The sequence below is a fragment of the Bactrocera tryoni genome, chromosome 3 (assembly GCF_016617805.1).
Source record: "Bactrocera tryoni isolate S06 chromosome 3, CSIRO_BtryS06_freeze2, whole genome shotgun sequence".
NCBI lineage: Eukaryota > Metazoa > Arthropoda > Insecta > Diptera > Tephritidae > Bactrocera > Bactrocera tryoni.
The window spans coordinates 56,099,278-56,380,648 of NC_052501.1; the positions used below are offsets into that span (position 1 = coordinate 56,099,278).

A 281,371-nucleotide genomic window follows, 5' to 3' on the forward strand; every position below is an offset into this window, starting at 1 on the left:
GGACCATGAAATAAGGTCGAAAGCGCTGAAGAGGGCACCCCTGCATGCGGCTCAGTATGCGTACAGAGCGGACAGATCTACCAGTACTGCTCTATACCAGCTAACCTCTGAGATAGAGAGTTCACTGGAGAATGGGGAGGTAATGCTTTGCACTTTCTTGGACATCGAAGGTGCCTTTGACAACGTCTCATAGGAGTGTAGCCAGAGCACTGGATAAAAGGAATGTGGCAGCACCGGTGCGTAGATGGATAGAAGCCGTACTGCGCACCAGAATTGCTGAGACCACAGTAGGAGATAAAAGTATTCGTCTCGGCATAACAAGAGGCTGCCCACAGGGGGGTGTGTTATCACCACTGCTGTGGTGTCTTGCCGTAGACGACCTGTTAGCAATGCCAACGGACAATGGGATCCGCTGCCAAGGGTAAGCAGACGATATTGTAATTATAGCCAAAGGCAAATATGAGGACACTCTCTGCCACCTGATACAAAGAGATCTAAACCTGGCAAAGGGGTGGTGCAGGGGGGTTGAATTGAACATCAACCCCTCCAAGACGACCATAGTCCCGTTTACGAGACGCAGGTCCCTACCCGGTCTCAGGAATCTCACACTAGGAGGCAGAGTGATAGAGATGACCAATAAGGTCAAATTCCTCGCTCTCACGCTAGACTCTACTTTGCGGTGGAAGCAGCATGTAGACCTGACCTTGGTCAAAGCAACAAAGGCATTAATGGTGTGCAATCGGCTGGCTGGTAAGTCCTGGGGCTGTAAGCCAAAGATTGTTAGGTGGTTGTACACCATGATAGTGCAACCGATAATCACGCACGGAGCGGTGGCCTAGGCCTCAATAGCGTCGCAGACTTCGGAAGGAATTAAACTATCGAAGCTACAGCGGCTAGCCTGTGTCTGCATGACGGGCGCAATGCGCACCTGTCCAACGGCAGCTCTGGAGGCCCTACTTGAACTCACACCGCTTCACGTGGTTATCGGTCAAGTAGCCAAGAGCAAAGGAAAGGTAATCTCATCCCAGAGGATGGAAAAGATAAGTGGCAATATACCAAGCGACCTCCTCCCGGAGGACAACACTACCAAAACAGTTAACTTCACTAAGAAGTTTAAGGTCACCTTCCGAAGCAAGGATGAGGGAACGACTCCACCCTTGAGCTGCTGCTGAGGAATAGTACGTTAAGGTGGTACACCGACGGCTCAAAAATGTCGGAGGGAATTGGTGCAGGGATCGCGGGTCCACGCACCAAGCTCTCCATACCTATGAGAGAGTTTCCGAGCATTTTCCTGGCGGAAGTATATGCCATAAGTCGGTGCATAGAGATAAACCTCCATCGCAACTATCGCAATGAGCGGATAGCCATACTCAGCGATAGTCAAGCAGCACAAAAAGCGATCTCCTCCTACGAGATCCGATCGCTGCTAGTGCAGGAGTGCAGAGAACGGCTGAACAGCCTTGCAGAAAGAAACCAGGGCACCTAATCTGGGTGCCAAGTCACAAAGGAATAGCCGGTAATGAACTGGTAGATGAGCCCGCCCGCTCCGCAACCTCCACCAAAATGGTAGGTCCCGAACCCTTTACAGGGGTGGGTCCCCATACCATAAAGGAGCTACTCGGCAAAGAAGAGGGAGTGGGTAGAAAACAGCATTGGCAATGAACACACGGCATGCGGCATGCCAAGTTGCTAATGGGAGGGTACAACATGAGCAAGTTCAAAGTGGTAATTAACCTCCCCAGGAATAAACTAAGGCTACTGGTCGCATTTTATACTGGCCACTGCAAGCTAAATAGGCATTTGTATAACATGGGCCTATCTTCTTGCACTAACTGTCGGTTCTTCGACATGGAGCCTGAAACACCGGAACACCTACTGATCGACTGCACAGCAGTCTGTCCGGACAGGGATTGCATCGACTCACTGGCACCCGGTAGGATGCTAAGTGAGTCCTTGTGATTTAGGAGAGGGCACAATAGACGTAAGGTCGTGGTGCATTCCTCATCAATAAATCTAATCCAATCTAATGGCACAAATTTGTTAATTTAATATTATAAATATAAAAAAACAAGAAAAAACGTTAACTTCGGTTGCACCGAAGCTAAATACCCTTCACAGGTACATTTCTGTTAGTAACTATGTATTCAGTTTGTATGGAAGCTACAGATGCGTGCAACTAATTAACAACGCTAGTAGGAAAAATCCAAATCGGTTGATATTTTCATTTCCGAAAAAAATTGATTAACTGTCTGTCTTAAAGATAAATCGTGCAAATTTAGTTATTGTAAATTAGCTAATTTTTTTTGTTATAAAAGAGCTTTTATAAAATAAAGGCATTTTCTGACTTCAAAGTCAAAAATAGGTGGTGCAACTAATTAACAACGCTTTCTTTTTTTTGAAAAAATTATTTTATTTCTGGTTTAAAGTTAATATTTGTTTGCAAACTCATTATTGTCAATAACGGCTTGATATCTAAGAGGCATTGACTCTACTAAACTTCGGCAACATGTCCTTTGGAATATTATTCCATTATGGTTTAACCTTTTCGTATAATTCCTGGAAATTCCTAACTTTATGGGAACGAATTCTTTTCTTCAAATTTGTCGAAAGATTTTCGATTAAATTTAAGTCCGGAATGCATGAAAAACAGCCTAACAGAAGCTCCTTGTTTTCCTGAATCCATTGTTTTGTACCACGCGCAGTATGTTTCAAGTCGTTATCCTACTGGTAAAGTCACGTTACGGGCATATTGTTATCAGGATATGGTAAAACTGCGTTGTTCATGATTGAAACGTATTTAAACTGGTCCCTGCGCCCATTTATTTTACAAATAGGCCCAACACCTCACGACGATATGGCACCCCAAGTCATTATGCAACCGCCACCATGTTTTAAAGTTAGCCTAGTGTATTTGGGGTCCAATTCCTTGCATCGAAGCCTTCAGACATAAGTTTTTCCATCTGAATAAATCCTATTTATCTTGCTTTCATCGAAAAATAATACTCTTTTCCACTCTTTTGCTCTCCAATGGCGGTATTTCTTTGCAAACTCTAAGCGGCTCCTTTGATTGCGTTCAGAGAGTAATGGCTTCATCCTTGAAACTCTTCCAAAGAGTCCTGCCTCGCGTAATCGTCTTTTTACGGTAACTACAGATAGTGCATCTGGGTTTTCTCCAAAAATTGCAACTCGAATTTGTTTTGCCGTCTTGTGGGGATCCTTTTTTGAATCGCGGATAATTAACTCGTCCTTCCTAAGAGTAAATTTTCGACCTCTCTTCTTTCTTGGAACTTGTTTTGTCATTTTATTCTTGTTGAAATAACTAACTGCATTAATTTAAAGCCAACCGCTTGGGGAAAGTTAAGGTATTTGCAATGTCTCCGTAAGATTTCACATCCTTGTACATCTGTACGATAACAGCCCTAGTGTCCTTATCATAAGACTTGTGCTTACTCCTTTTTATTCACAAAAATTATTTAATTTTTTAAAATTAACGTATTTCAATAAAAATATAGAGTTTTAGTTACCTGAACACAACTAATTTATAAGAAATCTTAAGAATTCAACACGCTTTGCTAATTATATGCACGACCATTTTACTCACTATTATATAAAAGACCTCAACTATTTCAGAATAACGAGATTTTTTCAAAAAAAATTTCAGCTAAATCTGACCATACTTTCATAGAAGACAATTCAAAATAAAATTGTATTTCTACCTTTAAAACTTTTACAGAAACCGTCATTTAATTTATAGGGACAAGTCGTTGTTAATTAATTGCACGCATCGTATATGCTATAGCAATCCGATCTGAACAATTTTTTCGGAGAAATTCGGAAAATTTCGTGAAGATACCACGTCAAATGCGAGAGTTCTTGAATCCGATCGTTCGGTTTGTATGGCAGCTATATGCTATAGTTAACCGATCTGAACAATTTCTTCCGATATTCCATTATTTCTATGAACAATAACTCATACCAAATTTCGTGAAGATATATCGTCAAACGTGAAAGTTTTCCATACAAGCCCTTCATTCCGATCGTTCGGTTTGTATGGCAGCTATATGCTATAGTGAGCCGATGTGAACAATTTCTTCGGAGATTACATTGTTGCCTTAGAAAATAATCCATACCAAATTTCGTGAATATACTCGTATCTTGTCAAATGCAAAAGTTTTCCATACAAGAACTTGATTCTGATCGTTCAGTTTGTAAAGCAGCTATGTATATGTTATAGTGGTCCGATATCGGCAGTTCCGAAAAATGAGCAGCTTCAAGAATAAAATGACGTTTGCAAAATTTCAAAACGATATCTTAAAAACTGAGGGACTAATTAGTATATATACAGACAGACGGACATGGCTAAATCGACTCAGCTCGACATACTGAGCATTTATATATACACTTTGTAGGGCCTCCGTCGCTTCGGGTGTTACAAACTTCGTGACAAACGTAATATACCCTGTTCAGGGTATAAAACTAATAAAAATAGCTATAAAGAACAAGAAAAAACGTTAACTTCGGCTGCACCGAAGCTAATATACCCTTCACAGATGCATTTCTTTTAGTAACTATGTGTTTAAGTAAATCTAAAGACGAAACTGGCCAGTACTTTTCATTCAAAGGAAAACATTTTACTAATTCTTTTTAGCAGGGTTGTTAGCTAGAAACATTAAGGCTATTTAATAAGGAAAATAGATCTTTTAGAAGTTTATAGTTATTTAAAATTTTAAGAAGTTTTATTATTAACATAAACTTAATGGGAAAAAAATTATAATATTTATATATTAGTACATATTTATCATATACGAGGTATGACAATTAAGTAATGAGACTGATTCCATAAAAACCGTATATTTGAAAATTATTCTACAACTCTGCCATCCCCTTCAAAGTAGTCCTCTTGGGCAGCTATACAGCGATTCCAGCGCGTTTTCCATGCTTCGTAACATTTCTTGAACGCTTCGACTGGGATGTCCGCGAGTACCCTCGTCACGGCCACCTGCATGTCCGTAATCGACTCAAAATGGGTTCCTTTGACCACCGATTTTGTTTTAGGAAACAAAAAATGTCTCAGGGGGACATGTCAAACGAATAAGGCGGCTGCTGCAACACGGCGATCCCTTTAGAGGCCAAATACTGGGACACGCTGAGGGCGGTGTGGTACGGTGGATCCAGTTACGAGCGATGTGTGGGCGCACCCTGTTGACTCGTTTTCGCAATCTTTCGAGTATTTGGCAATAGCAGACTTGATTCACAGTTTTCTCCGGTGGAACGAATTCTTTGTGGATGATTCCACGGCTACAAAAAGGCAATAATCATTGTTTTCACCTTCGAATTGCTCATACGAGCTTTTTTCAGGAAGGGGGCGCGCGGAGACAACCATTGTGACCTTTGGCGTTTGGTTTCCGGGTCCTGGGCACGATTCTCTTACAATTTTAGCGTACGCTTCCGAAGCTTTTTCGCCCAATCTGGCGCAAAATTTTATCGCGACGCGTCGCTCTTAATTTTATTTTTCCATTTTCGTGACGAGCACTACAAACACACGTCTACTCAACTTGACGCAACAGGCGAACTAAACAGGCTAGAGCCATGGTACATATATTAATGGAGAGGGGAGGGATGCCGGAAAAAAAGAAAGGGAATTTCAAGGTCACAGGTTTACCACAAGCGCGGCAATAGCATCAGTCTCATTACTTAATTGTCAAACTTCATATATATTTACTGTTTGCTTAATAGAAACACAGAGCAAATATAATATATATTTATATTTCTATAATACATATTTATGCTATATAAATTACAATACTTATATCTATGACTTACACCTAATACTATTATACTAAGTTATATTAATATTGAATCTAACATATGTATATCTATATGTATAACATATCTATTTTCTAAAACTTAAAAATATTCCGTCATGATCACTATGTGGTGTTTGATATGTGATACATGAGGTCATTGCTGGATCCATGTTTGTCCATACCCAATCTATTGCTGTTTACAGTTTTGTTGTGGCGGCGTTGTCCAATGTAGATTGAAATCCCAACTGTTGTAATCGAGCCTCTAAATCGTCAGATGATGTGAGGCGACATAAGTATGTTAAAGTCTCCAAGGACTACTGATGGTCCATTAAACTGCTCATTTATCTGACGGATATTAATCACCACTTGCTCTCTAAATTGTGACAGTCTAGACGTGGGGTTCCTGTACACAAGTGATAAAGAAGCTGTCGAATTGTTTACGTTTAATAGTTGGTAAACGTTTGCTGAACCTGTCATGTTCCTTGATAATCATCCTTCTGATAGATCTGTGCACCGATCTTGTTTTGAGTATATTATAAGGCCGTGGGCCGGGCCTCGCCGGGATGACCTTGTTTCTCCCTCAAGGCGTACAATAACATTATAGCCCTCTATTGGAAATTCTTCTTGAGATAAAGCCCAAGCCTCATCAAAGCACAGAATATCAGCAGAACAAATCAGTTTATCTGATCTGATATCCGCAATATGCTTGTTTAGACTCCTTACATTTTGGTAATATATATCCAGGCGTTGTTCCGATTTTCGGCGAAAAATCTGTAGCATGCCGTCAACGCACCTTCTGTCCTCAATCTATTAAGTTGAGTTTTAATGGGATCCTGCTGTCCAAATGTGTTCGGAGGAGAAAATTTCCCGATTATACATAATCCATTGGCATTTGTGGCTCTGCTACATCCTACATATAAAGCTGATCTGCTAATTATACCCTCTAGATGAACCGCAACTTGAGCGTACGTTCCACCTTAGCTTTTATTTATAATTCATTTCGCTTGTATTGGAATGATCGGACCACGCTCATGATTGGTGTCCAATCTGCATTACGACTATGCGGCTGCTTGGAACGTGCAAAGCTTCCAACTCTTGGTTCTGCGAATTTCATCCATAGTCGCACCACTGTGCTTTCAGGTCCAGACGATTCGGTACCTACCTGCATTAGTTCCCCTGTAGCACCATTTACTAATCCATCACTCGTGCTTAGGTTGACTGTTACCATATATTTTATCGTTCTTAGGTTGACTGTCACCATATATTTTACCGGTGTTTTGAGCTGCAATGTATGAAGCATTCCCTGTATTTCTGATGGCTTGAAACCCTTCACAGCTTCTAATATGTTTGCTATCCTGCGTTCTGTTAAGGAACTTGACTTAATTGTATCCTTCGCAGTCGAAATGAACTCATCGGTCATCGTGTTCGCCAGTTTTGTTGAATTGAAATTATTTGCTCCGGCATTTGAAAAAAAGAGATGGATGGCTTCATTGGGTATCTCGTTAGAGGTCTTTTCCCTGCTTTTGATTAATTGGATGTCAGCATGTGTCATATTTCCCTCTGACATGTTGTTTAAAGCGATGGCAAATTCTTGATCTTCACGCTGACGCATTATTTCGGTGAGCTCGAAGTATCGAAATTGATCCCAAAGCGGAGTTTCTGTAATTGCACTGCAATGATTATTGCCATTCGGCGCAAATATTCATCGATCTCTTACTGGTGGCAACTGTTTTAAGTCACCAAACACGATAATTGGAATACCTCCAAAGTAAGCACTGCTCCTAAAATTTTGCTTTGGCCTACAATCTAAAAACGCAAACATCTTTGCTCCAACCATTGAAATTTCATCAATTATAATAAGCCTAATATATATGAGATTAGCATGAATAGTGTTCAATGTGTCACTATTGAGGGACCCAAGATCGGCGGAAGACTGGTTGACAGGGAGTGAAAAAACGGAATGAAGTATTAGACCTCCAATTCCATATGCTGCTTTGCCAGTGAATGCGCAGAGTAACACCTTGGCTGTTTCGGGATTAGTTCCTGGTCCACTGTTAGCGCGCAATATCATCCACTGATATATAGTTCCAAAAGTTGAGAGGCAACTCTCCCATCGGCTATATCTTCCGCTGAAACATGCAGGTTTTCCCGAATCCGTTCAAGCTCTTTGGATAAAAATGTGTCATAATTTTGCTTATTTTGCTCAATTTGCTCCTTGTGTGCGTTGCAAAAACTCTCGACATCATTACTTAAGAGCTCGGCTTCTCATTTCTCCATGGGTGAAACATCATGGCAGTTTCTCTGAAGAAATTAGCTCTTGAATTTTCAACGCTAAAACGTTTCCAGCGCAGAATAAATGCTTGCTTCCTTTTCCTTAAAAATCCTGATCCATCTTTTAATGCCATTGGAGGTGCAGCTTTCATGTCATGCTCGTTTTCTACTTCTTTGTAGTCTTCATTATTAAAAGAAATATTCCTACTTGTTTTTGAAAATTTGAACCATCTGCTAAGCATAGTTCTTCCAATTGATCGCGCCTTTGAGAGTAGTGATCCAGTACACTCGGTACATATATGTCCGTAGAATTCTCCTGTAAGCATCCAATTCACGTCTAGACTTTAGCATCCTTTCTCGATTGTTTGGATGTGATGTATTTATAAATATCTCCCCATTACTCGCTTCCGATAAAGGCAGTCCCAAAATATTATAAGCTGTTTCTTGAGCCGATATATTTCCGACCCGTTTACAAATTTGTTTCCGATGTGCTGCAGTTTTCTTTTAATGGAGAAATTCCCATCATTTATTTCCTCCAATTCTTGTCTCAGTAGTGTTGATACCCCTCTATTGGATTTATTTATATAATTAATTATATAGCTGCAACAAGCGTAGGCGTCCAAATTGAATTGAATATCCATATTTGCACTATGCAAGTTAAGTTAAGTCGCCATTTAGAAGTCTGTCCGAAAATTTTCTCTTTAAGAAAATATGTGGCTTTTTTACAGATAAGCGAAGAGCGAGCTTGTATCCTTCATAATCAGTGTTAATCCGGAAAAGAATTTCTGCCCGCGGCATCGTCGGATATAGTATGTTGAATCGGCACAATTGTTTTCATTGCAGGTCTCTTAGTCTTATGTCTGTGTTTTTGGTACTGAATAAATTCCTGTAAGTCCAAATCCTCCCCATCAGTCGTAATGTGTCGGTCGATGAAAGTTTGAACTTCGGTTGTGTTGCAATTGCGGTGCATCACTTAACCAGTACATGCCATGACAATGTGGTGATCCCCTATGCTGCAATTCAATTTTGTAATAGTAACGGACTACTAAATGTGCTCCAAACAGTCCATTTTTTAACAATTTCAGCATTTGGAGGAATCGATTGTCGAAATATCTGGAACATGTAACTGGATCTGTCCTTATGAGTCTCGCCTTTTCAGAACTTGATAAGGCAGTGACCCCTTCTTCCGAAATGTCTACTACTTTCTTTAATATTACCAACAGCTCCGGCCATTTTGTCTCTGCAGCTGGCATTGTTATGAAGAATGTTGGCAATCCAAACTGACGGATAATGGCTAAAACTTTTTTCTTTTCAGGCTCCCAATGTGCAGATGAGGATCGGTGTCCTTTGAGGATATAATAGCCGTCATCATGCTGGATAAGGTTGCTGACAAAGTTTTCATTCCTCAGATTTGCAGCAGTTATATTTCTTGATCTAGACTTTTTCCGCAGGCAAATAGAAATTGCATTTTTGATGCGCTCCAACTCGTAGAACTTATAGCGTCGTATTTCAGATCACGTAATTTTGTTTTAAGTTGTCGTGGATGTCCTCTTCTTTCCACAGTAAATTGTTGGATACGACAACTTCTGAGCATCATCGTCGTTTGTAACATCCCTTGCACCTATGTACCTTGCCCTGGTGCCATTGTAACTCGTTCAATCAATCTGTTTTCAACGGTTTCATAATTCATCAAAGTTTGGATTTAATTCCATTTCCATTTCCTATACACATTACGGTCGGGCATTAAGCAGGTCTCTTATTGCTGCCTCATCTGCAGGATCTGCAATAAATGGCACAGTTTCCTCGTTTTCTACATTTGTCAGCCAAGCTCTGTACCCAGCAGATAATTCAGTGCCTGCAATATTTTTGCTGGTCGCACTGTCTCCATCATAAAATTTTGCTGATATTCTAAGCGACTAAACAGTGAGACAGCCCAATAGTAACCGCGGCAAAAAATGGTTTTTGACGTGTCGTCCAATTTGGATGAAATTTTCACAATATATTAACAGATTTATGAGTAACAATTCCCTGAAATTTCAGCCTCATAACTTCATTACTTTTTGGTCTAGAGCAAGTCAAAGTTGAGGTATGCCAACGCGCTTGAAATATGTTAGTTCAATATGTAATAATCAAAAGCTTATTAAAATAAAAATACATAATAAATGCAACTTTCAAGTATTTTTTTTAATTAATTTAGTTATTGTAGAATGAGTAAATGAAAAAATAAATTTAAAAAAAAAAAACACAATTTTTTTTTTCTTAACAACAGAACTGTGGTGCAAAAATTGAATATTTTGCATTTTCAATGGCCTAGGAAATATAGAGCAGCCCCTAGCCCTAGGTGCAGACTTATACCAAATGAAAGTTTGAAATCTCAGCTTTAATTTAAAGTAGAGGACATATAGCAAAAGTTTGCAAAAGCACATTAAACATACAAAAAACTACAAAAAGTACGTAACGCGCACATTCTGTCGCTATACGTATGTTAGCATGCAATAGCATGTTTACAACTTTTTATACTCTCGCAACAATGTTGCTAAGGAGAGTATTATAGTTTTGATCACATAACGGTTGTTTGTAAGTCCTAAAACTAAAAGAGTCAGAAGATATAGGGTTATATATACCAATGTGATCAGGGCGACGAGTAGAGTCAAAATCCGGATGTCTGTCTGTCCGTCCGTCCGTCTGTCCGTCCGTCCGTGCAAGCTGTAACTTGAGTAAAAATTGAGATATCATGATGAAACTTGGTACACGTATTCCTTGGCTCCATAAGAAGGTTAAGTTCGAAGATGGGCAAAATCGGGCCACTGCCACGCCCACAAAATGGCGGAAACCGAAAACCTATAAAGTGTCATAACTAAGCCATAAATAAAGATATTAAAGTGAAATTTGGCACAAAGGATCGCATTAGGGAGGGGCATATTTGGACGTAATTTTTTTGGAAAAGTGGGAGTGGCCCCGCCCCCTACTAAGTTTTTTGTACATATCTCGGAAACTACTATAGCTATGTCAACCAAACTCTACAGAGTCGTTTTCTTCAGGCATTCCCATATACAGTTCAAAAATGGAAGAAATCCGATAATAACCACGCCCACCTCCCATACAAAGGTTATGTTGAAAATCACTAAAAGTGCGTTAACAGACTAACATAAAACGTCAGAAACACTAAATTTTACGGAAGAAATTGCAGAAGGAAGCTGCACCCAGGCTTTTTTTTAAATTGAAAATGGGCGTGGCCTCGCCCACTTTTGGACCAAAAACCATATCTCAGGAACTACTAGACCGATTTCAATGAAATTCGGTATATAATATTTTCTTAACACTCTGATGACATGTACGAAATATGGGTGAAATCGGTTCATAACCACGCCTTCTTCCAATATAACGCTATTTTGAATTCCATCTGATGCCTTTTCTGTATAATACGAGTATATACATTAGGAACCAATGATGATAGCGGAATAAAACTTAAAAAAAATACGGTATTTGAAAAATATGTAAATGACGTATAATGAAATCTCGATTATCACTTTATCATGCGAGAGTATAAAATGTTCGGTGACACCCGAACTTAGCCCTTCCTTACTTGTTACTTTTATTTTTTTAATTGTTTACTATTCTCTTATTGTGCAAGAGAATAGTAATAAATTACATTTGTTTTTTGTTAGTTATTCAGAATTATGCTTTAAAGATCATTTATGTTTTAATAAAAATATTCTTGTTTACATAAATTTACGTTATTAATTTGATAGATAATTTTGTTGAAGGTCATTGACTTTGGGTTAGATAGTTGCATAATTTTTAATTTAAATTGATAGTGCAAGACATTGTTCTTATCTAAGTTGTGTTATGATCACTTCCTAATGTGGTTAGTTTAATTGTTATATTGTAGTGCCGCTTGTCGCCTGGCAGGAAAATAGAAAATAGTCTCTTGCATTATAATTATTTTTGTTGTCTCATAAGCAGCCTAATATTGTGAGCATAATTTTTGGTTGTTGTTGGTTTTTGGGCATTTTTTCCATCCGCTGAGCCAAACCAGTTTTTGTTTTGCTCAAACATATGTACATTTTGTGTACTCGTGTACTTTTTTTTTTGCTACAGCAATGTTATCCGAAGAAGCGCAAGAAGCAATGAATAAGGAGTATAGAAACTGTAGGCTATTCCATTCTCGTAAAAATTCACGTTTTTCTACGAATGAAGATGTAATGCACTATTTGCAAATATAATCAGATCCTTATATTAATTCATTTAGAATGAGAAACAAATTGAAAAAATTAGAATACCATGATGATGTTAAAAAATTGATTGAATGAAAAAAAATATTGTTTTATTTTATTGCATTTCAATGGGAGGTGGGCGTATTAGTGAGCGTGTTATTGTAATTTTTGCATGAAACATTTTAAATGATATAAATTACAGTAATATAGAATTTGAAGGTTGTATTTAATATATTTTAGAAAATATGGCACTTTTTATGTTGAGGTAGTATGGGTGATGGGGTTAAAAGTGGGAAAAAGTTCAATTTTTATTTCAAATAATGTTTGTAACTATATAACATTCAAGTATACCAAAATTGAAAGTTATACCTAAAGTATTACGGACAATACGGCATTTTACAAATTTCGACTGTATGACAGGTGGGCGTAAAAGTGGGCGAATTTTCTTAATTTTTTTTTTTTAACTGGAATTGTCTCAAAAATAACCTGTGCAAAATTTCAGAGCTCTACAATGACTCCTTGTATTTAATGCCGGCGTTGTCTCACTGTGCGACGTTTCAAGTGCACTTGAATAATATAGCTGTTGTCAAATGTTCGTTGTATCATGGTGACTGTCTCTACAACAGAAATCGGGATATTTACTACTGCTCCACGAATAGCACATTGTCGTTCATGTCCTAAAGGTATGATGCGCATAAATGGAATTCTCGGGGATATTAGCATTTCCTTCAGACACGTTAAGTCTTGAAGACATTCCGGAATATTAGGAAACTCTAATCCTTCTGAGAGGCAGATATTTGGTATTTTACCTTGTTTGACGATCCGATAGCAGGTGCTGCAAAAATTATATTTTTGCTCCGAAGATGGAAACTTCGATGACAAGTAAATAACTTTTCTAGCATCTTCCGAGTGCGTAAACTTTAATGAGGTCGGACGTTTTTCTAGCTTTTTTACTTGGTGAGGGAACCAAGTGCCCCCACAACACTCGCATATTTCAGTGGGCCCTTTTTATTAACAATGCGTACATATCAAAGATGTTGATAGCTCGACGTTGACGCGGTTGTTCTTCAGTGCATCGGGAGAAAGTTCACGACGAGCGAAAGCTCTCCAACTGACGACTTGCGGGATCCGACCCATGGAATCGTACTCTTTCCAACGTTGATTCCTGCTTGTTTGCAAGTTGTTGTTGTTTGAGAAGAATTTAAAATTTGTTCACGACGTCTTCTTATTGGATCTCCTCGACGACTTCTCCTCAATGCTGCATCTCGTTGCCTTTCTTCTCCTCTGGTTTTTGGATACTGGCGTCGTACAGAACGTTCCATTGTGTCTTCGGTTCAAAGCATTGCGACGTCTTTGTTCTTGCGACTGCCTAGATACTCTTGGCATTTTTATAAATTAATATAAAATATGTATACCAATAAAAAATATACGAAAAAACAGTTAAAATTAATAATAAATAAGTAAAGAAAAATATATTCCAAAAATTAATGTTTTTTTTTAAGATTTTTTCGATAAATTTGATAGTCGCTTGTGTTGTTCTAAGTTTAAGCTGTAGGCGTAAACTGAAGTAATCCGTTGAGTTTACACCTTTTTAAAAAATTATATGTAAAGTCCTTCCTACAGTTACAATTTACCTAACCTCCCAACTTTGTTTTTTACCTATCAGTTAATTAGGGTTATAAAACAGGACAATAATGTGTACGAAATTACCTTTTACCTAGATTTTGCTTTACCTACCCATCAGTTAATTAGGGTTGAATAAATATGCTTACAATTTTAATTATTCATATCTGGCAAAATTAGGGATTTATTTATTAAAAAAAATCTTCTATACAAAAATTTATGATATAATTGTCTGATCTGTAAAATTTCCCTGAATACTGTATTCATCAAGCAATTTTAGTTGAAATATTAAGGCTTTAATTACAAAGGAGGCATTGCAGCGGTTTTTTTATACCTCAGTTATACTTTCTACCTACCAATCGAACTACTTGTATGTTTAGTTCCTACCCACTTTAGAACCTAGGTTTTGTTTTGTTCCCACCTAACAGTTAATTAAATTAGTGCTATATTATTATTAATATATAATAAAATATGCGTCTAGAAAAATTAGGGATTTAATTATTTGATGGCAAAATAAAAAAAATATTTTTGCTCCTTATTCTTATGTTATACTAGCCAATTGTTTAGAATATATAATTTGTATAGTGGTTAATTCTGATTACAATATAGAAAAAATAATGTAGGGTATTAATTAGGTCCGTTACACCTACAAACTGTATTACATTGCGGATAAAATTAGTTTGATATTTAATGAAAAAAGTAATTCATGTTAAATTTTGTGATGATATTTAGCCAAAGTTGCCCATATATGAACATGATTTTGATTGGCCAGTTTGTATGGAAGTCCGACCTTAACAATTCTCTTGAAGATTGAAGCGATATCTTGGGCAATAATCCATGCTAAATTTCATGAACATTTCTTGTCACATAAGAACTTAATTTTGATTTTTCAGTTTGTATGGCAGGTTTTGTTATCCGACCTTCAAAATTTCTTCAACTATTGTATTGTATTTGAAAATTTTTTTCGGAGATTATATAATTACCTTAAGCAGTAATTCATGTCAAATTTCGTAAAGATACCACATCAAATGCGTCAAATTTTCCATACAAGCTCTTGATACCGATCGTTCGGTTTGTATGGCAGGTATATGCTATAGTTCACCGATCTGAACAATTTCTTCCGATATTCCATTATTTCTATGAACAATAACTCATACCAAATTTCGTGAAGATATATCGTCAAATGTGAAAGTTTTCCATACAAGAACTTGATTCCGATCACTCAGTTTGTAATGCAGCTATATGCTATGGTTAACAGATCTGAACGATTTCTTCCGATATTACATTATTTCTAAGAACAACCACTTCAAATGCGAAAGTTTGCCATACAAGCCCTTGATTCCGATCGCTCGGTTTTTATGACAGCTATATGCTATAGTTCACCGATCTGAACAATTTCTTCCGATATTCCATTATTTCTATGAACAATAACTCATACCGAATTTCGTGAAGATAGTATATCGTCAAATGTGAAAGTTTTCCATACAAGAACTTGATTCCGATCATTCAGTTGGTAATACAGCTACATGCTATAGTTAACCGATCTGAACGATTTCTTCCGATATTACATTATTTCTAAGAACAATAATTCATGTCAAATTTCATGAAGATACCACGTCAAATGCGAAAGTTTTCCATACAAGCCCTTTATTCCGATCGTTCGGTTTGTATGGAAGCTAAATAGTATAGTTAACCGATATGAACAATTTCTTCCGATATTCCATTATTTCTATGAACAATACCTCATACCAAATTTCGTGAAGATATATCGTCAAATGTGAAAGTTTTCCATACAAGCACTTGATTCCGGTCGTTCAGTTTGTATGGGAGCTAGTTGCTATAGTTAACCGATCTGAACAATTTTTTCCGACATTACATCATTTCTATGAACAATAACTCATGCCAAATTTCGTGAAGATATATCGTCAAATGTGAAAGTTTTCCATACAAGAACTTGATTCCGATCGTTCAGTTTGTATGGGAGCTATATGTTGTAGTGGTCCGATATCGGCCGTTCCGACAAATGAGCAGCTTCTTGAAGTGAAAATAACGTTTGCAAAATTTCAAAACGATGTCTTAAAAACTGAGGGACTAGATCGTATATATACAGACAGACGAACGGACGGACGGACAGACAGACAGACGGACATGGCTAAAGCGACTCAACTCAACATACTGATCATTTATACATATATATACTTTATAGGGTCTCCTTCGCTTCCTTCTGGGTGTTATAAACATCGTGACAAACTTAAAATACCCTGTTCAGGGTATAAAAAAAGTATTAATATTCAAATTTTTAATTTTTATACGAATTTAGATTTTGTTGCAGAAATGAAAATTCAAAATAACGTAGGACACCTACTATAAAATTTGCTTAACTTTTCTAATTTTTTTTCTAAAATATACTTATAGTTTCATGTTAATTCAAATTTGAAAATTATGTTTCAATATCTCAAGTAGTTTTCTTTTTATACGGTTTTTTCTTCTCCTGTAAACCTACGCAAAGTGATGTTACATTATTTTGCCTTTCAGGTGACGATATAGTATAAAAATGAATCGCTTTTTCCCTTTGTCACGGCATCACGCGTGAATGGCTGGACCGATTTCACTAATTATTTTTTGTTGTATTTGTTATTATTAGGAGAAGGTTTTTATGTAAGAAAAAATTACAAAAGTTGCGTCTATAATATAAAAAAGAATCGCAAAATGTGTTGCTAAGCGGATAACTTTTTTTTAAATCTTCTTTCATAGTTCACAAATGGTTTTTATGCTAGGAAAATTCGAATAATTGCCGGAAACGCCCTAAAAACAGCCCTTTTCTTTTTCCCATACAAACGTTTTCTTTTGTATATAAATAAAAATTAATGTTTGTTAGTAACGCTAAGGCTCGAGAACGGCTGAACCAATTAAAATGAAATTTTCAGAAGTTGTTCGCTGTGGATCTGGAAGGGTTTAGAAATTAAAAGACCTTTACTTTACTTTTCATAAGGAAAAGTCGAAAAATTAGAAAAAGTGACTTTTTTCCATAAAATTTTGTGTTTTGTTTTTCAATAGTTTGATTTGTAAATTATTTGAATCGTTTAATTTGGGTCGCTTCCTTTTTTATTCCGGCTATTTAAAAGAAAAATTATTGAGTGAAAACTTTATGTGTGTTTTAGACGAAGTGATCAATTACAGATTGAAATTTGTTACGAAGCCACGAAGAGGTCGCGCTAATATCGGTCGGCGTTCTTTTTGCCATCAACGTATGGCACACAAAGGCACATGAACGAGTACTCCCAGGATGCGATGACATACATACGTGTGGAATTATGGATCGCGGTCAATGAGCAAGCGATCGTTACGATGTTACAGCTTGACTTTTCAAACAACAACTACGATGTTTGATGGAATTTATCGTGAAGCAACGTATGTATACATATATGGTGCAGTCAGATGCTGGATGAACTCTGTGTAGTTGCAAAAAAGAGGTTTGCCGCACGCACACATTCTTCTTTGGATGGTAAATGGTGGTTCACCAGATCAAATTGATGAAATCATTTCTGCGGAAATTCCTGATGCAGAGAAAGATCCAGTTTTATACGAAGTGATGAAAACCAATATGGTTCATGAACCTTGCGGGAACAGCAATACCACTTCGGTTTGTATGTCTAACAATAAATACACGAAACACTATCCACGTGCTTTTCTTTCGGAAATCCAAACTAGAAATGATGGATATCCACTCCATCGTCGTAGCTCATCACACGATAATGGCAGAACATTTACCATTCAACTTAAAGGAGTGAATATCGAAGTCGACAATATATGGATCGTACCACCTCCATTCGCCACTGTTGTCTAATTAACATTCAAAACTCATGTAAATGTTTGATATTGTAGTTTGGTGAAATCGATCAAATATGTACGTTTGCAAATACGTCACCAAAGAAAGCAATATGGCGGTTATTGGTCTTGAACGAGATGAGGTCAGCTAATATCAAATCGTCGATACGTGAACTGCAATAAAGCGCTTTGTAGGGTATTTATTTTTGCAATTCATGAATGTTTTCTGACTGTTGTGCGTCTCGCAGTTAATTTGGAGAATGGCCAAATAGTATTTTTCAACCCAGAGAATACAGTACAGCCAGCGGAAACACTTCCAACAACAAAATTGACATTGACAAGTTTTTTCCCAACTTGCGGCAGTGATTCGTTGGCGAGAACATTGCTCTATTCGGAAATGCCTTGATATTATAGATAGAATGCATCGTCGAAGAAATAGTTACGCAGAAAGCAAGGCCAACCAGTAGATTGACATCCAGGTGTGTTCTCAACTAATTCCTTAGAACGAATTTACATAATCCACCCGAAAAACTTCGATTGCTTATACCTTCGGTTGCTATTGATTATTGTACGCGATTCAATTTTATTTGAGTCATTGCGTACTGTGAATGATACGGCGTGTGCAACTTTTTGAGCAGCATGCCAGCAATTTCAATTGCTGGAACATGATAATCAATGGAATCAAACGATGGACGATTCGATAGCTACTTCGCTTGCCACTGAAGTTCGCACACTTTTCGCGATAACCATTTCGACATATCAGTCTTCAAATCAGCGTCAATTATGGAATACGAACAAAATTACATTGCCGAAGACATTTTACATCGTATTCGATAAGATTTGGAAATAGGCAAATTTCGGTTCCAGTGGTTTGATATCAATTCCACCTGCCTTTTGTCAATTCACTTCAACGAAATATGTACTCATCATGAATGTTTATGCCAACTTTGGCCAAATTATCATAACTACGAATACATCAGTGCGCGCCAGTTATACGTGGCGTGCTCTCGAGTTGGAAAACCATCTTCTCTGTACATTTACGCACCGGAATAGAAACCAAAAAATGTTGTTTATCAAACTGTGTTACATTGAAAAAATGAGAAGAATCGAAAATAAATGATTTTTAACACAACCTAACTTCAACTTTCTTTTCATTTCAAAACACATAATTTCACGCAGGACAATGCATGCGGGGTCAGCTAGTCTATATGTATAGTATATATAAAAGAAAGTTGTATTAGTTACAACATTTATGACTCAAGAGCGGCTTAATCGATCGAAATAGATTATAACTGACTCAGTAATCAGTCGTTGACATGCATCCCAAAAGACTGATGTCATAACCTTTCCAGCCGACTTTTTCGTCTTTCCACGCCTGAAAGCCCGTTCATCATGTGCAGTCCACTAGAATGACTGTTGAGTGGACTACAATGGGAAATGATGGAGCTATGTTTCTATTGTCACACAACGACGCAGGAATTCTGTTTTATTACGATTACACAGCACTCAAACACTTTTCAGAATCAGTTATTCTTTGTTTTTGTTGGTTTATGAACTTGCGAGGCACCCACTTTGCACAGAGCTTTTGCCTCTTTAGAGCATCATTGCCCTCGGTGCTCATTTCGCCTGTTACCAGCTTAGCAAAGATACCTCACATACTGGCCTATATATGCGGTACAAAGGAATCTCGGGAATTCGAAAATCTTTATATTAGTTAAATGGGGATTCGCTTCAACCCATTTTTAACATACAGACGCACCATTGTCGGAGAATTTCAATTATATATCTCACACATTGTCTGGTATTTCCTCCGCTTTCACCGCCGTCTACTGCGTCGAATACTTTTAGAGCTGGAGTGTTTTCGTTCATTCGGACGACATGACGTAGCCAGCGTAGCCTCTGTCTTTTAATTCGCTGAACTATGTCAAGTCAAAAGCCGTAAATCTTTCGCAGAACCTTTCTCTCGAAAACTCGCAACGCCGACTCATCAGTTGATGTCATCTTCCAAGCCTCTGCGCCATATAGCAGGACAGGAATTATGAGTGACTTCTGTACACAGTTTGGTTTTTGTTTGTTTGATGACAGGAGATATTTCGTCTTGCCTTTGTTCACTGCCAGACCCATTTGATTCGCTTCTTTTTCCATTCTGGAGAAAGCAGAACTAACTGCGCGGTTTTTGAGGCCAATGATATCAATATCATCGGCGTACACCAACAGTTGTACACTCTCATAAAAGATGGTACCTTCTCTATTTAGTTCCGCAGCTCGAATTATTTTCTCCAAGAATAGATTGAAGAAGTCGCACGAAAGGGTGTCGCTTTGTCTGAAACCTCGTTTGGTATCGAACGGCTCGCAGAGGTCTTTCCCGATCCTAACGAAGGTTTTTTTATTGCTCAACGCCTAAATTTCGTCGCAATTGGTTGAACGGGTTACGAGATATGGGTTTTCACCAAATCGTGGGAGGTGCAACGGCCCTCGTCCAGTTTTAACACCTACTCCAATAAAATCTTCTCGAACCATATCGGAGGTAAAATTTAATGTTTCTGACGTAAATTATTATTGACTTATTCAGCTTTTTGTAGTTCTTAACACTGCACATTTTCACACTGTCGGTAAGAGTTTTTATAATATTTGTGCTTGGCAAATTTGGTTATTGAACCTTTTTGGCTTAGGAGATATGTATCTTGAACATAGATGCCCCTTGTACTGAGCTACCAGGTGCGATATTACAGTTTTGTATCTTAATTTAGTGCATAGTTATCACACTTTTCGGTTCATATCATTTTGGTAGTGGTCCAATTACGCCCATCTACCAAGTTTCATCACGATGACTCACTTGTCCTGACCAAGCCATAACAACAACACCATGTTTCGAACACCATTTATTTGCAAGACCCAATGTGCTACTATGTATGGTTGGGGTCAGTGCCTTGATGGAATTGCGAAATTGCAAACATATATGTACAGTGGAGTAGTAGACGCTCATTTCTCTAATCGGACCACTGCCTCACCCACAAAACGTCATTAACCGAAAACATAAAAAGTGCCGTAACTCAACACCAAATTAAGATAGAAAGCTGTATCAAGGTACAGAGGATCGCAGTAGCAAGGGGCATCTGTGGGCAAAATGTTTTGAAAAAGTTTAGTGTAACTAACAAGTTTAGTGTACAGATCTCCTAAACCATTTACGCTACAACAACAAAATTTGCTGAGTACAAATATTATTAAAATTTCTACCGACAATATGAAAATGGATTAAATTGGAAGATAACCCCGCTTACTCCCCAAATAATGGTGCTGTTAAAAACTAAATCAATAAATAGCTACGCCAGAGACATTAAATTTTACCGCCGAGATGGTACGAGGGAGCTGATGTGAAAATTGGACGATAGGCGTGGCACCACCGACTTTTTGGTGAGATCCCATATCTCGAGACCCGACTGGCAGATTTCGACTAAACTTAGGGCATGGCATTATGTCGAAATCGGACTACAACCGCTCCACTTCCCATATAACAAAATTTAAAATTCCATGTGATTCCTTAAATTTCCATTACATAAATCAAGATTTAATTAATATAAGGAAATAACATTTTGTAGTAATGATTCCCTTAAAGTATGCCATCTTATGACCAAAAATTGTTCAAATCCAACCCAAACTGTTCAAGACCCTAGGTACGGAATATTTAGACCCCGGTACCTATAGTTGACTTTTGATATATTGTGTGATACATATAACTGAAATTTAGCCCCCATAAACCTAATATAAATATTTTAGAACTTCTGTGTGACTTTGTACAAAATATATCGGCCAATATATAGTTATCCCATTGAAAATAAAAGAGCGTGTTTTATTCATAACAGTGTATCTTTGTGCTTAAAATACATATGTAAGTGTATTTGAGCGAAAACTTCGCCTATCCCCTATATTAGTAATATCAGGATTTTCGATCGTCCTGCTGACTTTACTCTATATGATTGGTTTTCCACCTTAAAGTATTTCCTTGGCTTTGATTCTTGCAAGTTGCAAGAGTATAAAATGTTCGGTTGCGCCCGAACTTAGCCCTTCCTTCCTTTTTCTACAATTACTTAATTAGATCAACTTTTCTTTCCACAGCTCTAATTAAACTAAAAAAAAATAACTAAAAAAATACTAATCGTTTTAAATTCAATATTTTCCGTTTAGAAAATTATTTCGCGATTGATTATTTATTTTGTCACTAAGCACGAGGCACGCTATTTAAACTTTTCAAATGACAGTTAACTGTAAATCTCGACAGTGTTGTCCTTTCCTGTTTTTTAAAATTACACGTGGTTGTATTTATTTTCATGAAAAAGAGTAACCACATAACCCCAAAATAAGAAAAAAAGTATTTTATTGTTTCGAAATAAACCTTCGATTCTCTCTAATTATCAAATTGTCTAAAATATCAAAGTACGCGCGAAAGTCAATGCCAAATAAAATGATTAAACTCACATTTATCCTCGGCTCAGTTTTCAGCGTCTACCCTGCAGGCACCCTAAACAAAATTGAACAAGTAAGGAAGGGCCATTTCTTGTGTGTGATAAGAATCGCAATTTTTGAGGGTCGTAACTAATTGTAAATTTTATGCAGATGTTATGTAATGCCTCACAAACGTTAGCAAATTTTCCACTTTTGTGGGGTGATACCTTCCTCTCTTGCCATAACCTCAAATACTCCTCCGTCTTTTTAAGATTTTAATGCTTTGTTCAACGATACATCTACAAAGAAAATTTTATTAATAAGGATTCATAATTTTTTTTATACCTACGCTATTGCTACGATCTCCTAGCTATCTCCGCACTATTTTTTTATGCCCATCACTTTCACTAGAGCTCAAATAAAAAAACAAAGTTGGATTCATTTTGATATTTAATTAGCTTGTGTAAGTTTATTGAAAATTTCGCAAATTTTGACAGTTCCACATTTATTGTGACCTAAAAATACGATCCAAAGTAATGTGGAATTTAAAACCTATTGTGAATTGAAAATACATTACGATCCGTTTGCTATCGTATGTCATGATGTAACGATTCGACCCCTGTGTGCAGCTTCCTTCTGCCATTTCTTCCGTAAAATTTAGTGTTTCTGACGTTTTTTGTTAGTCGGTTAACGCACTTTTAGTAATTTTCAACACAACCTTTGTATGGGAGGTGGGCGTGGTTATTATTCGATTTCTTCCATTTTTGAACTGTATATGGAAATGCCTGAAGGAAACGACTCTATAGAGTTTGGTTGACATAGCTATAGTAGTTTCCGAGATATGTACAAAAAACTTAGTAGGGGGCGGGGCCACGCCCACTTCTCCAAAAAAATTACGTCCAAATATGCCCCTCCCTAATGCGATCCTTTGTGCCAAAATTTTCGGTTTTCGCCATTTTGTGGGCGTGGCAATGGGCCGATTTTGCCCATCTTCGAACTTAACCTTCTTATGGAGCCAAGAAATACGTGTACCAAGTTTCATCATGTTATCTCAATTTTTACTCAAGTTACAGCTTGCACGGACGGACGGGCGGACAGACAGACATCCGGATTTCAACTCTACTCGTCACCCTGATCACTTTGGTATATATAACCTTATATCTGACTCTTTTAGTTTTAGGACTTACAAACAATCGTTATGTGAACAAAACTATAATACTCTCCTTAGCAACTTTGTTGCGAGAGTATAAAAATGGTTGTTATTAACATACTTTAGTCTCAGTATATACAGTAACAAACCTTTTCTTTGTTTACATACATATTGTTTAAATGTATACTCGATACATTGCGTTAAATTAAATAAAAATGTCCGTTTTATTTTGTATATATGTATTTCGATTTTCAACAAGTTTATTTAAGTTTTATTAAGTTTAATTTATTATGCATATAAACTCATTAAAAATTATATCGATGGGCGAGGCGGCGATACTCCAATTCCGGGAACGGTTTGTCACTGCTTGCGATTGAGTGGACACGGATCGTGGTTGAATTTTGAGATTTGGATGAGGTGTCGACGCGGCGGAGTGTATATAAAGTTGATAGTCGAACTGTATATAGCGAATTGCTGGAACGAATGGGGCTCCTCTCCTGTTGTCTATCCTTTTTGTTTGGTGGGTAGGAGCACAGGTGTGGGGAATTGCGTTGAAGTGTCAACAGCTATGGTGAATTGCGCTGGCGTATTAGGGTGCGCCAGTTTTCACAGGTTGTGTGAGAGGGGGAGGATTAACTCATTTAAACACATACAGTGAATCAATAAAGTTTAGGTACAGTAACAATTTCGAGCTAAAATCATTGAAACAACTAATTTCAACAACACTTTTAAAAACACCGTTATGTACTTTCCAAGAACTGCATTATGCTCAACGTTACTGAGTGAATGGTATGCCGTTATCTGTCTTGCGGCGCCAATTAGACGCTGTGAATTAAAAAAGCAGCCAGAAAGTACTCCAAATAGTTTAGGTACACTTCATTCATCGTGTCATATTGTTTTAGTTTTTGTTGCGTTTGGTTATTATACTCTCGCAACAATGTTGCTAACGAGAGTATTATAGTTTTGTTCACATAACGGTTGTTTGTAAGTCCTAAAACTAAAAGAGTCAGATATAGGGTTATATATACCAAAGTGATCAGGGCGACGAGTAGAGTCGAAATCCGGATGTCTGTCCGTGTCCGTCCGTCTGTCCGTCCGTCCGTGCAAGCTGTAACTTGAGTAAAAATTGAGATATCATGATGAAACTTGGTACACGTATTTCTTGGCTCCATAAGAAGGTTAAGTTCGAAGATGGGCCAAAATCGACCCACTGCCACGCCCACAAAATGGCGGAAACCGAAAACCTATAAAGTGTCATAACTAAGCCATAAATAAAGATATTAAAGTGAAATTTGGCACAAAGGATCGCATTAGGGAGGGGCATATTTGGATGCAATTGTTTTGGAAAAGTGGGCGTGGCCCCGCCCCCTACTAAGTTTTTTGTACATATCTCGGAAACTACTATAGCTATGTCAACCAAACTCTACAGAGCCGTTTTTTTAAGGCATTTCCATATACAATTCAAAAATGGAAGAAATCGGATAATAACCACGCCCACCTCCCATACAAAGGTTATGTTGAAAATCACTAAAAGTGCGTTAACCGACTCATAAAAAACGTCAGAAACACTAAATTTTACGGAAGAAGTGGCAGAAGGAAGCTGCATCCAGGCTTTTTTTAAAGTTGAAAATGGGCGTGGCGCCGCCCACTTATGGACCAAAAACCATATCTCAGGAACTACTAGACCGATTTCAATGAAATTCGGTATATAATGTTTTCTTAACACCCTGATGACATGTACGAAATATGGGTGAAATCGGTTCTAACCACGCCTTCTTCTAATATAAAGCTATTTTGAATTCCATCTGATGCCTTCTCTGTATAATACGAGTATAAACATTAGGAACCAATGATGATAGCGGAATAAAACTTTACAAAAATACGGTATTTGAAAAATATTTAAATGACGAATAATGAAATCTCGATTATCACTTTACCATGCGAGAGTATAAAATGTTAGGTGACACCCGAACTTAGCCCTTCCTTACTTGTTTTTTTTAGTTATTTGTTTAAGCTGGACAGTAAACTAGACATAGTCAAGTGTGAAAGTGTAAAACTATAAAAGTTTATTGTATTTATTTGTTGAAATAAAAAAAAAATGGGCCGCGGTTTACAAATTTCGTTCGAAGTAAGAAAATTGATATTAAAATTATATTTGGAGAATAAAACTCTACGGGAAATTGGAACAATAGTGGGGAAACGACATTCAAGTGTTTATAATATTATAAAATCGTATACATCTAACGGAGATCTAAATATAAAACATAGGTCCGGCAGACCTAAAGTATTAACGCCTTGCGAAGAACGTAATGCCATCACTGCTGTCAAGCGAAATCCTTGTATTTCAGCAGTAAAGATTGCAAATAATATAAACGTGGAATTTCAAAAAAATGTAAATCCTCAAACTGTGAGAAATGTGCTGCACAAAGCTGGTTATTACGGACGAACTGCGCGACGTAAACCATTCATATCAAAAGCAAACAAGAAAAAAAGATTACAATTTGCTAAAGAACATCTTGAAAAACCAGAATCGTTTTGGGAGAATGTTGTATTCACTGACGAATCAAAATTCAACATTTTTGGGTCGGACGGAGTAATAAAAGTGTGGAGGCGTGCCAATGCAGAGATGCAAGAAAATAACTTAATACCTACAGTGAAACATGGTGGGGGAAACATCATGGTATGGGGATGTATGGCTGCATCAGGCGTGGGTAATTTGGAGTTTATAACAGATAAAATGAACAAATTTATGTATCTGGATATTCTGAAAAAAAATTTGCGCCCAAGCGTGCAAAAATTGGGTCTCAACAGCAGCCAATTTCTTTTTCAACAAGATAACGACCCTAAACACACGTCGTATCTAGTCCGTGAATGGCTCCTATATAACTGCAAGCAACTCCAAACGCCACCACAATCACCCGACATTAATCCTATAGAGCACATATGGTATTTGATAGAAAAGAGGATTCGAAAACACAATATTTCGTCTAAGGATACCTTAAAAGCCGCTATAGGAATTGAATGGGCCAAAATTACAAAGTCTGACACTAATGTGCTAGTAAAAAGCATGCATCGCCGTTTACAAGCAATAATTAAAGCTAAAGGAGGTCCCACAAAGTATTAAAATTATATTGTCTTTTTTGTATAAATCATATTTTAATTTCTTTTCGTTTTTGTACCAAAACTTTATTGACGTTAAATCAATGGAATTTATGCTTTTGTTGTTATATTTTGTTGTGTTTATAGAAAAAAGTGACTGATTTTAAAATAAATGCATTAAAATATGTTCGTTATTGGAATTGACAAAAAAAAATTATTTTTTTTTACAAAGTTTAATGAAGAAATTATAGGTTTATTTGAGAAAATGCCTTTGTACCTAAACTTAATTGATTCACTGCATAATATCTCACCTCCAGAAAATCTTAGGGTGTTGTGTTAAAGTCCAATTTTGGGCAACTTTTTTTGCTACTTTCATGGTAATCAGGGTTGTCTTCAAAGCTGTTTGCTGGCTTATTTCTGTTAGCACTTTAGACTACATATAAAATTTTAAAGGCGTTTGATGACCGAGAACTTACGGGTTTTCTTGAAAATTGATATTAAATAATGCAAGTGTTTACGTTATTTAAGTGATTATATTGAATTACTTTGCATATCTGTTCAATTTTATTGGGATATTAGTTGTTGTTTAATGTTAAATCAGTTGTTTTTTTTGTGCAATTTTCAAACACGCTTCAAGTATTTCCAAATTTTTACATGCAGTAGGACACAATCCTGGGTGGTAATTTGTCGTTTGACATATACAAATTGACAATTCGGAAAACATCAATTGGAAATTGAGTTTGAAATGAAAGATATGTCGAAGTTTTAAATAAGAATACATATTAGTGTTAATAATAAAGTTTATATTAAAAATCGTAGAGCCTTTTTATTACTGCGAAAATTCACAACCCGACGTTTTAAAATACTTTCTATAAGAATTAGAACATATTTTTCTTTAAGAATTTTTAATAGGCAGACAGCCAGCCCTCATTTTCGGCACATCAAATTTCTGTGCATTTCACATAGGTAACCACCTCCCCCTTCTAAAAGTTAGCTTCTGTATTTTAATATATTTAATAAAGTTGTAGGATTTTGGATGCATCTATTGTGAGAGCTTAGAAATCTTTATTAATTATTAAATTATTTTGTGCAATATTTTTATTTAAATTTTTATGTAAATTGTTAATTATGTTTATTTTAAATTTTAAAGGTGAAAATGGGCCTACCGGGGAACCGAACACCTAAAAAAAGTCGGTAACGCGCTTTATTGCAAACCTCTGGGGAGGTGTGGAAAATGAATTAGAACGATGTACTAAAAATTCAGCTTCAAATGCCTAAATATCTTCTTTTTAAATTAAAATTATTGGTAATAATATTTCAAAAACTTACGAATACAAACCGTTTTATGTTTTCTGTCTGTCAATTGTAAACAAATACATTCAGAAGAAAACTCACCACCGAGAAATCTAACAACAGGGCTGCTTTTTATTAATAAGAACTCACTACGTAAAGAATATCTGACTATCAGTAAATGATATTTTTATGGGCGAAACATGACACACTATGGCGTTTAAATCAAATATTAGTAAATATATGTATGTCATTAATAAATAATTTCCTTTTATATTAAGCAACAATATTTATAGTTTTTGTTATTTAATAGAATAAATTTGCGAAGTATTTACTGCCTCAATATATACAGCACTGCGTTGCTACCTCTGAAAATCCAAGATGGCCGCTATTCACCCCTCAGAAAGCTACCACGAAAAGTTATCTACTGTATATACTGTGCTTTAGTGAGGTGAAATCGTTCTATGAATTCAGTAATAACAATATGACAAGTACATATGTACATATATAAAAGAAATTAGCGTTCATGGTGTATACGGTGATCAGCGTAGCATGAGCGTATTTTGAGAGTGTGTCACTAAAGACGGGTATAGTTCAGTGCGCTATAGTCTTGCGTGATCATGGATAAATTGATCCGAAACTCCTCTCTTAGCTTTCTGAGAGAGCCCATGATCTCACGGTTTGGTATGGCAATACTGAAAGTTCATGGGCTACGAATCAGGTGACAAGCAAAACAATGAAAGTGTAAACACAATGGCTACGACAGACTGCAGCGGCACGACAGTGAACTGAAAACGTCGTTGTTCATCTTACTACATGTACATTTTGAGAAGCAACAACAACACAATGGCCGGCATGTACACAAAACAACGCAGTTGTCCATTTTGCATGTACACAATTTCGTTGTGGCCATACTAATACCTTGCACTTCAATGAAATTTTAATATTTTGTTCTAAGTGAAATTTTTTATGCAAAAAATAAGTAAATAGGTAAATATTTTTGCTTTAAATTATCACTTGTTATTACAAATGATATAATAGAGCTATAATATAGCTATTTTATGCTTTTATTTTTAAAATAACATCAAGTTTGTTAGAGCTGTGAATAATTTTACATTTTACATATTAGTGGCATCACCACTCTACCTCCTCTTTCTATCTTCCATTCTACTGTCAACTCTACTGTCGTCCTACTGTCGTTGGCAAAAATAGGAGCAAATTGAAGTTAGCGGGAACGGCAACTGTCGGCCTGCAGTCGTGTAGTTGTGCAGCTGTCAAAATAACACTGCCCATAAGAACGTGTGTATTTTAATATTTGACAGATGTAGTTTGCAGTCTGTCGTAGCCATTGTGTTTACACTTTGAACTGCCAGACAAAATCTCGTTAAAAATAACTAACAAAGTCAGTTCGTTATATTTCATTGTGGAGTACATGTTGTGAAAATATAGTGTTTAAGTTTTTTTTATTAAAAATACAGCGTATAAGTGTTTTTACTAAAAATAAAGTTGGTAAGTGTATTATTAAAGCCATCGTAAATACATGTATATAAATATATTATGTTTTCCTAACGTATTATAGGAAAATGCCGAGAACTATTTTGATATGATAAGCATTATTGCATGATAAAAAATATATTATACTTGCGAAATGTAATGTAATTTAGTAAATAGTATTGTAATATTTAATAGATCCAATTTAATATGCTGTTTGTGTAGCGTAGTAGATGTAAATATTACTATAATTATAAATTATAAGTACAAATAAATGTAATATGAGTAGAAAGTATCGTAAATACTAATAAATGTTATAATGTAACAATATTGGTTTTATTTGTAGTCGATATTAGATTTTAAAATTTATTATTATAAGTAAAGGTATTAGGGTTTAGGGTATATTTGCTTTTTCTTAGGCATAGTATTTGGAAACAACGATTGGGCGTAGGGGAAAATCGGCAAAAATATTTATATGCCTGTGACCGCCACTTCTCGGATGAAGTCCGGTATTTGAAAAAACTATCGCCGACTGCGGTTCCGGATAAAAAATTAACTCCTACACCCAGTTTTCAGGTAGAATTTAGCGATTCTACTTCGACTATCGAATAAGGAATATAAGATTTTGAACCTAAATTGGTCGAAAACCCCTCAGGTTCAAGCGACCTGTTATTGCTAGCGTCTGTAGCAGAAGACGCACTCGAACAGTAAATAGGAGTTTTTGAAAATATTTCCATGGGCGATTGTTCGTTAGAAAAAGGATGTCAAACAAGTTTTAGTTTTAGTTTGACATCCTTCGCGTCTAAAAACTTAAAATTAATGGAGGAAAATGTAAGTTTGAGGGTTAAATTAGAAAAAAAAGATGAGGAGATTAGTAATTTAAAATTTCAATTAAAAGAAATGTCGGTAAAGCTGAAGACTTTAGAAAATGAAATTAAAAATTTAGGAGAGGTTAGTAAATACGAAAATTTTAATAGAAATCTTCCTCCTCAAATAAGTAGTATAATAAAAAAAATAGTTTAGTAAATTGTAGCCGTCAACCAAAAGGTCGTAGATACGACACCTATTTCAAAACTTTGGCTTTAGGTGTATACTTTCTTTCACCTTTAGCATATAGATACCTAAAACCTCTTCTTAGATTTCCGGAAGAGAGAACACTTGACGAGTTCGTTTCCGAATGGCCCCGAGACCCCGGCTGTAGTAATAGTTCTTTAAAGTGTTTAGAGTTAAGAAGTCGGGGTTTTACGCAGGAACAAAAGTTTGTATCAATTTTGTGCGATGAAATGGCACTTAAGAGTCATTTCCAATACGTCCCTAAATACGATAAGATTATAGGAGTAGAAGATTACGGCGATGAAAATCGTACGTCTCGTATAGGTAATAGTGCAATGACTCTTATGGTTCAAGGTGTTGGTGCAATGCCTTGGACACACCCACTCTCCTATTTCATTGTCCATGGTTCATGTAAAGGGGATGTCGCCGAAAAGTATATATTTGAGGCCATCACCCAATTACAAAACATAGATCTCAGACCTTGCCATTTTGTTTCAGATCAGGGATCTAATTTTGTCTATTTATCTAGGATTTTAGGAGTGACCGAAGAACGGCCATATTTTCAGGTCAATGGCAAGGATATATTCTTTTTTTTTGATAGCCCCCACCTTTTAAAAAGCACTAGGAATTGTTTAGAAAAGTCAAAAAATAAAGTCAGTTTTAAATCGCGTCCGGTGAGTTGGGATGACATTGTACATTTCTATAATAAGGATTCCCAAAATCCCGTGCGTTGCGCCCCTAAACTGTCTGAAACACATATGTTTCCTAATAACTTTCAAAAAATGAGTGTGAAGCTGGCATCCCAGGTTATGAGCGACACTGTAGCCTCTGGTATGCTCGCTTCATACAGTTCAGGGCTTTTGTCGTGCCCTAATGCTCGATTTTTAAGTACCGCGGAATATCTTTTATTTTTTAATAAGCTATTTGATATTTTTAATAGCAGCAACTTTGAAGCTATTTTGCCAACAAAAAAATTTTTTTCGGCGTCAGACGACCAGTTAGAATTTTTAGATGAGGCAGCAGGAATTTTAAAGACAATTAGAATAGAAGACGAAAATGGGTCTGACATAACAAATTCTTTTAATTATATTAAGGGTTGGATTTTAAACGTTTGTGGCGATTTTTGTCACAGTCAGGCTTCACTAACCTACAGACGCGAAGACTTTGCCAGGACAATTTAGAACACTACTTCGGACATATTAGAAGAGGAGGGGGAAGAAGTGTAAGGATTACTCCTTACATGTTTTGCAATCTTTTTACAAAATCTTGGGGGTTGCGATACGCCAATATCGTAGTAAAGGGAAACTGCGAACACCCGTTCCAGAAAACGAAACCTTTTCAATTGCACAGTCTCATCAAATAATAGCAAGTGTGTGCAATGACAAAGTGGTACGGGATCTTTCTTGGCAAGAATTTCAAGGTCTACCGCGACCAGACCACACCTTTAATCGGATAGCAGTAGGAGAAAATTTAGAATTAGATTTAGAAGTAGAAACGCATATTCGTATTTCTGTGGTTATTTTTATTTAAAAATTTATAAGACACACACATTATTTGTTAAAATTAGAATTTTCTTTTTAATTAATTTTTATAATAGAAGCCTTAGTACCTTAAGTACCCCTAATTTTAAGTCAAAAATATTGATTCGCACTTGTAGGTACAATAGGTGGTAAAATATCTTCAAAGCTCTACGGAAGCATATGTGTGTAAACTTTATTTTTTGAATTTTTTTCTCATATATTAACATATATAATTTTTACACATTTTTAAAACTCTTATTTTATGCCCAGCCCTTTTAGTTTTAAATTATGTAATAATTACCCCTGAAAACTGGGTGTAGGTTAGTTTGTATATATGTAAATAATGCGTACTCATTTGATTTATTTTCTTATTTTATATTCATATTTATTGGTTACAAATATTTGCTGTTAAACAGAATAATGAAATGTGATATTTTGTTTGTATAGTTTTAAGATTTTTTTGTTTTGAATGATGTTTTTATTAATTTTTATATTATTTTTTAATTTCGACAAATATTGTTATTTTTGTGATTTTATTTTGTACCTATATGGGTGATATAGGCCTATAGGGGAACCGAGCACCCAAAACTAACTTTGGTAACGCGCCTTTTGTATACCTCAGCGGTGGTGTGGAAATTACAAACTCCCAAAACATTTACTAAAAATTCCCTAACACATTTCTTCCATAGTGGCATCATTGGCAAATGATATAAAAATTGAGGACTTTGACAGCGCTCTCTCGAATCAAAGAGTTTCGGATCAATTTATCCATGGGCTCGACAACGACTGAACGATAGAGCGTCAGCGTACGTGTGAAGTTAGTTTGCAAAATTTTGCTATGAAATGCCGACCACTGGTATAGTTAGACTTCTTGGCAAGGTACTACAGTCGCTACCTAGCTAGGAGATCGTAGCAATAGCGTAGGTATAAAAAAAATTATGAATCCTCATTAATAAAATTTTCTTTGTAGATGTATCGTTGAACAAAGCATTATAGTCGTTTTAAAAAGTGTTCCACCCAACCAATTATCGTCATTTAAGAAAATATTGGCAGTGGCATTCCTACTAAGTACATCACTAATGCAAGCGCCGACACCTAGGCTGTTGGAGTATTTGAATGTTATTTTTGTAATCAAGGAATTTGAGACGGAAGGAAACACTTACTAGTATTCATGAGATTGTGTTTAAGTTAAGAGAAGAACGTTGAATGCGGCATAACCATTGCTACTAAAATCAACGATTCAAGATTACACCGAATTACTACGGATTTGGGTTGTATACATAAGCGGAGCAAAAGTATAACAACAAAGAAAATGTTTACAACCAGAGAGAATTATTAAAGACTATCAGACAGTTGAAGTGACGACAAAGTTTCTCAAATCGAAATGACAATTGAAACAGCAATTTCATATACCAAACGTATAATTACTCTAATAAAGATTTTCAACTCCGTGAAACACAACTTTCGATTTTATTTTTTACTCATAACATACAAATAATTTTATAATATGAATAAATAAATAAATAAATATGAATAATTTATTACAAAATATCTTAACCCCAATTAGGGAAACTATGCGAAAGTCCGAAACCGGTGTTGAAGTCATTTCTGTCACTTAACGGGTCATTCAACCAACGTGAACCTCCTGCATTGAAGTCTAATCTCGTTTGGCGATCGGCTGAGGTAATGAGATTGGAACTTGCACCGTAATTAAATTTCGTACCCATATCATGCACTTTGAATAGCAGCGTGCCCAACTGCATGCGCCTAATTAAGGTTGCCACCAGTTTCACGGATGGTAGGGCCAAAATCGAAAGACTTCTTTGCATTAAACACGCTGGCGCCCACGCTGTGTTGAGTGTTGTTAGTGAGTTACTGAAACCGGATATGGTCTCTTTAGCAATAGATATACCATGACTAGCAGCATTGCTCAAAACCAACGAACCACCATCCTTCTCAACTCCAAAGCCATTCGCCAATTTGTAGTTGACTTGAAAGCCGACCCATCCAAACGATTGTTTTCATTTAAGAGGACACTGGCGATCGCACTCTTGGTGAGCGTGGTACCATAACCGGGTGTATGCTCCTTACTGATGGAGGAGCCGAGTCCGTGCCTATAAGTAGTTATTTAGTGCTAAATAAGAGTAAATATAGATGATTACTTACAGATTTGCCGCCAGACTGCCTCTAGTGGTGACTGGTCCACCTTTGGTGTTGCCCGCCGCACCCTCACTAGCAATCACATTGGCATTTGAGGTACCGATACCTTTAGCGGCCTCCAGTCTAACATCGTGTCTACCATTGGCATTTGTGGCAACACTGCCAGTGGTAGCTACATCACGCCGTACGCGCATTGGTCGCGGTGGCGGCGATAAGCGTTATCGCTAGAGCGGGTATTCACTAAGCTTTGTTATTATTGTTGATTAAATTACATTACGGCAAGCTGATAAGAGAATGTCTTATTAACAAAAATAATAAGTCGAGCTTTTATGTTTTTTGTTTGTGTTTATAATGATTTTGGATAGTATTCAAGATTTATATTGCTTGGGATTCCCACTATTCTGTAAATTTATATATGACTTAAAGCAAACATTTCTCAAAAATAAGTGTTTAATAGTAAAACCTGCTGATTACAAATAATATTTTAATCAGTTATTTCATCTAAGGGAATTTCTTTTGAGGAAAAGTATTGTATTACCAGTTTGTATTTACTTTTCGGTGCTTCTTTTATTATCTGCCATTGAATGTTAAAAATAAGGAAGATCTAAGTTTGGGTATAGCAGAACATTTTATATTTCCGAATTTCAAGGATCAAAAGCGATGAAAAACCTTCAGATGCTGGTAAAAGGTTATACTAAAATATTTGGCGGAAGAATTTAATATGCATTATTCGAAGAAATATATACATAAGTACATATTATGGGTCGTCGACTCACTTTGTTTGAGTAATACATTTTGCTTCGTGTCCGCGATATTTATATTAAAATCAACCTAATTAAATCAAATAAGTCATGTGTGACAAATATAAATAGCTTATATGAGAAAAAAGTCATCGAAATAATCGTATGTCATTATTTCAGAGATATGAAGTTGATATCAAAGTCTAGACCTTTCATTCATATTCAGCACTAACCTATATTATGATTAAAAGATCATTAAAGCATCAACCATTTTTACCAAAATAGAAGATTTAAAATCAGATGGAAAGTCAAAATGGATGTAAATTACTATATATTGTATGTATATTGGGAGGATATTGAATGATATCATAAATTTTTGCCCTTGTTCAATTAGACTCGACAACATGCTTCGAGGCAATTTCACGAAGATAACTCAATCACTGGAAGACATATTTGGCATAAAGTCTGATAGAATGACGAAAACCGTTATAGATATATATGTAATTCGTGGGCTAATTACGTTCATTTTCGGAATTAAGCTGTAGCAATCGAATATTTTATATTCACTTAGTTTTGCTAAGATATCTTACACATTCAACATTGGCCCGATTTTATCAATTTTAGTCGCAATGTTATTAGAGAGATGCACTCTTAATTTCTTTAAGATATCTCACATATTGATTACTATATATGGAAGTCCGGAAATCTTTTCATTGAGAATATGAGGACTAGCGGAAGTATTGAATTAATATTATCAATTTTATATCATCATCATGATATCTCAACTTTTTTCAAATTATTGCTTGGACTGACATACGGAAGGAAATCATTTTATTATTCCATCTCTACTAGGGTTAAGTGATACAAACAACCGTTAGAACAAGTAGAATCCACCACATAAGTTCATGAGCAATGAAATACCTCCGCCTGGTCAGTATGTACCAGATTTTTAATCACCACGTTCCTTATGGTAAAACGTCTGAAAATTGTGCAAATAGCAAATCAAACCGGTCGATATAATATTTTTTAAAATCAAACTTTTTTTAATAAAAATGCAATTTTATTGTAGGGAAACGGTAGTCACAACTTTTTCCCATCTTATTGGCAAAGCTCATACTATTACGGTAAAACTGTTCATCTTGTGATGCCATCCAAGAATCAAGCCACTTTTTGATGTCGTCTTGTGAGTGGAAATGCTTCAGAGCTAAAACATGTGCCGTTGAACGAAACAAATAACATTCAGTTGGTGCTATATCTTGGCAATATGGCAAGTGGGGTAGGACTTCCCATTTAAGCGTTTCCAGGTAGGTTATAACGGATTTGGCAACGTGAGGCCGAGCGTTGTCTTGAAGCCGAATCACTTTTTCGAGCGTCTCCTGATATTGAGGTCATAAAGAATCCAAATTCCTAATTTAAATAACATTTAGAGTGACTCTCAATGCTAAACCAAGTCCTTCTTGCGTTTGACACGGACCCTCTTCGAGCAACGTCTCCCACCGTCTTCGAAGGTTTTTGGCCTTTCATCACGCGGACGTTCGTTAATATCGAAATCGCCGTCTTTGAAACGAAGACACCAATCGCAACACACCTTGGGCAGCATCTCCTTGACTGAAAGAAGAAAATCAACACTTCCCGCAAATGACGACTATTTGGCAAAACCAAAGATATATGAGACATAAAGAAAGTTACTAATGTGGAAACGCACTTTCTTTTGAAATGTCTAGGCTAAGTTTATCACGTTTTATATATGTGACCTGGTCTACGGAAAGGGGGCTTAGGTGTCAAAAAATCAATTTTACTTTATTTTAACGAGAAACTGACGAAACGAGAGAGTTTATTTTTAACAGCTGTTTCCCAGAAAACTAGTTTTCGAACGTTAGCTCCCTTTTCGTAGACCAGGTCACATATATCAAAATCTATCACCACTAACTGCTGGAGCCACCTATTGACAAAGAGGGGGAACTTAGTTGCACACCTAACATACATATGAGAAGTAGTCATGGTTGTTGTCCGATTTCACCCATTTTATATTTTACTTCATATTTTACTTTAGGGATATTTTACCTATTCATATTTTACTTCAGGCGTGTTTTATTTGACCAGAAAATTAAGCTATTAGCTTATTTTGTATGGAAAACTTAGCCAAAATAATTATGTTGGCTTGTCATAAGCTATCATAGCTTGAATATTGAACTAGAGGCATTGCCAGTTCATCGCTTTTTTTCATTCACAATAGCTAGATTTTTTGGATGAGTATTGAGTTAAAATTAAGACAAATATGAACACTTGTTTCCAGGTTTTTGTATTCTAGACCTCAAATAAATAAAATAAATATATTTGTATAGTATGTTACTATTCCGTTTACAAATTTGAAATTTCAAACTAAATTGTATATCAGCTGATGGTTCTTGTCCGCTTTGCCAACACAATTCATTTTTAAGCGAATATATGAAATAAGCTAAGTGCGTTTTATTTGTCCATGATTTAGCTATTAGCTTGTGACGGTCAAATAAAACACGGCTAATGTTGAAATAAATTTATGCATGAAATTTGGTTGAATTCGGTTTATTCGTTGCTAAGATATAATAATTCACCTAAATGTGGGCAGTGACATTGCCCAAGTTTTATACTAACTCCTATGAAGCCCTTCCATGTGATATCAGATAAAAACTTAAATGTCCCTGAAACAATGAATTCACACGCGAAGTTTAAATTAAAAAATCATCTTTCAATTTGATCCCAGTAACTGTAACGTATATTTTGAATTTGCGATGAAAACATATTTATTTAAGTACTTTTCCCAAATTTTCAGTGTATTATAAATTGCAAATTCCTAATATGTCACCATGGATCTCTTAACCCCAATTAGGGAAACTATGCGAAAGTCCGAAACCTGTGTTTAAGTCATTTCGGCCACTTAGCGGACCACTCAACCAACGTGAACCTCCAGCATTGAAGTCTAATCTCGTTTGGCGATCGGCTGAGGTAAAGAGATTGGAACTTGCACCGTAATTAAATTTCGTACCCATATCATGCACTTTGGATAGACCCAAATTGGCAGCGTGCCCACCTGCATGCGCCCAATTAAGGCTGCCACCAGTTTCACGGATGGTAGGGCCAAAATCGAAAGACTTCTTTGCATCAAACACGCTGGCGCCCACGCTGTGTTGACCATTATTAAGGAGTGTGGCATGTGCAGACTTTGTTAGTGAGTTACTGAAACCGGGTATGGTCTCTTTAGCAATAGATATACCATGACCAGCAGCATTGCTCAAAGCCAACGAACCACCATTCTTCTCAAATCCAAAGCCATTCGCCAATTTAGAGTTCGACTTGAAAGCCGACCCATCCAAACGATTGTTTTCATTTAAGAGGACAGTGGCGCTCGCACTCTTAGTGAGCGTGGTACCATAACCGGGTGTATGCTCCTTGCTGATGGAGACGCCGAGTCCGTGCCTATAAGAAAAATCATGCTTTAGAGATAAATAAGAATAAATATAGATGATTATGTACAGATTTGCCGCCAGACTGCCGCTAGTGGTGACCGGTCCACCTATGGTGTTGCCCGCCGCACTCACGCTTGCAATCACATTAGCATTTGAAGTACCGATACCTTTAGCGGCCTCCAGTCTAACATCGTGTCCAGCATTGGCATTTGTGGCAACACTGCCAGCGGTAGCTACATCACGTCGTACACGTATTGGCCGAGGTGGTGGTTGTGGACGCACAGTGGGCGGATTCGTGTGGCGTCCTGGTGCCGCGGCGACGCAGACCAAAATGGTCAAGGTGATTGCCAGGAAAGTATACAATTTTAAATTCATTATTTTTCTTTCACTAGCTACTTTTTAAATATATTTTTCTATATCCTGTTATTCGCTGTTAACCGACTGATTGGATAGTGATGCAGTTTTTCATAGCATCGGTGGCTTTTATTGTTCACTCAAGTTAGCCGGCGAGTATCTTATCACCAACGAGGGTATTTACAATCGCTTTTATGAGTTTGAGTTGTTTTATGTGCCTTTTCAGTAGTTTTTACTGGTGTGGTTATTGTTTAAGAATTAATATGGATGCAGATGGAATCCCCTGATACTGTTGAGAAACATTTGAATGAGAGGGGATTCACTTTTTGCACTGATTTGTATGAGTACAATCGTTTATTAACGCACTCAAGAGCCTGGAATTATTTCGTTTTTTTTTTATAAATATTTGTTTTTTGTTAAAAAATTCGAAAGACACAAAAAATGTTTGTATGTAAATTGAATAAATAACAAGTAAGGAAGGGCTAAGTTCGGGTGTCACCGAACATTTTATACTCTCGCATAATAAAGTGATAATCGAGATATCATTATCAATCATTTACATATTTTTCAAAAACCGTATTTGTGTAAAGTTTTATTCCGCTATCATCATTGGTTCCTAATGTGTATATTATACAGAGAAGGCATCAGATGGAATTCAAAATAGCGTTATATTGGAAAAAGGCGTGGTTATTAACCGATTTCACCCATATTTCGTACATGTCATCAGGGTGTTAAGAAAATATTATATGCTGAATTTCATTAAAATCGATCAAGTAGTTCCTGAGATATGGTTTTTGGTCCATAAGTGGGCGACGCCACGCCCATTTTAAATTTTTAGAAAAAGTTTGGATGTAGCCTTCTTCTACCATTTCTCCCGTAAAATTTAGTGTTTCTGACGTTTTTTGTTAGTCGGTTAACGCACTTTTAGTGATTTTCAACATAACCTTTGTATGGGAGGTGGGCGTGGTTATTATCCGATTTCTTCCATTTTTGAACTGTATATGGAAATGCCTGAAGGAAATGACTCCATAGAGCTTGGTTGACATAGCTATGTTAGTTTCCGAGATATGTACAAAAAACTTAGTAGGGGGCGGGGCCACTCCCACTTTTTCAAAAGCATTATGTCCGAATATGCCCCTCCCTAATGCGATCCTTTGTGCCAAATTTCACTTTAATATCTTTATTTATGGCTTAGTTATGACACTTTATAGGTTTTCGGTTTCCGCCATTTTGTGGGCGTGGCAGTTGGCCGATTTTGCCCACCTTCGAACTTAACCTTCTTATGGAACCAAGGAATACGTGTACCAAGTTTCATCATGATATCTCAATTTTTACTCAAGTTACAGCTTGCACGGATGGACAGACGGACGGACGGACAGACAGACATCCGGATTTCAACTCTACTCGTCACCCTGATCACTTTGGTATATATAACCCTATATCTGACTCTTTTAGTTTTAGGACTTACAAACAACCGTTATGTGAACAAAACTATAATACTTTGTTGCGAGAGTATAAAAAAATATTGGGGTTATTATTATAGCCTAAAATATTCTTTGGGCCGATACAAGAGCAAAAGGAAATCAGATAAGTCAAGGAAAAAAGTGAAAATTTTTTCCATAAGTATGAACAAGTAAGGGAATAATCACTTTAACCACGGGAACAGATGATAATCATATCTGAAACATATATAAAATAAGCCGCTATTGGAGGTTAAGATGTGCAAGGTTCAAAGATATGATCAACCTGTCTAGAGACAAATTTCGTCTCCTTGTCGCATTCTAAATGGGCACTGCAGGCTCAAGAAACACCTGTCCAACATTGGCATGGTTTCTTGTGTAAACTGCCGGATTCGCGACTTAGAACCGGAAACTCCAGCACATCTTGTTGCGATTTGTAAACGAATTCTCAAGGCCCATGAATCCATTGATCCTGATAGGGATCACATAACCTCAATAGCGCCCAGCAATTTCATGAAATTCGTCAGAGTGTTGGGCCTTTCAAAATACATGTGATGGAGGATACGGCGCAATAGATCCTAGGTCGAAGTGTAAGCCTGATATCATTTCTATTATATATATGGAATAGTAGGAAAAGAATTTAAGCAATAATGGTCACATCTTTAATATTTTCATAAAGTTGTATTGAAAGGAGGAAAGAATCTTAAATAATTTTTCATGCGCCAAAAACTCTTACAAAAATCTTCCTTCAAGAAAAGCATACATGAACACCTTTTCCATATGTTGTTCACAAAGGTGGTGCGAAGATTTTTCAGAAGTGCAGAGTAATAAATTAATAAATATTAGAAGACTTCGTAACTTTTAAGCTCTAAATCAGAGATATACCGACCATTACTCTTATTTCAAGTAATGCATTGAAGACAGTAAAGTAACATTTTTAACACGTTATGAAAAACATTTTTTTTATTCAAAATTAGTTTTAAAAGCATTGCTGAATTTAAAAACTACAAACAGAATTTAAAAAAATCACATTTCACTCGAATCACAAATGTCACGATTCAGCCATTCAGCTAATAAATCACGAGTGCACTCATTCGGTTCATTCAAACACTCGATTGACATCAAATCGGACATACAACCATGCAGTATGTAAGCCTTTAAGCATGGCATGGCGGACAGGAGACGAAGACACTAGGAAATAAACAAAAGCAATTAGGAAAACAACTAAAAGGCAGGAAAAAAGTGCCAAGGTTTTGCCGAGCACGATATGACTGGGGGGGATATGGGGATCACAGTGTTTTTAAATTGCCGCCATAACAGTAATCAATATGAGATTTCACAAGAAGTGCGCGATATAGACAACATCAACCTACCTTGAAGCATTCCAATTGCAAATTTCTATTATTCAACTTGGCTAAGTCGATAATACGGTTCGGCAGATCGGTAAACTCACGACAACGCCACAGCGAACGATTGCTCACTAGACCGTGCTGTAAAGCCAACATCACATATTCATAGCTATCCAACTTTGTTCGCTCATCTGCGATTATGTCATACAACAATTTCACGCCATCAATCTTATCGAAACACTGTTGGCCCTCCTCACAACGTAAGAGCATGGCAAAGCACTTCATACAGAGCTCATGATAGAAGAGCGTTTTATTCTTTATGCGTTCATAGAATAATTCAAAGAAACCCGATTTTATGGCCAACTTCGGCGCGATCTCTAAGAAATGACAAAGGTGCTCCCACAGTGCATTTGGGTAGAAGGGCGTACATGGGTCAGCATTGAAAATGGTGGAGAGATTTTGAAATGATGACGTTTCATTAAGGAGAAAAAGCAATACTGCAGTAGGTGGAGCAAAAGAAGATTGAAAGTAGCGGTAATCACACACAAAATATCAATCGAAAATACGACATACTCTCCGTTTTTTCCGTCAAGTTGCGTAGAATCTTGCAAGCCAGATAACGTGTACTCCCATGATTATAAATAATCGAGTAGAATTCTTCAACCAAATGTAAGCGCCCAACAATGGCATGGGCACCATTTAGATAGCTCGAAACTAAGTCTGTGAAAAGTTCAAATTGGTAAAAGCTATTTTAAGCTTAAAGCTATCGTGTCAATATTTACAAAATATTTTCATTAATTGTCTGTGTTCATTGTAGAATTCCTTGAGATATCCATTTTGTATGCGAAAGAACATATTTTTACACCTTAAAACGTATGATTGATAAATAATTTATTTCCTCTACTCATCACATATGTACATGTGTGCTCACGTACTTTCTCACCAAATCGAATTGCATGATGGCACGTTGCGCTTGCCACGGATTGAGTATTACCTCGGTTAATGAATTTACACTCTGCCATCTCAACAGCGGATCATCACTACATATATCGTGAGTCAATTTTTCAATACATTGAAAGCCATATGCCAATGCGGCATGATCACGAAAATAGGTCGAACTTGAGCAGTTATCTTCGTTTGGACACTTACAACTACAACGTTTTGATTGCACCTTATCGTATTCTTTGGTAACGAAATCGTTTATACTTTCCCTCTTCAAGTGCTTCACCTCAAGTTGGAGGAAATGATTTTTATAGCTAGCGAGCTCCTCCCACATATTCGTTTTATTATTTTTTCGTTACACTCCTAGATTCTGACGAGTTTTCTATTGAACAAGATGGATGGTTAGCGGAGAAAAATATTGCAAAAAAATTTTCAAAAAAAATAATTCAAGTATAATTTTAATATTTTCCAGTGAATGGCTTCGGAAAATTTTGTCGAATGATTATAAAAGAAATACGAATCTGTTGTTTTCTACTATTGGGAATAGGAAGTATACTGTTTTTATACTTTCCAAACATGTTGCTGCAGAGTTTTGTTCTCCTAACTAAGTAACTAGAAATTAAACTACAGCCTCTCTACTTCCCACAATTCTAAATTTCACCTGATTCGTTCTCTTTTCAGTATACAAATCAAGCACTAATAGAGATATCAGAATGGGTAAAATCGGAAAAATATTTTCCTAATCCTATAATTAAAACTTTGGAGATCCGGTTGACTTTATACCATATAAATCGTTCAATATGTGAGTGGTCCTAATGAAATTCTGACAGTACTTCTAATAACTGTGTAACCTTGTGCCTGAAATGGCACATTCACATTGATAGATTTATAGCACATCTATCCACCTGCGTCCAGGCACCGCTTTTTATTACGTACATTCTCAACGAATTGTGAAATTAAGCGCCAGTTGTTTTCTCTAAAAGACATAATTTCAAAGACGTGTTCAATTGAAAAACTTATCCAAGCACTCTGACCCACAGCAATTCACCATATCCCACGGGCACTACATGTAGAATAGCATTAAATTTCATCGTTAGTGCTATTCGTAATACACCACTGACATCAATGAGAGCCACTAGCTGTTCAGCTGGCTACCATATTTTTGGTCGATAACCTTGGACTAGTAAACGGTTCCTAATAATTTTCTTTTAACCATGAGAGAAACATCATCTACATAGGCTATCACCGGGCAGCCTCGTCCTTGGAGTTTTTCAATATGTCATTTACCGTTAAGTTACAGAGTAAAGCAGGCAGAATCCCACCTTTCGTAGTGCACCTTCACACATCGCCATGACAGTTCTGTCGGAAAGAATATTAAATATGAGATTATTAATGTTTGATTCGACCTCAAGTCAAACTATAAGCATATAATGACGTAGCCGTACACAGTTTGTTGAAGACTGCCTCAATGTCGAAAATGTCCTCACTGATATTCCTTCTGCATAAGTAGTTCCTCCAAATATGATACAACGGCATGCAGAGTACTGACTGCTGACTTTTCTTTGCCGTAGGCATGCTGAGTCTCTAATATCAAGTTTCACTGTATAGTGCTACTGAAGTACAGGTTCGTATGCCTCTTCAGCGTCCTCCACAGAAACAAGGAGAGGCTTCAGGACTTTTAAGTCATTGGCAATAATATGAGAGCTCTTGCCCACAAGTTTTGAAAACGTAGCCTATGTCAACACTGTGCAATTTGTAGATGAGGACCAACTAGCTGCATGCCACCTTTATCGTTGGCAAAAATTGTGGAGCAATGATATCGTTACCACTCCAGGGTCTTGAATGTATTGACAAAATTTAGCGCCGATAGCTTTCGTTCAGAAGCATCTAAGAAGTCTGTACTGTCCTTCGAAAGGCAATTCTTTAATAAAAATAGAGCTGTTCAAAGTTCAGTTTAAAGCTCAGTCCTCTTTTCTAAGATAACTTATAGAAGTAGGGTTTTCGCGAGAATAGAATATAAACCTTGAAGATTTATGAAACCATTTTACGCTTTCACAAAACGCTCCTTATGAATGAACATTATTGAACAATTTCCTATTTGATGATCTGGCATCGGATAGTTCCAATGTCCTTGGTTTATTGCCTTTCTGAGTTTTCATAGGACAATTGAACTCTCAACTGAAGTATTTCTGGAAATCCAAAAAGGTTTACTAAATAGATTTACTATGTCCACACTAAAGCTAGTATACGTATTATCTGGGACGGAGTGATCGTTAAGAACCATCTAGTATCAGTTCGTTCTCCCTACCCGCAATTACAAAAGTGGGAACTTTCACCTATTACAAATGAATAGATAGATAGATTAATGAAGACGAAAATTTTATAGGCAGAATGAAAATCCACCGGATTAAAATTTTAACATTATTGCACAATTTTAGAGTTATTAATAGAAATTCTCTGTGAGGTGATATTAAGCAGAAATCAACACAAGTTATGACATTTTTTTTTTAATTTTATATTAAAGTTTGTAACAAATGAGTAGTTTACAAATTTGTTAGTTGATAACATTCAACATTTAATATTATGAATTAGATATGTAGGGTAGATCATCCTAAATTCTTAACAATAATATTTAAAATTTTTAATTATAAATTAATTTTGGATTATAAATATTTTAAAATTAATTTAATTCAGCACTATTTGCCACATAATATGTTTGGTTAATAGCATTTACAAACGGCAGCGTTAATCCGGATTAGCAACATAAATCGGAGTTAACTGCATTTCCGTTGGCAACATTGTTAAAAATGGCCAATTTTAATCTATTGTGAATGAAAAACAAGCAACACTGACAACTGTTTTTCCAATTTTCAAGAAGTATTATGATATAATGTTATTTTATGATGCAGTTTTAAAAATAACATGTTACGAGAGTTTCAAACTCGCATAGCCGCCGTCTGTTATCTATAAATTGGATCTGATTAAGTGTGCAGTTAATCCCGATTAACTCTGCCGTCTGTCGAAGCTATATTCTGACTTTAGCAATCTTTTCTCAGAAGAATATAAGGTGAACAAAGCTTCTACCGAAGATTATTAGCTAGCATTTCGGGTATTACTAGAAAGTTGAGGAATTCTGTTAAAAAATGTGTGTCTTCACTTTCTTGACGTAATTGATGTACGCCCAAGCTTATGGTCATTTGACCGACGAATCACCAGACAGTAGTAAGACAGCATCACCGAAATATTCATCGTGGCCGTATAAATGTTATGTGAAGAGCTTCTCCATCACCTCCCCATCATCCTCACCCGTTTCACACACATAGCAATTTTTGCCACAGCAAAGAGAACGATACTTTTGGCGGAATCTTGTATGTGTGAAAATACATACAGACTAAGAAAAATTGTTATAACACTGCGTTATTAAAAAAATATATATAAAAAAAGTTTTTTTTTCTATAAGTTTTGATACCCATTTATTTAGTGATTTAATTTTAAATTATGTAATAATTCGTACAATAACCTAACACATCTTTCATACGTACTCTAATAACGACAGCTTTGACCACACGTAAGCGGAAATTGAAAACCAACAAAACTCTAATTGAATGGTTATACAGCGTTGCCAGAACAAGGTTCGCTTTTGGCATTTAATGCTTGGCAGTAATTTTGCAATAATACATTTTATAATGTTACGAATTTTTATAGAATAAATAAATGTTATAATAAATTGTTTCCTTCAAATTTTTCATCAATTTAAAAAAACTATATAAAATTGATTTCTTCCATTATTTACATATAAATTTTTACAAAGTATTTACAACACTCCAACGAAAAAGTTAAGCATATAATAATTCATGTTTGTTAAATATAATAACACCCTGCAATTTACGTTTCTACTATGAAAAGCAACCCTGCTTGACGAAAATAATAGAAAAACCGGCATTTATTAAAATCAGAGAACGTGTACAAATTAAAATGCTCTCACTGTCAACTCTCTTTGCTTTGCAGCTGGTGAAAACGCATTTGAATTTCAGTACAATTTGAGCGCGTGCGAAAACAAGTTAAGTGAGATAGTAGTTGGTAAAACTTGCATTGATTATTTTATAAAGAAGATACATTCTCACGTAAATAAATATTTGTTATTCAAGCTTTCTGGTCACACTACCAACGAAGTAACAAACATACACTGAAATGAAACGAGCTAAGTAAGTAAACAAAGTGATATACATACATACATATGTTGTTACGTTTAGTTTTGAAAATTTTAAAGACATTGTTAATTCCATGACGACATGGAATAAATGCAAATTCTATAAACAAATCAAACGGAAATGGACTAGAATCGGTTAAAGTATAATGTAAACCCACGAAATCCGAGATCCAGGAATTAGTGGACGTGAGCAAAAAAAAAAAAAGAAATACTTGGAACAAAAGCAATAAAAAAAAAAGAAATACTTGTAACAAAAGCAATAAAAAGGCAATTAAGTGTATTTCCATGCGTGTGTAAACAAGCTCCAAAGCAATAACAACAACGCAAAAAGCGTTTCGGCACAATCGCACAACAACAGCAACAACTAATAAAAGCAAACATATCTGTGCACGGAGCAATAACCGCTGCAAAGTAGCCGATTTGTGGGTGGTAAAGTGTAAAAGAACCGCGTCTGCTGAATAAAGTGATTGGTAGGGTCGAACTGTAACTGTTGGAAAATATAAGTAAACACTGCCAAAAACGTTTTATTTATACCTAAAACAGGTGCACATCAAGCAACGACAGCAATAGTAGCTGAAATAAGCAGACTTAAGTGGAATCACAATTGCACAACGCGTCGCTCACCGGCTGCGTTAGCGGATGCATCAACACATCAGAGGGCAACGAACTGTTGATTGAATATATTGATTGCGCTAACTCCCAAGTTGCAAACAATAAATGAAATGGCACTATTAAAATTAGCTAGGTGAGTAACTACAAAGGCAGCTGGGGACCTATGGTATGAATAAAAGAATATGTAACGCAATAATGCCAAGTATATTTGTAAGTACATGTAAGTGTTCAATGGTGAGTGTCGATGCTTGCCAATAAAAATAGAAAAGTCTTTAAGTGCGTTCAAGGTGCTATCCCAAAGAGTTGATGAAAAAAATAGTGGACTACTGAAACTAAAACCAAAAAATTCAAACCCAGCAGCATAAATGCAATTTTCTAATACTAGCCCCCCACTGGGCTGGGATTTAGATTAGCATCCCCGGATTTCGGGGATAAAATGGGTGTCACTGGAAAGGTGGCGTTCTCCAGATCACGAAAATATATACATTTAGTTGCCGCTGACTTATAGTTTTTAAGATATTTGCATTTAAAGTTAAAAAATTGGCAGCTTTTACATTGATAATTTGTATATTGTGAGTAACTTTTTCACTTATATTATGCACTTTTCACGTACTAGCACTTCACTCTAACGTTTCTGCATATTAATTTTTTTAATATTTGTTGTAAATAAAGCTTTATTTTAATTATTTTATTTTAGTTACAATTCTCTGCATTTGCACAATAAGAAAAGGGTTGCCATGGTTATTTTTATTGAAGCGCGGCGCGGAAAAAATAACCATGGCAACCCTTTTCTTATTGTGCAAATGCAGAGAATTGTAACTAAAATAAAATAATTAAAATAAAGCTTTATTTACAACAAATATTAAAAAAATTAATATGCAGAAACGTTATAGTGAAGTGTTAGCAAGTGAAAAGTGCATAATATAAGTGAAAAAGTTATTCACAATAAGCAAATTATCAATATAAAAGTTGCTAATTTTTCATCTTTAAATGCAAATATCTTAAAAACTATAAGTCAGCGGCAACTAAATGTATATATTTTCGTGATCTGGAGAACGCCACCTTTCCAGTGACACCCATTTTATCCCCGAAATCCGGGGATGCTAATCTAAATTTTACCCCCCCACTGTATATATCGACGTGCTATTAGGAGTATCCGCACTTATTCATGCTTTTTTTCAATTTCATTCATGGAATGTTACTTATAATGTACATATATGTATGCATGTTCGTGGAACGTGACTGCCGGCACATGCATTATAGCAATTGCTAATGCATGGGTTAACACAAGTCAAAAACAAAAAAAATAGTCAGAATAATAGATGTATTAGCCGCCACCGGCAACATCAGCTGAGCAAGGCGGTCGCTCTTTTCTTTAACTTATACTTTTCTGCAGCTTTGCAGCATTCTCTTTGTTTGAAAACTTTTTTTGCTTCAAGCTAAACTTCTGCTACTACATTTCTGCAAACGCTGCTTTTAGAAAATTCGGTAGTACAATTAACAGTAAAAATTCAACAAACTTTGTCCACAATCCTAGAAGGACGCTGAGCGACTCTTGTTCATAAATTTTCGAATATTCATCAACAAGCCTGTTACATCCCGGAAGCTAACGACTCGTTCGTCGAATTTTCGAGGTACAGTGGTAGTTGTTGCACACCTACATAGTTCATAAAATCGAAAAATATTTGAAATCGAATGATTTTTTTTTACCTATAATAAAATAATATTTTCACATAAAAAACCAAAATAAAAAGGCAATATTATTATTCTTTTAACACCGCGATTTGATGGTACGGATGGATATAGGAGATCCTCAGGATTAAAAAATGTATGCACATATACCCTCCTCAGACTTATAGTTTTCGAGATATTTGTATTTAATGGCAGGATTCTGTAACTAGTCTCTAGTCTCTATTTGAGGCAGTTTGAGGTAAAATCTCAATTTGTGACTAGTTACTATTCACTAAACAGTCTCTACCGTTAGTCTCAAAATATTGCCTCAAATTTGAGACCTGGTAGTTAGCAAGTCACAAAACCAAAAAGAACACTTGTCTGCCATTTTGAATATACTGAATAGAGATCATCATAGATATTAATCGATTGTCGTTTTTTTATATTTTGTAAGCAACTCAAACACAAAAAAATTAAAAATAAATCAATTTTACATAAATTTCGTAAATATTATGAAACAAAGTCAACATACATTTTTATTTTTATTGGTAATTATGTTTTTTGACTATGTTATAGACAATTTAATATTTGTTATCGACATATTTATTTTCATTCAAGTGTAAAAACATCTCTGAATAATGAAATGTAATACTTTCTGTGACTGTCACTTACAGAATAGCAAAATCGTCTCAAGTCTCAAAAATTGTCTCCAACTTAAAATCTCAAATTTAGAGACTTGAGACTGTATCACAGTACAGAATCGCACGGTATATTTAGCATTGGCAATATATATACAGTGGTGGTCTTATAATTAGAATTAGCTGCATATAGTTTTACCAATTTATTTTAAATATTTAGATTGCCACGTTAATACTATAAATTGGAATCAACAAAGCAACACATTTTATTTGAGTTTTACATGAAAACAACAACAATATTAATTATATTTTTAAGAAAATGAGGTAAACACAAAAAATTCAAAATTCAGTTTGGTCATATAATTGGAAACGACAGTAACAACTTAATAATATTTATATAAAATTGAAAAAATGTATTAATTTTTTTTAGTGTTTTGTTGAATACCTCTTATTTTTAATAACATTGTCTAGCCTTTGCGGTAAACTTTGGATTACTTGTTGGCATGTTTGAACTGCTTTGCTGTTCCAACTTTGTTGAACCATTTGAAAAAACTTGTATTTATTTCGCGGTTTTTTGTCCTTAAAATCTCGTTTTTCAATTGCCCATAAATTTTCAATTGGCTTGAGGTCCGAACTTTGCGGAGGCCAATCCAAAACATCAATATTTTTATCCGAAAGGCAGCTTTTCACTCACCTTGAATTGTGTTTTGGGTCATTATCGTGCTGAAAAATGTAATGGACTGGCTTATTCTTAAAGGAATATGGTTCCATTACATTCTCCAGAATGTTTTTATATTGATGTTGGTCCATTATCCCATGAACACGCACAATTGGGCCAACACCACAAGAGGAAAAGGCTCCCCAAACCATAACACATCCGCCACCGAGTTTTACTGTTTTTACAGTGTACCTAGGTTTCAGCGCCATGTTGGGAGAACCTCGTACATACGATTTTCCGTCGAACAGGAGTAAATTGAACTTAGATTCCTCACTCCAGAGAACTCTATTCCAGTATTGGGGGTTTTTCTTCAGCATTTCCTTAGCAAATCGCAACCGCTTCTTAATATTTTTTTTTTGATATAAGCGTTTTTTCTGCGCAATGCACCCACAAATTCCCGACTCCTGTAAACGCTTTCTTATCGTCCGAGCTGTGATTTCTACATGAATTTCTTGTCAAACTTCAGCCTTTATTTCACGCGAAGTCATGAAAGAGTTGTTTTTGCTCCTACAAATTATTCGGTCTTCTGCTGGAGTGTTTTTTCGAGGTCTGGTTTTCCTGTTAGGGGTTTCAAATTTCTTTGTTTTTTAAACAATTACATGAATAGCTCCAAATACCATGTTTTTGGAGCAAGCAAAGCCTCGTGCTATAGCTGACATTGGCAATTTCTTCTTTTGATAACACCTTACAATTGAACCTCTCAATTTGGGAGTACATGACTTTTTTTTGCCCATTCTAATAATTAAAACGTTTTTAATTGAACGTTGTTTAATTGAATTATACTCACTTTATCACTAAGTTCAAAAAAATCAAAAGAAAGAACTGCGCGTTTCTAATTACGTGGCCAGCCAAGAAACACAAACCGAGAAATAATTTTAATTTTTTATTTAATATATAATATATATATTTAACAATAACGTTTTTCAGTATTTCTCTCCTTTTGATTAACATAGGTGTTCGATCGATGAGGGTTAGAAAGTGCAGAAAGTAGTTTGACACAAAAGTTATTTTTATCTTTATTTATTAAATGACATAAGATACAAAATCCATATATATGTATGTTAAATAAAAAATTTTTTGATTATTTTTTCAAAACACAATATGTGGCAACACTGGTATTTTTCATGTCATGTAAGTAAACCAACTACGAGAGTGAATTGTATATAAATTTGTGAATTTTTAAATACAAATATCTCGAAACTTATAAGTCTGAGGAGGGTATATCCTTCGTTGTATTGGACGACTACTGTACCTATGTATATTCGGAAGTAAAGAACTTTCTTCTTTCATTCCGTTAAATTAACTGACATGCCTCTCTTCCTATAACCTGTCGATGCAGTTGAAATACCCATTGCCATGTCCCTTTGGACATCCCTCACATCAATTCCTCATATTGATCAAACAAAATCACCGACTCTAAACAATAAACACTAATACTGCGCAATAAATTAATATTAAATATCACTAGCTAAGCGCCAAATACATATATGTATATAGTATGTACATAAATATGTTAATTCATATACGCAAACAGTTTAAAAGGAATTTTGACATTAATTCGGAAATTTAAATACTATTACTCCATTTGTATGTGTGATGTGCATAAAATATGTATGAAGATAATGAGAGACAAAAAAGTTCCTGTATGAACGCTGTCTATACAGCTGATTTTTCATATCGATTTTACAGCCCCCATTTCATGTTCTGGTTAGCTCTTTCGATAAAATTTACCAGAACTTAACTGACAGAGGGCTACTAACCAGATACTGACACAACCATCTTTCAACAAGTTTCGATAAAGGTTTAGTTAAACGCTTCAACATACAGTGTATCACAGAAATAAGTATGCACTATATATTGGCGTAAAAAAGTTAAATTATTTGCAAAATAAAAAAAATATATTATATATACTTTACAAAAACAATTACTCATAATATTTCCTTCGCGAATATGACAGACCGATATCATTGACATATTCCATTATTAAGAACCGTTAGAATTTCTCACTAAAAAGCGAAAATCACACCACATAAATATGTATTCAATTAAACATTTCAATATGGTTTCGATTATCACTCAGTGTTCATACGTTTCTGAAGCAATAAGTAGTTGTTTTTTACAATATATTAATTTTCCAAAGTTTTGATTAAATTTCATCTGCAAATGCAATTAATTTGTTATCATGGCGCCGCGAGGCAAGGAGTTATCGCAAGATTTGAAAGATGTTATTATAAAACTACAAGGTGTTTCCGAAGTAAACAGGGCTTTTTGAATCTAGCGCCCCCTGGTGGCGCCATGTATATGTCGACTGAATCGTTAGAATCTGCTATCTTCTCTCTATTAATTATACAGTGAGAATTTCATAACATTTCATGGATTGGAAGTGGAGTTATTGCGTTTTAAGTGTCAGTATGTTATCGGTGCGAAAATGAACTTCGAACAAAGAGCCAACAATAAATTTTGTTTTAAAATTGATAAAACTTTTACCGAAATGTTTCAATTGATGAAACAAGTTTATGGCGATGATTGCCTATTCCGTAGCAGAGTGCACGAGTGGTTTCAACGTTTTCAAAGTGGTCGTGGGGACATAAATGACGATCAACATGTGGGGCAATGAAAATCCGTGATCACCGGAAATTCCGTCGAAACCGTGCGTGAATTCATCAAAAATCAGCCGAAATCATCATTGAAATTCATGGAAATGGAATTGAACATCTCCAAAACATCGATTTATCGCATTTTGACCGAACATTTGGGTTTACGAAAGGTGTGTGCACAGTTTGTTCCGCACAAATTGACTGACGACCAAAAATTGCTCTCTTCGATCGACGCTTGTGACCGATTATTTGACCAAAAAACACATTTTAACCATTAACCACTCCTTGTATTCACCTGATATGGTACCGTGTGACTTCTTCCTTTTCGAAAAAATCCATTTGCCCATGAAAGGAAAGCGATATGCAGACGGCATACTGACGGCCATACCGGCCAACAATCTAAAACACTCATTCGACATGCTTTTGGACCATTCAAAAAGCTGTATTGAAGCAGAAGGATTTTGAATAAAATAAATTGATTTTGCCGAAAACCCATTTGTTCTGTTTTTTTTTAAATCCTGTTTACTTTGGAACGCACCTTTTATATAATGGAAATGGAATTGAACATCTCCAAAACATCGATTTATCGCATTTTGACCGAACATTTGGGTTTACGAAAGGTGTGTGCACAGTTTGTTCCGCACAAATTGACTGACGACCAAAAATTGCTCTCTTCGATCGACGCTTGTGACCGATTATTTGACCAAAAAACACATTTTAACCATTAACCACTCCTTGTATTCACCTGACGCACCTTTTATATAAAGAAAACAAAAGTCAGAGGGAAATTGGAAAAATAATAAATAAAAGTAAATATCCTATTCAAAAAATAGTAGAAAAATACAAAAAAGAAGGGAACCCTAAAAATTAGGAAAGATCTGGACGACTAAAAATATTTGATTCCAAAGAGCGACGTATTACCACATTCAAGATACAGGCTAATCAGAAGAAAAGTGCGTACTGAAATTGAAAATGAGACTAGTAAAATCTGGGATCCCCAAACTATTCGTCAAGTTTTGTATGATGCTGGTTACCATGGTCGTAATGTCCGGAAAAAGACATAAGTAATATTAACAGACAAAAAAAGATTGAAGTTTGTGAAATAGCACGAAAGTAAAGATGAACATTTCTGGAATTCTCTTATTTTTTCAAATGAAAGTCAATATAATATTTTTGGCTCAGATGGGCATGAAAAAATATGAAGAAAAGAAAATACAGAGCTTGATCCACGGAATATGGCTTCCACGGTAAAACATGGTGGTGGGTCGTTCATGGTTTGGGGGTGTATGGCAGCAACTTGTGTAGGAAATCTTGTATTCATTGAGCATACAATGAACACATATGATTACCTCAAATAATCATCAAAAAATCTTTGAAAGCTGCTTTAATCGAAGAATGAGGCAAGATTCCATCTTCAGTGACCCAAAAACTGGTAAAGTCCATGCCATCCAAATTGAGAGCAATAAAAAAACCAAAAACCTATCCAACAAAATATGGGCCGTTAATATAAGCTCAAAAATTAAACCGTTGGAACTTTTTTTTGGAATTTACTATTATTGCATGCATACTTTAGTGACGTAAGTTTTAGCTATTTAAAAATTGTTTTCTCTAATTTGAAATTAATTTAAGTTTCTGTTTTTTGCTATTGCTTTTAATTAAAATACTATGAAATAACTGAAAAAAATTATATTATTATTACTTCTGAGGCATGTTATTCTCACGACAAAACGGATAAACACAGTGCATACTTATTTTTTTGTGATGCACTGCATATTTAGAAAATGGCTCTTAAGGTACAATTTGCAAAAACGTAAAGCTGAGCACATATTGGACAACAAGTCGTTCCCTGCTTCACAATGTTGTATGTACTTGGAATCATTATGTATGGCAAATAATGCTAAAGAAGCCAAATAAAATAGATATACTAAGTCACAAATACCTGACAACCCTCTCAGGCCTCAGTATCGGCAATTTCTAAGCGGTGTGTATTAAAATTTTATTAATAGAAAATTAAAAAACAAGAAGACTCGTTAACTTCGACTACACCGAAGCTCGGTCCATTCCTTTTAGTAACTATGCGTTCGGTATAGCTTAGTACGCAGCTCTCAAGAAACGTAAAAACTTCATATAAAAAAACGCTTAAGATACAGTCAAGAAACTTTCCTGCGATAAATTTACTTGTGCTAGTACGCAGCTCTCAAGAAATCTAGTACTAATTTTTGATACTTTTTTTCAGTAAAATGTGAATATGGCAAACCTGGTTTTGCGAAGAAACATCAAATCAACAATTGTTTCTTGAAGGAAATTCGAAGTAATCGTCAAATTCATCCTAAATTAGTTGAAATCATTATTATGAAGTATATTCCATTTTGAAATGTTGTATAAAACCTACCAATCATCAACAACATTTCTTAAATCTCAATGAAAATATTTATGTTACCATACACATACACACATACATATTACGCACAAAGTTTGTTTTCTTTGTTTATTCTCTCTTGCTCTTCTAATGTAGATCATTCACAATGCGAAACCAGCTGTCAAAATTACTTGAAGAAATAATGTATTTTTTTCTTGAGCAATTATTTGAGAGCTGGATACGAACCTTTCTTCGCAAAACCAGGTTTTATTGAAAGAATGTATTAAAGTCGCGAGTGCGACGACTGTTTGTTTGATGACAGGAGATATTTCGTTTTGCCCTCGTTCACTGCCAGACCCATTTTCCTTGCCTCCTTGTCTAATCTGGAGAAAGCAGAACTAACGGCGCGGCATACGGCAGCAGCTGTACACTCTTATAAAAGATTGTACCTGTTCGATTAAGTTCTGCAGCTCGAATTATTTTCTCCAGCAGCAGGTTGAAGAAGTCGCAAGATAGGGATTCGCCTTGTCTGAAACCTCGGTTGGTATCGAACGGCTCGGAGAGGTCCTTCCCGATCCTGACGGAGCTTTTGGTGTTGCTCAACGTCAGTTTACACAGCCGTATTAGTTTCGCGGGGATACCAAATTCAGACATCACGGCTTAGAGGCAGCTCCTTTTCGTGCTGTCGAAAGCAGCTTTAAAATCGACGAAGAGGTGGTGTGTATCAATTCTCCTTTCACAGGTCTTTTCCAAAATTTGGCGCATGGTGAATATCTGGTCGGTTGTTGATTTTCCAGGTCTTAAGCCACACTGATAAGGTCCAATCAGTTTGTTGACGGTGGGCTCTAATCTTTCACACAATACGCTCGATAGAACCTTATACGCGATGTTGAGGAGGCATATCCCACGTTAGTTGGCGCAGATTGTGGGGTCTCCCTTTTTGTGGATTGGGCAGAGCACACTTAAATTCCAATCGTTGGGCCTTCTCCTGACGTTGTGCGTTCACTGCCATTCAGCAGGCTGGAGAAGTGTTCCCTCCATAATTTAAGTATGCTCTGGGCATCGGTCACTAGATCACCTTTGGGAGTTCTACAAGAGTATGCTCCGGTCTTGAAACCTTCAGTTAGCCGCCGCATCTTTTCGTAGAATTTTCGAGCACTACCCCTGTCGGCCAGCTTATCAAGCTCTTCATACTCACGCATTTCGGCCTCTTTATTTTTCTGTCTGCAAATGCGTCTCGCTTCCCTCTTCAACTCTCGGTATCTATCCCATCCCGCACGTGTTGTGGTCGATCGTAACGTTGCGAGGTGGGCAGCCCTTTTTCTCTCCGCTCCGCAACACGGCACTCCTCGTCGTACCAGTTGTTCTTTTGCATTTTCCGAAAACCAATGGTTTCGGTTGGAAGCTGTACGTAAGGAGCTTGAAATGCCGTCCCAAAGAAAGCAGGAGTGCAAGTCGAGTAGAAAATCGTTCGGCTATCTGTTGTGATTGCAGCTTCTCGACGTCGAACCTTCCTTGTGTTTATTGGCGTGCGTTTTTTGCTGCACAGAGACGGGTGCGAATCTTGGCTGCAACAAGATAGTGGTCCGAGTCGATGTTGGGACCTCGGAGCGCACGCACATCTAACTGGAACACTGGAGACGTGTCTTCCGTCTATCACAACATGATCGATCTGGTTGGTGGTTTTTCTATCCGGAGACAGCCAGGTGGCTTGATGAATCTTCTTATGCTGGAATCTAGTACTACAGATAACCGTATTTCGGGCCCCGGCGAAGTCGATCAGCCTCAACCCATTTGGGGATGTTTCCTCGTGGAGGCTGAATTTACCGACCGTCGTGCCAAAGATACTTTCCTAAATTAGTTAAAATCATTATTATGACGTATATTTCATTTTGAAATGTTGTATAAAACTTACCAATCATCAACAATATTCCTTAAATCGCAATGAAAATATACAGTCAAACCTGGATAAGCGAGAGTTCAAGGGAGCACAATCTCATTCTCGCTTATAGAGGTTTTTCGCTAACCCGAGTGCGATAAAATAGCAATGTTATATAGTTCCACGCAATAGAATAGGCACAATAATGACAAGAAAACAATACAAAAACAATTGTAGGAAGTTCCACGAAAGTTAAGAATGAGCCATAAAATAGCAGATGTTAAATTTTGTAATTTGTTTTGTCATTTGTCACTTTATGTGTGTATCTTTTATGTATGTATGTATGTATTCTTATTGTAACTATAATTCCTCCTAAATAATATACATAAATAAATAAAGCTTGACTGTCGCTTACAGAGTTATACATAAGTAGCATTCTCACTTACGGAGGTCTATGAGGGAAAAACGACTCTTTCTTACAGAGGATTCTGTTTCTCTCTAATAGAGGTTTTGGGAGCTTAAAATGACGGGTCCTGGCTATAACTCTCACATATAGAGTTTTCTTACCAATCCAGTTCTCACTTACCCAGGTTTGACTGTATATGTTACTGCACACATACATACATACATACATAATACACAGACAGTTTATTTTCTTTGTTTATCTCTCTTGCTCTTCTAATGTGGATCATTCACAATGCGTAACCAGCTATCAAAATTACTTGAAGAAATAATGTATGTATTAGTTTTCTTGAACAATTACTTGAGAGCTGGATACGGACCTTTAAGCAGTAATCCATGTCAAATTTCGTGAAGATACCACGTCAAATGCGAAAGTGTTCCATATAAGCCTTTGATTCAAGAAGAAACATTAACTTCGGCTACACCGAAGCTAATATACCCTTCACAGGTGCATTGCTTTTAGTAACTATGTGTTCAGTTTGTATGGCAGCTATATGCTATAGTGAGCCGATCTAAACAATTTCTTCGGAGATTTCATTGTTACTTTAGAAAATAATCTATACCAAATTTCGTGAATATATCTTGTCAAATGCAAAAGATTTTCCGTACCAGCACTAGATTCCGATCGTTCAGTTTGCATGACAGCTATATGCTATAGTAAGCCGATCTGAACAATTTCTTCGTATACTACATCACTATCTTATAAAACAACCTGTGCCAACTTTGTGAAGATACATTGTCAAATGTGAAAGTTTTCCATACAAGAGAACTTGATTCCGATCGTTCAGTTCGTATGGCAGCAATATGTTATAGTGGTCCGATATCGACAGTTCCGACAAATGAGCAGCTTCTTGAAGAGAAAGTGACGTTTGCAGACAGACGGACATGGCTAAATCGGCTTAGCTCAACATAGTGATCATTTATATATGTATGTATATATTTTATAAGGTCTTCGACGCTTCCTTCTGGATGTTACAAACTTCGTGGCAAACTTAATATACCTTGTTCAGGGTATAATAAATGAGAATAGCTTACGATTAGTAAATATGTGTGTAAGTATATACTATATATGGCAATATTGACGCTAAATGAAACCTGTTATGAGAATTTGTATATTATTCCATTCATATTAGACTCTTTTATGGGCAAGCAACAAACTTTCGGAATTCTTTTTTATTTTGAAAATATTCCGTGATTACAATTTCGCTGTTTCGAATTAATACTATTTATAATTTGTTCTAAACTTTGATTTTTTTTTTGTAAGTAATACGCAAATATCCATACAATAATGCGTAAAAACACAGAAATTTAAAAAAAACCTTTCATGAAGATACAAAATAGCTAATGAAAATATTTTTGTGTACATTAAATAAAATTTGCCGAACCAAAAGAATAGTTGCATATGTACGTATAAAATGAAGTTTTTATATACCACCGAAGGCGGGTTGGTATTGCAAGTGGCCGGAATCCGACCACAAAATGCCGTTAAGCGAAAACATATAAAAGATCATAACTAAGCTCCAAATATAAAGACAAAGTCCGTATCTGGTAAAAAGTGTCGCAGTTGAACATGGTATCTGTGGGCTGAAAATTTTTATAAAGTGGATGTGGCAACCCCTTTAAAAGGTTTAATGATCATATCTCAAAAACCACCAAAGCTATTTCAACCAAACTTGCTGAAAGGAAGTCCTTCTTCATATACATGTATGTTCAAGTATGTACTGTGAAAATGGGTAAAATCGACTATAAACGTCCACTCAGGACGATAATTTTATTAATAAATACGTTTGGGACTCTAAATTTTAAAGCGGGATGGAGTGGAAAAGTTTCATAGGAGTCGATATCAAAATTGAACAATGGCCGTGGCGCCGCCCCTCTTTAAGTGAAATCCTCAGGAAGTAGTTAACTGATTTTATCAAAAGGTGGTATATATGTAACATTAATTGTATAGAAAACTTTCTTATTTGATCAGGTCTCTTTACGGCATTTGGCAAATATTGTTGTCCAAAAGAGCGCTTCAATTTCCGAATATTTTATTCAGTCGGATATCTATAGCATTTAGCTACCCCCTGCCTGACCAGTCAAAATCAAGTTCTTATTATTGAACCTGCGAAGAAGGGTATTGTAGTTTCAGTGCAGCCGAAATTAAGGTTATTTCCTGTTTTATTACAATATATGTATGTACATACCGTCACCTGAAATGCAAAATAACGTACAGTAGAGGCCCGCTAATCCGGACATGGCCTAATCCGGATTCCACTGTAATCTGGACAGGGTTAAAAAACTCAAAATTTCTATTATGTCCCTTGTAATCCGGACCGACATTCTCTATCCGTATTCTCTAATCCGGATCACATGTTTATTATTCACTATATTCGCTTTTGTGCTTTATTGGTTTAATTTTTTTTTTTGTTTTTTTGGAACATGTGTATTATTTTTTATAATAAACAAACAGAAATTTATAAATATTTTTTCATAATACATAGTTCTGATATGTCTTTGGTAATCCGGATTTCCATATATTCCGGATAGGGGCCGGTTTTTATTGATCCGGATTAGCGGGCCTCTACTGTAACAACATTTTCGGAAATTTACAGTGGCAAGAATTAAATACGAAATAAAATAGAACATGAGTGAAACAAAATTTTAATGTTGGTTAAAACTGGTTTATATCTGACCGCAGAACCTGAAAATGTTGAACATATGTAATATTATGTATGTAATTTGAAGTAGTGAAGCGTAATCAATAAGACACTCAATTTCGAATTTTTTGATGATACGTTATTTTGCATTTCAGGTAACAATATGTAAATTTTTATTTGTTGTTGTCTTTTAAATATTATTTTTTTTATACCCTGAACAGGGTATATTAAGTTTGTCACGAAGTTTGTAACACCCAGAAGGAAGCGTCGGAGACCCTATAACCTATATATATAAATGATCAGTATGTCGAGCTGAGTCGATTTAACCATGTCCGTCTGTCTGTCTGTGTATATACGAACTAGTCCCTCAGTTTTTAAGATATCGTTTTGAAATTTTGCAAACGTCATTTTGTCTTCAAGAAGCTGCTAATTTGTCGGAACTGCCAATGTCGGAGCACTATAACATATAGCTGCCATATAAACAGAACGATCGGAATCAAGTTATTGTATGGAAAACTTTCACATTTGGCAAGATATATTAACGAAATTTGGTATAGATTATTTTCTAAGGCAACAATATAATCTCCGAAGAAATTGTTCAGATCGGTTAACTATAGCATATATCAGCCATACAAACTGAACGATCGAAATCAAGTTCAATTCACGAAATTTGGTATGGAATATTTTGGCAACAATGTAATCTCCGAAGAAATTGTTCAGATCGGCTCACTATAGCATATAGCTGCCATACAAACCGAACGATCGGAATAAGGGCTTGTATGGAAAACTCTCGCATTTGACGTGGTATCTTAACGAAATTTGGCATGGATTACTGCTAAAGGTAACAATATAATCTCCAAAAAATTATTCCGAACGGATTACTATAGCATATAGCTTCCACACAAACTGAACACATAGTTACTAACAGAAATGCACCTGTGAAGGGTATTTAGCTTCGGTGCAACCGAAGTTAACGTTTTTTCTTGTTTCTGTTATTCTTATTTTGATTGTTTTTATAAGCTTACAAGCTGTCAGTGCAGCCAGAAAATTAGCATAAACGCAGAGAATATGCCTTTGTGCAATGGACCAACCGAATAACCAAAAATATAGCTTCTACTGATGATGGAAAATATTGGCGTTACTAACGCCGCCCTGAGGATGGAGTCGCTATTCGCCATTCACTTGGGAGTGGCCAGAAACGATTCTTTTACATATGGCTCAAGCAGCTCACGACTTCCGTTTCTCGACCAAGTATCCCATGGATAGCTAAAGAACATCCATTTGAAGCCAAGCTGAAGTGAGAAGGCGAAACATCCCCTCCACAGTATTGTGCACTGGGTTTGGAACCCGCCACGTAAAAAACGCCCCCAATGAAAAGTTTAAACAGCCTCGGATGAGAGACCCCCCTTTTGATTACGAGCATGGCAAACGAATTAAGGACTACAATAATGAGGGCATGCACCTGGAATGTACGGAAAGGTGCCGCTGCCCAGCTGGATGATGTCTTCTTGAAAATAAAGGCTGACATCACCGCCGTTCAAGAAATGCGATGAACGGGACAATGACTGAAGCGAGTATATCCTTGTATCATTTACTACAGTGGGCATAAAAAGGAGAGAAAATTCGGTGTGGGATTCGTGGTGGGAGAGAGACTCCGTCATTCACCCCGGTGGATGAACGTCTAGCCACAATCCGCATCAAAACGAAGTTCTTCAACATTTCGCCAATTTACGCCCACGCCCCGACGGAAGGGAAGGATGATGTAACCAATAATGCCTTCCATGAGAGCCCCCGCCAAGATGTCAAAATCGTGCTTGGCGACTTTAACGCCAGGATGGTCAAGGAAGGTATCTTCCTCGGCTCGGTAAATTCAGCCTCCACGAGGAAACATCCGCAAATATGTTGAGGCTGATCGCCTTCGCGGCTGTATCCGGATCGAAAAGCCACCAACCAGATAGATCATGTTGTGATCCCCAGTGTTTTAGACGTGCGTACGCTCCGGGGTCCTAACATCGAATCGGACCACTATCTCGTTGCAGCCAAGATCCGCCTCTGTACAGCAAAAAACGCACGGCTGCAAAAAAGGGAAGTTCGACGTCGAGAAGCTGCAATCGAACAATTTTCTACTCAACTTGCACTCCTGCTCTCTGAGAGCACTTGTCAATAACTCGGTATATGGGAACTGTGGGACGGCATTTCAAGCTCCTTACGTACAGCTGCAAGCGAAACCATAGGTTTTGGAAAATGCAAAAGAACAGATGACAACAACGTCAGCCTCGAAATCCAACGCAGAATATCTCTGGCCAACAAGTGCTACTTAGGACCAAGTAGGCAATTAAGAAGTAAAGTCCTCTCTCGAAGAACAAATGTCGATGAAACGACACGATAACTGTATGAGATAAACGACGACATTGACATAGTTCATCAAATTAAAAGACAACGGCTACGCTGACTAGGTAATGTCGTCCAAATGCATGAAAAGTATTCGACGCAGTACTTGCCTGTGGCCTAGATTAAGACCTCCACTCCATTGGAAAGACCAGGTGGAAAAAGACCTGGCTTCGCTTGGAATCTCCAATTGAAGCCACCTTGTGAAAAGAAGAAACAACTGGCGCGCTGCTGTTAACTCGGCTATAACTACGTAAGCGGTTTCTACGCCAGTAAAGAAGAAGAAGACTGACGCCGCCCACCTGCTGCACGTCATTTCACTATTTTTATCATCCTTACCACATACTCCAAAGTTTACCTACAACCGCAACTTGTATTTATTGTTATTGTAACAATGTTGTCGCATGGAACTAAAAATAGATCAACTCACGAGACTGGCATAGCACCAAGAACAACAACAACCGGGAATAACTACTATAATAAGCGACGGAACAGTAAATTTTTAGTCAACGATAACAATTTATATTTGGGCAAACATATATACATATGTACTTAACATACACATACTGTCGTATTCACTTGCAACAAAGTCAATTTTTCTTAGTCGCCGGCAATACGCACTCGTCGTCTCCGACAATTACCGTCACACACACTCCTGTGTACATATGTACATATAAGTAGCAAGTAGCATAAAAGTAGCAATTGCGGATGTGGGGTGGAGGACCACACTGTATTACTGATTCCACCAGTGTGTACGCAAATGCAACCGCCGGGAGCTTATCCATCGGTCCAGTTTCAATTGGCTGTTGTTCGCATTTTTTACACTCCAGTTTTTGTTCCTGGCATTGTTGTTGTTGCTTATGCAGTTATTTTTTGCCCAAGTGTGATTACTTTGACCTCAGTTGACCTGCTTTTAATCAGTGGCCAGCTACAATCGAATGGGCCGCATGCGATTTCAATGGATCCGACCGTTGTAAGCTTCATTCAGCTTTTCACTTTCGTTGGTCGTGCGATGAATGCAACAATTGCAGTTACGCTAACATAATGTGTAACTGTGTTGCTGTGTGAGATTAATATTTAGGAATACGAGGGCTGATTGATTAGGCATTATTTTTTCGCATTTCCTTACACCGAGTAAGTCGAAATTGAACTCCACTTGTGACAAAGACATGACTTCGGATTTTGAGAGCGAAAATAACTCATCCCGATCCCTTTGTATCTTCTGATTTCGCGGTGAAGAATTGATATTGAGTTATATTAAAAAGAGGTGGTTAAGGTTTCAAGTATCAGGCATGAGTTGGTTCATGTCATTTGACATCAATATTTTGTTGTCCTCTCACTCAATCCCTTAAAATAAAGCATCTAAAACCATTGGTACAAAGCAATGAGGCTAAGGCATGGACTTTAAATCTTTATTATGCCGATTCAATTTTTCAAATTAGCAATTTTTCGGCGGCATAAGATTTAATTTTATTTAACGTAAAGCTGTAATGACGATGAAAATCGAGAACAGAAAATTTGTGGAATACGACTCTACGTGCCTCATTTCGGCATAATTAATGAGGATGGGTATGCTATTGTTTTATTGAGAAATACCATTGTACTATGTTTTCAATATTTGTCACACTAGCTGACTTCGATCGCCATTTCCTTATTTAAAGTGATATATGTACATAGGTGCTAAATTCAATGTTGCCAAGTTTTGGTTTGCATATTTTATATCAGTTTTACAATTGTAAATGGTCCAAATGACAAATGAAAATACAATTCTCTTATTTCTTATGTCTTCAAATGGTTATAGTAATTTATAGAAAACAAAAATGAAAAGTTACTGCAACGTTTTTTAAAGGAAAAAATTTAGGGCATAGACTCAATTAGTTTCATAATTTTTTAAAAAACTAGTCTTATCGTGTTTGTTTAATTAATTAACAAACATTTGATTAACCGGTTTCAAATAAGGTGGAATGTCAGAAATCATAATTTAACATAAATAGGGCGCAGAAAAGGGTCTAGGCTAATTGTATTAACTTCTAACATTGCTCAGGTATATTCGATAACATATTTTCAGCAACTTTATAAATATATAAATCTCACAAAAATAGTATACAGGAGTTAGGGTATTTCGTAGACCAATTTCACATATTTTCGTCTTTCAACTATAGTATATTCAATATTATTCGTTCAGTTAATTTTCCGAAGATATCTTTCATATTGACCGCTATATACTGTATAAAGCTAATCAACTTTGTTTTTGGCATTACCACTAATTACTAACAAAGGAAAATGGTCTTTGATTTTTATTAGGGTTCCTCGCATACCACCTGGTGCTCACATATTCGGAGGCATAAGCAGTTTTGATCCGATTTGGGCAATTTTTTGTCATAAGGTGGCAGACCTCAAAGGCAGTATTCGTGCAAACTATTCGGATACGTTGATTGGTGCTGGAAAGTGGATAAATCAGACTGAATTGATAGTTTAGTTATAAGTAAGGAAGGCGTGGTGTAGTCTAATTTCACTCATTTTTGCTCTGTAACAGGATAATGTCAAGAAAAGAATGCTGAAAAGATTTGTCCTGAGCCAGTTGATTTATATAGCTTTAGATGTTTCCCAATAACAGTCTTGCATCTTATTATGGGACTTTATAGGTTTTTGATTGCGAAGATCTGATTCCTCCATTTGCAATACCATATCCCCCTTTCATCAAGATATCGCAATTATTCCTTACACGGACGGATAGACAGTCACTCGGATTTCAACTCATCTTGTCATTCTGGTTATTTATATACATATGTACATATACATATATAAATATAGACCTCTTTATTTATCTCGCTTACTTTTAGGTGATACAGTAGACGCTCGGAAATTAGAACCACTTTGTTTTTGGGGTAGTTCTAATTTCCGAAATGTTCTAATTTCTGGACGGTTTTTTTTTTACTTAAATAATAAAACTAAGAGTCAAGCCACTTCCAGAAACTATATAAAAACATTTTTTTTTATTTTTTTCTTATTTTATTTAAAAACATAACAATTCAGTTCATTACATAACAATTATGAAAAAAAACAACTTAAAATTTCAGAAATTAATTAAAAATTCAGGATAAGGGCTCAGTTCAAAATTATTTTTTGTTTGACATATAATCAGTAATATTTGTTTGTTTTTTTGGTTTCTTTAAATCCGATATAACAATATCGTTACGGAGGGCCAAAAGATTGGCCATGTGCTCACTGGAAGACAATTCACTCATGTTGCACCAATTTATTAAATTGTTAACGCTTTCAATAGCTATAGCATTTGAAATAACTGGTGTGTCATCAACAACGTCATCTTCACTGCTATCAGAAAACTCAGCACCGCTACTTTCTTTCATTTCTCGATGCCATCAATACACATGAAACTGTTTGTATCAATTTATGCTAAAAGAGTTTGATTCATTTGGAGAGCTTCATTGCAGTCCTCATTTTTGTTAAACAACTGTGCTAGTGGCACATCATCATCGCTGAAATATGCAACTATGTTGCCATCTTTGCTTTGAAGATGCTCAATTCAATGCAACAAAAAATGGGAATTCCCTTGTGTTTAAAATTAAAAAAAAAACCGCTCAGAAATTAGAACTTCAAGTTCTCTGCACCATATACAACTTCAAGTTCTAATTTCAGAGCGTCCAATGCATTAAAAACTCTGGTTCTAATTTCTGGAAGTTCTAATTTCTGAGAGTTCTAATTTGTGAGCGTCTACTGTACAAACAAACCTTATACCATGTTCAGACCGACACTTACTCACACGATTTCGGCTGTTGAGTGGTTTATCCCACAAATCTTATAAATTTATCAAGGTTTCGCCATACAAAAATGACAGTTCAAAATCACTTCAGCGGATTTTGCGCCATCTACTTGGCAGCATTGGAAATCTATTACATTCTGATTTAGGCACTACAAAAAGGAAAAAATGTAAACAAACAAATTTTTATAAGAGCAATGAATCTAATTTCTGCTGAAAATCGACTTCCCAAATGAAAAAATGCGTCCATTATTTCCATTATATGTAATATATTTAAAAGAATATGGCTTTCATTACAAAATACTATATGACAATGTTTTCTTTTGATAAATATTGAGCGATGTAAATTCTTGAATGGCAAAAACAGCTGTTTTTAATCTATTCAACGGCAGTAAGAACACTGTTGGGTTATGAAATGCTTAAATGTAATCTAATCTTTTAAATTTTCGGTCTGAACATGGTATTAGGTAAATAAAACTTTGTACCCTGTAGCAACATGTTGCAAGAGTATTAAAATAAATCGGGCAAATCTTATAAAATCATCGATAGTTTTATGGATTGTAGAGTAATAAAACCCCTGTAGACCAGTGTAATTTATATACAATAGAACGTATAAGAATAATATCTTCCCAATTTGATCATATCCAAATAAAAATAAATTTTATGAAATTAGTATTTATTTTTCACATTTAATTAACAAGTCCAAAGTTCAAGACATTGCGGCTCGAAGGCTCTTTGTAGATAAAAACTGCTTGCTTTTTAACCAAAATGTGTTAATTGGTAAGTCATAATTTGCAATAATCTTTAACAAAAATGCCGCTGGAAAAAAATGGAACTATCTCATGTCCATTACGTGCATTTCAAGAATAATGAATACATAAATGTATGTATGCACATATATTAGAGCTGGTCGTTTTTTTTTTCTAAAAAATTGCGTTAGCAAGAAATATTCTATGAAAGTTTGTCATCCTCCATACCTCTGCACCATATAGCAGGACGGGAAGAATGAGTGACTTATTGTGTTTGGTTTTGTACGTTGAGAGAGTACTTTACTTCTCAATTGCCTATTTGGTTCGAAGTAGCACCTATTGGCAAGAGATATTCTGCGTTGGATTTCGAGGCTGACATTGTTGTTGCTTTAAAACTCATAGCAGTAAAATTTCTATTCTAAATCTACCCAAAGTCAAGATCTTTTATTCTTGTCATAATTATTATTATTGTTGTTGTTATAGCGACAGAAAACATTATTCAACTATTTTGGAGGAATGTCCTTGACCGATGAAATTTCTGGATATTTACCGTAACCGTTTGTCGTAGGACCATTTCTGTTGATGTTTTGTTATAGCGGTTATATAATACCCGTTTGTTGCTTGTCATGGAAAATCCCTTTTGTCTTTCTCCTCTCCTTATGAAACAAAAATCCAAAAAAAAAATAAATAAATAAATAAAACTTTATTTACAACCAATTAGACGAAATAACTCGATAATCTTAGTAATCCTGTCTATTTGTAGTCTATTGATGTTGTTTGTTTTATGAGTGATTAATTAGCAAAGGGAGTAACTATATATGTATACATATGTATACGTATATATTTCTTCCGGATATCGAAACAGTTGGATTATGAGTGTAGATCTACTGCAAAATGATGACTTAAACCAAGAGAAACACCAAAATTAATGAAGTCCGGGACTATTAAAGATAAGACATCGAGAATCTAGGCTGGTCGATTGACTTGCCAATATGTGTATGTAAATCGGCTTGGGATATTATATATTTTTCAATCTTATTTTTAAATTTTCAAATGTATGATATGAATGATTCCTAGGAAGAAATAAAAAAATGGTTAGGTTGGGCAAATAATTAGTTGGTTAGAATGTGCGGACACATAAGAAAGAGATTGATGGCTTAGAGATCGGAATTGATATCTTTGAAGACATTGAGCGGAGCTACACTGTGCTATGACCCATCAGAAAATCCAACTTAGCAAAAATATACACCATAATAGCTTTGACAGACGGCCTCGTTAATCCGGATTAACTGCATTAAGTAAAGATAACTCTGTTGCTAACTCCCATTTAATCCTCAAAATTGTATGGACTTAGCATTCGTTAACAATTCCGTTGGCAACATTGTTAAAATTGCCCTTAAAATTGGCCATTTATTCTATTGTGAATGAAAAACAAGCAACACTAACAGCTGTTTTTAAAATTTTCAATAATAAAACAAGAAGTTTTATGTTATGATGTTATGTTGTAATGCAGTTTTAAAAATAACGTGTTGATATTATACATATATTTTCGTAATAAAAAATGTTTTCTTTAATAATTGGTCGGTTAGCAACCGCAATGTTTATCTTCTATCCATTTTCATTGAAAATATTATAAAAATGGCAATCAGCTGTTTACGAGAGTTTCTAACTCGCATAGCTGCCGTCTGTCATTTAAAAATTCGGATCTGATTAAGTGCGCAGCTAATCCGGATCAACGCTGCCGTCTGTCTAGGCTATAAGACATATTACGGTTTAATTGAGATTGTTTGAGAAATAAAATATACTTAGGTACACTTAAAAAAACAAAATTAATATTCCCAAAAAGCAATAAAACTCGAGACCTACACACATATCTAAAAATGGACTTTTTCTTATAGATTAATATATGTATGTATATGTATGCAAGTTTCATTGGATTGAATACGTTATTTTCGGCGTATTGACCATAAATCCAGCGGCTGTCACACAACAGGTACCGACTCTAAGATACTACACATATTACACATAAATTTGAGTCACTACCACGCTCCTCACCTCTGCATCGCCCGGAGAGTGGAATATTGAAATCTTGTATTCAATTGAAATCTTTATTCAGAATCTATGAATAACGGTGTATGACACTGTAAGCGAGCCGCTGTAATCTGAAATTCTGGTCAAGTACAACTTGTTCATTCTGAACGGCGGCGATGGCAGCAACTGCGGGGCAGCTTGTGTCGTAGCTAATGCTGCTGCTAGCTAGCCCTGCGCTTGGCGTTTATTTTTTTCAAGCTCCACGCTTGCACATAAAATAAACCGTCGCAAAGCGGTTTATGTCGGTTATGACCTGACAGCAAACCCAAACGTTACTTGTTTGTTGGTGCTGATATTTTTTGTTATGATCAAGCTTTGTGACTGTTGTGGTTGTTGACGTTTTTGTTGCTGTTGTATATTGTTCTTATTTTTGTTGTTTGCTTTACTCTATTTATGGCTGATTTTCATAGTCGCCAACCGTGTATGCCGCACCATCTTCGGCGCATATCATCACCCGCAACCTACCACACCATGCAAAAGTGCTGTTACAATGCAATTATACATCAAAGAAAACAATAACAACAAACAGCTGCTGGGATGAAGGAGGTTGGCAAGCAATATCACGTTTTTACGCATATATTTATGTACATATCTAACTATATGCATTAGGGTGTGCAAAAAAAAAATTTTTGTTTAGTAGGGTCAGGGTTATAGTTTTCTGAACTTCCTTATTGTAAGATGGAAAAATGCATATTTTGCTTCCAACTACTTAAAAAATATCTCGCTTATCACTTTGTTATTTTCTTTATTCATTTTATTTTTTTTTGTATGATGTGTGACCATGTGTATTTCGTAACCACTTAGCTTAATCGAAAAATTGTGTAGACCATTTTTGTAGAACACTAAATTTCCTACAAAACAATAAGTTTTGCAATTTAAAATGATTTCGTTTTGCTGTGAGTTATACAATTGAAAAGAAATAAATTCAACCGTTTACAACTTCTTTAGAAGTGTCTAAAACCTAACTTTCAGAATACCAAGCAAAAAAATTAACTTTTTTTTTACCCATCCTAATCTACATATGTAAGTATCTACTATCAATATTCCCATATGTAAATATGCATCTGGGTGTATGCCCTTATAAGAATGCCCTTCTAAACAGCGTTGTAGGCAATTAATTTTTTTCTTTAAATAGAGAATTATGAATAGAATGCAGCGGGATTGGTGGCAATTAGTCGCTGCCATGGTGGCAGATAAGTGCAATTGCAACAATAGCCTTTATGGTAAAATAATTCTAGGAAGCAGAAAATGAGCTCAGGCAGTTCGCTTTCAAAGACGATAAAGATTACAAAATTAAAAACAATCTTTAAATAATAATTATTTCTCTAGGGATTTCATTACTTAATACCTCTGCTATTTGTTACATAAGCGTTTTATTCAAGGTTTATTATTTAAATTAATTAAAGTAATTGGACCCATGCACCTTAGGGCCAGTTGAAATTATGGACAAGGAGCAACTGGACTGAGGGGATTTTTGAAAGAACTCAATTTTTGTTATCTGTTGGCAGGTGACCGACGTTAGGAAAATCTTTCTATAATTATTAATACATACATATGTACATATGTATTCACGACAAATGTTTTCTTCATATTTAAAAATCAAAAATTGTTTAAGGATAAAATCCTAATACTAGAATTAAGTATGTTAAACATTTTCTCTATTCTCTATGAGGGTTGATTACACTGGTAAACACTGTTTTTGTCCTATGAACTTTGTTATGATTTTTATTTATGTTGGTGTACCCTCATTAAAAATAGATGTATAACAGTTTTGTTTCTATCACATCCAGTTTTCTTGTGACAGCTACATATTCATTTCTGACCTCATATACATTTGTACGTTTCTTTGTTTACATAACTGCATTTAGTCGACTGTGTAACTATTGTGTTTGCTAAATTACATTTTATTTACATTAGTTAGACCGTAAATATGCCACGAAACTGTTTGAACAACCCGGAAAATTTTTGTTATGTGTGTGGAGAATTAACTTTTACATCTCAGTGTCGAAATTTCACATCACTAATTGAACAGTGCTATTTAGACTATTTTGGTTTTTCTGTGAGGAATCAAGACAGATCCTGGGTTCCACATAAATGTTGTGTAACGTGTGTGAGGCTACTTTTAAGTTGGGCTAAACAAGAATCTAGACATTTGTCATTTGCTATACCAATGATTTGGACGGAACCAAAGGATCATGTAAGTGATTGTTATTTTTGTTTGACTCAAACAAAAGGTATTACTACCAAATCGGAACACACTATCCAGTATCCAAACTTGTCTTCGGCCAAGAGACCCATCCTACATAGTGCCGAACTGCCTGTGCCGATGCCTCCAAATCGATCGAAAAGTGAGAATTCTACTCCGAAAGGTGGAGATGGATTTTTCTATCTAAAAGAGAAATTCCCTAAACTCAGCGAGGCGAAAATCAAAGAGGGCATATTTGTAGGCCCACAAATACGGCAATTGATGAAGGATAAGAGCTTTGAAAAAGAACTGAATGATCAGGAAAAACTCGCCTGGAAATGTTTTGTGAATGTTGTTCAAAATATTCTAGGTAACCATAAAGCGGAAAATTACAAAGATTTAATAAATGAACTTATGATATCATTTAAAGCTTTGGGGTGTAATATGTCCTTGAAAAGTGAGTGACGAACAAGGTGAAAGGTTCCATCAAGACATTTCTTTAGTGGAGAACCGTTATCAAGGGAAATGGAGTCCCCTAATGCTAGCAGACTATTGTCGGAGACTTAAAAGGGACCTACCGGAAGCCAAATATTCAAGAAAATCATAAGTATCTGTTAGATATTAGGAAATAATTCTGTGAGTGTGGCTGAATTTTGTACTTTTTACGAAAATATATGTTTTGATGTCACAAGAAAACATGATGTGTACATTTTTTTTCATTGATATATTATTATTTGGTGGCTCTAGTATATTCAAATTTGATATAATTTTTCATGTGACAAAAAAATTACAAATTTGTTGACCAGTGTTATTAATAGCAAACGATTGTGTTATTTAATTTAATTAGCTATTGATTTCAATAAAATTCAAATTATTCACACGTGTAGTAATAGAAGAGATAAAGTTTTAATTTTGAAAAAATGCCAATATAGTAAAATTAAAATTCTTGCAAACATACATATAGTATGTACATATGTACATATGTAAGTATGTATACTTATCTAAGTTTAAGGACATACTTGCCTATCACGTAGGTGTATACATATGTACATATGTATGTATGTATACATATTTGCTTACGTACGATTTGAATAATTTTTGATGAATATTTATAGCAAAAATATATGCGTATGTGCGTATTCCTTAAAAATAAACCAAACAAATAATATTTTTTTAGATTTTTTTATATTAATTTTGAAAACTCATTTACATTATCATAAGAACATAATTAAATTTTACATTTACGCTCTGAACACATAGAGAGCTACAGACTTCAAGCTTAATCTGTCAAATATTAAAATACACACGTTCTAATCGATACAGTTATGTAGTTATGCAGCTGTCTCAAGTGGTGAACACAATGACTGCGACGGACTGCAGCAGCACGACAGTGAACTGGAAACGTCGTTGTTCATCTTACTACATGTACATTTTGAGTAGCAACAACAACACAATGGCCGGCATGTACACAAAACAACGCAGTTGTCCATTTTGTATGTACACAATTTTGTTGTGGCCATACTAATTCCTTTCACTTCAATGAAATTTTAATATTTTGTTCAAAGTGAAATTTTTTATGCAAAAAATAAGTAAATAGGTAAATATTTTTGCTTTAAATTATCAATTGTTATTACAAATGATATAATAGAGCTATACTAGAGCTATTTTATGCTTTTATTTGTAAAGTAACTTCAAGTTTGTTAGAGCTGTGAATAATTTTACATTTTACATATTAGTGGCATCACCACTCTACCTCATCTCTCTATCTTCCATTCTACTGTCAACTCTACTGTCGTCCTACTGTCGTTGGCAAATATAGGATTAAATTGAAGTTAGCGAGAGCGACAACTGTCGGCCTGCAGTCGTGTAGTCGTGCAGCTATCAAAATAACACTGCTCATAAGAACGTGTGTATTTTAATATTTGACAGATGTAGTTTGCAGTCTGTCGCTCTCTATGTCTTCAGCGCTTCAATAACTGTGTCCATAAGAACGTGTGAATTTTAATAAAGTCTGTCGCTCTCTATGTGTTCAGAGCGTTACTGTTGTTACTTTTGAGAATTGTAACTTATCCCTTAAATATTTATTTTTCTCTTACAAAAGAGAAATTAAATGAGTGGCCTTAGTTGCTACTACACTTTCTCCATAATCTTCAGTAAACACATACAACCCTGAGTCGCAGCTGATTCGCTTGATATACTTACATATATTTACATATTTCTTTGTTCTTTGGCAAAGTCGCCTTAATATTTAATATTAATAAAAATAAGTATGAGTGCTTCTGAATCTACACTTATAGTAAAGAATATACCAATATTCATAAGCGATATAACATCGATATTACCATCGGCAGCGAAGGAAGTGAAACCATTTGGCCGCCGACGGGTGCTCCTCACCTACGAGAATGAACAGGCGGCTCAAACCGTTTTGAAGCAGTTGCAGCAGTTGGAAGTTAAGCCTGGCAAACAGCTGAATGTAACATTCTTTCGCAAAAATGTGAAACCTGTTGCAAATACTAATATTGCGAAAACGACGACCTCTAGCAAAGCGACGCAGACTAAACTACATCCAAGCAATGAGACGGCATTGCCACAAATCAGCAAGTACGTGTCGCAGCTCTTTGCTTGTGATGCTAAATTAAATTTTGTACAGCCGCCACCACCTTATCTTAAATATGCTTATCCACGTATTACACCAGATATACTAGATGCCATAAGTATTGCTTTAATGAGTAACACACGTTTTTACACACAAGTGCTGCATCTGATGAACCGCATGAATTTGGAACCACCTTTTGGCGCTAAATCGGCAGGTATGTGTTTAAGCAAACTTTGGCCACGTGATGTAAGCACGCAAACTATGGAGGAAGCAGTGGCAGTCAGTGAAATTTCTGAAGTATTACCTGAAGCAACTAAAGTGGTTGATGAAAAATCGGAATCCGAATTGGAATCTTCCGAGGAAGATGATGCCAAATCAAACTATCCACGTACATCAATGCAAATGCAGTTGAAACGCAAAGCAGCTGAAGAGCTTGAAGCGCAATTTAAAAAAAAAGCGCGCCAGCTATTGCAAACAACACTGCGAAAACAAAAGCATGTGGAGAGCATCGGTAGCGCCAGCAAAAATGTGCCTCAAAACGTATTTGAACAGTCAGATTCGTTTAGTAAAAAAAGCAAAATCGCAGTAAAAATACAACACCAACAAAGTACGCGACCTTTAGAGCCCTTTGTGCTTCCCTCAGATCTAAGTGCAACACGACTTTCACTAGAACAATTGCAGGCGCTCCCTATTTATAAGAATTACCAAATAGGTGCACCTAGTAATAAATTGTATATAAAGAATCTTGCTAAAGATGTCAGCGAAGAGGATCTAAAACAGCTCTACGCGCGTTTTGTAGCAGCTGATAACATTCAAATCAAAGTGATGCAACAGGGACGCATGAAAGGACAAGCCTTTGTGACATTCCATGGACTGAGTGAAGCAGATGCAGCTGTAATGATGGCAAAAGCGTTAGCGGAAACCAATGGTTTTGTGTTGCGGCAAAAGCCGATGGTGGTGTGCTATGGCAAAAAGTAGACAAATGTAGGCAACGAAAACATTTTATTACTATTTTTATAAAAAATGTTAAGAATTTGAGAATTATACTGTATGCATAATTTTATAGTTAAATAACTGCCTACTGATTTTGTAATTAAATTGAAATTTATTTCCGTCTTGCAGGCAACTAGGCCTTGTTGAAACTATATATGAAGAGAACGGTGCTGACAAGAACAATGCATTCAGTTACTTAAATAAGCGAAATAAGTCGCAATTATCAACTCAACGTTACAAATATCTAATTTGCATCGATTTTGAAGCAACCTGCTGGGCGGATCAAGCTCCACCACAATGGCGTGAGTCCGAAGTAATAGGTAGCATACCATATATAAAATTTTTTTATGGTTTGCTTTGACAATACTTATATCTTTGTAGAATTCCCCGCTATTTTGGTGAATGTGCAGACAGGTAAAATTGAAGCCGAATTCCATAAATATGTCATGCCAATTGAATCGCCGAAGCTGAGCGCTTACTGCATCGAACTTACTGGCATCAAACAACAAATGGTCGATAATGGCATGCCATTACAAACGGCCATCATGATGTTCCAAGAATGGCTGCGCAAAGAATTACGCGCACGAAATTTACAACTGCCGAAAATGTCCAAGGATAAAATGACTGGCAATTGCGCGTTTGTCACCTGGACCGATTGGGATTTCGGTATTTGCTTGGCGAAAGAGTGTCAGCGGAAAAGGCTGAAGAAACCTTCCTATTTCGATCAGTGGATCGATTTACGTGCCGTTTTCCGGGCGTGGTACAAATATAAGCCGTTAAACTTTGCCGATGCCATAACGCATGTCGGGCTCACATTTGAGGGGCGTCCACACTCCGGTCAAGATGACGCACGCAATTTGGCGGCGCTGGCGCATAAGATGACATGTGATGGCGCGCCACTGGCGATAACCAAGGACCTCGCGCCATTTCAACTCAACTCGAATTGCATGCTTTAAGCGTTGAGTGGCAAGCTGGTGGTGTAGAAAGTATGAAGTTTTATTTTATTTTGTATGCCTCTTTTTTATGTTATCCACTTAAAACGCTTGCAATTTTTAGAAGACTTAATGAATTATTATTTAAATGTTTCGTTTATTTACATATTTTTTTGTTTGTATAAGAATTGTTATTCTCGATTATTTAAAATTCTGTGTGATTTTGAATATATGTTTTTTGGAAAAATGTAATAAAACGTTTACTAATTAGACGAGATTTGTACATATCTGCTTAATTTTAAATGTATTTACAATTTCAATTATGTTATTTTTTTATTAATTCAAAAATAATTTATGCATTTATATTCGAACTGTACCACTTACATATATAATATGCTTATAAAATGAAAATTATTTTTAATGTTTATATAATAGAAAGCGAAAAAATATAAATTTTATTATTATTGTATTTTTTCTTTAAGTATGTATTATTATTTATGTTTCTTTTTACTTGTGTGTTATTTTTTTTTTAACTTTTTTTTTAGTCTTTCAATAAGAAGTACGTACTTTAATGTTTACCGCATACTTTTTTATGTATTTGTAAGTTATGAAAGCTCAACTACATGCATTAACTTAATGTGAACATTAATTATAGCATAAAAATTGACTAAGATACTGAAACAAGGGTTTTAGAAAAACTGCACTTTTGATACATATACATTTTATATGCGCGAAATAATATATTATAACGGTACAATAAATGTACTACAAACATGAATTGTATAAAAAAAAGAGTTTTTTTATTAAGCTACTCAAGTCGTAAATTGGCGGGAATTCTCAAAAGGAGAAAGTGACAACTTTCTTAGTTGTTACAATAGCATAATTCGTGACCGTTTACGGAGCCATAAGTGATATATTGTTGTGATGGTAACTTAAGTATATTTATTATTTATCTTTTTACCTACATCAATTGGTCATCGAATATTCACTTACATTAACCCTTTCGGGACTACTGGGATAATACATCCCACCAAATTTCTAACTTTCGTATTTTCTTTACTGTGCATGCGATTGCCTATATAATTAGTACCACAGACAGATTTAAGTGAATATTTTTAATTGTAAAGAAAAAGATAGCGGTAAATTTCAGCGCGTAGACGCCACATGACAAAGTATTTCGCAATATACGTGAAATTTGATCAGTTTTCTTCACTAATTTGCTGAAATCGGTCGAAATAAAAGCGTGATCAACAAAATTTGCATTTGTTTGCATAAAAAAGTTTTCGGTTTGTTACATTTAATTGTTTAGTGATGTTTTTTTCTGTTATAGGGTAAGTTAGAGTTCATTTTATAGAATTGGGACATACATATAATCCCAATAAGGTTTTTACGTGGGATTTCTTGTCCCAATATGTTTTTTAGAGGACGAAAAGGTATCTAACTCAGGAGGATATTGAGCGTAGTATGTCTGAAGAGTCAGACTCGGACGTTGATTTTGAGGACTCTGGGAGTGAATATTTGCTTGGGAGTTCCGAGAGCACTGAACCTGCATCAGAAACTGACGATAACATCAATGGGGCGGATAAGCCCACAAAAATAAACGACGATATACTGCCAGTTGCCCAGTGGGTAAATGTTGCTGCGGACGATTCTCAGAACTTTAATCCAAAGTATGAAATCCCAACTAAGAGAGAGACTGCAAAATCCTTTTTGATTTTACTCACGATTGCACCGAGTTCAAAGTGCATTCGAATTACTGAATGTACTAATCAGCGTCTGACAGCTATGAATCGTCGGGCTCAGTCAAAGCGAAATTTAACCGATGCTAATGAATTTTTGGTATTTCTGGGCGTTTCATTGATGATGCATTATAATAAGTTGCCATCTCTGAAGGAGCAAAAATCCATCGATGGGAAATTCAGCTATAAAAAGGTGTTTATCACGAGATCGCTATTTATTATTGTCGTCGAAGTTATATTTTAATGACTGCAGTAAGCCCGCCGACAGTTACAGAGATTATTATATCTCCGATGTTGTGCAATGTCTGAAACAAACATTTGCAGCTGCTCGAAGTGAAAGTTCATTTCAGTCTACTGACGAGTGCATGGTAAAATTCAAAGGTAGATCAAGTATGAAGCAATATATGCCAATGAAACCAATAAAGTGCGGAATCAAAATTTGGATGCGATGTGACTCAAGGACAGGATACGCTTACGATCTTAATCTTTATACTGGTAAGGAAGCAAACGCTGTACAGGCTGTACCTACCACTCTTGGAGAAAAAGTCGTTTTGAAATTGGTTTCTTCAATTCGTGAGAAGGAAGTTTGTTTAACTCAATTAAACTGTTAGAAACTATCCCATATCCCGCACTTGGGACATACATGCAAAACAGAAAGAATACACCTAAATTTGTCGGAAAGTTGGCAAGAGGAGAAAGTCAGCTTCAAATCAGCTCTGGTGGCATTTTGGCAGCCCGATGGATGGATTCAAAAGAAGTCCTCTTAGCTCCGAATTGTCATGAGCCATCGCTTGTAGACGTTGAGAGGAAGCAAAAAGACGGATTGAAGAAGAAAATTAAATGCCCTAAATGTATCGGTGACTATAACAAAATTATGGGTGGGGTCGATTGGCCGACCAAAAGACAACCGTTTATGATTTCAATCGCAAATCTCAAAAGTGGTGGAAAAAGGTGTTTTTCAAGCTACTAATAATTAGGGCACAAATTCATGGATTGTTTATACTGAACATAAGAAGCAAAAGTTATTACTAAAAGACTTTCTTGTGCACCTTGCTGAAGCAATGATTTTCGAAGGAAATAAAAGGCGTGAGACAATGCCTCGTCGACAGGGAGGAAGAACTCCTAAACGACGTGGAGCAAGAGAAGCGTTGCCGCTGCGTCCGCTGCACTTCACTTGGAATCAAAAAGCGAACTAAAATGATCTGCTCTGGCTGTAACAACGCGTTGTGCTACAAATGTTTTGAACTCTTCCACAAATTAAATTAATAGTTACATCACATTATATTAAAATTATCTTAATAATAACTCAAATAAATATGAAATTCCATTACAATATAGCTATTTTTCTAAGATTTTATTTATTTCTCAAATTTACAACAGTCGTCAAAAACTCTTATTGGGATTTTATATCCCACAGTAAATGTTTATTGGGATTATATGTCCCAGGATAAAAGGACGATTTTAGGATTTCTGAGTATGCAGGACATAATTTTTTAGCCCAATCTTTCAGTATGAGCAGAAATTTTTGTTGAGACTATTTCCGGTTTTCAAATAAAACTCCGTCCCGAAAGGGTTAAAACGAAAAAAAGCTTGGCATAATAACCACCCAACTTCTAAGGAACAAAATTTAAAAAAATTCTTTGAATGCCGAAACCCGGGATTGAACCGGGGACCTTTAGATCTTCAGTCTAACGCTCTCCCAACTGAGCTATTTCGGCACAATTATGGGATTCGTCAAGAGATTTTTATAAATTACGGTGATTTTAGTCAAACATATGTATAATATAGAGAATTCTCATGCTCTTAAAAAGCCTCTGCACCAGAGAACATAAAGACATAGAGAAGGTGCAAATTGAATTCTGATGATTGATGCAGAGAACATAAAAACATAGAGAAGGTGCAAATTGAATTGAATTCTCTATGTTTTATGTTCTCTGGTTGAAGTAAAGAATTCACCATTCTCGCTGCTATTTAGCAGAAATGAGGCTGTTCTCTGGTAGAAATGCATGTACTTATGTAAAACCACTCATTTCACCGAGAATGAATAAGATGCTTTGAAGAAAAAATATACAAAATCACATATGTACATACATATGCGCGATTATTTTGTATCATATGCACCATTTTTTCCGAAAAATGGTAATATTTTTAAATTTTTTACACAATCGGGAAAAATTAGATAGCAAATAATTTTAAACAAATTACGAAATGAAGATGTGCCAAATGAACTTAAATGTGCTCATATAAACACGACTTGGGTCATTCCTTTCATTTGTTCAAAAAAATTAATGACCTTCAAGACATACATACATACATATGTATGCATATTCGCATTATTTCGTTATCATTTCCACATTTGTAGCAAAAGAATTTCTATGGCATATACATACATACATACATATGTATGTATATTATTTCTTTGACACATTTGTCAGTATGTTTACGAAAGCAAATGCGAGCTACATACATATGCTGTACATATGTATAAACATTCATAATAACAAGTGTCGCACGCATCTTTCGCATCTTCGTTGTCACGGACAACCAATGGCCGAAATTCACGCGTTGTCAAAAAGTCAATGTGTCGAAGAACTGACGCGGCGTCAAAGCGTCACAAAATTGTGTTGTTAGTAGAAAATCCGAGCTGTGCTGAAAGAAACTAATAGCGTGATCAGCCAACAATGTAAACCCGTGGCCCGTGTCAGCTGATACGACCTATCTTATGGGAGCGCAATGTAAGTGATCAGCGAAAAACGCTACTCCCTTCCGCTTTGCCTTAGGATGCCGTAGATTTCCACGGCATTTGGTTTTTTGGCGTAGAAACGTGTCAGCTGATCGCTCTCTCACAACGCAGGGTTGCCAATTTCGATATACTGTAGTAATTATAAACGTTGTCTTAAATATGTTTGAAATTTTCTTAAACTAACTCAAAATCAGAGTCGTATGCTATTATTTATAAATATATAAACTATTTTTTGTTTTCAGTTTTGATATTTTATCTTATAAAAAATTGTAATTGAAAACTTAGATCTGTACAAAACTATATATTCCTATTGAGCAATGGCAACTTTGTTCAAATGAAAACAAAAAAAGATGGCGGATTTCTGCGTTTTTATCACGGGCTCAACTTTTGACACCATTTTTCGCTGTCCACGCTATAACAAACGATAGCCGATTATCACCGCTTCTATTGCCGCTCAATTGTAAAATATTTTAAATCGACAAGAGCAATGTTGCCACTTGTCTGTGTTTTTCCTGTGCTTTGTGAGTTTGCGAGGTTGTCAGTTTTGTCTTCCAGAAGAACATCAGAAAGTTGTTCAATTTATGATTTTTAGCTTTTGCCATCGTCGCGAAAAGACGATTGTAGGCAAAGACATGCTCGGGAGATATTACTGCGTCTGTTTTTTATGAATGAAGCGAGGTCGCTTGTTGAATGGTCTGCGTTTATGAATGGAAATGTTTTTGTTGTAAAATTTACTACATTTAGGCTTCAGCAATTTGGCGCCATATTGATTGCTGTTTTTGTAAAACAATATTTCAATTTTTTATTGGTGACATATTCACTTGTGTACGCAGATGTACATATGTTTGTATGCTTGCTCATTATTTGTTCGGCAATGTATACAAATATATGTACATATAAGTATATCTAGATGTATGAACTTGCAGATCAATGGGCGAGTTAATTTTTACCATAAGTAAAAATGAGTAAGTAATGGCTATGTTCGTAAATGCATCATGACTTGCAGCATAAGCAACAGTAGTAACACTGCAAGTTTGATGTTTGATACTTCTTATACAATTTTTGAGAATTTGCAGATACATTTGTTTGCATTTTTGAACGCGTATAATACTAAAATGGAAATTTTGCCGAATCTAACACTAGACGAAATTTGTGAGCAAAGAAATGATAGATTTTCTTTAAATTTAAGAAAAAGAAGGGTATTGAAGTCAAAAAGAAAAATTTGTAGGTACAAATGTTTGTCTTTTAAAAGACAAAGTTTTTATAGAACAAACTTTCGGGATTTTTAAGAAACAGTTTAAAATTTTAAATTATATTGAAGCTTCGAGCATTAAATGTACATCTAATGTAATACTCGCTTGCGCTATCTTACACAATTTTATCATAAATAAAGGAGGTTATTTTGAACATATTAACGATACAATAACACATGCCGATATGGAAACCAACAATGAAATCGAAGGAATTCAAGATTCCCCCATTCGCCGTGTTGATTCAGATGATATCAATGGAATCGATAGAAGAAACTATTTTACCACTCTGTTTTCATCATAAAAAATTTACTTTACCTCACCTTCCTTTATTTGAAAAATTTTTTTATTACTTTTTCTGATGAACTTCATTTTAATTTTTATTGTTTTCATTAACATTTTTAAATTCGGTCACAACTTTCTTCCACAATACTTTTTTTTTCCTTCTACCCGATTTAAACTCGTCCTCCATATTCAACCGTACTCTTAGCAATAACTGTGTCTCCGCATTACTGAGATTTTCACTAAAAATTTAAAAATAATAATTTATACAATTATTATTAACATAATTTAACTAAATTTCAATACAAAAATTAAAATAAAACAGTTTTGCACTTACTTTTCGTCAGACATCGTAGTTAAATGCAGTAAACAATTTTTTGATAGAAATTATGAGTGACAGCTGATAGAAGTGTTGTCTTTTTGAACGCTTGATTATTGCAGTGCTGCAATATTGGCATTTCTGAACATTCTGTTTGTTATGCAATCGTCATGATGCGCGTCATGATGCATTTACCAGAGAACGGCTTCCGTTGAGCGCATAAATGTTCATGCACGATCAATACCCGAACTATCAGCACATTCGGCTCAAGCGCTCGAAATGGCATTCGTGAATGTTTTCGCTACTGAGCTAAATTCAGCTCAATTGCGGTAAATTCGTTTGCTTGCTGAGTTTATTCACGCTCGTGTTGAAACAGCTCTACTCAAGCGTTCGCTCATTCGGCTCAACAATGATCGTGTTGAATGAAAACAAAAACACAAAAGAGCAAACTCAACGCCTATGAGCAAACTCAATGGGTATGAGCAAACTCAACGCATATGAATAAACTCACTGTGCTTGAATAAAAGCGCCGTCTCCTTAAGCGATTTGCAGCACTTACATACATACTTATGTCTGTTTAAATTTGAAGATTTTTTTGGCAAATATTTTAAAATATTGTTACAGGATTGGCAGTATATATGTAAATCCATTCCAAATAGTGTCATCCTCTTTAATAATTTCAGATAATATATTCCAAACATGGCTCCTTCCCTTATGTCGGCCTGACAATGTGTAGGCGTTTTTACGTATTTTTTCTATAATATCTTCTTGCTCCATATCGACGGGATGACAAATACATCCTAAAATATAAGTTGTGTACCAAATTCTTAGTGCAATGCATGTGACACATAAGCTGATCGCGAACAAAGCATACAAAAACTATATACATACCAGAGAACTGCAAAACTCACTTTTTCCTTAAATCAGCTCATACGCAAAAGTTTCTATTCGATTCCAATCACTGAGCGAAAGTGAGCTAAACATTTCGTAAAGTGAGCGAGCATGAGCTAAATATTTCGTGAAGTGAGCAAACGTGAGCAAAGCATTTCGGACCGAAGGCTCACATTGTACGCGAATGAGCCATTCGGCAACATGAGCTGATTTTTACTCAACGCTGTGTTTCGCTCAGTGATTGGACTTGAATAGAAACTTTTGCGTATGAGCTGATTCAAGGAAAAAGTGAGTTTTGCAGTTCTCTGGCATTTACGAACATAGCCTATATTTTGAGCTGCACCGAAATGTGTACTCTTTATTTATACTCTTAAGACTAACTTATTACATGTTTCTTACTTCTATTTATACTAACTAGTATGTTTACTTATTACTAGTTGATACTTTGTTAAGGTACAGATTATATTATTTGTTTAGGTTTGTTTACATACATATATATTGTTTGCTTAAAAACATTTGCTTTGTTTTAAGATAAGGTTGTTGTGCTATTCAAACTCAATGTTATTTTGATACTTGTTTGTTTAGAATTGTTTCTTGTAGTGATAGTGCATTTCAATTGTTCGAACTCAAGGTTGTTTCTGCATTCAGTTTACTGAAACAAAAGGTTGTTTTGATGTTTGTTACTATTATAAGGAATACATTCCTTAACTCGCGCACATATAACCCGTTGGTCTTGGTTCTCAGTGGGTCCAGACTTTTCAACTGAGCTCTAAGCTATCGGGGTGGTCGGCAGGTCGCGGATAGCCGGACGGCCGGTAGTAGCAGGTTAGTTACGGAATAAGTTATGACGAATAAGCAACACCCGACGAGGAGAGGCAGAAGTGAAGGTTGTGGTATAAACCCAGCTAAGCTGATGAAACCCCTGCGATAGAGACGAGCAGATACCGCCTCTCAAAAATAGGTGTGCTCCCCCATCATGCATGGGCATGGTGGGTAATACAAAAATCCAGGCGCGACGGACTCACAATGAACGGCTTCCTGGTCAGCGTCTATTCATCATGTCAGGTGCGGCTGTTAAAGTTTTTTTTTTGATCGATGTACATCGCGGCACACTGGGAGTCCCTTTAAATCTTTTCAGCAGAGAGCTGTCGAGATGGATAGGGTGATGTGAGCCTGCTCTGTCGAGGTGTTAGCCGCGGTGTCCATCAGTAACCAGCCCCTTCGGGCTCTGGTCAAGGAGTGTGCGTTGGCCGCAAGAAATTTTACATGAAAAAACAATACAAACAATACAAATGATAGCAGAAGTAACAGCAACAGTAGCAGGAACATCTATGCTACTATACTGGGAAACGACGCGGGAAACGCAAGAGATCCGAATAATACCAAAGTGCCAGGAACTGACTCCCAAAGGACACCAGTAATGGAAATATATCCATTTAAGCGGTCTTCGCGACTTAGAAGATCTCCCATAAAGATGCTTAGAAAAACCAACGCGATCAAGATAGTCGCCACCAGCGCTGCAAGAAAACATGCCGCGAGCGAAGGCGGTAAAACCTTGCGGCGACCACATGACTGAGCATGGTGAAGAAATCAAGAAGTTGATAGATATGAAGCGTACACCACAGCGAACAACAATAACCTTAGGGACCTCGTTGGCAATTTAACAAAGATGTATGAAAAAGCCTTAGAGGAGTACCAAAAGAGCAAGGAAGCAAGACGAAATATCCTAAATATGCCCGCAACAACGGAAATAACTCCTAAAAGACCTTGCGAAGAAAAACAGCCGAAAAGACAAACTCCTCCAAAAAAGAACAAAACCACCCATTTAGAGGAACCAACAAAGGTAAAACAAGAAAAATCGTTACCTTCGGCTGCACCGAAGCTAATATACCGTTCACAGGTGCATTTCTTTTAGTAACTATGTGTCCAGTTTGTATGGCAGTTACTATATATGCTATAGTAAGCCGATCTGAACAACTTTCGATATTACATTATTTCTATGAACAAGAACTCATGCCAAATTTCGTGAATATATTTTATCAAATGTTTTCTATACTAGCCCTAGACTCCAATCGTTCAACTTTGTATGGCAGCTATATGCTATTGTGAGCCGATCTGAACAACTTTCGATATTACATTATTATCTTAGATAATAACCTGTGCCAACTTTTGTGAAGATACATTGACAAATGTGAAAGTTTTCCATACAAGAACTTGATTACAATCGTTCAGTTTGTAAGGCAGCTATATGTTATAGTGGTCCGATATCGACAATTTCGACAAATAAGCAGCTTCTTGAAGAGAAAATGACGTTTACAAAATTTCAAAACGATATCTTAAAAACTAAGGGACTAGTTCGTATATATACAGACAGACGGACATGGCTAAATCGACTCAGCTCAGCTCCGACGCTTCCTTCTGGGTGTTACAAACTTCGTGACAAACTTAATATACCCTGTTCAGGGTATAATAACGAGGAAAAAGTAGATACGTTACCCTCAATTAACAAAGGACAGATACCGGGAAAACAAGATGGCTGGCCGGAAAGGAAAAGGAAGGCAGCATATAAGCACCGACCTAGGCCTGATGCGATAGTGATTGCGCGAACCGGTAGCGTGACATACAGCGATATTTTAAGGGCTGTTAAAAAAGAAGACTCCTGCAGAAACTGGGGGAAAGTGTAACCCGGATTAGAAAAACGGCCAAAGGTGAGATTTTAATGGAACTTAAGAGCGCGCAAATAAAATCAATAAGATGTGTATTTTAAAGAGGTGTTTGTGTATTTGAATTTTTAAACGATGTCAAACATAGAAGTTGCCTATAATCAACTTTGGGGCTGAAAGGGTTAATTCAACTTGAACGTTGTGTATAACAAAGAACTAGAAAATGTTTACCGTTGGCTATAAGTGAAAGATTTTTATTATTTTCATTTTCATATTTTTCCAGAATTTTTTTTTCAATCCACTTGCCCAAAAACTTATAAGAAACACGTGTTTTAAAACAGTTAGCTCAGTCTCGCCTAACAAAAATGCTCTCTGTACTGTATTTTATAGTTGCCGAAATAGCTCAGTTGGGAGAGCGTTAGACTGAAGATCTAAAGGTCCCCGGTTCAATCCCGGGTTTCGGCAAATAATAATTTTGTTTTTTAATAACTTGCTTTTAACTCCCATTAAATGCAATAATTACAAAGCACTTTATTCTATTCATAACTATAAAATATTAAATAAAGTAATGCTCTCGCTTTGCATCTCGTTATATTGAATATTTATATTTTTATTAAAGAGCTCAACTTTTTTCTTAACTTAAGTATTTTATTATTTAAAAGTTGCTATCTCCTTTACCGAGGTAGATAGCGAGAGCATTACTTTACTTAATATTTTATAGTTATGAATAGAAAAAAGTGCTTTGTAATTTATTGCATTTAATGGGAATTAAAAAGCAAGTTATTAAAACAAAATTATTATTTGCCGAAACCCGGGATTGAACCGGGGACCTTTAGATCTTCAGTCTAACGCTCTCCCAACTGAGCTATTTCGGCACATAAAATTAGTGTGTCAAGTGTTGGTTTTATAACTGACCTGCAAAAGTGCTGCCATGGTAACAATACATAATAGGGGGATTCTCTTGCTCTTGCAAGATTGCAGATTGCAAAAATCGTATACCGAAATATACAAGAGCACGAGAGCACCCATTGCAGAATCTAGTGATATATGTATGAACTGCTGATTTGGTCAATTTATTGTAAATGTCTATTGAGCATAACTATTGTGAATTGGCGCACCTTCTACATACATTTTTAACAAAAAAAAGTTTAAACAAATCTATATAATTTAAATAGAAATTATCAAATCTATTTAAAATTTACGTTCCTCAACAATTTAACGTCAAAATATGACTTTATGTAAAATGACAGCTAAAACAGGGTTGCAATTATATTTTTGCGTGATATTGCACGCAAATAAACATGGGCTTTGGTCTGATATTTTTTACAGCCCTTGCAAATATTTTTCTGCGAGTGTTTGTTGTTGTGCTGTTGTATTAGGTGGAAAAGTCTACAATTCTTGCACCGTGCAAGGGTTTTGCAAGAGCAAGAGAATACCCCTAATATATTTTGATTTTGTATTAGAGAGAATACAACACGTTCTCTGTATGTATCCAGTCTGATTTCATTAAGTCGTTGTAATTAGAAAACATACTTATTGTGTTATATAAAATAGGGTCATTTTCTTGCTCTTGCAAGATTGCACGATGACACAAAATGCTAAAATCCTAAACTGAAATATGCAAGGCGATGGGTGCTCTACCCATTGCGGAATCTAGCGATATATGAACGACTCATTCGGTCAATGTATTGAGAATGACTATTGTGAATTGGCGCACATTCTGTATTCATTCTTACGGGGCATCTCCACAGACAAAAATTTATGGCATACTAAATGTCAAAACTATTGCAATTGCCATTGCCAAATCTGTATGTGGGCATTTGTTATCATAACATAATAATTTGCGCAAAGGCGTAGGGAACGTAGGTTCGAGCTGACGTAACGCATGTTTTGCGCTCTTGAAAAATTTATTTTATCATTTGCAAAATGCCGTCGTTTAGGTAGGTTTGAGCTAATGTAGCGGTTGTTTTGAGCTCTTGAACTGTTTAAATATTTTATGTAGAAAATAAAAAAGGGAGAAAGATCCTTTTTTTTTACAAATGTATTTCTGGAAAAATAAGAAAAGGAGAATAATCCTTTTTTTACAAATGTATTTCTGGGAAAAATAAGAATTCATATTTTTGGACTACTATCTAATAATTGTGTCATAAATTTAATACACCAATTAAAATAATAAATTTAATATGAGCAATGATATTTTAATTTATGATTGTATAAGTTTATTAAATTTCAGACTTCGCAAATTCCCAACCCATTTTGCATAATTATTCTGTAAATTAACAATATTAAACTAAATATTAATTTTTAGGAAAAATGTTATTTTGAAAATGTACTTTATCTTTATAATAAAACACAACCGTCTTAATACTCACTTTACTAAATTTAATATTACCGAAATGAAACTGCCGCCGGTATATGTGTAAATGGGAAGTGTTGCGTCTTCGAAATTTTCATAGAAATGAGAACTGATCTTTCAAACTGCTGAAGTGACAGTTCATTGCTTTCAATATATGGCATACTAATTAGTATTCCATATATTGTCTCCACGGCAATGCAAAAATTGATTGGATTGCTGCTAAAGGGGAAAAGTAATCTGCTTTCAAAAAAAAAAAAAAACACAGAATATGTATATGCGGGTAAGTGCAAATGAATTTTTATTAAAAAATACAAATTGTACTTATCTTATCTTGCAGATTTAGTGTCCGTTTTAGTTATAATAACTTCCGAAAAGCCTCAGCAAAGAAATTGATATTTTATATATAATAATTGATAATTTTATATTGAATAACTGATAATTGATAATATGATTTGGGTAAAGGTTCAGGAGAGCGGCTTTTCCGAAAACGTGCACCAATTTTCACGGGAAATGTCTTAAAATATTCGTTTTTAATTCCGCTTTACGAATATGAATGGCGCGTGTCTTTAAAAACAATATTTTCTTTGTTTTAATAAAAAAAAACATCGTATTTCTCGAAATTAAAAATTCACTTTTACACTTAACACGTCTTTAGATGTTAAAAATATATTTTCTATCAATTATATATACGTAATTATTGATGTTGTTTAGTTAATCAATAAGAGAAATTGGTTTTTATGTTATTTTTATAAATATATGAAAACTTCACAATCACTTCACTTCAAGGAAAAAGGCAAGTTTATGTTCGAAATTATGGCATCGCTATTGTAAATTCGAATGGGCACTATTGATTCATGCACTAATCGTTTTCGAATTATCTATACTCTCGATATTCGAGTCTGAACAAGAAGCGCTCGAAAAAAATAACCGTGGTCGGTCCAACACCCCGGCGTTCATAATTCTTCTGTGTCCAACTTCTTCTTCTTTCTGCAATAATAATGAAATATAAATTTTTCTATTATGTATTTCTTCTTTTTATCAATTCCCGTTCAGACTCGAATATTGAGAATATCGATGTTTTAATTTCTTTTTATTTTTCCAATTATTTTTATTTTTCTATTATGTATCTCCCATTTTTATCAATTCTCGTTCAGTCTCGAATATCGAGAGTATCGCTATTTCGGACCGATCACTGCTTGTATCACTAGTACCCAATTGAATTTCGAACAGTGATGCCATTTACGTACATATATAGCGTAAATATCGTGCAAAATTATAATATTTCTTTTTGTTTTTATTACAAAAAAACATAAAAATAGATAACGCGCCATATATATTCGCAAATTGGAACTAAAAACACGAATTTTAAGACATTTCCCGTGAAAATTGGTGCCCGTTTTCACAAAAGCCACTCTCCTGAACCTTTACCATGATTTGAATTCGCGAAAGCTTTTTGTTCGCTTTATGGTCATGATACACGTGAACATAAGTTTTGAATGATAAAATATACAATTTATGCATATTTATCACTATTGTAATATATTTAATTTTTTTAATGTATTATGATAATTTGTTATATACTATAATACACGTATGTATGTATGTACATATATATCAAATATAAAAAATTATTAAAAAAGTAGGCTTTATTTTTACATTAACTACAAATATTGCTCTGAAAAAGTAAATTAACTACATAAAATGTATTCAATTGCAATTGTATTTATAAATATGAACAACACGAGTTCATTTGAATTCATATGTACATATGGATGTATGTTTGCATATAAACGTATAAAAATATTAGCAAACGAGCTAACACGTCTGTAACAGCTATATATACTTGTAGTTCTGAGCATAATTTTTATTCCACGCTCAGCTCTGTTAAAGCGCAGCTGTCAAGATTTCTCCTGCCGAGCTGGCAGTGGTGAAACTCGCTCATCTCGACCGAGTTAGCCAAAATATGTTTACGTTCTTCGCACCGTGAACCCTCTCTATGATATATGTTCTCTGCTATGGTGTTAGTGCTACATATTTGATATATAGCATCATAAACTAAACTTGGTATGTAAAACTGGTGAAGTAGGTTCTGTTATCATTTGTCAGCTAGGAAATGTCTATAAAAAAGACGTCTGAACAGGATGATGACCCAAAACATACGACCAAACTACCTAAGGATCGGTTTGAATCAGAAGGATCGACATAATACCCTGGCCAGAGCAAACACTGGACCAGAATTCAAACAAAAAAAATTTGAGAATTTTGCTGTTGTAGCAATAGCAAATCCATACAGTTGAACACAACTTTGGCTGACGTCAAGGAGGCATATGAACAAATCCTAATGAGACGAGATCAGGATTCAATATTCCGTATGCATCGTCGGTGTATGGATGTAATAAAAAACAAGTAAGGAAGGGCTAAGTCGGGTGTCACCGAACATTTTATACTCTCGCGTGATAAAGTAATAATCGAGATTTCTTTATCCGTCATTTACATATTTTTCAAATACCGTATTTGTGTAAAGTTTTATTCCGCTATCATCATTGGTTCCTAATGTATTTATTATACAGAGAAGGCATCAGATGGAATTCAAAATAGCGTTACATTGGAAGAAGGCGTGGTTGTGAACCGATTTCACCCATATTTCGTACATGTCATCAGGGTGTTAAGAAAATAATATATACCGAATTTCATTCAAATCAGTGTAGTAGTTCCTGAGATATGGTTTTTGGTCCATAAGTGGGCGGCGCCACGCCCATTTTCAATTTTTAAAAAAAGCCTGGGTGCAGCTTCCTTCTGCAATTTCTTCCGTAAAATTTAGTGTTTCTGACGTTTTTTGTTAGTCGGTTAACGCACTTTTAGTGATTTTCAACATAACCTTTGTATGGGAGGTGGGCGTGGTTATTATCCGATTTCTTCCATTTTTGAACTGTATATGGAAATGCCTGAAGAAAACGACTCTGTAGAGTTTGGTTGACATAGCTATTGTAGTTTCCGATATACGTACAAAAAACTTACTAGGGGGCGGGGCCACGCCCACTTTTCCAAAAAAATTACGTCCAAATATGCCCCTCCCTAATGCGATCCTTTGTGCCAAATTTTATTTTAATATCTTTATTTATGGCTAAGTTATGACACTTTATAGGTTTTCGGTTTCCGCCATTTTGTGGGCGTGGCAGTTGGCCGATTTTGCCCATCTTCGAACTTAACCTTTTTATGGAGCCAAGGAATACGTGTACCAAGTTTCATCATGATATCTCAATTTTTACTCAAGTTACAGCTTGCCCGGACGGATGGACGGACAGACGGACGGACAGACGGACGGACAGACGGACGGACATCCGGATTTCGACTCTACTCGTCACCCTGATCACTTTGGTATATATAACCCTATACCCTTTAGTTTTAGGACTTACAAACAAAACTATAATACTCTCCTTAGCAACATTGTTGCGAGAGTATAAAAATAAAGCTGTGCATATACATATATAGAAATTACTTTTTAGAGTTGTAAAATTCATAGTATGTATTTTTATCTTGAATTTTGTGTTTTATAGCTAGAGCCCTCCGGCACTTTTATTTCCATGAGCACAACTGTAGATCCAATATTTTTTTAAAGGAATTATTCATTTATAAAGAACTTATTATCCATATTCGAATTATTTGTCAAAATATTGCGATACATTTAAAAATCCTCAAATCCTTTAAAAACTGGATCAACAAATTATTTTTTTCATATTTTAATAAACTTAACATGAGTCTTATTCGGGGAGCCTAGAGCGCAAAACCTTAAGAAAAAAACATTTTTGAAATAAAATACTAAGAAATTGATAAAAGTGTATAAAAGAAAATAAAATATAATAAAATAACAAATTAATTATAATAATTATATTACAAGTCTGCTTCGATTGCCCTAATAATTTCAAAAAAACTTTACATTTTTAATATTATACATAATACACCGGAAGTATAATAACTTACAATTGTTTTCCCTTAAATAATCACATAAAACCATTTTTTAATTTAATAACATGCATAAATAAAAGATTTCAAAACCTAAATTATCTTCATGGAAAACCATCAGAATATATTTCCTTCTTATTTTTAATTATTTAACCTAAACAAATAAAAGCCCGATTTATATGTATGTATACCATATATGTATATTTGTTGTTATATTTTTATTATAATTACAAACCATTAGTTAAATTATATATTATTAACTTATTTGTTGCTTATGCAATAATTTATAAAAAAAATATATTTTTAATTTTTTTGTTGTTCGTTCAAAACTAAATTAGAAAATATTATTATGTTTCCTAAAAGTGATTTAACACTAATCGTGACTAATTTCAACTCGTTTTAACTCGAGTCGGCCGCTTACAATGCAGTAATTAAACGAATATAATTAAGTATATATCGAAGCGTCTTAAACACTATATACAGTGTGTTAAAGATGACGATGTTTCACATTTAAAATTTTTTTGTTTTATTATTTTCAATAATTTTGTTTTAATTTTTTTTTCAACTTTTGCTCTTTTTTTGTTTTCTTAATTTTTCTAAAACGCAGTTAGTTAAAAATTTTCAAAAGGCACGTGAAATTTATGTTTAGAGCGAAATAGCATTAAAGCGGGGTCAATTTCACCGCGCAGGAAGACTAATTAGGATTCCTTAGATTTTAACAGTTTAAATAAACTCGTTATATTTCGTTTTTATTAGAAATAGTTTAGGTGTAACAACATCGTATAATGAGTGCTGTTTTTTACAATAATAAATATATTTTCTATAATTTTCATACACAATAAGATTTCATACGTAACAGATTATTAGTCTGCTAGTCTGTGATTTGAGTATTTTTCGTTTTATGCATATCTTTTGTAATTTCTTCATTTGTATGTAGTTATTCAATATAATTTGCGGGAATTTATAAATTTTAACTGCAGCTAAACGAGATATGTATTAAGTAATTTTCTCTTTCGTTTCTAACCTCACTTAAGAGTTTATATTTTTAAGCATAAACCATATAAGCTTTCCATAATCAATTTGCTTTATATATTTTTATAATTTTAAGAAATTATCTCTGCAATTTCCGCTACTAATAATTTGTTTACCTTTACCTCCTTCAATACTTCTGCTTGTATCACTTAAAAGTCTGGATCGTAGTCTCGCTGATAACGAGACGCTCGACTCGCATGATTGCTATTGCTACCGTTATTATTGTTGTACGTGTACATTGGATGCGCATCCGCAAAGGCATCAGGATACTGATGATATGGGTGCTGATGCTGTGACATCGTATGTTGTTGTTGATGGTGTGGTTGCTGATGTTGTTGCTGCTGGTGGTGATGATGATGCTGATGATGATTATTATGATGGTGAGCACGTTGCAAAGAATCACCCTTTTGTGAGTAATTAGTTTGAGAATCGTACAAATAATCGCCGTGACGTGTGGAGCGCCAGCTGTCGTAGATATTGGAACCGTTGCTGCCGTGTAGGGAATTCGTGAAACGCTAGAGGGTGTTAAAAAGAGAAGTAGGGAGTATCAATTTATGACAGACGCGTTTGTAATCATATAAAATATTCCTGAATTAGTTTGGAATTGCAGAATTCTCACAGCGTTCTTCTTGACCGAATATATTTATATTCGAGTGGTATAGGTCATATTTTAAAACTAACAGGATTCGCAATCATGAATGAAAACGAATCATTAAATCATGAAAAAAGATTGTTTCCACTAAACGAAATAAAAATGCATTTAAAGATAAGTACTTAAGGAATACGATACTACTGTCTAGAATTCAGCAAATCCACTTTATTTGCGATTGAACTTCTAATTAAGCGAAAAGAAACTCAGGCAACTACATTCTTTAACAAATCATCTTTGTTTCGATGAGCGGATGAGAAATTTGATGAAACTTTATAGATATTTAACCGAGTTTCATTCCTTGTGAGTTTCTCAAAACCATTTCACAAATTATGGGTTTTACAAGTTCTTACAATCCCTTTGTGATTGATATATTTTATTAAGGTCGTTTCTGTGTCCGAAATACAATCGTTAATTCTCCAATTACTGACGAGAAGCGAAAATATAAGCAAAATATCATGTTGTTCGGGTCAAAGTTCAAAGGAACTTCGGAGTATTGGTGCTTTAACTTACCTTTGGTTTAATCGGTTGCTTAGTGTCATTCCAAGCATCATCTATGTTATAGAAATCATCGACGCCATAATTATCTGCACCACCCATGTGATTGATCTTCAACTCATTCAACATATTATTGGTTAGTGGTATGGGTGTCTTTTTGGAGCGCTTTTGCCGGTTAAGTAGCTATGGAAGTAAAACGGAATTAAACACCACAACTAAAAAAAGTACCACCTATTATAAAATACTCACCACAGTCACACCAAAAATTATAACGAAGATCAATGAGCCCACACCTATTACAATTATCACAATCGCCCATTGAGGTATCAGTTGATCTTCTTCGGCAAATTCAACCATAGGTGAAAGGGACTTGGGTATCACTGAAAAGAGAAATAAAATTAAATACCAATATATGGAAATGACGGTCTCAGTCTCATCATCACTCACCACTAAAGTCTGTGGCCGATGGATCTATAACATATTTTCCCATTAAGAATGTCTCCTTGATTAGTTTTTCCTCCTTCCCTTCGCGATATTGCGCATTATTGTTAGCGCTCTCATCCTCATTGTCGGTTTCGTTTTCCGTAACGGGTTTGTGTGTCAAGATCATCTCTGGTGGCGGGTGAGTCAAAGCATCGTGGAAGAGTTTCTTGATCTCTAAAGTGTTTACATCTTCGGTGATGTTTGCAAGTTCTACATAGTAATCCACAAGCACGCTGCCCTGGCTAAAGCTGTCAATGCGTACTTTTTTGTACCAGCGAGACAATTGCGGCGCCTTGGAGTAGACCTCGTTAAGCTGCAAGTGAAATGCAAATTAAATACACATAATTCTGACCAATAATGTACGGAAAACTTACCTCTGCCTCCACTTCATGCGCTAGATTCTTCCACTCGACTGTATTGTGATCTAGTAGTTCCGGTTTCCATGCAAGCCCATCTATAATCTTTATTGTTGCTGCGAGGTCACAATCAGACGTGCAGTGTCCGGGTTTTGTAGGTCGTGGAGTTGTGGTCGTTGTTGTTGTGGTTGTCGTCGTTGTAGTACTGGTGCTGCTGGACGAAAGTAGATCCTCAAAGTTAATACTCACCGTTCTGCTTTGTTCCAGCAATTTCTCGATGGATATGGGTGTTGTGGATGGTGTGGGCCAACCCGTGAACTCGGTGGTTGCACGTGTAGGTGGTCCTTTCTTTATGACCACTGCTGGTGAGTTGCCCACTTCGCTGGCATTATCGCCACCAGTTGTACGCGGTGTAGTCAAACGTTGCGCGCCTATTCGTTTGTGTACGCCTTTTGGAAAGACTACCTTGAAACCAGAAGCAGCAGTAGTGCTGTCGACCCCTTCAGGTGCTGCGGATGAACTTGCTTCAGTAGTTGAAGCAGCTTTCATTGCTGCCATAGAATCCTTGAAGGTTTTTACTGCGACCGTTTCTACGGGTTTCTCAGTGGCTGCGTTAGGTTTGTAGTCTTTCGGTAATAACTGTGAAATATCAATGCTCTCGGGAATTGGTAAAATGTCCTTAGTACTTGTCTCATTGAGTTTATAACCCGGTGGTAGAAGTTTGGATATGTCGTTAGCCTTCAACGGTATAATACCACCGGCTAATTTATCAGTTTCATCGTAGGGTTTAGAAGGTGGCTTGTAACCAGGTGGTAAAAGCTTGCTGATATCGTCTAGTACGGCAACAGCGGGTTTCTTAGTTGGTGCTGTGGTAGTGGAAGATAATTTGTAACCCGGTGGTAAGAACTTGGAGATATCATCCACAAGCGTTACAGCCGGTTTGGCTGTCGTGACTGCTTTCTCTTTATAGTCCTTCGGCAGTAACTTTTCTAGACTATCGTCGAACTTAATTTTACTGAAGAGATCTGTGATATCGGCTTTGGTAGTGGCTTCTGTTGTAGTTGGTGGCTTATATCCTTTAGGTAAGAGACCTGCAAGAGCGACGTCCTGTACAATTACAGCATTATTCTTAAATGAGCGACCAATTGTGGAGTTACGAGTTGGTTTCTTTCCTTCGGGTTCTACCACCTCTGGTGCAGCAGACGTTGTAGTAGTAATCTTACGATTCTTATACGATGGACGTGGTTTGAAACCTACTGGCAATAAGCCAGCCAATTCATCCATTTCACTCTCATCGAAATGATGCACCTTCACTTTTGAGGCGGCGGTAGTCTTTGGCTGGAACTTACGTATATATGGTACGAATTTCGAACCTGAGGTAGTAGTGGTGGCCTTTGTCGACACATCCATTTCGGTAATAATGGGATATTTACCAGAGAGTAGACCACTTGACAGTTCCGATTGCACACGATCTAACTTATCGATAATGCTTTCAGTTGAAGAGATCGCCACATTCGTGCTGGACTTCTCCGTTACATTCCCCATTACTTCCTCACCACTTTCTGAGACTTCGTCTGTTTCCTCGTCTTTATTAGTTTTCTTCGACGCTGTCTTTTGTGCATGAATTTTGCGTTCCAGCTCGGAGAGGGTCTGCTTGGTTTCCTCTTGCTCAATAGCGGGGAAAGGTAGGAATCGTGCACCATTTATACTACGGCTTGTTTGAATGGAGGCGATTACAACATAACTCTCGGTTGTATTACTCATAGAATCATCATTGGTTGTGGAATTGTCGGCGGCCTTTTCGACAACTTCAACTTCGGCTGCTTCCACTTTGTCCATTTTAGCCGGTTGTACTTTATTTTCCATAAATATGGCTTCTTCCTCACTGGAAACTGTTGTTGTACGTTGTGTGACCGGTGTGGGGTAGGCGGTTGAGCCATTCACTACGCTTTTGGTAGTCACTACTGATATGACCTCGCGATCGATAATGTCTTTATCATTTACTGGTTCTTGACTTACATCTTCCGTTTCCTCAAATTCTTCATCTTCTTCTTCGTACTCGTCTTCATCGTATTCAGCGCTACCTTCGTAGTTTGCGTCTTCGTTATCTTCCGAGTGTTCTAATTCAGTCGCCTTATGATTTGCAGGCATAGCGGTAGTTGTGTCGTGATTTGCAGTCGTTAGTATCTCTAATGATTCTTCAACTTCCTGATTGCTTACGATTGTCTGAGGCTGCTCTGTAGTGACCTCTGATACTTCTACTGTGGTAGAGATTGTAGTGGTGGTTTCACTCGCTGAAGTAGTCGAAGACTGTTTTGGTTTAATTTCCTTTACAGTGGCTTCTGTTGATTCTTCTTCATCCGCATATTCATACTCGTACTCCGAGCTACGATGTGTGGTGACATCTATTGATTCGTAATTTGATTCATTACTCGCGTTTTCCTCATTCACTTGCTCAACGGTTGCTTCTGATTTGTCATCATCCAACGGCAAAGCTGTTGTCTCTTCGCCCTCAGCGCTGATTGTGGACTGTGTTGTATCTGCAGTTGTTATAACTGAGACCGTTGTCTCTTCGGTTTCATGCAGTTCCAACTTTTCCAGACTTGTTTCTTTTGTGGAGCTCATATCCGCTGGGCTACCACTTTCATCCTCGTAATATTCTTCGCTATCACTGGTGGGTGTAATGGCTGATGTCGTTTTCACAGAAGCCGTCGTAGATTGCTTGAAGAGAGCCTCCTTGACGGGCAACTTGACGCGTCCGGCAGCGAGCGGTCTCTGCACTTTCGCCACATTTACGGGTTCATTAATCTCGCGGCTAATGAAAACTGGTCGTCTAGGTTGAAAGCTGGTCGACTTATTGCCAGTAACGCGTCCAAATGTGGGACGTTGTGACGAGGTTTCAGGTGTATTATAAGGAGTCGGTTGTTGTTGTGCTTTTAGTGTATTCTGCGAACGACTTGCACCGAAGCGGTTGTATCGTTTCGTGCTAGGCGCTGGCGATTCCGTGCTGGCTGAGGGAGCAGCCGAATTAGCGCTACTAGGTTGGAAACGATTGCGCGTGTTTTTGAAAGATGATTGCGAGAATGCGGACTGGCTTGAATTTGGTGATAAATCGGTATTGTAGTTCGAGCCGCTAGAAGCTGCGGCGACTGGGCGATTACGATTAGAACTGGGCACGAAGCCACTACTGCCGAAAGGTCGTTGAAACGAGCCGGATAAGCTATTCGCTGATGGGCGATTGGCGGAGGATGTAGCCTGAAAAGTACGAAAGGTTAGTGGATTGTGAAAATTGAAAATTTCCGTGCAGAGGGTACTATATCTATTTAAATATTAACTTGACCTAGGCAGCATATGTAAAACAGACGGACGGAGTGAGAGAGACTGAAAGGTAGAATTTCTGTCCAAAATTTGGGAGAGAAATAGAAGGAATTTTTATTGGGATAATTATTGAACTATTACATTTAATACGAGTATTGAATCAAGTAGTTAGGATAGAGCTACAGCCTAAACCCCTGAATATGTATGCTGAATCATTTTTGGAATTTGTGGCCTTAATAAATATATAGATTTCTATATATAAGTAAGGGATTGAAATCTGAATTGGCAGCTGGCTTAACGTTCCTGTGTTAATAAATTAAAAATATTCTTGTGAAATTATTATATTGAATGATGACACTCTGAACGAAATTAGGGATTAAGGATCGGAGTTTCTATATCATTCTCACAATTTTTGTTTTTTTCAGTTTAAAATAATTATCGACAAAATCACTTCGAGTTCGCAATATTTAAAATAAAGCTTTACTGCTTTGAAATTATTATTACATGGATTATATATAGGCAAAAAATAGTAAGACTTTTTTATTTAAATTTCGCGCGAAGACTCTTTCGTCAAAATAAACATTACGCTTTTCTTTCTGAAGTACATAAGGTGCATTCGACATTTTACTATACTACTTATGAGTGAAATTACTCAACAAAGAAGTTCCATTAAATTTTGGGTGCGGAATAAACTTTCTGGTGCCGAAACGTTCAGAATGATGGAAAAGACCTTCGGTGATAATTTTTTGTCGGGAGCAAGTGGTTTTAATGGGTACAAATTATTCAAGGAGGGTCGGAAACGAGTTGACTACGAACCTCGTCCAGGATGGCCATCAACATCAATTGATGATCTACATGTCAATAAAAAAAAGAATTGGTGCTTGCGAATCGACGATTAACGGTCAAAGATCTTACTGACATCGTTGGAATATCCAAAGGATCAGTGAACACCATTTTAAGTGATCATTTGGGCCTAAGAAAAGTGAAAGTGCGATTGGCACCGTCGCATACTACATTAATTCTTCGTGAGTTTTTTGCCAAATGTTGAACCAATATCATGCTGCAACCAGCGTATTTGCCTAATTTGGCATCGTGTGACAACTGGCTATTCAGCAAACTAAAACGACCTCTCCGGGGAAACCCTTTTTAGTTAATTTAAGTCAAAAACGTCAAGGTTTGAAAAAAATGTTGGTAATAGTGTATTGGGGCCAATGGGAATTACTTTGAGAGGAACGACATATATTTTGAAGAATAAATTAAGAAACAAAGCCTTACTATTTGTTGCTCATAGTAGTAATTATAACATCAGAATGAAAATATTTTCGTATTTACTGAATAAATCTTTATACATTTACATTTCACAACTACCATTAATATTTTTAATTTTTTTTTGATTGTCGTTGATTCGGTAATAAATGCGAAACTATTAGCGACGACATGATAAATTTCAACATCGGGATCGGGATTTTTATAGCAGCATCACAACTCTGAGAATTTCGAAACAACAGCTTCAGTTTAAGCTTTCAAACGCAATCTCCGTGCTTTTTATCCTATCGCCACAATTGTATTGTTACAGGTTTAGCAGCAGGGTGCGGTATAAATATTAACCAATATTAGTTTATAAGTATGTATGTACATACACTCTCAGTATATATTTTGTACAATTTGCTGCAATGTGGAGCAGCAGTTCGCTTAGTGGCGCTACAAGTTAAATAAACTTGCACACATTTATGTGCATTTACATATGTATGTGTAGGTATTAATGTGTAGCTCGTTTTAATATTATTGCCGGCGTTATGCAATTCTGCGAGCGTGACATTTTTGTTGACTGATTCCCTTAAGCGCGCTGTGTCTTGTCATATCGCTCCACAGTATATGTATATTTATATATGTGTATTATATGTATACATATGTATACTATAAATGTACAATATATGTACATTCATAAGTGCATAGGTAAGTATGCTTACATATGTATGTAAGTTTATAAAATTGCTCCCAACCGTCCGTTTTGCTTAGCAATGAAACTATTACCGTTAGTGCCTGACTACCTCTTCGCTCAATCTGTTTGCTGTTAAAGTATTGAAATACTTTAATTTCTGCTGAGTAAGCGTAGCACCTCTCTCTCTCCATTATTTTTTTGTGTTTCTGGCCTTTGACGCACCGCGGCGCGGCAGCAAAATCGGGCTTGGCCTTAATTTATTAAAATGTTACTATGAGTTGCTCTACAATTCGCCATTTTCAGGTAAAAACATTTATGGTAAAACACTCATTTTGCAAGTTATTGTTGTTGTTGTTGTAAATTTAATTACTGAAAGTTTCTAAAATTCGATAATATATCTGTACCCCAATTGGCAAATCGGTAAAAGAAACTATCGCGAAGTTTCAACAAGGCGCTCTTATAATGACTCCTGATAGGTTTTACAGATGTTACACTTTTACCACAGATAGTTCTTTGCTCAGTCGATTTTATTTGTAATTTCTATTACCCTTGAAGCCTTTAGACGCTTTATTTTAGGAAGGGTCCGATCAAACTATAAAACTGCTATTTTCTAGTATCGATCGTTCCATGGACCTCCCGAAAGGGTCATTTAGATGGGTACCTTTAGAAATTGTTCTATACATTAACAATTATAGTATGTGTTCATTGAAAAAGAAAATTGTGCTTCCACCAACGGAAAACATTCGGAACGGAACGGAAATATCACCAAAACTTTTTTATTAAATCTAATATTGTAAACTGAAGAAGGAAGAAAAATACCTTGTTTTACTTAATTAAAAAAAACGTGTTGGTTTAGTTATATAAATATAGTTCTATGAACTATGTTGATTGTTAAAGTCTTTGTCATGTAGACCATATTCAGCTTGAAGTGAGTGGGCCAACCATCACTATAAAATTCCTTAACAATCACTGATTTATCGACTCCCGATGTTCTCAAACGCCAATGAGTATAGCATTTCATTCTTACTTAACTTAACTTAATTCGGGTTGAGCCGCTACTTTAATGAGTTTAGACATATATGTATGTATGTACACTGTTTTATTTCCACTTATTTTAACTTTAACTTTCTTAACTCAAGTAATAGCCTTGACAGACGGCAGCGTTAATCCGGATTAACTGCGCACTTAATCAGATCCAAATTTGTAGGTGACAGACGGCAGCTATGCGAGTTTGAAACTCTCATAAACAGCTCATTATCCTTTTTATAATATTTTCAATGAAAATTGATAGAAGATAAACATTACGGTTGTTAGCCGACCAATTTTTACCAAATCATTTTTTATTACAAAAAAATATCAACACATTATTTTTAAAACTGCATAATAACATAGAAGTTTTATTGATATTATATTGAGAATTTGATAAACAGCTGTCAGGGTTGCTTGTATTTCATTCACAATAGATGAAAATTGGCCATTTTTAACAATGTTGCCAACGAAAATCTCACAAACTCCCTAAAATTTTGAGAGTTATTTTTGGATTCAGCAACGGAGTTAGCCGCGGTAGCTCCTGAATTAATCCCGAAAAATGCAATTAATCTGGTTTAACCTTGCCGTCTGTCAATTAGTTATAACATGTAGATATTATTTTATATTTTATTGTTCAGCCTGGCATTCGGATTTTCACTCACCGGCTCATTGAAATGTGCCAAAAATTGTGACTGCTGATGTGGCACATTCGCGCGTACGGGACTTTGTTGTGATGGCACAAAACCTCCACCAATCGGACGTATTGCCTTGGAACGAGTAAATCCACTGGCTGCGGTGCTGAGGCCCGTTGAAGCGGGCGAACCAAAGGGGCGCGGTGAAATGTCGTAGTAATCGGTATTGCGGGTTTGCTGATTGGAAAAATAATAGAAATTAGTAAGAAGCAATATTAAGTCTTATATAATAAGGATGCTAGTGTTTTAATTGAATACTTGTTACAACTACAATCATATAAATTTTTTTAAAAACAATTCACAAATACAAACGATTCTTTACAAGAACTTTGATCGGTCAGTTTGTAAGGTAGTCTAATGCTATGATTGCACCGTTGCTTTGGACAATAGCTCATACATAATTTCGTGAAGATATCTCGACAAAAGAGCTGCTTTTTGGCGAAAAAAGGATGAGTATGAAATTTGAGATCAATATCTCAAAAATTGTGGGACTAGTTCGCATATATACAGACAGACGGACGGACAAACGGACATGGCTAAATTGACTTAGCTTACGTCGATCATTTATTTATACTTATACTTTATTGGATATCAGTCGTTTCCTTTTGCGAGTTACAAACAACACAAACTTAATGTACCGTTCAGGGTATAAAAAAATATAATATAACATATACTTAGAAGCAGTCCAACAATGTTTTAGTAGGTTAATGCATATTTTTGATATATCTTTTCACTTATTTTAACATAAATATACCTATATCACACCCGCACAACAAAACGAACTCGTTGTTCTGCTCTGTTTGCCAGTATTAGCAGCAGCAAAATGATGCATGTTGCACGTAATGACAACAAACGAGGTGCAGCGAGCATACCCATTTTTCGATATTCGCGTTATTTCTCCATATTTGGACTCGTATGAGCAAGTTTTATTACTTTCGATTCAAATTTTTATACAAAATATGCATGTATAGTATTTACATACTATCTGCACACATATTCTCGCTTATATCGTTACCTGATTGAGTGCGTTTTGTGGCATTTGTAGTCACACTTTAAGTAATTTAGAATATTTGTAACGAGTAATTTGTGGCACCGCTACACAAAGTCAGTCAATTGCTTGCGGATATGAAATCATAAATACACATACAGTAGCGGACAAAAAAAAGAGGACTTATATAAAAAAAATGTTCATGAAACTTGGTTTATATACATAAGTATTCGAAACAAAAGTAAATAACTTGGTTCAAAATAAATATTTCCATTTTTTATTAGAAGCCGAAATAAGTATTTTATATTTCAGTTTCTACTATGATACTTATAAAAAATTTTCTCAAAACTAAACGCGATACAATGAAAACTCGATTTTTTTTTAATTAGTAATAATAATAGAGACATCAAAATGTCTTGAATTAATATTTCGTGTCGCCTCCTTTGTTTTTTATCACGGGTTTTATTAGTTCGGGCATGGAATGAACTAACGACTGTAAAATTTGTGCCGGTATACCGTTATACCAAATGTCTTCAATTATTCGGTCAAGTTCTGACAAAGTTCTTTGTCTCTTCTTGGTTATCCGCGCTTTCATGATGTGCCAAAGGTTTTCTATGGGGTTTATATCAGGACTGTTCCCAGGCCAGTCCAGTGATAAAACATCCAATTCTGCTAAATATTTTTTAATCTGAAAAAAATTAAAATGTGTATTAACCAAGTCTTTTTAAAAATGAAATGTTAATAAGGTTATGTAATATAAAAAAATGTTACTTACCGATTTGGCTTGTTGGTATTTAATGGCGTTAATATTTCCATCAATCAAGGCCAAATGTCCAACACCATGATAGGAAAAACACCCCCAGATCATCCGATTCCCCCCCTGCCTGACCGTAAGTTTGACACACTCATTACTGAAACGTTCACCAACTCTTCTGCGAACGTACGACATTCCGTCTGAACCGAAGATATTAATTTTGGACTCATCCGAAAATATGACCTTTCTCCAATCTTCTTTGGTCCAAGTTTTGTGCAGTTTCGCCCATTGGAGGCGTTTTTGTCGCATTTTTACCGTCAATAGTGGTTTTTGGCAGGTCGACAGGCAGTTAGTCCGGCTTCTTGAAGGCGCCGTCGTACTGTTCGCGAACTGATTTCGGTTCCATTTGATTCCTGAATTTCGCTTCTGATGTCATCAGCTGTTTTAAATCTGTTCTGAATACTAATCCGCTTAATATGGTGGTCATCCTTGATAGTAGTCTTCTTCGGGCGTCCGGAACCCGTTTTGCGTTTTAAAGACTTAGTCTTCGCATATTTCTGAAGGAAAGCATTGACAGTAGTTTTGCTAAAATTTATTTTACCACTAATTTCTCGTATACTCAAGTTTTGCGATCGCAAATCCAAAATTAAGGCTTTATCAACTTCAGTCAGTTTTGGACTTTAACCACATTTAATTTTATTTGCAGCCATGTGTATACTCAGGAATATAAATAAAAGCGTTTTATTGTAGCTGAATAATGTACTTGCTAAAATAAATACTTACTTTTATAATAAAGTTTGATTTGTTAACACTGCATCGATTTAAAGTCACTACAACTAAGTGTCCCGTTTTTTTGTCCGCTACTGTATACATATATGTACACAGGTGTATATATGTATGAAGATATCTTTACCTGTTGCCTTTATACAATTTGTAAGCGCTTTATAGCCTGCTAAGCGGTTCACTTAAGCTAATTGAGTGCGACAAAATAATTGCTAAGCCCAGTTCCTTCTTTGTTATAGTTTGACTGCTTCATTTTCGTTATTTTATTATATGTAACTAAGCTTATAACAAAAGACAATTAGAGCGTTGATATGAATTTTGCCCATGAAAACTTGGAGAAATTGACTGTGAAATCTTCATCTAGCCTTAACGACATTAACATATTTATTAACTGTATAATAATAGATTTTAATAAAAATATGTGACCTGGTCTACGAAAAGGGGGCTAACGTGCGCAAACTAGTTTTCTGGGAAAAGCTGTTAAAAATAATCGTCAGTTTCTCGTTATCTCATTAATTGTTCTCCTTTTTTTGACACCTAAGCCCCCTTTTCGTAGACCAGGTCACATATATTGAAAAAATTAGTAACCATTGAGTATGGTATATTGAGGGTTTTCATTTACTACTCCGTAGCAGCAAAATTTCTATAATTACTGCAATGCTATAGCTACCGATCTCACTTTGTCGGGAGCCATAGCATAACAATGTAAAAGTATGTGCTCTGCTCTGTTTGGTGCAAGTGTAGCTGTAGCACATTAAAATTTTTATTAGCTCTGATCTACACCGCTCCCAATTTTTTGCTACCGCTACGCCAGAGCTAGCACAGCACTTCATTTTTGGCTATTGCTACAGCTATAGTTTTTTACCTAACAAAATTCCGAGCAGAGCATATATGTATGTATGTATGTACTTTTACATTGTTATGCTATGGCTTTTCAAACGATGAGTATGTTATAATATGTATATTGTATTAATTTTCAATATTTTTATTTTATTAATTTTTTATAAAGTTGCAACAATAACATAATTTAATTATACGAAATATATTGAGTGTTCTTTCATTCTAGGCCAATTTTTCAGATTTCTGAACAATGGTAAGCAATTGTAGTGATAGTTTTGTAAACTATATACATATAAACTAGTCGATCCGGACACGCGTTGCTGTGGTATATATTTTATTCTATTATTCATAAACGAATAAAGGCAAAAACGTTTTTGACGGTATAAGAATCCAGGGAATTGTACTTGAGGTTTTATTTTGAATATGTTCATACAAACAAATGTCAATGGAAAAAATAACGATCAATTGGGCTAACAGCATCGGTCATTTCTAGTTAAAAACGGTTCTTTACCGAGAGAAGGAACCTTGGTTAAGTTCACCAGAACTTAACTGACAAATGGCTGCAAACCAAACGTTGAGAAAATGGCCCTTAGGATTTGGAATTTTACTGAAAATTTTAATTACAGTTGAACTTTCTTAACTCGAATCACCATAATACACAAAAAAACTTCGAGTTATGGTAGGGAATGTATATGCGATTTCACATCTATTGCTAATTCAAGAGTTCGAGTTATGGAAGTTTAACTGTATTATATTTTTTTGGGGGATTGTGAATACATGCGTATTTTTAGAAATATATACAATGAAATCTACAGATACTGAAGAACCAGACTTTCTGTTCGGTTATTAGAGTTGTCCGGTTAATATAGCGTCCATTTAATACAGCTTTCCCTGTATTCCTTAGTTATGAATTATTTTGATTATCCTGTCTTCTAAGTTGCTTAAAACTGCAAACAGTGTGGTAAATTTTGCTAAAATCGGTTCAGTAGTTTAGGAGTACATCGCGGATAAACAACGTGACACATAATTTTTATATATAAATATATATTTCAAATATATGTATGTACATAAGTGTATTTATAAATTATCCACATTTATCAAGACTTGAAATTAATAGTGTTACCATTTAATGATGCACATTTGTGGCATTTTTTGCAAGTTTCGCAAAATGGCATTATCGCAAAACAGCAGTTTATTTTTATATGCAATTTATTTTGTGACAAAGATGCAACTATGCGATGTTATTTTGTATAAATAAATAAGGTCAGTGCAACCAGACGGTCGACCGATCACATCAAATTTTTTATGTAATTGAATATCAATTTTGTATATTAATTAATAAACATTTTTGAATTAAGGAAGTGTTAGGTTCGGGTGTAACCGAACATTTTATACTCTTGTAACTTGATAACGAAAGACAGGGACTTATTTTCAGGCCTTGACAAAACTTTATAATAAAAGAAGGGGACGTATTGATCCGATTCTGCATGTATTTAACATAAGGGCATAATATTATAGGGAGAATTAATTAATATTAAAAGTTCGCGATAGGGACAGGACCATATATTCGCTATCTGGGGGTTTGACAATTTTTGGTCAACAGATATAATATCACTAGGGCACTATTCGTGGAAAGTTTTATCCTGATACATTCATTGGAGCTTGATTTATATTTTGGAAAATGAAAGAATCAGATGGAACTTAAAATTTAGCTATATCGAAAGTGGACATGATTTTAATCGGATTTCGTACTTTGACTGCGATCATCTGCGCCATGTTAGAGATTTGAATCTTACTTTAATGTTTAGTTAAATTACTTTATAGGTGTTTTGTGATTCATGTTGCTATTCTTGCAACATTTTGCTACAGAGTATAATACTTTTTCAGTTGTCAAAATTGAGCAACTGGCGTGACCACCAATTTAGATGAAACTCCATACCTCGGGATTCTCGATTCGATAAATAACATAACCCTGGAATGCCTACTTTGCAGTGTCAAAAATAGGCAAAATCAGACCAAATCCACGCCTACTTTCCATTCAAAAATTTATCTGTTTCTTTGACTTTCCAGTATACAAACGCCAAAATATAAACCCAGTGCGTATAACTGACTTTCTGCCAAAAATATGGGTCTACCTATGAGATATATTATAGAAATTAGGGGGAAATATTTCTTTGAAAATAATATATCCTTGTATAAAGTTTTGCCAAAACCGGCTTTGATCCTTGCTAGTTGCAGTGTGAAATGTGTGGTTACACCTGTACAAAGCCCTTCTTTAGTTTTTAAATGATTGCTTTTTTTGTGAAGTAAAAATTCTTGACAAAGAAAGTTGTATTATAAACTTAAAAATATTATTTTAATGTTTTTCTTAAAATTTTTCCCAACGTTGATTTCTTTGATTTGACTTTGAAAATTTCTTTCTGTAGTAAACTTGCTATCTGACAGTGACCTAGACCTTCGTCCTAGCCAATCTCCATCGTTTGTTATTTACTTCATTTATTTACATTTACAGGCAAACAAGTGTATCTGCTTACTAACTACTGTCTTTTGTCGCATTTTCACTAAATCATAATTGAACCTTTCACTTCACTTGATAACGCAATAAAAGCAAACATTAGCAACGTGGCCCCTTGTCGGGTTTCACTCTACCGCATTTATAAAGTACTGCCGCAAAATACCTACTAAATGAGCAGCAGTGAATGAAAGCACGAGATAATAACGCGAAAATAAAATTATATAAATACAAACTGAACGACTGTTAGATAGCAGGTGGATTGTGGCTGGCGAAAATTTGCACTGTGAAAATTCATACATCCATAATTATTTTCATACATTTGAGCGTAGTGTTTAAGCTGCCTTTCTTCAAACCTTTTTCGACTTTTTTTTGCGGTTTTTATGAATTTTGAAGTGTATGAGATGCTCTTAGGGTTTGCAATTTTATTTGCACTGGAAAACGGATTTTAATTTCTTAGCAGTTAATTAATATTAAATGTGAGAAAAACTTATCCTAAGCCACAAAACTTTAGAGAAACTTTGTAAACGATTTTTTATGAAAAAATTTTATTTCTGAGAGAAAAGTATTTTTGGATTAATTTTTATTATTAAATTATATTGGTTATATTTATACCTTGAACACGTTATTTACAGTTTGATACGCAGAAAGAAAGTGCTTACTTGTTGGATCGCTGATGTCGGACCACTATAGCATACAGTGGCGTAGTTACAACTTCGGGCGCCCGAGGCCAAGGATGTTCTGTTCTCTATATGCAGCAAAGTCTTTTCTAATTACGAGACCACCACTTTTTATACATAGTATATGTGGCAACACCATGATCTACTACTTTTAAAATGCAACCGTATGCTATCCTGATGTTGCTTTTAATCGTATCGTCGCTTTGCACTTACATTCGTTTTTGAAAAGACAAGGCATCAAACACTGCAGCTTTGAGTTTATGCTTTCTTCTGTAAAAACCCGTCAACGAGTAAGGATCACTACATTGTAAAAGCCTTTAATTGGTGACCCGGACGTGATCTAGCACCAGAGGTAATTCAGCGCCCAGATTAATCCGGTGTTCAACGTAATCCATCACCTGAAGGAGTCAACGCCTTAGTTCATCCAGTACTCCAGTGCTCAACGCGATCGCGATCCTGTGCCATCTTCCTTTTTCATCACGTTCACGTGCAAAGGCGTGAACAGTGCAGCTTAGATCATCGATTTCCCGGATTCCAGTGACATGATGAATGATAGCATGGCCGTTTCAGGTGGAAGCAGCGGTGTCGAGCATATTTCAACCCAAAACGTTTCGCCCAGACTTCCGCTGCCCTCGATGTCAGAGGATAACATCGAGGCATATTTTTATTCGCTAGGTTTCTGGTTTGAAGCCTCGCGAGTTTTTGACGATTCAGTGAAATTTAACATTGTGTTAGCAAGTGTGCCTCCGGCAAAACTAATTGAAATGCGCACTATTATCGACGACACGCCTCTTACGGATAAATACGGGTATATTCGGCGGAAAATTATTGATATTTTCACCGAAAGCCAGCAGCGCCGCCTCCAACGGGTCTTAAAGGAGCTACCGCTGGGCGATCGTAGACCCAGCGAGTTGTACCACGAGATGCGACGTACTGCTGGACCCGCACTCAGCGAGAGCATTCTGCACGATCTGTGGGTTAGTCGTTTACCGCCGTACGCTCAGGCGGCCATTATCGCGACAAACGCTCCCATCGGTGAGAAGATAAAAATCGCGGATTCCATCTCAGAGTGCTTAGAGATGAAAGTTGGTAACCAGATTTGCGAGGTTAGCACCGAACCGTCGTTTCCAGATGAGTGGTCGAATCTTCGAGCTGAAGTCGCCGCTTTAACAAAGCAAGTCAATCAATTCATGCGCAATAGCCGCACACAACAGCGCTCTAGATCTTCAAGTGCCTCACGCAGCAGAAGAGGCACGCTCAGTGTACCGTGCTTGTGCTGGTACCATACGAAATTCGGGGCAAATGCCACAAAGTGTCGACAGCCGTGTACATTCACACAGTCGCCGCCTCAAAACGTCGAGTAGGTGGGCGGAGCTAATCCAATATCAGGGCTCGGCAAATACCCTGATATACAAAGGAGCTATCGACTCTGCATCTACGATACATCAGCAAAAATGAAATTTCTCATAGACTCAGGTGCAGATGTCTCTGTCATACCCAAGTCAACCAAATTAGCTCATGCTCACCCATCATCAACACTCCTGTTTGCCGCGAATGGCTCCACCGTATCTAGTTACGGTGAAGTCATGCTTAAACTTAATCTTAACCTGCGGAGGGAATTCCTCTGGAATTTTATTGTCGCAGACGTATCGCAAGCCATTCTTGGTGCCGATTTTCTTGGGTACTATGGCTTGATTGTCGATTTGCAAGGCCAGCGTCTTGTCGATCGCACAACATCGCTTAAATCACCGTGTATAACAACGCAAGGCCAATTTTCGAAAATCTCAACAATCAACGTTTCGAAAAAATTCTCAGGTATTCTGAAGGAATTTTTAGAACTCACGTGTCCACCAGCGCCAGGCAGTCGAACAAACGCTTCCATAGTTCATCAAATCACTACCACCGGTCAACCTGTTTCTGCCAGGCCACGACGTCTATCACCGGAGAAGCTCGCCGCTGCACGCGCCGAGTTCGAATTACTAATCAACCTCGGCATTTGTCGCCCTTCAAAAAGCAGCTGGGCGAGCCCGCTCCACCTCGTTCGGAAAGCTGACGGATCATGGAGACCCTGCGGCGACTATAGGGCATTAAACGCTGTCACCATTCCAGACCGCTATCCGCTACCCTTTCTGCAAGATTTCTCAACGGTTTTAGCAGGTAAGACAATCTTTTCTAAAATTGATCTGCAAAAAGCCTTCCACCAGGTGCCAATACACCCTGATGACATCTGTAAAACAGCAATTACGACACCCTTCGGGTTATTTGAATTTACCCATATGACCTTCGGTTTGCGGAACGCCGCACAAACCTTTCAGCGACTAATCAATGAGGTGTTTAGAGGATTGGACTTCGCATTTACGTATTTAGACGACGTTTGTATCGCATCCAAATCAACTGAAGAGCACCAGGAACATCTCCGAATGGCGTTTCGTCGATTACAAAATTACAAATTAAAGATTAATGTTTCAAAATCACAGTTTGGCGTTACGGAATTGGAGTTCCTTGGTCATTCGATCACCAAGGATGGTATAAGCCCGCTCCACAGCCGCGTCGAAGCGATAACACACTTTAAGCTACCTACTGTAGCAAAGGAGCTTAAACGCTTTCTCGCCACACTTAACTTCTTCCGCAGATTTTTGCCCAATGCGTTACAGCATCAAAGCTCTCTTTTTGCGATGGTGCCCGGCAACAAGAAAAACGATAATCGCAACCTCATTTGGACAGAAGACGCCGTACGCCATTTTGAGGCCTGCAAAAACCAACTTGCGAACTGCGCTGTTCTAGCACACCCTCTACCCAACGCAGAGCTGTCGCTTTGGGTAGACGCATCCGACTTCGCAGCTGGGGCAGTTTTAAATCAAGTAGTCAACGGGGACCTCCAACCTCTTGGATTTTTTTCGCGCAAATTCTCTCCAGCCGAAACACGCTACAGTACCTACGATCGCGAACTCACCGCTATCTACTTGGCTATGCGCTACTTTCGTTACATGGTGGAAGGTCGACTCTGCCATGTGTATACCGACCACAAGCCGCTTACTTTCGCGTTTCGTCAGCAGTTACACAAAGCATCAGATCGCCAAGTCAGACAGTTGGACTTCATTTCTCAAATCACAACTGATATTCGGCATGTTAAAGGGGAAGAGAATGTCGCAGCCGATTTACTTTCGCGGATACAGTCAATCACGGCTGCTACTATCAATTACGATGCACTTGCGGATGATCAACAAAAAGATAACGAATTGCAGTCATACTTATCCGGTAAAGTTCATCATTCACTGAAACTTAAAAGTTTTCCATTACCTTTCAGCATCAAGAAAGTGGTTTGTGATGTGTCTACAGGTCGATTTCGTCCCTTTGTAACATCGAAATTTCGTCAAGTGTTTCTGCAATCAACGCACAACCTATCACACCCTGGCACACGAGCCACCGTCAGGCTCATGGTGGAGCGATTCGTGTGGCCAGGAATTCAACGTGACAGCAGGGCTTATGCAAAAACTTGCTTACAATGTCAGCGAAACAAGGTCATCCTACACTATTCGAGTATTCTGCAACGTCGAAGCATGCCCAACCAACGTTTTGGACACTTGCACATCGACATCGTTGGACCGTTTCCACTGTCGGAGGGCAACAGGTACTGCCTAACTGTGATCGACCGCTTTACCCGATGGCCAGAGGCATTCCCTGTTCCGAACATGACAGCACCGATCGTGGCTAAGGCTTTGTTAAACGGCTGGATCGCACGCTTTGGAGTGCCTTCGGATATTACGTCGGACCTCGGCCGACAATTTGAGAGCGCCCTGTTTCAGCAGCTACTCCAATGGCTCGGCGTGTCGCACTTGAGGACAACTCCGTACCACCCACAAGGTAACGGACTTGTAGAACGATGGCATCGAACACTTAAATCTGCCATACTCTGCCACAAGGTAGACCAATGGACAACATATCTGCCGCTTATCCTGCTAGGTCTTCGCTCTGCCTTCAAAGTCGACATTGGCTGTACTCCCGCAGAGCTGGTGTATGGTACACCGCTACGACTTCCTTCGGACTTCTTCATCGAGCAGCGTGGACCAGCCAACGAATCAGAAACCGTGCGAGAGTTACGGCGCATTATGCAGGATATTCGCCCTGTAGATACAGCCTGGCACACTACAAAGACACCATTTGTTCACAGTGGCCTCAAGACATGCGAGCACGTCTTCATTCGAGATGATTCTGTTAAACCATCGTTGTCACCACCGTACCGAGGTCCATACAAGGTCGTCCAGCGCACACCGAAATATTTCATAGTTGAGGTTAACGCAGGCAAAACCAAAGTTTCTGTTGACCGCTTGAAGCCAGCTTTCATCACACCTCCAACGACTCACTAGGAGGGGAGTACTGTGGCAACACCATGATCTACTACTTTTAAAATGCAACCTTATGCTATCCTGATGTTGCTTTTAATCGTATCGTCGCTTTGCACTTACATTCGTTTTTGAAAAGACAAGGCATCAAACACTGCAGCTTTGAGTTTATGCTTTCTTCTGTAAAACCCGTCAACGAGTAAGGATCACTACATTGTAAAAGCCTTTATATATATGTAGGACGGCAACACCGCAGTGGACGAAAGACTTAGAATATACTTACTTAACAATACAACCCTGACACTGTTGAACGAACCTGACGAACGTGTTGCAAGAAAAATGGCAGTTGAAGATTGAAAGTTGAACAGCCAGCATCGAATGAATTGACTATTACTACATACATATGTATGTATGCAATAAAATTATAATCTGCTCTTTGTGTATTTAAGAATCGTGTGGTTTAAAACATAAAAAATAGAAATAAATGTAATAATATTAAAATAGAATTGACTTTTACTACAAATTGGTGTCAGAAGTGGGATATTCCGCTAAGAGTATCTCGCTGGGCTATGTTTCTGCAGGACTATAACTATGAGATAGAACACCGCAGTGGGTCAAAAATGAGACATGTGGACGCACTAAGTAGGGTGTCCTGTCTTATGTTAGAAGACTCCCTGATACATAGGTTGAAAAAAGCTCAGCAGGGAGACCACTGGTTTAAAGCGGTATGTGCAGTGTTAGAGCAGAATAGTTATGAAGATTTTTATCTCAAGCAAGGAATTCTCTTCAAAGATCCCATTAAGGAACTTGTAGTCGTTCCATCGTCCATGGAAAACGAAATAATTACGATGGCACACCGGCAGGCTCATTTCTCAATTAACAAAACTAAAGATGCAGTTGAGAAATCTTTCTATATTCCGCAGATAACCGCTAAAGTCACGAATGTAGTTCGTAGTTGCGTAGAATGTATTGTGAGTGAAAGTAAGTCGGGGAAAAAAGAAGGATTCCTTACACCAATAGACAAGGCAGACAGGCCTTTAGGGACCTACCATGTCGATCATGTAGGTCCAATGGAACAGACCGCTAAGTCATATAGTTACATATTTGTCGTGGTTGATGGGTTTTCAAAGTTCGTCTGGCTCTATCCGACTAGAAATACGGCAGCAGATATTGTTATAGACCGGCTTAGTCGACAGGCTTCAGTGTTTGGAAATCCGAAACGCATTATATCCGACCGAGGTGCAGCGTTCACGTCAAACTCATTGAAGGAATACTGCGAGAAAGAAGGGATTGAACATCTTGCCATTGCCACTGGTGTACCCCGCGGGAATGGCCAGGTGGAGCGCATCCATAGAATTATCATTCCGATGTTGTCTAAGCTTTGTTCAGAAGGTCCAGGTCATTGGTATAAACATATAGAGCGTATTCAGCAGACAATAAACAATACTCCTCCTAGGAGTACAAAGTTTACACCTTTCAAGTTATTAACCGGAGTTGAGATGCGAGTAGGTTCTGACCCTAAATTGAGCGAATTATTAGAAGAAGCAAATATAAAAGAGTTAGACGAGGAACGTGAGAATGTGCGTAAAGCAGCACAATCAAATATTAGCAAAATACAAGAAGAAAATCGTAAATCATTCAATAAAAACAGAAAGGAAGAGACGAAATACCGGACAAACGAGTTAGTCGCCATTAAGCGCACACAGTTTGGTTCGGGATTAAAATTAAAGCGAAAATTTCTAGGTCCATATAAAGTAAGCAAAGTTTTGGCACATGGTAGGTATGAGGTAGTGAAAGTAGGCGACCACGAAGGCCCCGGCCGTACAATTTCTATTGCGGAATACATGAAAAATGGGAGCCTTCGGTTCAACCTGAGTCATCATTCGAGCCGAATGAGGCGTCATGAGGGCCGAATGTAGGACGGCAACACCGCAGTGGACGAAAGACTTAGAATATACTTACTTAACAATACAACCCTGACACTGTTGAACGAACCTGACGAACGCGTTGCAAGAGAAACGGCAGTTGAAGATTGAAAGTTGAACAGCCAGCATCGAATGAATTGACTATTACTACATATGTACATATGTATGTATGCAATAAAATTATAAACTGCTCTTTGTGTATTTAAGAATCGTGTGGTTTAAAACATAAAAAACAGAAATAAATGTAATAATATTAAAATAGAATTGACTTTTACTACATATATAAATATTTACTGAAATCAGAGTCACTGACAATACCATACTTATACCTATGTATGTCTGCATACATTCATGTTTGAAGACTTATTTCCCACGCAGTTTTCCACTTTGCTCCACTAATTGCAATCTAAGCACTGCTAATCTACTTTTGGGCAAGCACAACTCACTCAAAAATCTGTATAAGCCTTAATTAAACTCATAGCGATTTGGAAAACAGTTCAACAATAGCAGTACAAATATTTACAGTATTCTTTGATGTGAAGCTTAGCTTAGACATATTATTGAACGAAGTTAATATGGATATTGAATTTGAAGTGAATTTCTTATTTTCATGTTGCTCTGTACTGCATTAAGCGTTCAAAATATTACATATGTATAGTTAGAACAAAGCTATTTAGTCAGTGCTTCAAAACGAGTCAGTAGCTCAAATCTTTAGTATTGGAGCCATTATTGCTTTTTGAGCGCAGTTCAACTTTATTGTTTGAAAGAAGTGTGCCTGCACATATGTAAACATTAGTTCAATTACACTGCGTTTATGTAACGTTGATGTAATGTTCTCTATAACACATACCTACATATATACAAACTCATACTGTTAAATATTTATTTTTTACCACTTTCACCACTTTCATTTAAAACAAGTGTTTACGTTATTTGTGTTTTTTTTCTTTTATTTCCCATTCATTTAAATGCTATTGTTTTAAGTTTTTCCTAATTGAGCCATTGTACTTTTTACGCGCATTTTTGGTTTTAGTGTCTGTGCCCAAAATTTAGGTTTAGATAGTATTTTAAATTTCATTGTGTTTAATAATATTATATGAAAATACACATGTATTGTATGTATTAAGCACAGAAGTGTACAAAAATTTAGTAGTGAAAAAACTTTTAAAAACTAATATTGATAAAAAGTATATCGTTCGTCAAAAACTTTTATCGAAAAATAATATAATTTTCAATAAAATATGTGCCTTATCTCTTATTGCTATTTCATTTTTTTATACTCTCGCAACAAAGTTGCTAAGGAGAGTATTATAGTTTTGTTCACATAACGGTTGTTTGTAAGTCCTAAAACTAAAAGAGTCAGATATAGGGTTATATATACCAAAGTGATCAGGGTGACGAGAAGAGTTGAAACCCGGATGTCTGTCTGTCCGTCCGTCCGTCCGTGCAAGCTGTAACTTGAATAAAAATTGAGATATCATGATGAAACTTGTTACACGTATTTCTGGGCTCCATAAGAAGGTTAAGTTCGAAGATGGGCAAAATCGGCCAACTGCCACGCCCACAAAATGGCGAAAACCGAAAACATATAAAGTGTCATAACTAAGCCATAAATAAAGATATTAAAGTGAAATTTGGCACAATGGACCGCAATAGGGAAGGGCATATTTGGATGTAATTTTTTTATCTCGGAAACTACTATAGCTACATATGTCAACCAAACTCTACAGAGTCGTTTCCTTCAGGCATTTTCATAGTATACAGTTCAAAAATTGAAGAAATCTGATAATAACCACGCCCACCTCCCATACAAAGGTTATGTTGAAAATCACTAAAAGTGCGTTAACCGACTAACAAAAAACGTCAGAAACACTAAATTTTACGGAAGAAATGACAGAAGGAAGCTGCACCCAGGCTTTTTTATACTCTCGCAACAATGTTGCTAACGAGAGTATTATAGTTTTGTTCACATAACGGTTGTTTGTAAGTCCTAAAACTAAAAGAGTCAGATATAGGGTTATATATACCAAAGTGATCAGGGTGACGAGTAGAGTCGAAATCCGGATGTCTCTCTGTCCGTCCGTCCGTCTGTCCGTCCGTCCGTGCAAGCTGTAACTTGAGTAAAAATTGAGATATCATGATGAAACTTGGTACACGTATTCCTTGGCTCCATAAGAAGGTTAAGTTCGAAGATGGGCAAAATCGGCCAACTGCCACGCCCACAAAATGGCGGAAACCGAAAACCTATAAAGTGTCATAACTAAGCCATAAATAAAGATATTAAAAAATTTGGCACAAAGGATCGCATTAGGGAGGGGCATATGTGGACGTAATTTTTTTGAAAAAGTGGGCGTGGCCCCGCTCCCTACTAAGTTTTTTGTACATATCTCGGAAACTACTATAGCTATGTTAACCAAACTCTACACAGTCGTTTTCTTCAGGCATTTCCATATACAGTTCAAAAATGGAAGAAATCGGATAATAACCACGCCCACCTCCCATACAAAGGTTATGTTCAAAATCACTAAAAGTGCGTTAACCGACTAACAAAAACGTCAGGAACACTAAATTTTACGGAAGAAGTGGCAGAAGGAAGCTGCACCCAGGCTTTTTAAAAATTGAAAATGGGCGTGGCGCCGCCCACTATGGACCAAGAACCATATCTCAGGAGCTACTAGACCGATTTCAATGAAATTCGGTATATAATATTTTCTTAACACCCTGATGACATGTACGAAATATGGGTGAAATCGGTTCACAACCACGAATTCTTCCAATATAAAGCTATTTTGAATTCCATCTGATGCCTTCTCTGTATAATACGAGTATAAACATTAGGAACCAATGATGTTAGCGGAATAAAACTTTACAAAAATACGGTATTTGAAAAATATGTAAATGACGTATTATGAAATCTCGATTATCACTTTACCATGCGAGAGTATAAAATGTTCGGTGACATTGGAAGAAGGCGTGGTTGTGAACCGATTTCACCTATATTTCGTACATGTCATCAGGGTGTTAAGAAAATATTATATACCGAATTTCATTGAAATCGGTAGAGTAGTTCCTGAGATATGGTTTTTGGTCCATAAGTGGGCGAGGCCACGCCCATTTTCAATTTTTCAAAAAAGTCTAGGTGCAGCTTCCTTCTGCAATTTCTTCCGTAAAATTTAGTGTTTCTGTCGTTTTTTGTTAGTCCGTTAACGCACTTTTAGTGATTTTCAACATAACCTTTGTATGGGAGGTGGGCGTGGTTAATATTCGATTTCTTCCATTTTTGAACTGTATATGGAAATGCCTGAAGAAAACGACTCTGTAGAGTTTGGTTGGCATAGCTATAGTATTTTCCGAGATACGTACAAAAAACTTAGTAGGGGGCGGGGCCACGCCCACTTTTCCAAAAATATTACGCCCAAATATGCCCCTCCCTAATGCGATCTTTTGTGCCAAATTTCACTTCAATATCTTTATTTATGGCTTAGTTATGACACTTTATAGGTTTTCGGTTTCCGCCATTTTGTGGGCGTGGCAGTTGGCCGATTTTGCCCATCTTCGAACTTAACCTTCTTATGGAGCCAAGGAATACGTGTACCAAGTTTCATCATGATATCTCAATTTTTACTCAAGTTACAGCTTGCACGGACAGACGGACAGACGGACGAACGGACGGACAGACGGACGGACGGACGGACGACGAACAGACATCCGGATTTCGACTCTACTCGTCACCCTGATCACTTTGGTATATATAACCCTATATCTGACTCTTTTAGTTTTAGGACTTACAAACAACCGTTATGTGAACAAAACTATAATACTCTCCTTAGCAACATTGTTGCGAGAGTATAAAAATATTGTAAAGTTTCAAACAATAAATGACTTAATTATGCACATTTCTCACCAAATCGTTTTCATAATTTCCGCAAACTGAAGGGCCCGCATACCAGCGATGTTTCTACATAAGATTCTTATCATATCTTGAAAGTAATTAAAGAAAGGCTTGAAAACTTTGTCGGCATTTAATTCCAAAATTTATTGATAATCACCAAAATTTTTAGCTTTACTGGTAACCTAAAGTTGTGAAATTACTAAAGTAGGGAAAAGGAAAATTTTAGCGGCTTCTAAAAAACAGACTGTACTCATATGAACTTAATGGCTTGGTGAATATAAAATTTAATAATATACTGCACTATTTTCAGCATAACTGCACCATTGCTTATACCTATCTGTTCTTTGAAATATATTTTTCTACAAAATATTAAAAAGCTCATTCCTAACTTACTCCACCTGACTGAACGTGGGCACTGCTAGTTTTTTCGACGTTTCCCTGATTGGCAAACATTATCAAAAACGTAAACACAAACACACTCACACATATAAGCACACGCAAAAAAGTATGCTCACGTGTCAAATGTGCTACCAAGTTAAGCGTCTGTCAGCCAGAGCCAGAGCGGATTTTGAGTTGACTCACGCATGCTTTATGCGCATGCGCCAAATAACGCATGTGCGTGTATATTCATATGTATGTATGTATATACCTACTTATGCATGCATGCCAGTAAACAATGTAAGTAACAGTACAAATATATACATAACCATTGGACTGTTGGTCCACCTCAAATAGTGGTCGGTGCATGCCAATTGCTGTCGCTGCGTGTCTGCAACGAATTTTTCTTCGCCTCGCGCAACAATTTTGGTTTTGAAATCAAAATTCCGTTATTCGTTATTCAGTTAGCCAGTCGCTCAGTCAAGTTGAGTGGCCGTATTAGCCGTGTTCATTATTGGCTCATTGGTTATTCGCTAACATATGTATTTATGTATATATGTATATATGTACATATACATATGTATATGTATGTATATATGTAAGTATACTATATACGTATGTTAGTGTGTTTGCTTGCTGCTTCGTTTATTTGATGAACTTTCACTATTTGGTAAATTTCGTTTTTAATTCTCTTTGATTGCACTTTAGCTAATTCAATATTGTCCTTACTACTTTTTTTTGTCCACTTTTCTACGTTGGAGTGTCGATGTGGTAAGACAGAATGCACTTTCAATTACTATTTCAATTATTTCGATAATTATAATTTTGTATCTCAGTCAGTTTCTATATTACGTTTGTCTAAAGACAGATTTGACTGATACCGCATGATTTCCTAATTGATTGTAATACCTCTCTATCATCGTTGCTTAACAGAGATCTGTTGTGCAGTGGAAGTAAATAGTAATTGACTGAAACTTTTGCGTTAGATGGAATTTTTTCAATTTTTTTACAAAAATATGAAAATAAATAAAACAAAAATCCGCTAAGAAAATTGATGACTGGAAATTATTTTACAACAAGAAAAAAAGTTAACTTCTTGAATTTTTGATACCATGAAATGGTATGTATAAAGAATCTTTATTTTGTTTTTTATCGGTCATTTTGGATGACAACTATAGTGGGGTTCGATTTGAACAATATTATTCGGGGATTTTGCCCATGTCTTGGATAATAATCTTCACCGAATTTGGTGAAGATACCTTGACAAGTTTTCTATGAATAGACTTGAGTTTGATCTGTACATACAATCAGCCATATACTCTAGTTGACGATTATCGGGGATTCCAGCTTATTGAAGTCATGTATAAATCGACTCATCTCATCAAGCTGACCATTTATTTATATACTTTATAGGGTCTCCGACATATCCTTCTGGGAGATCTTAATTTGTCACTTCTTCAAATCTTAATTCATTACTTACACTGCTTATTTAAAATTATTGATAACACTGGTAAGCACTGTTTTTGTCACACGAATTTTCTACTATTTTTTTATGTTGGTATATCATTATTAAGACTATATAGTATTATAAATTTGTTTCAATCAGGCATGTTTTTTTGGCATTTTTTAAATAACTTCATTTACATATAGGACTGTATAACTGTTGCAATCGACTAACTTACATCACAAATACGTTTGTCAAATCTCAGCGTCGTTTTTCCTGTCTTTAATAGAAATTGAATCAAGATAAATCCTGAGTTCCACATGAATGTTGTGTAACGTATGTAGGACTGCTATTCGGGCTTAACAGGAACCCAGACATATGCCATTTGCCAATGATTACCAATGATTTGGATGAAATCAAAGAATCATGTAAGTGAATGCTATTTTTGTTTGACTCAAACAAGAGGCAATACAACCAAGTCCAAATAGTCTCTACAGACTAAAATCTCTAAATCAACTTATAATGTCATATAAAGCTTGGAGTTGGTAATATGTCCTTAAAAATTTGGATGGGCTTCCATCTGAACATTTTCGTAATGGAGAAGCGTAATCAAAGGAAACTTGTTAATATTTTTTCATTTACTTATCATCGTTTAGTTAGAAAAAAAAAAATATTAAAACATTGTTAACCAGTGTAATCGCGTTTCTATATAATTTTTCTTATATCTTTAGGTTGTCCCAAGTATAAATATCATTTATTTGTTGGCAAAAAAATCTTTATTAAAAAATGTAGATGGATTTTTTATGCTCATACAACTATCTATTTATGGAATTTTACTCATATATGTTTTGCTGCTTATTTAAACTCACTCGAAATGTACATATACATATTTTGTGTACTGAAGTTCTCACTTAATAGATTTGGTGTTGATGGTGTACAATATTTTAGGAAAAAAAATTCAGGCAAAGCATATTTTTTATTTATAATTCTTCCAACTAAAATGCTTTGTATACAGTTATAAAGAATTTTTCATAACATTTATGACATGACATGAAAATTATGTTTTCGGATGTCTCGAAATTGTGGAATTAAGCGTTTTGTGGTTAAATAATGATCGACGCGACGCGCCCAAAACTTTAAAACGGAAAAAGGGTTAAAATTACTCACCGAAATTTGCGCACCAAACGGCGAATATGCCACCGATGAAGCTGGTTGTTGTGACTGTTGCTGCTTGCCGTCATTGCTGATGAATAGCAGCTGCTCTTGATATGAACCCGGTTGGGTGTAAGCACCGTTGGACAACGCATTGCCGCCACCACGTGACGCTGTCAAATAAGTCGCCTGCGCGGGCTGACGATTCGACTGGAACGCAGCGGATGGCACAAAACGCGTCTGTGTGTTGGGTGTGGCAAAATAGTAGCCCGATGTATCTGCAAATAAATGAATAGCAAACAAAGATAAAATAAGAAACAACAATATAAACAGAATATTAAATTCAAGTGAAAATGAAAATGTATAAGCAAATAGAAAATTAATTAAATGCTAAACAATGGAGTAAACAAATAATGATTTGCGCAAAGTAAGGAAAAGAAATGGATTACGGTTAAAAAGAGATTTGCTTTCGAACAGGAAGCAAACAAAAAAACTACGAATGGATGGTGTGGTTATCATAACTAAAATGTTATATTTCCATTGGGTTATGTAATATGTAACTTTGTGTATTGAAAGTCATTTAGAAAGCAATGTCCATTGCCTGCTGTAGTTTTCTTTTTTATACAATGCTTTTAGTTGATCTGTATCGGTTTGTTGTTGTCAGAAAATATGGAAATAATTACAGATTTCTCTTCATTAGTAAGCAAATTTAATATTGCCCAAATATTAAGGTATAAATTTTCATCAAGTACATCATTTAGGTGTAAAACTGAACGAAAAGCTGTTTGTAGCATATGAAGCATTGGAAAATCTTCCCAACTATATATTTCATAAAACTTATATTTTAAAAAATAAAATGTTTAATAAAACAAATTGGGAATAAGACATAGAACATTCGTAGAATGCAGACAGATACATGAGAGCTCCGGAAGAGAAATGCTTACGGGAAAACAATAAAGAGAAGTGCTGCGGTTAAAATGTAGCATAATATAATTTCTCAAACCGTTTCAGTTTAAGTGTAATGACTTCATTTTATTAATTTTATTGAATACAATTTATAAATAGGTGGCAACCCCTTTTTAATAACTATTTCCCACTATATTATTTGTTAAGACCCATCAGTTTGATGTCCACAATAAATTTTTCTGAATTAAAAAATTTAATTTAGGTGGCAACTCACCTCAAAAAATGTTTTATTTTTTTCTTTAAGCTTTTAATCCATATTATGATATCCATATGGTCGTACTTTCATCTTATCAATTTTTACCTTTCAAAATTTCGGGGTGATAACTTGATATATATTTTTTCTTTCCAATTGCACGCATGGCAATTTAATTCACTCTACAATTCAATGTCTTTGTCAATCACAACAATGTCAAAACCGCGTCAATCTAGAGTCAACTGCCTTGTGGCAAACACTGCCAAAACATTTATAAATATAGACAAAGCAAACGCCAAAAGTTATATAATAGTACGTCGCGTAAAGTCAGCACATTGACATATAACCTTCAATGTGACAATTAGTTTATTAATACATATTTTTATGCCATAGATACCTTTGTATGAAAATACAAAATTTAAACTTTTTCAAATAGATTTCATTCTAATTTTAATAAAATATAATTTTTCATTTGCTAAAAATTGTATTCCCTCGCAAACTGTTATACGGGACCCGTCGCAGACCCTAGCAATTGTCGGTCAGCACAGGTACGGCGAAAACGAAGGAACGATTTTATCTACCTTCTTTGATTAGAGTCTTTAATCATGAAACGATTTTAAAAAACTCCTGCCAAACGAAGAAGGCGCCCCCTTAATTAATATACAATTAATTGTGTGAAAAACAATTTGTTCAATTATGTGTTGAGATTCGAACCTTCGATTGCTACCACATATTCGTCGAAACGTTAGCACGCTCAGCTAACGCTCGTCAATTTAATTTTTTGCTACTGCGTTATTTCACCCCAGCATTACCTCAGAGTTCAGTGTGATAAGTTCTTTAAAAAAATTCACCATGAAATTTCTTTGCGGTATTTTTAGTCAAAATTCACCTAGTTGTGTTGTGTTTTATGCTGTTGTTCTCTCTGCTGAAGATGCACTCTCTTCAATCATACTCTCTTTCACTCAGTAATGGTGAATCATGGGCAGCCATGTAAATAAAGTCTGCAAAGTACAATTCGCACCTTGTCCAATTGACAATAATTGAATTCTCATATGAAGCTAGGTCTAACAATAAATGAGCTATAGACTGACTGACTAACATACTGATTGCTTACTTTGAATACTTACTAAGCAAGTGATTTACTTGCGGGAAAAGAATACTTTGCCTGACTGACTAAATAATTTACGAAGCGCCTATGAGATTCACAAGCGTAACAAATGGGTTTCTACTTACATTCTTACATCTAAAAATGTTCGCGCGTGATGGTTAAAGCATAAATATAATATTTATTTTTAGCCATCATAACAATATTGTTGCTCGCACATATGTATATAATTTTTAATTAAAATTATAATTTGCTTGCACATTATTGCACACATTTTTCGCGGTTCGTTACAGAGATGAACGCCTCTGTGACGCGAGTTGTGTGCTGACGTTCTTCACGTATTTGTGCTAACTTCACTAGAAGCGGTTGTAGTGTGTAATGTGAAGTGATGTGATGCTATGCGTGGTTATGATAGTGGCTTGGGCAATGCACTTGAGTTAAAAAATAAGGAATCTTCATTGAAGCCGCCGACAATTATACTTTAAACTTATTAACACATGGTGGCACCGTGCTACTTTTATATTTTCAGACTCCAGGAGAATCAATTACCCAACGATGGGAAATTGATTTGTAGAAATTACTTATCGCTTATAAAAAGATAAAAGCAGGTTTATAATGCTTAGCATATGAATTAGCTTCCGTAAAATCTATTTTGAAGGAATTGGTTAATCTGAGTGACTTATCTACTAAGCAATTAGGGAGTCAATTTTACATAACAAGACTTGAGCATATTATTCAGCGTACTTTGGAAACTATCCCTACTACAGCGCGGATTCCATGAGTCGATAGATGGTTGCCAAGATCGACCATATTCCATCGTAGTGAGGTCTGTCAGTTTCATTGCTTTACGGCTAGCTCATCCTCAAACAAAGGGGAGAGTAGTCAGTCTAAACTAGTAAATCTTATGAGATTTAAATTTGTCTGGTTTTCCTTATCTTGAATTGAAAGTGGCTCTTTTTACGTAGTCCTCGTAGTTTCTTAACTCCAGTGCTACGGCTTATGAATGTATTTTTCATATTCAAAGCCCCTTCTAGTATTTATTGTCGCACCTTATTAGATTCTTCGTGCAAAAATGATATCGTCTTCTGCCTTGCCTTCTATGGACCTGTATTCTGCTGCAATTGCACTGTGTCGCTGCGAATATAACTCGTAGGTCGTCTATCGTTTCTCATCAGCATATTGCAGCTTCGTCCAAAGTTTTTGTTGTTTGGTGTGTTTATCTTTTTGCTAGCATATTCACTTGCCTACCAAGCTTACTATATTTTGAAGATTTAACGCTCTTACTTGCTTGTCTACTTATCTGAATGCATTTTTGGTGTTTCAACTTCGTGCGGCTCGTTTGCCTTGATGCGCGCTCGCCACAAACCGCTTTATAAAGCTCTAACATGCAAACATATGTATGTATACTTGGTTATCCCGCCATCTTTCACTCGATTCTTGGTTGTTGGCACGGCTTTTTGCGACTCTATCGCTTGTTGTTCAGTATTCGTTTGGTTGATAAGCCCATAGCTACTGCCGGTACACTTCTCTTCACCAATGGAATTTTGTGCAGTGTTTAGTATTCATTTTTATACCCTGGTGCAAAATATGGGGTAGTTTTATGAAACTAAAGACCATTAGTGACTACGTGAAGTATCGTTCCTACGATAGCTAGCGCTACGTAACCGAAACGCAGCCCAGTATTTGGGTCCTGTCTAAGCCGTAACGAATATAGGTTTTTTTATTAATCTTTAAAATTTAGGATTATGAAAAAATGACAGGATTGTAAGGTTCATGTTGATATCCTACATACTTTAGAACAATGAGTAATTAACTAAGATTATATACATATAAAACGGCTCAAAATTCCATCATAACCAGTCCTGAATCTGTGTTGATAAAGGAGGAAAATTAAGCGAAGTTTGCAAGAACGTCCACCCAAGTAGCATAATAAGGTTTTTTAGTGGCAATAGTTATTTCTAAACAAGACGTACATCATATAGAGGTAGTTCTTGGAGAAGTAAAACAATCTATGTATATACGGAAGCAGTAATGCTATAGTTAATAGTTTAGGCAGGAAATAAAAAAATTCAAATAAATTTCAAGAGCTTAAAGTGTCCATTTAATCATGCTTTAGCTAACATAATTCTGTAAACCAAGAAAGGTGGGCTATTGTAACTTTGACTTTAATAAATTTCTTTAAAATCTGTTTTGCTATATTTCATTCCGCACATACCCCTCCTTACCCATTGCGCTTGTTTTTTTTTCATTTGTTTATGTCGTCAGCAAACATGAATTTTTCACTTTTTTCTACATTTTTCATAATGCTTCGTTCCTCTTAGCCCAAGCTGCTCCTCTTCTGTTGCCACAAAGCACCACTATACATATGTATGTATATATAGCATATTCGCAGTGTTTTGTTTCTTCTCTCTAGCGATTGACAGCATTTACAATCGAATGTAACAAGTGGAAATACCAGCCACCAAAAGTTATGCGCACAGGTATGGTTTGACAGGGCAGCGGCTGAATTGCGCTTGCAATGTGCAACTGCCGTCATTGCCGTTTTCACTCCCACCAACAACACCAATACCAACATTATCGTCAGCATCATCATCTCCGCCACCATCATAAGCACGGCGGCTTTGTTGGGGACGGACACACCTGGGAGCTATTTGATATTTGAAAAGCGTGTGCAAAAAGCTAAATAACTAGACTTTGCGCCAAATAAAAACAATAAAAATGAAATTCTTTTTGTTATTGGCAGTTTTTCTATTTATTGGCCGTATTATTGTTAAACATTGCACCAGCCGAATGTCATAAGTCATTGTATTTGTGGAGCAACAGCAACCAACATTTTGTTTTTATTTTTTTTTTGTTTGAGATAAGCCTTAAAATTTTTTTGTCAGTTTTCTTATTAGGTGTGCTTGCAATTATAGTGGTAGATATATTCTCAGTGGCTTGGATTTTTCCTCACGTTTTCTACTTGGTATTGTTGTTTAGTTAATGCTTTATACTTTTATTTCTGTTCAACTTGGAACAATTAACGGACTAGTATTACAAATTTGATTATAATTAACTGTAAACATTATTTTCTCTTAGTACGTGGAAAAAATTATTGAATTCAATACCTTGCACAATTTGAACAACTTTGGCGCTTCTCTTTTGTCTCTCATTTGTGGTCAAAGTGCCGAGGGAAGTTTTCCGTTTAAATCTTACTTATTTTTTTTAGTTTGTGTAGTATTTTTTTTCAGACTAATATTTTATTCATCTATTCTAACCAAATTTAATTAAATTTTTCGAACTCTTCAGCAAAAAGGGCTCTACTAAGATTAATGATTACTTGGCCCTCAATAAATTTATAGATTAATAACGAGATATGTGAACTAAGATTCACGTACGAAAATCCCAGAACCGACTGTTTCCTATTGACTGGGTTATTCTATCCTTCATTAGGAGCTCTTCTTCTACTTACAAGGTACGTTCCAAAGTAAACAGGACTTTTAAATGAAAAACAGAACAAATGGTTTTTTCGGCAAAATCAATTTATTTTATTCAAAATAGTCTCCTTGGTCCAAAAGCATGTCGAACGAGTGTTTTAGCTCGTTGGTCGGTATGGCCATCAATATGCCGGTGCAAGCCTTTTGAGTGGCCTCTACGTCTGCATAAAGCTTTCCTTTCATGGGCAAATGCATTTTTCCGAAAAGGAAGAAGTCGCACGGTGCCATATCTGGTGAATACGGGGAGTGGTTAATGGTTAAAATGTGATTTTTGATCAAATAATCGTCCTTCGAATGTTGGATTCTGAGCAATTTTTGATCGTCAGTCAATTTGTGCGGAACAAACCATGCACACACCTTTCGTAAGCCCAAATGTTCGGTCAAAATGCGATAAATCGATGCTTTGGAGATGTTCAATTCCATTTCCATGAATTTCAATAATGATTTCGGCTGATTTTTGATGAATTCACGCACAGTTTCGATAGAATTTCCGGTGATCACGGATTTTGATTAGCCCACATGTTGATCGTGATTTATGTCCTCACGAAAACTTGGAAAACGTTGAAACGACTCGTGCACTCTGCTACGGGATAGGCAATCATCGCCATAAACTTTTTCATCAATTGAAACGTTTCGGTAAAAGTTTTACCAATTTTAAAACAAAATTTATTATTGGTTCGAAGCTCATTTTCGACCGATAACACAAACATACTGACACTTAAAATGTAATAACTTCACTTCCAATCAATGAAATGTCATGACATTCTCATTGGACAATCGATAAAGATATCAGATTCTAACGCACCAGTCAACATACAGATGGCGCCACTAGGGGGCGCTAGATTCAAAAAGTCCTGTTTACTTTGGAACTCACCTTGTATATATGGTAATGACCTCGGCTTTAAAGGTTCTGAGAGATACCGATGGACAATGGGCGTCTAGTTTTGGGCTTCATTTGGGCAGTATTTCAAAGTTTCGCTTCTTCCTCTACTATTTCCCAAAACATTTTTATTTTTATTTCATTTTTATTTTTATTCCTTTTGGTTTTCGATACAATTTTCCAAAAATCGCATCCTCCCCGGCAGAAAACCTTCCCCTATAATTTTGATGAATTTCGTCAGAATCCGCCTTTGACAACCTTTGGTCGTATAAAAAGAATTTAATTATTCTAAACAAATTTCAAAAACTTAACAGCCAGAAAAAACAGCTAACATCAGTTATGTTAAAGTTTACAGTTTAGTTTAGTAATATAAATGCTAAATTAAGAGATTACGCTACAGCAACAGTGCTTCACAACCCAACTGTAAATATTTTTAAGCAATTTCTATGCTCAATTCAAAAATATTTACTATTTACAATATATACTATAATTGACATTAATGTTTTCTTTATTTTTTTTTAAATTGATATGCGAAGTTTATTCGCGTTATTATTTTAAAAACAATAAAATCGGCAGCTTCTGTATAAGCAAAGAATAGCTGTTTTGAGTTTTACTCATTAAACGTGATAGATCAAAGATCATAATTATAATTAGATAATATAATATAATTGACTTGTGCTTACTAAAAATAAAAACAAAAAACAAAATTCTAGAAAATCCGGAACGAACGAAAATTTCCGAAAAATATTTTAAGAAAGTATAGTGGTAAGTTTAGCGTGGCCGTAGGTGTACATATACATTTACATTCAAATAAAACCGAAAATATATGCAGTGAATAATTAAAATTCGCAACACACAATCGAGTGAGCATGTAAGTATTCCTGCGAATCGTTGCTGTTGAGCATACCGCAAAAGTTGATGTAACTGTATAATATTGTTTTTATTTCTCAGCTTTTTGTTGGCTTCCTTATTATAACATTTTGCAGTTTGATTTTCTGCATTTATTTCTTGTTATTTTGAATCCTGTTGGACTTTATTTATTTTTATTGCCGTTCGTTGGAATTTGTCGCTTACAATTATGTAAATGTATATGTATATACTATATATGTATACATATGTGAGCGTGAGTAGCTCACTGTTTCGCTTTGTCCTCCGCCTATTTAATTGTAATTACCTTTATATTGTTTATTTTTATACCATTTCTAGCTCATCGATTGTGATTGTTGTTGTTGATTTTCTTTATATCAATGTGGGTGCGCTCGTGTAATAGCCAAGTATCGACTGTCTGCTTTTTATATTCCTACTGAGAATCGCTTGAGAATTAGGTCGGACGTGTGTGGCATCGTTGAGGTGGCTTTGCTTTGTTGTTGTAACCAAAAATAGCTAACTGTTGATTTTTTGGTAAATAATGCTTCTTTCGTTGCGCAAATGCTTGGCTATTTGAAAATAACTTTTATTGGAAAGTTTTGTGACAGTGAATTAGGTAAGAAGAAGATTGGACTGCATTCATGCAAAATTTATAGCGGAAAATTAATTAGCTGCACAATCATGGGGTTACCATATATCGACGTTTAAATTAAAAATATACTTATTTTAAATATTTATAAATAATTAAGTAAAGATTATATTGAAAAAAAATACAGAATGAATATCAAAACATGAAATGAAATAAAATTCTTTATGAAATCTTACTAATATTTAAATTTTTAGATGTACCTGTAAACAAAAATTAATATTACTTAATGTTTCATACATTTTTTCGATAATTTTACTGTAGTCAATTAATCAAATGTTTATTTTAAAATTTTTTCATTATTGTTTGAAACCAAAAGTTTTTTAAGAGTTACAAATTTTGAGGTTATATAAATGTTAGATAATTAATAATTATTGAAGGGGTATGGCCACTGTAGTGAGCATAAAATCATGTGTGGATTCATTAATTTTTCTGGTGATATAATCATTTATTCACAGAACTAATGAAACACTAATCAAGTTTCACAAGCCAATGAAAACTTATTATTTTTCGGTTAATTTTGTTGAGTACAATAAACAAACCGTGCGAGATCTCTTTGATCGTGACGGTGGCGAGGCATTTAGCACCCACAATTGTCGTTTGGGGACAAACTAATAAAAAAATGTTGTTAATCTACTTGAGAATACCAAAAGTTTTGCCAATAATTTCGTATTAAAGTGGCCATAAAAAACCAATCATAATTTTGCTACATACTGCTTAGCAATATCCAATTAACAATTAACAATTATGAAAATTATTTGTCTCGCCAATTGGAAAAACTTGTACCGCTACAAATCAACTTGAAACTTCTTTCTAAAACTATAAAACATAGTTTAAACGAAAAAACACGTTTTTTTGTAATTCTATAGTGGCCATACCCCTTTAAAACTAATTACAATTTAGAACTGTGGTGTTCTGGTTTCACATTTCATATAAAAATTTATTGTTTTCACAAATAAAAGGTTCCAAAAAACTATAAAATTATAAATTATATAAATCTCTGGAAAATATCAGATAATTTAATTTCACATTATTGGAAATCAATTATTATTATTTTTTATTTTTAGTTGTATAATTTTAAAATTATTGTTTGAAAACTGTTTTATTTTTCTTTATTTGGTGTAAATATTCAAAAACAGTATTTTATATACTCTGTAGGTAATAAAAGTTATTTTTTATAAACTATAACTTTTTTTGAAAAACTGTTAAATGCTTTGCTACGAGGATGACATTATTGACTTCGATATAAATTCTAAGGCTTCTAAATTAATGTGAATGTCTTTACATTTCAATTATTTATATACGGTCCTTATGACCCCCACAAATAATTTTATATATTTTTATTCCCTAAATGCATTAAATTTAATTTATGTATATTTGAATCGTTTTTGCAAATATTACAAATATACAAAATTACAAACACAACTACAATACTCAAGTTTCAAATAAATAAAATAGTAGCCACACCGTTGCTGTTTATTTTTTAGAAAAATGCAATTATTGCATGAACTCTAACATAAATACGTGAACATGCAGAAATCTTAGCCAATTAGTGATTTTGGTTATGGGAAATAATGGAAAAATCGAAAACAATGCGAGTAAGTTCGTGTCTGCAGTCTTCGGTTTTTGCACAACACATCAGCACACTAACACAAACGGACACATACACACGCATATACATATGTATGTATATGCATGCTAATGTCGCAATTACCCAATGTTTATCACTGATTGCGAAGCTAATTAAATGAACTCGAAGAATAGTGAAACCGGAATGAGCTTCTTACACATATTAACATACATATGTACATATGCATATGACTACTCGTATTCTCTTATTTTTGCGCATACATCTGTAAACTTATTTGAAGCTTTATTGGTCGATTAATTAAATTGAGGCAAAATCGCGTGCTGAAATCACTTTAATTCAATGCGCTCGAAACTGTTCGTTGCTAACAAATTCGGTGGCAATCAAATTTTATTTGTTTGTGCAAATCGTTCGTATGTATGGCAAATTAAATGAAAAAGCGGTGTGTTGCATGTGACGAAGTTGGCTGCAAATCCGGGGTTTGTAAGAAAAATTGTGGTTAGAAATGAAGAAATCAAAAGCGTTTATTACTATTAGGATCTAAATACATATATATATGCTTGTATATATAATATGATATATACATAATTGGCCCAAATCGACTATAAAAAAATAAGTAAGTAAAATCAATTGCGCTAAGTATGCAGATTTTGAGCTATAATATTTTCAACTATAAAAACTTTATTCTCCAACATTTTTAGAAATGGAAGTGATATGCATATATTAAAAGGAAACAAATACATAAAAGGAAATAAAGAATAATAGAAAAATCACTAAAAATTTATTTATATTCAAATAACTTGTAAACGGAGTTCCCATCTAGCCAATTTTGTCTTTCATGAAATAATTAAGTTTACAAATTATAATATTTTTGATACCAAATAATTACTAGAGAAGTAAATTCCAGAAAAAATGGAACAAGCTTTGTTTCGTTTTCGAGCAATAAGTGTTAATACAATTTTCGTTGGCATTAGATAGACTTTTTTATGGAGGATTGCCAAAAATCAGATTAATAAAAAATATTGATGAAAAGCTTGAAATAATTTGATAAGTATTTAATTTGTAAGTTTTGAATATTCGTAAAAGTTTTAGCGGCACTGTACAACACATGGATGGGTGTTGGACCAAACCAATTATTTTCGAGAGAAGGAGACATATGTAAGTACAGAATTAATTTAAAATTTAAAAAATCAAAACATAGAAATATCGTCTAGTTTGGTTTGATTCAATGTTGAGAGGAAAAGTTGGATTTGCCGTACAGTGTAATCAAAATATTTAATAAATATGTGCTTTTTAAAAAAGAGTGGCCAGATAAATAATAAATTAATTAATTTAATATGCTGGTTATGGAAAAAGAATAAACATATTTCAAACAAAATATTACAAGTAGTTTTAGACATGAAATAAAATGTAGACTTATGAGGTTTTCGGTTTCCAACGAAATGTCTACGAGTGAATATAAAGTGGTAAAGACTTTTCGCACGCTGCTTGTTAGATAAAAAAACATAAATTCTTCAAAAGTACTAAAGAAAAAACAAGTGGTAAGACTAAGTTCAGGTGTAAGCTGAAAACAATATCAATTATTAGCATTTTGACATACTATTAACAAAAAAATATTCGATGGATTTCAATAAGGTACCTAATATATTGACCAATACATAAGGCATAGAGTTAACAGAAAGTTTGAAAATCCTTTTATCAGGTATAAGAAGACTTTGGGAAATGTTCAGCCGATTTTATTCATTTTAATCAAAAGAAACCCCTGTTATTGGAAAATTATCCTCTCATTAAGATAATTCCCGGAAGTTCGAAGATATTTATATCGGATATATATCGGGACAAGAGGAAATATGTACCCGATTTTTCCGTTTTCGGCATAAGTCTACAAGGAAAATATTTTGAATTTCGCCTAAAAGGGAGAGATCACACGATCGTTGTTCAATTTTAACACTGGCTTTCATGAAGCCCATTAGTACCACCTTAAACGTATACTTTAATCTCTATCAAGTATTTTTGAGCCAGCGCACTTTGAGCAACGAAACCTTTATAAGGAGTTGACGTTGTCATCCAATTTCACACATTTTCACACAATTGGAGGAGGTGCCGAAAAAAGTTTGGTTTGAAGAAATTTGGTTATAATTGCTTTAGTAGGTTGTTAGATATATACTCTAAATTGATTAGAGGCCTGGAACACGGTCATTTTTTCAAAATTTGTAAAAAGATTACAGTTTTGTATCATATAGTGTAGCATAGCTAGTAGAACACTTTATAGGTTCTCGATTACAGGCGATTTGTGGTCGTGGTAATAATCCGATTATGTCCATCTACATTAGTAACCTTTCCATTGTGCCAAGGAACACCAGTAGGAAGTTTCATCACAATATCTCAATTTTACTAAAGTTGTCGATGGCACAGACCGACGGATGGATATAGAGTTTACTCAGCTCGATTACTTTTAGATTGTACACACAACAGTTAGGTGAAGAAAATTATTATACTCTGTACCGACGTGTTGCGAGAGTATAAAAATATGGATGCTAAAAATAATGTTCCATGGTCGGTTTCGAATTAACATTCAATTAAAATGTTCTCGAGCACGCAACTTGCTCTTTATTGAACTAAAAAGTGTATGCGAGTATGTCTGTTGTTGTGAGGTAAAAATTAAATAAGAAAAAGAAATAAAACAAGTAAGGAAGGGCTAAGTTCGGGTGTCACCGAACATTTTATACTCTCGCATGATAAAGTGATAATAGAGATATCATTATACGTCATTTACATATTTTTCAAATACCGTATTTTTGTAAAGTTTTATTCCGCTATCATCATTGGTTCCTAATGTACTATATAGATATTATACAGAGAAGGCATCAGATGGAATTCAAAATAGCGTTATATTGGAAGAAGGCGTGGTTGTGAACCGATTTCACCTATATTCTGTACATGTCATCAGGGTGTTGAGAAAACATTATATACGGAATTTCATTGAAATCGGTAGAGTAGTTCCTGAGATATGGTTTTTGGTCCATAAATGGGCGACGCCACGCCCATTTCCAATTTTAAAAAAAAGCCTGGGTGCAGCTTCCTTCTGCCACTTCTTCCGTAAAATTTAGTGTTTCTGACGTTTTTTGTTAGTCGGTTAACGCACTTTTAGTGATTTTCAACATAACCTTTGTATGGGAGGTGGGCGTGGTTATTATCCGATTACTTCCATTTTTGAACTGTATATGGAAATGCCTGAAGAAAACGACTCTGTAGAGTTTGGTTGACATAGCTATAGTAGTTTCCGAGATACGTACAAAAAACTTAATAGGGGGCGGGGCCAAGCCCACTTTTCCAAAAAAATTACTTCCAAATATGCCCCTCCCTAATGCGATCCTTTGTGCCAAACTTTATTTTAATATCTTTATTTATGGCTTAGTTATGACACTTTATAGGTTTTCGGTTTCCGCCATTTTGTGGGCGTGGCAGTAGGCCGATTATGCCCATCTTCGAACTTAACCTTCTTATGGAGCCAAGGAATACGTGTACCAAGTTTCATCATGATATCTCAATTTTTACTCAAGTTACAGCTTGCACGGACGGATAAACGGACAGACGGACGGACGGACAGACAGACATGCGGATTTCGACTCTACTCGTCACCCTGATCACTTTGGTATATATAACCCTATATCTGACTCTTTTAGTTTTAGGACTTACAAACAACCGTTATGTGAACAAAACTATAATACTCTCCTTATTATAAAAACAGCAGTCCAAAAAGTTATTAGCTTAAAGTCGGCTAACTGCCCGCAACTTTAACACTCAGATTCAGTTAATAACTATGTATTATTTTTTTTTATCAACATTTTTGTATTTTTCTTACACGTTTTTTCTGTTTTTTCAATGAGTGATTATTTGATATTCAACAATCAGCCTCGGATGAGAGACCCCCCTTTTGATGACGACCATGGTACACGAAATAAGAACTACGATTTGAGGGCATGCACCTGGAATGTCCGGTCCATATAAAGGTGTGGGATTCGTGGTGGGATGAACGTCTAGCCACAATCCGCATCAAAGCGAGGTTCTTCAACATATCGCTGAGCGTGGGCGCACTTCGACGGAAGAGGAGGACGATATGACCATACTCTCAATAAGAGCGCACCCCCGCTGCCCCCACCACGATATCAAAATCGTGCTTGGCGACTTTAACGCCAGGGTGGGCAAGGAAGGTATCTTTGGCACTACGTCGGTAAACTTAGCCTGGAGGCTTCGCCGGGGCCCGAAATATGGATATCTGTAGTACTAGATTCCAGCATAAGAAAATTCATCAAACCACCTGGCTGACTCCGGATCGAAAAACCACCAACCAGATCGATCATGTTGTGATAGACGGACGACACGTCTCCATTGTTCCAGAGTTAGATGTGCGTGCGCTCCGAGGTCCTAACATCGACTCGGACCACCACCTTGTTGCAGATAAGATTCGCACCCGCCTCTGTGCAGCAAAAAACGCACGTCAACAAACACAAGGAAGGTTCGACGTCGAGAAGCTGCAATCACAACAGATAGCCGAACGATTTTCTACTCGACTTGCACTCCCGCTCTCTGAGAGCACTCCTCAACAACTCGGTGCGGGATGGGATAGATACCGAAAGTTGAAGAGGGGAGCGAGACGCATTTGCAGACAGGAAAAGAAAGAGTCAGAGATGCGTGAGTATGAACAGCTTGACAAGCTGGCCGACAGGGGTAATGCTCGAAAATTCTACGAAAAGATACGTCGAATAACTTAACCGAAAGTTTCAAGACCGGAGCATGCTCTTGTAGAACCCCCAAAGGTGATCTAGTGACCGAGGCCCAGAGTATACTAAAATTATGGAGGGAACACTTCTTTAGCCTGCTGAATGGCAGTGAAAGTACAACGCCAGGAAATGGCGAACCCGATTCTCCAATCCATGGCGATGGAGCAGACGTTCCATGGCCCGACCATGAAGAAGTTCGAATAGCAATTACCCGTATGAAGAACAACAAAGCGGCGGGGGCCGATGGATTGCGGCCCGAGCTATTCAAACACGGCGGTGAAGAACTGATAGGGGGCATGCAACAGCTTCTTTGTAAAATCTGGTCGGACGAAAGCATACCCAACCATTGGAATTTAAGTGTGCTCTGCCCAATCCACATAAAGGGAGACCCCTCAATCTGCACCAACTACCATGGGATAAGCCTCCTCAACATATCGAGCGTATTGTGTGAAAGATTAAAGCCCACTGTCAAAAAACTGATTGGCTAATCAGGATTTAGACCTGACAAATCAACAACTGACTAGATATTCACCATGCGCCAAATCTTGGAAAACACCCGTGAAAAGAGAATCGACACACACCACCTCTTCGTTGATTTCAAAGCTGCTTTCGACAGCGCGAAAAGGAGCTGCCTTAATGCCGCGATGTCTGAATTTGGTATACCCGCAAAACTAATACGGCTATGTAAACTGACGTTGAGCAACACCAAAAGCTCCGTTAGGATCGGGAAGGACCTCTCCGATCCGTTCGATACCAAACGAGGTATCACACAAGGCGACTCCCTATCGTGCGACTTCTTCAACCTGCTGCTGGAGAAAATAATTCGAGCTGCAGAACTTAATCGAGCAGGTACAATCTTTTATAAGAGTGTACAGCTGCTGGCGTATGCCGATGATATTGATATCATCGGCCTCAACACCCGCGCCGTTAGTTCTGCTTTCTCCAGACTGGACAAGGAAGCAAAGCAAATGGGTCTGGTAGTGAACGAGTGCAAGACGAAATATCTCCTGTCATCAAACAAACAGTCGTCGCACTCGCGACTTAGCTCTCACGTCACTGTTGACTGTCATAACTTCGAAGTTGTAGATACTTTCGTCTATATTGGAACCAATATTAACAGCAACAAAAATGTCAGACTCGAAATCCAACGGAGAATAACTCTTGCCAACAGGTGCTACTTTGGACTGAGTAGGCAATTTAGAAGTAAAGTCCTTTCGCGATGAACAAAAACCAAAGTCCATAAGTCATTCATTATTTTCGTCCCGCTATATGGTGCAGAGGCATGGACGATAACAACATCTGATGAATCGGCCTTAGGGGTTTTCGAGAGAAAGGTTCTGCGAAAGATTTATGGTCCTTTGTGCGTTGGTCACGGCGAATATCGCATTCGATGGAACGATGAGATGTATGAGATATACGATGCCATTGACATAGTTCAGTAAATTAAAAGACAGCGGCTACGCCGAAAACACTCCAGCTCTGAAAGTATTCAACGCAGTACACGTCAGGAGAAGCAGAAGAAGACCTCCACTCCGTTGGAAATACCAGGTGGAAAAGAACCTGGCTGCGCTTGGAACCTCCAATCGGCGCCAAGCAGCGAAAAGCAAGAACGACTAGCACGCTGTTATAAACTTGCCTATAACCGGGTAATTAAAAAGAAGAAGAGAATTATTTTACTCTGTGTTTATTTATAACTAATTCATGTTTATTTTCGTTCTTATTATTATACAATTTTGTTTATATAATAGTGCAGATGATGTCACTATACTATATCATTACTCCTATCCCTCAGCATTGGTGTATCCCCCGCCAAACTTATGATACTATTTAAAATCTACTAATTTATGCTAATTTTCATATTTCTCAATTTGAAATTTTTTAATGAACTGTCATCTCTCACTTGTGCGCAGGTAAAAGAGACGAGAGAGAGTTGATTTATCTACTTACATATACGTATGTACATATAATATGAAACTGTGAACGATTTGTCAGCTTCACCTTAAAATTCTAAGCTATACGCAAAAGAAATCAACAACAAAAGCACACCTGTTCTTTGCTCTAGAGTGGCATTGTTATACTGTGAATTAGCAAGTATACGCAACATGCAGGGTTTCGTTTTCAGCAATTTTGGGATAATAGAGAAGAAGAGGGAAAAATATAGAAATGATACGAGTATGCTAAGTCTCCAGCTGGATGGTACATATTTTTATTGAGATTATTAGACGTTTAATTTGACATTGACAAAAGTTCCATTAAAATATGTAATTTTGTGTATGACGCGTAAGCTAGAGATTCATAGATATAATAATTTCTAATATTAATCAATACTGTTATATTTGGTAAATATTTATTTTTAATTATTAACGTCATTATTGTCAAAGCAAACAACCATGAAGCAGGCAAAAAGTTACATCAGGAATTACAGGCCTTGATATATAATATGGAGAAAGCTGAAGTCAAGATTTTTAACCAGATTTTAAGACTCGGTTGGAAGTTTTCCGAGAAATTATCTATTGCTTAGAAGGACTTTTAAATTTGTTTCTTTAGCGTTTTTTTCCTTTAGAACATATGTCAGAAGCATAATTTCCGAGGAGGTCTCAGAGTTTTTCGAATACTAGTGAAGAAGTATATACATTAGGCCGGGTCGATTTTCGGGGAGGCAAAAAAATCGCCCATTGCTCTATGAAAATCATATTCTAGGGATAAAAATAAGAAATTTTGCCGAAGGAACCATACCTCTGAAACGAATTCTGATGTCTCCCAATTTGGGTCGAACCTTTGGGTAGGGGGCAAATTTTGAAATAGAATTGAAATTGCCATTTCATTCTTATTACCTCTGAAAGTGAGGAGAACTAAAGCAATAACCACTATGGTATTTCAAAAAAAATAATAAGTGAAGTGACCATTCCAAATCAAAAAGTTTACAATGAATCCACCATCCTCTACACCGGAAGATGAAGCAACTACATCAACAACTATCGAAAACCCAATGAGTCATATACCCAAGCATGATGTTACTGTTTTTGGTGTGTCTACTGATTTGACTGATCTTAATTTACCAACCCATCTGGATATCTTGAGAAATTATTTTTACTTAAGCGAACGTGCTAAAATAGAATAAAAAAAGTTTTCCCATAAATCATTCACTATTCAAGTACAAGATAAGTTGATTGGAATTTGGGAAAAACTTGGTATGGAAATAATGCTGAAAAAAAGTGTATGTAATAAATTGAATAAATTGCTTGACAAGTATCAAGAGCAAATCAAGAGAAGAAACAACACCCAACAATTTACAGAGTATGTAAAATCTCTGGAAAGAGTTTTTTACATTGGAACATGTAAATGCGATTTGAAGGCAGCTCCATGTGGGCTGGGTTCCCGAACGCCTCAAGGAGTTCATGCACGATCAACATAATCAGAGAAGACTAACAATGAAGACATTTATGATGGAAACTGAAGGGCAAGGAGCAACGTCTATGTCATCAATGCTAACATACCAAGATCCCGATGATTCAACATACGCACCGCCTCCGGTTCAAGAAGATTTGGATAGAAGCACGAGTTCACAATACACAGAGAGATACGATTAACTTTGCCTTGGTATGTGACAGATTTGGTGTGCCTGACAGAGTAGCATCAGCATTGGGAACCGCTCTTTTGCAAGATTTTAAAATTAAAGATAAGCATGGGAAACCTCTCATCATGAATAAATCGAAAGTTCGCAGAGAAAAAGAGAAATGCAGACAAGAAGTGCTTCGCAAACGGTTAGATGATACCAATTTCTTAGCGTTTTCATTCGATGGCAGAAGAGATGATACTTTAACGATAGATAAAATTGATGAGAAGTATCATACTAGGATGGTAAAAGAACCTCATCTTGTTATTTTGAAAGAACCCAATTCTGAATTGATTGGTTCCGTAAAACTGGAACATGAAATCGCTGAATACAAAATAACCAAATTAAATGGTTTTTTCAACGATAAAAATATATCACTGGATACATTAATTGGAATATGCACTGACGGTGAGCCAACAAACACTGGCTCACACGGTGGAATTATACGACGATTCGAATTGCTATTAAAAAGACCATTGCATTGGTTTGTTTGCCTTCTACACTTCAACGAACTTCCGTTTCGGCATTTGTTTGAAGCTTTGGATAAATCAACCAGCACTGGACCAAGATCGGCAACCGGAAAACTGAGCCGTCAAATCGAAACTTGTGAAACTCTTCCGGTAAGTTATTGCTATCACTCATTTATTATAATTGTCAACCATTTTTAATTATTTTATTATTATATATTTTTAGGTGGTGGACGGCTTCCAGAAAATTGAGTTGCAAAATATGCCCCCTGCTCCAGAAAAAAAAGAAAGAAAGAAGGCGTGGTTCCGGTGGATCTGGCTAACATCAAACCAGGGAAAATTGTACATTCTCGGTGGCTAACCAAGGCCGCTAGATTATTGCGATTATATGTGACAACGGAAAATCCAGATGCAAATTTAAGAATTTTGGTTGAATTTATAATTAAATGTTATGTGCCAATGTACTTCAATATCAAGTATTACAGCTCTGTCGTGTACGGCAGTGCATTATTTTTCAAGTTCATTGGTTGGTCACGATTTCTAGAACCTCGTTTACGCAAAATTGTCAATCAAGTAATTAAAGATAATTCATATTATGCGCATTCGGAAAATATCTTGTTATCAATGTTGTTTGATGATAGGAAAGAAAAGCGCGACTGTGCCATCAAGAGAATTCTACGCTATCGAACCGATGTTGACGAGCCAATGGAACTTAGAGTTAATAAAAAACCAGATATAGACTTTAATTGCACAAGTTATATGGAAATGATCAATTTGAATGATATAAATATCGTATTTGAACCACCATTCACGCGAAGCATTCCGTACGATACATTGAAAGAATATTTAAATCAAGATGATCCACCGTTTAATCATCCAAAAATTCCATCACACATACAAGGAACGGAGCGACATGTTCAATTGCTAGCTAGCGTTTCCAAACGGGTTATACCTGAAAATGTAGAGGCTGTTATGGCGACGACATTAGAGAGCCGTGCGAAGTTGCCCAGACTTGAAAGTAAAAAACACTTCAAACAATAATTTTTTTTAGTTTCTTTTCTATAACTCACTTAAATTAATTTTTTCATTTACATATGTTCTGACTAAATAAATTTCTTAAGAGAAAAAATAGATATTATTATAAATAAATAAATAAAAATAAAGAAAAAACATAGCCATTTAGCTGATTTTTTCATGTACAGGCCAAAAATGGTGATTTTTTGAAATGATTGTATGGGGAACCCCCCAGGGGAGTTCCAGGGCGTGTGCCACTGGCATGGGTGGATCGGCCGTCCAAAGTAAGTGGGGGTCGGTCATACATTTGGACTCGATTGGAGCACTCTAAATGGGTCAAAGTGGGATTTTTCAAAATTTGCCCCTACCCAAAAGTTCGACCCAAATTGGGGGACATCAAAATTCGTTTTAGAGGTATGGTCCCTTCGGCAAAGTTTACTTATTTTGATCCCTAGAATATGATTTTCATAGAGCAATGGGCGATTTTTAAATCGACCCGCCCTAATATACATATATCTGAAGAAAAGTGAAATATATAGCAATATTCAAAATAAGTATCAATGAATTTTCAAAAGTTAGCCAACGGGGTTGATATTATCGTATAGTTCGCCATTAAATCACAAAAGAGATCACATTCTTACACTGACATACTATATTGCATTTGTAGCATGAAAGGCAACCGTAATTGGGCATAAAAATTACATACAAACATAGCCACATTTCCAAAGCAAATTTTTCATGCTCAAATTAATAAATGAAAATGTATTAATTTATGCATTTATAAAAAGGCAAGCAGAAACATTCGCAAGCCGATAGCTAACCAACATATTAAGTAACTAAGTAGCTAGTCGACTTTCTAAAATTCTTTAACGCCTCGTCTAGCTAACGCTACTTTGTACGATTAATGTAATTATGCATACTACTTGGGAATTGCGTTAACCCGCTTGGTTCGCTTGTCGATTGAAAAAATTGGTTAAGTAAGTAAATGGAATGTCAAAATGTACTTAATAGTATTGTTGCTTAAGAAAATCAAATAAAAAAAATTCGTAAACCACGAAAATTTTTGTGAGTAGTTTTATGTTGGAATATTGAAAAAAATTAATAAATTTACAGGTCGGACTTAACGAAATTTTTGTCTAAAAGCACCAGCAAATGTGCATGTAAGAATAACATAATGTATTTTATTTTCTAAAATGGAAAAGCACGATTGCAAGTCGAAAATATTTGTTCTTTAAGCAATTTCAGCGATTCGACCTTTTTTGATCTTCGCGCCCATACAATGTCAGCCTTCGACTTCAGACTGTTAGTTTTGCATTGTTAATTCACTCAAGGGAAAAAATCAAAGAAAACTTTTTATTCTGATCTGCGTTCGACATCCCCTCCAATAACACAGACAGAAAAAATCCTGTACTTGTGTTGGAAAATCAAATACTCTCTCAGAACAGTCACCCATCACGGAGTTTATCTATATCTATACATTTCGAATTCGTTCTGAAAATTTAACCAAACGTATCACGTGTCACCAACTCCGAAGGTTTCAATGATTTAATAAAAGATTTGAATCTAACAAAAAAAAGCAGAGTTGTCGACATCGCGATTAAAATAACGCAATTTATTGAATTATAATATTCCAATATATCATCAAAGAAAACGATATAAAAAAATGTCTTGTTTTAATAAGGAAAATGGAGTCTGCTTTTGTTAAAAATTTGAAAAATTGGTTTTCTTTAAATAAATGGTGATTCATTTCGAAGTTCCCTACATTTTTAAAGAAAAAACACAGAATCTTCAAACGAAATGGGGTATGCTTGTTATCATTCGAAAGAGCATTCTTTGGCTTTTATTTTTGAAGATTATTTCTTTCAAATGTTGGCCGAGGCTACGTCTCATATGGCCCATCCGTTGAGTCCAATTTCCGATAACTTGTTCGAGCATTTTGACTGATAATTGGCGAATGTCATGCGTGATGTTTTTTTCCAAAGCCTGAATAGACTTTAGTAGTTAGACTTTAGACTCTACAAATAGTCTGTTATTATGACGCCATAACGGTCGCCATTGACGGTTACGTTCTCACCGTCATCATTTTTGCAGAAATATGGACCGATGATTCCACCGGCCCACAAACCACACCAAAGCGTTGTTTTTTCCGGATGAAATGACAGCTCTTGAATCTCTTCAGGTTGCTCTTCCTTCCGATCGTGACAATTTTTCTTGTTTACATATCCTTTGAGACAGAACTGGGCCTAATCGCTGAACAAAATTCGAAAACGTCGAATCTTCTTAGACCTTATCAAAAGCCCATAGAGCGGAGCGATGTCGCTTGGAAAGGTCGAGTGTCTTCAGTTCTTGTACAAGCTGTATTTTGCACCAAGTCGTTCTATACGTCAGTCCAAGTTGCTGCGAACGGCGCCGTGTACACTCTTAGCTATGGTTGCTAAGATTTGTAAACGTTGTTCAGGTATAAGTCCTCCCATGATGACATGCTACACAATATTGAACAAAATTAACATTGTGATATTTGTGATTGTGCCTTATGTAACGTAACTTTCGTTCGATTTAAGTCCCAGATACAGTGTATACATATATTCGGTAAATTAAAAAACAGTGTTGCTTAAATTGCTTCCTTAGTCGATATCCTGAGCTATTGTTATTTATATCATAACCAGTTTTCTTTCGGTACAATATTTGAATTTTCAACAACAACAACATTTATTGCACTCACATTAATCAGAGCCGTGATTGCGCCATAATTTATGAATATTGTCGCCCATGCTTATGCAGTATATGAAACAGGTTGCAAAGTGTGTAAACAGCCTATTCTTAAACAGGCATCCACCGCTAATATCGGCCACGATGCTGATTGAATGAGCCAATTGAACATAATTTATTAGTCTACGAAATTTTCAACAAAACGTGTCAAAAAAACAAAGCGAATTGAGCGAAAATATACAGACTAAATGAACGCATTTATACTGGCTTTCAAACTGTGCATGATACGATGCTTATGTGTTGGAGTTTTTATATGAGTTGCAAGTACAAGTCTTTGTACATAAGTGGTATATAATGATTATGTAAACATATTTGTTGCTCTATACCCCTTCATTTCACACACAAGGCTTCTAAGCTGTCCGAGAGCCGATCCGCTTAGTCAGCCGCTTGAGTCCAGATCCATTTTAATAAGTTTACATACATACGTACATATGAGCAATGCATTGTCTTCTACCTGTTGGTCACTTTTATTGATTTTACTCGATCAATTTTAAATAAATATATGTACATACATATTTATATCTTACATCGCTTTTATTGCTTACCAACTTGCAAAGTTGACCAGTTTAACTGGTTGTAAGTAATCGCAAAATACAGTTCATAAAGAATTACAAAAAAAAGCATGAATAAAAAAACAAAAATTATTATCATTACACACACACACATCGCAGCAATCCAGCAGTGGCGACAGCAACCGGCCATTAAAGATTGTATAACAATTGCTGCTGTAGTCGCAAGTGCGAGGGCGTAACTAATGACGCCGTTGTTGTTGTTAATCACATACACATATACTGTTTTATATTTGTAATTTGCTTATTCTTTTTTCTACACCAAAGCTTGTCTTTTGTTCTGTAGCACTATTATATTGTACCTTTGAATGCCTCAAGCTGACCACTCGCTGCCGAGCAAAAACTTGCAAACCAGTTAACAGCCTCACCATTTGCTTTTGCTTAAAACAACAGTTTTCAGATTTAACCACAGCTATGTGGTTCTACATAGTTCCAGTTTTCTTTTACTTCCCGCTGCTGGAGTCCGCTGCACCTACATTTACTGCCACACCTCCCCAACCATTTGGTTACTTTTTCAGTCGAAGTAATTGGCATGATCTACTACTATGATTTAATTATTATTATGCTTTAAGCATAAATAATATGCAAATGTCCTTGAAATATTGACAGCTTGGCTGAGTTTTACATTTTTTTACAAATTCTTTTGTTTCGTGGATTCGAAGTGAGGTGGCGCAATAATAATGGGGAAATATATTTGCAGAAAATATTATTGGATAATCCTAAAACAAGTTCCATTATTTTTTCTCGACATGTATTCCTTTTTGCGCATATGTTTTTTAAATTTAATTTATTTTTTATTACTAACTGGTTTTTGTATTATTTTCTGTTATTTTTGCATTATTTGTTTTTTCATTGGTTCAGTACTTTACGAGCTATTTTAATTAATATTGCTTACCCATTTATACAGTAGTCTCGCTTTTAAAATAAGTACAAATTAAACCAATAATTTAACTCACTTAATTTATTTCACAGAAATAGAGGTTAAGCCAATAACCAATACCCTCTGCAAGATTAGCTGATGACAAGTACTTACTGAATATATTCTAGTACAACCATAAGAAGTCTGCACAATTTGAGAATCAAGGTTAGGTCAGCATGTAGTTAGTTAGAGAAAAAAAAGCATCATCTAATAATATTATAAAAACAGCATAACAACATAAGTTTTGAATCATTTTAGATTTTTGCCTTTTCTTATTTTCTTATTCCAACTCGCTTCAACTCAAATATACGTATTTTAAAAATTATGTTACAAAATACCAAGACCATACTTAAATAATATTAATATGAAAATTTTTTACAATCAATTTCAAAATTACTTTTAGATATCATTGGAATTTCTATCATCATGTAGTGTTGTTAATTGTAATTGTAGTTCAATTAGTGAGCGATTGTACTTTTTAAAAATTGTTTCTTTTTCTTTTCTTGTTAAATATAATTAATTAGGGCTTACTGTATCACTGTATTTTTATTCGAATTGATCGATTGACCAACAAACAATGGTAATTTGATTTCAAGTTCAGTTTAATAGCTTTTTCACTTTATGACTAATGCGAATAAAATTCCAAACAGAGTTGTGGTGAATAATTGCGGATATAAATATTAAATTTTTTTTCACTAGTTTTCGGAAAGTATATGGGCTTTATCTGCTGTAGTCGAGTATTTTACCCAAAGGAAGATCATCCAATGCGTTGTAAGATCTAGTTCCGATCACACTTCGACTTTTTAAAGAGTATATATTAAAGTAAGAATATTTTCCAAAAACTGGATTGCACAAATGTATACTGCACAGGGTTACATCTATTAGCCTTCATGCTATTCATTTGTCATAAAATCTGTAAAAATAAATACTAATTGGACCTCAATGCATATTTACTACTTTATATGAGAAGCAACGATTTGAACTAGAGGTCTAAATTTTAAAGCTATTGATACCAATTTTCGCCCGCGTAGAAAGTGAATGAATTTTCAAAACAAAAGCCATTTTGTTTGGTTTTGAGACTGGTTGATAGTCACGGGGACCGTAAACCAATGGAAAACTGTAGCCTTCTAAAGTCATCATTGAAATACGCTGCAATGGCATGATTTCTTCATTGAACTATCCAGGCGAGATGGTTGCTTCAATAATATTTTCATTGTTCTACGCAATGCTTCGTGGTAATATTTGTATTTTGTGCTATTTTGTTATTTCCTCATGATACATATTACGGTTGTTAGGCTATCGTTTGTGGAGTCTATAACATATTGTATGGCACAATCTACTTAATCCAATGGATATATTACCTTTCACTGCTTTCGGAACCTAATCTAACCATTTGCTGTATAATATAAAAGTAATTTAGAATGAAAAACTCCCGGCTATAACTTTATATAAACTATTCTATATTTTCAGTTAAATTGAAACAGGTTCAAGAGTTTAAAAGTTTATCCTAAAATGCCAAAAAAAAGTTATAAAATGGAAAAATGAACATAAAAATATATTTATAAATAAAGTATTCAGCGCGCAGAACTAACTTGAAGTGCCGATTGAGCCGGTTTTCTTTCATTACATATGCGCATAAGAATGCACTGTTTGGAAACTATAAAATTGCCGGTCAAAGACGGACCTGCGCGTCTACGCGCACTGCATTCGCATAAAACTTCACATATTGCGAAATTCAACGTATCATACTGCGCCCAATATTCAACGTTCAAATATTAATCGAAAGGCGAACGGCAAAAAATAATTTTTTTTTCTTCTCGCTTTAGCATTTTACCATTGACTTTTGATGACTGCATCATAAGCGAATGGAGACAAAAACAAAATTAAAGTAACGCAGAGCGGCAAGGTGACGCAGAAGGCCTTGAGTGACTAGATACATACATGTATCTGCAACCATCTATAGTTGCGTGTGTGTCTGTGGTAAATAGTATGTATATATCAAACTCAGTTGAAACTGCAATGTGGATGCTGTAAGAAGCGCGTCCCGCAGTCAAAATAAATTGACGACAATAAAAAAACAGTAAAATTCAAAACTAGAAATTTGGCACAAGCGCACGCGTGTACACTTATACATACATATATGTATGTACAAACATATACTTCTACATACATAAATTATATCTATTATATTCATATATATGTTTGTATATTGTTCATAAAAATAGCTATTTACTCTAGTTAGTTTTTCACACATACGCTTGCCTTAAAAGTACAATTATTTTTCGTAACCCTGAAAGTATGGCAACTCTTTATGTAACTGAACAGTTCACTATGAGTGGACTAAGTTGTCGCTATGACTTTTGTTTGTTTGTTGTGAAGTTTTTTGTTCAGCTGCTGGTCAGCTTGCTTGATTACTGCTTTTGTTTTTGTTGTGATTAGTATTTATTTTTGCATTAAGCTGCTCGATCTTGACATGTTTGCTTTATTCATTTATATATAAGCACAGTTTATTCCACATATTTATATACCATATGTACGCAGATCATACATACATACCCAGCAAACATGTTTACAACAAGTACTTTTTTACTTTATTGAAAAACCCTTTGCTATATATGTATGTACAAACATTTGTACTGGTTACTACATCTCCACATGTATTTAATTAAATATAAAAAATGCCGCAAGTTGAATGTTCAATTAAATAAAAGAGTCGCTTCAAATTCGAGCATATGCATTTAAATTACTAATTGCTCGTAATGGTGATTGCATTCTGACAACAAAAACAAACACGAAGAACGAACAGATGTGTTTTGCAAGTAAATTGGACTATTTACCAATTTTTTCATGATGTTTTCGTGGAAAATCGTTTGGTATTGGGGCAAACAAAGTTGAAAGACTGGCAATTAATTAGTATAATAAAAGAACTCCGTGGACTAAAAAGAATGAGACAAAAAGTTATTCTAACAATTTTTTTCAATTTAAAATTAAATTTATTATACCTAAAAACTAAAAGTATGAACATTTCAGGCATAGCAGGAGTCCAAAGCTCAGTAGACCACTGTGGTCTAAAGCGTGCTTCCTTTAGATGAGAAGCATATTTTGAGAGTGAGAGAGATTGAACTACAAAGTGCTTTCCAAAGCAAACAGGGCTTTTTGAATCTAGCGCCCCCTGGTGGCGCCATCTATATGTTGACTGGTGTGCTACAATCTGCTATCTTTATCTGTTGTTCAGTAAAAATTTCATGACATTTCATAGATTGGAAGTAAAGTTATTGCTTTTTAAGTGTCAGTATGTTGTGTTATCGGTCGAAAATGAGCTTCGAACAAAGAGCCAACATTAAATTTGTTTTAAAATTGGTAAAACTTTTACCGAAACGTTCAATTGATGAAAAAAGTTTATGGCGATAATTGCCTATCCCGTAGCAGAGTGCACGAGTGGTTTCAAGGTTTTAAAAGTGGTCGTGAGGACATAAATGACGATCAGGATGTGGGCCATTCAAAATCCGTGATCACCGGAAATTCTATCGAAACTGTGCGTGAATTCATCAAAAATCAGCCGAAATCATCATCGAAATTCATGGAAATGGGATTGAATATCTCCAAAACATCGATTTATCGCATTTGGACCGAACATTTGGGCTTACGAAAGGCGTGTGCATGGTTTGTTCCGCACAAATTGACGGACGATCAAAAATTGCTCAGAACCCAACCTTCGATCGACGCTGGTGACCGATTATTTGACAAAAATCACATTTTAACCAATAACCACTCCCCGTATTCACCTAATGTGGCACCGTGCGACTTCTTACATTTGCCCATAAAGGAAAGCGTTATGCAGACGTAGAGGCCATTCAAAAGGCTTGCGCCGGCATACTGACGGCCATACCGGCCAACGAGTTAAAACACTCGTTCGACATGCTTTTGGACCGTGCAAGAAGCTGTATTGAAGCAGAAGGAGACTATTTTGAATAAAATAAATTGATTTTGCCCAAAAAACCATTTGTTCTGTTTTTTTAAGTCTTGTTTACTTTGGAACGCACCGTGTACTAATTCATCTCTTTGATAAATTATAGAATAATAAACTATACAAAAAGTTGACTCTTGAGAGAGTTAGTTGAAAAATACTCTCATGAAAATTATGGTCACTTCACTCAATACAAATATAAATAAATTAAAAAAATTCTTGCAGGATGAATTGTTAAAGAGCGCAGAGAGCGTATTCAGAAGCTAACTGTTATATATGAGGATTGATGTATCTAAATCTATATAGATAAAAGAAAGTCGTGTTAGTTAAAACATTTTGGCTGAAAATTGGTGGGGAGGTAGCTTAGAAACAGGGTAAAGACATAGAATACCTTTTATCTCTTTATGTCAAAATTTAATACAACTCATAAGTACAAAAATTATATTTCAAATAATAAGCATTTGTTCAAAATTCATGTAAGAATCACTTGAAAATTTTAGTAATTCAAAAATAGAAAGAAATAAGTAAAAATTTGCATATCCATACATGCTTATAATATGAGTTATACTGATTTTGCACCTGAACCAGGCAGTTGTTTTTTATGACGAACCCGTCAGATATATTTAATATCACAACAAAAAATTACATTGACCTTTTCATCGTCAAGGCATTGTCGATACTTTGCTTTCATAAAAACCAAACGCAATATCTAGCTTAAAATATAGCGGAATAACTGGAGTGTTATTATAAAGGTCAATTATAATTTGAGATATACATAAATATTTTCGAAGCAGTGCAATATTTAAACAGAAACGATGAAGTATACTATGGGTACAATTTCAAACTGATCCTTCGTAAAAAATAGTAAAATTGCTAAATATTAGGAATAATAGAATAGAACCGCAACCAAATACACTGTGCAATAAATTAAAACTGGCTCAGTTCTCTCATTCGATAAATAATATACCACGTGCATCCCAAAAGACTGATGCCATAACCTTGCCACCTGATTTTTTGTCTTTCCACGCTTGAGAACCGTTTCATAATATGATATAAGGAGATATATCATTTTTGATGAACCAACTTGTGTTAGTTTACAAAAAAAAATAATCAAAAAGCATTTCGTTTTTTGTGAAATGCTGACTATCGATTGGACTCGGTTGATTTCACTGGTGTGCACCCAAATTCAACAGTATTTTTTCGGAAAATGTAAAAAACAGCTGGTATGACGAAGAGTGCCGTGTCGTAGCGGAGAGAAAACAGACTGCCTACCTCACAACGTTGCGATCGACCACAACACGTGCGGGTTGGGATAGATACCGAGTGTTGAAGAGGCCGAAATGAGTGAGTACGAAGAGCTTGATAAGCTGGCCGACAGGAGTAATGCCCGAAAATTCCACGAAAAAATGCGGCGGCTTACAGAAGGTTTCAAGACCGGAGCATGCTCTTGTAGAACCCCCAAAGGTGATCTAGTGACCGATGCCCAGAGTATACTAAAATTATGGAGGGAACACTTCTTTAGCGATGCCTACTGAATAGGAGTGAAAGTACAACGCCTGGAAATGGCGAACCTGTTTCTCCAATCGATGACGATGAAGCAGACGTTCTGTGGCCCGACCATGAAGAAGCTCGAATAGCAATTACCCGTCTGAAGAACAACAAAGCGGCGAAGGCCGATGGATTGCCGCCTGACTTATTCAAACACGGCGGTGAAGAACTAATAGGGAGCATGCATCAGCTTCATTGTTAAATATGATCGAACGAAAACATACCCAACGATAGGAATTTAAGTGTGCTCTGCCCAATCCACATAAAGGGGACCCCACAATCTGCACCAACTATCATGGGATAAGCCTCCTCAACATTTCGTATAAGATTCTATCGAGCGTATTGTGTGAATGATTAAAGCCCACCGTCAACAAACTGATTAGACCTAATCAGGAGTTAGACCTGACAAATCAACAACAGACTAGATATTCACCATGCGCCAAATTTTGGAAAAGATCCGTGAAATGAGAATCGATACACACCACCTCTTCGTCGGTTTCAAAGCTGCTTTCGACAGCACTAGAAGCAGCTGTCTTTATGCCGCGATGTCTGACGTTGAGCAACACCAAAGGCTCCGTCAGGATCGGGAAGGACCTCTCTGAGGCGTTCGACACCAAACGAGGTTTCAGAAAAGGCGACTCCCTATCGTCTTCTTCAATCTGTTGCACGAGAAAATAATTGGAGCTGCAACTCTTAATCGAGCAGGTACAATCTTTTACAAGAGTGTACAGCTTCTGGCGTATGCCGATGATATTGATATCCCCATTACGGACAGTCCTCATTACTGGACAAATTACATGAACACAACGTTTTTATTATTATATTCATACGAAAACATTTCCTATAACCGGACAAGAGTACGTTTCAATTATCGTACAAGGACACTATGGTATTTTGCTAATATTTTGCTCCAATTAAGGGTATATTAAGTTTGTCACGAAGTTTGTAACACCGAGAATTAAGCGTCGGAGACCGATTAATGTATATATTATATAAATGATCAGTACGTTGAGCTGAGTCGATTTAGCCATGTCCGTCTGTCTGTCTGTCTGTGTATATACGAACTAGTCCCTCAGTTTTTAAGATATCGTTTTGAAATTTTGCACACGTCATTTTCTCTTCAAGAAGCTGCTCATTTGAACTGCCGATATCGGACCACTATAACATATAGCTGTCATACAAACTGAACGATCGGAATCAAGTTCTTGAATGGAAAACTTTCACATTTGACAATGTATCTTCACAAAAGTTGGCACATGGTATTTTCTATGGCAACAATGTAATCTCCGAAGAAATTGTTCAGATCGGTTAACTATAGCATATAGCTGCCATACAAGCTGAATGATCGGAATCAAATGCTTGGATGGGAAACTTTTGCATTTGACAAGATCTATTCACGAAATTTTTATATGTGTTATTGCTCATAGAAATAATATAATCACCGAAGAAATTGCTTAGATCAGTTAACAATAGCATATAGCTGCCATACAAACTGAATAATGGGAATCAAATGCTTGCATGGGAAACTTCCTCATTTGACGATATATCTTCACGAAATTTTGTATGAGTTATAGTTTATAGAAAGAATGTAATAACGAAATAAATTGTTCAGATCGGCTCACTATATGCTATACTATAGCTATATATACATATATAGCTGCCATACAAACCGAATGATCAGAATCAGGGGCTTGTATGGAAAACTTTCACATTTGACGTGGTATCTTCACGAAATTTTTTAAGATAATAACATAATCTCCGAAAAAATTGTTCAGATCCGATTACTATAGCCTATAGCTTCCATACAAACTGGACACAAAGTTACTAAAAGACATACACCTGTGAAGGCTATATTAGCTCGGTTCAGTCGAAGTTAACGTTTTTTCTTGTTTTTATTGCAATATGCGTAAAAAAATCTTATATAATCTTATGTATGTAATTGAAAATGTGTTATGTTTATGTGTAAAAATTTGCAGAAAAAGTAATATATAGTTTATGGAAAAATTAAAAGTAGAATGATTGCTTTTGTATTTCATGTTATTTTGATTTGGTGACTATTTTGAAAATGCATATATTTTTATTGAAAGCTAACATTATGTCTATTACTATTTAATATATTTGCATAATAAATACATTTGTATTGTGTATTAATATATGTTTTACAGTTATTTTTATTAACTTCGCATATGTTTATTCTAAGTGATTTTATAAGTAGTTATCGTGGTTAGAATTCGCATCGCAGACTTAAAACTACTCGGAACACCCCAACGTTGAGCAGCCAATTAATTCTTAAAGCCTTTAAAATCATAAAATAACAGCACTTTATTTTATTATTTTATATATTTATTTTTTGTTTGTATATACAAAACGCATCTTGCAAAAGTCGATGTATAATGTCATCGAATGCACAAGCGAAATAAAAACTATAACAACAACTGCACAACAAAATATTGAGTATGTATTGGAAGAGAAGTCGCGCAGCAGCTTTATTCTTACTTGACGTGTCGTATTTTGCATGCGAAAAGGTCCGATTTCCACAAATATTGAAATATAACTATAGCGAGTGCGGATATATGTATGAGCGCTGTAGAGCGGCTTAAACAATGTGCTGTGACGAAAATGGGAGCATATGCAGCTAGTTTGCAAACAAGTACTTGTGAGCCCCGCAACAATATGGCAAATAACAAAAGTGATTGTACAAAAGCATTAGTGGGCCTTAGTTTAAGTGGCATATGTAGATATTATTTTAATATAAACGAAATGTTTTACTAAACCGGAATTTAAGAGTATCCTGGAGAGCATCGGGGAAACCAAATAGACACATTATCTCACAAATGGTTTACGTAACATTTTGAACCGAAAACTCTCTCGATTTTCATATCAAAATATCCCTTTGTATTGTTACGCAAGTAATCAATGGTTTTTTTTTTAACACAATACTATATACAAAATATTTACTGGAAAAGATTAATAATCAAAGTCGAGTAAAGCGATATAAGTACTGTTCCGCCTTTATTGGGAATAAATTCCTGCTTACTGTTCAAGGTGAAACCGACCATTACTCTAAAGTGGTGAAATGGAAGTTTTTTATCTACAAAAACTCTTATAAAACTAGTGAAATAGTTAAATTTATTATGATATATATATACATATAATTGTAACCTGTTTAAAGAGACCTTGCCTATAATGAGGCTTATTAATTAAACTTAGTTTTAGCTAAATCACGCATCCAATAGAGTAAACATTTTTAAGTGACAAAATATTTGATTGAGTCTAATACATGTATATTACACTTAACTTTTTCAATAAAAAATGATTTTTATGCACAATTTTACAAAAAACGAAGATTTTCAAAAGTTAAGAAAGAGTTGTGTTAAGTATTTTGCTAAGTTCTAATAGAGGTTTCTAAATATTTTATGATATTTTTAAATAATAATTAAAGAAGTATATTTAAATTAAATAATTTTTAAATTAATTTTGGAATTCTTTGCGATGTATTATTAATATGAATAATTTTTTTAAAATAAAATAAACCATTTTTTATTACATTACCCACATCATCAGACCCGAATGTCTTTTTGCACAGCAAACGTGTAGCAGTCTAGTCAAAATGGGCGCAAGAAAAATGACACTAAAAGCATTTGCTGTCAGCACCACGATACTTGCACAAATATGGAATTAAAAGCTAAGAATAGTGAAATAGTTGCTAAGAGATAGAAGCTGCAGATAAGCCTCATAGCGAAAAGCAGGCTGGCTTCCACACCACACCGCTTTTATTTGCTTTAATGTCGCTTGAATATGCTTTGTTTTTGGTTCAGTAAAACTTTTCTCGATTTTCTGGGCACAGCCAGCAACTCGAGTGGGCAGCACACAAAGCACAAAGCGCTTGCCGTGATAGCCACCGTTTATGTAAGCCAGGCAACAAATTAGAATGATAAAAACAACTATAACAACAAAGAGAATAGCAAAGTGAGCTATGAAACAGTTGTCTTGCAAAATAGTGGCCGTGTGCACGATTTCGAAGTCAAGCGGTGTTGATGAAGGCTTGCCGTTAGATAAATTCGCGGCAACAACAGCACTTATGCAAGCTGAAAAATGGATTAGCGTATTAGAATGCAAATCGCAGGCGTTGAAAAATAACACAAACAAAAAATAAAGAAAATTTCTAAACAAAAGTCAAAATGTTTGAAAAGGAAACAACAATAAAGCTGCAATAGAAATAAAATCAGTTTTTGCCAGCCACATTTCTCAGGCCAACAAGCGCGCGACGTGTCTAGAGTATGAATAATTCCTCACACATTCAAATACATACATATATACTAGTATTGCGCTACATAACCATATAAATACATATACATATGTATTTAAAAAAACTCTCTGTATAGAATGCGATTGTGTTACTACCATTTGTTATCGTAATTGGGCATAATAAAGTCCTAAAGTGCATTAACTATAACAACAACCACTGCACTTAGAATATAATAGCATTGCATCGTTTAATGCATCGCCTCCAATTTGGCATTTAATGGCACATAAATTAGCGTTAGCTTTTCACTTCTTTACCACACTCTCCTACAATTGATTTAAGTCTCTTAGGTTTCGGTGTGCGTTAATTGCGGGAAGAAATCAATTTGTGCTACAATACACTATGCTTATTTTCAGTCCACTAATTGTATGTGCCTTATTTATAGAATGTAGACATTTAAAGTGCTAATTACACTAATTTGTGGGCTGAGAAGTACATAACGATTTATCACATTGTTGAAGACGTTGGGATTGGTGGTTCTTGCCTTAAATCTTTTGTAGATAGCTCTATCTGGCAATTGCAGCGGAAGTTCGTTGCTTATTTTCGAAGCTTTATAAAAGTTTGAGCAAGATCTCAACATGGACTGAGTATAAAAAATACTTATGTGGATAATAAAATAATATATAATTCAATTATATTTATCACCATCTTTAACAACGTTTAATGCCTGAAATTGATAAATTTATTTTGCAAGAACATATTCTAAACTGTTTTTTTCGAAAATACTTTCAAAAATATTTTAAATAAAAAAAGCTTTGAAATGCTTGATTCTATCATACTCAAAAGGTTATATAAACTGATTATAGTTATTGATGCGGATTAGGAAACTATTTATAATAAGCCAAGTTTTCGGTAAACGCAAATAGGGGATCATAAAACTCCGTTAATATAAATATTAGTCATTCTTGTTATAGTAACAAATTATTCTACTTAATTCATTTTAATATCCATTAGTAGATTTGTACTATCTTTCTAGTGTCCGTCATTATTTCACACGATATTTATTAGTTCAAATTTAGCCAAAATTGAGCGAGAATTTACATTGTATCGTAATATTTTGAAAGCAGCCATTAGTCTCTACTTCTTTTAAATAACTCTCCCAAATTATGCATTGTTTTTGATGTTATAGAAGCCTTCTTTCAATAAGATAGCGATACTGGATTTGGCAACTCTAGTTTTGCATTCTGGCAAATCAGAACTTTATCGTAAAGTTTGAAATTTTTGATGTTAAACATACTCAGAATGTCTTGACATACGAGCGCTATTTGTGTCGTTTACGTTACTGAAAATATTCATCTCTGCTTTTTTTTAAGGACAGTACGTACGTATCTACAATTGGGTTATAACCTCCAAATATTTACTACAGTAAGCAATAATTTGAATTAATTACTCCAATATTCAGCTATAGCTCGAGAAAACATTCACGAGGGGTGAATTTCAGTTATTTATATCAATTTCTAAATTTCCATTGTGTTAGTTAGTACAAAACGGTTTCATTTTCTCGAAGGCTTTTATCTAAATTTTAGTATTATGAACTAATGAAACTTTTGGTGCCTAATGAACTGAATGGTATAAAAATAGCATAAAATTATTTTTTTAATTTCATGCAAGTGCTTCATTAAACTTAAAAGAGTTCATTTAATTCTAATACTTTCTAATTTATACAATTTTGGTATCATAAATGTTCAATATATCAACTCTAGGAGTAAAAAAAATCAAATAAATTAACAAAACACAATTGTTGCTTGCATCCTGTTGACTTATATTGGTTTAGAACTTAAACTTGCTTACGTCCTTTGCATAAGCATCATCTTCCATTACTACTTTCCTTTAAAAGCTCGTGTTATGCTGTGAATAACTGGAAAATCAACTTAGAATTAAGAGAATTAAAAACATTTAAGCAAGTGCATCTGGTTTAAAATATTATATTTTAAGAAATGAAAAGATTTTAAAATATATTTATATATTTAAATAATACCTTAAACAAAAACAACCTTTTCTCTTAGCCACAAAGTATGATACTAGATTAGGGTAATAAAATACGTCGCAATTATTATTCGCTTGAAGGGCTACATACCCACTAATGATTTACGAACGCTGGCTTTATAAGATCTGGCTACACTTTTTTATACTTCTTTGTTTTTATTTTTATTTTCGATATAATTATGAATTTTACTACGCTGCTGTTAGAATATTTGTAACCCAAACTAAAATAGGTGCTGGCAAAGAGCAAGTGACCAAACGCACAGGCTGCGCATGAGTAGACAATAATTGCTGCTGGCTAAGCTGCTGAACTGGGTGTTTGTCAACGCTGATTAGCTTTGTTTTTATAGCTGTTTTTATTATTTGATATTTTTAACTTTTATTTCTTTTCTTCTTCTTTTGCCTTTTCTTATGTCATGATTTATTACCAATTTAAGACAAGCATGAAGCAGAAACCATTGAGATATACATATACAAATATTACAAAATTAGCTAGACGGAGGGAGCGGGCAATACTTGCAAACATGTGTGGGTGATTAGTGGGGTTTTTGTATATTTTTTTAATATTTTTTGATTTCTTTTCCTCTATTGTTTATTGAATTTTATCTTTTCTTATATTTTATATTTCTCTAACTTGTTTACTGCTCTTTCTGTTAGTTCAGAAGTTTTGTGTGACTGTTGGCAATGGCAGAACTAAACGTTGTGCCAATAATGTGGACGCAGTAAATCATTATCATTTATTTATACCGAGATTAGAACGATTTTAGATATAGATAATATATATCTTCTTCTTCTTAATTGGCGTAGACACCGCTTACGCGATTATAGCCGAGTTAACAACAGCGCGCCAGTCGTTTCTCCTTTTCGCTACGTGGCGCCAATTGGATATTCCAAGCGAAGCCAGGTCCTCTCCACTTGGTCCTTCAAGCGGAGTGGAGGTCTTCCTCTTCCTCTGCTTCCCCCGGCGGGTACTGCGTCGAATACTTTCAAAGCTGGAGTGTTTTCATCCATCCGGACAACATGACCTAGCCAGCGTAGCCGCTGTCTTTTAATTCGCTGAATTATGTCAATGACGTCGTATATCTCGTACAGCTCATCGTTCCATCGAAGGCGATATTCGCCGCGGCCAATACGCAAAGGACCATAAATCTTTCGCAGAATTTTCCTCTCGAAAACTCGTAACGTCGACTCATCGGTTGTTGTCATCGCCCAAGCCTCTGCACCATATAGCAGGACGGGAATTATGAGCGACTTATAGAATTTAGCTTTTGTTCGTCGAGAGAGGACTTTACTTTTCAATTGCCTACTCAGTCCGAAGTAGCACCTGTTGGCAAGAGCAATCCTGCGTTGGATTTCCAGACTGACATTCTTGGTGGTGTTAATGCTGGTTCCTAAATAGACGAAATTATCTACAACTTCAAAGTTATGACAGTCAACAGTGACGTGAGAGCCAAGTCTCGAGTGCGACGACTGTTTGTTTGATGACAGGAGATATTTCGTTTTGCCCTCGTTCACTGCCAGACCCATTTTCTGTGCTTCCTTGTCCAGCCTGGAGAAAGCAGAACTAACGACGCGGGTGTTGAGGCCGATGATATTAATATCATCGGCATACGCCAGCAGCTGTACACACTTATAGAAGATGGTATCTTCTCTATTTAGTTCTGCAGCTCGAACTATTTTCTCCAGAAGTAGGTTGAAGAAGTCGCACGATAGGGAGTCGCCTTGTCTGAAACCTCGTTTGGTATTGAACGGCTCGGAGAGGTCCTTCCCGATCCTGACGGAGCTTTTGGTGTTATTCAATGTCAGTTTACACAGCCGTATTAGTTTTGCGGGGATACCAAATTCAGACATCGCGGCATAAAGGCAGCTCCTTTTCGTGCTGTCGAAAGCAGCTTTGAAATCGACGAAGAGGTGGTGTGTGTCGATTTTCCTTTCACGGGTCTTTTCCAAGATTTGGCGCATAGTGAATTTCTGGTCGGTTGTTGATTTTCCAGGTCTGAAGCCACACTGATAAGGTCCAATCAGTTTGTTGACGGTGGGCTTTAATCTTTCACACAATACGCTCGATAGAACCTTATATGCGATGTTGAGGAGGCTAATCCCACGGTAGTTGGCGTAGATTGTGGGGTCTCCTTTTTTATGGATTGGGCATAGCACACTTAAATTCCAATCGTTGGGCATGCTTTCGTCCGACCATATTTTACAAAGAAGCTGATAAGGAGAGTTCTTCGCCGCCGTGTTTGAATAGCTCGGCCGACAATCCGTCGGCCCCTGCCGCTTTGTTGTTCTTCAGGCGGGCAATTGCTATTCGAATTTCTTTATGGTCGGGCAATGGAACGTCTGCTCCAACGTCATCGATTGGGGAATCGGGTTCGCCTTCTCCTGGCGTTGTGCGTTCACTGCCATTCAGCAGGCTGGAGAAGTGTTCCCTCCATAATTTAAGTATGCTCTGGGCATCGGTCACTAGATCACCTTTGGGGGTTCTACAAGAGTATGCTCCGGTCTTGAAACCTTCTGTAAGCCGCCGCATTTTTTCGTAGAATTTTCGAGTATTACCCCTGTCGGCCAGCTTATCAAGCTTTTCGTACTCACACATTTCAGCTTCTTTCTTTTTCTGTCTGCAAATGCGTTTCGCTTCCCTTTTCAACTCTCGGTATCTATCCCATCCCGCACGTGTTGTGATCGATCGTAATGTTGCGAGGTAGGCAGTCTGTTTTCTCTCCGCTGCGACACGGCACTCCTCGTCGTACCAGCTGTTCTTTTGCACTTTCCGAAAACCAATGGCTTTGGTTGCAGCTGTACAAAAGAGTTTTAAATGCCGTCCCACAGTTCCCTTACACCGAGTTGTTGACGAGTGCTCACAGAGAGCAGGAGTGCAAGCCGAGTAGAAAATCGTTCGATAATATACATATATACTACATATAATATGTTAATTATATAATTAACATCAAATATCGCTTACAGGGAAGCTCTGACTCAATAAATTAATTTTCAGGAGGAGATAGTAAAATATATAGTAAAGACCTTTTTAGAAAAAAAAATAATAATGCTGCTAATATAATATAAATATAATAGAAAATATTGTAAAAATTGTTTATAAAAGGTTTATATACAATGTAGAGGGAGAATAACTACTTTTCGTACAGCAGGCGTAGTATACACCAACAATTACCTGTATGCTTCATTGAATCGTAATTGTTTCGTAATAGAATGTGTAAGTTTTTAAAAAATAATGATCGATGTTAAAAATTTATGATATTTTGATATTTTCAATATTTTTTATGAAAAAATTTGTTGCCAATAATGTTCAGAAAAAATTGTAAAGTTTTGAATATTCTCACCCTAAATCTGTATTGAAAAAATTAAATTTCCTTTTGCAATCTACTATATTCAAAAGTTCATAATTCAATATTTATTTGAAAATCATTATTATTAATTATGTAATAAGTCATAATTTAAGTTGACAAAGTTTACAGCCTAGGTCTTTTTTCTGTATATTCGATGTACAAAGAAAAAATCTCTAATATAAAAACTCCCCTAAATTAAAATCGCCAACTCAAAAAGTAACAGTGCAGAAAGGAGTTCGACGTCAAATAATATATTATATATCCCTAACGTAAGAAAAAAGTGTCCATTTTGAATTTGAGGATTTCAAAATTGTGGATTTCACGCTAAGCTCTTATAATTTATTCAAAGCATGTAGCTGTATTTAACAATGTAATTTGACATAACCTGTTTGAATTGTCAATATTCATTGATACTATTATTTCGTTAAATCATAAATGATTTGTACTGCAATTAATGCGCCCAAATGTAGGCAACAATGCAACTCATTAATATTTAGTTCCTTTGCATATTATAATAATCAATAATTAAAACTGCGTCTAATTTCAAGAAATACTTGAATTCATTTTCACTTATAATAGTCTTAACAATATAACTTTCTATTGGAATAAATTTTTTGCAAATCTATGAGCGAAAATTGAAACGAGTAATACAATTCAAGTTCCAAACCAGTCGACGAAAATTTAATTATAGCTAACAACATGACTAAGCGCACAAATGGCTTTCGAGTAACGGTATTCTATATAAAAAAGCAAAACTTATATCTATAACTGTATAATTGATTGCGTAGACACACATTCAACTATCCATACATATGTATTGATAGTACAAATGTCATTAAACATTTATGATTCATCACAAAAATGCAATTTACTGCCATTGCATTGTCGCGAAGGAAGACAAATCCAGTAAAACACAAAAGAATGCCATTCAATCAATTATGCACAAAAATTATTAAAAGCTATAAATACATATGACTATTTAAGGCCATGAGTGGAATAGTATTTGTGATTGAGTGCTTTTGAAACTGTGGTGGCGGAGGCATTCAAGTTGCATAGCTGAATAGTGAAATATTGTTACATGTGTGGGTCTTTGCCAACAAAAAAAATCCAACAATCGATTATGTGTTTACTCATATGTAGGTATGCATATATACATATGTGTAATAAGTGTCCGTTTTTTTATTTTTAAAACTTATTCCATCTTTTTTTCATTATCTGTTAAATTTTTTCCCTATTCAAGGCGCAGAGAGGTCGTTTAGGGCACGATTGTATTAGGCAGACACGGAGTAAAACGCGGACATTCGCGCGTGCGCTACTTCACCCTCAAGCTAAACCACTGCACTACTAATACACACACGGCGATTGCTGAATACAATTACAAAGCGTCGGGTTCCTAGTCAACGCGATGGTGCTCGATGTGACACGCGCAGACAAAGACAACTTCGTGCTTTAGTGGCAAACTGGTGATTAGCGCGTTTGGCTTCGTAACCTTTGTGTCCGATTGACTTATATTTGCACCCAAAATAAAGGCCAATCAAGAAAAAATCAAAAAGAGGAAAACAATATTTACTGCGCCGCACGAGAGTTGCAAATTTCATGAGCCAACTCAGATCAACCGCGCCACTCCCACAACAATTCCACAAGTATTTGACACAAATTTCTGCCGCTCACAAGCCATATGCATTATGGCACCAACAAAAATAAAATATTGAAAAATATAAGAATATGTCCTTATGTATATGTATACAAATATATATGACCATTATACATACATATATAACAATACATTGCTGCAGAGTACAATAGTTCTGTTTACATAACGGTTGTTTGTATAACAGAAAAATAAACGAGTTAAAAATAGGGTTTTATGTTCATACATATATAAGAGATGACGAGACGAGTTCAAATTCGTGTGATTGTCTGTCTGTCCATATGTCTTCACATTCGCCTGGTTTAACTCCGTGTGACTTCTGGCTATTCAGCAAACTCTAACGACCGCTCCGGGAAAACAGTTTTGAGTTAACTGAAGACATTAAACGTAAATCGCTACGCGCATTGAAGGCTATTTCGGAAATTCACTTTAACAACTGTTTCGAGAATTGGAAAAAACGTTATGACAGTGTATTGGGACCAAGGGGCACTACTTTGAAAGAAGGACATCGATTTTTAAGAATAAATTAAGGTTTTTAAAATGATGAACAAAGTCTTACTATTTTTTGCTCATAGTAGTATATAACATGCATACGTAAATATGTAGTTTTAAACATACAAAAATATTTTCAAACTTCCAGTTCACTTAAGAAATCTTAATAAAGTTCAGAAAGAATGGATGAAATGATGACGACGTTTTACTTTTAAGTTCATTATCAAGTTGTGCCAACACCTGAAGGTGTTTTCTTGGCTTTGATCCTTGCAAGTCGCGAGAGTATAAAACGTTCGATTAAACCCGAATTTAGCATTTCCTTATTTGTTTTATTATTATGCTACTGTTTTCAAAATTGATTTTTTTTTTTTTTTTTGTTGGCGATATTTTAGTTTTAAAGAAGACTTTATAAATATATGTAGGTAATGTTTTGTTACAGGATGAAAACTGTGTCCTGATGATAAAACCTCTATTTGGAGTGGAAGAGAGCGCGGATGGATGAAATTACAAGTCTAGATCATTTATTTTTAGCCAACAATATACTATGAATCATTTGATTACTTGGGAACTTGGAACGTTAACTTCGGCTGCACCGAAGCTAATATACCCTTCACAGGTGCATTTCTTTTAGTAAATATGTGTTCAGTTTATATGGAAGCTATATGCTATATTAATCCGATCTGAACAATTTTTTCGGAGATTATATTATTACTTTAAGCAGTAATCCATGCCAAATTTCGTGAAGATACCGCGTCAAATGCGAAATTTTTCCCTACAAGCCCCTGATTCCAATCGTTCGGTTTGTATGGCAACTATATGCTATAGTTAGCCGATCTGAACAATTACTTCGGATATTACATTATTTTTATGAATAATAACTCTTACTAAATTTCGTGAATATATCTTGTCAAATACAAAAGTTTTCCATACAAAAACTTGATTCCGATCGTTCAGTTTGTATGACAGCTATATGCTATAGTTAACCGATCTGAACAATTTCTTCGAATATTACATTGTTGCCTTAGAAAATAATCTATACCAAATTTCGTGAATATATCTTGTCAAATACAAAAGTTTTCCATACAAGAACTTTTTTCCGATCATTCAGTTTGTATAGCTATATGCTATAGTTAACCGATCTGAACAATTTTTTCGAAATTGTTGCCTTAGAAAATAATCTATACCAAATTTCGTGGACATTTCTTGTCAAATGCAAATGTTTTCCATACAAGAACATTTTTCCGATCATTCAGTTTGTATAGCTATATGCTATAGTTAACCGATCTGAACAATTTCTACGAAATTGTTGTCTTAGAAAATAATCTATACCAAATTTCGTGAATATATCTTGTCAAATGTGAAAGTTTTCCATACAAGCATTTGATTCCGATCGTTCAGTTTGTATGGCAGCTATATGTTGTAGTGGTCTAATATCGGCAGTTCCGACAAATGAGCAGCTTCTTGAAGAGAAAATGAATGATTCAAAACGATATCTTACAAACTGAGAGACTAGTTCGTATATATTCAGACAGACGGACAGACAGATAGACGGACAGGGCTAAATCGACTCAGCTCAACATACTGATCATTTATATACTATATATACTTTATAGGGTCTCCGACGCTTCCTTCTGGGTGTTACAACCTTCGTGACAAACTTAATATACCCTGTTCAGGGTATAAAAAGGGGTTATAAACCCTTTTAACCATGAGCTGCCTTGTATAGATATTTAAATCCCATATTTCGGGTATAAATTGAGAAGTAGATTACCAAAAATTTAAAATTTTCAGTCATTTGTGGAAGATCTTCCCAATATTATTACAAAAAGAGTCATTCCACACAGTTATCTGTTAAAATTTTCAGATTATTAAAAAATTCTGATGTCCGTCCGCTACTCGCAGATAGTTCTATCAGCAATCTTTTGATCTCGAGTTCCATCTAGTGAAATCCCAAACTTCCTAAGTCTCTCAACATTTTAATTTGCACGCAAAATTTCCAGTAAAACCAGTTATCTTGACTAGTGCCAAATTTCGCACATTCCCTGTAAAATTCATGCCAATTTGGCGCCAATTGAGAGAGAGATATTTAAAATTAAAGAATAACAAAGAAAAAATGTTGTAAACTTTGAGCAGACGCCACATGGATTCGGTCAATGAACCTGAGCTTATTAAAGTCAGCAATTTGACGAACGCAAAACAAGAAATAATATGCTGAAGACAATAAACAAAAAGCTGACTACGCAAAAATAAAAACAATAAACAAAATTAGTCAATGGTCCAACTTATTTTAGTAAAGATATTTGTTACACCAAAAAAGAGCATACAAATAGACTTTAAAGGAATAAATAGACTAAAGTTTTATTCTAAGTTGCGAGAAAATTATTAAGGAGTTTTTTCTGATTAACGTTCATAATAAAAATTAGAAAAGGTCCTTTAAACAACGTTTAGCCATGTGAAAAGTGTTTTGCGAAGAAGTAGAAGTTATTTATTGCACTCTATTGATTGAAATCAAAAACAAACCGAACTCATGTCTAAGAGGATTCCATTATCAGAGACTTTTAAATGTCCAATAAAATATTTTTCATTCACAAATGTGAAGATGAAATGAAGACGCCACTATTGTTCTTTTAGAATTTCTCAATTTGTGACACACAGAAAGTTTATACTTAACAAAAAAATGTACTAAATTGACATTAAGGCCTATACGAAAACTCGGTTATTTGGTAGATATAATGAATTTAAAAGGCTGAATTGATTGCTTTAATATTAGAGGAACTTTCCGTTGAGTGTTTTTTTTTTCAAAAGCCTCTGAATCACGTCAACACGTCAAATTACTGCCGCTGATGACAGATAAGTCTTAATGCCTCAACGCCTTTTGTATAGTATGTATATATATCTTACTTTACGTTTATTTGGAAAGAAATATACGCACATGCACATACAATGTCTTTCAAGTGATCACGTGGTGGTAGCGGTTTCAGCGTGGGCTGCTGAGTAATTTTGTCAACACCATGCAGTCACCTTTTTGTCAGCTTTGGCTTAGTGTTCTTTACTACATAACATTGCTTATCGCTAAGTTCCTGACCGATCTTTATGAGCAACAAAAAGCGAACAGCTGAAAAAAATGTATTTTTTATGAATTATTATCCTTAATTTTTCTACTCTTAATATTTTTTCTTCGATTCGCTTAACTTTTTTTCTAGTCAACACTTCCACTGATCGTTTTAGGTTTGTTTTCAGCATTAACAACTTTTTAATCGCGCTACGGAATTGCTACATTCATAGATTTTTTCTTTGCACACGTGTTCTTATTGCTTGTATTTTTTACAGAACGCACAAAATATGTGCTGTTCTTTTTCTTCACAGTCTTCTCATCCTACTGTTAAACCATACATACTGAGAATTTACTTCCCCTTACAGCAATTACTTTTCAGTGTACGCTTCACACATTGATTATTGTGAAGGTATTAATGATGCCTGCTGATAAGCCCACTTCAATAAAGTGGAAAAATTAAAAACATAAAAATAAATAACAATTTAATTACAACAACAAAACTACAAAAATAATCATTTCAACTTGTTTACTGAATTCGTCAAATGTAACCGACTCATTTGCAATTTTTACGATTACTAAGGATAAGCAAATTATTCAAGTGTTTAGAGCATTCGGATACATCTCAGCAATCAGTAGTTCTTTGTTATTACCAATATAGCAACAAGCAAGGAAGGGCTAAGTTCGGGTATAAGCGAACTCTTTATATTCTTGCAATTTGCAGGAATAAAATCCGGGAGGTTCCTTCTGTCACTGGCAACACTTTATTTTGAAAATGTTGCGAAAGAATTAAACAATCATTATTCAACGAAATCGTGAATTAATTACAATCAAATCTTTCTGACTTATATTGAAGGCCGTAAACTTAGACTTCGTTTTATTACTATATTTTAGTTCGCGTCAGCTAAAATTGTATTAAAAACATATTCAATTGTGATATTAACTCGAACGAAGAGGCTAAATTTAATGTATTGAGTTAATGTGGCAAACGTCAACCAGAGGAACGAAATTCAATATACATTATTAAGGATATGAAACAATTCTAATTCAGGGCTAAACCACATAATTTTTAAGAAAACTTGTCCATCTAATTTCATTAATATATCACTTTTTGACCAACCTAAACTGTTTAGATTCAGGTGGAAATACGGAAATTATTTTATGTGGTATACTGAGGGCAGAGAAAGGGACAGCATTAGTTGCATTAATTTGACATTGCTCAGGTATACTCGAGAACATATTTTGAAACAATTTTATATATAAACTTTTTAGAATCACGAAAACCATTATAAGTAGTGTGGTAGTACTGACTCGATTTTATCTATTTTAATCAAGATTACTGACAATTAATATGCTGCAGACTATTAAAATGTCGCAGGGTTGCATTAAGGTACCTCACATACAAACACCAATAAAATGTAGTAAAGTCAGCCGGATGTTCGAAATCCCTGATATTAGTTATATAGAACTAGGTAAAGTTTTCGCCCGATTTTATCCATTTTAGGTACAGAGATATACTATATGTAATACGTAAAACAGTTTCTGTAATTTTCATTGAGATAACTTAAATTTTAGTCGATATATGCAGTATAAAGTCACCCGGAATTTCAGAAACCTTTATATTAGGTATATGGGTTCCATTGACCCTATTCAACCCATTTACATTCTGCTAAGTGAAACAATCAAGAAACCAAGAAACCAATAAGTTTCATTACGATATATCAATTTTTACTGAAGTTACAGCTTGCACAGACAGACCGAGAGATAGACGAACAGACACTCGGTCATTCAACTCGTCACTCGGAGTTCAACTCGTTTCATTAAGAGAGAAAAAGTGAAGAATCGCCCACAACCTAAACCCCAGTAATCTAGCTACAACAATATCTATCAATCATTTCATTAATGGTTCAAGTCTTTTTTAATAGCGCTTGCTTTTGGAGAACTGGGATGAATTGAGCTTCCCCATCAAAAATATTTATTTCTCTCACATTTGTGTGAGCTTAGAGTTAGTCAATAACTACGTTCTACAGAAACATAAGTCGGTTCGCTTTCAATGCTGATTTTACATTTTTAATAGACTTTTGTTGAAATAAGGCGGCTCTTAACAAAATGGATATATGTAATTTTGAAACCAACATTTATTTTTAATTGCTCTGTCTAGTTTTTTTAGTGTTGTGGCGATTGCCTGTCGTTATCTAGTTAATTTAATACCTGTTTTTCCAAAAAAAAGTAAATGTTGAAATCCCAATTTTTTTTTAACATCTTAAGATCTAATATAGCATGAAGTTAAGTAGAAAAACGATGGTGCTCTCAGCTTATACAGTTAAATAATATAGGAGAGGTATCGTAGAAGAAACGAGATGAATTGGGACATACGTTTTCCTAATAAGAAAATAATAAGAGGCTTAGAAAATAACGGAAATTTTTAAATTTAAAATTTCAAGGGTTTGGAGAGTTCAATCATCAAAATTTTGTTATAAAATTACAATTATAAAATATTTATTGTATTCATTGTTTACTTTGTTCGTAGCAGCTGCTATGTTTTGGCCGGTTTTTATGATTTTCTTTTAATAAAAGGAGCCTTAAAGAACAGCAATCTTATAAAGGAAATAAAAATCGCTGAAAGAGCTGAAGCGCTTCCCAAAAATCGAGTTTCGGAACTGTTTCGACGATTTCAAGATGCGCAAACATAAGTGCATAATCTCGAATAATAAGTTTTTTTGTGAACGAAAATTCTCGTGATTTTTGAATACCCCTCGTATATGTAATGCTATTGAATAATATGAATATTCTTTTCCGTATATTTTAGAATTTACTAGAAATATTTAGAAAATCTGAAACTGTTTCGGGAATTTTTTTTTTAAGATTTTTAGTTTTCTAATACCCATTATCAGTTTATTTTAATGAACGTCATAACATTTGGTTTTTAAATTGCAAAATACGTTTCGTACATTGATTATGCTTAGGTACGTATGACCGTGGTTGCACGGGCACTTAATTAACCCACAGGTAACACCTACTTTTCATGAACAGATATTTCATAGACAAGATTTTTATGGCTGCTCACTCAGTTGACTTGCACCAATTTGGTGCTGGCTTGCGAAGCCCCCAATGAGCAACATCACTGTGGTACAAAAGGCAGATGCTTTTTTTAATGAGTGCCAACACACAAAGTTAGGTGTTATGCTTTTGCATCTATGTGTTTCTTAAAGCCTGAGTGTAGGCATTCATGCACACACCCACCTGTCAGCTTTACGAGAGTAATAGGCGACATAGAGACAGACATAAAAATGGGTATTTGCAAATACTGCTAAAGTAAATGCAAAATAAATAAAGTAATGTGAGAGAGGAGTGAGGATAGGACATTACAGCATGGTTACAAATTTCAATTTCTGATTATTATGTTGGAAAAATTATAATTCAGAAATATTTAAACATCGTTACAAATATAATGATTTAAACTATAAAGTTAATGAATTTAGAATGCAGCTTTTGAATCTTCGAAGAGTGAACAAATAACTAATTTCCTTATATAGTCCCTGCATGTAATGCGCAATAAATAATTGGTGAACTTAACATTTGCTTTATCGTTGCAAATAATTTTATATACAAAATATCACATTTTAAGCAATATTAAAATTTTACTAATAAATTTGTATCACTGTTACAATTTTAGTAAAATTCATAGCAGAATGTTAAGATTTTTGAAAAGTTGTACAGAAATCCTTTTTAAGAACTAATTACAGTCATTATTATATAACAACAAAATATTGTACTGAGTGAGTGATAAGACCTTACTACATGTAGACTTAGTGATAAACATTTACAACTATTTGTCAATCACTGCTCGTTAAACAAATTGCTTGTTAAGAAATAATAAAATTTAATACAATGTCGACAAAACTTGTAAATGTTTTTTTTTTCTTTTAGAAGTGCCAAAGCAACCCTTTCAGATAACATCTATTTATGGTTGACCAATAAAAAGGAGTCATTGCCTCGTAATTACAACCAAAAATCGAGAAATATACAAAATCTCAAAACTCATTGTGTAAAATGTTGGGAAACAACAACAGATATACCAGATTTTAAGCGTCATATCCGTTGCAACACAACAGCAACAAACTTCATGAAATACGAAAAATTACTGTGTCCAAATATTGGCGAAATATATTCTGGGCTGCCAACGTTAGCTATATTAAAATTATTAATAAGCCACCAGCGTCAACAAAGAAGTTCCTTGGTGAAGAGCAACAACAAAAAACACACAAACATTATTTGTTTTCGTATACATACATACTTATTTTCATATCTACATATGCAATTTTTGCATTTGAGGCCATTCACGCGGCCGTTGTGAACGGATGCGCCGCATGATGAGTCGTCAAAGCCGCCTCGGCTGGGGTGTTGAGGTACGTACCGAATGGAATTGAGGTTGTTAAATTGCGGCAAAAATATTTGCTTGCATACAGACATGTTGGTTTACGTACAGCTATGGACACATAAATGGCACAAAGTTTCATTTCATATAAATGCTAAAATCGTTTAAGTTAAAGTTGTTTAAAATGTAAAAATTTTGTATTCAATTTGGTGCTGCTGTACTAGAGTTGCACTGTACTGCCCAAATATTCCGATACGTTTTGCTTTTTGTTTACCGTTAGCATGGACATATAAATGGCTCAGATTACTTCGCAGAAGTAGTACTCGCGCAGAATTTTAATTTAAGGACATAATTTTTTGTGTTGTTCGGAGATCAAGACCACGTAAAACGGATGCGCGCACAGACGCTGCTATAGTAAGAATCCCCAAAAATGATCCATTTAAATCATCACGGCAGGTAGCAGCTGATATCAACCAACCATTAAGCTTAAAAATATACCCCTCCTTAAAAAAAAACAAGAAAAAACGTTAACTTCAGCTCCACCGAAGCTAATATACTCTTTACACGGGCTTTTCTTTTAGTAACTATGTATTCAGTTTGTATGGAAGTTATATGCTATAGTAATCCGATGTGAGCAATTTTTTTGGAGATTACCTTAAGCATTAATCCCTTGCTCTTGATTCCGATCGTTCGGTTTGTAGGGCAGCTATTTGCTATAGTAATCCGATCTGAGCAATTTCTTCCTATATTACATTATTTCTATGAACAATAACTCATACCAAATTTCATGAAGATACTACATCGTCAAATGCAAAAGTTTCCCATCCAAGCATTTGATTCCGATCATTTAGTTTGTATGGCAGCTATATGCTAAAGTTAACCGATCTGAATTTCTTCGGAGATTACATTGCTGCCTTAGAAAATATTCTATACCAAATTTCGTAAATATATCTTGTCAAATGCAAAACTTTTCCATATTAGCCTTTGATTCCGATCATTCAGTTTGTATGGCAGCTATACGCGATAGTTAACCGCACCTTCTTGAAAAGAAAATGACGTTTGCCAAATTTCAAAACGATATCTTAAAAACTGAGGGACTAGTTCGTATATATACAGACAGACGGACAGATAGACAGACGGACATGGGTAAATCCACTCAGCTCAACATACTGATCATTTATATACATATATACACTTTATAGGGTCTCCGACGCTTAATTCTGGGTGTTACAAACTTCGTGGCAAACTTAAAATACCCTGTTCAGGGTATAGATATTTCAAAACGACTGATATTTGCAAAAGCTTTTTAAGAGAAAAGCTTAAATTTTTGGAAAAATGTTTTGTGGAGTGACGAAACAAAGGTTAACAGGATCGGACCAGATGGCAGAATATTCCTAGGTACACTCAGAAGACGACAAAGCATGGTGGCGGAAATATTCTGGTTTGGGGAGCATTTTCTTGGCATGGTGTAGGTTCGCTTGTAAGAATCAATGGAAAAATGGACAATCATATGGAACTTCATGCAAGACATCGATCCCAAGCACACCTCGAAGCTAGCTAAATATTGGTTTTCTGCAGAGAGGATAGATACTTTGGATTGGCCAGCGCAAAACCCTGACTTAAATCCAATTGAAAACCTATGGAATGAAGTCAAGACTGAAATTGCAAAGGTTAATTATAAAAATATGGACGATGTCTGGTCTGCCGTTAAAAAAACTTGGTACCCTATACTTAAAGCTAAGTGTCAGAATCTCGTAGAAAATATGGGTCGCAGGTGGTAAATAGTTATTAAAAATAAAGGTTACGCACAAAATATTAACAATAAAAACGTTTGTATAGAACAAAATTTATAAAAATGCAATATTTTTAGGTTGTGTCATTTATGTGTCCAGCTCATTATATCAAAGTTTTCGCATTTTGATGATTGTTTTTTTAGCAATGAATTGCAACTTCATTTTGTACTGTTATTGAATACAAAGAATAAACCTTTTAAAAAAACCCAAACATTATATAAACATTTATTTATTAACAAGTAAGGAAGGGCTAAGTTCGGGTGTTACCGAACATTTTATACCCTCGCATGATAAAGTGATAATCGAGATTTGATTATCCGTCTTTTACATATTTATCAAATACCGTATTTGTGTAAAGTTTTATTCCGCTATCATCATTGGCTCCTAATGTATATATTATACAGAGAAGGCATCAGATGGAATTCAAAATAGCGTTATATTTGAAGAAGGCGTGGTTGTAAACCGATTTCACCCATATTTCGTACATGTCATCAGGGTGTTAAGAAAATATTATATGTATACCTTATTTCATTGAAATCGGTTTAGTAGTTCCTGAGATATGGTTTTTGGTCCATAAGTGGGCGACGCCACGCCCATTTTCAATTTTTAAAATTTAGTGTTTCTGACGTTTTTTGTTAGTCGGTTAACGCACTTTTAGTGATTTTCAACATAACCTTTGTATGGGAGGTGAGCGTGGTTATTATCCGATTTCACTTTAATATCTTAATTTATGGCTTAGTTATGACACTTTATAGGTTTTCGGTTTTCGCCATTTTGTAAGCGTGGCAGTGGGCCGATTTTGCCCATCTTCGAACTTAACCTTCTTATGGAGCCAAAAAATACGTGTACCAAGTTTCATCATGATATCTCAATTTTTACTCAAGTTACAGCTTGCACGGTCGGACGGACGGACGGACAGACAGACATCCGGATTTCAACTCTTCTCGTCACCCTGATCACTTTGGTATATATAACCCTATATCTGACTCTTTTAGTTTTAGGACTTACAAACAACCGTTATGTGAACAAAACTATAATACTCTCCTTAGCAACTTTGTTGCGAGAGTATAAAAATGTGCCATTTATGTGTCCATAGCTGTATGTACATTTGCATGTGCATATGTGTTGGTTTGTTTTGTGCGGCTTGGTTTAATGAATTTATAAGTTTATTGTTGTTGTTTTGTGTTGTTAGTTGCTTACTAGCACCGCTTGAAGTTTTGGTGCCTTTTAAGCTGTCATATTTGTAGTTTACAAATTTGTTTTTGTTGTTGATGTGTTTTTGCTGTTGTAGGATTTAATAGCGTTTACCGCTTTGTCTTTTCGTTTGTATCAGCACACTTTTCCTTTTTATTTAAAGTTGATGGTTGTTTTATTACTTTTCGAAGTGTGAATACTTTTGTTGAACTTTTATGCTGGGTTAAGTAATAAGTACATACATATGTATGTGTACTTACCATGTACATTTAAATAGTTTAACAGTGGTAAACTCTTCACAATTTATAAATTTCGATGTATTTCTATTCTATGGAAGCTTAAATTTGGGTTTGCCTTCATTAAAAGAAAATAACGTAACTTAACCGGTGAATCAGTGAGAGGACAGCCCGTGCGAAGCTCTATCGATAATAAAATGCCGATTTTTGTTTACACTTTTTCTACGGCAGCCGGGTCTATTTAACCGGAAAAAGCTCAAGTTTATATTCAGTGAAGTGAAACGTGTATTTTTTAAAAAGTCAAAATAAAGTGCAAAATATTTAATTCTTCATCAATATTTATTTTGCCGCCTTCAAAGTAGTCCCCAGCAGATGTAATATACTTTTGCTAACGATTTTTCCAATCCTCATTTTTCATAAGTACTTTTTGGGATGGCCTTCAGCTCCTTTTTGGTTTCTTCGATCAACTGAAAACGGGTTCCACGATGCGGCAATTTCAGCTGAGGGAACAAGAAAAAATCCCCAGCAGATGTAATACACTTATGCCAACGACTTTTCATCAAACATGTTCAAAAAGACCAAATTAAGCTCCTATTTTTGAAAAAAATTCAGCTTTTTCGGGACGAGTCGAGCAAGAAAACATTTCATAACCAAAATATTCACCAAAATCATTCGAATGGACACGCGAATGATGTCGAGATCTCTTGCCAGCTCTCTAATACTAGCCTGACGATTTTCAAAGAAGATATCCTTAATTTTTTATACTCTCGCAACAATGTTGCTAAGGAGAGTATTATAGTTTTGTTCACATAACGGTTGTTTGTAAGTACTAAAACTAAAAGAGTCAGATATAGGGTTATATATACCAAAGTGATCAGGGTGACGAGTAGAGTCGAAATCCGGATGTCTGTCTGTCCGTCCGTCCGTCTGTCCGTCCGTCCGTGCAAGCTGTAACTTGAGTAAAAATTGAGATATCATGATGAAAATTGATTAAAAATTGAGATATCATGAAAAACTGTTACACGTATTCCTTGGCTCCATAAGAAGGTTAAGTTCGAAGATGGGCAAAATCGGCCAACTGCCACGCCCACAAAATGGCGGAAACCGAAAACCTATAAAGTGTCATAACTAAGCCATAAATAACGATATTAAAGTGAAACTTGGCACAAAGGATCGCATTAGGGAGGGGCATATTTGGACGTAATTTTTTTGGAAAAGTAGGCGTGGCCCCGCCCCTACTAAGTTTTTTGTACATATCTCGGAAACTACTATAGCTATGTCAACCAAACCCTACAGAGTCGTTTTTTTCAGGCATTTCCATATACAGTTTAAAAATGGAAGAAATCGGATAATAACCACGCCCACCTCCCATACAAAGGTTATGTTGAAAATCACTAAAAGTGCGTTAATCGACTAACAAAAAACGTCAGAAACACTAAATTTCACGGAAGAAATTGCAGAAGGAAGATGCACTCAGGCTTTTTTTTCAAAATTGAAAATGGGCGTGGCCTCGCCCACTTATGGACCAAAAACCATATCTCAGGAACTACTATGACCGATTTCAATGAAATTCGGTATATAATATGTTCTTAACACCCTGATGACATGTACGAAATATGTATGGAAATCGGTTTACAACCACGCCTTCTTCCAACATAACGCTATTTTGAATTCCATTTGATGCCTTCTCTGTATAATATACATATACATTTGGAACCAATGATGATAGCGGAATAAAACTACGGTATTTGAAAAATATGTAAATGACGTATAATGAAATCTCGATTATCACTTTATCATGCGAGAGTATAAAATGTTCGGTGACACCCGAACTTAGCCCTTCCTTACTTGTTTTTAAATATTTTTATCAGTTGAAAAGGTCTAAGGTCGTCTAAAGGAAGGAATGTCTCCAACGATCTCTCGACCGTGTTTGAAGGCTTTGTACCACAAATACGCTTGTGTTTTTAATACAACTGAATAACCGTAAGCCTTTTCCAACATTCGCAACGGTTCCGCACACGAAATTTGGTTAGAAGTACAAAATTTTAGACAAATTATTTTTTTATTCACTGTAACCTCAAAGCACCTGCTTCTGGAGAAAATAGTTCGAGCTGCAGAACTAAATAGAGAAGGTACCATCTTCTATAAGAGTGTACAGCTGCTGGCGTATGCCGATGATATTGATATCATCGGCCTCAACACCCACGCCGTTAGTTCTGCTTTCTCCAGGCTGGACAAGGAAGCACAGAAAATGGGTCTGGCAGTGAACGAGGGCAAAAACGAAATATCTCCTGTCATCAAACAAACAGTCGTCGCACTGCGTTGTAGATAATTTCGTCTATCTTGGAACCAGCGTAAACACCACCAACAATATCAGCCTGGAAATCCAACGCAGGATTGCTCTTGCTAACAGGTGCTACTTCGGACTGAGTAGGCAATTGAAAAGTAAAGTCGTCTCTCGACGAACAAAAGCTAAACTCTATAAGTCGCTCATAATTCCCGTCCTGCTATATGGTGCAGAGGCTTGGGCGATGACAGCAACCGATGAGTCGACGTTACGAGTTTTCGAGAGGAAAATACTGCGAAAGGTCGTTTGCGCATTGCCCACGGCGAATATCGCATTCGATGGAACGATGAGCTGTACGAGATATACGACGACATTGACATAGTTCAGCGAATTAAAAGACAGCGGCTACGCTGGCTAGGTCATGTTGTCCGGATGGATGAAAACACTCCAGCTCTGAAAGTATTCGACGCAATACCCGCCGGGAGAAGCAGAGGAAGAGGAAGACCTCCACTCCATTGGAAGGGCCAAGTGGAGAAGGACCTGGCTTCGCTTGGAATATCCAATTGGCGCCACGTAGCAAAAAGAAGAAACGACTGGCGCGCTGTTGTTAACTCGGCTATAATCGCGTAAGCGGTGTCTACGCCAATTAAGAAGAAGAAGAAGAACTTCAAAGCACTACTGAGGTGTACTGCTGTAATTAAACTGGTTGACAGATCGCGCTAATATTTGTCATTGTAATTAACCAACCAATTTCACAAGAAGTTGCACATAATATCTGTGATGAACATGGACCTATAAAAACTCAGAAATCGTGCTAAGAGAAAGATAATACTAAGTTTCTCGGCCTTTCCAGTCAAAATTTCACTTTACTTAGTCTCATAGTCATTCTTGTAAGAAATGGTAAGAAAAAGACAGTTTTAGGTACATCAGAAATACTATTTTTATTGGGTCTTCTTGCTCTGATGGGTCACGATTACCTTCTTTTATAAATGCTTCTTTGTGTAAAAAGCACTGTAATATACCCGAGTCTAAACTACGAAGCTAATGCTAACATTACTTTACTATGGCGGATATATGTACATAGTTTGCTGAGAGAACTGCAACTAGCTTAAACTAAGCCTATCGAGTTGATATTACCTTCCGTTGCTCAAGTTTCTCAATACGTTTTGGAGTCACTGGTGTAGTGATCTCGTAGAGACGAAAGATCTTTAACTTTAGAACGTACAATTCGCGTTACTAGTTTTACTGTCCCCTGTGATACCATCATGCTTCTCTTTTTCTTAATTTTTTAATTTAATTCAAGACTCCACTTCTTAGTTATCTCATTGAAAAACTTTGATTTGCAGCTGTTCTCACATACATCAGTGCTAGTCTTCATCACTCATTTACTGGGAACCTATCATTCATTTTTATTTATGTACATTTTAAATTCGAATATGTTTCAGCTTCGCCAAATTCTTAATTATTACTTGTTGTTACTTTTTTCTTTTCGATAATAAATACAGGTTTTAGTAACCGCTCTAATTATGCCAAGTTGGCTATTGGTGTGGACCACATCTACACCTTTGAGAGAATTGAAGAATTAGTAAAAGTTTCCCACATATCAATGCGTTTGCGCGCCAGCCTTGTATTGTCTTCGATTTGACCTCCAACTGAGCCATTTCGAATGCATTCACCAAGCAAAAAGAAACCACCGATTCCACTCATAGTCGCAGTGTTATATTATGTTTATAAAAATGTTTGCTTTGTGCTAAGCTATTGAGAATTTTTTTGTTATGAATTGCAATGAAAAAGGCATTCATGCCAACTTCGTCCACTTGTTACAAATAAAGGGTTTGTATGAAGAAGTCGGAAATTAATTAAAGTCGGAAGTATTAAAGAGTAAAAAAGAAATACAAGTAAGTAAATGCAAGGCACAGTGAAACAAAGCATGCAAGAAAAATATGAAATGATGAAATATTTCTTTAAATTAATAACAAAAATCTTTTGTTGGCATAACCTCAGTGATCGGTTATCAGTGTTAATTAAATCATCTTTACCTTACGGATTAGCGTATATATTATTATTCAATAAATAATCAGAAATTAACAATGGATGAAAATATAAAATAAAAAAATTGTCTCAAATTTTGTATTTCTAACCAAATTTCGTATGCAGAATCGATGCGAATGTTAGAAATGGCTTACGGTGATTGAGTTTAATCAAAACCACAAGCCTACGAGTGGTAAAAAGCCTTCAAAGACGATCGAGAGATCGTTGAAGACATGCTTCGTTCTGGACGACTTTCGACCTTTGCAACTGATGAAAGTATTAAAAAAGTGAAGATATGGTGCTTCAAAATCGTCAGAAGTGTTATAGAGATAGCAAGAGAGTTCGACATCTCTCGTGAATTCGTTCGAATGATTTTGTGGTTAGTTTGGGTATGAAATGCTTTCTTGCTCGACTCGTCCTCATAAGCCTGAATTTTTTTCAAAAACAGTACGATTGTGACCGAATTTAAAGGCAAAAACGCAGTGAATACCATCGATCAACCACCGTATTAACCAAATTTCGCTACGCGTGATTTTTTTTTGTTCCCCAATCTGAAACTGCTGCTCCGTGTAACCCGTTTTCAGATGATCGAAGAGATAAAACAAAATTCGCTGAGGGAACTGAAGGCCATTCCAAAAAGTGCTGGTGTTTCGAGGACTTGAAAAATCACTGGCATTAGTGTATTCCATCTGCTGGGGATTACTTTGAAGGCGACAAAATAAATATTGATGAATAATTAAATATTTGTTTTATTGACAATTTCTGGGTACCGGGTCTAAAGTTTTTCTTAATCGCTAAGACATTTTGGGTTATTAGAGTTTATAAGCGGTAGACCACTTTGAAGACTATCTATTTCGTTAACAAGAACAGTATAAAACGTTAAATATTTGATAACAAGTGGTCAAAGAATAATATTTTACGAAACTATTAATGTTAGTGAGTCTAGAGAATATATTTTATATATTAAGAAATTTTATATCGAATAGTTTTAAATAAATGTTGCAGATTGTTTTACGATATTAAAATTTTAAAATGTTATCAATAGTTAAACAATTATATTAAACACTTTTTATTCATTATTACAATTTCGCAATTGTTATATTTCCATTTTTTTATTAATTGTGTAAAAAAATTGTTAACGGTTTCAATATAAAATATTTTCAAAAGTTAAAACAAAACTTACAAAGACAATCTCTAAAATATTAAATATATTTTAACTCATTCTAATATGCAAATTTCGCAAATTTTAATAAATCAAGAGATAATAATTAAAGTTTCCTACAATTTTTATGTTTGTACCACTGTTCAGAACACTTATTTTTATTGTTGATTAAATATGACAAGTAATTAAAATATTTTCCAAATATTTCACTAAAAAATCCCACAATGAATTCGGTAAAGTTATTCGCAATGATAAATTAAAAAAAAAAACAACAACAGCCAAACTACAATGAAAAGTAACATACTTGTTTCTAGTGTGAAAACCAGCCGTTAAATGGTTGAAGCGGCACTAAAACTTTTGAATCAGACGCCACCAAAAATATTGAAACAGAAACTGTGCTTAGAAGAGAGAAATATTTTGAAACAAAAGCAGGCTCATGGTCAACTATTATACCGTTAATGTGAGCCACACATTATGAGTAATAAACTATAAACTCATTTACTGCGCCATTTGTCAGCAGTCAACATTCAGCTGTCAGTCGTATAATTTTTTAAATATTTTTGATATTTTATTTAGTTAAAACACCACATAAAATGGCGCAGAGATGCACATAAAGATGTTTAAGCTACGCGATTGCAACTCGCATGCAATTTAAATTTTCAATTATCCGTAAATAGCGGGTTATTGACTTTTTTGAATTTTTTATTTTATAATTTTTTTAATAATTTAATTCTCTTTCATTATTTAAAAAGACTTTTTTCTGAACCTCAAATTATTTTCTTCAGCTGTTTTCATACAATTGAGCATATATGTATGTAGTATCCCATATATTCGAATTTAAGGGTGTGTTCTGCATTGAATTCATTTAGCAATGATGGTGTCTGCAGCTTTGCCTTTAAATTAGAGAATTTCCTATAAACACCATGACCGCATATTTTTCGTATAAAAGATCTTTGAGGCACTTCTTCATTAAACGCTAGCTATAATTTTTCAATGAGTATGGTATGACTGCAATTTATCATATTTAAAACCGTTTTACTTTTTCTGAAAATTTCTGACATATGTGGGCGCATCGCTGTCATAATTTAATTTCAGCCACATTATAAATGCATTCACACTATGTTGGTACGTGCAACACACAGTGGTGCCGCTTCATACAATCCGCGGCAAAAAATAGAAGGTTTCGAGGTAGGGCTTTGAAATTTGGCACACATCTCTCATATTGCTAAATTAGATGAAAAAAAAAATTTGTTAAAATCCGCCCACAACCACGCCCACCTCCCATATAACACAAAAATCAAAAATCATCCTACAGTAACAAAATTTTCTACAGTGTAATATTTTGTAAATATAAGCTTGTCCAGAAAAAATGAAGCAAATCCGCCCACAATTACGCCCATCTCCCATATAATATAATCACAAAAGTTGCAATATTTTCGCTGTTATCACAGCTAGTTGTAGTAGATTAAAATGCTAATTACTCATGAATGGCAGCTGATTTTTTTTTTCTATCGATTAAGGAGATTTTAAAGTTTATTTTGTGTAAGTGGCTAACCTGCGCGCTCCTGCGCACAATAGTTATATTCTGTTGAAGTTGTGAAATATATGATTTTTTTGGACCATGAAAAAACATCATATTAAAAAAAATCTTGAAAAAGAAAGTATGCATTTGATGAAGTAAATCACATCTATAACATTGGTTTTAATAAATATAAACTTTACAATTGGTATTTTATAGTTAACTTTTGAGTTTTAACCTTTGCAATATTCATCACATTTTCTGAGTAACTTTGCGTTGATACTTTGTTGGACTTTGAAGCTCTCTTAACAAAAAACTATTGAATATATCAAGCCCAAGTATTCGGACAATGTTATTTGATTAGTTCTTAGCTTAAATTGAAAAGATGGTACAAATTTTGAATGATTAAAAATACTTTTTTTCCGCTCTGGCACCACTGTGCAACGCCCTCTTGATACGAGTATTATTCATTGATATGCTTCATTAAGAATCTTGTATTGTACAGCCCACTCAAAATATTTCTGAAAACCAAGAAATGAAAATTAAGTGTCAAAATTTTAAGACACTTACATAAAATTTATTAAGTTGTGTAATTAAACTTTTACAATAATTGTTTTTGTACTGGCAATCAGATTAAATTTGATGAAAAAATCTCGATAGTTTGAAAACATTTATAGAGATTTTCGATACTAATTTTAAAATATCTTCATAATTTCACCCACTATGTTATTCAATGATTAACTATCTTATTTTTGCACTGAGGGTCAATGGCTAAAGTAATAATGACCTAATTAGATTTGTTTAGCGCTCGGTCAGTACATACCGGGAATATTTGCTCACTAATTGGCCGCACTAGCCAGAGGTGCTTAACTAACCTACGCTAAACTCCCAACTCCAGACTCTGCCACAGAACCTCCTGATTAATTATGACATATCGTGATAGTGATAAGACATTTCACTATTTGGCTCTGTTTATAGAAACCTGCATAAATCTGTCATTAATTAGATTAAGTAATCTTTTGTAAGCCGATCATTTTCGCTAATATCATAAGTTGTACAGCTTACGCTTATGCTAAAGGAGGCTTCAGTGTATTATCAAAAGGTTTTCTGGTATAGTATTCCGAAATTAAAACTGAAGATCTCTATCTACCTACTTCCATAATAAGTGGTGAATAAGCTCATATGAACTCAGCATTATTTTTAATCTTTTAGATCAAACAACCCAAATATATAATAACAAGTCCGTTTTTTTCGAATGTAACTTTATTAATTAAATACAATTTCCAATCCTTACAGCTAGGAAGTTAACATAATGAATGCGAGCTTAAAACTAATGAGTGAAAAAGTTTATTGTTGTTGTTGTTATTATTATTTAAGAGAAAGAGAGAATTTAGTTTAAGGAAAGAGCAATTAGCAAGTATGGAAATTATGAAATGAGAAAAAGAGATATGAGAGGATAAGTAAGACAGGTAAAGAAAGAATGAAGAGAGAAGTGTATGTTGTTGGTAGTGGGAGTATTGGTATATGACTATATCGTAGTATTTCTCTATTTCATATTTCGCTAAAAGATTTTTATACTTCCAATTAAGTGGCATTTTTATAACTACAACTATCGCGGGTTCTCTGCATGCAATAATATCCTCTGTGCTTGTTAATCGCGAAACCACAAAATTTCAATGCTCAATAACTCACTCAAAATCTTTAACTTCTACATAGGTATATACAGCTTTGAGATTTCAATGCCACATGATGTTCCCAAAAGCAATAACAAAGTAAAAACAACAAGTATGAATGACAGCTACCGGCAAAATATAACTTCAACTGAGCCAAAGACCCAACGCCATTGCCAATCATGGACATTAAACCTGACCCACTGCGAAAGTGGCATGAAAATATTCAAGAACGATACAGTGAATCGAAAAAAATCGAAAACACAAACAGTAAATAGCAGTTCAGAAGACTCTAGAACTTTAATGTGAGAAAATGTTGGTAAGTTTTAAAACCACAACAACAAGCAAGCGCAAGTGAAACTAAATTCAAAATAGAAATCAAAATTCAAAACCAAAGCATTCTTGGTAAAGCAATGTCATATTTTATGTTCGCCGAGCACTGTAATTAAAGAGACAGTCCACGTAGAACACTCCTCCACAAGCAAAGCAGCGCCCAAACACATCTACCCACTTCCAAATGTATATGTATACATACATATATATATGTAAGTATGTATATAAGTATATATGTATGTTATTTTACAAACCAGCAAGTCGATAACCTTAAACAACAATTTCCGTTCTAGACAAGTATAAAGAACAATAATGTACGCAGATTTTTAGGTGTATTGTTGCCTATAGTAACTACATATGTATGTATGTATGTATTCACGCGTCATATTTTAAAAGCAACAAGTAAAACATCAAATATGTATTTACAAACGTGTAGACATATGTACATAAATACAGTACATATGTAAAGTAAGTTTGTAAAGATATAAACATATATATAGATATTTGTGTGAAATGAATTATGATTTATGAACGCATTTGGCCACACGCTGTCTCAGAGAAGTCATAAACACCTTCAACCTTCAGCATTTTGGTTTTTATTGTTTTGATGTTTTTTGAGGTAAAATTCTTTACAGGTAAAATGCTTCAGGTGTAAAACATTTGAAAAGTTTTCATGATTCGGGCTTGGACACGTTGAATGCTTTAGGTGAGGCTTCTATTAGATCAAAGTTGACTCAGAGTGTTGACATAGTTATCTATCATATAATATATTATTTATTAGTAGTAAAAAAATATTTGTAATTAAAAATTTACGTTATCGACAAAATTACATACCAATTCTGACTAAAGAACTTAATGGCCTGTTTGTTATTAAAGTTCTGCGACTTTCGTTCTTACCTGAAAAAGAGAACAATACATTAGTTATAATATTAAAAATATATGATCAAATGAAAAGGTGAATTTTGTCCATTTCATCTCCTTCAAACTAATCCCCTCCCGCTGCAATACACTTATACCGACGAATTTTCCAGTCATCATAGCACTTGGAAAAATCCTCCGTCGAGATGGCCATCAGACCCTTTTTCGTTTTAGCTTTTACATCCTCAAGTGAGCCTCGGAGTGATCATGTGAATTGCTGAATACCCAGAAGTTACTCGAAGATAAATCAGGTAAATGTGGTGGTTGTGGCACGATATTAATTGAAATGTGACGAAATGATCACGAATAACCAATGCAACATGAGATGGTGCATTATCACACTTCTTTGTTCAATAAATTCAGACATAGTAAAAATCGAAGAATTCACTTTTAGAGCCTCACAAAACGACGCATATCTCAAATGCTAATGAATATTTCTTTATTATTTCTGTTGAATATAGCTTAGAAATGTATTACCGAAGTAAAATCTTTTGACGCGACGAGTTTCAATTAAAATCATGATTTTCCCAAACACTAAAGGAAACTATCTAAGAAGGGACCTAAGGCTTACATAATCTAGGTTCCAATAGTGTCATAGGGTAAACTAGATCCAAAACCGAAAGAAGAAACAAACCTCTTATCTGCTTTACAGACACAAGGAGAAGTTATCAAAGAAACTTAATAATAAAACTATTATGACTTAGCTCTAGTGGGATCTTGTAATTGAAACCTTCGTTGACACTTTAAGCCAGTATTTATCTTCTTAATCAGTGTCTTTAAGAAAGAGGACCGATAACAAACAACAAACGGGCTATTAACTTGCATTGGATTTCTATAATAGCAAGGAGATCAACCATAATGCCAAAAAAAAAAAAATATATAGTATGCACACTCGATTACAACTAACATTTAATTTATAGCCGTTGACACTGAATTAACGGTAATTTGCTGTAATCAGGCCATAAAAGCATTGTTAATATTTCACTTTACAAATATGACACACTCATAATCTTTTAATACTTGTAGTTCAACTAATGGCATATCTCAGAGCATTTTTTGTTATCACAGCACTTGTGCTACTTACAAGGCATGTAATTACCGTAAAAAAGATTTACAGTTAGCGACTATTTTACGATAACTTGTACGATTTTAAAACGCTTAAATTGAGCATTAAAACTGCACATTTCTATTAAAAAAAGGTATTGCATCATCGGTGCAAGTATAAAGGAAAGGTAAAAGACATATGAGCCGAATTAGCTGCTCGGGCCAGTAAAGGGAAACCGAACAGCGAGCAATTATCGTGTTAGCCATGGTAATTTAAAAGGGAATTTTACGAGAGGGCAAAAAGAAAAACACTGAAAAATAAAAAATTAAAAGCAAGTAAGGAAGGGCTAAGTTCGGGTTAAGCCGAACATTTTATACTCTTGCAACTTGCAAGAATCAAAGCCAGGGAAATACTTTAAGGTGCAAAACCAATCACCTAGAGTACAGTCAGCCGGATGTTCGAAAATCCTGATATTAGCTATATAGGGGATAGGCCAAGTTTTCGCTCAAATGTTTCTATTTTAGGCACAAACATACTCTTTTGTGAATAAAACACGTTCTCTTATTTTCATTATGATAACTCATATATTGACCGATATACGCGGTACAAGTTCGACAATTTTTATCTTAGGTATATGGGGGCTACAGATATACATATATACATACAGACATACCGTTGTAAGAGGAGGATTATCCCTCAATTTCAGTTACACATATCATACATTAACCAACATTTTCGATCAAAACTTAACTACAGGTACCGGGATCTAAATATTCGGTACCTAGGGCTATATACAGCTTTTATTGCATGTAAATAATTTTTGTTCGTAAGGTGGCACACGCTAAAGACATTATTCGTACAAAGTTTTATCCCGTTATATTAATTGCTTATTGATTTGTGTACTGGAAACTGAACGAATGAAGTGGAATTTAAATATGTGTTATATGGAAAGTAGGCGTGGTTATTGTCCGATTTCGCTCATTTTCACAATGTGAAATAGAAATATAAAACGAAAGTAACTTACAAAATTTTGTCAAAATCTGTTTGTCAAGTCTCGAGATCTGGGATTTCACCAAAAAGTGGGCGGTGACACGCCCATCGTCCAATTTTCACACCAATTCTCGTAAAGCCATCTCATACCATCTTGGTGGTAAAAGTTAATGTTTCGGGCGTATTTAGTTATTGATTTATCGCGCTTTTAGTAGTTTTTAAAAGTACTAAACACACTATAGTTAGGAGTTATTATAATATTCGTGCTGACTTAGTTAGTTGTTGTAACTTTAGTGGTTTAGGATGTATTAAACTTATTAGAGGCGGGACCACGCCCACTTTTTCAAAAATGTTTTCCCACAGGTGCCCCTTGCTATTGCGATCCTCTGTGTAGTTATAGCACTTAAAGTGTTTTCGGTTAACGTCGATTTCTGGGCGTAGCAGTTGTCCGATTAAGCCGATCTACGAACTCGATTTTTTTTGTACTAAGGAACCCGCATACCAAGTTTCATCGAGATATCTCAATTTTTACTCAAGTTACAGCTTGCAACGACGGACGGACAATCAACCGGATTTCAACTTTTCTCGTCATCCTGATCATTTATATATATATATATAACCTATACATATCTCTATTAGTTCTAGGTGTTACGTACAATCGTTAGGGGAACAAAACTATAATACTCTATAGCAACTGGTTGCAAAAGTATAAAAATAAAACTGAACACGTCAAATGAAGTGACCAACAAAGACTATGTGTATTATTAAATGTGAGATAATAAAAATTAAAAGTGCGAACAAATTTTCATGTAAAATGCGAAATGGACGCAGAAATAAATGATTGAAGAGCTAAAAAATAAAAAAATATATACATATAGACATATATAACACTGGTAATGCTTAAATACCTCACAAATGTTTGTTATTAAACATAATAATTTTTTCATGCAAATTATTCGGCTGAATTCCTTACTTTTTCATTTCAACCGTAACAGTTTACTTTTACTCGCTTTGCTCCGATTTTATTTATTTTACAAAACTATTTTCTTGGAATTTGTTACACTAGCGAGAGTGTTAAGGCAGTTTCTTGTGATAGAGAAAGCTCATAGATTTATACCAAAAATATCGTCACATATCGACAAAGCGCCTAGAGTTTGCCTCAAATATATTGAGTATGACAACCGGAATGCTTCAATCTTAGTCTGACGAAAGTTAGAAATTCGAAAAAGATTAGAAAATGTCTAGTATTCTCTTTGCAACTTTGACAAGTTTCTTCTCGAGTGACATACACTCACCCTTATCTCGGGTGTACCACATAATCCCCAAAATCAAAATCCCCAAATCAAAATCCCCAAAATCAAAATCCACTTTTTCTGTGTGAAATACATTGAAATTAAGTTTAAAATCGCGGCTATTCTATACTCAATATTATATATAAGGTTGAAGTTCACGAGATATTTTATGTTTAATGGTTTCTTCTTCTTCTTCTTCTTCTTAATTGGCGTAGACACCGCTTACGCGATTATAGCCGAGTTAACAACAGCGCGCCAGTCGTTTCTTCTTTTCGCTACGTGGCGCCAATTGAATATTTCAAGCGAAGCCAGGTCCTTCTCCACTTGGTCCTTCCAACGGAGTTTAGGTCTTCCTCTTCCTCTGCTTCCCCCGGCGGGTACTACGTCGAATACTTTCAGAGCTGGAGTGTTTTCGTCCATCCGGACAACGTGACCTAGCCTGCGTAGCCGCTGTGTTTAATGGTTTCACGAATATTAAATTAAATGCAATGTGATAAATTAAAGAAAATGCAATGTGATAAATAATATGAAAAAATGCATATGGTGAAATAATTGTAGAAAAGGTAACGGTACTATTTGTATTTTAAGTCATACATATGTATATTGGTTAATGGATGACAATGTTATATTATGCTCTGATTTTCTATATTCTTTTGTTTTCTTCTCGATAACAATGCTGCTGAAAACCAAAGTTTTCTTGTAGCTTGCATATATTGTTAATTTTGTCAACCTTTGATACATGCACCAATAGCTCAGTGTTTAGAGTCTGCAGCTGTCATGCAAGGGCTTTGAGTTCAAATCCGGGTTTGGGCCGCTTTTTTAAATACTATTTTTTTTAGCTTTTTAGTCGCTAAATTGATGAAATAATTATTTTTTTCCTCTAAATCCGTCATGCGTTCTCGTCTATGTCTATATATGGGTACAAATATATGTAACTACGAATTAAAACTCAACTAAAGAGCGGTTTTACTATTTTTTATATGATCTCTAATAATATTTAATAAAAATAAAAAAATGGGGATTTTGTGTTTGGGGATTTTGTGACACTGCCTCAAAAAAAAAGGTGGGGATTTCGTGTTAGGGGATTTTAATTTTGGGGATTTTGATTTTGGGGATTATGTGTTTGGGGATTTTTTTTTCAGCAGGTATCATGTCACCAGATCCAGGGGTCTTCAACGATTTGAATTTAACATTTCTTCTAGTGCATTCGTTCATTGGAAAGCGTTTAAAAGTAGTTTTAACCTCGCTTCTCACGTCCTTCACATCATCATTTCTTAGATAATTTATACGGGTGAGGTTTTTCGAGAGAATGCGCCTAAACTTGGAAGGTTCGTGATACCCTTCTACGCTTTCACAGAAGGATCTCCATGAAATTCTATTGAAATCCGATTTCTGACTGATATATAACAAGTCCTGTATAAAACAATAAAAAACTTTAACTTCAGCTGCAACCAAGCTATAATTCCCTTCAGAAATACAAAAATTTCTTACAAGAACTTTTACCGGTCAGTTTGTATGCAGCTATGTAGTATAGTTGTCCTATATCGGTGATTACAACAAATTATCAACTTCTTGAAATGGACATGTTCAAAATTTCAAACCGATATCTTAAGAACTGAGAAACGTCAAGGTGCTACAAACATCGTTGCAAACTTAATAAATACTTTTCAGGGAATAAATAGCACAAAATCAAAGTTAAATACTCAAAACAACATTATAAATTTTCACACAAATCATGATCTCCAATACCTACAAGTATATCGGACACTTCAGCTGTTTAACGACTCGCCAATGATGCACAGCTTACTGGTGACGATGACTGTGATGTTTGAGCTCTGAAGACATGTTGATACGTCGTCGACAATGACGATTGATGGTCAAATTGTCCGAATTTAGGCCAAGCAGATGCACACACAAAACAAAAAGCACGCAATGACACATAAAAACCTCATAAAAATAAACACCTTATAAAAACTAAAATCATGTAGAAACATAGTACAACTGACGGCGCTTGCAGGTACAAGTTTTAGATTTGCAGTTATAACTTTTGGCTTGTACGCCTGATATCTACGGTAATAAGTGTAAAATGTGGACGGTAAAAGATATCTGAAAATAAAAGCGAATTGACGACACACCAGCAACAATGGCAATAAATACATAGAAATACAAATTTAAAAATGTATCGTGGAAAATATGAAACAAAAGACGGCAATTTAAGAGGTGTACAGAAATCCCAGAAATTAAAAACCGCTAACTGTATTGGTATGAGTGCAACTCACATATGTATACATGCCTGTAATTAATTGTTCACATAGTATGCATACATGTTCATTTGTTACACACACATATGCAGAAATATGTAATAATATACGCTGGCAGTATGTGCAACTAGTATTTACCAAAACTTGAAGCGAAACAGGCTTTGCCGGCTTGGCCATTGAAGACAACAGCAACTAAAAAAAACAGTGAAAACCTGTTGCTCTTGTTGTAAGTCTGTTAAGAGACCACTGCTACTGGTTTTTGCTCTCATTACGTTAACGGTAATGTATTATTAGTTCATATAAAAGAAAATCGAAAGTGGAATTTGTGAAGCGAGTAAGAATAGCAAAACAGATCGGCTATAATGAAAAGCGAAATGTGAGTTTTTGAGTAATAAACGACAAGTATTTCTTCTTCTAAGACTAGACTTATTGCTACAGTTTCTTTTGAAGTACGAAACATATTGGTGGGTGGGAAAACAATAATTTTCTTGCACAAAATCATCAATAAAAATAGGAAAAATAACAAAAACTATACCAAAATTCAGTAAGTATTAGAGGCACTAGTTTTAGAGTGCACTTGACCGTAGAACTCAGAAAGCTTTCTATTGGCGAAGGCCCCGTTTGTTAAAAGCAAAAACATGATATTTATATATTTTCCAAGCTTTAAAGGTATTCTTCATTTTTATTGGCGTAGACATAGCTTACGCGGTTATAGCCAAATTGGAGATTCCAAGCGAAGCCAGGTCCTTCTCCACCTGGTCTTTCCAACGGAGTGGAGGTCTTCCTATTCCTCTGCCTAGCCAGTCAGTTCCATCGAATGCGATATTCGCCGATTCATCAGATGGTGACATCGTACATGCACCAAATAGCAGGACGGGAATATTGTGTGACTTATAGAGTTTGGTTTTTTCGTCGAACCGAAGGATACCAAATTCAGACATCGAGACATAAAGACAGCTCCTTTTCGTCAAGATTTGGCGCATGTTCAATATCTGGTCAGTTGTTGCTTTTTCAGATCTAAAGCCACACAGATAAATTCCGATCAGTTTGTTGACGGTGGGCTTTAATCTTTCACACCATATGCTCGATAGAATCTTATATGCGATGTTGAGGAGGCTTATCCCATGGTAGTTGGAGCAGATTGTGGGGTCTCCATTTTTGTGGATTGGGCAGAGCACACTTAAATTCCAATCGTGTGGCATGCTTTCGTCCGACCATATTCTACAAAGATGCTGATGCATGCTCTTTATCAATTCTTCGCCGCCGTGTTTGAATAACTCGGCAGGCAATCCATAGGGTCCCGCCGCTTTATTGTTCTTCAGACGGGTAATTGCTATTCGAAGTTTTTCATGGTCGGGCAATGTAACGTCTGCTCCATCGTCATCGATTGGGGAATCGGGTTCGCCATTTCCTGGTGTCATGCTTTCACTGCCATTCAGTTATCATAATAGGAAAGATCGTTTTCATTATATTTTAAGCGATCCGTTATTTAATTTATTCAGCATACAAATCTGTAATTCTCAACTAATTATGAAAAATAATTAAAGAGAATGTGTGGGTCAAAATTAAATGAAATTAAACAGATTTTGTTAGAATTTTCTTAGAAAATTATTACATCTCAAGAAGCAATTAATATAACGGAATAAAACTTTGTACGAATAATGTCTTTAGAGTATGCCACCTTATGGTCAAAAATTGTCTAAATCCAACAAAAACAGTTGAAGCCAGTAACTATAGTTGACTTTTTATCGAAAATATCGAACAATACATGGGATATATAATTGAGAGAATCTTTTCCTGATAATAGTACGTTGTATGTTAATAGTTTGTGATATTAGCAAAAAATAGACAAAATCAGGTCGATTATAAAGTCAAGACTTTTGCCAGCACCTGATGGAGTTTACCGGCCTTAACCTTTGAAAGAGTATAAATTGTTCGGTTACACCCGCATTTATTATTTATAGGATAATACGCAAAAAAGTTATAATAAAAGAGTATAAAAACCTCTTTATCTAGGTTTTGATCATACAGCATGACCGCTATATATCATTCTTCCGAACTGAACAGTTTCTTCAAAGAATGTACTGTTGTCACTTTTTTTTAGATATTGTACCATTGCTCCGGACAACAATTCATGTCACATTTCGTGAATATTGAAGATTCCATGCAAGAACTTGATTTTTATCGGTCAGTTTGTATGGCAGCTATATGCTATGATCCGATTTATACAATTTATTCAGAGATTGCACCATTGCTTGAGGCAATAAGCCATCCTAAATTTGGTGAAAATTATTCGTCAAATGAAAAAGTTTTCCATACAAGAACTAGATTTCGGTCGTTTGGTATGTAGTGCGATATTCGACAAATAAACAGCTCCTTAGGAAGAAAATTAGGTGTATAAATTTTCCGCTTCACATCTAAAAAACTGAGAGACTAGTTCACAACTATATATAGACAGATGAACGGACAGACGGTCAGGGGTAAATCCGCACAGCTTGTCGCACTGATCATTTATTAGTATATATTTTAGAAGCTCTCTGACGTTTCCTTCTGGGTGTTACAAACTTTATACATATATCCTGTTCTGCGTATGACGGGTGTTGTGTAGTAGCGAAAGAACTATTACCACAATACGTCTCCGTGATATTGTCGCCTGAAGAGGAAATTAGGAATTTTTAAAATAAAATTTGTTTTAAGAAGGAAAATATTTTTAATATATTAGAAAAAATTTGAGTTGAACAAATTGACTGGATAATATTGACAGAATGCCAATTTTGATAACCAAAAAATGGTGAAGCGCAAGTTTTTTCCACAAATGATTAGTTTTTAAAAAAGATTGCACACAGTCACAAAAAATTGATAAAAGTTGCTGTTGACATTTATATAAATGTTTACTACGTGATCATAATGATTATTTTATTGATGTTATTAGACACTAACTCACCACGAACCTGCTGACCAACTTACACACATTTTTTAATAAATCGAACAAATCAAATGCTGACCAGCCATGTTAGTAAACCCGGCTAAACAACAGCAGCCGAGTAATCGAGAAACAGTAATATTGGGCAACAACGGGTTTGACGCTGCGCATGGTTAAAGGAATGCATTGGGAAGTGTATGTTTTGTATATAAACGCACACTTGCACCGGGCATATGCTATCGCTAGATTTAAATAGCCAATGTCGCAATTTTGTGCATGCGCGACCTAAACGGCTTTATTGCAAGGCATTTATAGCCATCCACTGACGTATGCACTTATACTCGTATGTACATATGTGTGTATATGTAGTGTTGGTATAGTTGCTAGGTGACACGCAATGAGGACAGAAGCGATGATTGCTTATGCTATAGTACAATATAAATACATAAGCAGGTATGTAAGCATCTTCGTGCGAGAAAACTATGATGCCGCTACCTCAATGGTAAAACAACAAAAACAATAACAATGACATCAGTCAGTTGTGGTTGTAGTAGCAACTATTTATTCGCTTGCATACAGTAAATATTATTTTTTTATGTGGCTTGTGAAAAGCTCTTCGCCATTGCCATTGTGTAGCTGACTAACTAACGACAACATAATAAACACCAACAACAACAATAACGCACGACGGTCAACAGTTTTGCTGATGAAGATAGCAAAAGGAAGATGACTTTCGTTGTTGTTGTTGGATTTTTTTTACCGCTGTGTGGCGAATATGAATTATTTAAAGTTGTGAAATGCATACCGGCTCGAATTTGGTGTTGATCAGGACTTGCTTGCTGCCACTGCTTTTGATTTTTGATCATGGCTGTAACTTTTTCCGAAATTTACCAGAAATCGATGGCCTTAGTTAGTCTGCACATCAGTTTTATGGTATGTACATAAGTTTTTTTTTCATTATAATAGAAATAGCGGCTGACAGCAAAGCATTTAGGAATATATTCGTCTGATGGGTGTTTGTTATTTGGCAACAATGGACTTGAGCTCACTTTTTCTTTTTGAAAGTAAGCTTTACGCTGATTTCGCCTCAAATGAATTCAGGAACGTCAAATGTTGTATTTCTATAACATTCTCAGCAAAACCATATGACCAGAAAAATATTGTGTGAAGTAGATTACAGCCTTTATGAACTGCATAAAAATTATTGTAAGCATATTTAAGCAATAAACTGTCAGCTAGTTACTTAAATAGCTTGAATCTCCCCATATACTCTCTTGTACGCATAGGTACTTAACAAGAAACTGACTGTAGATTTGAGCACTTGGTTTCTATATGCTTTCACTCTTTAATACAATTTGATATTGAAGCTACTACAGTAACCCACTGGTCCACGCAAAATTTTTACTCAATATCATTGTAAGAAAATGTTTAAATTTCATGTATAAAATCTCAAAATTATTATTAAAATTATGCATATGTCACTTAACTCAGATAAAATGCATCTTTAGTAAACGTTGTGTGCATGCCACATCGTAATACATATTTAAAACACGATAATGCGATTTAAAGGAAGTCGGGCTGTATAAATTTTCCATTTGAGAAATTTTCACAAAAAATTTGCGTATCTACAGTACTCTAATAACTTTTGAACAATAAATTGAATTGCAATTTTTACACCACCCGCGCCGTCTTTACCACATATGGCATGGAGAAACTACGGAAATTTGCGCTAAAATGTGTGAAATGTTAATATGAATGTAATTAGTACATATTTAGTGTGCCAAACGCCAAGACATGCAAAGCGTTACACCTGTGGCGGCGCGCAGCCGCAAGCCAGATGCGGCAAGCAAGTGAAATACAAACAGAGCAACTATGTAAGTAAGTACTGTGTTGCATAGGTGTCAGTATATTTGTGTGCGGTGCTGGATTGTATGAGCATGTTGTTTTGCGGTCGACGGAGCGTATGAGTAACATTTTATCTGGAGCAAAGCGGCGTGTTTGACAGAGAAAAGAAACAAGTTAGCGAAAAAGTAAAGCGAAAAAGGAATCGAAGAAGGAAAAGCAAACTGAATGAAAATTAAAGTTGTTGCAAGTAAAAGCAGCAACAACAACACACACAAGCACCCGTCAGGCAAATACTTAAGAAACTAGTCAGAGAAAATGTTGTGGAACCGCGAGTGCGGCAATTTCCCGTCAACATAACATTTATTTTCGCGCACAAAACGTTTTACATACTTACATATATGTCTGTTTATGCTTAAATGTTTATGGTATAACTAGTTCGCTATTTTCAGGTGACTTTCGGCGTTGCATGTTTGCTACACTTTAGCCGCGCGCTTGTAAACACACATAGACAAACACAGTTGGCTAACTTACATAAGTGGCTCATAACTAGTAGCTTATGTGCATATAACCACATAGCACCTGCTGCGCATGACTGCGGGCATATGTATGTACAACAACAATATATATTTATACTGACGCTGATATTGGAAATATTTTGTTTAATTTTTTTCTCTTTTCTTTCTAGTTATCAGCACCGCTGATTGAAACGCATCGCGTTGCTTTTGGACTTTCATTTCTGGGCAACCGCAAAGCTTCCTGCTTATATTGTCAGAACTGTTGAACGCATTATCGGCGATATTGTTGTTGTGCAACCATATTAAAATATAAAATATATATAAAGTTTTTAACAGCGGCAACGCCACTGATCTGTCCGCTCGCAGCTCACCTAAATTTAGCGAGCTCTCATTATCGCTCTTGATTGGCTATGAGCATTTTACCGCGTGCCTCCAACTAGAGAGCAGTTGTTGTTGCCATTTTATGCTTTCTTATCTATGTGTATGCATCCATGGCATAAATCACCGAGATATGCATTTCTTTTTGCGGCACGTTACGCGCCATGTCAGCAGGACTTAAAGCAACCGGCAGTCCAGCTTACGAACGAATTTATTTGCAATTTTCATTAATTTTTCTCTTTGTTATGAAAAATTTCGTACATGTGGCGTGCTGGTGAAAGTGCACAGATACCGATGTGTTGCACCACCAAGGCACGTGCTAAATATTTTATAGCACTCTTTTGGAAAATTGAAACACACATCTGTGCAAATATGAAAATAATATGTAATAAATGATTTGGATTTTTTGATGTCATTAACGAAGTTTTCTTAAGGTATTGACAGTTTTTGGCTCTTTTAAAGTTAGCATAAGCCAAACTACTGCTTGGGTGAAACTCTCACTCCGTTAAAACAGAGGACGCTTAGCGTTGAGCTTATGTTTGAAATAAGGTACCTGTAATGGGTACAGCTGTCAGAGAAAGGGTGTCCTGAAGCATGAGGTGGTACTTAACTTAGTAGCCAGGTCATTTCTGGATAAGGATCATATTCCTTTTCATTTTCATTTAAAGCTCTGGAACGAGAAAAACTGGTATCTTCATATATGGGTACTTATGATAAGGCCTTGAGAAAATAGAAGCCTCAGAAGCAGAAAAACAAAACAATGTAGCGAATGCTACTTTTTTTACGAGTTTTTTTTATAATTTTATAAGAATTAATTTCGATTGTTTTTCTGATATTTTTAGTATCACGTTTGTTTCTAATAAACTAAATTTTTATAAAAATAAAGGTAAAGTTTGTAAAACAAAAACTTCTTTAGCAAAATTTTAAAATTTATTTTAAAGTGATTTTGTAGAGTTTTTAAGGTCAAAATTTTTATTTTATTTGTATGATTGTGAAGGTAATGTTTTCAATGGAATAATTAAATTTGTATATCCTAACGGGGTGTATTAAGTTTGTCACAAAGTTTGTAACACTCGGAAAGAAACGTTAGGGTATACTATAAATGATCACCATGACGAGCTGAGCCGATTTAGCCATGTCGGATAAGGAATCACTATAGTATATACCTGCCATAGAAACTGAACGATCAAAATCTAGTTTTTGTATGAAATCTTTTGTATTTGGAACAACCGAACCGTACGGGACAACCGAACTTAAAGTTTTTTCCTGTTTAATATTAAGTCCCTGAAGCCACCAACTAACTCCAACATGCCTATACGAGACATGGGTAGAAATTGGGCTAATTGTTTTGCAAATCACCTAGAAAATGTATTTCAACCAAATTAACCAAAGATCAACTTGGAGTTGTCGGGCTTACCCAACTCAGTCAACGAGTCACTCGCGTCTTTTAAGACTTCACCTTCTGAAATTATTAGAATAATAAAAGCCAAAAAAGTCACCAGGACATGATAATATTACCCTAATTGAGTTACCAAATATTGCTTTAGAAGTGCTCTCTTTGCTCTTCAGTGCAATTCTTAATCTCGGATACTATCCTAATTTATGGAAAAGGTGTAGATTATCTTGATAGATAAACCTGGGAAAGACACAGCCGTCTTCATACAGACCAATCAGTCTTCTACCCTGTCTTTCTAAAATATTTGAAAAAGTTTACTCTAAAAGATGTCTCCTTTCCTCCACGAAAATAATATAATACCAACGCACCAATTCGGGTTTCGTGAAAAACATAGCACGATAGAGCAAGTAAATAGAATTACTAACGAAATAAGAAAAGCATTTGAGCACGGAGAGTACTGTTCAGCTTTATTTCTAGACGTGGCTCAGGCGTTTGATAAGGTGTGGCATGAAGCCCTTTTGTATAAGATTAAAAGCATTCTACCTTTAGAATTGTATAAATCATTGTAGTCTTATTTAAAAAATAGACAATTTATGGTAAAAGTGGGAGATTTCATATCTGATGAACGACAGATAAGGGCTGGTGTACCACAGGGCAGTGTTTTAGGCCCAACTCTATACATCATATACTTACATATACGGCAGATCTTCCAACAGCTAATAATGTATTAACTTCAACTTTTGCGGATGACACAGCTTTAGTGAGCCGTAACAAATGCCACATAATAGCATCAAGAATATTAGCCGAGCACTTAAGGTCTGTCGAAGAATGGCTAGCCAACTGGCGTATAAATGTGAATGAACAAAAGTGTAAGCATGTTACGTTTTCGCTAAGACCTAAAATGTGTCCGGCAGTAAAAATGAACAATATTTTAGTACCCCAAGCGAACGAAGTAACTTATCTTAGTATTCACCAAGATAGAAGACTTAAGTGGAAAAAAACATATATCAAGTAAAATAACTTGTATGACGATAAGAGCTGCAAATTTAAATTGGCTATTAAATAAAAACCCCAAACTTAGTCTAGACAACAAAGTGCTTTTATATAATGCGGCCATAATGCCGATTTGAATGTATGGCATTCAACTGTGGAGTACGACCTGTGCAACTAATATTGATATAATACAAAGGATCCAATCAAAAATGCTTAGAAGAATCACGTGTTTACTATGGTACATGCGTAATGAAAATATCCATAAAGACCTTGGTATTTCTATAGTAAAGAAAGAAGTAGAAAACAGCAGAACCCAAACCCTCCATGCAGGAACTCCTCGAGGGGAGGAGAAACAATTCGGGACGACCAGTGTCTACCCGTAGTCGAACACAAGCCATATCGCTCGGATTGGATAATAGCAAGGTACTTATTTACTGCAGATTCGATCAAGTGGGCAATGGCTTCGTTCGAAAAGTTCAAGTCTCCCGGAGTGGATGGCATCTTTCCAGCGCATTTACAACAGGGAGAGCAGGATCTACTGCCATACCTTGTTCGGCTGATGAGGGATAGCCTCGCAATGGCGTACATCCTTGAATTATGGAGGACCGCGAAAGTAATCTTCACACCCAAAGTAGGAAGGAAGAACTATTCAATTGCTAAATCATTCAGGCCAATCGAAGGTTCCTTTGACAACATGTCTCACAGGAGTGTAGACAGGGCACTGGAGAAGAGGAATGTGCGCAGATGGATAGAGGCTGTACTGCGCACCAGAATTGCTGAAACCACAGTAGGAGATACAAGGATTCCTGCGTACTAAGGAGTAACGTATCACCAAAACAGCTCAAACACTTTCTTGAGCTTGTCTAGTTATACTCTCGCAACAAAGTTGCTAAGGAGAGTATTATAGTTTTGTTCACATAACGGTTGTTTGTAAGTCCTAAAACTAAAAGAGTTAGATATAGGGTTATTTATACCAAAGTGATCAGGGTGACGAGTAGAGTTGAAATCCGGATGTCTATCTGTCCATCCGTCCGTCCGTACAAGCTGCAACTTGAGAAAAATTGAGATATCATGATGAAACTTAGTATACGTATTTCTTGGCTTCATAAGAAGGTTAAGTTTGAAGATGGGCAAAGTCGCCCCACTGCCACGCCCACAAAATGGCGAAAACCGTGAACCTATAAAGTGTCATAACTAAGCCATAAATAAAGATATTAAAGTGAAATTTGGCACAAAGGATCGCATTAGAGAGGGGCATATTTGGACGTAATTTTTTTGGAAAAGTGGGCTTGGCCCCGCCCCCTACTAAGTTTTTTGTACATATCTCGGAAACTATTATAGCTATGTCAACCAAATTCTACAGAGTCGTTTTCTTCAGGCATTTCCATATACAGTTCAAAAATGGAAGAAATCGAATAATAACCACGCCCACCTCCCATACAAAGGTTATGTTGAAAAACACTAAAAGTGCGTTAACCGACTAACAAAAAACGTCAGAATCACTAAATTTTACGCCAGAAATGGCAGAAAGAAGATGCACCCAGGCTTTTTTTAAAAATTGAAAATGGGCGTGGCGCCGCCCACTTATGGACCAAGAACCATATCTCAGGAGTTACTAGACCGATTTCAATGAAATTCGGTATATAATATTTTCTTAACACCCTGATGACATGTACGAAATATGGGTGAAATCGGTTCACAACCACGCCTTCTTCCAATATAACGCTATTTTGAATTACATCTGATGCCTTCTCTGTATAATAATGTATATACATATGTACATTAGGAACCAATGATGATAGCGGAATAAAACTTTACACAAATACGGTATTTGAAAAATATGTAAATGACGGATAATGAAATCTCGATTATCACTTTATCATGCGAGAGTATAAAATGTTCGGTGACCCCCGAACTTAGCCCTTCCTTACTTGTTTTTAAATAGATTTAAGATTTTAAAACTTATTGTTAGGCTTTTAAAACAAAAAGCAGATTCAATAAATAAAAACATATTGCAAAAAAAAATATTAATTTTAACATTATTCTTGTATATGTATCAAAGAGTTTTAGCCCTTTGGCACCTTAAAGAAATTTTAAAAGTGATGTTTACTCTAAGTTTCGGTCACTTTTCAGCAAACAAGCCGCTAGTACAATTATAAGAGAAACTGAAGAAATATGTACATAACCCACTAGTATGGAACAACAATAATAACTTATTGAAGTAATAAAAATGGTTGTTACCAGTAGTTTTGTTTTTGCTTTTCTATTTTCAAGTAATTTACTAGATGATAATATGATTTTATTACTCCTTTTTTATTACTTTAGAAACTCATGTTATTAGGTAGGCACACACAATTACAAGCAAACATATTTGTAGAGCCGACATTTGACAATCTACTTATTTAGTGTGTAAGTTAATACCACCAGTTCACATTACATGAACATATTCTTTATCTGTCATAAATATGTAACATGACACTTACGACCCATATGGTCCGTATTGAAACATTATGTGTACTTTGCTAATACTGTCCACCTTAGGTGGTCCCAAAATATAATTCATAGATTGTAAGATGAATCTTTCCACTTGTAACATACATATGTCATATCTCAAGTGGATTGTAGATATACTTCCTAGAATGTAAGATAAATATTTGTATCTAGACTTGAGCAAAATACTGTATATAAGAAAACATAATAAAGAAAACGAGGCAGTTGCCCGTAGTTGCCCACGAGAACTAAACGGAGTTTTTAATTGGCGATCCTGCCAGGAGATGAAATAATCTCTGGCGGACCAAAATGTAACAATAAATTTCGGCGGTAACCATTTAAGGGGACAAAAAATCCCCGTGTTACCGATTGAAAAACAATCAAGTATCCTCAATTGAGGAGAAAAGTAAAAAAAAAGTTAAAAAAACGCTAAGTCCAAAAAGAGACACATAATCAAAAAAATCCCAGCGCCACTTAGAAAATTATTGAAAAAATTTGGAGTGTGTGTTTGTGCCTACTGCCAATCGAACGCGCCTCGTCTAAACGGATTACGAGCGAACAACAAGCAAACATACGTCCACATAAAAAACGCTGAAAGCCCCTCATAAAAACAAAAGAATCAAAAAATTTCTGTAAATCAGAAATTTCGCCAAAAACATCTTATTTCATCTAAACCTCACACACGGCCTCCAACGACGATCATCGCACAACCAACCGCCAAAATTCTACTCAAAAAGCAACGGCAGCAGCAAAGGCAACAATAATCGCAACAGTAGCAACAGCAAGAGTAACAACAGCAGCAGTAGCAACAACAACATAAAATTAGTTGTAGTTCAAATGAAGGCTCGACCAGCCCAATAATAAAACATTTTTTTAAAACCGCGATTTAAACTCAGTTCTGCGAATCTGGACTCCAGACCCTCCAGAATAAAAGAGTATCTTTTCCCAGAAAAGATCAAAACAAATATTTAAATACAGGCGGGCAACAAAATATATGCCATTTAAATATTTTTAATACGAAGTTATTACAATAGATTTATGCAAAAAGAAATTTAACTATTATATATTTTTGTGAGTATTACTATATACATATGTTATTTCATGAAACTCAGAAATATATATAAAAAAAAACAAACAAAACCGAAAAATAAATTTAAAGGAAAAAAATATAATTCTTTGGGAGCAGAGACTCCTGAAGTGCCTGCCGAAGATTTTTCGGCAATATTGTATTAACAAAAAAAAAAATATTTTGGGACAAAAAGGTCCTAAAACGCCAGCTGAAGATTCATACCGGCAAAATAAAACAAAAAAATAATGGAAAAATATATAAAATAAATATAAATATATATATGTAAATCAAAATATAAAAGTTCAAAATTTATATTACTTTGAACAAAAAAGTCTTAAGGCACCAGCCGAAGAAAGTACCGGCAATACTAAAAATAAAAAAATACTTTAAAATTGTGAAACAAAAAGTTCAACAACGCCAGCCGAAGATTTTACCGGTAAAATAAAACAAAAAAGAATGGCGAAAAGCCAAATAGGATATAAAAATACAAAATTTAAAATACTTGGGACTAGAAAATCCTAAGACGCCAGTCGAAGATAATACCGACAATAAAATAAAAGAATATACTCCAAAAAAGGAGGTACTAATATTTTAAATAAATAATTTCAATAATTGGGGTACTCACAAGCCGTCGTAAAGCATCGTAAAATCGTAAAATTATAAATTTTTACACTTGCTTAAAAAAAAAAATGTTGTTAGATTTCATACAAAAATGAGTTTACACATTTACAATTCTCAATGTTATGTTTTCGAATCGTTATAACTTATAACTATATGCGACTTGAGAAAACCCTAAATGTAAAAGAAAAAATTGCTGAAATGTATTCAGGCAATAATACAATAAAAGATGTCATATATAAAAATACTGCCATCAAAAAATAATTAGAAGTCAAAAATAATATAAAATGTATCGAAAGTAAATTTAAGAGTCAAATTTAAATAAATTGTTAAATAAATTAAGATTTCAAAATAGTACTGTTCAAATTGATAAAATAGTCTATAGCCTCACGTACTACTATATATCCATTTGAATCGGGACGCTTCAATTTAGAGGTGGGGGAGTTAATACCACCAGTTCACATTACATGAACATATTCTTTATCTGTCATAAATATGTAACATGACACTTACGACCCATATGGTCCGTATTGAAACATTATGTGTACTTTGCTAATACTGTCCACCTTAGGTGGTCCCAAAATATAATTCATAGATTGTAAGATGAATCTTTCCACTTGTAACATATGTCATATCTCAAGTGGATTGTAGATATACTTCCTAGAATGTAAGATAAATATTTGTATCTAGACTTAAGCAAAATACTGTATATAAGAAAACATAATAAAGAAAACGAGGCAGTTGCCCGTAGTTGCCCACGAGATCTAAACGGAGTTTTTAATTTGTATGTATATGCGCATCGGCATGCACTTAACATCATACTCGTATTAGCACATGCGCTTCTGCTTTTAACGCTTGCTTGTGCTTCAACGATAGCGCCGACAAAATGCCAGCCATAGACATTTCACTTTCATTGCTTTTTATATACATATGTATGTATGAATATATAGTATACTAGATATGTATCTAATATTTTTGCTGTTGTCACTATACTTTTACTTATTTGTTGTTTGTGTTGTTACGCTCTTTCAAGTTGATCAGAAAATGTAACAGCATATAATGTTAAGGCTGCGGTAAAAGTCAATTTGCCATCGCTCAAATTGAGTGTGTTTGGAAAAAGAAAGCTATCAGCCTGACCAAACGTCGGCAAGCGTGCTCCGTTCAGCGTTTGCCGTTCCCTTGGCCTGAAAGTGAAATTATTGAATTGCGCGTAGAGTTGTATTGAATTTAAGTTGCTGATTTGCATAGCAAAAGATTGCGTATATAAATGTAGTTGTAGTTATTGTTGTTGGTGTCTTTGAAAACCGCAGTGTTTTTATACACTATGTTGGTGTTTAGCCACCAAAAGCCATGAGCAAGGTGTTGACAGTCGCACTTTGCGGCGTAGTTATGTAGATTTTTATACCCTTGCAACCAGTTGCTACAAGGTATTATAGTTTTATTCACCTATCGGTTGTATGTATGTACTTAATATTAAGATTTTCGAACTTCGAGGTAACTTTGTACCGTATACATATATCAATACCAATGAAAATAAGAGACCGTGTTTTACTCATAACAGTGTATTTGGCCTATCCCCTATATAACTAATATCAGGTTCTTCGAACTTCCGGCTGACTTTACTTTATATGATTGGTTTTCCACCTTAAAGTAGTTCCCTGGCTTTGATTCTAGCAAGTTGCAAGAGTATAAAATGTTCGGTTGTACCCGAACTTAGCCCCTCCTTACTTGTTTCTCCTTCTTTTTTTCTCCCTCTTCTTTTTTATCCACCGTAATCACATAATATTTTGCAATAGTTTTGCTTTTGAATTTTCTCTCGCACTTAATAATGCCTTTCATGTTGGGGCAGGTCGTTGACGATTGAATTTTGTAAGGGTTGAGTAAGATTTAACGGCAATTTCTGACACAGTGCGGTTATTTCAAATGATTTAAGGCTATTCATATTTTTATTAATGGTTCACAAAAAGCTCTAAAGTTTGATATACAAGTTTCGAAATGAGGGATAAGTCCGCATCAAAATGAACATATTAACTTAATCATTTATAATATATTTTTGATAACTACCGTTGTATGGGAGCTTTGTATGGATAAGAGCTTATGTTGAGTATATTTCCTAAGGTTAGAGGCATGCGATTTCTTTCCGAAATGAATAGCTTTTTAAGTTATATATATTTATATATGTACATATGCTTACACCGATATGGACTCCAGACCCTAATAAAATGCAACCTAAATTAGTAGATTGGAGGATCGATTGGAAAGTTCTCTGCGCACTATTCACTTGGGAGGGGCCACAAACGTTTTTTTTACATATCGCTCGAACGGCTCTCGACTTCCGGTCTTATACAAAGTATTCTCTGGGTAGCCAAAAAACATCACACCAAAGTGAGAAGGTTAATCATCCTTCCCAAGGGTTGCGGGACCCGCCATTTAAAAACACACCCACAATGAAAAGGACAAAACAGCATCGGACGAGAGATTCCCCCTTTAGATGACGACCATTGCAAACATATTAAGAAATACGATTTATTTACGATCTAGTAGACAATATCCCAGTAGTAGATGAAAACAGAAAAGAGATCTGCCATACAGTAGACACAGAGACACCAATGGACAGTAGGTAAAGGAACTACAAAGACAAAAAAAACATTTACTAATAAGTATAACCCACTCTTCCTTCTTCTTCAACATCGTTGACGATATTTGAGAATATTGTTTATTCTTGTACAGAAACTTAATTCGAAATATGTATAAATATGCAATAGTAATATGAAAGAGAAAACAAAGATTGCGGTAACTAGATTTTTTTCGTAGTACTTTATATATTTCAGAATATTCAGCGTATTAGGAGAAGCGGACCATTTCTCGTTAGTATTTTTTCAAATCTCCAAAACTTTTGTTATCATTATAAGTGGAAAAAACTATTCTTTCAGTGTTCTTGATTTTTTGGCCGAGTGTCATGGGAACTTTCTTAGGAAGTCGAGTCTACTAAATTAATTGGTGAGTCCAGAAAACAAAATATTTAAAATTTATTTAGTTAGATGTTGCAACTATTTTATAGGAAGTAGGTATAATCGTTTATTATATACTCACTATACATATATGAGCAATGGAGTGACGAAACCAAGTTTTTGTACTACAATATTCTGTCATTTATTTATTTCGAACTTAACTTATGAACCTTCTTGCAAATTTTATTAAACAGATGGTCACTAACCTATAGGCTATAGTCAGTTAGAATACGTATTGATCTCATCACGCGTTTCGCTAAATCGAATAAGAGCTCCTTCACTCTAGCGCGAAATATTTCTATCAACCTCACACTCGTGAACTGAGAAAAAATGCAAAATTTTAAGCAAAAAATTACAACTATAACCCAAAAAAAACTAGTTTAACAACGTCACGACGAACATCTTCACTTCAGCTGCCAGCTGCCTCGTTCGCTTCACAAGTTAAACAGTTGCCCAGCAGCGGACACCGATTGCTTCACTTTTGCACGCCACCTTCAGCGTTTAGCGGCGCAGCAGCTCAGTTGATCAGCATTTCATAATTAACATATTATTTAAACACTCACTAAGTCATAATTACATGTAGCCGCTTGATATTTTCTCAATTTGAATAAAGTTTTGTATTTCAGCAAGCATACAGAAAATAAAGGAATTTGCATTTAAGCAAATTTTTAAATCAATTTAAATTAAAAAAAAATTTATAATAAACATATTTAAAAAACCTTAAACAAAATTAAGGAAATATTTGAAAGAAAATTAAATTTAAAAAAATTGTATTATTATAAAATCACTTTCAACTATATCATCAAAGTTAGAGACTACTAGCAAAAGTGTGAAACAAGTTTTCTTGTTGCTTTTGCGTCTCACTTAAGTGCGGAACGTGCATCTCGTTTGGCTTTCTTCTCAATTTTAGACGGTCGGCAGCGTTGTTTTATCCGCTAAACTTGTGCGCGCTTGTAAATGTTGAGAGTTATTGCTTTCTGTTGTTGTTATTGTTCTTGGCTATATGCTCATCGCTTCATTAGTTAATAATATTAGCATATGTTTGGTATACCGAAGCGTGTACTTCGGCATATCCAAACTCATCCATACACAGTTGCTATGAATTCATTATTTTTCGCTGCTCTTGCGTGTTTGAATTTAATTAGTTTGCCCGTTTTTATTATTATTTAATAACTACGTTGTTTTGTTATTTTTTTGTAACAATTTGTATATATTTTTTGTCGACTATTTTCTTTTATTTGTTTTCAAATCCGCTTTTCTCCTTAGAAATCTGGTTTTTTGTTTATAAAATTACTATTGCTCAATTAAAAAAAAAATCTGTATAATATTTGTATGTGTGTATATAGAAAAAGAGAGAGAAATTAGTATTTTACTTTAATTCAAATTTCCATAAATTTAATCTTTCTCCTTTTCTCCGCACTGCCTTTGTTTGTAAAAATAATTAAATTCGTCATGAGGTTTTTGAAATTACTGTAAATTGTTCAAATGTAAATTTAGTAACAAGTTATAAAACTTGTATAGGCTATACATACTATTCAAATATGCATATTTGTATAAGTATATGTGCTTAAAATTCCTTAAAGTTCTGCAATTCTACCCATACCACACTTAATTTTGGCAAGCATCAATTACTTACTTACACTTTATTCATCTTCTCTTCTACAAACACTATCAATACTATAACATTGATAGTTCACTGAACTGTCTTTCTTAACAAATATTTCACTAATTCTTTTGTAATGGAATTGTGTAGAGTTTCGAGCGGCTAACAAAAACGTATAATTCGAGCTCGTTGCTTAAGTCTTTCCTTGATTAAAGAAAGTAATTAATTCAATTATTCAAGGTGGTGTTAATTAAGATGTATATTAACAGCTGTCCTTAAGTTGAGAAAAGTGGAGATTAGCGAAAAAGCTTGAATAATTTTTGGTTAGCTATATACATGATACCAGCTTACACCGGGGACTATAAAAAGCTACTATGGTATCGAAAGAAATGAATTCTGAAACGAAAGCTATACAGCCAGCTTTGAGAAAACAGGACCTTTAGTCTTCTTCTCGCAACATATCTGTAGGTACTGGTGCAGCAATAGAAAACATTGGGGACAGAAAAACTCAAGAAGCCTGCAGAGTATATTATAGCTTTGGCCGTATGCTCTACTTTGGTAGCGGCATTACAAAAGATCTTTTGGACCACAGTACTCAGAGCCTGTTATTAAAGATTTTTCTAACTTTTTATAAAATAAACATTCTGCAGTTGCTAATTAAAATGTAGTTTTAAAAGTAGTGAGACGAATAAAATGATTGAAAATAGGCAAGGCATCTTAGGTTGAGATTGGAAATGTTTCTAACAAAGCTTTTTCAGGACAATTCCCGTACATGCCCTTGCAAATTACGAAAATATATTATACTATACATGAACAAAAATAGAATAATTCCAAACACATACAAATTGCCCGCTACTTAGGTTACATTTTCTTCAATCAGTTTTTAGTAATAAAATGAAAGTTACCATTACTACAAATGCGTATTCCCAAATAATGAATATTTTTCTAGCCTTTGTCTTTCACAACCTACTGTTATAATTTGACCAGTGTTTTTCAACTTCAGTTGCTCTTAAAAAGTCACATAACTTATACGTATGTATATTTTCCTAATGTTGTCAATATATGCCAATATCTTCGCCAAACTTCATTGGTTTTTGTGTATGCATCGAGTGTGTAGATATAGTACTTTGACATTTGCATAGTTTTTACGGCAGCCAACAGAAGCATCTAACTATCAAAGCACGTGTCGTTCGAAGCATAAAATAGGAAACCAAAAGCTATTTACAGTCTCCAAACATTGTCAAAAAACTGAAAATACTTATGTTTATATTTATTTATGTATTGGTATATGTTTTTGTTAATAAATGTAAATTTGATTTGCCATTTGGCTGCTGCAGATTACTGTTTTTGGAGCTCAGTCGCTTTTTAAACAACTAGGTATGGTAGTGATACAAATTAATGTTTTGCGAAGCTCCTCACTAGATTCTTTACTACTCTCCGGCATAGGTCAATAAATATCTCTGCAATTTGTACATATATTTATAAATGCATTTTGTAGCTGAACAGATAGACTACACATGCTACACTTTATTTAGACACGTACTTTTCGATTAGTAAACTGTTGTACTATATTTTAATTTTTTATACTCTAAATTATTGCTAAGTTCACTACGAAGTTTGCGACACCGAGAAGGACTCTTCAGAGATTCTATAAAATTTAGTATATATGTATATAAATGATCAGCGTAGCGAGCCAAGTCCATTAAGTTATGTCAGACTTTCCGTCTGTTTGCTTTTTTTTTACACACGTCCTTTTCTCTCCAACAAGTTCCTCATTTGTCAAAGACGCTGATATCGAACAACTATAGTATAAGTTACCATACAAACTGAACGATCGGAATCAAATGCTCGTATGGAAAGCTTTTTCATTTGACGAGATATTTTCACGAAATTTAGCAAGCATTATTGTCTAAGGCTTCGATGCAATCCCTGAAGAAATGAATCAGATCGGAGCATGTAGCGTTAAGCTGTCATACAAACTGATCGGAATCAAGTGCAATCTCTGAAGTAATTGTCTAGATCGAGTATGGTGCTACACAAACCGATCCATCAAAATCAAGTTCTTGTTTGAAATTTTTTAGTTGTGAAGAGTATTATAGCTTCGTTGCAACTGAAGTTAACGTCTTTTTTCTGTTTTGTCATATTGAAGTTTATTTTTATTTTTCGGTCCAACTACATATGTACACAACCAAATTAAACCAATACATTTAAAATTTGCTGCTCATAAAACTTTTGTGTTTAAATACGAATTATTGGAAATTAAATTTTAAAATTATTGCTTGCGTTTATTTTTAATTTGCACTTTGCATTTTTATAGCCAGTGGCGTGCAAAGTCAAACAGTTTATTTCGCATAAGCAATCAGATGTGTACGATTGGTAGCTTTGAAGCTTCTGAGATTAGTTTTAATATTTATAATTTCGCCTGAGTCCTTGAAATGGAAGCTTGCTGTGATTAAAACGAAATTATGGCTATTACGTGTGATAAATTTTATAGAGTATTTGGTTTATTGAAAAACGCGAATGAATATATTTGTAACTTTTTCATATTTGACTTATATTTGAATTTGAATATCTGTCTATACATAATTTGTGCTTCAATTCGATTAAACTTTTCAAAAACAAAATTAATTGGCTTTTATATCAAAAATTTTCAATGTTCCACTTCGGCTTGAAAGATAAAATAAAGCAGTTTTTAGCCGTTCAAACATAAAAAAAGAGTTTTCGAAACTAAAAAATATATCTCTTTTAAAATATATAACGGTAGTTGATTTCCAATCCGATAAATTGATTTGGAAAAATCCTCCGTCGTGATATTCATGACAGTCTTTTTCGATTCAGCTTTTATATCCTAAATTGAGTCAAAACGGTGTCCTCGGAGTGGTCATGTGAATTTGCTGAATAGCCAGAAGTTACACGGAGGTAAATCAGGCGAATGTGGCGGTTGCGGCACGATATTAGTTGACAATGTGGCGCAATGTTCACGAATAACCAATGCAGTTACTTCTTTGTTCAATAAATTCAGACATAGTAAAAATCGAAGAATTCACTTTTAGAGCCTCACAAACGACTTAATTACTATGAATATTTTGTCGTGAAATTTAGCATAGATATTATTAACAGTACTACGAACTTACAGAAACAAAATTTACCGATTCGAAAAATTCAATTTGATCACAGTTTTGGGTAGTCTTTTCGTATTTTGTCAATAGGTGTCGTTGCAGTCGTATATCTCCAGTGCTACCAATCATATTTGGTCATACTATATAGTGTTGGAATGGTGAAATTTTAAGCTTCATTTAATTGGAAATTTCGAAATTTCAATTTACACTGTTGAAAGTTTTTATTGATAAAATAATGTCTCTAGTTAAAAAATGGCAAAAAGTGGTTGACCAAAGTGATACATATTTGTTTTTTTATTTATTAGTATAAATATAAGTTTGATTAGAAATACGAAAATACTTTTTCGACAACCAAATATATATTTTTATATAAGTATACCAGTATAACATTACATAAGGTGTTTTTTTATAGGCACAATATATTTTAGCTGTCAAAGCAGCTGTCAACAAAAAAATATGTGCTTGAAAAAGTTTTGTTTCGTTGTGGAGAACATGATGACCTGTTTAAAACTTACCTTCGGCGAGTAGTTGTTGTTCTAGAAATGAAAACAATCCCTAAATAATTTCGAGGATTGATGCCGAATTGAGAGTCTTTGGCCGGATGAGAATCTGGGTCAGTTCTAGTTACGCAGTGACTGGGTGTTCTATATCCGACAAATCGCTACAACATTGAATGCAATGATATTCGAAAAATAAAACCCTTGAGAGGATAGACAGATATATACAATTAATACGTTTACTAATGCTGGATAATAAAGTGATGAAGACAATCCGCAATTTTTTTTCCTACTAAACTATTGATTTTCAACCTTAACGCTCAAAGAAGTTAAAAAGGTAAGTTCGTCGGAGAATTTGTCACTATTCGACTAATCAGTGCAACAAAACTGCTTTGTGTTTTCCTCAGATCCTAACTGATGTGGATCTTCCGCGATCGTTTTTAAACGTTTGCCTCAGTATAAATCAATTTTAAGCTGTTATTCTGGCGCTAAATATCGTGCGCTTTTAGTATTATGATAAGGATAGGATAAATTTAAGTAAATAAATTGATTATTCGTTGTTATGAATACATCGAAAAGTCAGTAAGTTATTCCATTTCGGCGTGAGATGTTTTGTCATTCATTTAATCCTGAAAAAGAAAGTGGGAAAATCCAAATACAACTTCGTTTGAATTTCTTAATAAACGGAAATATGAAGCTGTATTCATTTTGTAAATGCTTAAACCTCATATACGTAGTCAGTTCAGAGTGCAGCGAGATTGAAGTGTAACTTGCTACCGCTTCTGGTATTGAAAAACTTCACAAGTATCGAAAATATTAATTATTATATTTCGTAATTCCCTTCCCGTAAAACACACGGAAATCATAAGCAGCGCAAATGGAACGCTGTGACACGTACGCGTAAACAGACAAGTGTGCCAATTTATGAATAAAAATTTCCTTTTTTGTTTTTATGCAGTTTTCACACCAATTGCAACTTTTGTTTTTATTATTATATTGTGGAAAATGTTCGAACAGTTAGTTGCGTGAGCGGTGTTTCAGCAAATGTGTGTGATGAAACAAAAAGTCCAATAATGGGAGAACTACAAGCATTAAAAGCACGTACACACATATACTCCTATGTACTATTCGTGCTATATTATATATGTATATGTACATACATGCGCACGCGTAAACAGTATTTCCGGTCGTCAGCGCGTGCACAAAGGTCACAGAAAAGCGTCGCAAAAAACACATATTAATACTCATGCATATACATATTCACATATAGATACATTCGTATAATTTTCTGGTATATACTATACATATATGCAAGAGCTAAAGGAACAAAATATTTATCTCATGTGGTATGGGAATTAGCGGAAGTACTAAAGAATAGTCAAACAGAAACATATACATATATCTACTACTCTACTTTTTACTGCCTTTTTGTGCGCATTTTATTTCATTTCTCTGATTCAGAAAATTGATGATTTTACACGGTTTTACCGTTGCCGTTTCTCGGCAAATTCGGATTTATTTGAGTAACTCAGTTATTTATAGGTTGGTTAAACTTTTACTAACTTCTTAGAAGGCAAATTAGGCATTTTACTGTTTACGTATATAATAACGGTTAAAATCATACATTTTGCGATGAGTATTTAATTCAAATGAATCAGATACATATAAATCACTTGAGTATTTCCACACATTCGGAGAATATTCTAAAACTATTTAATTTGGAGGTTTCATACCTTGAGGTTACGGGACGAAACTGCATTAGTAAATAAAGTCATAGCGAAAACTTGAAAGGCCCTTGCGTAGAATCAATGCATTTACTCCAAAAATCATTGAACATTTTACAGTATGCAGCAGTAATACTGGTTATACTCTGATAAATGATCAGTATGTCGGGCTGAGTCGATTTAGCCATGTCCGTCTGTCTGTCCGTCCGTCTGTCTGTCTGTATATATACGAACTAGTTCCTCAGTTTTTAAGATATCGTTTTGAAATTTTGCAAACGTCATTTTCTCTTCAAGAAGCTGCTCATTTGTCGGAACGGCCGGACCACTATAACATATAGCTTCCATACAAACTGAACGATCGGAATCAAATGCTTGTATGGAAAACTTTCACATTTGACAGGATATATTCACGAAATTTGGCATATTTTATTTTCTAAAGCAACAATGTAATCTCCGAAGAAAATGTTCAGATCGCATAGCATATAGCTGCCATACAAACTGAACGATCGGAATCAAGTTCTTGTATGGACAACTTTCACATTTGACAAGATATATTCACGAAATTTGGTATATATTATTTCCTAAAGCAACAATGTAATCTCCGAAGAAATTGATCAGATCGGTTGACTATAGCATATAGCTTCCATACAAACTGAACACATAGTTACTAACAGAAATGCACCTGTGAAGGGTATTTAGCTTCGGTGCAACCGAAGTTAACGTTTTTTCTTGTTTTTATATAAACTTAGCACTTGAAGTGGAAAAATGAGTTTAAAAGTAAATCCAAGACTGTGCTATAAACCAGAAGATTTGTGAAAAGGGTCGCTACAGGTGTAAGGGTTACTTTTTACCAAATTGTAAACTTTGAGTTCACTTTGGATTCTCCTAATATCTGACCGATAGCATGATCAAACGTCAACCCTATAGTTTTACTTCCGGCGAACTCCGCAAATTGTAGCCAGACTAATACATAACTTATTCAAGTTTGAATAAACTTCTGCAATTCATCGCTATTCTAGGAAAAAGTTTTTCAATCTGTCAAATTCTAACTCATTGGAAATTATATTTTTATTCGTTTGAATTATTCAAGAAAGGGGATTTGCATTTCGGTTTTCATAGAACGAGTAGTGAGAATATAAAAATGTATCAAAGGCCACATATTTAGACAAGATGTCAAAAAGAGAAATATGTAGATTTTTTGCAAAATTGTAGTCTTCTTTAGTAAAAAATTTAATTTCAAATTATATTACGGAGTTAAAGAGTTTCTGAATATCGAAACTAATTAACACTATTTAGGAATTCTGTCTAGTGTAAACTTAGGTGGACTCTATTATACATAGTTTCCTTAATGACTGAGAATTCTTTTTGGATAATTCAGGTTACAAATGGAGTGTTCCATAAGTTGAATGCCGTCGCCGAGTGGGGATAACTATTATTAGAAAGTTTTTTCCTTTGAAATCTTTTAAACGGAATTAAGATTACTTGCCGTAAGGCGACTGTTACTTTTTTTCAATAAATTCAGGTTTTTTTTCAGCCAGAATTCAAATTTACTTCTGAAAATAATTCAGTTAAGACAAGCTTTTTTTTAGAACATATTCACACAATTGTAATCAACGCACTACAATACAATTCATTAAAATTTTACTTTAAACATATTTACTATATTATTCTGTTGTTAAAAGAAATGGATTTGATCCAGAAAATAATATGCTGCAATACATACAAACATATACATATTTCCTAAAATAGTATATATAGTAAGTAATAAAAATACAAAATAAAAATCAGAATAAATAATTCTCAGCGCAGGGAAAGACTTTTCATTTCCCCCACCAGCGGTAAGGTTTGATAGAATCTTCATTGAGTTTATATCAGACATATTCCATTTGAAATGCATTCATTTCCTGCTTGGTATAGGTGCTCTGCAATTTTTCAGTCATAAATTTTGCATGAAGCCCAAAAAACTTCACACACAAAATCCCAATGTGGGGAGAACAAAATTTGCGCTGAGTGCCACTCAATGATTCGCAAGTAACCGTAAAATATTCCTGCTAAATGCGATGATTTCACAAGAATTCAAGCACCAAATGGTGGTATGACTGGAGAACGGCTGGGAACTCCAAGAATATGAACAAAAAAAAAATTTATAATTCAGTGTAAAGTATCACTCATTTAATCAGCCAAGAACTTACCTTGTGACTGTACAACAGCAAGCAGCGAAGCCGCCAGTATCAGCAGCAGGCCATTGAGGCCGCAAAGCGCTGGTATTTCCATACTATGTGGGAGTGCGCCGGATCCGCGCTTAGTGTGTGCAGCTCCTTATTCTTGTTGCTATTATTATTTACTTTTATTTATGGTGGGTGAAACCGTTAAGACAGTTTTTTTAAACAACTTATATTGTTTTGTTGTTGTTGTTAATTTTGTAAGCCTTTTGTTAGCCAAAAATTTAATAAATAATTTTTTGTTACACAAGAACTCATTTATTTATTTCTTGCAATGCATTTTTTGTGGCGTGAAAACATGTGCTGATTTCTTATTATTTGATTGCTTTTTGTTGATTTTTTTGCTTTAATTTTTTTTTATTTATAAGTAATTATTCCTTTGTTATTAACGCAGCACGATATTTTTTATTTAATATTTACATTTTTATACCCGTTCAATATGTAAATACAAAAATTAATTTTTACCGTTATTTTGGGCAAAAAAAGTATTATTGAACAAAGATTATCTACACATTTAAAGATAAACTCGTTAAACAGAACAACTTTAAACAGAAATGGAATATATAAAATGTAATTGTTTTAAAAAATTGAAACAACAGCAGCATTTCTAGCTGATGTCTGTAAGTGACACGCAGATTATGAGCAGCGTTCTCAAGGTTATGCACAAGCAAGTCATACACCCCAATGGGCATATATCTATGTATGTAGGCATGCAGGTTGGTTCGTGAATGCGGGTGAATGTGTGTAAGAAAGACGGTACACAGTCAGTCAGTTGTTGTTGTTTAAACTGCCAATTGTAACTGATTTATAAATGTTTGTGCTGATTAGTGTTGTTGTTGCAGGAAAATATATTGTAAGTTCTTAGGTTTTAAAAGATTGTGAAAGTTAAAATAAAAATTAACATAAACTTTCTGGAAAGCCTTCATTTTTTATATGCATTTTGTTATATTTTGCTATTTTTTATATCTAAGCTACATTTCTACAGATGAAATCACTTTTCAAAAATTTTTAAATAGAAAAAAATCATGAATAATTCTTGGAAAGCTTCAATTTTTTAAACTACTAGTTATAGTGGTATACGGGTATATAAGTATGTACTATAAATCAAAATTATACTGGGTACATATTATTCGATTAAAGATTAGTTTTCGATCTTTAATAAAAAGTCAACTATAATTTTGAATTCGGTGGATGAATATAATTTCAATAGAATATACCACTGTGGGCAAAAAATAGTAACACTTTTTAATTTAATCCATTCGTCGAAATATTTGCATCTAGGTTGGTATGACTGTCAGTGAACTCTTCGCCAAATGTCGAATGTTATTCTCATTGGCTCCATTGGAATATCGGAAGGATCAGTGAAAAACATTTCGAAAGATCATTTGAGCTAAGAAAAATGAAAGCACGATTGGCTTCATAATCACTCAATTTTTTTCAAAAACAGCGTCGCGTTATCGTCTGAGAAACAATGTTTTCTGACTACCAGCATGTCATGAAACGTATTACAAAGTTTTACTATTTTTTGCTAATAGTATTGCTTGTTCAAAAGTTGTCGAGAGCTGTTCAAAGGCTCATTGAAAACGGACGTCAAATCAAATAGGAAACAGAAAAAGGAGCTGCTTATTATTTCTCTAACGTTTGTAAGCTTGATTTGAAAATTTAAGGCTAACTCCAGAAGCAGCTAATATTTGAAAAGAAATTTTAATTAAAAAATATCAGATTTACTAACACTAGCTTACTAAAACAGTTAATATTTTTAACAACAATAACTATTAAACTCATAACCGCTTATTTTGGCTTGCATTTTCAGGCATTCATTTTTCTCCACTCATTCCAGCTTCGTTAATGTATTCAGTCAATAACGATTGGAAGCACCACAGAATTGAGTTGGTCTGTGTTGCTTAGCTTTGCTCATGCGTTTGAATTTTAGTTATGAAATAGCTAATAAAGTTGTTGTTGTTTTAATATAGGTGTTTATTAAAAATCTAGTATTATATGTCAGTTAGCAGTATATCTAGAGAGATATATGTATGTTTGTGTATGTTCTCGTATTTTTAGAGTGGATAGAAATTTTATTTTATTTGAGTGCTTGGAGATTGAGAAACTGAAGCCATATCAGAAACACAATAAAAAGTTACTAAAAGACTACATGATTCAAACAAATAAATATTATATTGACTATTTATTTCATGAAAAATAAGAGGTATAAGAGTTAATAAAAACAAAAAATGTATAAAATAAAAATATACAATAAAAAAAGTTAAATTAGATAGTTTTATTAGAAGAAAGATATACAGTTATTTAATGAAATTGTATCAAATTAAAAGGAAATAATATTAAGGGGGTATTCTGGTCTAGAAATTAAAAAAAATCGAAATTTTTGTTTTTATATTTTCAAAGTTTAACTATTCAAGAATATGTGTACAAGAGGATTTTTCAAAATTCAAATTATTTTCGGAGATACATATAGGCATTTTTCTGACCCGGCATCCAAACTGGTTCGGTCGGAACTAATCGAAAAAAAGACTTTACGCGAAACTTTAAACGCGTTTTTCTTAAAACTGACTTTTTTGGAACGATACGCACGATTTCTCAGGTTCAACTTGACCGATTTACTTGAAATTTTTATAGAGTCTTCTTTATAGGCTTGTCTATGGTTGGAACTAGCCCCATCCCCAAATTTTTATATTTATTATTTTAAAAAAATTCGAAATAGTCAGAAAAAGTGATCCAAAAAAACTTTTTTTTTCAGGCAGTCGCCATTTTGTGAAAAAAAAATTTTCCCACTTTTCCGTAATTCCGGCCATTGCGACGTTATTCTAGATCAATAATCTTTTTTTTTTGGTTTCAGATAACTAGGAGGGTTGAAATCATGGGTATGGTCAAATTTTTTACTCTTTTAATTTTATTCTGTACTCTTCTAAAATTAACAAATAACTAATAAAAAAATGGATAGTAAAAATATTAATAGAATACCCCCTTAAATAAAGTTTTACTAAATTTAATTTTAAAACTTCAATAAAGATTTTTAATATTATAAAAACATTTTAAAATTACTAAGCTCTAATTAAGCTACTATAACTTTATAGATTCATAAACACGCATCACAAAAAACAACAACGCGTGAGCATAAATTAACACTAGAAAATAAACAATAGCTGAAAATCATTAAAACATCATTAAATAACTCGAAAAACGTGGCGACCAGTGAAATGAAGTATTAATTTGAAGTGCTATAATCAATTCATTTTATTAACTAGTGATGCTTTTTAATGAACTTTTTAATAACACAAAGTAATTTTCGGTCTTGTCTCCCAGCTCGCTTGCTTTTCATTGCTTGGCTTATAATGGGTTGTCAAAAAAGTCTTGCGGTATTTTTATTGAATTTCTTTTTTTTATTGAAATTGAAATGAATTTTTGATGACTCATGCTCAGCTCTTGATCGATGCTACGGCTGCTACTATGCCGGTCTCTTTCGACCAATTCAGCGAATTTATCGCAATTTTCGACGACAGGCCTTCCGGAGCGTGGCGCATCTTCGACCACCTCTACACCAGAACGAAAACATTGAAACCATCGTTGTGCGGTGGAAATGGAAACTGTATCGGGTCCATAAACTGCATAAATTTTATTAGCGGCTTGAGATGCATTTTTGCCTTTATTGTAGTAGTACTGTAAAATATGCCGTATTTTCTCTTTATTTTGCTCCATGTTTGCAACGCTATAACTCACGAATGACTTAAAAGAAACGACAATCAATCAAACGTGATTAGCGCGTGAAATGAGCTTTCCAAAAAGGTATAGCATGACCCGATGCGACGAATATATGTAACTAGAACTATGCACTTTCAGCGCCAACTAGCGAAAATGCCGCAAGACTTTTTTGACAACCTATTATGTAAATAGGTAAATAAATATATATATATACACAAGCATAAGGCATTACCTATCCAGCTAGCAAAGAGATTTCCAAGCTTCGATTAAAACAAAATTTCATTTCACACTATCTGATATAATAATTTATAAACAACTAAAAAAATCATACTCTTATAGATCTGAATCCATATGTATATACCTATACTTAACTGTATATAACATTAATAAGTAGAGTATCTAATGAAAGCTGTTTACACTCTCCATGCCCGCATTGCTTAACTAAACGTCAAGTTACAGCAGCTGAGTGGCTAAACAAAAGACTTGCGAAACAAACTTGCAGACAAAAGCAGCCGAATGAGCAGTTGTTAAGCAAATAAATCACTTGGTAGGCGAGCAGCGCATATATACACAAGTTTGGTGACTTTATTATTTAAATTTATGTCTATTTTGTATTTATTTCTTTTTATTTAATCGGCTGCTGCGATTTGATGTGTGCGTAAATGTCATCGTAATAAGTTAACGAAACTGTTGGTAGGAAATTTTTCAACATTCCTATTGAATCACATTTAGTATTATAAAAAAATAGAAAAAAATGAATCACTGTTTAACATAACTTTATTATTAAATATTTCCACTTTTTCTTAATTTTACCTTTACATTAGCCAAGTCTTATGCATTTTATATTGAAAGTAATGTTATTGTTGGGTTCAGTATAAGCTTACAAGCTTTTTACAGTTGCAATTAAGCAAAGTAACTTTTGTTATTTGCACTAATACTATTTTTAATATTGAAAGTAAGTGGATTATAACAATATATATATGTATATATGTATAACTACAAATGCGGTTATAGTACTTTGCTGTTACATGCTCGCTCTGTACTTTGCTGATGTTGACAAGAAAAATATGTAATTATTGCTTCCATACAAATTAATAAGCGAATGAAATTCTAAATGAACAAATAGCAACAACACTAAGAACCACAACAACATTGAAAAGTAAAGACTTTTATATATTTAATATCATATGTGCTTCAGTTGTTTTATTTTCTGCATACATTCGCATATATGGTCACTTTTATATGTTTAAATTGCTTGCATGCTTTCATTTGTATGCAAACTTTGTATATTTTTGGTGACTGTTCAGTCAAAATATAACAACAGTGACTTTGAAATAATTTGTTGTTAAAAATCCATTCACAAAATATCATGTATAACCGATTCGAATTAACGATTGCACCAATTCGAAAGACTCAAGCACGAAAGCTTTAAATGCACATTATACATATATACATACATATATGTACATATATATATATGTTTATAAGTATATAGTTGTTATTGTACTACTTTATATTTGTTATTATTAGTTTTGTTGTTGTAATTAATCGAACAATTGTTTCTCAATATTTCGTACCGCAGACCAGCGTTAAACCGTTCATAAACGCGTTTCGAGTCAAACTAACCTCAGCTTTCGTTGTTGGCCAGCGTCAAGGTAGTCGAGTTGGTATAAACTGTAGCTTATGCTATGGGCTTGGCTCGCAGAGTGGTAGCACAAGAATTGCTAGCTTTATAAGAAGCGCTGGTAATGACAAAGAGCCAAGAGCATAAAACGAACTAAGGCAAAGGACTGAAACAAGCAAAAAGCAGAAATGGAGGAAAATATGTGGGCTTAAAAGCTAATTGCGAGAGAAAAATGAGAAAACTGACTAGTTTTAGCATAATAAGTCAAACAGAGCAGCTTTCAATAGCCAGAGAGCGATTTTTTGGGAGTTTGCGTTAGGCGGAGAGTAGTGCACAAATTATTAGATTTTGAAGCATACGTTGCACGCAGGTGTCCAAACGTAAGCGACTTGCTTGTAAATCGAAAAAGTGTCTATTTCCAACTTATTAGAAGTTAAACTAGCAAATAATTTAATAATAATGAGGATTTAAATTAAATTGTATGACCTTTTCTTAATCTGGATAAATTGCAAGTAATTAGCAGTTTAGAAACATTTGCGTCACATAAATCCGTTAACCTCATCCATTTGGCAGCGAAATTGATGTACGAGCTAAGCAAACTCCCAACAAAAAATAGGCAAACGACAACATTTAAACTTAAAATTAACACAGGCATCTCATAGCCATTAGCAGTAAACCCTATAACCCATTTTGTGAAAGATTTAACAAGACAAACAATCAGACAAACATGTAGCCGGTGGAAAACAAGCCAAACTGAATTAAAATCGAAAATAATAGTAGTTTTTTAATGCTTATACAATCTTAAGACATGCCTGTCAACGTGTTTGTGTATTATGTGTTCTCAGTTAATCTTCCTCCAACAGCCAGACAGATATTTGCGAATTTTCGTGCATCATATACATACATGCATCTATCACAGCAGCAAAGTGAAGAGTAGCTCAAAGCTAAGCGATTGTTTCCTACGTAAGTCGCGCATAATGCATACATATTTAAAAATCTGGCTCATCGATGGCGAGTTGTCAATCGTGTACGATCCCACATAAATTGTAAGCTGAAAACCTGCACCAACATACTATACGTGTATACATAATAATATGAATTCGCTATAAATAAGTGCATATGCTTATGTATGCGTATGTATATTTTTATGTCAGTACATCAATAACACCGATCGTGCAGTGAAGATGACGTTTGCCGTGAGAGGAGTTTCACTATACCAAATCTGCCATCACTGTCGCTGCAAATGCATCGATACTAATTTTTTTATAGCAACAAAGCATTGTAGATTGTTGATTTTTGTAAATTTGCCAATTCTGAGTGCCAACAGATAAGTTGGCATAACGTTTTTGTTGTATGCTACCACGCAACCCTTTCACTGCTATGTTGCACGATTTGTTTCTGTTCATTTATTTTTAATTTAATATTTAGGTATGCATATTTATACATTTGTACTGATGAGTAGTTACAAACATATTACGATCGCTCCTAAATCGTTTAACCCAGCACATACAAAACGCCGGAAATTGAACAGATTTTCCTGTTAACACCCTCTATTAAAGATACTAAAAAATACCTAGCAACAAGAAAGAGCATTGTTAATAATAATGAGATTTAGTTGCTTAATTATTTAGATTTTTCTTTTCTTAGAATTATTGTACCTTTATTTATGCAATTGTTTTCATTACAAATATCGACATTGTTTATAGTCAAATTACTTTCAATGTGCATCGAATCTTCACACATTAATTTTACATTTTCTGTGCGAAATGAAAATAGCTCTGAGAAAAATCAATTTATTAAAAAAAAGAAAGCAATTCAACAATACTTAAACTGTATTGGCCCACATAAAAAAATTAGCAAACATTTAAGGTCTACAATGTCGCTATAACAGTTACATAACACGAAAATGCAGCTTTCAGAAAATAAAATATGGTTTGCCTTTTCGATTTGCACTTCATGTGATTAATTCTTATACTTTAAGCGTAAATTTTATGTCACTTAGGGATGTATGAACTAGTAACTAAACGCTGTGCAGCATTTATTGGAAGAGATGCAGCATTTATTTGCCAGAAGTAAACTTTGAAAGGCTTTCCAACAAACCGATGTATGAACTGTGCTCGAAAGCAGTAGCCAAATCTGAGAGTTTTTCAACGAATTCATTGCTAACACCTTTCTCTTCCAAGAGATTCATCAGCAAGTCATAAAGGTACTGTAAAGAAGCCAATATTAAAAATTGTTGGCCATAAATTAGTTCATATCTACTTACGCCATCGAGCACATCACCGGCCACGGCATAAACCTTATCGTTCCATTCACCTTGGTAGATACATATCTCATCAATGCCAAAAATGTCATCTGCATAAATAACCAGGAAATTTAAAGCTTCATCGGTATTAAATAATTTCATCACTTACTGTATTCGCCCTCTTGTGGAGTACCTTCCAAGAAGGAGCATGTGAATGAAAGGGTTGTGTTGCCCTTAACGATGTCAATTTCAAAACGCGGTTTACTGCGCATCTCACCGATTTCAGCCTTTTCCGCGTTGGGGTCCAACTCAGGTTCGTCTTCAGTATCCACAGTGTGGTTGACATTGAAGTTAATGACAATTCTATACAACACACATTTTATTAATGACTTGTAAAGTTTAACTCAATTTTTTTGTAATTTACTTTTCCTTATCACTCGTCTTGGTTAACTCAACATCGGCGCCATCCAGCTTAACATTGAATCCCTCTATTGTTGTGGGAATAGTTTTGATTTTTTGCGCTTTGCGTTCCGCCAATATTTCTTCAGTCAGGAATTCCACAAGTTCCCTTTCGCCTTTAAATTAAAAAATATATATCATTTAATTCAAAAACTGTACGCCATAATTTCATCACGTTAATATAGGTTATGTAATTAATAATATTTCAACCGGCAATAGGTGTTAAAAATATCTAACCTTTGGTGTGCAAATGTTTTACTCCACCGCAACCGCAGCTGCAGCTTAAGCTGGGCTTGTGCACATTCAAGACATTGGTGGTGGCACCAGAAGCTTCTGGATTCTTGCACATGTGCCAGAGCGTGCGAGTGAAATCACGTTTACCGAAAACATTTTTCAATGCGTTGTTTGAGTTGGCAGCAATCAAACCGTTGCAGAAACGAAGTACAGATTTTGTTAAATTACTCATTGCGAAAATTTTAAATTTTGAAATTTTACGGATAAATGCACTGCAGATATTAATTTAACCTCACACAATTTTCTGCTGGTAAATGTCAACTTTGATTTTGCTTAGAGTATGTTCGCCGACAAAGGTTGTTGCCATATGCTATTTTTTGTTTTGAAGTATTTCGGTTAACTGCCAAAGATCCTGAGATGACAGGGTAGAAAAATAATATAAACAAAAATAAATAAATAAACAAAAATTGAGACAATGATCCCAAGCTAAATAATTAGGAATCGATGATTTATCTACTTATAATAATTACAAGTGCTTTGCAAATATATTTTACAAATATTAAGCCCAATTTAAAAAAAGTATTCGTCATCTAAAATATGAACAAATAATTGGTACCCCATTTTTGTACCAATCAGCTGATTTTGTTCTTACAATTGGCCTTTAGCTGACGTATGTTTTCTCATGTATTTTCGTTTCTATCAAGGTCCAACAAATAGCTACAAAAACATGTGATTGCGTGAATTTACCACATTTATAGTCATATATTTTAAATTGTTGTTACCATGAATAGTTTGGGCGATGATTGCACGGAACTAAAGAAGCAATACGACGCTTGCTTCAACTCTTGGTTTTCTGAACATTTCCTTAAAGGTCGCCATGATGATTCGTTGTGTGCACCGATCTTTAAAATTTATCAAGATTGTGTAAAGGTCAGTGGGTTCTTGTGTTAATGTTACAAAATTTTATTAAATTGAATTTAGATAAATAAAATGTTTCTTAATTTTACAGCGAGCAATGCGTGAGCAAAAAATTGAACTTCGAGAAATCGATTCAGAAATCAATACCGGCGAAAAGGAGCAACAAAAACCTGACCATACAAAAAGTTGACCGATACTGAATAGTGATCTCTCCACAACTGCAACGATAAAATCATACGATTCTGTTGGTACTGGCATACCAACCAGTTTGGCTGGTTACGCCGAGTATCCTATTAAGAAAGGTTCATACAAAAGGGACAATTCTGTATCATAATTTGTCATTTTATTACAATATGTTTGTAATACAATAATGTTCAATTTGGCAATAATGTATGTATATCTAAAAAAAAACATTCAGTATCGCAGTATTCCGCGATTCACGTAAATTAACAAAGCATAAAAGAACAGCGGTTTAATATTGTATGTAAACACTAAAATTAAACTTAAGTATTAAATAAAGTTAATTTTCATTGTAAATGTTTTAAGAAAATAAACGTTATTTAACGTAAATCTTTATACTATTACTTAATTTTTACTTCTGTCATGCCCATGAATGTTATTTCTTCCAGATAATTGCTACGTTGCCTACAATTCCGTTCATTGTGACCCTTTCTTTTACACAACAGACACGTGACTATCTTGTCACCTTTGTGGACAAACCCAACGCTATGATGCCTGCGCCACTCCGCGCACATCAATTCTGTATGTCCTTTCTGCAAACAGATCCAACAATGCTGATTTGCTTGATATATTTGACACTCATGCTCTTCCGTCTGTGTGCAGCGTCTGCAATTTGTACAATGCACATAGTTAGGCTTGACGCAACACCCACAAAGCTCACAGTGGCGATAAGTGCTGCCATTTTTTGCCGGACAATTGCCACATTTAGCACAATGGCGGTTTTCCAAGGCTGTGTAACGCTGGCATAAGGCACAATATTTGTACTCCTCTTCAACCGGCAAATGTAACAATTCCAAAGGTACATTCGTGAAAACACGCACTGGCGAACCAAGCTTGCGACACTTCTCGCCTACATTAGTGTATGCGCTGTGATTGGTGTAATTAACCTTGTAATCACACATGTGCATATGCGGCATTTCTTGCTGTATGTAATGTTCGGAAAAATAAGGAAATATCCAAAATATTGGCAAAGGTTGATGAGGTAGGTTGTTCATTAAGTTGAATGTATGCGTAAGCTGTCTCAAAGTGCCGGCTATCGGTTCTGTGCGACAACCAAAAGGTGGATCCGTAAATATTAACAGCTTTTCTTTGCTGGCAAAGAAAAGTTAAATAAATATTGCTATATTAAAAACAGTATATCGTTACATTATCCAACGTACTTACGGTTTACACTTTAAAAACTCTTCGAATATTAAACTCTGCTGTTTGTCGAAAAAATGGTTGTTACACATATTATACCAAGCAAAATTTTTATCGTCATAGAAAAGAAACAGGCGATGATCAAAATCCAATAAAAAGCTTTGTATCTCGGAGAAGTTATTATGTAAAAAAGCGTGCAAACGCGGAGCACCCATACAGATCACCTTACTACAATTTGACATGAAAATCATATATGTATTATTAAAACTTCATTAATTTGTCTGTAGAAATACATATGTATATCTTTACTCACGTTACACCCAAGTTCTGAAAACACTTTCCGAAGAATTTTAACGCCTTGTCATCGAAAAAATATTGCGCTTGCGATTTATCATCATCCAGTGGGCGTAGGAACCGAGTTGGATCGCAAAGCAGATCATTAGTTAAATTCCAAACCATTTCATGACCGAAATGCAATGATTGATCATCACGTAGTAATGGTACATTGCAATGTAGACAGTAATGAAGACAGTCATCGTGGTATCCCGCCAATAACTAGACAACTTTATTTGATGTACATAAATATAATTCAATCATCGTTGTATTACCTTTTGCCGTTTCTTCTTGTAAGAATTAATGTAACTCCCTAAATCATAACGCTTTGCCAATTTCTGTGGCGTTAATTGTTCTGCTGGCAGCTGAAAGCTGCATAAACGTTTATCCCGATGCGCTGCACAAGCATAATAAGCAAAAGCTGGTTTATCTGCCAATTGGTTGCATGTTTGGAACAACAATGTTGGTCCATGTGGGCAGTGTGGATGCCGAACACCATGTTCTTCATCGGGATACACTATTTGTAATTTGTTGGCGTTTTCCATTTCAAAATGTAATGTATTCACTGATTTCCTTGTTTATTATTGTTCTTGATATCTCCTGAATCAGATATTTATCTGTGGCTTAAATGCTATTTCTATATCTGTCTCTTCAAATTATAAACTGAAAAACCCGCTTTACAAGCTTTCTATCGGCGTCTGACAGCTAAACAGCTGTTTACTGCAAAAGCTTTAGTTTAGTTGCTGTTCGAACGTATGTATGTACATATATCACATCTCACGACTCATATGTCTTTTACAAACATACATATGTATATTAGCTTTGTTTCTTATCTGCTAACTATTATTAGCTAGCACGATTTCTGTTGAAAAAGTATTACTTAACCCAAAAAACAGCAGAAACTAGCAGAAGAGAGCACAAATTGGGAGCGTAAATAGCTGTGGGAGTTGCTAGTAAAATTTCTATTAGCAGAAAATAGCTACTGCCTATCCTTTTCGGATTATTTCTTCCAAATTTCAGAGAGATCTGAGAACTAAAACCAAAGTTACAGCCGTCAACAGCGCGTTTCTCCCATGTGCCTCCAAATACGTGCCGACCGCTCGTTCGCGATTATCTCAAAATTCGAGTATAAAACAATAAATCGACGCGTCACTCGTATAAATGTGAATGAACAAAAGTGTAAGCATGTTACGTTTTCGATAAGACCAAAAATGTGCCTGGCAGTAAAATTAAAAAATTGTTTAGTACCCCAAGCGAACGAAGTGACATATCTTGGTATTCACCTAGATAGAAGACTTACGTGGAGAAAAAAAAATCTAGTAAAATAACTTGCATGACGATAAGAGCTGCAAATTTAAATTGGCTATTAAATAAAGACTCCAAACTTAGTCTAGACAACAAAGTGCTTTTATATAATGCGGTCATAAAGCCGATTTGAATGTATGGCATTCAACTGAGGGGTACGCCCTGTGCAACTAATATTGATATAATACAAAGGCTCCAATCAAAAATGCTTAGAACAATCACGTGTTTACTATGGTACATGCGTAATGAAAATATCCATAAAGACCTTGGTATTTCTATGGTAAAGAAAGAAGTAGAAGACAGCAGAACCCAAACCCTCCACGCAGGAACTCCTCGAGGAGAGGGGAAACAATTCGGGACGACCAGTGTCTATCCGTAGTCGAACACAAGCCATATCGCTCGGATTGGATAATCGCAAGGTACTTATTTACTGCAGATTCGATCAAGTGGGCAATGGCTTCGTTCGAAAAGTTCAAGTCTCCCGGAGTGGATGGCATCTTTCCAGCGCATTTACAACAGGGAGAGCAGGATCTACTGCCATACCTTGTTCGGCTGATGAGGGATAGCCTCGCAATGGCGTACATCCCTGAAATATGGAGGACCGCGAAAGTAATCTTCACACCCAAAGTAGGAAGGAAGGACTATTCAATTGCTAAATCATTCAGGCCAATCGAAGGTGCCTTTGACAACACGTCTCACAGGAGTGTAGCCAGGGCACTGGAGAAGAGGAATGTGCGCAGATGGATAGAGGCCGAACTCCGCCCAGAATTGCTGAAACCACGGTAGGAGATACAAGGATTCATCTTGGCACAACAAAGGGCTGCCCACGGGGGGATGTGCTATCCACCCTGCTATGCTATGGCTAGTCTTGTCATGGACGACCTTCTAGCATTACTAAATTACAATGGGATCCGCTGCTAAGGGTATGCGGACGACATTGTAATTATAGCCAGAGGTAAATTCGAGGCCACCCTCTGCGACCTACTACAAAGAGGTTTAAACCTAAAGGGTGGTGTAGTGAGATTGAGTTGAACATTACAATGGGATCCGCTGCCAAGGGTATGCGGACGACATTGTAATTATAGCCAGACACTATTACGACTATATTCACGACACTTAGGTCCCTACCCGGTGTCAGGAACCTTACACTTGGGGGCAGAGAGATAGAGATGACCAACGTGGTCAAATATCTTGATCTCACACAGGATTCAACTTTTCGGTGAAAGCAGCATGTTGACCTGACCTTGGTTAGGGCGACAAAAGCACCATGATTTTGTGACCGATAATCAGGCATGGGCCAGGGCCACAAAAAGTGGCAATGCGCACTTATCCGACGGCAGCTCTTGAAGTCATGCTTGAACTCACACCGCTTCATTTAGTGATCGGTCAAGTAGCAAAGCACACACTTCTGCAAATAACGGCATAGAGGTGTGGCAAAGGTAAGGTAATCTCATCCCATAGAATGAAAGATAAGTGACACTATACCATTGGCGCTTCTCCCGAGGGACAGCATTACCAAAAAGGTTAACTTCACGAAGAAGTTCAAGGTTACCCTTGACAGCAAGGATGAGTGAAACGATTGAGCTGCTACTGAGGAATAGTAGGATCAAGTGGTACACTGACGGCTTGAAAACGCCGAAGGTAATCGGTACAGGGATCGCAGGGGCACGCGCTAAGCTCTCCACACCTATGGGAAGTTTTCCGAGCATTTTTCAAGCAGTAGTGTTTGCCATAAGTCGTTGCATAGGGATAATCCTCCAACGCAATTATCGCAATGAGCATATAACGATACTTAGCGATAGTCAAGCGGCACTAAGAGCAATCTTAAGAGATCAATGCCCGGTTTCACAGTCCATACTTATGTTGTACTTAAGATAAAACAGGAAAATATTGTTTTACAGTTTATACTTATGTAATGCTTAAGTACTGAAAAGGGGAGACTTAAGCAGTGCTTAAATAACAGCTGATTTTTGTTTTGAATTTGCTTTGAATTTTCAGCGACATCTTTCGTAGCGTAGGGCAAGTGTCCGTTCGTTTGCACTCAATAACAGCTTATACTTTTCCTTCAGTTCCCATAGGTGCTCCGACTCGCTAGTGATGAAATTTGGGGTTCTTTTTGTTGTTTTCATCAATTTTTGATATAATTTTCCTCGCAAATTTATGTATTGTCTGTTATAATTTAAATATTTCAAACATATTTTTATGGAATGACATTTGTAAAACATATGTTGCCCATAACGTTGCCATATATCATAATAAAATTTTATAGAAATTGAGCATTGACTGTGAAACGCAAACGACCACTCAGTTTGCAACAATACTTAGCTAAGATTTTATTTAGGCACAACTTAAGTATGGACTGTGAAACCGGGCACAAATCTCTACTGGTGCAGGAGTGCAGAGAACGGCTTAACAGCCTAGCGGAGCGTAACCAGGGGCACCTAATCTGGCTGACGAGCCTGCCCGATCCGCAGCTTCCACTAACATGGTAGGACCTGAACCCTTCACTGGAGTGTTTCCCCATACCATAAGGGAGTTGCTCCGCAAGGAAAGAGAAGGCAAAGAAAGTCATTGGCAACAACTGCATGGCATTCGACATGCCAAGTTGCTAATGGGGGTACAATCTCAGCAGATTTAAATTCGCAATTAACCTCCATAGGGATAAACTCAGGCGACTGGTCGCATTTTGCACAACCACTGCAAGCTCTGCAAGCTGAATAAGCATTTATACTACATGGGCCTATCTTCTTGCGTAAACTGCCGGTTATGCGACAGAGAGGCTGACACACCAGAACACCTGCTAATCGACTGCACAGCACTCTGTGGACGCAAGATTTAGGCCCTTGGGTCCATGTTTCCGAATAGGGATCGCATCGCCTGACTAACACTCAGCAGAATATTGGATTTTATCAATATTAAAAAAAAATCCCGTCTTTGCAAAAAAACTTTTTTTTTCAGAAAATTCTGAGTCTCTAGTGCCCGGTTTCACAGTCCATACTTAAGTTGTGCCTAAATAAAATCTTAGCTAAGTATTGTTGCAAACTGAGTGGTCGTTTGCGTTTCACAGTCAATGCTCAATTTCTATAAAATTTTATTATGATATATGGCAACGTTATGGGCAACATATGTTTTACAAATGTCATTCATAAAAATATGTTTGAAATATTTAAATTATAACAGACAATACATAAATTTGCGAGGAAAATTATATCAAAAATTGATGAAAACAACAAAAGAACCCCAACTTTCATCACTAGCGAGTCGGAGCACCTATGGGAACTGAAGCAAAAGTATAAGCTGTTATTGAGTACAAACGAACGGACACTTGCCCTACGCTACGAAAGATGTCGCTGAAAATTCAAAGCAAATTCAAAACAAAAATCAGCTGTTATTTAAGCACTGCTTAAGTCTCCCCTTTTCAGTACTTAAGCATTACATAAGTATGAACTGTAAAACAATATTTTCCTGTTTTATCTTAAGTACAACATAAGTATGGACTGTGAAACCGGGCCTTAGCCTCACTGCGTAAGGTATCTTCTTAGTTATCATCATAATTTTATTATTTTCTTGAACAATAAAATCTAATATGAACTTTGGGTATTGGGTTGAAAAAATAAAAATAACGATATTATAGGATTTACAGTTTAATACCAGCGCTACAATTGAAAATAGCAGATATTCAAGGTGTGTTGTGGAATAGGATAGTTGTCGGAATCGGAATTGAATCGATCAAAAAAAGTAGTAGGTGTCATGAATTCAGATATTATTGGTTTGATATTCGAAACATAATTTATCGGCTTTGCTATAAGAAACAAAGCAAGATCGCAGATTTGACAGATTTGACTGAAGTACTTTCGCGTAGTACTCCTTTCTGCGTTAAAAATAAAAAATATATTGACTTTTTGTTATAAAGTGGTGAAAGTGGTTATATTCTTTGGTTATTATGCACTCATATTCAAACAAAATTTAAGTTTTCGTTATAAAATTGATAAATTTTGATTATTATTTCTGTCATCGATTTCCATTTATATTTTATATAAAGTGGTTATATTTTACGGTTATAATGCACTCATATTGAAACAAAATTTGAGTTTTGGATATAAAGTAGTTATATTTTTTGGTTATTATGCACTCAAACTCATATTTTAAATATAATAATATATATATCGTCACCTAAAATACAAACCAATGTATCATAAAAAATAAATGGAAATCGCTGACAGATATAATAACCCTTTAATCAGGAGGACTTCCTCTTTCCAACGGTACCTTCAAATCGCCACGCCAAAGAAATCGGAATTGTGCCACATGAGCAAATAGTGCACGAAATAAATAGATAAAAACAAATCAAAAAAAAAATAACAAAAACAATGCAGAAAAGGAAACGCAGCAAAGAAGTCCGCGATTACACGAGGCAACTTTAGTTGCTAAATCTCAGGCGATTCTCTTTTGCTGTCGCCCATTACCATCACACGAGCAACTTGTGTTGCGCAACTCTGTTCGAGTTTTTTTCTCATTCTCTTTCACTTTACTTTAACCCATTGTCTACTCTTTACTTTAACCCATTGTCGTTTCTTTTTCCTTATAGGTATTTGGGCCACTCTATCACATATATTAATCAGCTCTGTCAATTAAGAAATACATTTTATTTATTAAAACAAACATATATCACCCTTTTTACTATCGTCTGAATCAATTTGTATGGCTTCCTCCATACATTTCACAATATTTTTAATTAATTCGATTTTTTCGTCATAATCCATTTTCTAAAATATTTATATTATATTATGTATATTTGTATACATATTTGCAAATTACTTACCAAAAGATGAAATTAAATTTTTTAAATATATTCAAAATATTAATTTCAAGAAAAGATACGCAAATGCAACTATGTACTACGAAGGAAAGAACACAAATGCCGAAAAACGTCGCAGCGAACTGTTACGAATAAGAACACAAAGCGAGTTGCTAAACACTGGAAACTCGGCGCGATTCTCCTCTCCTCGTCGCCCCCTCGCCTATAAACCAAGAGTTGCCGCAACAAAAGTTGCCTCGTGTAATAGAGCTCGAACGCAGTCAGCAGAAGTAGCAGAAAACAACAATCAGGCAACAACAAATGCGCTGACAGCAACCAGTCTACAGGTACCAGCAAACGCGCAGGCAACGAAGAAAATCACAACGCAAGGTGAGAACGCAAAAAAAGGCCCGTCTGTACAAAAAGTCATTGACCGCTACGTCAATATAAAAAGGAAATTTAGTCCGTCAAAGTCAGCGGTCAATCCTAAGAAATTTCAAGGCGGTACGCCAAATAAAAATAAAAAGGAAGTTTTAAATGGCAACAGATTTGCCATACTAAGCAATGGTTCAGACGGCGATGCAAAGGGTACCACCACAGTCGGTAATGCCAAACCACCTCCAATATATTTGCGCGAGCGTAGCAGTAATGCTCTCGTTGCTGAATTAAGTAAAATTGTAGGTACTAACAATTTTCATATAGTGCCTTTGAAAAAAGGCAATATAGATGAAACAAAAATTCAGTCCTACACTGAAAAAAGTTTTATGGATATATGTAGTTAAATTTTTGTCAAATAAAAACAAGAATTATTATTCGTACCAACTGAAGAGCTCTAAAGGCCCAGTTGTTTTAATCAAGGGTATACAGTCCGCCGTAGACTCTAGTGAAGTCAAAGAAGCATTGGGAGAATGCGGTTTTGGAATTAAAACAGTTGTAAATATATTTAATAGAAACAAAGTACCACAGCCAATGTTTAAAATTGAATTGCTGCCGAACTCAAATCAACTTAAAAAAAATGAAACACATCCAATATATACATAATTTGAAATATTTGCTGCATCGTAGAGTAACTGTTGAAGAACCACATAAAAGAATCGGTCCGGTACAATGTACTAACTGCCAATAATATGGGCATACTAAATCATATTGTACTCTACGCAGTGTTTGTGTGGTATGTGCTGATTTACATCCCACTTCTAAATGCACCCTTAAGAAAGAAGAATTAAATAAAAATGCAGCAATTGCGGAGGAAATCACACTGCTAACTACAGAGTTTGCCCTGTTTATAAAGATTTGAAATCGAAGTTGTCACAGGGAATTCAAGCACGTACCCTGCAAGACGGGTAGCTGTTAGCAAACGAGTAAGCGGCTTGTTATTGTTCACTTTTTCATTCGTTAAAATATTTGTTACTTTTGTTCAGAGAGTGGGAAAAAAGTAACACATAGCTATTTGATGTTCAATGGTCATCTCGCTCTAACCAATGGCAAATATCGCATGCTGCCTTGTTCTAACAGAATACATGCATTTGTTAGCAAATCTCTTCACAGTATGTTACGGGTAACAAATTCTTTTGTTAGCGCATTGCTTACCTATGTGTTATGGATAACAAAAAGTATTTGTTACCCGAATATCTGTTATGCCCGGTTTCACAGTCCATACTTAAGTTGTGCCTAAATAAAATCTTAGCTAAGTATTGTTGCAAACTGAGTGGTCGTTTGCGTTTCACAGTCAATGCTCAATTTCTATAAAATTTTATTATGATATATGTAACGTTATGGGCAACATATGTTTTACAAATGTCATTCATAAAAATATGTTTGAAATATTTAAATTATAACAGACAATACATAAATTTGCGAGGAAAATTATATCAAAAATTGATGAAAACAACAAAAGAACCCCAAATTTCATCACTAGCGAGTCGGAGCACCTATGGGAACTGAAGGAAAAGTATAAGCTGTTATTGAGTGCAAACGAACGGACACTTGCCCTACGCTACGAAAGATGTCGCTGAAAATTCAAAGCAAATTCAAAACAAAAATCAGCTGTTATTTAAGCACTGCTTAAGTCTCCCCTTTTCAGTACTTAAGCATTACATAAGTATAAACTGTAAAACAATATTTTCCTGTTTTATCTTAAGTACAACATAAGTATGGACTGTGAAACCGGGCATTCGTGTTATTATTTTCGTTATCAGTTTGTTACCTATAACATATAAGCATGTTAGCAAGAACAAGCAGTAACAAGATTATCTGTTACCCATTTGTTACTTCTAGCAAATTCAATTCTTTTAAATAAAATTCAGTTTTTTTTATTATTTCGCTTTATTTAATAATAACATCACAATAATTAAATATTTACTTAAACTAATAGCGAGCTCCACGTAATGCTCGTCCTCCAAGTCACCGGTGATGCGGCTAATTGAATGGTGCGTCTTTGTTATACGCATCCAAACGCTCCAAATGATTTCTGTAACATTAAAAATTTTAATTACACACACGACATTCAATTCACAATGCTTACCTTTTTCTCGTTGTTAATCTTTTTTTTTTTATTTTATTTTATAAAAGCTTACATAATAATACAATTATTATACAAACTTAAGAAAATACGCAGCACTAGCATCATGGGCTATCGGCCGACTGGTTATGTTATATGCGTCGAAGAAGGTCGCTGTCTTTCAAAAAGTTGTAGATTTTCGAAATGTTGTTGCTTGAGGGATCCATCAATAAAATTATTGGATCAGTATTATTGAAGTTTGACAGTCTATGAGTTTGAAGTGCTGGACAATGTTGCAGAAGATGCAATAGATTTAAATCTGAATCACAAAATGGGCATTGGTTGATCTGAGTGCCATTTAGTATGTGAGCGTGTGTGATAATGGAGTGGCCAATGCGAAGTCTGATATATGGAATGATATAATTAGATGAAAGCGATGACGGAAAGGATGGTTTGATACGATTTGAATTTAGTGTAAATTTAGTTTAGTGTGAATCTAGAGTAGTGGTGTCTGCAATTCATCCAATCAAGCGCCAATTTAGTGGATCTTTGTTGAATAATAAGCCGTTTTATATCACTCTTAACAAACAAGGCAGATGTAGTTGTTGGAGTGATGCACACCTCCTTAGCCACCGAGTCCGCAAAAGTATTTCCAATGATTCCAGAGTGACCGGGTATCCACATTATTTTTAGTCTATGTGCTAACGAAAACAACAGCGATCTAATGCCAATAATGACGTCATTGTAGTTACTGCGGTTTTTTAAAGCTTGAAAACACGATAGACTATCTGTACAGATGATGAATTTACCAAGGTTTTGTTGGGCATACTGGACAGCTTTGAGAATACCCGTAGCTTCAGCGGTAAAAATTGAACAAAATGGAAATAATAAACCATACGATATTCTTTGTTGGTTATCATCAACTACAGCAAAAGATGTATGCGACGATTTGGAGCCATCAGTATATATAAACTGCCAACCAAAAGATTTGAAGTGCGCAGATAATTCCAAAAATCGAGATTTATACACAGTGCTTGGAGTGATGGATTTGCGAAGAAAAGTAAGATCACTAATGAAAGAAGATTCATTTACTTTCCACGGTGGAATATATTTACTGCAAGGCAGCAATATTTTAAGCGGCAACTCATTGGTTTTAGCAAACAAAGCACTTTTAAAAATAGAAGACGGTATTTTAGGAGACCTCTTTCTGCAAAGTGATGATTGAAAGTCCTTTTTTATAGTAAAGTTCGTGCTGAGTATGAGTTTTGAATAAAGCTTATTTAAGCTATCTTCCACTGCATCTTTTAGAGAAGGTAGGCCAGCTTCCGTCAGTATGTTTTTAATTGGCGATGTTGGAAACACTCGAAGAGAACAACGAACTGAAGAATGATAGGGCGCAGCAAGCATCTTTAGATGATTCTTAGAATGATGTCCATAAATTTCCAAGCCATAATTAATTACAGATGAGATGAGGGCTTTAGTGACGTTGACCAGTAAAGCCGAGCCGATGAGTGAGCGCTTACATGAGAGGTATTTAATAATATTTAAATTAACAAAAAGTCTTTTTCTTATATACTGACAATGTTTCTTAAATGTATACTTAGAGTCTAATACAATACCAAGGAACTTAATACTATCTGTACACAAAATGTTTGTATTATCAAATGTGAGCGTTGGGATAGTACATTGATGTTTTTTACGAATATGAAAAAGTTTCGATTTAGGAAAAGATATTGATGTGCCTGAAGTAGAGGACCAACGAGAAAGACGCAATAAAATTTCAGAGAAAGTAATTGTTACTGAAGTCAAATTTGAAGTTTTTGAGAATAAAATTAAATCATCAGCATAAATCTGATGCCGGATAGTAACAAAATCTGATAGAATGGTACTGATTTCATCAAATGCAATAGTAAATAGGATCACCGAGAGCGGTGACCCTTGTGGGGTACCATTATCTAATGGTAGAACAGAGGATGAAACATTGGATATGATAACACTTAATTTACGGTTGGATAGGAAAGATTTGACAAAGTTAAAAATACGAGAACCCACTCTCCACCTACTAAGCTGTCTTAACACTACATGAATCCCAATCCTGTCAAATGCTTTTAGGAAATCTAAAGAAAGAATAGAAACATGATTTTTGTGGGACAGAGTATCAGAGATAAAGTGATCAAGGTGCAGGAGAGCATCCAACGTACCCTGCCCCCTCTTGAACGCAACTTGGTTGTGCGAAATGAGATTATTAGATTGAGCATACCAGGCGAGTCTAGTAGCAATAATCTTTTCAATCAATTTACCAAGGCAAGGAAGAAGGGAAATGGGACGATAACTGCTGACCACACCAGGAGGTTTACCAGGTTTTAAAATAGGAATAATCGCGCTAGTCTTCCAGAGGACAGGGTAGTTGCCACTGAGAAAAATACTATTGTAAAGTTTGACTAGACGGGATATAAGGAATGGAGGAAGGTGCTTGATGATAAGGTAAGAGATTTTATCAATGCCAGGAGTTTTGCCCTTGACTGACGAGAGGGCTAAATTAAAATCAAGTTCAGATATATCGGCATCTAAATATTCAGCTGATTGAGATAAGGTGGAAGGAGGAAGGTAAGGAGAGCAAAGAGAAGAAAGTTTACTAGAGGAAAAATCAGAAGAGAAATTGGAGTCCAAAGAAATATTGGAAAAGTGGGTGGCAAACTCTAAGGCTATATCTTTGGGATATAGTAGAGTGCCCCGAGGAGTATTTAAATAAGTGATAGGAGAAGAAGGTGATAAACCAGCCAGTCTTTTCATATCAGTCCAGATTTTTCTAGAATCCGAAGAAGAAGTGATATTATTCGTAAATTCTTGGAAACAATGAACCTTAGCAGCCTTAGCTTTATGGCGAAAAAGTGCATTGGATTTTTTGTAAGCTATTAAGTTTGCACTAGAACGTAAACGTTTAAATTGATGCCATGCGATCTGTTTCAGATTTCTTAGTGCAGAAAGCTCATTATTCCACCAAAGAGGAGCAAGCTTGACTGGTTTAGAAGAAGAAAGGGGAAAAGAATAGTTAGAAGCAGAACGTATAATTTTTTGGATTCTAGAAGCCTCTTGATTTATATTGGAAGAAAAGGGGAAATAACGTGAATGCGAAAAACAGGCTTCTTCAAACCTATCCCAATCAGCCGAATCAGTTTTAAACCGAATCCTGGGCTTAAAAAATGAATGAGGGCGAGAAGTAGATATTTTGGAAAGGATGGGAAAATGATCACTGCCATGGAGATCATCAATACAACACCAGGATATTTTTGAGGAGAGGGAGGCAGAACATATGGAAAGATCAATATTAGTGAAGGTAGAGTGAGTGGAAAAATGGGTGGGGGAACCATCATTTAAAACAATGCAGTTGGATCTTAGTAAGGCATCCTCAATGCTACGTCCCTTGGAGTTAGCCGAAGCAGAGCCCCAAAGGGGACTCCAAGCATTGAAGTCACCACACAAGATAAAAGGATTTGAACCGGAAGGAATAAGATTTAAAAATTCAGTAGTAGAAAATGATTGATCAGGAGGGGAATAAGCACAGATGATTGAAATTTTATAGGGGGCGAGGATCTCAATAGCTACAGAAGAAAAAATTGAAAGGGGTATGGGAAGTAATACGTGAGGTAGATTTCTTTTAACTAGGATGGCAACTCCCTGCTTGTTGGTGGTGTTATGTGGGAGATTAATAAAATATCCCACATAAGCCCTAGGGGTAAAAGCTGAGGCATTATAAGATAGGTGAGTTTCATTCAACAGGATAATAGATGGATTGTACGATCCCATAAGTAACTCTAAGTTAATATAATTATTAACATAACCGTTAATGTTCCATTGAAGAAGTGTAATCATATCATATGTAAACTTATAAAAGAAAAAAGTTAAGCTACGAATATTTTATTTAAACTAAATGTCTTCATTGTAAGAAGGAAAATTGGGTAATGCAAGAGGATCTTGCGAGCAGGAGAGGGTGGGGAGGGTGTGATAGGACAGGAGGAAAGGATATTGAGAGGAGAGTCAGAGATGGATAAAGGGGAAAAGAGAGGGGAAGGAGAAGTGACAGAAGAGGAGGTAGGATGGGTTGGAAGGGATTGTTTAGATGAATTGATGTCTGTAGTTGTTGTTAGATTAGTTTTGGTAGGATTGTTGGATTTGTTATTAGGTGTTGTTTCATTATTGATTTGATTAGTATTGTTAGAAATTTTAGCTATAGAGGCAAAAGAGTTTGCATTAGAAGTTGTATGAGAAAATTGAATTTTATACTTGGTAACAGCTTCACGCATACTACATTTATAAATAGTTTTAATTTTTAATATTTCTTTGGATTGTTGATATTTAGGGCAAGTATTAGATGATGCCGGGTGGTCGCCCGAGCAATTTGCACACATTATTCTCTTACATTCAGTAGGTGGGGTATGATCGGAAGGGAGGTTGCATGAGACACAAGAAGGTGAATTACGGCAGTATTTTGCTGTGTGGCCAATTAATTGACATTGCTTACAACGCATAGGATTAGGGTAATACGGACGGACAGTGAGGTTCCTCCAGGCAACATCAATTCTTTCAGGAAGTTTGTATTTATCAAAAGTTAATAAAACTACACCCGTAGGATTACGGGAGCCGTCAGCAATTCGTGAAAACTTATGTACAGCAGAAACACCCTGCTCCTTAAGACCATCAACAATATCTTCTTCTGATAAGTTATTCAGGAATGGGGCGTATATGGTGCCTTTAACCGTATTCAAAGTATTATGAAGCTTGACATTGATATGACCTCCGCCAGGTAAAATTTTTGCAGAAAGAAATTTGCTAGCTGTTTTGTTGTTATTTACAAAGAGCAGTAGGCTACCATCACGTAGCTCAGTAACTTTACTTACTTCCTTACTGATTGCTTGAATACCTTTATACGTAGCGAAGCATGATGACGAATTAAGTGGCTTGTTGTCGTCCAGCGATGACATGACCAAAAATTTTGGATCATCCGTGTTTGAGACTGGTAATTCTGGAAATTGGTCTAACGGGATCGGATTTGGTTTTTTTCTTTTCTTTTTCATTATTGGAGATAATAGGGAAAACCTATTATCCCCTAATTTGGTGGCCCCAGGGGCCATAGTAAACGCGAATTTTAGTTTAACAAATTAAGAAATTAAGTGATTGAAAAGATATAAAACGATAAAAAATTAATTCACAAACAAAGCACGAGCGTAATATAAACGCAGAACAAACCGTTATACCGTTTTAACAAACTCAATAAGCACAGAGCGAAAAGCAACCGGTTACGATGACAGTTCGACGGTGTATGAAGAAATTAATTATACAATATCAAATAATGAAATAACGAACTTACCTCTTTAAAAACCAAAATAAACTGCGCTTTTCGTTTTCTTCTTCTTGAAAAATTGGGCATTCGTCTCTCCTATTCTAGCAAGTTAATATTACAATATGTTTAGAATGTCGATAGTTTTTCTCTATCTTACTTACGTATTTTCCCATTCAATTGAAAATTCCAGAAAATGTAACAGTGTTAGTGAACAGCTGAAAATGTTTCAATGTGTTTGTGCAATCTGTTACCTCCGTCTTTCAGGGTAGTAACCAAATGTTACAAACACCCCGTAATGAAATTATAGCAACCTCAGAAAAAAGGTCTAATCCTATTGCTTCTAACCATAGTAATATGCAAGGAAGCTATGCAAATGTGGTGAAAGGCAACACTGAAACTATGATTATAAATCTTACGCAGTGTATGACACAATTCATGTCGACCATGCAAAACATGATCCAAGATTTAATAAAATCACAAAATCAAATGTTGGAAAATTTATTAAGTAAAAAATGAGTTTACTAAATATCTGTATATGGAATGCTAACGGTGTTAACCAACATAAATTAGAGATTATCAGATTTCTGTCTGAAAAGAATATAGATATAATGCTTATTTCAGAAACTCATCTAACAAATAAAAATAATTTAAATATTCCGGGATTTAGACTATATGTTAAAAATCATCCGGATGGAAAAGCGCATGGTGGCATGGCAGTGTTGATTAGAAATCGTGTAAACCACTATGCTCTAGAATCTCATGCTACACCACAGTTACAAGCTACAACAATATCACTAAAAAATCGGGGTTGTGACTTAAGCCTTACGGGTATAGACTGTCCACCTCGTTTTAAATTCACAGAAATCGAATTTAAAGACTTTTTTGGAACACTAGGTCAAAAAATTCTAGCAGGTGTAGATTATAACGCAAAACACACGTACTGGGGCTCACGTCTTATTAATCCGAAAGGACGACAGCTGTATCAAACTGTTATAAATAGGCACAATAACCTTGAAATAATATCTCCTGAAAAAATAGTAGAAAATACCAGATTTAATCGATTTTGCTGTAATGAAAAACATAGATAAATCGCACATAACAGCTGATACATGTACCGATCTATCTTCTGATCACTCTCCTGTACTAATAACTTCTTATAAAACGAATTGGCTAAAATATAAAAAATACGTCAGTAGCCACATTAATATTGAGTACACAATAAATACAGGAAGAGATATTGACGAAAGCATAAGAGAAGTCAATGATATAATAACCAGCGCAGCTGTCTTAGCAACACCAAACAAAAGCTATAATCTGCTTGGTTTCACAAAAATCTCTAATAAAGAAATATAAATGCTTGTAAATGAAAAAAGGCGTGCAAGACGTGAATGGCAGATTTGTAAATCGCTCCCCTTCCACTCAGCTTCAATTGAAAGCTGCTGTACGTAAATTAAAAAAGCGCTCAAATGTGAGGAAGAATTAAACACCGAAATGTACACATATAAAGAAGCTGTGTCGAAATTCAAACAGGCAAAATTCCCTTTGGAAAGCCCAAAAGTCCATGAAGACACCAACTGACTCCAACTTGCCAATACGAGACTTGGGTGGCAATTGGGCTCGAAGTGACGAGGAAAAGGCTAATTGTTTTGCAAATCACCTAGAAAAGGTATTTCAACCCAATTTGCCAAAGAACAACTTTAGTCTGTCAATCTTACCCAATACAGCTAAAGAGTCGCTCGACTCTCTTAAGACTTCACCTTCTGAAATTATTGGTATCATCAAAGAACTTAATCCAAAAATGGCGCCGGGACATGATAATATTTCCCCAAAAATGATAATTGAGTTACCAATTATTGCTGTAGAAGTGCTCTCTTTGCTCTTCAGTGCAATTCTTAATCTCGGATACTATCCTAATTTATGGAAAAAGTCGTAGATTATCTTGATAGATAAACCTGGGAAAGACACAGCCGTCTTCATACAGACCAATCAGTCTTCTACCCTGTCTTTCTAAAATATTTGAAGAAGTTTACTATAAAAGATGTCTCCTTTCCTCCACGAAAATAATATAATACCAACGCACCAATTCGGGTTTCGTGAAAAACATAGCACGATAGAGCAAGTAAATAGAATTACTAACGAAATAAGAAAAGCATTTGAGCACGGAGAGTACTGTTCAGCTTTATTTCTAGACGTGGCTCAAGCGTTTGATAAGGTGTGGCATGAAGGCCTTTTGTATAAGATTAAAAACATTCTACCTTTAGAACGTATAAAACATTGGAGTATTATTTAAAAAATAGACAATTTATGGTAAAAGTGGGAGATTTCATATCTGATGAACGACAGATAAGGGCTGGTGTACCACAGGGCAGTGTTTTAAGCCCAACTCTATACATCATGCATATATACGGCAGATCTTCCAACAGCTAATAATGTATTAGCTTAATAGCATCAAGAATATTAGCCGAGCACTTAAGGTCTGTCGAAGAATGACTACCCAACTGGCGTATAAATGTGAATGAACAGAAGTGTAAGCATATTACATTTTCCCTAAGACCAAAGATGTGCCCGGGAGTAAAAATAAACAATATTTTAGTACCCCAAGCGAACGAAGTAACATTTCTTGGTATTCACCTAGATAGAAGGCTCACGTGGAGAAAACACATATCTAGTAAAATAACATGTATGAAGATGTTGCGGTCATAAAGCCGATTTCGATGTATGGCATTCAACTGTGGGGTTCGACCTGTGCAACTAATATTGATCTAATACAAAGGTTCCAATCAAAAATGCTTAGAACAATCGCGTGTTCACCATGGTACATGCGTAACGAAAATATCCATAAAGACCTTGGTATTCCTATGGTAAAAAAAGAAGTAAATATCTAAACTCCGAGATCACCCAAACCCTTTGGCTAATGCTTTGGTACATTCCTGCGATCAAACACGACTTAAAAGAAGAGATGTGCCTGCGTATTAAAGAGCGACGTATCACCAAAACAGCTCAATCACTTGCTTGAGTCTGTCTAGTTTTTAAATAGATTTAAGATTTTATTACTTATTGTTAGGCTTTAAGAAAAACCAGATTCAATAAATAAAATAATTTTGAAAACAAAAAAAAAAGTTATTTTATTATTTCGAATTAATTTATCTTTATTTCTAAAGGGGAAAACATATAGTAAGTATAAAAGCCGAATTGTCTTAACTATTGGGTTTTTGGAAAAAAAATGCGGATATTTAAAGATATAAGATTTACAAAACGTAATTGCGTCTTTATTCATTCGATAGATGTTATCTCTTAAAATCTTCCTTTAATTCGGGACTTATTAACAACTTTAATAGGACTGCTTCCAAATGTATTCATTTGCAAGTTTTATCACATTAGTAAACAGCTGGTTCGAATATTGGTTTTGCGTTTGTTCGAGAAGACGAAAATCTAATCAGATTCTATGACACCATTGAAAATCAGAATTGGTTTGCAATTCTATCTTGGATTCCACAACACCCCTGATTAATATTTAGGATGCAAACTGTTTGTACATTACCTTTGGGTGACTAAATATAAAATTAAACAAATTTTATTTATTTAAAAAAGCACTCTATTTATTCAAATAAAAATACGGACAAAAATTTTATCTTCCAACAACGAGCAAATCGAAATCGTTTTAAGCTTGTTTTGGCCTGAAAACCATTAGGAAGACCCCGCCGATAAATTGTTCTCGTTTTAAAACCAATAAAAATCGTACAATCGATTGAATATAATTTGTATGTTGAAAAACAATTTTTTTTTAAAATCTATCACAACTTTTTTTTGTTTTGTTTAAAAAGGATACACTAAACAATAATCTAGATTCGAGTATAAAACAATAAATCGACGCGTCATTCATACAACAATGTACCCAAGTTTATGTGCGTGTTTGTATATAACATTGTTTTATAATTGCAAATAATTATACTATAGAAAAAAATATGTATATATTTAGTATTTCCATAATCGAAATATATCTACGAATGTATTCTTAAGCTTACATACTTCTACAATCACTTACAAACTAACCTATGACATTATTTATGTATAGTTGTATAAAATATATTGTAAATATTCATCATAGATACATATTTATTACTAAAAATATTCCTTAATCGGACGGACTAACTTTTTAACTAGTACGTCTATGCAAGAAACTATATATGCATACATTTAATATTTATCATAGTTTTTAAGGCTTTACATTTTAAAATCTATTTAATTTGTATGTACTTAATTTATGCAGGGTGTTGCAAAAGCTTTACGTGACAAATTTCGTCAATTTATGATGTATTTTGTAGAGCTAAAAATATTTTTCATTTAATATGATGATTTTGTTTTAAAAATATTATTTGCACATATCGTTTCTATTGTCAATTGGCATTAAATTTCGAAGGCAGCATTTTCCAATGATATTTGTAATTTCATCTTAATATATATTATATAAAAATTTTGTTCCTAAACCTTTTTTACCAATTTATACACCCTGTTTTTTATTTTAGTTATTTATATTACATATACCAATTCAATTCCTATCTAATTGAGCTTCTTTTACGATTTTGTTTGTAATATATTAATACTCGCTAGCTATTAGTTAATGTATGAGTCATCGTGAAAATTTAGAGCTATTTAAATTAAAAAGCAAACTATGAAGTATTAATGAATGTGCGACTATTTCTTTGTTATACAAATGCAATGTGTTGATCATTTTTTTAAGTTTATGATACACTGTAGAAAATATACGTTTTAATTTGATTCGCAATTTTTTAATATTGTTGCAATTTCATTTTTTAAATTAATGAACACGCGAGTGAAGCATGAGGCCATTAATTGAAATGGAAGCACATTACAAACATTTTGTTTAATGACGTAGTAATTAATACATAAAAGGTTGTAATAAAAATTTGCAATTTAAAAATTTACTGCAAGACGTTTTTTTTATATATGTAAAAATACATTATTACATCAAACTGCTTGGGTATCATTTAAATTTCAAAGCAAATTTCAATTACACAAACAATTTGTTCAACAAAGCATAGAGAATAGACTACTCTCATTCATTACGTTTACTATTTATGGGATTTTCATGCATTGTAATGACCTTGAATGAATTATTAGCCATCTAATAGAATAATATTATACAATTGTCTCAAGTGTTTATGCATCAAATGGACTCACTCGCACGACAGACAAATAGCTGGGAATGTATGTAGACAAAAAAAAAGTAAGGAAAAATGCTGCGTTTGCATGAAAGTGGTAAAAGTACAATTGGAGGGTACTCGAGCAAATGGGTGCTGACAAAAGTCGCTGTTTACATGCATGAATATCAAGCGCAATCGAACACGCGTGAGAGCGTTGAAGATGGCAGTGACGATGTGTACCATGATGATGATGCGTGATGTAACTTAAAAAGAATGCGCAACGATCGAAACAGACGCAAAACTAGCCAAGAGCATGAGTGCAATGAAAAAAAAAACCGGGTTAGTCACATAATTGTCACCTGTTTTCGCGGGTTGCTTTTTACCGTAGTATAGACCAGAGTCTGCCAACTAAATATAAATGTATTATTTGACCATGTGTTGCTTTTGTTCGACAACCGTTCAGTCTAATTACATTAATACTTGTTTGCTTTTGTAATATTATTGAGTTATTACTATTATTTAATATTATGCTTTATAGTAATTATTCACATAATGTGCGTATAGCGTTATTGTACGTATTAAGTCGAAATTCGTAGTGTTAGTGGATGTGCAGTGATGAGGCGAAAATCAACTTCATAGCCAAAAGGAAGTCGGAATTGCCTCAAACTACAAACACTGTCGCTATTGTAGCCATTTTATTTGCGTTAAACCAAAACGTTCGCAAAAATCTCATTAGAGCTGTATAAATTGTAAAGATATTCGATATGTTTACGATACGAGTGTTGAGATGCATGTGCTTGCGGGTTCAAATAAAGTGTTTAGAGTTGAAAGTTGGTGGCATGTATTATGAGTATACGCTTTCTTTTTTTGTATAGAAAAATAAAATCACCCAACTATTGCGTTTGTCACCCGCCACACTAAACACATGTATTCACACCCGCACACGGACTTGTAATATATATAATATAATATTTGTACTTAATTGTAATGTGATCTTGTAAAGAAAAAACAAAAACTCACTTTAACCCCAGTTTTCTCGTAATTAAACTCACATTAATTAAATAAAATTAAAAACTACATTTACTTAATATTAAAATTGCATACAAATTAAGACTCGCATTTTCATAGGCTATGCACATGTCGTGCGCATGTGTGCAAATCAGCACGGCAAGTGCGCGTCGTTGAAAGGTCGCCATATACTTATAATTATTTGAAAAAAAATCACCCAATTTGTTTACAGCTTAACTGAGCTCGTACACGAATTTGAATTTGCACACTTAACGCATAACTGTTCAATTTAATTAAGTGCATAGCCTTTAGATGCATGCATTTAGACGGTTTAAGTTTACATTATACAAATCATTTATACCTGCAAACGTCTTTCGTAAATTGTAATTTTGTCTAGACTAATTTGCAACAGGCATACAACACACCGCGCATTTCACACTATTTCCATACAAGAAAATTCCTAAACAAAATCTTTTTTCAAAAAAAAAAATATATATATAAACTATTCTAAAAAAATTCAACTAGTTTTCTAAATGCAACTCAATGCTTCGCAACGGGTTGCAAATACGCCATAGATTATATATATGTGCGCTTAACCTTCGTTAAAGTAGACGTCTTGCAGGGTATTTCCTTTTCAAGATTTTCTGTAGAGTTCTTGCATTCATGGCTGCGATCCTTCTCTAAATCGAGATTGGGTTTTTTAAGACTGGAAAAATGGTTCGGATTCATTAGCAGATTGACATCTTTGCCATTATTATGATGCTTTACGGTGAATTGACTGTGTGGCGAGTAATAAGAATTAAATGAAGATTTCGAAAAAAAATATGATTTGATATTAATGAAACTTACGAATTCGAGGTGAATTGATTACGATGATTTGCATGTAGCGATGTTGCTTTACACAACCGTTTTGAGGTATAATATCCAACAATAATGCCCACAACGAAAGCGATAAACGAGAGGGCCCAACATAAGCTCTTGCCGGCGACCTTTAATTGTCTGTCTTTTCTGTCATCTTGTGAGTGAAATGGACCTGTAAAATTAATTTTTTTGTTTGAAAATTAATTTCATCACTTAATCAAAACTCGATTTTCCCCACTCACCACTCAGCGTGTTCATGAGCTCATCGGGATCTACCGATTGTAATGTTATTTTATTTCCATCGCTAAAACTGTTCAGCAAGTAATCATTACCAGCGCCTGTGCTTGCATCCATATCAGTTACTTTATCAGAGGGTACTTCATCGACTGCAGAAACGCCACTCTCCGATGAAGCTGTACTCGCACCAACTGGAACGCTATTAACCGCACTCACTTTTGTGTAGTGAAACTTTTTGCTGTTCAATTCTTCATCAACTTGTGGTTGTTGTTGTGCTGTAACCAAGTCAATGCCCGGACTTGCCGCAATACCGCCACCAACAATTGGGCCGTCAGCCATGAGTGTGCCACGTGTGTACTTTGGACAAAGCGATGCTGCTGCTTTTTTGGTAGTATTCAAGCTTTGAAGAAAGGCTTTTGTGCCGAATTTGATGTTGTTGGGTGTAATACTTTTGCACTCATGATTCTGCTGATCCCAAGCGCAATTTGGATCTTGAAGACTGAGACAACCCAAACAGTCTACAATATGCCCACAATGATGCAACGGCACTGTAACCAAACTGCCATCACTAACGACTAATAGACGATTGGTTTTCGAGGAAACGACCAGTTCACGCACCGGCACACCCAAAGGCAGCACTTGCATCTCAGAGATAAGAACTGTTTTTAATTTGTCCACACCGGTGGAATCGCTTGCCTGAGTGGGTGTAGGTATGTTAATAAATTTTGTTATTCTGCCATCATCTGTGCCGGAGTAGATAACATCATAGTATTCACCATTTAATGCCATAATTTGTGCATCAATAGCGATTGTGGTGAGTCGATGGTGTAAATTTACTTTCGTGAGTAGTGGGCGTCCGTAAACCGCGGGCACAGCAGTCTCCATTAATGGATGGGTTTTGGCGAAATTCACCGCAATGCTCGATAGCATTCGCGAATCTTCGACACACTTACCCGGACGTGATTCCGGCACTTGTTCATCCTGTATGGGTAGCCATTGTGATTGACTATCTTTTTGCGATTTGAAACTGCCCTCAAAAGCGTCCATAATATCATTTACATTGAACGCACACACCGCTGAACCGGGTATGGCGTTCACAGAGGTTGTGAAGACGGCATAGATGAGTGGATTTGACCCACTTTCGACAATGGGTGTGATTGCCTCTGCGGGGAAAAATATAAAAGATATTTTATATTAAATAACAAATTTAATTTTAGATTTTAAAACTTACGAATTTCATCGAAGTAGAAAGGAAATTCGCCGGGTACAGAGCAATTTAGTCGCGCTTTCAAAAATGAAGTCCAACTTTTGGAGAGTGAATACGGACCCCCACGATCGTTTTTGCATACGCGAGCAACTCTTGAGTAAATTGTCTGAAAAAGAGATGAGAAATTAAATTTAATATTAAAATATTAAATTAATACAAGGGAACCAACTTATTATTATAATTATTTCAATGTCATGTTTTCTTGAATTTTAAAAAATTTAAGTCAATATAATCTTTTTAATCCTCGAATCTAAATTAAATTAATTGCACACCCACTGCTATTGACCCCTACATACCACGCAAAGATCACACACTCACCTTGCCGAAATTCATATACTCCATTGAAATTTCACGAAAGAAGAACATAACATAACGATCACGCTCCACAGCACCCACAAAGTCTGGTTGATTTAACTGTTTCAAATCGTACTGTTCGGTGCGTAAATTTTCGCGATATATCAATGGATCACTGCCCGAGAAGTCAGCAACGGTGGCACTATAAAGTTGACCGTCCGCATATGCATAGGTGCTGTTATGTGCCGGACTATATGGGCAAAGACCTTGCGCTTCCACGTCGCGTACAATCTCATACCGTTGGCCGGAACTACCGGCTGCGCTCAGTTCACTTGTGGCGGGCGCATAATGGCGACAGCGCGGTTTATAAGAATTGGTGCCACACAACAAGATTTGCCCACCATCGAGGCGTGCAAATACGCGTATGTAGTTGTGGCAATCAGTTTCAAGTTTACCCTTCAGTGCACACAATTCGCGATCGGCATCGGATGAGAACCATTCCAGTCGACTGAGTTCACGTAAACCATCCATGCTGATGTTGTACATGATGTCTCTATAGATAGGTGGGAATGAGGTGAACCAAAACAAAAAGAAATGTTGATGGTGGTAAGTAATTGTCGGCGACAAAATAAGTTAATATAAGGGCTGTGCGGCTTGAGAACTTACTTAGCACCCACCAGTATGGTGACATCATCGTAGGCCAAAATTTTAAAATAATCCGTGCTGTTGCCCAGGAACTTGGCAATGATTTTATCTTGCTCTGCAGTAGCGATAGGAGAAAAGAATAATATACAAAATGCAAATTATAAAGCGAATGCATATAATTATACATATTATGTGTATTTAAAATTGAGTTTAAAGAACGGAAATGATAATCAACTGCACCATCACACTTACTAGGTTGCAAATCTGGGCGCACATCGGGCATCCAAGCGTGTACGGCATGTGGCAGTAATAGTAGAAGGCATAACGTGCTGCAGCTAATTAGTGTTTTAATGGTGAACACTCTTTTGGTTGTAGGTTTCTGCTGCAGCTTTTGCATTGTAACAATTATAATTATATTGTTATTATTATATAGATGACTGTATGTACTTTTTCTTGTTGTATGGTATGACGACAGCGACACTTTCAATTGCTTACACACAAAATTTCGTACATTTAGGTATATATGTATGTATGCGCCGTTAATTGTAACATGTGGTTAGTTAATTATTATGCTTCAAATTCAGCTTATATACACACAATGAGTCAGTGGGCGTTAAACGCTTTACCGGCACTGCTGTTTACTGCAGCTATTATTGTTTGCGGATTGACACATATTTTCCGGTTAACATCATACACTAAAAACGAGCACAGCAAACTTATTTGCGTACGTACGCCACAAGCAAGACTAACTAAATGGCAAAGGCACACGGCCTGTGTTGTGATGGTGGTCTGGAACTGTGTTCCAGACTTAAACACGCTCACGTCGCTAATTGTGTGCTTCTAATACGCTCAACACAATGGAAATTAAATACCTGCAAGACAGAATGGTAATAAAGAGCATTAATAAATAGAACAATATGTAGCTTTAGAATCAAACGCAACTACATACATATGTTATTAGATGGATGCTATGCAATAGATATTAGGTTCGGTGCAAATTTCATATGTGGAACGTACGTGCAAAAATCAAAAGAAATTTCGCAAGCGCATTATAACGAGTGTATGTGAGCGGCAGCTAATCAGGTCTTCAAATTGGTGATACCTTTCGCTGGCAGCCAAGTATTACAGGTGTTATAAGCATCGTGCACAGACGGCGGACATATGTATGCGCACATGCGCGCACAAGAAAATATGTCCTTTGAATGCCCTTTCTACCTTACACTTTGTAACTACACACCCGCCACACACATGTGATGACACATTTCGTAGAAAATTGGAAAAATTTAATGGAAACCACGTACGGTATTTCCATCAAATTGTTTATATTATAACCAAACTGTTGCACTCTGACTAATAAAATAAAACGCTCGTCCTATTCGATTCTTGTTCCATTTTTTCTGAGGAAAAACGTGACTTTGGCAGCATTGACAAGCGGTGTGTGTAAATATTCGAAATATGCGAGCAGGCACGCGATGCAAAGGATTAATTACACAAATAACAACACTATGTAGCACTATATGTTGTACACAAACGGTTAGTGAAATTAGAATACAAACAAAACAGTCGTCTTTGGTCGTCAATTGTTGCCATTTTCCCATACTTAAACTGCTGATAATTAGCGAGAAAAGGAATGAGAAAGAAATGGATGTGAATTCACTGCCTGTTGGCTGCATCAAAATAAACAAGCAGACAGCCACCCGGTGTGTCAGCAGACAGCATTGATATACTAAACACGACAGCGGTAGTGACAACAATAGTCAGTCGAGTTGACTTTTTCTTTGCTTTCGAACAGCAACAACAGCAGCAGTCGCAGCAAGTAACAAAAGTCAACAAGAGAAATGCCGATGTGCCCGCATACATTGTTATTGATGAGATCAAACATGTTTACTTTGAGATTTGAACGGTTCGATTGTGAGGATTACATGGCAATATTTTCCGCTTTTCACAATGAAAATGCCATGTTATCTTACGAATATGGTATTCCGAAAAAGTGTCTAGCGGATACAAGAAAAAAACTTACGTATAGTGAGTAGTGGGAAATTTTATTACATTCGATATACTGGCAAAGGTTAAGCAAACCGACAAATATTTAATAACTATATTTCATAAAATATGCCATAGAAGGAAAGTATGCAATATAACTTTTGACTTAACAGAGGACGTTTATAAGCAAGCCTGTCCAACAATTAAAATAAGTTTTTTAAATAAAAATGTGTAAAAAGTGCATTTTAATAACTCGATTAAGATATGGTAAACATAAAAAACTCTTAATCTGACTAAAGATTCATTGGCATTTCAAATAAATATTTAGATATAAACATTATACTACAACTCGATTTATTCTTAATTTGATCATGATAAAATCATAGAAAAATACAACTCGCAACTATTTTCAAAATATAAAAAATATCATTAAATTTTGTACACTTAGAACTGTATAATGTAAGTTTCCTTAAATATTTTTAATAAAAACTTTAAGCTTAATGGATTTTCAATAAAATATTTAAATGTGTAATAACCAAATGTTCAAGTTCCAAGAAATTGGCTCAACTCACACTAGCTTAGCTTTCTCAGCACTTAATTTCTTAACACAAATATTCGCTTTTTTAATGTGACCGATATAAAATTTCTACAAATATGTATATACATAGATACATACGCATAATCAACTACCTAGTATGTTTACTTGATAGCCATATGAAACAGCTCAAACCGAAAAAGAAGTGTACTGTACAAATATTTTGCATACAAAGTATTTATTTAAAACGTGTGTCCATCCATATGTTCGATAATTTAGCTTGGCGGATGGGCATATGCACAATTCTATACAAATGTAAAGATTTGTGAAAATGCTTTTATACACAATTATTTATCTCTACATTTCCTTCTCTTTTTTGTTCTCCTATCAAACTACTCCACTTGTGCGTTTATTTTTATTTATTTATTTATGTACATACATATGTATGTACATATACATATATGTACATTTGGTGCATATGTAGATACCGTGCTCCACTTTTGAACACTAGATGCCCATGCTGTATAATTTATAGCGGCTTAATATTTACTCACACCTGTTTTAAAAAGCATTTTTTATGTAGATTTGATTATGTTATGTTCTAGCGATTTAAATTATACTTATACCATGACAACGTTTCTTATTGCAGTATTTTTTTATTTGCTTCTGATTTTATGTTATGATTACTTCACAATATTTAAAATTTTATTCTAAATCTCCATTGAAACAACTCACGCTTACGTCGAAAATGAGTTCAAAGAAAATATTCAAGAACGTCATCTAACATAACACTAAATGAACGTTAATTACAATACATAATAAATAATAGTAATGATTTTCAATGTCAAAACTCTCTAACGTGTCAATTGCACAAATTTTTGTATTCTCACGGTTGGGTTACTGATTCGCACTCAAACGTCAACGATTGTTAATGCCATCGATAGTTAATGCTACCTACCAAATTTCATTTTACAATGCGACCACTTCAACAATAGACAACCCAAGAAAACAACAATTGGAGAAAAGTTACACTCTACACCACAATGAACTGGGGCATGACTCATACACTTTTACGCTTTTGGGTGGTGGAAAAATTAAAAGAAGCAATTAAGGAAGGGGTAAGTTCGGGTGCAACCGAACATTTTACACTCAGGGAAATACTTTAAAATGTAGAACCAATCATATAAAGTAAGGTCAGCCGTATGTTAGAAAATCCTGATATTAGTTATATGGGGGCCAATTCAAATTTTCGCTCAAATTTATCTTTTTTAGGCACAAAAATACACTGTTATGAGAACAACACGCTAGCTCATTTTATTGAGATGACTCACATATTGGCCGATATATGCGGTACAAAATCACCTGGAAGTTCATTATCTTTATATTGGGTATATGGGGGCTACGGGAAGTATTAATCTTATTCAACCCATTTTTGACACACACACCATTGCTAGAGAAGTACTATCCCTGAATTTCAATTAGATATCTCAGACATTGACCGATATTTTCGATCAAAAGTCTACTATAGATACTGGGGTCCTGGGGGCTTGAATAGTTTTTGTTTGATTTTCATAATTTTTAGTCATAAGATGGCATACTTTAAGGAAATCATTACTGCAAAATTTTATTCCGTTATATTAAAAACATCTTGATTTGTGTACTGAAAAGTGAAAGAATCAATTGGAATTTAAAATTGGGCTATATGGGAAGTAGCCATGGTTATTGTCCGATTTCGCTCACTTCACAACGTTGCATAAGAATATGAAAAGAATGCCACGTACCAAATTTTGTCGAAATCGGTCAGTAGGGTATGATAAGATATGAGATTTCACCAAAAAGTGGGCGGTGCCACGCTCATCGTCCAATTTTTACGCCGGCTCCACTAAAGCCTTGTCATACCATCCTGGCGGCATTTCACATTTCTGGCGCATTTATTTATTGATTTATCGTGCTATTAGTAGTTTTGAACATTACCGTTATATGAGAAGTGAGCGGGTTAATGGCAATTGTTGGGCGTGGCAATGGTCCGATTACGCCCATCTACGAACTCGAACTTTTTTTGTACTAAGAAACCCGTGTACCAAGTTTCAATAATATCTCAATTATTACTCAAGTTATAGCTTGCACGGACAGACAGACAGACAGTCAATCGGATTTCAACTTTTCTCGTCACCCTGATCATTTATTTATAAGTATATAGTATAACCTCATATCTATCTCGCTTAGTTTTAGGTGAACAAAACTATAATATTCTGTAGCAACTGGTTGCAAGGGTATAAAAATGTATAAATAAATAGTAATAATAATTGTTATGTATTTTAACGGTGTTACGACGTTGAGCGCGGTGAAAGACGAATGATAGTGTTAATTCTTACATCGCTTTAAGCAATGAAAATTCATCCCTCTGTATCTCTATTCTATTATTTCTATATACCGAAATATCTTTTTCTGGTTGAATTCACCGCGTGCATGAAAAAGCAAAGTTTAATTATCGTTAATTACGTTACATTCACCTTGTGAATTTGGATTTTTTCCAGCTAATTTATATAGCAACAAATGTTTTGGTTAGCAAAAATTTAAGGTAAGTATAAATTGCGGACGCTTATGGAAAATTTCAATGCCAAATTGTATTTCATCTTCATCATTGTTTATAAAAGTATTTACATACATGCACATATCCCCAAACATGGCTGGATTGGCCAAAAATTTGTTTTCCCCGAAAATTAATTATCTTTTACTTTCTATTGTACTTCTTATACTAACGCAACACCTTGGAACAGACAGTATAATGTTGTTATCTAGTACCTGTTAGGATGGTGAAGATTATCTAAGTTGTCATCGACGTCATCTAGCGGCAGGCCCAGGAAACGTGCTGTTTCAACGGGGTCGGACCAAAGGGAAAAGGGTGTTAGACGAGTGGGGTTGGCGGAGCCAGTGTCATGCGGAGACTGATTGCATGCAGGACATATGTTGGATATGCCGAGGTCTATTCTGAACAAGTGGGAGTTTAGCCTGCTACAATAGCCAGAACGAAGCTGCGCAAGGAACACTCGCGTTTCTCGCGGCAACTCGAGCTCTTCGTCTGCAATGGGTGGTGATTTGACTCCAAGAACGCCATTCACTGGAAGAGAGTCGGTGAAGGTGTTGATAGCTCCACTGTGAATGGCGATCAGAACCTGTCGGAAGTTAGTTGCGTCCGAAGTCCTGTCGGCGAATTGTTCGATGTCGTCGAAGTAATTGAGGAAAGACCCTTTGATGTACCTAGGAGGCGGTTCCGCTCCAAGCAGGTGGCTGCAGGGATGATTTCTGCGAAAACATCTCAGCAGGAACTGCTTGTAGAGGAGTTCATTATGCTCCTTAACCGGGAGCATAAGCGCTTCACTATGTAGATGTTCGATGGGAGATATCAAGAGGCATCCTGTCGTGGTCCGGAGTGCAGTGTTCTGGCAAGTCTGAAGCTTCTTCATCTGCGTTCCACTGCATCCAGGCGACTATATTGGTACGGCGTAGTTGAGGACCAGTATAATAGTTTTGTTCACCTACCGTCCTTTTGTATTAATCGATGCAGAGTTATATACACCCTGTCAAGAAAGTATCGGGAATTTATAAACAAAATGAAAATTTTTCAATCATCATCCAAATTTATTTTATCGCCTTCAAAGCGATGCGCATGTGCCAACGCTTCTTCCAATCGTAAAAACAATTTTTATAGGCACTTTCCGGGATGGCCTTCAGTTCTCGCGTCTAATTTTTTTGATGTCTTCAATTGAGTCGAAGCGTATTCCCCGAAGTGGATATTTTAGTGTGGAGAAAAGTAAAAGTCACAGGGACCGTATCAGGTGAATATGGTGCCTGTTCAATGATATTCGTTGAGTGTTTGGCCAAAATTTAGCACAAATACGTTGATTTAAATTTTAAAATTCGTCAAACATTCTTGAGATCGGCTGACATAAACAGTTGCTGTAAACACTCTGGTTGACAGATCGCGCTAATTTTTGGCATCATAATTAAGGAAATCTTGGAAAAAAAATGTATCTGTCTTCCATATAAACGGTAGATAAGAGAAGGAAATGAAGAATTCCCGATACTCTATTGACAGAGAGCATACATATATGTACATAAAATTATATCTTCTTCTTCTATACTGGCGTAGAAAACGCTTATGGACAAACCTTTGGCACAATTCCGATTTCTTTGCCGCCGCGATTTGAATGTGCCGTTGGAAAGAGGAAGTCCTGATTAAAAAATATATATGGTTATAGGTACCGCAAACCTTTATAAGTGCTCATAAGTGGATACAAGAATCATGTTATCATCAGCATTCTATAAAATGAAGTTTGTACATTCACCTGCGTATTTGAGGAAATAATAGTTATGATTTCAATAATTGATTAACTATAAAAGGCGTGATTCATATGGAACACGCGCAGATATAATAGTAATCATTATTGACACATCATATTGTTGTGTGTTGGAATGTTAATCGCATTAAGCGTTACTGCACGAGCGCAAATTTACATTTTGTTCAAATTGATCTTACATAAACATATCTGTGTATGTACAAAAATATAGTACTACGCGAAAGTACTTCAGTCACATAAATTACATATTACACATATACATACATATGTAGAAAGTATTTTTTCTTATAGTTAATATAGAAAAAGAATCACGCGAAAAAGCAAATAAAGAAAAATTGATAAAAATCCTACATATTTACTGTTTAAGATGTGGCAAGGCTCGTTTTCCTTATAATTGTAAACAATCTAACCTTTTCAACGATGAGTGTGCTAAGTGATTTTTAAATTAATAAATTTAGGTAAAATATAGCAAAATAAAAGTGAAATGTGAACTTATTTCAATGTTTAGAGTGTATATTTAAATATACACAGTGAAAAACGTGAAAAAATCTACTGAAACATAGAGAAATACCATGTGTTATTAATGCAAACTTTTGAACTTTTAATCGTGCATATTTTAAAAAATTAAAGCTATTTTTTTATTATTTTTGGATATTTCTTCTCTGGAGAAGCTCCCCTATCCAAACATACCCCATTTATACGGAAATTCGGCTTTTTTACCCCTCCGCCAAACTAATCGGAATCGTGCCCCGAAATCGGGGGATGCTATTCTAAACCCCAGCCGAGATATTTAATACTATGTACCTGATTTATAGTTCGCATTCGTTGTATAGCTAATTCATATTCATTGCCAGCGCCCACACATAATACTTTGCCCAGATAAGGTACCGACAAAATGCTGTGCTTTCCTACTTCCCAAAAACCATGAATGAAAAATGTAAATTTGTATAATAGTATGTAAATTTCAAGAGCCAAAATCGAGCTCAGTTCTGCTTTTATAGTTGTACTTGAAATCGCAACACGTCACGTTCGCGCATCCGCTAATTGATAAAAATGCTAATCACAAAAATTACAGTACAAACAGTAGCATGAACAGTTGACGATTTGCAGCAGTGTTTTAAAGATGATTGTACGCATTATTTACATACATATGTACATACATACATACATACATACATACATATATAGTATGGATAATTTGTACAGCAAAAATCGTAGCCTGAAGAGTTACTGATTGGGAGCGGTAATGCTGCAGCAATTCATCATCCCTTCCGTTATGAGTAATTTTTTCACAAATTTAAGCACCAACTAATCTAACTTTCCATACAGCATCATAAGATATGGTAGCTTTTCTCCAGTGTAAATTGAAATACATATATAAAATTGTACATGACACCGTATGCAGTTTATAAATTGTACAAGTTTGCAAATCACATTTATTAAAAACCACATAAACCATATTTACTTTGGTAGACAAAACGACGTAGAAAATTATTATAACAGTAAAATGCAAACATAGAAGTTTTAAGCATCAGGCTGTAGTTTTTTATCCACACGATTTAAGTGGTTATTGCCACTTTTAGAGTTGCTCTATTATTGCCGCGACTGCCAATTGTATCTCAACACTACCGCCAACACTCAACCCAAGCAAACATGGCTCCTTCTGCACCTTTGACTTCGATGCTAGTTTGTTCAATAGTTTCATTAATTGTTTTTTATTCAACTCTTCTATTTCTATTCTTTTTTAGTTCTGTATGCTGCTGTTCAATAGCTGCCACAACTAGTGAGCCAGTCAACAATTTAATAAGCAATAGACGAGCGAACACGCTCTCATACGAGTTATCGACCGAGAAGAGCGTGTGGGTCCCGCCTTAAAGCAATCCACTCCAATTCACCTGTGGCCCCACTTATGACGAGTTTTGTTTTTTTTTTTTTTGGTTTGTCACTGCACATCGCCTTGTCCCCCTCTGTTCAATATGCACAAAAGTAACACCAACACCACAAACATTGTCAACTAGTCGTAGCTGTCGTCAATAGTATCGTTGTAGCTACGGTGTTGACGTTATTTCTTCTTTTCTTATTTTTTGTTTCTTCTTTTATGCATATATTAAGTATGCTTGTTGTTGCTGTTGCCCCACACTACACTAAGCTTGATTGTTTTTAGTTTTCATGTTTGCCAGTAGCGTACTCCAGCAAAACCTGTTTGAATAACAACAAAAAAATATATACAAAACTCGCACCCATACATACACAAATAAAAACCAACACGACGCTATCGGACACACACACATATGTACTTTTATGTACGTTTTATTGCAGCGTCCAGTATAAGCAGCTCGAAGAACATACGAAAACGGGTAATGAGTCCCAATTTCCTGCACTTTCAACTGGTTTTGCTGCTCTATTTTCCACTAATTAGCACAGTTACAATTGATATTTTGCTTCCTCAAAGCTTTAATAGCACTTAGAACTCACCAAAAATCAGAGAAAATTTTAAAATATTAATTAATTTAAAACAACAAATAAACAAAACACAAATCTTTAGCACAATTTAATTCATTTGAGTTCGTTGGTGGCCATAGCTGAAATCACTCTCTATGCTTCTGTATCTATACATAAAGTGGATGAATTTGCCCAGCCACCAGGGTGGCCATGAAATTTCACAGGGTTGCATGTGCTGCTAAATATTTTTAGCTATTGTAACAATTGGAATCTTTTGTGATCTCAATAAATCAGTATTATTTAATAAGTATTTCTTATATGATTAGATTTGTCAAATATTACAGTTTTATACATTTATAGTTATATATCTTTTATTTATTTTTTACTTATTAATTCCATTTTCTAAACTTTCAATTAATTCGCCACAACTGTGAACTGTTCTCCAAAAGTTTTTAATTCACTGTTGTAGCACCACAGCGGCTCTCAACTTATAATTTGAAAATCGATAAATTATGCATTTTGACATTTCGGATAAGTAGAACTTGCACTGATAAGAAAAAATTCAACCCTCTTGGTATCGTCCAGTCGTGCAATGGAATTTAAAATTAAAAATTCCTGTAGTACTTAAAATATTCTGCAATTTTGAATATGCTAAATTAAAAATAATATATTGCATCCAAAGTACAAAGATTTGCTAATTGTGTGGACTCTTTTGTGGAGAAAGTCAAATCTATAAGTATGGCTAAGTAAGTGATTATGAATATTATGTGTTATTAATAACGACGGTTCCATAGTGATTGAGACCTGCCATACACACCTTGATAATAATGATTTGTTGATTGGAAATTTAATAAACCATTATTAATACAAAAATGCTTGTTCAACCAAATGCGCTTGCATATAAAAAGGTTTTATATGTTTCTTTTTGTGGAAAAATATCTATTCTATTCACCCTTGCCCCACATCTACTTTTCACCATTTCCTTTTTATAATGCTTCGCTTTCATGTTTACTACACACCCGCAATATAGTTGTTTTTACTTTTTTAAGTGCATCCATACTGACTGCTGCAATAACAACATTCATATAAAAAAATCAAAGTGGGCTTCTAGTATAATTGATGTGCCTAACCCCTCCTCATACTTCATTCACAATAACAATAACAACATAAACGGGCAAGAATGTTATTTATTCAACTTTACTCTCCTGTCTTCTCATATTTCAATCGGCTAATTGCTATTTGTTTACCCTCCCCCACCTCACGATAATGTGAACACGCCTTATTATTTCCCACGACTCTTCAAATACGCTCAATCAACTATAGACTCTCCGCCTGCGAGGAGCAATACGTTTAGTAAATGGTAATTTAATTGGTTTGTACTGTGTTACTGATTATATTCTTAGAATGAGTTTGGAGACAAACATAATTGTATTTCAACCATAGTGATACTTGCTGCTATGGTACGAGAGGTAACTGCGGGGCAAATAGTAGGGACAGTGTTATCAGTTTCACTTTTGTGACGTGCTGTAGCGTTGTAAATAGCAAATAGGTTTATCACTACCAAGTTGATAAACGCTCATTTAGTCGCGATTGTGCCAATAAGCCAACACTACAAATCTGGCAAAGCTACTAAAGTGTATTAAATTCTGTTGTTCTTAACGTCAAAATATAAAATTGTAGGCTTTCGAACACAAAAATATAAAAATGTTCAGTGGTTTCCGTACGCCTTTACGTTTGCGTTGGCCTAAACTGGAGCGGGCCAAGAGAAGAAACAAGGAGGAAAGGTACTCTTGTCGGTTTAAAAGTCGATGACTAAAAGCAGTTATTTTGGGTAGATGTTTAAAGAAATTAAACTAAATATTTTTATATATTTACAGGGAGACAATGATTGTCTTCGTCTATGACACAGAATGTCTCAAGGACGAAGCAGATGATCCGGTGGAAGCAGTTCTCTACTTTCACCCAAGTTGGGTATCAGACACACAGAAAGTGGCACTTTGTGGGCAACTAATGGGTACATCGTACTTCCTAAAAGACTGTTTCTGCAAACCGAAAATTATGGCTTTGCAAAACGGTAAATTTGTGTTAAAGGAATTTGGCAGATTTACCTTGGTTAGTGTATTTTTAAACAAGTTGAATTTTATTTGCCTTAATAAATAAATTTATGGATCTCCAGGCTGTCGGCACGGACCGCAACATCTCAGATTATTTACTCGAAAAACGTGCTGATTTGCTTGCCTCTCTTGTGAAATTCTTCCATCGTGATTTGCAAAGTCTCTTTGATCAGTTTCCACAACAAGCGCAATATAAGAATCTCTCCGAAAAGCTATATCACATTTTCGAAACATATCTGCCGATTTTGCAACGTAACGGACATATTTTCCAAAACGTACCCAAGCTGCGTATGCCGAAGGTTTGTAATTTTGCCATAAAATGTGTAATTTAATTAATTAACCACTCCCATTTGCTTACAGACGGCAAGCAATATATTTTTGGATGCCATACAAACATTACAGTGCTGTCAGCAGACCACGGGCATATTGGGCGGCGCCGTACTTTACCATAACAAGTGTGTAGTGTTATATTCACATTGGAGATTTTATGGTTAAACACATCAATCTTATTCATTTCCAGAGTGGTTGCGTCTCAATTGGGCGATACCATAACTAAGCAGCTTGTATTAACGGATCCGTTGCACATACGCACTACCGCCGAACAGATACACATCACTGATTTTCACATACCCAACGGCGTACAAATGCTAGTGGTTTATGTGGATGTCAAACAATATAACCGATTAGCAGCAGATGCGCAGCGCGCTCAAACATTACAGACCACACAACTGTCACAGGGTCTGTTTCCGTTTCAGTATGTGAAACGTAAACTGAAACGCGATAAATCGTTAATTTTCACCCACATACCAGAGGAGAGCAGCACCGCCGGCGGTGCGGCAGGTGAACTTGCGGAGGAGGAGAAGGATGTGGGGCAAACACTCACTGCAGTACGTTCAAAATCATTGCTGATACGCCCCACACACTTGCCTTTGCGTGTTCGCAACGGTATGGGCAGTTCGAAAGAGCTGCCTGAATCAGGCATTGCTTCGATAAATTTCGATGAGACTGATTCGTATCCGGAATTTATTGGACGTACTAGTGTGTGTTCCACACCAATGACCGAGAATAAAGTTCTGCAAGTAGGGAACATTATGTCTATCTGTGCTAATCCAGAGGTGAGTATAAAAGTCCTTAGAAAATTAAAATTATTCAAATATAACTATATATAACTATTATTTTGCAGGATGAGAGCAACTCGAATAAGCAGAAAATACAAGGTACCAACCGACGGAATTCGGTAAAATTTGACTTTGAGAAATTCTTTCAAAATTTCATTGCTAATCCCAATAAGCAAATGGAGCGGCGCAACTCTTTCACCGACTTGCAAGATTCACTCAAGAAGATCTCGAAGAAATTATCACTCAAACAATTTTCGCATAGCTTTAAGTCTGACGTCAATCGCAATGGCAGCATTAGCGGCATTGAGGTCATGGAATCTCCTGATTTTATCGAGAATGACGATGATGTTGAAGTGGAGCAAAATTCCGACAACTCTGATGAGAATAATGGCACATCCCGCACCATAACCGATCCTACCTATCCCGTTTTCAATGAGAATGGTCAACCAATTTCGCGTAGCCTCTTCCAAGAGTTCATAGAAAAATACTACCGCTTGTGGGCGGATAATGGCAGCGGTACTGGCAGCGCCAAAAAGGAGGTAGAAATCGCACAACTCATTGAGGAATTCAAGGAGTTCGATAATGAGCTTAAAAAACTAGACGAATCGCTGTGCCGTCAGGACCTCGGCGATAATTGCAATAGCACACAACTCAAAACCGATCGTAACTTGAATACTGAACCAGCCACCGTGATGACAAAAGCGAAAACACCAATTGATAAGAAATCACTTAGCCTTCCACTGAAGCCACTCGCCGATGCAGCAGCCAACAATGAGCGTGAACTGCCGTTTGTTATAGCGAATCGTAAGCAAACTGGTGGTGTGCCACTCACACCGCTCATGGCCAAACTCTCTGTGTTGGCGTTGAATGAGGAGCACAACTGCAGCGGTGCTTGGGATGCCAACGCTGTGGAAATTCAAACGCCACTAAACACGTCTAAAGTATTCTCGCGTCGCAACTCCTTGATATGTGACGATGCTGTGGATGCCTTAGCGACATTGTCTACAAACACACAGTCCACAAGGAATGGTTTGAAGCGACTGGAGTTGTACATGTGTGGCCAGCAAAATATGACCCTGCTGCTGTTAATGGAGGAGGGAACGGCGCGCCAGCAGCCCGTTGTGCAGAAAATGGTAAGTTGATGCATTTTGGAAATGTTTTAGAAATTAGTGTGTATGTTTTATTGTAAGAAAATTATTAAATATATAATCTAGAATTTGTTTATATGTATCTAATTCATTAAATTATTACTTAATTATGTTTTTTCAGTTCGATGTTTGTGTTGCTAAATTTCCGCATATGGAATTGCATTTAAATCAAATGCTCAATGTCAATGTGGAAGGCGATAAGCGTGACGGCGCCTACAGTTTCATGAGTATCGATGCGAAATGGGATACGTTGGAGCGTAATGGACCATGGAATCCGATGGAATTGAACATACTCGAATGTATGCATCAAGAATTGCAGCCAAACGATGAGATCTCTAACTTGATTTTGAGGTGAATAACGCCCGATGCTTTTGAATATTCGATTTCGATAGTATTGCAATAATTAATATCTCTAAATCGCTAAGACTTTGTTGAGTATGCACTGATATGCTAACTTTTACTAATATCGGCCAGTATAAGAAAGAAAAGAAAAAGCAAAAGAATCTTGAAATCATAGACTTGGAGTGATAATTTTCAACTAAGGCAAATAAATTTCTTTTCTATTTTAGTGCTGAATCTAGCTTAAGTATTCTATCACAATAATAGTAATAACAATGTTTAAATAATTGTTGTTGGTGCGTGACCGCTATAAGGTCGCATCAGAATGCATAGGATGTGTGTATGTATATACCTATAGTCTGAAATGTACCAGCTTGATTATTAAAACAACAAAAATAAATTTACTGGACCCTCTAAGCTAAGATTTGAGAATATAAGTTTCGTGATTTGAAAGAGCCTGGGTCTGCTGGCACAACTCACTCATCTTAAGAATATAAAGAGCCTTTATATAAACATAATTAACCGAAATATGTACATATGTATACCTGTTTTTCAGATCACACGATGCAGTTTACTATGGCTACAAGTCTGGTCGTTCTGAATTCTTTTACAAAGAAGCCGCACATTCCACCAACGGCATACCGCCACCCTCCGATCCCATGGGCAATGTAGCGATGCGCGCCAAAACGCATCTGGAACGTGATCATTCATACATTTTATTTTAAACTCGATAAACGTATTTGCGAAAGTAAGATAGCAAAATATTGTGTGAATGAATGTATTATGCTTTCTAAATTTTATTTTTATAGTAGTGATATTTAGAAAACTAGACTAGATTTACTATTAATACTATTATTTATTACTATTTAGTAGCGGTAGCCGCATCAACAACAAAAATATGTTTCACTTAAACTCATTAGTGCGCCACTAGCCTAGCGCCGGCAATTCTAAGCAGATACAAAATATTTTGTCTATAGTACTCAAAACTTAAAAATTAAATGTTAGACTCGAAGTAAATCTTAAGAGTGTAGTTGTTGCTTTTTATGAACACGACTAAAACATATTCAATATTGTTATTTAAGAGAGTATATTAATTATGAAAAAAGTGTTTTATAATAGTAGTAAAAGAATATTAAGGGTTTTTTGAGATATGAATATTTTTCCTTTATCAACAATTTAAATTCACAGCGCAAAAAATTATGCTACATTTTTTCGTAAAGAACAGGTAATAGAAGAGATTTGTTGATTTTTATTAACATTTTATTATTTAACTATTAAAATTTTTTGTCAATTTATACCAAATTTTTTTACAATCGAACATTTATTTATTTTGGTAATTTTGTTTGCTTAACACCTTTTAAAAATAATATCTTAGCATTTGAACTATTAAAACTACGCGACGGCGCCTAACAGTATGCTCTCTTTATTAAGGGGGTATTCTACTCTAGAAGCATGAATTTCAGGTAATTTTTAAGGTGTCCTAAAAAAAGGCAATTAATATTTTTGCTATCCATTTTTTTTGGTGTTTTTATTGATATCTTAAGAATACAGGAAAAAAATTTTACAAAAAAATATTAAAAATTAAAATAATTAGAGGAGGGGGAGAGACAGGTGTAAAAAAATGGCGCATCCTGGTGACATTGATCCTGACTCTCCTGGTGGTCTGAAAAAAAATCAAAAGAAATTCTTAATCAGTAAGGATGCTGTTATAGTCCCTATTTCAGGGAACACGAAAAAAAAAAATTTTTGAAAAATGGCGACTGCCTGAAAATAAAAATCATTTTTTACGTTTTTTTTTGAAATTCCTGAATTTTTTTTAAATATAAAAAACAAAAATTTTGACACGATGCTGGTAGGAACGATAAAGGATTATATAAAGAAGGTTCACACAAAATTTCAAGTAAATCGGTTGTATAGAACTTGAGATAATGCCGGTATCGTGTGGAAAAAAGTAGTTTCGAGAAAAACGCGTTTAAAAAATTCGATACGGCCGAACCGAGCTAGGCACTGTGTCACTAAAGTAACTGTAGGTCTTAAAATAATTTTAATTTTTAAAAATCCTTTGGAGGATATGTTCTTAAGGATCTAAACTTTAAATATATGAAAAAAATCGAATTTTTCAAAATTCTAGAGTAGAATACCCCCTTAAAACCTTTCGTGCTTATAATACCCAATGTAACAAAGTGACGGCTGTGCAGTCACTTTTAGGCAAATGTAACACATTTTTTGGTATACATCTACACTTTTATTTAATAATCATATAAATATATACCAAAAAAATGTGTTAAATTTGCCTTATCAATTTGCCAATTTACAATTTGCCATTACACATTTTTGTTAACTATAGACTAAGATTTTTAGACATTTTTTTACTCCCGTACGCTAATAGCCTCCATATATACATATAATATGTGAATGTAAAAATACTGAACCACTTTCTTGTGCAATACCTCTACAAATTCTTCCTGTAATTATTTTATTATAAACTATTAAGTGCAGTAGGGAGAGAGATAAGGGAAATGATTGTAGTTTTTAGCTTGAAATTTGTACCTTGAAATTGTCCATAAATGCTTTTTGCAAAAAGGGAGAACTTGCAACATATATTGCGTCGCAATATATTGTTTGAATCTCATGATACTACTGTGATCAAATTGAAAGGTGAATTTTGTCCATTTCATTTCCTTCAAAGTAATCCCCTCCCGCTGAAATAAACTTATGCCAACGAATGTTCCAGTCATCATAGCACTTGGAAAAATCCTCCGTCGTGATTTCCATCACGCCTTCTTCGATTCAGCTTTTATATCCCTAATTGTTACACGAAGGTAAATCTGGCGAATGCGGTGGTTGCGGCACGATATTAGTTGAAAATGTGGCGAAATGATCACAAATAACCAATGCAGTATGAGATGGTGCATTATCGCACTTCCTTGTTCAATATATTCAGACATAGTAAAAATCGAAGAATTCACGCGTATATCAAATCTCTTCTTCTTAATTGGCGTATACACCGCTTACGCGATTATTGCCGAGTTAACAAGAGTGCGCCAGTCGTTTCTTCTTTTCGCTACGTGGCGCCAATTGGATATTCCAAGCGAAGCCAGGTCCTTCTCCACTTGGTCCTTCGAACGGAGTGGAGGTCTTCCTCTTCCTCTGCTTCCCCCGGCGGGTACTGCGTAGAATACTTTCAGAGCTGGAGTGTTTTCGTCCATCCGGACAACATGACCTAGCCAGCGTAGCCGCTGTCTTTTAATTCGCTGAACTATGTCGATGTCGTCGTATATCTCGTACAGCTCATCGTTCCATCGAATGCGGTATACGCCGTGGCTAACGCGCAAAGGACCATAAATCTTTAGCAGAACTTTTCTCTCGAAAACTCGCAACGTCGACTCATCCGTTGTTGACATCGTCCAGGACTCTGCACCATATAGCAGGACGGGAATTATGAGTGACTTATAGTGTTTGGTTTTTGTTTGTCGAGAGAGGACTTTGCTTCTCAATTGCCTACTCAATCCGAAGTAACACCTGTTGGCAAGAGTTATCCTGCGTTGGATTTCTAGGCTGACATTGTTGGTGGTGTTTACGCTGGTTCCAAGATAGACGAAATTATCTACAACTTCAAAGTTATGACTGTCAACAGTGACGTGAGTGCCAAGTCGCGAGCGCGACGACTGTTTGTTTGATGACAGGAGATATTTCGTTTTGCCCTCGTTCACTGCAAAACTCATTTGTTTTGCTTCCTTGTCCAGTCTGGAGAAAGCAGAACTAACGGCGCGGGTGTTAAGGCCGATGATATCAATATCATCGGCATACGCCAGCAGCTGTACACTCTTATAGAAGATGGTACCTTCTCTATTTAGTTCTGCGGCAGGTTCTCCAGAAGCAGGATGAAAAAGTCGCACGATAGGGAATCGCCATGTCTGAAACCTCGTTTGGTATTGAACGGCTCGGAGAGGTCCTTCCCGATTCTGACGGAGCTTTTGGTGTTGCTCAACACAAAGTTTTGCGGGGATACCAAATCCAGACATCGCGGCATAAAGGCAGCTCCTTTTCGTGCTATCGAAAGCAGCTTTGAAATCGACGAAGAGGTGGTGTGTGTCGATTCTCCTTTCACGGGTCTTTTCCAAGACTTGGCGCATGGTGAATATCTGGTCGGTTGTTGATTTTCCAGGTCTGAAGCCACACTGATAAGGTCCAAACAGTTTGTTGACGGTGGGCTTTAATCTTTCACACAATACGCTCGATAGAACCTTATATGCGATGTTGAGGAGGCTAATCCCACGGTAGTTGGCGCAGATTGTGGGGTCTCCTTTTTTATGGATTGGGCATAGCACACTTAAATTCCAATCGCTGGGCATGCTTTCGTCCGACCATATTTTACAAAGAAGCTGATGCATGGTCCTTATCAGTTCTTTGCCGCCGTGTTTGAATGGCTCGGCCGGTAATCCATCGGCCCCTGCCGCTTTGTTGTTTTTCAGGCGGGTAATTGCTATTCGAACTTCTTCATGGTCGGGCAATGGAACGTCTGCTCCATCGTCATCGACTGGGGAATCGGGTTCGCCTTCTCCTGGCGTTGTGCATTCTCTGCCAGTCAGCAGGCTGGAAAAGTAGTCACTCCATAATCTAAGTATGCTCTGGGCATCGGTCACTAGATCACCTTTGGGGTTCTACAAGAGTATGCTTCGGTCTTGAAACCTTCTGTAAGCCGCCGCATTTTTTCGTAGAATTTTCGAGCATTACCCCTGTCGGCCAGCTTATCAAGCTCTTCATACTCACGCATTTCGGCCTCTTTCTTCTTCTGTCTGCAAATGCGTCTCGCTTCCCTCTTCAACTCTCGGTATCTATCCCATCCCGCACGTGTAGTGGTCGATCGTAACGATGCGAGGTAGGCAGCCTGTTTTCTCTCCGCTGCGACACGGCACTTCTCGTCATACCAGCTGTTCTTTTGCACTTTCCGAAAACCAATGGTTTCGGTTGCAGCTGTACGTAAGGAGTTCGAAATGCCGTCCCACAGTTCCCTTATACCGAGTTGTTGACGAGTGCTCTCAGAGAGCAGGAAGGCAAGCCTAGTAGAAAATCGTTCGGCTGTCAGTTGTGATTGCCGCTTCTCGACGTCGAACCTTCCTTGTGTTTGTTGGCGTGCGTTTTTTGCTGCACAGAGGCGGGTGCGAATCTTGGCTGCAACAAGCTAGTGGTCCGAGTCGATGTTAGGACCTCGGAGCGCACGCACATCTAAAACACTGGAGACTTGCCTTCTATCTATCGCAACATGATCGATCCGGTTGGTGGCTTTTCTATCGGGAGACAGCCAGGTAGCTTGATGTATTTTCTTATACTGAAATCTAGTACTGCAGATAACCATATTTCGGGCCCCGGCGAAGTCGATCAGCCTCAACCCATTTGGGGATGTTTCGTCGTGGAGGCTGAATTTACCGACCGTAGTGCCAAAGATACCTTCTTTGCCCACCCTGGCGTTAAAGTCGCCAAGCACGATTTTGATAACGTGGCGGGGGCAGCCCTCATAAGTGCGCTCCAAGCACTCATAAAAGGCATCTTTGGTCACATCGTCCTTCTCTTCCGTCGGGGCGTGGGCGCAAATCAGCGATATGTTGAAGACCCTCGCTTTGATGCGGATTGTGGCTAGACGTTCATTCACCGGAGTGAATGATAGTACTCGGCGACGGAGTCTCTCTCCCACCACGAATCCCACACCAAACTTGCGCTCCTTTATATGGCCACTGTAGTAAATGTCACAAGGACCTACTCGTCTCTGTCCTTGTCCCGTCCATCGCATTTCTTGGACGGCGGTGATGTCAGCCTTTATTTTTACGAGGACATGAACCAGCTGGGCAACGGCACCTTCCCAATTAAGGGACCGGACATTCCAGGTGCATGCCCTCAATTCGTAGTCCTTATTTCGTTTGCCACGGTCGTCATCAAAAGGGGGGTCTCTCATCCGAGGCTGATTGCTAATTTTCATTGGTAAGTTTTTTTTACGTGGCGGGTCCAAAACCCAGCGCACAACCCTGCGGAGGGGATGTTTCGCCTTCTCACTTTAGCTCGCCTTCAAACGGATGTTCTTAGGCTACCCAGAGGATACTTGGTCAAAGACCGGAAGTAGTGAGTTGCTTGAGTCATATGTAAAAGAATCGTTTCTGGCCACTCCCAAGTGAATGGCGATCAGAGAACTTTCCTCACTTGCGTGAACTTCTACATATGACTCCATCCTCCGTATATCAAATACTAATGAATATTTCGAAAAACTTACAGAAAAAAAATTTACCGATTCGAAAAAGACGCGAAGTATAAATTAAAAATTCACCTTTCGATTTGATCACAATAATATGATTTTGAGAGGTCCTTACTGCAAACACATACATACACATACAAATATACATATATATTTTATAAATAAGAAATCACGTTCCAGAAAATTTAACGTGCCAATTACACATTCCATTCCATTTCATTAAATTAATATTAAATAGTAATTGCATAAGTTTTATTGGATATGGAGCCCAGTGGCGTATACCATAGATGTAGTAATGCATTCACCTATACTTATCTGGTGTTCAGCACCTTGCAGAAGATTTCTTGTGTAATGGTTGCGCTGAAATTTTAAACAAAAGAAAATAAGAAGTGCTGCGGGCACTTCTTTATATTTTTGTTATTTATCCTTTATCAAAAAATATCGACAAAGATAATATATTATAATGGATTTTAGGTAGCAACTCATATCATAAACATTATTATGTACTGTCCTCATTAAAGCTCATTGCTTGTCCGAACACCGCCCGCAACGCCGTTCAATTAGTTGTAAGGACATAATTATCAACAAGAAGAGAAAACGAAAGTAAAATAAAAAGCGTAAACTAAAAGATTTGACGATAATAGTTATGATTAGTGTTGATGTAAGACTTATAAAAAGTCAGCTTCGGGCTTTCTGTGAGAGAGTTGTTACTTTTCAATAAACAAAAAAAGAAAGTAAATCTGAAACACTTATTTTAGCGTCAATTTTGTATTACAACAAATTACATTTACCTCAGCGTTTTGACTGTCAAATATGGCAAATCGCCAATATAGATCTCTCGAAATCCACGACAGCTAATGTTATACCTAAATTTTCCGGATGCGTTTAGAAGTGTACAAAATTCTGTTTGATATAATTGAAATAATTTCTCCGATGGAACTGTATTTTTAAGATGTTGCTCTTTGTTTTAGCTTCGAGCTAAAACCGCTTAAAGGAAATGTTTGTTACTTCTTTATAATTAAATGAATTTTATTACATTATATAATGAGGTAACTGCGAAAATTGCAGTATTTTTCTTTTAAATAATCCCAATTCTCTAAAACAAGTTTATTATGTTGTTATACATATATGTGAGTTTTTATATACTTATATATATTTAATCAGACGAAAACTTATAAAATACATACAAAAAAAAAAATAAATAAATAGTTAGTAAAAGTCTTTAGCAGCCAGCTAAAGCAGGATGCGCAATATTGAAGTGTAGTTTTTTTTCGCTATAATTTTCTACACTTAAATGCTTTAACACTTACATATGTGTTCACTTAAGCATACCAATTGTTGACATTATTACATACATACAGACATACGTATCTATCGTTAATTATATAATTTCAAATAAACTTATTTATGTAAATTTTGGCTTTTTGCTTACGTATCTAATTCAATAAGTAATAAAACATTTAATTCACATTTCTTATGCATATGTATGTGTGTTTGTAGATTTGTGTGATTTTTAAACAAATATAATAATCCATAATGACATAATGATATTTGATATTAATGATATTTGATAAATAAAGCTGAAAACACTACCTTATGGATTATACAACAGTATTTGACGAAGATTGGCATAGAAATAAGAGGATTAATTATGAAAAAATGTTAATAATTTAAAATAAATTATACAAGAAAGTGAAGTGAAAAACGGTACGATCGTAAATATAATAAATAATAAGAAAAATCGGCGTGACCCTTACATGAGCTTTATCTGATAATTGCAATTCTATATATTTTATGTCACCTCTATATGATTGAAGGACATTTATTTGGGACTTTTTCGTCAGTATAACAAAAAAAGTCTCAGCATTGCTTAGCAATAGACCTGACGCCGATGGACTAAATTGAGTGAAGAATCAAAATTATGGTGGAAAAGTTTTTTGCCGCTACAACAACAATACTATGTGTTTACTTCAATTAAAGTAATGAAAACTATTTCATATTTACATATTATAAACAGTATGTTAATATCGTTATAATTATTGCATAACGTTATTTTATAGAAGTACACTCTTTGTGTTGCTACAGAATATTGTAGTTTCTTCACCAACATCTACTTAACTGATCAGGATGACGAGGCGAGTTTGATTCTGTCCGTCCGTGTAAGCGGCAACTTAAATAAAAATTGAGATATAGTGATGAAACTGAATAGACGTACTACTCGTCGCTAAAAGAAGGTTGGTATTGTAGATGGGCAGAATCGGATTATTGTCACGCACACAAAATGGCGCTAATTCAAAACCTGTGAAATTTAATTTGGTACAGGCAATTGTAGTAGTGAGGGCATCGGTGGGTATTCCTTCGCCTCTAAATATGTTTAATGTACATATCTCACAAAACATACTAGCTATATTGACAAAACTTGCTATGAAGGAAATTTGCAGACACCATACTGTGTGAAAGTGAAGTGGATGAAAACGGAAGGAAAGCACGCATAAATACATATGTACGTCGGAAGCATAAAAATTTAATTAAAATAATGTTTGGTTGCTTCAAAATTGGATAACGGGGTTGGCACTTTTCAGCTGACTTTAAGCGGTTTATGTTAGTCAATATGTTTACGTGATTTTTCAAAGATATGAAATGGATATTTTCTTTTAAATAATAGCGCTGAATATAATGAAGTTGGTTGACTTTTTTTTCAAATGTCAAATATATTCATTTTATCCACTTTTGCTTTACAAAGATGAGATGAAATGGAAAGAAAAATATTTAAAACCCGATCATTCGATGTCATTTCTGGCAGTCCCTCAGAAAAAGAGTGCCCCCGCGTTGACAACAGAACTTCTTACAGAATCATCAAAAGTAAAAAAACACAAATCAAGAACCAATTAATGTATCAGTATTGTCACGCATATTGTTCTTATAGCCCTGACAGACGACAGCGCTAATATGCATTAGCGGGCTTAATTTACATTTGCTTGCGCATTTGACCCATGTTAATGACAATTTCTATTATATTATTATAATATATATTATTATAAAGTATTATATATTATTATAAAGTATTATATATTATTATAAAGTATTTCACTTTACGCCCAAACATTTGCGAAATCGGATCATAACTCTTCAAGCCCCCACGTACCGAATACGTGAACACCAGTGCGTATGGCTGGCTTTTTGTCGAAAATATCGGTCAATCTGTGAGATGTAGGCTGCTTTCTTAAACGCAATATGCAAACCATACAGGCGAAGTATGAAATTATTTAATTCATGACAGCCCTATTTCAAGCGCATGAGCTGTCAAAATTTGCATGGATTTTATTTTGCATGCATTGTATTGGAAATATTTAAAATGGAAGGTTCACCGATGAAGTAGGTAATTTATTTTAATAAATATATGTTATTTATTAAATTTTAATTGTTATTTATTTATCATTCCATTTTCATTCTATTAATTATTTATAATATTATTAGGATAATGCACGGGACTATTTATAAACGTCAACAGAATGCATTGCATATCTTGGCAAAGCAGAGTTGTAATTGATAATTGCTTTGCATGGCATGAACATATGATTTAAAAAATGATTTTCATATTGCATTTACAAAAGTACCCATACTATTGAAATTTGAAGGATTTTCTTTAATTGTATAATAGTATAGCCTTATGTAAAAAATGGGTCGAATCGGATCAATACTTCCCTTATAGCCCTGACAGACGAGCAAAATTAATGCGCCTTAAGCAACGCTAATGCGCATTGAAATTTTATGGTGACAGACGCCAGACTTGTGCATTTAGACAGCTGATAGTGAAATTTGTTTATTTCTAAAAAAAACGTGAAATAAAAATGAATAAGAAAATAATAGAAATTTTGGTATTTTTGGAAAAATTCGTTTATTATTAACTACATTAAAAGATAGTAGAGTGAAACTAAAAGCAATAATTGATTTTAATGCGGAAAAAGTGTGTGAAAAAGTTAAGAATATTGGAAAAATGGATAGCAAACTGTGGGTTGTTTATTTTCTGCCATCTGAAAATATTAAAATGTTTTTGTTAATATACTTGCACATAATTTAATTAGCAATATAAAACTGCTTACCTCTGATGCTGCAAACGCAAAGGAGGCGGTAGACTTCAAGTGACATCTGTCAAAAAATAGCAAAAATCGGCTATTTTTGAGCAGTGTTGTCTACTCAATTTTGGTAAATTCAGCTAAATGCACGAAATTAATGTGCATTACAAACTTGCATTAACATGGATCAAATGCGCAAGTAAATGTAAATAAGCCCGCTAATGCATATTAGCGCTGTCGTCTGTCAGGGCTATTAATTCCCATGTACATAATATACAGATTTTCCAAGATCCCATTGACTTTATACCACATATTTTAATGAAATTCAGAGGGCGTGTTTTTCGCCCAACAGTGTATCTTTTTGTCTAAAATGGATAAAATCGAGCGAAAACTTGCCTTAGCCCTTATATAACTGATATTCAGCAGCCTCAAATATCCGGCTGACTTTACTCCATATATATGTATGTATATTAGGGCGGATCGATTTAAAAATCGCCCATTGCTCTATGAAAATTATATTCTAGGGATCAAAATAAGAAACTTTGCCGAAGGAACCATACCTCTAAAACGAATTTTGATGTCCCCCAATTTGGGACGAACTTTTGGGTAGGGGCAAATTTTGAAAAATCCCACTTTGACCCATTTAGAGTGCTCCAATCGAGTCCAAATATATGACCGACCCCCACTAACTTTGGACGGCGATCCACCCATGCCAGTGGCACACCCCCTGGAACTACCTGAGGGGTTCCCCATACAATCATTTCAAAAAATCACCATTTTTGGCCTGTACATGAAAAAATCAGCTAAATGGCTATGTTTTTCTTTATTTTTATTTATTTATTTATAATAATATCTATTTTTTCTCTTAAGAAATTTATTTAGTCAGAACATATGTAAATGAAAAAATTAATTTAAGTGAGTTATAGAAAAGAAACTAAAAAAAATTATTGTTTGAAGCCTTTTTTACTTTCAAGTCTGGGCAATTTCGCACGGCTCTCTAATGTCGTCGCCATAACAGCCTCTACATTTTCGGGTATAACCCGTTTGGGAACGCTAGCTAGCAATTGAACATGTCGTTCCGTTCCTTGTATGTGTGATGGAATTTTTGGATGATTAAACGGTGGATCATCTTGATTTAAATATTCTTTCAATGTATCGTACGGAATGCTTCGCGTGAATGGTGGTTCAAATACGATATTTATATCATTCAAATTGATCATTTCCGTATAACTTGTGCAATTAAAGTCTATATCTGGTTTTTTATAAACTCTAAGTTCCATTGGCTCGTCAACATCGGTTCGATAGCGTAGAATTTTCTTAATGGCACAGTCGCGCTTTTCTTTCCTATCATCAAACAACATTGATAACAAGATATTTTCCGAATGCGCATAATATGAATTATCTTTAATTACTTGATTGACAATTTTGCGTAAACGAGGTTCTAGAAATCGTGACCAACCAATGAACTTGAAAAATAATGCACTGCCGTACACGACAGAGCTGTAATACTTGATATTGAAGTACATTGGCACATAACATTTAATTATAAATTTAACCAGAATTCTTAAATTTGCATCTGGATTTTCCGTTGTCACATATAATCGCAATAATCTAGCGGCCTTGGTGAGCCACCGAGAATGTACAATTCCAGCCAGATCCACCGGAACCACGTCGCTAGAAATTGCATGGGCCATGTCGTATAAGTAGTTTGAATCGGTGGAAAATTCTTTGTTATCTAGAGCAGGGGGCATATTTTGCAACTCAATTTTTTGGAATCCGTCCACCACATAAAAATATATAATAATAAAATAATTAAAAATGGTTGACAATTATAATAAATGAGTGATAGCAATAACTTACCGGAAGAGTTTCAAAAGTTTCGATTTGACGGCTCAGTTTTCCGGTTGCCGATCTTGGTCCAGTGCTGGTTGATTTATCCAAAGCTTCAAACAAATGCCGAAACGGAAGTTCGTTGAAGTGTAGAAAGCAAACAAACCAATGCAATGGTCTTTTTAACAGCAATTCGAATCGTCGTATAATTCCACCGTGTGGGCCATTGTTTGTTGGCTCACCGTCAGTGCATATTCCAATTAATGTATCCAGTGATATATTTTTATCGTTGAAAAAACCATTTAATTTGGTTGTTTTGTATTCAGCGGTTTCATGTTCCAGTCTTACGTAACCAATCAATTCAGAATTGGGTTCTCTCAAAATAACAAGATGAGGTTCTTTAACCATCCTAGTATGATACTTCTCATCAATTTTATCTATCGTTAAAGTATCATCTTTTCTGCCTTCGAATGAAAACGCTAACAAATTGGTATCATCTAACCGTTTGCGAAGCACTTCTCGTCTGCATTTCTTTTTTTCTCTGCGAACTTTCGATTTATCCATGATGAGAGATTTCCCATGCTTATCTTTAATTTTAAAGTCTTGCAAAAGAGCGGTTCCCAATGCTGATGCTATTCTGTCAGGCACACCAAATCTGTCACATACCAAGGCAAAGTTAAAACAATCGTATCTCTCTGTGTATTGTGAACTTGTGCTTCTATCCATATCTTCTTGAACCGGTGGCGGTGCGTATGTTGAATCATCGGGATCTTGGTATGTTGGCATTGATAACATAGACGTTGCTCCTTGCTCTTCAGTTTCCATCATATGTAAATGCATTCATTGTTAGTCTTCTCTGATTATGTTGATCGTGTATGAACCCTTTGAGGCATTCGGAAACCCAGCCGCATGCACATGGAGCTGCCTTCAAATCGCATTTACATGTTCCAATGTAAAAAATTGTTTCCAGAGATTTTACATACTCTGTAAATTGTTGGGTGTTGTTTCTTCTCTTGATTTGCTCTTGATACTTGTCAAGCAATTTATTCAATTTATTACATACACTTTTTTTCAGCATTATTTAAATAGCAAGTTTTTCCCAAATTCCAATCAACTTATCTTGTACTTGAATAGTGAATGATTTATGGGAAAACTTTTTTTGTTCTGTTTTAGCACGTTCGCTTAAGTAAAAATAATATCTCAAGATATCCAGATGGGTTGGTAAATTAAGATCAGTCAAATCAGTAGACACGCCAAAAACAGTAACATCATGCTTGGGTATATGACTCATTGGGTTTTCGATAGTTGTTGATGTAGTTGCTTCATCTTGCGGTGTAGAGGATGTTGGATTCATTGTAAACTTTTTGACTTGGAATGGTCACTTCACTTATTATTTTTTTTGAAATACCATAGTGGTTATTGCTTTAATTCTCCTCACTTTCAGAGGTAATAAGAATGAAATGGTAATTTCAATTCTATTTCAAAATTTGCCCCTACCCAAAAGTTCGACCCAAATTGGGAGACATCAGAATTCGTTTCAGAGGTATGGTTCCTTCGGCAAAATTTCTTATTTTGATCCCTAGAATATGATTTTCATAGAGCAATGGGCGATTTTTTTGCCTCCCCACAAATCGACCCGGCCTAATGTACATAGTTATAAAATCAATTGAAAATAACTTCTCAAGTATAAGTGAGCAATGTCATAAATTAATACAAACAGCCCTTTCGTTTCTCTGCCCCCAATATATCCTATATATTAATTTTTCACAGTTTCTTCTTAATTGGCATAGACACTGCTTACGCGATTATAGCCGAGTTAACAACAGCTCGCAAGTCGTTTCTTCTTTTCGCAAGGTGACGCCAATTGGAGATTCCAAGCGAAGCCAGGCCCTTCTCCACTTGGTCCTTCCAACGGAGTGGAGGTCTTCCTCTTCCTCTGCTTCCTCCGGTAGGTACTGCGTCGAATACTTTCAGAGCTGGAGTGTTTTCGTCCATTCGGACAACATGACCTAGCCAGCGTAGCCGCTGTCTTTTAATTCGCTGAACTATGTCAATGTCGTCGTATATCTGATATAGCTCATCGTTCCATCACCATAAATCTTTCGCAGAACTTTTCTCTCGAAAACTCGCAACGTCGACTCATTAGTTGATGTCATCGTCCGACTTTTAGAGTTTGGCTTTTGTTCGTCGAGAGAGGACTTTACTTTTCAATTGCCTACTCAGTCCGAAGTAGCACCTGTTGGCAAGAGTTATCCTGCGTTGGATTTTCAAGCTGACATTGTTGGTATAAACACCACCAACAATGTCAGCCTGAAATACGAAACTATCTACAAATATACGAAACTATCTACAACTACAAAGTTATGACAGTCAACAGAGACGTGAGAGCCAAGTCGCGAGTGCCACGACTGTTTGTTTGATGACAGGAGATATTTCGTCTTGCCCTCGTTCACTACCAGACCCATTTCTTTTGCTTCCTTGTCCAGTCTGAAGAAAGCAGAATTAACGGCGCGGGTGTTGAGGCCGATGATATCAATATCATCGGCATACGCCAGCAGCTGTACACTCTTATAAAAGATTGTACCTGCTCGATTAAGTTCTGCAGCTCGAATTATTTTCTCCAGCAGCAGATTGAAGAAGTCGCACGATAGGGAATCGCCTTGTCTGAAACCTCGATTGGTATCGTACGGCTCGGAGAGGTCCTTCCCGATCCTAACGGAGCTTTTCGTGTTGCTCAACGTCAGTTTACACAGCCGTATTAGTTTTGCGGAGATAACAAATTCAGACATCGCGGCATAAAGGCAGCTCCTTTTCGTGCTGTCGAAAGCAGCTTTGGAATCGACGAAGAGGTGGAGTGTGTCGATTCTTCTTTCACGGGTCTTTTCCAAGATTTGGCGCATGGTGAATAACTGGTCGGTTGTTGATTTGCCATGTCTAAAGCCACACTGATAAGGTCCAATCAGTTTGTTGACGGCGGGCTTTAATCTTTCACACAATACGCTCGATAGAACCTTATACACGATGTTGAGGAGGCTTATTCCACGGTAGTTGGCGCAGATTGTGGGGTGTCCCTTTTTGTGGATTGGGCAGAGCACACTTAAATTCCAATCGTTTGGCATGCTTTCGTCCGACCATATTTTACAAAGAAGCTGATGCATGCTCCTTATCAGTTCTTCGCCGCCGTGTTTGAATAGCTCGGCCGGCAATCCGTCGGCCCCTGCCGCTTTGTTGTTCTTGAGGCGGGCAATTGCTATTCGAACTTCTTCATGGTCGGGTAATGGAACGTCTGCTCCATCGTCATCTATTGGGGAATCGGGTTCGCCTTTCCTGGTGTTGTGCGTTCACTGCCATTCAGCAGGCTGGAAAAGTAGTCACTCCATAATCTAAGTATGCTCTGGGCATCGGTGACTAGATCACCTTTGGGGGTTCTACAAGAGTATGCTTCGGTCTTGAAACCTTCTGTAAGCCGCCTCATTTTTTTTTGTAGAATTTTCGAGCATTACCCCTGTCGGCCAGCTTATCAAGCTCTTCGTACTCACGCATTTCGGCCTCTTTATTTTTCTGTCTGCAAATGCATCTCGCTTCCTTTTCAACTCTCGGTATCTATCCCATCCCGCACGTGTTGTGGTCGATCGTAACGTTGCGAGGTAGGCAGTCTGTTTTCTCTCCGCTGCGACACGGCACTCCTCGTCATACCAGCTGTTCTTTTGCACTTTCCGAAAACCAATGGTTTCGGTTGCAGCTGTACGTAAGGAGTTTGAAATGCCGTCCCACAGTTCTCTTATACCGAGTTGTTGACGAGTGCTCTCAGAGAGCAGGAGTGCAAGCCGAGTAGAAAATCGTTCGGCTGTCTGTTGTGATTGCAGCTTCTCGACGTCGAACCTTCCTTGTGTTTGTTGGCGTGCGTTTTTTGCTGCACAGAGGCGGGTGCGAATCTTAGCTGCAACAAGATAGTGGTCCGAGTCGATGTTAGGACCTCGGAGCGCAAGAACATCTAAAACACTGGAGTCGTGTCTTCCGTCTATCACAACATGATCGATTTGGTTGGTAGTTTTTCGATCCGGAGACAGCCAGGTAGCTTGATGAATCTTCTTATGCTGGAATCTAGTACTACAGATAACTATATTTCGGGCCCCGGCGAAGTCGATCAGCCTCAACCCATTTGGGGATGTTTCGTCGTGGAGGCTGAATTTACCGACCGTAGTGCCAAAGATACCTTCTTTGCCCACCCTGGCGTTAAAGTCGCCAAGCACGATTTTGACAACGTGGCGGGGGCAGCCCTCATAAGTGCGCTCCAAGCACTCATAAAAGGCATCTTTGGTCACATCGTCCTTCTCTTCCGTCGGGGCGTGGGCGCAAATCAGCGATATGTTGAAGAACCTCACTTTGATGCGGATTGTGGCTAGACGTTCATTCACAGGAGTGAATGATAGTACTCGGCGACGGAGTCTCTCTCCCACCACGAATCCCACACCAAACTTGCGCTCCTTTATATGGCCACTGTAGTAAATGTCACAAGGACCTACTCGTCTCTGTCCTTGTCCGTCCATCGCATTTCTTGGACGGCGGTGATGTCAGCCTTTATTTTTACGAGGACATCAACCAGTTGGGCAACGGCACCTTCCCAATTAAGGGACGGGACATTCCAGGTGCATGCCCTCAATTCGTAGTCCTTATTTCGTTTGCCACGGTCGTCATCAAAAGGGGGGTCTCTCATCCGAGGCTGATTGCTAATTTTCATTGGTAAGTTTTTTTTTACATGGCGGGTCCAAAACCCAGCGCACAACCCTGCGGAAGGGATATTTCGCCTCTTCACTTTAGCTCGCCTTCAAACGGATGTTCTTAGGCTACCCAGAAGATACTTGGTCAAAGACCGGAAGTCGTGAGCAGCTTGAGCTATGTGTAAAAGAATCGTTTCTGGCCACTCTCAAGTGAATGGCGGTCTGAGAACTTTCCTCACTTGCGAGAACTTCTACACATGCATTTTTCATAGTTTAAGTTGGTCAAAATATGTGATATTTTAATAAAATTAAAGGGACACTTTCTCTTAAAGGTTATAAAATTATGTTAATGGTTTGGCGCTCAATAAAAACGATTTGGGCTAAACCTCATATCCCTAATGTTGACTTTGTTTCATAATATTTACGAAATTTACATATGTAAAACTAGCTGACCCCGCAGCCGTTGTCCTGCGTGAAATTATGTGTTTTGAAATGAAAAAGAAGTTGAAATTATTTTGTGTCGAAAATGATTTATTTTTGATTTTTCTACATTTTTTTAATGTAGCGCAGCTTAATAAACATATTTTTTTCATTTCTGTTCTGGTGCGTAAATATGCAAGGAAGATGGGTTTGCAACTCGCCAACACGCACATATATCTGGCCACATATACATATCTGGCCGTGTGAAAAACATAGCATTTCCCGATTTCCTTGTGTCCTGTTGATTGTTAACGCAAAGACAATTTTTCCTGTTCCGGCGCATGAAGATTTTGAAACAGAATAATGACAGATCCAACTTTGAGATGCAAATGATGCTGGGGCATACCAAGCCTCTCCAAAGAATTTGGAAATTCCACTGGATAATTTACGGTTTCGTCTTCCTTGTCAAGACGATCGATCGATTTATATGAGCGCAAACCTCCCGGAATTTGACTTTGAATCTTCCAGTTTAAGTCATTAACATCGGTATTTTTGGCAGCTAAAATTGCGCGTGCACTCAAGCAATTGCAATTGCAGTTACGATAATTTGCCCAATGTTCGGATAAATATTCGTGATGAGTTCATCTTCCGTTGAAGTGAATTGACAAAAGGGAGGTGAAATTGATATCAAACCAATGGAAGTATCAACCGAAATTTACCCATTTCCAATTCCAATTCTTAGCGAATATTAACCGCTATGTTGCTTTCTTTGGTGACGTATTTGCAAACGTATTTGATCGATTTCACCAATCTGCAATATTCAACATTGACATGAGTTTTGAATGTGAATTAGACAAAAGTGGCGAACACGGTACGATCCATGTATTGTGAACTTCGATGTGTTGTTAACGTCGATATTTGCGCCTCTAAAAGCTAAATGTTCTGCCATTGTCATCTAGTGAGCGACACCGATACAGTGAATATTCATCATTTCCCATTTCCGTTTCCGAAAGAAAAGCACATGAGTAGTGTTTCGTGCATTTATTGTGAGACATACAAATCAAAGTGGGATTGTAAGGTTCGCAAGGTCCATGAACCATATTGGTTTTCACCACTTCGTATAATTCTGGATCTATCTCTGAATCAGGAGTTTCCGCTGAAATGATTTCATCAATTTGATCTGGTGTAATCACCATCCGCATCCAAAGAAGAATGTGTGCGTGCGGCAAACCTCTTTTTTGCCACTCAACAGAATACATTCAGCATCTAACAGCACCATATATACTATAGGTTGCTTCAAGATAAAGACCATCGAACATCGCAGCTATTGTTTAAAAAGTCGTGCTGTGATATCGTTACGATCGCTAGCTGATTGACCGCGATCCATAATTCCGCACGTATGTCATCGCGTTTTGGGAGTAATCCTTGTCTTTCCTTGTGCTGCCATACGTTGATGGCAAAAAGAACGCCGACCAATAATAGCGCGACCTCTTCGTGGCTTCGTAACAAATTTCAATCTGCAACACGCATAAAGTTTTCACTGAATAATTTTCAGTAAATTTTCCTTTGGATAGCCGGAATAAAAAAGCAAGCGACCGAAATTGAACGATTCAAATAATTTACGAATCAAAATATAGAAAAGCAAAACAAACAAAAATTGAAAAAATTTGTGTATGGAAAATGTTACTCTTTGGAATTGTCCAATTTTCCGACTTCTCCTCATGAAAAGTATAAGGTATTTTGTTTCTAAACCTTTCCCAATCCACAACAACCAACTTTTAAAAACTTGGAACTTGGTTTAACCGTTCTCTTAGTGTTACTAAAAACAAGCATTCATTTTTATATAACGTTTGTATGGGGAAGAGAAAAGGGCTGTTTTTAGGGGTTTTCCGGAAATTATTCGAATTTTTCTCACCGTAAAAACCATCTTTGAACTTCAACAAACATTTAAGAAAAAGAGTTGGCCAAATTAGTCCCGGCGTTATTGAGCGTTTTTATTTACATACATATGTACATAAGTATATAGATTGATTTATTTTTAACCTTTTCGTGTTTGAGTTACTTACAAAAAAATAAAAGAACGACAATCGTTTAATATCTACATATGTATGTATAATGATCCCTATTCAGTACGTTCAAAATGGCAAACAAGAGATCTTTTTAGTTTTGTGACCTGCTAACTATCAGGTGACAAATTTGAGACTAACGCTGGAGACTGTTTAGTGAGAGTGTAGTCACAAATTGAGACTTTACCTCAAAATGTCTCAAATAGTGACTAGAGACTGCTTACAGAATCGCGCTTTTAGTCTCTTCGGTTGAGTTTATATCACATAAATCTCATGTGAAG

At 35.6% G+C, this 281,371-nt stretch overlaps 10 protein-coding genes, 1 long non-coding RNA gene, 3 other non-coding genes and 1 pseudogene across 26 annotated transcripts; 6 read left to right on the forward strand and 9 right to left on the reverse strand.

Moving 5' to 3' along the window:
* The first annotated feature begins 32,571 nt into the window (after window positions 1-32,571).
* LOC120772827 lies at window positions 32,572-33,253 on the forward strand. Its single transcript, XR_005705100.1, has 2 exons — window positions 32,572-32,712; window positions 32,763-33,253. It is a non-coding gene; the product is annotated as an uncharacterized LOC120772827 (long non-coding RNA).
* A 92-nt stretch (window positions 33,254-33,345) lies between these two features.
* Window positions 33,346-34,167, reverse strand: LOC120770699 (annotated as a pseudogene).
* A 3,251-nt stretch (window positions 34,168-37,418) lies between these two features.
* LOC120772279 (attacin-B-like) lies at window positions 37,419-38,608 on the reverse strand. Its single transcript, XM_040100790.1, has 2 exons — window positions 38,206-38,608; window positions 37,419-38,148 (listed from the first exon to the last, which is right to left on the reverse strand). Exons 1-2 carry the CDS (start codon window positions 38,511-38,513, stop codon window positions 37,548-37,550), a joined length of 909 nt encoding a protein of 302 aa, XP_039956724.1. The 5' UTR covers window positions 38,514-38,608; the 3' UTR covers window positions 37,419-37,547.
* A 42-nt stretch (window positions 38,609-38,650) lies between these two features.
* LOC120772278 lies at window positions 38,651-42,793 on the reverse strand. Of its 2 annotated transcripts, none has more exons than XM_040100789.1 (5): window positions 42,237-42,793; window positions 42,084-42,166; window positions 41,875-42,021; window positions 41,326-41,798; window positions 38,651-38,866 (listed from the first exon to the last, which is right to left on the reverse strand). In XM_040100789.1, the coding sequence occupies exons 1-5, from the start codon at window positions 42,575-42,577 to the stop codon at window positions 38,744-38,746; spliced, it is 1,167 nt and encodes a 388-aa protein (XP_039956723.1). In that variant the 5' UTR covers window positions 42,578-42,793; the 3' UTR covers window positions 38,651-38,743. The 2 variants fall into 2 exon arrangements, with proteins under 2 accessions (XP_039956723.1, XP_039956722.1); XM_040100788.1 differs by lacking the exon at window positions 38,651-38,866 and adding an exon at window positions 40,979-41,143.
* A 3,489-nt stretch (window positions 42,794-46,282) lies between these two features.
* LOC120771751 (ERI1 exoribonuclease 2-like) lies at window positions 46,283-76,048 on the forward strand. Of its 6 annotated transcripts, none has more exons than XM_040099928.1 (4): window positions 46,283-46,448; window positions 46,997-47,198; window positions 74,944-75,134; window positions 75,196-76,046. In XM_040099928.1, exons 2-4 carry the CDS (start codon window positions 47,176-47,178, stop codon window positions 75,768-75,770), a joined length of 789 nt encoding a protein of 262 aa, XP_039955862.1. In that variant the 5' UTR covers window positions 46,283-46,448; window positions 46,997-47,175; the 3' UTR covers window positions 75,771-76,046. The 6 variants fall into 6 exon arrangements, with proteins under 6 accessions (XP_039955862.1, XP_039955863.1, XP_039955861.1 ...); XM_040099927.1 differs by lacking the exon at window positions 46,283-46,448 and adding an exon at window positions 46,469-46,923; XM_040099929.1 differs by lacking the exon at window positions 46,997-47,198.
* A 3,082-nt stretch (window positions 76,049-79,130) lies between these two features.
* On the reverse strand, window positions 79,131-79,203 carry Trnaf-gaa. Its single transcript has one exon. It is a non-coding gene; the product is annotated as a tRNA-Phe (tRNA).
* Window positions 79,204-86,025: 6,822 nt separating this feature from the next.
* Trnaf-gaa lies at window positions 86,026-86,098 on the forward strand. Its single transcript has one exon. It is a non-coding gene; the product is annotated as a tRNA-Phe (tRNA).
* Window positions 86,099-86,435: 337 nt separating this feature from the next.
* Window positions 86,436-86,508, reverse strand: Trnaf-gaa. The gene has a single exon. It is a non-coding gene; the product is annotated as a tRNA-Phe (tRNA).
* A 6,017-nt stretch (window positions 86,509-92,525) lies between these two features.
* On the reverse strand, window positions 92,526-213,579 carry LOC120770909 (flocculation protein FLO11). Its single transcript, XM_040098586.1, has 8 exons — window positions 213,330-213,579; window positions 121,658-121,920; window positions 101,922-102,128; window positions 94,989-98,225; window positions 94,579-94,927; window positions 94,381-94,511; window positions 94,147-94,314; window positions 92,526-93,499 (listed from the first exon to the last, which is right to left on the reverse strand). Exons 1-8 carry the CDS (start codon window positions 213,409-213,411, stop codon window positions 93,134-93,136), a joined length of 4,803 nt encoding a protein of 1,600 aa, XP_039954520.1. The 5' UTR covers window positions 213,412-213,579; the 3' UTR covers window positions 92,526-93,133.
* Window positions 102,064-110,175, forward strand: LOC120770910. Its single transcript, XM_040098587.1, has 2 exons — window positions 102,064-102,153; window positions 108,464-110,175. The coding sequence occupies exon 2, from the start codon at window positions 109,051-109,053 to the stop codon at window positions 109,870-109,872; it is 822 nt and encodes a 273-aa protein (XP_039954521.1). The 5' UTR covers window positions 102,064-102,153; window positions 108,464-109,050; the 3' UTR covers window positions 109,873-110,175.
* A 6,740-nt stretch (window positions 213,580-220,319) lies between the features above and the next one.
* On the reverse strand, window positions 220,320-221,957 carry LOC120772062 (complement component 1 Q subcomponent-binding protein, mitochondrial). Its single transcript, XM_040100450.1, has 5 exons — window positions 221,642-221,957; window positions 221,370-221,520; window positions 221,115-221,308; window positions 220,967-221,055; window positions 220,320-220,909 (listed from the first exon to the last, which is right to left on the reverse strand). Exons 1-5 carry the CDS (start codon window positions 221,868-221,870, stop codon window positions 220,760-220,762), a joined length of 813 nt encoding a protein of 270 aa, XP_039956384.1. The 5' UTR covers window positions 221,871-221,957; the 3' UTR covers window positions 220,320-220,759.
* A 367-nt stretch (window positions 221,958-222,324) lies between these two features.
* LOC120772292 (TP53-regulated inhibitor of apoptosis 1-like) lies at window positions 222,325-223,039 on the forward strand. Its single transcript, XM_040100802.1, has 2 exons — window positions 222,325-222,568; window positions 222,648-223,039. Exons 1-2 carry the CDS (start codon window positions 222,422-222,424, stop codon window positions 222,744-222,746), a joined length of 246 nt encoding a protein of 81 aa, XP_039956736.1. The 5' UTR covers window positions 222,325-222,421; the 3' UTR covers window positions 222,747-223,039.
* Window positions 223,040-223,117: 78 nt separating this feature from the next.
* LOC120772291 (rRNA N6-adenosine-methyltransferase ZCCHC4) lies at window positions 223,118-224,967 on the reverse strand. Its single transcript, XM_040100801.1, has 4 exons — window positions 224,545-224,967; window positions 224,250-224,491; window positions 223,961-224,164; window positions 223,118-223,888 (listed from the first exon to the last, which is right to left on the reverse strand). Exons 1-4 carry the CDS (start codon window positions 224,812-224,814, stop codon window positions 223,138-223,140), a joined length of 1,467 nt encoding a protein of 488 aa, XP_039956735.1. The 5' UTR covers window positions 224,815-224,967; the 3' UTR covers window positions 223,118-223,137.
* Window positions 224,968-241,790: 16,823 nt separating this feature from the next.
* Window positions 241,791-257,166, reverse strand: LOC120770002 (semaphorin-1A). Of its 4 annotated transcripts, XM_040097092.1 has the most exons (9): window positions 257,045-257,166; window positions 256,035-256,768; window positions 247,943-248,562; window positions 247,712-247,805; window positions 247,070-247,598; window positions 246,716-246,857; window positions 245,490-246,647; window positions 245,236-245,419; window positions 241,791-245,164 (listed from the first exon to the last, which is right to left on the reverse strand). In XM_040097092.1, exons 3-9 carry the CDS (start codon window positions 248,085-248,087, stop codon window positions 244,963-244,965), a joined length of 2,454 nt encoding a protein of 817 aa, XP_039953026.1. In that variant the 5' UTR covers window positions 248,088-248,562; window positions 256,035-256,768; window positions 257,045-257,166; the 3' UTR covers window positions 241,791-244,962. The 4 variants fall into 4 exon arrangements, with proteins under 4 accessions (XP_039953026.1, XP_039953029.1, XP_039953027.1 ...); XM_040097095.1 differs by lacking the exon at window positions 256,035-256,768; XM_040097093.1 differs by lacking the exon at window positions 256,035-256,768 and having other exon boundaries at window positions 256,877-257,166.
* A 387-nt stretch (window positions 257,167-257,553) lies between these two features.
* On the forward strand, window positions 257,554-262,866 carry LOC120771752. 4 transcript variants are annotated; one of them, XM_040099931.1, is made up of 9 exons: window positions 258,405-258,795; window positions 258,889-259,123; window positions 259,188-259,424; window positions 259,486-259,580; window positions 259,646-260,240; window positions 260,309-260,362; window positions 260,417-261,376; window positions 261,513-261,742; window positions 262,287-262,866. In XM_040099931.1, exons 1-9 carry the CDS (start codon window positions 258,716-258,718, stop codon window positions 262,453-262,455), a joined length of 2,655 nt encoding a protein of 884 aa, XP_039955865.1. In that variant the 5' UTR covers window positions 258,405-258,715; the 3' UTR covers window positions 262,456-262,866. The 4 variants fall into 4 exon arrangements, with proteins under 4 accessions (XP_039955866.1, XP_039955867.1, XP_039955865.1 ...); XM_040099932.1 differs by lacking the exon at window positions 258,405-258,795 and adding an exon at window positions 257,554-257,757 and having other exon boundaries at window positions 260,309-261,376; window positions 262,287-262,455; XM_040099933.1 differs by lacking the exon at window positions 258,405-258,795 and adding an exon at window positions 258,276-258,371 and having other exon boundaries at window positions 260,309-261,376; window positions 262,287-262,455.
* The last annotated feature ends 18,505 nt before the right edge of the window (window positions 262,867-281,371 follow it).

Bases quoted from the DNA above. Each gene is read 5' to 3' on its own strand.
- LOC120772279 (XM_040100790.1), bottom strand. From the start codon at position 38,513: ATGAATTTAAAATTGTATACTTTCCTGGCAATCACCTTGACCATTTTG. The intron at 38,149-38,205 runs GTACATAATCAT...TTTTTCTTATAG, and splicing joins GGCAGTCTGGCGGCAAATCT to GCACGGACTCGGCGTCTCCA.
- LOC120772278 (XM_040100788.1), bottom strand. From the start codon at position 42,577: ATGTGGGAGGAGCTCGCTAGCTATAAAAATCATTTCCTCCAACTTGAG. The intron at 42,167-42,236 runs GTACGTGAGCAC...ATACGTTTTAAG, and splicing joins CAATTCGATTTGGTGAGAAA to GTGTAAAAATATGTTCTTTC. The intron at 41,144-41,325 runs GTAGGTTGATGT...TTTATTTCCTAG, and splicing joins TGCAATTGGAATGCTTCAAG to TGTCTTCGTCTCCTGTCCGC.
- LOC120771751 (XM_040099924.1), top strand. From the start codon at position 73,495: ATGAGTGCTTCTGAATCTACACTTATAGTAAAGAATATACCAATATTC.
- LOC120770910 (XM_040098587.1), top strand. From the start codon at position 109,051: ATGATGAATGATAGCATGGCCGTTTCAGGTGGAAGCAGCGGTGTCGAG.
- LOC120770909 (XM_040098586.1), bottom strand. From the start codon at position 213,411: ATGGAAATACCAGCGCTTTGCGGCCTCAATGGCCTGCTGCTGATACTG. The intron at 121,921-213,329 runs GTAAGTTCTTGG...ATTTATTTGCAG, and splicing joins TGCTGTTGTACAGTCACAAG to ATACATCGGGCTACTATTTT. The intron at 98,226-101,921 runs GTGAGTGAAAAT...CGTACTTTTCAG, and splicing joins TGGCACATTTCAATGAGCCG to GCTACATCCTCCGCCAATCG.
- LOC120772062 (XM_040100450.1), bottom strand. From the start codon at position 221,870: ATGAGTAATTTAACAAAATCTGTACTTCGTTTCTGCAACGGTTTGATT. The intron at 221,309-221,369 runs GTAAATTACAAA...TGTGTTGTATAG, and splicing joins AAGACGAGTGATAAGGAAAA to AATTGTCATTAACTTCAATG. The intron at 220,910-220,966 runs GTAAGTAGATAT...GCTTCTTTACAG, and splicing joins CCGGTGATGTGCTCGATGGC to TACCTTTATGACTTGCTGAT.
- LOC120772292 (XM_040100802.1), top strand. From the start codon at position 222,422: ATGAATAGTTTGGGCGATGATTGCACGGAACTAAAGAAGCAATACGAC. The intron at 222,569-222,647 runs GTCAGTGGGTTC...TTAATTTTACAG, and splicing joins TTTATCAAGATTGTGTAAAG to CGAGCAATGCGTGAGCAAAA.
- LOC120772291 (XM_040100801.1), bottom strand. From the start codon at position 224,814: ATGGAAAACGCCAACAAATTACAAATAGTGTATCCCGATGAAGAACAT. The intron at 224,492-224,544 runs GTAATACAACGA...AAAGTTGTCTAG, and splicing joins ACAAGAAGAAACGGCAAAAG to TTATTGGCGGGATACCACGA. The intron at 223,889-223,960 runs GTAAGTACGTTG...TTTCTTTGCCAG, and splicing joins GAGTTTTTAAAGTGTAAACC to CAAAGAAAAGCTGTTAATAT.
- LOC120770002 (XM_040097095.1), bottom strand. From the start codon at position 248,087: ATGCAAAAGCTGCAGCAGAAACCTACAACCAAAAGAGTGTTCACCATT. The intron at 247,806-247,942 runs GTAAGTGTGATG...TCGCTACTGCAG, and splicing joins GCGCCCAGATTTGCAACCTA to AGCAAGATAAAATCATTGCC. The intron at 246,648-246,715 runs GTAAGTTTTAAA...TTTTCCCCGCAG, and splicing joins TTTCTACTTCGATGAAATTC to AGGCAATCACACCCATTGTC.
- LOC120771752 (XM_040099930.1), top strand. From the start codon at position 258,716: ATGTTCAGTGGTTTCCGTACGCCTTTACGTTTGCGTTGGCCTAAACTG. The intron at 259,425-259,485 runs GTTTGTAATTTT...ATTTGCTTACAG, and splicing joins CCAAGCTGCGTATGCCGAAG to ACGGCAAGCAATATATTTTT. The intron at 260,241-260,308 runs GTGAGTATAAAA...ATTATTTTGCAG, and splicing joins CTATCTGTGCTAATCCAGAG to GATGAGAGCAACTCGAATAA.